This window comes from Thamnophis sirtalis, unplaced genomic scaffold (assembly GCF_051295495.1).
Source record: "Thamnophis sirtalis isolate CommonGarterSnake01/CBP01778 unplaced genomic scaffold, rThaSir2_p1.2 scaffold_7, whole genome shotgun sequence".
Classification (NCBI taxonomy): Eukaryota; Metazoa; Chordata; class Lepidosauria; order Squamata; family Natricidae; genus Thamnophis; species Thamnophis sirtalis.
The window spans coordinates 14,720,587-14,977,723 of NW_028261387.1; the positions used below are offsets into that span (position 1 = coordinate 14,720,587).

General features: G+C 37.7%; 2 protein-coding genes across 3 annotated transcripts; both read left to right on the forward strand.

Moving 5' to 3' along the window:
• The first annotated feature begins 36,242 nt into the window (after nucleotides 1–36,242).
• On the forward strand, nucleotides 36,243–191,935 carry COL24A1 (collagen type XXIV alpha 1 chain). Its single transcript, XM_087719353.1, has 60 exons — nucleotides 36,243–37,111; nucleotides 52,606–52,667; nucleotides 61,172–62,442; nucleotides 68,486–68,539; nucleotides 73,870–73,923; nucleotides 77,570–77,623; nucleotides 79,168–79,221; nucleotides 86,739–86,783; nucleotides 88,136–88,189; nucleotides 91,509–91,553; nucleotides 93,223–93,276; nucleotides 94,327–94,371; nucleotides 97,565–97,618; nucleotides 98,695–98,739; nucleotides 102,704–102,757; nucleotides 102,846–102,890; nucleotides 103,342–103,395; nucleotides 105,568–105,621; nucleotides 107,377–107,430; nucleotides 110,053–110,106; nucleotides 116,140–116,193; nucleotides 117,167–117,211; nucleotides 119,870–119,923; nucleotides 120,353–120,397; nucleotides 124,834–124,887; nucleotides 125,778–125,831; nucleotides 126,632–126,685; nucleotides 127,519–127,572; nucleotides 130,042–130,095; nucleotides 130,815–130,859; nucleotides 130,956–131,000; nucleotides 136,424–136,477; nucleotides 138,679–138,732; nucleotides 138,997–139,050; nucleotides 141,229–141,282; nucleotides 146,626–146,679; nucleotides 150,029–150,136; nucleotides 154,075–154,128; nucleotides 155,423–155,530; nucleotides 157,088–157,141; nucleotides 158,241–158,294; nucleotides 161,148–161,204; nucleotides 161,972–162,025; nucleotides 163,696–163,749; nucleotides 163,879–163,932; nucleotides 166,579–166,632; nucleotides 167,412–167,519; nucleotides 168,725–168,832; nucleotides 169,661–169,768; nucleotides 169,850–169,903; nucleotides 170,455–170,517; nucleotides 173,570–173,623; nucleotides 177,019–177,054; nucleotides 182,913–182,948; nucleotides 183,046–183,072; nucleotides 183,774–183,839; nucleotides 185,025–185,193; nucleotides 186,845–186,954; nucleotides 188,388–188,603; nucleotides 190,931–191,935. The coding sequence occupies exons 1-60, from the start codon at nucleotides 37,056–37,058 to the stop codon at nucleotides 191,075–191,077; spliced, it is 5,043 nt and encodes a 1,680-aa protein (XP_087575479.1). The 5' UTR covers nucleotides 36,243–37,055; the 3' UTR covers nucleotides 191,078–191,935.
• Nucleotides 191,936–194,042: 2,107 nt separating this feature from the next.
• On the forward strand, nucleotides 194,043–239,957 carry ZNHIT6 (zinc finger HIT-type containing 6). 2 transcript variants are annotated; one of them, XM_087719355.1, is made up of 10 exons: nucleotides 194,043–194,144; nucleotides 199,377–199,442; nucleotides 199,527–199,633; nucleotides 201,202–201,287; nucleotides 202,870–202,973; nucleotides 208,264–208,332; nucleotides 208,964–209,044; nucleotides 209,222–209,302; nucleotides 229,965–230,101; nucleotides 239,221–239,957. In XM_087719355.1, the coding sequence occupies exons 1-10, from the start codon at nucleotides 194,074–194,076 to the stop codon at nucleotides 239,295–239,297; spliced, it is 879 nt and encodes a 292-aa protein (XP_087575481.1). In that variant the 5' UTR covers nucleotides 194,043–194,073; the 3' UTR covers nucleotides 239,298–239,957. The 2 variants fall into 2 exon arrangements, with proteins under 2 accessions (XP_087575481.1, XP_087575482.1); XM_087719356.1 differs by lacking the exon at nucleotides 194,043–194,144 and adding an exon at nucleotides 194,169–194,289.
• The last annotated feature ends 17,180 nt before the right edge of the window (nucleotides 239,958–257,137 follow it).

Here is a 257,137-nt window from a genome sequence, read left to right on the forward strand (position 1 = left end):
AGGTTTAGGGTTAGGTTAAGGGTTAGGGTTAGGTTTAGGGTTAGGTTAAGGGTTAGATTTAGGGTTAGGTTAAGGGTTAGGTTTAGGGTTAGGTTTAGGATTAGGTTTAGGGGGGTTAGGTTTAGGTTTAGGGGTTAATTTTAGGTTTAGCGTTTACAGCGTGCTTCTGTCTCCGCGCTGTTGTCGCACGGTTGATGACGTCAGCTACGCGGTTTCGTCGAGCGCGGGTTAGTTGAACGCGGTTTTGTGATGGAACCGATGAAAATTAGGGCAGTAATAGTAGATCAGATTTAGTTAGAGAACATATGCTTACTTATTTTTATGCACTGGTCCCCCTATCCTTCCATTATTTCTGAATTCCCTCTCAAAATATCCATAATGCATAAGTAGGGTCTGTGTTATCTTGTACACCTGAGAGCCAGAGTAAATCAGATGGGAAATAGTTACATAAATATATAACTAGCAAATAGAAGAAAGAGGAAAGTACCAAAATAAATTTAGATCACACTCCTTTAGGTGATAGTAGTTTTATGAAATCCTGGATGAACAATTTCCATTCTAATTTACTGTTAAAGTCCAGATGCAAGTAAAGAAAAGGAACATATGTAAAATATTTTCACTTTAACTGAATGGAAGAAGTGCTTAATTCAATACTACAATCCCACAAGGGATTTATGCATGTACTCTCCATTTCAATCATAAATAGATTCAGTTCATTGAAAAGGCCATCAGACCTGGCCACTGGATATACTGGATCTGCAATAGACCAAGTCTGTCATATCCATTAAAGCATCATCTTTGGGGGATTTTGCTTAACTATTATTTATTCTTCAGCACTGACTGCAACCAGTGATTGCCTCGACTACTAAAAATGTTTCCTGCCTTTTTTTTTAGAGAATATGTCTCTATCAAAATAATGACGAACTGCTTGTAAATGAAGTCTTGAAATAATGACAGCTCTTCCTCATTTCACACCTTCCTAGCTGTTGATATCCAGCCAAATGTATTGCAGTGACAGTAAATAATTTGGAAGAATGGACAAAAGGAGTGGGAGGACGATTACAAAGCAGCTGTTGCCATTTTATTTACAATTGTTCCTAAGGATGGCAAAATTTTACTCTTGATTTTAAGAAAAAAATGCTGCTGATTAGGAAACAAAACCATTGAATGTATAGGCAGGAAAGGACTTCTTGAAAAAAACTAACCTTTCATCTTTTTGATTTTATCAAGAACAACTAAATTGTTTGCTAAACGGAGGAAACTCTTTTACTTCTGATTAGAAGATGACCTAACTTGGGTGTCACTCCTGGTTTGTGCAAACTGAGCGTGGCACGACATAACCGCAAAAGTCAAAAGCGCGCCGACAACACCGCGGCGCTAAAACCGCGATGTCAAAAGCGCGCGACAGCAGCGCGCCGACAACAGCGCGCCGACAGAAGCGTGATTTCACTTAAGGTAAGGTTTAGGGTTAGGTTTAGGGTTAGGTTTAGGGTTAGGTTTAGGGTTAGGTTTAGTTAGGTTTAGGGTTAGGTTTAGGGTTATTTTTAGGGTTATGTTACAGCGCGCTTCTGTCGGCGTGCTGTTGTCGGCGCGCTGTTGTCGCGCGGTTTTGATGGCGCGGTTTTGTCACCGCGCTTTAGTGACACGCGCTTTAGTCGACCGTGGTTTTGTGGTGGAACCCAAACTGAGTATCAAAAGGAGAGCATTGGCAATTACTTATAGAGTTTGGGAGTCAACTTCTATTTAGTTATTCTCTAGTACCTATGGATATAAAGAAGAGAGCCAAGTATATATTTGAGGATCATAGCTTGAGTTTTCAAAGTGGAAGCTCAAATTCTGTTAATAACTTCTTTTTTTCTGACTGGAAAAATTAATACGATTATACATTTAAAATCTCCCCACACACTGGCCCTGGCTATTCAACAATAGTTTCAAAGTATGTTCTCAGAAAGCCAGGGTTCCTTGAAACTATATCAAGTGTTTCTCAAAAGGAAACAAGCATAGTTGCCAAGTCTTCTTTAAGACCGTTTTTATTTTAACCAAGAAATGCTTTGATTCAGCAGCATCCAAAGGAACTCATCACTTTCACCAGATCCAATTTCATGAACCATCTGGGTAGGATTGAAGGCCTGGTTAGTAAAGAGTGGACTCCCTACTTCTTGGCCACACAACACCCCACCCCATATCTGGCTCAGTATTAGGTTTTAACAAATGGCTAACCCTGTTGGTCTAGCCATCTCTCAAAACTTGTCTCTTCCTAGGTCTACACAAAAAAGAAAGATTGGTGGATCCTCCCCCACTCCTGGTTTAATGTTTGCTGGAAGAAGAAAATAAGTCAGGATAGTCCATTAATTCTTTAATTTATCCTGTGTTAAAGCAATAAAGGGCCAGTCTCGTTCCTATGACAGAATAAAGGCTCAGTTCAAATTATGCCAGGATACTTTGGCTCGAAGTCCGGAAGACTGTACTTTAAGGTGGCCGGCCACCTGGCTGTGCCCTTTGTTTTCTGTGTGTTTTATTCTGGATGGTAATAAATGTTTTCCTCCAAGAGAGCTGGCTAGCAATTACTTTAAAAAAAAAAGAATGAAAGAAAATAGAAGCTTTCTTATTTCTTTTATTTCAGTGGATGAGCCACATAATTTTCCATTTCCCTTTAGAAGAAAAAGCTGGAACATAAATCAGAAAGATAAACCCATTCATTCTAACAGCAGAGCAATAAGATGGAAAACTAATTTTCTGAGCATACCAAAGCCATTGTGGGAAGTTATATTATTGAACATTCCAGTGGACAATTGTTTTGTATGTTTACTGAACTCACTGTTCAGTTTCAATTACACAATAGCAATTCCAACGTTGCTATAATTGAGCATGTTTTGTGTTGGAGCATCTGGCAAGAGCATGTTTTGGGTTGGAGCATCTGGCAATCCACTGTTACAAATATAGGAAGCCAGTTAGATCCATGTTCCAGGAATATATAAGAAACTTCCAGAATGAGAACATTAGAGTTTACTGGGAACCTGTTCACTGTCTCGGAACTAAGGTATTAGAAACAACTATTCAGTATGTAGATGAACAAAGTAGGATGGTTCCAGCAAAAGTCACCACATGATGAGATGGGTAGCAAACAAATCTAATAAAAATAAAAATAAAAATAAACAAACATTGTTCTCTTGGCTACCTTTCCCCAAGTGATATCTTTATAATGAAATTGAGGATAACCTTGGGGGACAAAAGGATGGGATACTGTACAGAAACAAGAGAGGAAGGAGATACAAATGGATTAACAGCCAGAGGAAGAAACCTAGGAACAACCCAACTTAATCAATCAGGTCAGTTAAAAGTAGCTGTGGGAAGTTTCTACCTTCAGACTTGAAAGATTTTGTTAATAAGCCTTAAATTAGTAGAATTAGCTCATCTAGTTGTGATTCCTCTCTGGTTCCTCTGGGAGGGCTGACAGTCATCCAGAATTCCCCACTAATCTTGCTAGTTTTGGAATCTGGGGGTTGTAACTATAACACACTTGGAAGGCAATACATGTTATTAATTCACCCCATCCTTTTCCAACCAATTTCATCTTCCCAGCTAACCGTATCCTGAGGGAGAAAAAAAGTCTGTAATGGAAAATGAATATCTTTTCTATGAGAATTGGTCGTGAAGATAAAATTTGTTTGTCAAATTCCAGTTAGAAGCTTTTCCCAATATTTTTAACATTACTGCTTCTTCTTCTTTGGATATTATCATAATTAAGACTAGTAAGAAAAAAGAATTTATTGGCACCAATGTCATGTCATAAAATAACTTATTTATTTCTGGCTATTACATATATAGCCTCTTCTGAACGTCCAGCAAATGCTGGAAATTGAAATTTACAAAACTTACAAATTCTTCAAATTTTGTCATAAAATATATATGTGGTTCCAATCAGTTTTTTTCTAAACCAAATATTGTGAAAAGAGATTATTCTATTTTTTCCAGCTGTTTTGACAATTCAATTGTTGCAGCTCCTAATTATTTCTTGAGAAGTTATAGGGAAACATTTGCCAGTTTATTTTATAATCTATGTATCTCATTAATTAAGCCCCAATATTTGCAAAATTTCCTGATTCTGATTGAGTTCTCACTTGATATTTCCGCACCTATTTTTTCAACTACTATAATGTTCTAGAAGTTGGTGCCTCTGAAATCCAAAATTACATAAAATAATTACATAGTCATTCTGGAAGCACTTTGTCAACATTATGATCATACCAATACTTTAGGGAATCAAACCCATTCTTTAAATTCCTATGTGCAATTTTTGCTACATAATCATATCTTGTTTTATAATCTGTCTGGGCAATTTTGCCGCATCTGCTTATTAGGTGATCAACAGTCTTTGTTTTTCTGTTTGCCTAATGTACATTTGCTGTTGTTTCCTGTTTCTTGAATTTTTGTTTTCATGGTATTTCTTGCTATAATTTGTTCTTGCTCTACAATTAGTAATCCTTCCATTTCCTTCTTGATGGTCCAGTCTGAAGCCATTGCCAAGATTTGTTATTGCAGAACACATCTTCTGTTTTTTTACGTATTGACAGTGCAGAGTTTATTTCTCCAATATGTGTGTGTGTGTCTGTGTGCCCTTGTGCTCGCTGTTCAGTTTTGTATGCTGCCTTTGATTCAAACTGTGTTCCTTGCAAACATTTCTAAGCCTCCCTCTGTTTGCTTCTTTGTATTAAGACCTCTATTTTCATCACTTTCTGGTATATTCCAGCAAACTACAACCATCGCATTTTCTTTGGCTGTTGCAAGCCTCATTGGGGGTGTGGTACATGATGTGTTGCAATATATTTGGGAGTTTTGAAACTCTAAAGCATATAGTTTAAATTGTGTCTAGCCAAAAATATCGGTTGTGTACAGTGTTCAAGGAGCCACCTATGCATTAATGGATTTAATTTTGTAAGTGTTATTCATACTAGATTTTAAAATATTTCTAAATTGCTTTACATATTTGGAGCGGGTTTTCTTTGTCAATTCAGCATGCAAAAGATTATTTACTCTGCTCTATAGTCAATGTTTTGATTTTAGCACCATTCCATAACTTGATTCACTTCCATCTGAATATAATTTTTGTCCTTTTTAATTTCAGTGCTGTATACATATCTAATCCAAATTCTATTTTGATTTCATTAAAATTTGAATTTTTTTAAAAAATGATTGTATTTCTCTTATGATTTTATACATAGTTTCAAATGGAGATGCGTTATATATTATTTCTGGGTCTACAATTTTTCCAAGATATGCATCTATATTTTTTCTTTTGTAGTTGTTTAAAAATGATCAACTGGCTCTGGGTTTTTTTGCACTTGTTTTTTTCAGTTTCTTCCCCTCTTGACTTTAAATGTATTTTTTGCACCATTTTCCTGTTAAATTTGAAAACCAGGCTACATAAATCCTGTACTACATAAAATATTTGGATGTTGGACGGGCAACTGAGTACATTATTTTTCTCCGGGTACAATAGATCCCCTATGGTGTTTTCAACATTTCAAGGTTGGCAATGTTGTTTAAACATCTGGGTCAGTTTTAAACTGTTCCATATGGTTTGTTGTTCCATGAAAACTGGTAAAATGAAAGTGTCCTTATTCTTAACTAAACAATCTGCTCATTCTGCCAAGTTAATGTAGTAAGTCTGAATTAATTTTGGTATGTTGTAGAGAATTATTTCTTGACCTTGGCAACTTTAAGATGTGCGAATCTCAATGCTGGCAGAAGAATTCTGGGAGTTGAAGTCCAGACATCTTAATGTTATTATTAAGTTGAGAAACTTAGAGTCCATCAATTACCCTCTGTTGTTATATAGTTCCCTTATATAATTATAGTGGCAGGTTTATAAATAAAAGATTGGTTATATTTAGAGGTCACTTTTGTTCTTCAAAATCTTTCCAGAAGTATCCATTCACAGAAGTTTTAAAAAAGGAATGACTCACTGCAGCCAAACATGGCCCTGATTTATGCTCCATTGGTCAATGCCAAATATTAACTCTGAAACCTACAGTATGTCAAGATTATGAACCTTAAAACAGGTAAAAAAAATGAGTGACTCGTTACACACAGACTGAATTTTTCTTACATCAAAATAAACGCAGACTGCCCAAAATAAACAGCATTTCTAAGTATTACATTTGGCCGACGACTCTAGTTTCAGCAGTGAGCTAATAATCTTTCAAAATGTACTTGGGCTAATAAAAAAAAAAAAAAGGTGCAAAGGATTTACAGTCTACTTCTTCTCTATTTAGACACTTTATTTGGACTTCGATGCATTTGACATTGGTGCTTTCCCTAGATTCCCCTAAACAGTTTTTTATGCAACAAACGTATTTTCATATCTAGAGATTGAGATTTGCCTTTATTAATTTTAGGAAGGAACACCTGGTGTTTCAGGAATAGTACAAGTTTACTAAGTTCTCTGTTTCAGGGCAATCCAAAGGATCTTCCCTTTTGTTTTCCAACCGATGTGCTAAAGAGAGAAATTGTGTGTAAAAGGCACAAAAATACTTTCGCCAGGCAGTCTAGGAAAGGGGTTTAGCCTGACTTGTAACAATCGATGATGAATCTTTGTATATCCTAAGGCAGGGGTCCCCAATCCCTGTCCCATGACCTGGTATCATGATGTGGTCCATTGGGAACCGGGCTGTGCAAGCGACGGGCGAGCATGTGAGAGTGCGAAGCTCCATTGTACAAGTAGTGTAGGGGTGGGTTCCGGCAGGTGCTACTTCGCTTGTGTGTGAGCTACACGTGCATGCGCAGTGCAATTAAAATTGTTCTGCATATGTACAGAACTGAAAAACAAGATGGGGGCACCTATGGTGCCACCCAGAGAACTGGTTCAGGGGCGTGACAGGCCTGGGTCACTGCTGGTTCCTGTGACCCAGGCCGCCAAATCATTACCGGTTTGGGCAAACTGATCCGAACTGGTAGGAACCCACCACTGAAGTAGCGGGTACACTGCATGTGCAAAACCATCACCTCTCTCCCCCGCTGCCACTACTGATCCATGGGGCTGGAAAGGTTGGGAGACTGCTGCCCTAAGGAACCCTTTTGAAAAAGGATCCTGCTAGGAAGTTCTCCTTTGGTTTATAAGAACAGTGCATTTCAACGTTTGCTGAAACTTTTGTTCCACACCTTCTTTCAATTTCCACATTCCAAATCTTTCAAGGAAAATGATACCTTGATGGTTTGATAACTATCACCACCATCCGCTCAACCCATACACACATTTTTTTTCAGTGGTAAAAAAGAAGATGGCCATGGATGATCTTCCATTTCTTTTAAGGCAAAACAAATCTTGGCAAAGATTTAAAGAGCTATTACATAGAAAGTCGTGACCTATTACTGGCTTTTGAATAATGGTTTTAAGTTACAGATTGTGATTGAATGCTAAGAGACGCTCCTAGGGGTAAGACAATGATCCTGTTGTTAAGGGTGATTGGGAACTTTCCTTTACTAAATGTGTTCAGGCCAGTGGTGGGTTTCAATTTTTTTTAGAACCTCTTCTGTAGGTGTGGCCGGCTTTGTGGGAGTGACTTGCTGGCCATGTGACCAGGTGAGAGTGGCTTGCCAGCCATGTGACAGGGTGGGCATGGCAAATTTGTAAAAAGGGTGAAACTCACTTAACAACACTCTTGCTTAGCAACCAAAATGTTGGCTCAGAAACTCTGGCATTTGAAGCACACAAGTCTTAAAGCTGTCAAGTTTCAAGACCCTTGCACGCCTAGCCCTTTAGGAAAAAAAAAACTCAGGGTGTTCAAACTTGACAGCTTTAAGACTTGTGAACTTCAACTCCCAGAATTCCTCCTCCACTCATGTTGGCTCAGGAACTCTGGCATTGAAGTGTGCAAGTCTTAAAGCTGTCAAGTTACAAGACCCTTGCACCCGTAACCCTTTAGAAAAAAAAACCAGGGTTGTTCAAACTTGACAGCTTTAAGACTTGTGGACTTCAACTCCCAGAATTCCTCCTCTCGCTCTTCATCTTGATGATGTGTGGACAGGTGGGGGGAGGAAGCTGGAATCTGTTCTAAACAGCAGTGTAGATTTGTGGAACCTCTTCTATAGAAGAGGTTAGAATAGGCAGGAACCGACCCCTGGTTCAGGCAGAAGTTAGACTCCCATCTATTATAAATGCTTTAATTTGGATTCCTACGATGAGCAAGGGATTAGATTAAATGGCCCTTTCCAACTTTAAAATTCTAAATATTCTATTTCCTTTTTTTAATGAACTCATAAAAATTTTAAAGTATCTTGCCCAAAGTTCCCTTCCCTAAATTCTGATGCCAGTATAGATTACATTGTCAATTGCTAAGAACTTTTGCATCAATTTAGGAAAGGAAGACAAGAGACACCTTATTTTCTCTTTTACAATTTATTTGAATAGCATGAATGATCATCCCTTGTAAAAAAAACAACACCTATTATCTTGAACTTGACTCAACCTTACATAGGTCAGTAGGGATGGATTCCAATACTTTCCATGCAGTGATTGGTTGCATGTGCCTCCTGCACATACGCCCAGCCTCAAAAACATGCCTAAATAGTATGGCATAAAGCTGGAGCGAGTGGGCAGGCGGGTGGGCCCATGCCCCCCCCCCGCAATTTCCGCTACCGGTTCGGATGAACTAGTCCAAACTGTCTAAATAACAGCTCTGATTCAAACCCCAATAAAACCCCATCCTTATATTTTTGTATATTATTAGCCTTACTTAATGGCATCATGCCTGATTTATCCCACTTTATGTAGAGGACCAAGACATTATTCCAAACTCAAGCAGTAATGAAATGAAATTAGAAATAAAGGCTTCTAATTATCTAGAAAACATGATATCGTTGACATAGCAGATTTTATGGTATCTTCTCCATCTCCTAATCGCATTAATGTTTCAAAACTTCTAATTATATATGTCCAAGTTACTAAAGCCAAATTATAAGGCGGAAAAGAGGAACTCCTTAGATTAGAATATACTCTGAGAGAAGTGTAACCAAGGAAAGGGTGTAACAATAATAAACAGCCATAACTTAAGTGGAATAAATCATACCAATCCAAAATATAAAATTAGGGGGAAACTTAAAGAAAGTCAAAATCCACTTCAAAACCTCCCAAGAAACTATATCAAAGGCTTTCTAAGCATCCAAAGAAATTATAGCTGCTGGGCATCATCTATTTTGAGTTAAAACAAGAACATCAATGAAAAATCTAATATTATCAAAAGCTTGATCATCAATCCAGCCTGAGTAGTTATACAATAGTTGAAAGAACACCCTGTAATCTATAAACAGAGTAAAAGCCTAACCTTCGCTTTTATCAAAGAAGTAGGTTTTGAATTAGAACATGTATACTTGCCTAGTTTAAGATTAACAGATGCACATTTAAAACTGAAAAAACAGGGATTTATTTTAAAAAAGCTTCACCATCACTTCCCCACCCACACACAAAAAATGAAATAATAATCCAATATATTTTATATATCAAAGCTATCAGGGCCAAGTTCATAGATTTAATTGTAGTGACATTTTTTGAAGCAAAAGAAGTAAACTAAATAACCTAATCCTATGATAAGTTTTAGTTAGTTACCAGTAGTTAGTTTACTTTATTGATTATATCAAAGTGAGGAGTTCCAAATATAAATTATTACTGAAATCTGATAAAAACAATTTAAAATTGAATTGGAATAAAATACAATTAAAATGAAATTGGAATAAAATACAATTTAAAATGAAATTGGAATAAAATACAATTTAAAATGAAATTGGAATATAATACAATAATTTAATATATGGTTAAATAAAAAATGATAAAATTATATTTCATTGTAACCGCTACAATCTACCCCAATCAGTCCCACATATGCCAATCTCAACCGAACCATTTTGCTCAAATTCTGTGCTGTATTAAATGTTGTTTTCAAATTCTGGCCACACATAAGGTTGTTCTCACAAGTGTGGCAAATTCACTTTTTAGAGGAGAGATGAAAAAATATCTGTCATCTTTAGTAGACTTTCTAAAGTTGTGATTAATTAATCCAGAATATGTTAACATTTTCCTATTGTAGTCTGAATAATTACTCAATATTAGATTGCTTAAGTTAAGTTTAGAAACCAATAACTTACCAGCCTTCTCCCGAAAGATTTGCATGTGGTATAAGCACTTGGGCACAACACAGAAAAATTTTCTGTTCAGTAAAAAAAATCATTAACTGTAATATACTATATGAAAATTACTAACTATAGCCAGTGGTAGGTTTCAAAAATTGTTCGAATCTACTCTGTGGGTGTGGCCTCCTTTGTGGGAGTGGCTTGCTGCCCATGTGACTGGATGGGAGTGGCTTGCCGCCCATGTGACTGGATATGAAGATGCTGATGACACTTATCAGAACCACCTTAAATTACCTCACACACAGCACTGGCATGCATAAGAATATGATGTAAACTTGTTTTTTTTAAAGGCATCTTTGGTTTGCGTTAAAACAACTTCAACACACGCAATGTTCTGATTGCACCACAAACGCAGTAGTCATCCTTACCTTTCACAGAGGCACTGAGTTTTATAAATATGAGCATGATAGTGTAGAATAATCATATCCAAGGACCAGTGGTGGGTTTCAAAAATTTTTGGAATCTCTTCTGTTGGTGTGGCCTGCTTTCCGGGTCCACTGGTGGAACCTCTTCTAACCGGTTCGGGAGATTTGACGAACCGGTTCTACCGAATAGGTGCGAACTGGTAGGAACCCACCTCTGACTATAGCTTTGGATCCATATTGGACATATATTTATTTCATGATGTTGGTTTTAACCTTATATTTCTAGGGTAACAAAAATATACTGTACATTAATTTATTCACTTTTCCCCTATCATCAGATTAGTTCATTTTACTAAAAATGAATGGCCCAGATGAAGGCAAACAACATGCTGATGTGGAAAATTACTAAATATATCTTTAAAAATCTAGTTTAAGTAATACTGCCTGCTTGTTTTTAATTGTTTTTGTGCATCAAAGCACAGGACAAGTTATTACAAGTGCAAATGCCTATAGGAAAATAAAGAGCTCATTTAAATCACTTATATTTAAGTTAAAAAAAGATGGAGAATGAAAGAGAGGGACAACGAATGCTAAAAACTATCACATAAAGTGGTATGATAAATGTGAAAATACATACAAAAAGGGAAAACAAACGCATCTGACTCCAAGAGAGGTAGAAAGAACTATGAGCAAAACAAATTAATAAATGTTACATGCTAACCTTTGAAAAAAAAATACAGGCAATCCTCAATTTACAACAGCTGTTGGACCAGAAAATTAATCATTAAGTGGTATGGTTGTTAAGTGAGACATTATGTGATCATGATTTGCAACTTCCCCTGCTGGCTTCCCCACTGACTGCTTGTCAGAAAAAAATAGATTCAGAAAAAAGCTGAAAAAGTAAGCAAAGTTTTAACCTGATTTGAGGATCCCACCATGCATATGCAATGCAAATTTAGTTACACCAAGTCCCCTGTTGCTGCTTTAAGACACTTCTGCAGTAAATCTCTAAGTAACATTGCAAATATAGAATGCTTTTCTTACTAGGATTGAAAAGAAGTGCAATTATGCATATCAATTCTGCAATAAAAATAAATGATTTAAAAAAAAAAAATTACAGTGTTTTTGCCATTTAGTCCTGAAATCCCACAAGATTTGGGGCATACCTTGTTCAGTTTTTTTTTAAAAAAAGATTTAATTTTTTAAATCTAGTTTTGAGAACTACTAATCACTTCCTAAAAGAGACATACATGCTTATTACTTAATTCTGGTTTCTATTAGAGTAGTTCTCAAAAGCTTGTAATCTAATGTGGTCTTTGCAAAGGAGAAATAGGGGGACTTAATCTACAACAGCTATGAGGTGAAACTTTCTATGGTATGTCAGCTGGGTCATTGGTTAAAGTCACAGGCGTTGGTAAAGTGACAACTCTGGAATTGTGAGATAATCTTAAAGGAAGGTTACTAATACATAGGGAATAGAATAAAAGCAGGAGACTGGCCTTTATACGACCAATGCTCCACTTAGCTATTAAAACATTCGGTAGCAATGTTTCTAATATGCTTCAAGAGCTGCTTGCTTACCGAGAACTTCCAGATGAGTTCATAAATAACACATACCACCCACAACATACAAATGGTTCATTGTTGCAGCTTGCTTTGAAATATCAGTCCAAGGACATCAGCATTCCTACAACTTGCTGTGTACAAATGAGCAAGACTAAAAACAAAGGATTTGGAGCCAAACAGGAACCCACTCAAATCAAGAGAGAAATAAAAACTGGGAGGCTTAACACTGATTCTGTGCTAGGCATACACCGTGGCACAAATAGAATGACCAGTTCTAATCTCAGCATGTCCATTTTGACAGAGGATCAAGAAGCTGCAGTCAGATTCATGGCTGTATCGGTTTAAGGAGTACTAACTTAAACTTGTGGTTCTCAAATATATTTATTTATTAAAATAATTTTAAACTCCATTTCAAAACAAAATTTCTCTAGGCAGTTAACAAAATTTCTCCGGGCATGGTGGCCTAGTGAAGAAGATGCTTGCCTCCCACTCAGAAGGTTGAGAGTTCAATCCTAGTAGCAGCAAACATTTCCCTCCAAGGGTACCAAGAAAAAATATCTGCTATGAACTCCACATTGCTGTCAGGAAGGGCATCCGGCCAGTAAATGCTCAGCTCGCCCCAACTCAACCCGAATAAAGACTACAGGGTTGTAAAAACAGAGATTTGGGGCATTTAACATGTGATTACCTTTGGTGGTCTTCTGAAAAGCAACGTCAATGGGGAAGTCAGATTCATTTAATAACCATACTATTAACTCAACAACTATCAAAAAAATCTGAGTCCTTTCATAACAGACTATTAAACTTTTTTTTTTCTAAGAAGAGTATCTGTTTGCAAGCAATTATTATACAGCATTTATCATTTTTGTTAAATTTTAAGACCTACCTAATAAGCCACTATATAAGCCACTATATTTCTATCCACTATGTGTGGAAACATCTTCTTTGTATATCCTATAAGCAGATGAAACGAGGCATTTCCAGTCAAGCCTTCTTAGATATTCAACTATATCTCATCTTTCAACCAGAAGTACTTTCAACCAGAATTCTGAGGCCATATTTAGCTTTTCTCATAAATGTACCATATGGAATCTATTTTAGCAATGGCTATATTCTGCTTGAATATATGCAACTTTTCCCCCCTTTCAATTATGGCATTTTCTTTGCATAGTAAATGTTGGGAGATGCAAAAGCTTTTCTATTTCTGGGTACTTCTTTGATAAGTCTTTCATCTTACACAGGGAGAGTGGTGAGCAGATGTAGCTATGAAAGACATGGTAACAGCCCAAGTCTATATGCATCTTTTCAAAAGTTAAGTTCTAACAGGTTTAATTGGCTTGATCCAGGTTAATTAAGCAGAGAAATCCTAGAACTAGGAATCAGTAGAAATTAACTTTGACAAGTACAAAGTCAGTGCATCAAGAAAAGGCAAAACTCCACATCACTTATAACCCTCATTTTTCAGCCACTCAGGACCACGTTTTGTCTATAGAGCAGACCCATGGGCCACATCTGGCCCACAGGGTGTTTAGATCTGGACCACTGAGCCCCCTGGAAACAGTGAAGGACCGGCCTGCGGCATCTCTGCCAGTGAAAACAGAGCTCGGGAGGGCCATGTGCTGTCTTCCCTAGCTCCGTTTTTGCTGGCAGACGATTGCAGGTGGCCTTCATAGCCAGAAATGGAGCTCAGAAGCCCATTTACACTGGTAGACCGCTCAAGCCACCACAGACATCCCCAACACAAGGGATGTCAAGCTGATCATGCCCACCCAGCCCCTGAGGTCAAACACAACCCCTGATGTGGCCCTCAGTGAAATCGAGTTTGACACACCTGTGTACTGCAATAAATTCAATCCCTTTTATTTCTTCAAAACATATCAGAGTTTATCATTTAGGGGAAGATTCCACAGGGATACATTTTATCAATTCAAATTTTTGAAGGGCTCTTTTTGGGAAACTGAGAAGGCAACCACTTATTTTTCTACTATCGTAGAAAACAGGACCACATAATATGTCTTTAAGGTATTGTATGCCAATTCACAGCCTGAATTTCAGGTGAAACGTCTTCACAATAAGATGAGGGTTAAGGATCCCTTATTGACCAATGTGACATCCAATGTGAGTTCTCTTTCTCAAGAGGTACAAACAATCTTCCTAGAACTCTTTTGCATGCTGTTGAATCTTCCTTTTCTTACACATCTTTAATAGCATTGAGAATGCATCCCATCTTTTAAGAGTTTGATTTCTTTTACTTTATGCAGGATTGCTTACTGATGGGCAAGATTTTTTCTAGCAGCTGTTCCAAGCTAAAGCACTCTAAATTCTGTATGTGACTTTTAGATTTTTCTTTCTTACCAGATACCAGTTTTAAATGATCATCCAGAAGAACTGTTAGAAATAATTTTGTAAGGAATACAGTGTCAAGGATCAGTTTCCTATGCAGCTGATTTGTTCAGTCTTGACATTTCTTAAAGCCTCAGTTCTTAAAGGCTGCTTTACTACTGGTAATGCAAATAATATTATTTTTGGGGTGCCTAGGAAATCCTAGTTTCAAGATAGGGTTAATAACATTTTTATGGCTCTGTCCTGTACCTTAGCATCTTCACATGTGCAAGTTAATTTGTTTTCATTCCATAATTATCCATGAACTTGAGATTTATCTTTTAATAGCATAACAATAGTTAATAAAACATCCAGGTTATATACAAGATTCCAAAATTCCTCTATTTTCAATATCAGTATGCTACAATGGAAAATGTAGCTATAGCTAGAGCAATGGGGTACCTCAACTGTGTTTTAAGTGGTGAATGCTAATAGCCCACATAATCATAGAACCAGTTCCACATAAAGCAGCTATAGATAGTGTGTTAGATAATTTAAAATTCTCAGAACTATATAGAGGAGGAAAGAAAGCAGTGAAAAGGATTTTTAGGCTGTGTTGCAAGTGTCCTCATTGTCATTCTTCTTCCAAAACTCTATTTTCCCTATGAGCAGATCCTACAAATTGTCTTTGTTTATCAACTGCCTTGTTCACAGTTATGACAGTGATGAAAAAGTCAGCTGTGACCAATCCTCTCATTTATGACTTTCACAGGTCTGTAAAGCAAAAGAAAGCTGAAGTAAGATCCTATGCACAGTCACGATTTCACTTAGCAACCACTTTGCTTAATAATCAAGTTGCTGTCTTATTTGTGTTAGCTAAATGAGGACCAGCTGAACTTCCTCTTTCTTAACAAGGGGAGGGCACAACATTTGATCTCTGTCTAAAGTCTTCCCCTGTTACAACTGTTTTTGCACCTGGAAAAAAGAAAGCCACAGATGAAAAAGTACTTCAATGCGCACTTTCAATAACTGAACAGGTCTAGAGAAATGCTAGTTAGATTCTAAGCCATTTTGAGTTTAGAAAGTAAAAAGAGAGAATCAAGAACCTTGGAAGTGGAGGAGGAAGTAATTCTCATCAATGATAACCATCTACTATGAAGCTTTGTACCCTTAACTGGACTGAAAGTTAATTTGCTGAGCTCTGATATTGTAGAGACACTTGCTGGCCCATAACCAACTTGGTAAAATATGGAAAACTCATTAAGTGTTTCAAAATGTGGACAGCATTTCCTCTATTGTGAGGTCAATGAATGGTCAAACACGCATTTATGATTCTCTGAAATGCATAATACAGCAATTTGCTTTCAGGATTTATTCTTCTTGCCTTACAAACAAATGGATGTTTCTTAGAACATTTAAGTCATTTTAAAATGATGCATACAGGCAGCCCTGAAATCTGTTTGTGCTTTTGAAGCAACTGATTTTTATATTGCTAGGCTTAGAAATGTAATCATAGAAAATACATTAACAGGTTCAAAATGTCACTTTCCTAAGATGTTCCAATATTAAGTGTAAATTGGTTGGCTTCTGAAAATACCTTTTCTTTGTCACGTTGTTTAGCAAGAGGAGAAATCCAGCAAACTAGCTACAGTAGTTTTTATTTCAACTGCAAGTCTCTCCAGATGTGTTGGACTATAACTTCCATCATCCCAGACCCTCCAGTGTGGTACCTCCTTGGGGAAGGCTGACACCTAATAACTATTATATAACCTGATCAAGAATTATATTAAGGTCATAATTCCCTGTCCAGCAAATGAAAACAACAAACTAATTTCATATAGTTGCAAGCCCCATATATTGCAATAATTTCACTACTCTATAGGTTTGGGGTTTTTTGTTTATTATAATTTATTCCCAGTCATTGTTCGCTTGTACATATGCTTTTTGTTTTCTCCCTCTTATTGTAAATTTCTCAGAAAAGGAATCTGCCATTTAGCTTGTTTTGCTCTGTCAAGAGTAATGTAGAGTAATATAAATAAAGCAAAAATGGCCATGACAATTATATTGCCACTTAAATTGGTACAAGATTCCTTCGCCCAGTGAGGCTATCCATGCGTACAGTGTGAAGATAAGATATTTTATCCATTCTTCTCTTGCAACAGCTAACTGTATTGCCTCCTTACAGTTTGGCAAAGCCATCCAAATCTCTTGTTTAGGGGCTTGAGGAATGGAAAGAGGATTGTTTGTTCAGTTCTCAATTCCCCCTCAGTTGGATCAAAGAATCTTCTCTCAGTGGAGGGAAGCTGTTGGATAGAAGCCATTGAAATAGAGCTGGGCATTTGTTCTTTGGAATCTGGATAGAGTTTATGTCTTGTCCTTCCATACAGATGTGGAGAAGGATGCCAGCGCAAACAGATAATGAAAACCAATTGTAGGTAGCAGGAAATTCAAACCAGGCACCTCCTCACTCCAGATATTTTGGCTATATTGTCCATTATTCTCCAGATAGCATGGTGTACACACTACACAATGGTTCATGTACTGCATAAAGTTATATACACTATATTGCCAAAAGTATTCACTCATCCATCCAAATAATCAGAATCAGGTGTTCCAATCACTTCCATGGCCACAGGTGTATAAAATCAAGTTACCTAGGCATGCAGACTGTTTTTACAAACATTTGTGAAAGAATGAGTCACTCTCAGGAGCTCAGTGAATTCCAGCATGGAACTGTGATAGGATGCCACCTGTGCAACAAATCCAGTTGTGAAATTTCCTCACTCCTAAATATTCCACATTCAACTGTCAGCTGTATTATAAGAATGTGGAAGTGTTTGGGAACGATAGCAACTCAGCCACGAAGTGGTAGGCCACGTAAACTCGTCCAACATCAGTGTGTAACCTCACAAATGCACTTCTGGAAGAATGGTCAAAAATCCTCATAAACACACTCCTGAACCTTTTGGACAGCCTTCCCAGAAGAGTTGAAGCTGTTATAGCTGCAAAGGGTGGACCAACATCATATTAAACCCTATGGATTAGGAATGGGATGTCACTTACAATAAGTTCATATCAGTGGTGGGGTTCAAAAAATTTTGGAACCTCTTCTGTAGGTGTGGCCTGCTTTCCGGGTCCACTGGTGGAACCTCTTCTAACTGATTTGACGAACCGGTTCTACCGAATAGGTGCGAACTGGTAGGAACCCACCTCTGGTTCATATGCGAGTAAAGGCAGGAGAGCAAATACTTTTGGCAATATAGTATAGCTTCGTGTAAATCCAGTGACTCAGGGGTGGGTTTCTCGCCCCGTTCCAACCGGTTCGGTTGGAACAGGGCCGGTGGCGTCCTCGTGCACACGCGCAGTGCACGCATACTAGCGCCTGTGCGATGCTCCAGCTGCTCCTGGAGGATCGCGCAGGCGCTGTATGCATTCTGCGCATGCGTGGAAGCGCAGAACTCGTCAAAACTGGGTAAGAAACGTGGGCGGGTGGGTGGATCCTTCGGCGTTCCCGGAAGTTACTTACTTCCGGGTTCGCCGACCAACCGGTTCGTGGGGATCGCCGCAAACCGCCTGAAACCCACCCCTGCAGTGACTGGAAGATGTTAATGAATTTTCATACGAATATGATGAACAATGCCTACTTAAAGCCAATTAAGTTGGTTGACTCCTACATTAGTTTATTTATTTATATGCCATCAGTTTTCAAATGGATCCAAGAAGTAGGTGGTTTGTAATTTGGCACGATGTGTGTGAACATAGCCATTGCAATGATATGAGATGCAAACCATAGCTTAGTGAAATATTTGAATTCAGCTAGTGCAAATAGTGGACGCCATATGCATTCTGATAAAAAGAAGAATTTCTTTTAAATCAGGTATGGTTTTCAACATTTATATCAAGCAATCATTTGGATATATGGACCATGCCCAAACTTCATACATTTTCCCATTGCTCAGATTTCCCAAGTGGATTCATTTGTATACACTGTCGGATATGACAAAATTTATTTGGCTTTGGTTTAGCATGTCATGTAAACCCCAATACTGGGGCTTATAAAACATATTTTATGGCTTACTATGTGTGCAAAAATAGCTAACTGGTTTATTCAACAAAACCTGATTTAAAAATAATACATTCTATTACCCACACTGTGATCGAGCATAATAAGAAGTACTGTAAACTGTAAGCACGGATAAAGCTAATTTTCGGGGGAATTCATTATTCCTGATCTCATTGAGCATCGTGAGGAGCTATCCCCAAACCTTAGGTTTCTGAAGAACACAGGTTTTGGACCACGTCAGCACTGTTTCCATCATTCTCTGTAAACAAAATGTTTCCTTTGAGCTGCTTAAAGAAAAAATGGGATATTCATTGCCTCAGTGAATTTTAATTTTTTTTAGACTTTTCCTGTTTGTTTACCTAGAAGCCTGATCAAGTTTTCTTTCTTCCCAACCCTTGTCTGTTGGATTTGAACTTAGTATAATGTGTTGCATTGAAAAGCGGCTCTCCTGTAATAATTAAATAAGTTTGGGGACATGTTTTACTGATTGCATAAGCCTTCATTCTTTCTCGACCAATACTTATCAGCTTGTCATCTAATTAATATCCTGTGATTGACTTTCCCTTCTTTTGCTTTGCAATTTGTAAAGCGTTCACCTAGTTGCTTAAAGATTTCTGCTAAAGTCCAGTGCTATCCATTAAGTAAAATCTGTTTCCTGTTTATGCATAAAATTCCTTTGTGGAATTTTGCATTAAGATAGATATGTCAAACATGGCCTGAAAACCTAGCAGCAGAAAATATAGAATACTTTATCTGCTGTCATCTAATTGCCCTTTGGATTTTGGTGAGCCAGTTTTGTAAACTTTCAATTAAACTTTCCCTAAGATTATCATGGAATTTTATAAATGTTCATTTCTAGTGTATTTTAAGAACAGCACATTATGTTAACATTGTGGTAAAGTGTAACACTTCCTTGTCACTCTGAGATGCTGAAACCTTGTGGTTAAAACTACCCAAAAAGCCTTTAATTCCATCTCACAGTTAACTTATCCATTTTGCCAATTCTTTCCAATTTATCTTCCTTCATTTTCTATAGTTGAAGTTTTCTGCCAGAACTTCAAAACTGCATAGTTATTTTGTGGCTTAGCCTTTTATTTTGCACGATATGCCTCTTCAATCTTCAATTACTGTACCTCTGTATTTGGGGTTTCAAGATGCTATCATGTCAAAAGTGGGAGGACCATATAAATCATCTGACAGCTGGCCGATAGACCACCATACCAGAGCTTAATAGGAACTGGGACTTTTTGTTTAATTGCATACACATAGGCACAAGTATTTAGCTGATCCTTAAATTGAAACCAAACCCTGCTTAACCCATAAATTTAATACAGACACACCCACCCACTAACTAGCTGATCTCTAAATAATAACCATACTCAAGCAAGGCTTGGGTGGTACTGCTGGTAAAGAGGAGAAAGATGCCATTATAGCCGTCAGTGTCAAGTAGTATAATAGAGTGAGACTGTTTCTGCTCTTTCATTGATTCTTAATGGAATCCTATATTTGTCTGGAGTAATTTTCCTTACCAGTTGTTTTCCAGAAGAATTGGGATTCCAAACAGTACTGGCTAAGGATTCTGGAAAGTTGTGATCCAAAAAACCACTTCAAATTGGAGCCAAATTCTGAGAAGTTACCTAAGAAAAATAAAGCTGTCACCCTCCCAACTTAACCAGACAGGAAACATAGCAGCATGAGCTAATTCTACTTTGGAATTAACAGACAACATTAACAGAATCTTGAAAGTCTGAAAGTATAAATCTCCTATCATCTCTTTTTACTGGTTGATTAGATGGGGTGTATTATTTCTAAGTGTCTTACTCTGAAGTTGTGGGCTCCTCTCCCTTTTATTGAACCATTCGCTCAGCATCATCTCTCCTTACACTTTCTCATTCTTCCAAGGTAGAGGTGGGATTCAAATTTTTTTTACTAGTGATTATGTGGATGTGGCTGGGTGAGCATGGCAGGGGAAGGATACTGTAAAATCTCCATTCCCTCCTGATCAGCTGGAACTCGGGAGGCAGAGAATAGATGAGGCGGGGCCAGTCAGAGGTGGTATTTACCAGTTCTCCGCACTACTCAAAATTTCCACTACTGATTCTCCAGAACTGGTCAGAACCTGTTGAATACCACCTCTGTTCCAAGGTCATTCTCACATTTCATTAGAAAAGCAAAGCTTGAATTATTTGCTTTACGGGTGAATGATACCAAACTGTTCTGACCCCCCTTCTTCGTCCAGGAACAAAAGCCGAAACAAACGTAAATGAGAATGTTTTTTAATCAGTCCAGACTCTCGTTGGCTGAAAGCCACACAAACAAAGAGATAAGCACTCTGGCAGCAAGTCCTACAAACCTTGGCAGCAATGCAATCAAACTCTGGCAGCAATCCAGCCTGCCAAGTTTGTTTCTCGTTAGTCCCTAACATTGACTTCTGCAGAAGGGCATGGAACAAGCAGTCTCTTTTATAATCAGGACCTTAATGAGCATCAGCTGAGTGTAATTACCTACTGTAATTACGTAGTTGTTCTTGACGCTGAGTAGCCCTTCGATGGTGTGCATCCCAGAACAACTCACAGGTGGTTTCTGGATCACTCACTCTTGTCTCCTCCCCACTGATCCAAGGGTAAGGTACTACCTGGTGGCCAACCACTCTCTCTGCGCCCTGCTCGGAGTCTGAACCCTGTCCAGGGTCCTCAACCTCCTCCAGGGCGGACTCATAAGACCCCTTGCTGTCAGAGTCTGGTGGCAGCTCCAACGGCTCCTGCCGGGCTACAACACCAAACCATCTGCAGTTTGCAAAAAAGGAAACTGATGGATCTGATGAAAACACCAATAGTGTACATACTGTATATCTTCCAGTGGAACATTTTAAAACAAGCCTTTGGGGTTTAAAAAGAATAGGAGTACAGCAATAGCAATAGCACTTAGACTAGGAAGAGCCGAGGTGGCACAGTGGTTAGGGTGCAGTACTGCAGGCCACTTCAGCTGACTGTGATCTGCAGTTCAGCGGTTCAAATCTCACCGGCTCAAGGTCAACTCAGCCTTCCATCCTTCCGAGGTGGGTGAAATGAGGACCCAGATTGTGGGGGCAATATGCTGACTCTGTAAACTGCTTAGAGAGGGCTGAAAGCCCTATGAAGCAGTATATAAGTCTAATTAATAATAATAAATAAGACTTACATACTGCAACATAGTGCTTTACAGCACTCTCTGGGCACTTTACAATAAAGGAATATTGCCCCTAAGAAGCTTGGTCCCTATTTTACTGACCTTGGAAGGATGAAAGGCCTTCATTTAGCAATTGTTTGAAGTTAGAATGGCGCTGAAAAAGTTACTGATATCCAGTCCTTACACTTATGACTGTTGCAGCATCCCCACAGTCATGTGATCAAAATTTGGGTGCTTGGTAACCAGCATGTAATTACAATGCTTGCAGTGTTTGTGTGATCACCATTTGCAACTTTCCCAACTGGCTTCCAAAAAGTCAATGGAGAAACTGGATTTAGCAATAGCAATAGCAATAACAATAGCAGTTAGACTTATATACCGCTTCATAGGACTTTCAGCCCTCTCTAAGCGGTTTACAGAGTCAGCATATTGCCCCCAACAATCTGGGTCCTCATTTTACCCACCTCAGAAGGATGGAAGGCTGAGTCAACCCTGAGCTGGTGAGATTTGAACAGCCGAACTGCAGAACTGCAGTCAGCTGAAGTAGCCTGCAGTGCTGCATTTAACCACTGTGCCACCTCGGCCTCAGATTTGCTTAACGATTGCATTGATTCATTTAACAACTATGGCAAAAAGGTCCTGACACTTGATACAATTCATTTAACAACCACTTTGCTTAGTAACAGCAATTCTGATCATACGTTGAGGACTACCTGCATGCTCACTGATATTTGCAACTTTCCATAACATATAAAAGCTTTGTTCATTATTAATTGTTTAAGAAATCCTTAGCAAAATTAGCAAATTTCCTAATCTTGTTCTTTGTTGCATTTATGCCATTAAATGGGATTTCAATTTTTGATGGGGGACTTTTAAGGAGCTGCTTTTGTCCATCTTGCTGAATTTTCCCAAATGAAGAAACATTTGGCTTAAAGACTTTTCTCTAGAGATTGTGCTGCTTTAGTTGCCCCAAAGGATAAAAAACAACAACCATTGGAAGGTATCCAAAGAAGCAGGGAAAGCTATTAATGGTTACATACAAATAATTCAGCTTCTTCTATTATGATAGGACAGCAACAGATGTTAGAGAATTCTATTCATTGTTGAAGTCTCTACTATTAAAGTTTGCTTTTGCAAATTTTGCAAAACCATCTCCACATATAATTGTGCCAGATTTTTTAAAATAGCCTATAGAGGGAATGAGAAATATTGAAATGAAATACTACTCAGCAAACAGACTGGAAATGTTGTGACTAGTCCCCAGCTAGCTAGCTAATTAGCTCTGCAGCATTTGGAGAGATGAGAGGTAAGAGAAAAGTCACAAAAACTTTCCAATGACATTTAAAATATTCCGTACCACAAATATATTCCAGATACTGCTGGCCTCTTAATTTAGCAATTCCTCATTCTATACAGTATTTCTAGCAGTTCTTTTAACTGATTGTACGATTGTAGTCCCAATTAGGTGCTGAGGAGTTTCTATGTTTCTACCTTTCTATGTTGATAGATTGGATTGGTCTAGAACCCTGTAACTAAATAAATACATTGCTAAAATGCAGATTCTCTCTTTCCAATAGATTTTTCTCATTCTTTATCTGTTGGAAGGTTTTTGAAGATTTTCTCAAATTAATATTATGGTATAATTACAGGGAGTCTTTGATTTACAATAACAGTTTGTTTAGTGACCATTTGAAATTATGAAAGGTGGCTTATAACCGTTTCTCACACTTACTACCATTGCAGTATCCTCATGGTATCAGGCCTGCAATTATATTCCTTTTAGAATTTTGGCCTGCCACACTTTCTTTTATTTCATTATGCTGTTTCAATAGTATAGTTGATGGGAAGGTGGAATAGACAGGAGTAGGTTTGTGGAATGTGTTGTTGTCATTCTTTTCTAGAAGACCAAGTTCATCTTTTGTCTCTGCACTTTTACACCTGACTGGAAGCAGCTGGGTGCAGATACCAGCGTGGAAGAAGACGATTGGACCATGTGATGGATTTGTGGGTGTGGGGACAAGATTATGAACTTTTAACTGGGTGGGATTCTGATGTCATTTCCAGAATTGGGATTACACAGATGTGCTAAGATGTCTGATTTATTAAATTGGAACTTTAAGGATCGTTTTGCCTTGGACTCTGATTTAATTCTACATGATACTTGGAACGCTGACACATGGTCAGTGGTGGGATTCAGCCAGTTCGCATCTATTCAGAAGAACCGGTGGTTAACTTTCTAAGCAGTTCGGAGAACTGGTTGTTAGAAGAAATCTCATTTTGTTTTTTTCCACTTTAAAAGGCTAATCCTGTAAGGAAGGCAGGAAGGAAACATTCTGGTGTTGTTTCTAGCCTAATCTTTATTGCCCTGCTTACAGAAACTGCCTCTCTGGTTAACCCTTATTACATTGTAATAGCTAAGGTGAAGTGCCCATCAATGTGAGTGATGTTGAGTTGGCCACGCCGACCCAGTCACATGACCACTGAGCCACGCCTACCCAGCTGGTCATTAGGGCAGAGAACCGATTGTTAAATTATTTGAATCCCACCACTGTCCATGATCATGTGATCAAAATTCAGACACTTGGCAACTGACTCATATTTGTGATGGTTGCAAGGTCCCAGAGTCATGTGATCACCTTCTGACAAGCAAACTCAATGAGGAAGCCAGAGTCACATAACAACCGTGTTACTAACTTAACAACTGCAGTAATTCACTTAACCACTGTGGGCAAGAAAGGTTGCAAAATGAGGCAAAACTCACTTTACAAGTATTTCACTTAGCAACATAAATTTTGGGCTGAATTGTGGTCATGTCAAGAACTACTTGTATTTGAATTTCTATATTTCAGGCTTACATTATGGATTCTATGTTGCAGCTGTAAATGTAGAAACATAGATTTCAAGGGTGTACATTATGAAGAGTTTTATTTTACTTCAGAACAAGAATCCCGTCTCTCTTGAGACACAAATGGGTCTGACTTCCTCCCTTAGCAGAACCCCAACACTTTAAAAAATTTAGTCCTGTTTTTAGTAACTTGTCATCTCATCTGAAAGAACCACTGGCACATGAAGCAGACTCATTTTAACTGTAATTAATATTAACCATTGTTTAAAGTTAATGCATAACACTAAACTGTGACTAATTAACATTGGAAGTGAAAACTTTTGAACTCTTTGCAGCTGCAGAATAATTGGAGAGGGAAGTACACAAACTGTTAGAGGAGTCAGGAGTCCATCATCCACGCAGGCCAAGGGAAGTCTCCAATGAGCCAATTAAAGTGTATTAATACAGCTGCCATGGCAATAATACAAGGTATGTTGTGATACTGATTACATGGAATGCTGGAGATAGAAGCTTTGGCCATGAAAGTGATATAACCCAAAAGAGCTTGGGAGATCCTTAGAGGTTTTTCACTGGCTGAAGGGAGAAGAATGAAGTAGAGGCTGGAGAATCTCCTATAATTTCCAATTGAAAGTTCACTGATGGATAGTTTTCTTTTGTACCGGTGGGGACTACTTAACCAAACCAGCCTTCACCTGCAGTTAAAGCTTTACAAAACCCTCCAAAGTTGTACCACAAAACTGGTCTGACTGTATATATCACTCCTCAACTACTTCAGTCCTCTTATTTCCATAAAGCAATAAGTTGATTTTGGGATCCCCCTCTAATTGTTGTCAGCTGCCAAAAAAGACATGGTGTAAATCTTTCCAATTCTTGGATTTCCTCAATCCATGTTAGATAGACCAGTAATATTTTCTTTAACCAGAGCAATTAAATGTAAAATTTGGCTGTCTTTTTAAGAACTTAAATAAACAATTCCATGCATTGCTTTCCAGAAACTGTAATACATGGCCTACCACTGTATTTTGTGTGGTACAGAGGAAATAAATTTTTGAAGTAGTTTCAGATTTTTCATGGAGTATCTGCCAAGCATGTGGACTCCAACACAAAACAACCCTTTCTATTTGTCTCTCTAAATGTCCAATTTTTAGGAAATGTCTTTTGAAATTATGAAGTATATCACTCCTCATCTTGTAGTGATAAAAAATTAAGACATTTTAATAGCATGTTTATGGTATATTCTGATTATAATTTCCTATTGGAGTTTCTTCTCCCAGTGAGAATATGTTGTATGAGCTGTCATTGCAAATAACTTGAGATAAATAATGAAGTTATATTCCATAAGGATAAAGATATATAGAGAAAATAATTTCATTACTTAGTCACCACAAAATCTAACTGTGAGAGGAAGCTAAGAAAGTGACAGACAGAACTGTGAAAGGTATTTGACTCTTATGTTATTGAGTTCTTAGAATGTTTTTCATGATTATGTGTATCATTATGTATTCAATTATTGTTTTTTGGCTTTACAATTGCTTCTTGTCCTTCCATTCCCCTCATTTGATACTCACAATTTTGGCATGACCCAATTTTGTTGATGTTTCTTTTATTCACATTCTAGATTTTTCTTTAAGTTCATGTTTCTGACCTGAATAGTTAAGACTTTCTATATGTGGAAAATTACTATATCTATCTATCTATCTATCTATCTATCTATCTATCTATCTATCTATCTATCTATCTATCTATCTATCATTTATCTATCTATCTATCTATCTATCTATCTATCAACTATCTATATCTATCTATCTATCTATCTATCTATCTATCTATCATTTATCTATCTATCTATCTATCAACTATCTATATCTATCTATCTATCTATCTATCTATCTATCTATCTATCTATCTATCTATCTATCTATCTATCTATCTATCATCTATCTATCTGTACGAGTTTAAAAGCCTGCAAGTCCAGAAGCCCATAAAGATGTTTCAATAACCTGTATGGAGGTTATTGAAAAATGCACCAAATAAGTGCTTTCTTTGGAGATAACAAGCTGAATATAGAAATAATTTAAGACACTTTCACACTAACACTGCTTTCACTCCAATCTCCAAAGCTGTTTGAAACTGTCCTGTGATTTTCTACATTGCAACCTGGTCTGAAATAATGGGAAACTGCAAATATTTTCAAAAGCCAACAATTAGAGAATGGAGGGGTGGGGAATGCAATTCCCTAGGTCCTGGATAAACCAAAATTCCCTTTCCCCCCACTTCAGAGAAGGATGGGAGAAAAGAATTTAATTGCTACTAATGCATCTGCCATGTGCTTTGATGGAAAGCAAGGCATGATGACCAATGGGGGTGGGGGAGGGAACAACGGAGCTGCCTTGCCATTGTCACATTATGTCAAAAAGGAACTGAAGATGAAGTATTGCCAGTGTTACATTCAAGTTTTTTAAACCATAAATAGACGCTGCTGTAGTGACTGGATTAGGAACAATAAATTCTAAGCAATAAAGGCAGGCTCCAGAAATCTACTTTAAAATGCAGGCAGGGCTGACATGAGTTGTTTGACACTTTGCAGATGATTGCAAGTCTTATTGGGCATGTTCCGTACTGGGCAAGTGTTTTATCCTTCTTTGGGCTGGTTCAAAGCATAATGCTCCTGTTTTAGTTCTTTTGAATGACTGTCTGGAAATAGGCATTTCCCAGGGAAGGTCTAAGAGGGAGGAGAGAGAGTAAATATTACCCTGAAGTCAAGAATCATAAGTCAAAAGTTTCTGCCCCTGGGGAACCGGGATGCCTACAATTGCTTACTATTCCAAAGTCAAGAACCAACTTTTCTGTGGTTTCAACTATGCTTTGGTGAGATGGACATGACTTATCACAGCTCTTGAACATGGGCAACATCATAGGAAAAGAAATGTACGGAGTTGGTTGTAAACTAGTACTTAATCCCAGAGGTGGCGCAGTGGTTAAATGCAGCACTGCAAGCTACTTCAGCTGACTGCAGTTCTGCAGTTCGGCTGTTCAAATCTCACCGGCTCAGGGTTGACTCAGCCTTCCATCCTTCCGAGGTGGGTAAAATGAGGACCCGGATTGTTGTTGGGGGCAATATGCTGACTCTGTAAACCGCTTAGAGAGGGCTGAAAGCCCTATGAAGCGGTATATAAGTCTAACTGCTATTGCTATTGCTTTCCCTGCCTATATGTGACCTTAAAAAACACTCAGTGCTCTTCTGCTGCTAACAATTAGTAGGCTTATACTGCAAAACACCTGACAGCCACATGTATTCTAACCCCAACAGAGAAAGATCTGATTGCCAATATAATAAATAATATTTGGGATATGCTTACCATGTGGATTTCCTTGATGTAATTAATACTCTCCCCAGTGATGATGAAAACTGGCATAAGTAAGGAAGCTCTTGAAGTTGAAGCAAATTCCAAGTGCCACATAGACTTTACAGTATATACATTATATATATACATTACATTAGATAGCCCTTATGTGAGAAATACTGATGGAGGGCCCTGGGCACATATAAGCTATGAATGAGTCTTGATCAGAGGTGGTTCTGACCAGTTCTGGAGAACCGATAGCGGAGATTTTGAGTAGTTTGGAGAACCAGTAAATACCACCTCTGACTGGCCCCATCCCCATCTATTCTCTGCCTCCCGAGTCCCAGCTGATTGGGAGGAAATGGGGATTTTGTAGTAACCTTCCCCTGGAGTGGGGTGGGAATGGAGATTTTACAGTATCCTTCCCCTGCCACGCCCACCAAGCCATGCCCACAGAACCAGTAGTAAAAAAATTTGAATCCCACCACTGGTGATATACTGTTCACCTTTAAAGTAGTCTAGAACAATAACAGTATTAATTTTAATAAGTCAAAATAGGTAATAATTAAACCTCATTTCTATGATCAGGCTACATTTCCTATTTTTTAAAAATAGATTTTTAAAGTAAACCAGTCATCTTAACTTCTAATAAGCCTATCTTTTAGCCTATCTATCTGTTATTGCATTCTTTTCTAGGTGAGGCTACTTAACATTCCCTTTGCGGTTAATTAACAATTTTACTATAATACTATTAAGTATTTATTTATTTAATTACATAATGTATTATTATAACATTACAGAATACATACTGAATTTGATTTTGGTATTCTCTATCCAGTTATGAACAGTTCTCTTTCTGTTTATTGAAAAGAGGTATTTGGTATAAACATTGCATTTTCTTGGCAGACTATTAGTCTGCTTTCTTCTTTGTTTCATTCATCAAGGCCAAATTTTTCCATTATTCCAAAAGCTATTTTTACCTCCAGCTTTTCTATTCCAGTCTACTATAATTAATAAAATATTTTCTTTGCTATTGTGTTGATATGCTGTTGAAGTTACTATAGAAGTTTTTAACTTCTGTTCCCTTTGCCTCTGTGGTTATATTCTAATATTGCGTCGTTGCAATGTTGTCTTACATTTAGTCTGAATAGAGATTATTCAATCATTTTGATTTGTATATGAGCACCAGTGTGGATACATTTCTATGTCTGACCAGTCCATTTCTTCTTTGATCTTCCTATCGGCAACAAAAGATCAGCAGCTTCTTTGAAGTGAACTACTGCAGTTTGTCTGAGTTTGCTGATTTTCAGATTATTCATATTAAGACTTGACATTTCTGATCTGACAAGATTGACTTTGTGATTCTAGGATGCTAATGGCATACATATCCTTACAGTATCAAATTGTAATTTCCCTCTGGCCACATCAGTAGCTAGATGTTCTTTCAGCTTTAATCCCACCACATCACAAGCACCAGTGCTGCTTGTACTTGCCTTCTGCTTTTCCCCAGTAGCTTTTTGGATCCTTTCCAACCTAAGAGCTCATCTTCCAGAATCATGCTGACATTGTCCTGGCTGTGTATGTCCATTTGGTTATGTTGGCCAGAATACAGGAATGGCTTGTCATTTCTTTTTCCAGTATTTAAATATGAACCTTCATTGCTGATCTGCCATTTTATGGCTGTTCACAGCTTATGTTCCTGATTTTTCTATTGCTGTTCTATCAAAACTTCAGTGAACTTCAATGAGTGAATTGGTGTTTTTAGTGATGGCTGCTAAGATGGATAACATGTTATAAACCTCTGAAGAAATCAAGTCTCTATTGTCTGTCTAATAATAATTAATCTTTAGATAGTCAGCAGGTTACTCCAAACTTAAAAATAAACTTCAAATCTCTCCTTCATTTCCCCACCTTTGCTAATTTGGTCAATTTTAAAATCTTTTTTTTTTGACAGTCAGAATCCCCTTTTCTTTCCAATACTTAGCAAATGCAATCCTCACAGGAGTCACCAAGCCATAATGTAAAGAAATAATGTCCCAAACTGTTTTTCAGTTGATTTGTCCATAACACCTAGAAGAAAAGCTTCAGGTTTCATTAATATTTGTATTTTAAATATTTTCTGCATTGTCAATATAATATAATATTTATCCAATACTCCCAAGACCATCACGTGTGATAGAATGTACCTGGATTTTGGTTGCATTTCCAGCACTTGTTAGAAATAACTTTATACATTTTCGCCAGTGTATCTGGAGTCAAATACAGTGGTACATAATCCTATAAACATTTTCTTTCAAACTGTAATTCAAAGTGAATTTAAACCATTGGTTCATACATTCTCCCATAGGATTATATTGTTACCAAAACTTTTTGCCCATTTCACCGTACAATCTTTAATAAATTCATCTTCCAGATTCATCTTATGTAACATTTTATAAATTTCAGCAATAAGGTAGTCACGTGAACATCAATTTATTCATTATTTATTCTATTTATATGGCTGCCATCTCGAACAAGTTACTCTTATGGCAAACAATCCAAAAATTATTTTAAAACCAACTACAATCACAATAAAAACAGAAAAATACGTATAACATCTGAAGATTATTGTAATGCAGCTTAACATAACCAGGTTAACAGGCCTCTTTCACATACTGTACTTAGCCCCTGAAGTCTGAGCATATAACCAGTACATATACCTTGCCTGTTACACTGCACATGGGCCCTGGCTTGTATGATTTAACATTTTCTTGTGCGTGTTTTAGGAGACAACTTGGGAGAAATCTCTGAGACAGACTTATAGTGTTTCATTCAGGACAAAAACATTGGAAAATCAGTTGAAAACAGCAAAAAGGAAGAACGGAATGAAGAGTATAGTATTTCTTTTGGCAAAAACTTGCTTCCAAATTACATCTGTTCTTCAAACATTTTCCAGAAGTACTATAGCTAGATTTTTACTTAATTGTATTCAGTATAAACCCCTCATTCCCTCATCTTTTAAACTATTACCTATATTTTAGTGCCAAGGCTTGGCTGCTGTTGTACCCACTAGGAATTTCAGTTGCTGTTGCCAATTATGTAGATTCATACTAAATAGAGAACCTATATTTCTAAGCCTTGTCTCTAAGAATAGTACTGCTGATCAGCTTAGATAGCTTATAAATAAGATCTACATTGATGGATTTGTGGTACTCTAAAAGCAATGTGGGGATAAATGTAACAATAAATCATAGATATACCATACAATCAGGATCACCTGCAAAAAGCAAGGAGGGGCAAGTGGCATGGTGCACATCATCTCACCACAAAAATGACACAAATTACAGGTTGTGCATCATCACATCATGACACAATTGACTTAATGTAACTTATATTTTATCTTTTGTGCAATGACGTTTGGATGCACGAGACATCACTGTGATTACTACAATCTGGCTGGGATTGCTGTGTGCAAGGAAGAGTAACCTTTAAAATGGCCTCAGTTGAAACTTGATTAGTCACTAAATTGGACAAGTTCTTGAGGGTACTTTGGCAAGGTACCCTAGATACACTCACAGGAGAGGGTTACTACGGTATCAACTGTTTGGTTCCCAAAATCCCATCATCACTAGAACATTTAAACCTGAATAAAAGCGTGACCCAACAAATGCGCGAAGGACAAAAGCGCGCCGACAAAACCGCGGCGCTAAAACCGTGATGTCAAAAGCACGCCGACAACAGCGCGTCGACAAAAGCGCGCCGACAGAAGCGCGATTTAAGTTAAGGTGAGGTTTAGGGTTAGGTTTAGGGTTAGGTTTAGGGTTAGGTTTAGGGTTAGGTTTAGGGTTAGGTTTAGGGTTAGGGTTACAGCGCGCTTCTGTCGGCGTGCTGTTGTTGGCGCGCTTCAGCGCTCATTCGTCGGCGCGGTTTTGTCACCGCGGTTTAGTCAGGCGCGCTTTTGTCCTTCGCGCATTTGTGGTGGAACCAAATAAAAGGTTTTAGAGAAATTGATAGAAACACATATTCTTATATTTATCTTAGATTTCAGTGGCTTGAGATCCTATTGATATTGATACTTTTCTGAATGCCTGGTGGACCACCAAGGCATTGCAATGGTTTTGATTCTCTTTCTTGGATCATGTCAAGAACTATACTATTCTAATTTTTCTTCTAATAAACATTTAAGAAAAGAAAGAGGGAAAAAAGAAAAAAGGAAGGAAACAAAAAAAGGGATATAAGAAAAGAAAGAGAGAAAGAAAACCAGAGAAAAATGACATTTGCAAGCATAATTGAATGATTAGTTTGTGTTTTAAAATTTGTTTTTATTATTTTCATAAATAACTCAAGTTCCTATGTTGATATACAAGTTTTCTTTAATATGTAGGGCATTTTGAGTATGTAGCATTTCAGTGGCATCACATACAACATTATGATCAAAACAAATCTCAGTGAAAACATTACTGAACAGATATGGAAAACAGGGATATGTTTGACAAAACAATATCTTATACTGATAACATAAGAGAACTTTAGTATTAGCCCCTCATTGTCAACTGATGTCAGAAGTTGCACTCTTAACACAACAGTAGAAACAGAATCTATTGGTAATGCATTTTTACATATTATTATCGTTGTAATGATGAGCATTTACATGGTCTAAGACAGGGGTGGGTTGCTAATCCCATTCCAACCAGTCCGGTTCGGTTGGAACGGGGCCGGCGGCGTCCTCGTGCATGCGCGCAGTTCACGCATGCGCCTTAGCGCCTGTGCGATGCTCCAGCTGCTCGCAGAGACTCGCGCAGGCGCTGTATGTGCCATCCAGCTGCTCGCGGAGAATCACGCAGGTGCTGTATGTGCCATGCAACTGCTCGCAGAGAATCGCGCAGGCGCTGTATGTGCCATGCAACTGCTCGCAGATACTCGTGCAGGCGCTGTATGTGCCATCCAGCTGCTCGCGGAGAATTGCGCAGGCGCTGTATGTGCCATGCAACTGCGTGGAAGCGCAAAAGCCTTCAAAGACCGGTAAGGAGCGTGGGCAGGCGGGTGGGCCCTTCGCCGTTCCTGGAAGTTACTTATTTCCGGGTTCGCCGACCAACCAGTTCGTGGGGACTGCCGTGAACCAGTTGAAATCCACCCCTGGTCTAAGAACAGACAAACACACTCATACATGCATATTGTCACATATAGCCTGTGTTAAAGTGTGAGGGGGAATTGAGTTTTTAAGGCCTGAGTTTCTCCCACCCTCCTTTTGGGACAGAATGCCTGCATCCCATTCTCAGTCTTGACCACCGGTAACACCTGCACTCTGTTTATGCAACCGTCTTTGTCCTTTCCCAGTCTTTTTGTTTCCTGCTGTGTCATCTCCTCAGACTGGTTTACTTAAGATGCCCACAAAAATAAATTGATACTAAAATAACATTTTATGTACTCAATTGAAATTCACTAATCTGATATAAGTGTTCTCTGGCACTTTAACAATAGCTCAGACTGTTGTGGCCCAGCAGGAGCCGTTGGAGCTGCCACCAGACTCCGACGGCGAGGGGCCCTATGAGTCGACTTTGGAGGATGTGGAGGACCCTGGACAGGGTTCTGACTCCGAGCAGGGTGCAGAGAGGCTGGTTGGCCACCAGGTGGCGCCTGAGCCTTGGACCAGTGGGGAGGAGACAAGGGAGTGTGATCCGGAGGTCAGCAGTTGGGAGGAGCCAAACGAGTTGTTCCTAGATGCCCGGCACCGGAGAGCTAATAGGCGTAAAGAACAGTTGCGCACTTACAGGAGGTAATTGCACTCAGCTGGTGGTAATTAGGCTCCTCTCCAGACTATAAAAGGAATGCTTGTGCACACACCCCTTTTGCAGAAGTCAATGCATTGACTAAAAGTTTGGAGAACTTTTGTGGCTAGCTTGGCAGGCTGGATTGCTTCCAAGGCTTATCTGTGCTGGTTTGCTGCCAAGGACCTGTCTGTATTTTAATAAATTCCTTAAAGTATCTTTGGCTTGGCATGCTTTGGTCTGGGACAAGGGGGGTCAGAACATCAGACTATGCCCACCCAGATTCTGCATTGCTAGCATTGGTCACAGTAAAAGGCAAACTCGTCTGTTTATTTATGATAGTTGAAGCAGATGGGAAGCTAGACTACTGGCTTTCATATCTTTACAATTTTGGGAGGAGCGAGGTTGGTATCGTTTTCTTGGAATATTCACTAATAATCAGAAAAACACTTTCAATAACTTTAAAATGAAGGCCACAACCCTGATTGGTTACAAGTACCACTGCCTACAACACTTGTGCCCAATATTATAGAAACTCACTTCAATAAGTTAAAATAGACTGTTTTGGAAGATTTTTAGGCCACAGAAGTTGGCATTAATATGGTCCTTTATTTCAACAAGGCCTACCTTTGGCACAATGAAATATTTTTGCTAAGCAGTTTTATGCTGTGTGACTTTTGTTAAAACTTCATAGCTATTGGTCCCAATAATTTTGTACTAAAGTTGACTAAAATACTTGTAGCTTGTAATGTGATGTGCCAACCAATAATGTGATATGCCAGTGGATTATGACAATTGCACCAGGTGGCAGGGAAGTATCAGGGGGCAGTCCTCCACAACAGTCCATTTCTCTGGGAAAATTGGTTGCCTAGCTGTGCAGATGTTCCTATGCACAATGTCAGCTCCTTGGTTGTGTTGTTCAGTCTATGCCACTGCTGCCCGGATCTTGCACCCTACCACTATGTATTGGGCTGCCTCTAAGGCCTCTCTGCATCATCTGCATCTTGGGTCCTGTCCAGTGTGGTAGATCCCTACTTCTATAGTTTTGGTATAGTACTTGTTCTTGTGCTATTATGATCAGTGCTTCAGTGCTGTCTCTTAGTCCAACCCTTTCCAGCCTCTGGTAGAATTTCCCAATGTCTGCCACCTGAGCTAACTGCTGATGGTTCATCCCATGCAGGGTCTTGTCTTGTCATGTCACTTCCTCTGCTTGATCTTCCTCCCATGTCTGCTCCTGCCTCCAGCATTGTCTCATCAACTCATCTTTGGGTGCCATCTTAGGGATGTACTACTAGATGCTCTAGATCAGTGTTTCTCAACCTTGGCAACTTGAAGATGTCCGGACTTCAACTCCCAGAATTCCCCAGCCAGCATTCGCCTGAGCATTCCCCAGCATTCGCTGGCTGGGGAATTCTGGGAGTTGAAGTCCGGACATCTTCAAGTTGCCAAGGTTGAGAAACACTGCTCTAGATTTGGGGCAGTGGCTATGACACTCATCAGATCCCACCCACCTTCTCTCTGGTTGATGTCTTTGGATGTTGGAGTCGAGTTGGAAACCTCCATACGCCATGAGGAGTTTCACCTATATTGATTTAGTTGAATGTCCTTTTCCATTGTTCCTTGAAAGAATCCCATCCAAGTCATCCCAACAGCAAAATTAAAATGAAAAATTAATCTGTTTTTATGTCTGTAAGCTATTTCTTAATTATTTAAATATGTTTTAAGATAATCAGATGGTCATTTAATAGCAATCAGCTACCTTTTCCTGGAACCCTGCCAGGCTTAGTTGGTGTTGATTTAAAAGATTAAGCAGAAGAATACTGATGAGTATTTTTGGATGGAAGACCATGACAAAATATCGTCTAAGACAGTGTTTCTCAACCTTGGCAACTTGAAGATGTCCGGACTTCAACTCCCAGAATTCCCCAGCCAGCATTCGCGAATGCTGGCTGGGGAATTCTGGGAGTTGAAGTCCGGACATCTTCAAGTTGCCAAGGTTGAGAAACACTGGTCTAAGAGCTATAGGCTCAATTGGGAAATAAAAACAATTTTTTTTTGAGAAAAAGAAAATGGCAAGCCACTTCTGTATTATTGCTAACACAGGAGACATTACTGTCCACCAAATTACCAGGAATCAAGTGTGATGTGAAGCAGATTTTATTAATTTATTTAAAATAATCCTGTCTGATGAACATTTTGGAAAAGGCTTGGGCATTAGCTCTGTTTAACCTTCAGAGTCTAATAACTTTAATAAACATTGTATGCGTTTTATTGGAACCACTTTGCTTTGGGGAAGTGGGGAAACCACAGTGGTAGCCAGGATTATTACACGACTTTTAAGAAATTTTTCAAATTGCGATTTTCAAAGGTTCTTAGCCACCCTGACCAAATGTTGTGACTTTTTAAAAAAAAAACAAGCAGCAGCGGCATTCATAATAATAGCGCCCATTTCGTGTTTTGTTTGGGGTTTTTTTAGGTAGAGAGAAGCACGGTCCAATGAGAGGGCCTCCAACGATTGCAATGGCGCTTTCCTCACGGCCACCGAACAGCGACCGGACTTCGCGCGGGACAAAACCGAACGCGGCGGCGGCGGCGGCGGCGGCGGCGGCCTCAACTTCCCCCCCCCCCCCTTAGCGGCCGCGGCGAGCGCGCCAAACCTCGGCCGGCCCCGCGCCACCCGCGTGCCTTCTCTCGCGCTTTGTCTTTTCCGCTCGGCGGCGGCGGCGGGGAAGAGAAGCGCGCGGGACTGGAGGCAGCGCGAGCTCCTTTCGAGATGGGTTTGATGATGTAATCGCAAGTCAGTGAGCGATGAAATTCAACACCCGAGCCGCGGTGGGGAGGATTTGCTTTGCTTTGGGGTTGGCTGCTCGCTCCGCTCCAAAGCCAGAAGCTCTCGCCTTTCAGCGCCGAATCCCTGCGCTTATTGCCACTCAGGACGCTGCAAAGAGCAATCTGAAATCTCCTCGCCGCACCGCCACCGCCACCGCCACCCTCCCCCGCCTCACCTCGCCCCCTTGCTAAGCCTTTAGTCTTCTGGAGGTGCTGCCTCTTCCCCAGTTCCGACGGCTCTTCCTTTGCTGCCTGCCTTCCATCGCCAAGGTCTCCTCGCTGACGGATCTCCCCAAGTCCAATTGCAAGCAAGTCGAGCGCAGCAACTTTTGTAAACGAATAAACAAACAAAGGCAATCTTCTCCAAACCACAAAGGCACACACAGACACACACACACAGGACGTTCTTTTCCGAGCCACGCGTGAACTTCCCTCTCCCGTGGAGTGTAAGCTATGTGGAAGAAACGCTAAAAGGGAAGCGGGCGCTGGGCAAAAGCCAAAAAGAAGCGACTCCCAGGTTCCGGAGGTCGTTTTCATGGACAGTACTTGAACCCTAAGAGGTCCGGGAGAGTTGGCTTCTGATTTCGGTTAGAACTTCGCTGCTCGGACAAATGCAGACAAATGCATTTAGGAGCTCAAAGGACAAGGAGTGGAAGCATCTCTCCCACGGCACAAACGTGAGTAGAAGAAAGGACGCCGGAGGGAGGGACGGGGTGGCGAGGGGGCCGAAGCAGTCGGCGAAGGGGGCGGCTTGCTGCCTGAAGACCCTGTGCTGCGCCCGTCTTGTCAGTGTCTGGAGTCTATGCGAGCCACTTGCCTATGGATGAGTCGCTTTGGGTTCAAAATCAAGGGGATTAATAAGACTATCACTATCCATGGGACATAGTTACCTGGGAATAAGGACCACTGTATTCACAGCAGGTTTTTTGGAGTCTAAAGGATGGCAGTAGAAATAATACCCCCCTCCACATCTGTGACTGTTTCATGATTATCATCATCATGATCATAATAATGATCATGATGATGATGATGATGATGAACATCATCATCATCTCTTTTGATATCTATTTTCTAATAAGCTGACCCAGCTTTTCCCAAGGCAGCGCCCTTTACATGTGCTGGATGGCTTACAGAGCTCATCATCTCCAGCGAGTGGAGCACATCTGGAGGGCATCTGGTTGGGGAAAGCTGGGCTATCCTGTTCGTTGATGTTTCAAACAATCATGTGGCGGAAAAGGAAGAGGGAAAAGTTGGCTGGCTGGCTTCCCAATCCTGCATAAGATGGAAAGAGTCCCAGGCTGTAAATGAGGAGGTGTGCTTATCTACAGAGATAGGATGAGGGAGAAGAGTTGGAGATTACTGGATTTGTTTAAGAAAATTAAAGTTTTTGCATTTCTTTTAATTTTTTTCCCAGTTTTGCTTTCCAATGTGAGATGTTGAAAAATGTTGCTTTGATCTGGATATTAACTATGGGATAGATTGATAATTCATTTTAATAAATTATAATCCAGACCCTAAAAAAGAACAGTATCTTAGATTACATACTATATCTGTAGTTTTCAAGAACCTTTGATGGTGGTTGTTGTTGTTATTATTACTATTACTATTGGTAGTATTAGTTGTTATTAGTATTAGTATTAGTATTAGTATTAGTATTAGTATTAGTATTAGTATTAGTATTAGTATTAGTATTAGTATTAGTATTAGTATTAGTATTAGTATTAGTAGTGTAGTAGTAGTAGTAGTAGTAGTAGTAGTAGTAGTAACAACAACTTTGGTGTTTTATTCAATGTTACTTAATATAACAAGTCATGATGGAAGTCCTTCACTGTCAGCACACTTATATGTTCATGCAATTGTTCTTACCAATTATTCAAGCTCAGTAAAATTTAACATTATTTTTGTGAGTTTTCTTACTTTTGAATTTCTAGTAGAAGAGTCTCCATTAAGACAAAAACTGTTTGGTTCTTGTATTGTCCTTCTAGTTAATAAAAGGTCTTCTGAGGTAAGGAGATGGGCTCTATCTTAGCTGCATCTCTTAAGCTGCAGATTCTTGGGGACACCCTTAAGATCTATTGAAAATACTAATTCTTTGTAAGGGTTTTTCCCTTCAACAGGAAGACTCTCTTTGTGCATGTTTTTAGAGAGACGAAACCTTTTGATTTTTAAGTAGATTTAACTGCATGCTAGGGAATGCTGCTTGCAAGACTTTGGTATGCACAAAATTTCCTTTCAGCTTGTCTAAAATAAACATTTTCATAGGTGATTTGTAAATATTAAATAGCCCCCAGGCATGAACATGGTATCATAGCATTTATTTTCCCAACTTTGCAGCCCTGTTTGTGTAAGAAAGAAAAAGTTTCCGAAGATTATTGTTTATAGATATGAAAGGCAAGAGGGAAATGAATTGGAACTTTTCTCTAAACTCACATTGTCCCTCCCATTTTGTAGGTAGATGCTGTTTTCAGTGGTGAGGTTGCCAAATTATAACTATAGTTTTTTTCCCTCTAGTTCTTCAGTCATTACCTTTTTCTTCCCTGAAGCCAACAGAAGCAAAGAAGCATTTATAATTACTTGCAGCGGGTTGATATGTTGGCGTGATTTCAAGCATAAAACTCCAGGTGATTTTTGGGGGGAAGCAGTTTGATTTATCCTAGGCTTTCCCTTTGTTTTTGTTTAGGAAATGAACTGTTTCTATTGGCTAGACAATTTTTTTTAATATAGTACAGCAGTCTTTTAGGCTTGCTCTCTATAAGTAAATATTTTAGCATGCTAGGTAATCTTTCCATGGATAAGCGAAACAGCAATGTGACTCTTCTGTCAAGAGCTGTAAGCTGTAAGGCTGATTTCTTTCCTTTGTACCTCTCTGGTTTGAATTAATCTGTATATGTCAGATGTGTGTCATATACAGATGTGCTTTTAAGTTCTAGTTTTTATTGAGGTACTAAACCTGTTTGTGCAGTGACATTTTAGTTGCAGGTGAGTATTCACACGGCTAACATTTTTTTGATCCAGGATAAAAGACACCCTGTGTATTAAAAAGCAGTAGGTCAGGGGAAAAAACAAAATTATCTCATTGGTACCTATTTTTTTATGTCCTAACCTTTCCAAGGTTGTTTTATTGAATGTCCATATCAGAATTTTTTTTTGGTTAAATTCAAGCATTTTGACATTTTGACATTATCAATATGGAAATGTCATCACATCCGTTTCAGATAGGGAAACAGATTCTCATTGGTCTCCATAGATGATAACTACATGACAATCACTGGTATCAATCATTGGTATAGTAGATATGGTCAGGTGAACCTCCTTATATTTAAAAATCACAAGAGAGGCAATTGTAGAACAAGTTAGCCAGAGAAGATGCATCTTCCAACTACGCATTTAGAAGTCCAGGAAAAGGAAGTTAGTCTGGGAAGTTAGTGGACTTGGTGTGTGTGGAGAACCTGTGCTAATCATGTGTGGGAAAATTACACAAACATGAAATACAAATATGTTGGGAAGGTTTTCATACTTATTCAATGTGTGGTTGCTGTTTCTGAACTTTCCTAACATGATAACTGTAAACCTTCATTTTCAGTACTGCTAACCTGCTTTGACACTATCTCCCATACCAGAACTAGCTCAAGGGTATGAAATAACTACTATTACGTGCATAGAGACTGTGGAGATTACAGAGGTGGGTTGTTCCCAGTTCGGCCCGGATTGGGCAAACTGGTAGTAGCAGTGGCAGGATGCTCTGCACACCCGCCTGGATGCTTCTGCGCATGCGCACGCGAACCGGTAGTGAAAAAAAATCGAAACCCACCGCTGGGAGACTAGCAATTAATTCATACAGGACATCTTATAACAGTGCAATATTCTTTATCATATGGTTGCCTGAGGGGCATATATTGTAAGTTATGACATACCCAGAGTTTTCTACCTTTCTAATATGTTCTGATGTCTATCACTTGAAGCAACAGCCTAATCGTAAGACTGTCCGTGTTCTAAATGTTGGTTTTTGTTCAGTGGAAGTAACGATAAATTTAATCAAAAGATACAGTAGGTCTATCACTGGTAAAATTAAACCAGGGATACTTTTTTCCCTTCTCAAAAAGATATGCATCTATGAGTTGGATATCACATAGAAAATGATACTTCAATTAGGCACCGGTGCAATTGCCTAAGTACCATATATTATATGAAAAATTAGGCATTACGGCTGAATGCATACACTCCTGAAAGTTAGTCTGGCTGACACTGCCTCTTTGATGAGAAAAATTGTATGATTCATTCATTTCAAAATCTATGCAAAACATATGCTAAAAGCGTGTAATACCCTTTTTATTCTGCTTTGGGAAAATATTCATATCATATTAGCCTTTAACCATTAAAAAACCAAGTCTGAAGATCAGAAAGTATTCCATTATTGACCGATAAGGGAATTGAAGGAAGTATAGTGCATATATAGCAATAGCAATAGCAGTTAGACTTATATACCGCTTCATAGGGCTTTCAGCCATCTCTAAGCGGTTTACAGAGTCAGCATATCGCCCCCACAGTCTGGGTCCTCATTTCACCCACCTCGGAAGGATGGAAGGCTGAGTCAACCTTGAGCTGGTGAGATTAGAACCGCCGAACTGCAGATAACAGTCAGCTGAAGTGGCCCGTAGTACTGCACCCTAACCACTGCGCCACCTCGGCTCTTGTATATAGTGCTAAGGTATTTGGGATCCTTTTTTGGGTATTGTATGTTTGTATGTATTTGAATGCTGATTCACCATCTTGCTTTCTGCCTTATCTATTTTATGTTGTATTTTTATTCTGTCTTATTTACACTGGGATCTGTCTGGGTTGACTGGTGCCTAAATAAATAAATAAAACTACTGGATATTTTGCTTATGGAAAATGATTTTCATTTGCTTAGCATCTATTTTCTCTGATTATAAATACTCTAATCATGCCTTCTCACAATGATGCAGAGGTGGGTTCCTACCAGTTCGCATCTATTCGGTAGAACCGGTTCGTCAAATCTACCGAACCGGTTAGAAGAGGTTCCACCAGTGGACCCGGAAAGCAGGCCACACCTACAGAAGAGGTTCCAAATTTTTTTGAAACCCACCACTGACACACACGCGCGCGCGCACACACACACACACACACACACACACACACACACACACACACACAGAGACAGACAGACAGACTGACAGAGAGAGAGAGAGAAAGAGAAAGTAAGGAAGAAATAAATAAATAAAAAAATAAAAACAAAAGAGTGAGAGATGAAAGAAAAAAAGAAAAAAGGGGCAGAGAGACAAAAGGAAGGAAAGAGAGAGAGAGAGAGAGAGAGAGAGAGAAAACACATGGCCGGCAAGCCACTCCCACCAGGTCACATGGCTGGCAAGCCACTCCCACAAAGGAGGCCACACCCACAGAGTAGGTTCCAAAAATTTTTGAAACCCACCACTGCTATGATGATACACTAATGTGTATCAGGCCCTGCACTTGCATATAAAATTGCTTACTTCCACTAATTTCAGTGGAACTAATATACTAATAAAAAGCACATGTGTAATGTGCTCCGTCTTAACCTCTTTTTCTATTAGTGAGTTAATGAAAGAAACACTTGGGGGCATTTTTATTTTTATTGTTACCCATAAAACAATGTAAACAGGATGAGCTCCCTTCCCCTCTAGACTTGTGTGACTGTTGGCTATTTTAAATGCTTGTCTTGTACTTTTGTGTTCCCTCTCCCCCTTTGGGTTGTTCGCCGCCCTGAGTCCCGCCGGGAATAGGGCGGCATATAAATAAAACAAATCTCAATCTCTATCTCACCTCACAATATATTTGCATCACAGCACTACCTCGTGATTGGTGTTGTAGGTCACTTAGATAATTTTTATCTTCTATACCCTATCTGTTCTAGCTCTTTTAAACTGTAATTCAGAAACTGGAATTTGGAAGGGATAACTATAAAGTTTTACATTATGTATTAGAGTGGGAGTGAAACAGTGTGTGAAAACAAATGCTAGCTTTTTTTCAGTTTCAAATAGGAATTCTTCCCAAGGTTTGTTCCAATTATTCTTTGAATATATTGCTACTCACTTGTCATGTGAGAGAGTATGTAAACATAGCCAACAGATGTTACAAGCATTAAGGTTGGAGAATTTACTTCAAACACTTGTCTACTCTTATCCCACAATCCTGGCAAAAAATGTTTACATAGTGTTTCCATGAATCCAGTGTAAAATGTAAGGCTAATTTTCTTCTGCAGAAAATCTCCCAGAGAGCTTCCAGCCATGTGAAGCATTTGGTTTTTTAAGAAATTCCCTGTCTACCTTTTCCTGCTATTATCTTGAGAAACTTAGGATTTTCATTTTTCTTTAAGACAAAACATATATCTCGCATAGCACTTGCAAGATGAAGCTTGTATATTTTGTACAATATACTATTATTTTAAAATGCAATTTTTGTGCTTGGAACTTAAGAGAACTATTCTAGAGTCAGTAGATATGACCATCTGCTTACTTATCAAGTAGCTGTGGGTGGATTTACTTATCATTTATCTTTTCACACTGTTTCCTCATTCTCTTGATAGTGTCTTTGATAGTTTCCTGGCTAGTTTGAGGACTTGTAAATTGAGTCCAGATGAAGGAAAATATTTTGAAATGGGTGTAAAAAAGAACGAGGGGAAAGAAGCCATAAGCATTTTTCAGAACCGCAAAATCAGTGCCAGAATGAAATGTAACTTTTAAGGTGTTGCTTTTTAGCTGCTGCAAACAGTGTACCGATTCCTAGCACACCTTTCCTTGCTGAAATACCTTGTAACTCCAAAGCGCTAGCCTGTGATAAACATTACATGTCTTGACATGGGGAGAAATATTGTCTGAAAACTCTTATGAAGATCTGCATTGGGAAGGGTACACTTACATTCCCATAAACATTTTGCTCCAGTGTTTGTTTCTTCCATTTGTCTTTTTCGGTTTTATATATACAAAGCGAAAAAGCCCACAAAATCCTACATCATTCGTATAATAAGCAATGTTAGACTTCTTTATTAATATCTTGTCATATGATTCAGTGCTGCACCTTGAGCATGCTTCTAATAATTGGCTGAACCTGTCGCTGTCTTTGCGAAAGAAAAGGGAAAGAGGAGATTGTGAGTTCTGATCATGAAAGTCAGCTGACTTTGAACCAGTCACTCTCTTTCAGCCCAATTCATCTCACAGAATAGTTGTTATCAGGCGTGGGTTTCAATTTTTTTTTACTACCGGTTCAGTGGGTGTGGCTAGATGGGGGCATGTGACTGAGTGGCCATGGCCAACTTGACATCACTCACGCACACTCAGTCACATGACCCCCTTACCAAGCCATGCCCACCAAAACAATGGCGAAAAGTCTTGATGGGGGGGGGGGCCTCCAGCCTCGCCGGAGCTAAGGGAGCGCCTACAAACTACCCAGTAAGGAAAATAAGTTTTCATCTTCCCCGGCCCCCAGGAACACTCTGCAGGCTTCAGCAGGGCTGGTAGAAGGCAAAAATACCCCAATTTTTGCAAAAATGGGGGCATTTTTCCCTTCCTCCAGCCCTGGTGAAGCCTGCCAAGTGCTTCTGGAGGCTGGGGGAAGGCAAGAACGCCTCAGTTTTTTGCCAAAAACTTCCCATGTCTGGGACCTCTCTGGGACTGGCATGCGCACACCATTAAAGAAGGGGGAAATTACATTTTTTTAAAATGAAGATTGTTCTGCACATGTGCAGAACAGCAAATAAAGATGATGGCGCCCGGATATAACTGGTACAGTCACGTGTCCGGCCGCGTTACCACCTATTCGGCCGAACCGGTCTGAACCGATAGGAACCCACCTCTGGTTGTTATGGGGGAAACAGGAGTATTAGATATGTTTGACACCCTGAATTATTTATAAAAATAATAAAGGAAGGATAAATAATCTAAAAAAAAAAGATATGCACATGTTTAGTAATCATGGAACAATGATAAGAGCCAAGGTGGCGCAGTGGTTAAATGCAGCACTGCAGGCTACTGCTAGATCAGCAGGTCAGCGGTTCAAATCTCACCGGCTCAGGGTTGACTCAGCCTTCCATCCTTCCGAGGTGGGTAAAATGAGGACCCAGATTGTTGGGGGCAATATGCTGACTCTCTGTAAACCGCTTAGAGAGGCCTGAAAGGCCTATGAAGCGGTATATAAGTCTACTGCTAAAAAAATGTCTTTGTTGAATTAATAGGTGGTTTACAACTTAGACATATGACATGTAGATGCCAAAATGATTTTCTGTTGACATTTATGTATTACTCCGATGTGTGTGCTCATGTGAAACAAACTCAAGCAAAAACTACATGGTTTCTCAGTTTACTTCTGGGATTATTGTGAATGACAGACCTCAGCCCCATTCACAACTGGCCAGACAGCAGCAGACACAGAGAAATGGAGGAATAAATAAAGAGAAATGTTTCTTCCTCACATAGATACCGAATGATACTGCAGCCTCTTTTGAGCTAGAGGGGTGGGGTGGAGTGAGGAAGAGCTATAGACACAGGCCAAGAAAAAGACCGAGATTTTTTTCAGTATTCGGAAGCCTCCAAATTAACTTGCTGGAATCCCCAGGAAGCAGGAAATTCAGGAATAATACAGACAATGGGAATAACTCAGGCAATAGTTATTTCTGAAAAGATAGGAATGTTGTATTAATGTTAATCTTCATCTTGCTATCCTGTATGAGTCTCTCCAGTTTGTGTGCTTTAGTGTTTATAAATAACAGATTAAATAAATAAATAAATAAATCAGATTAAATAATTTCTTGTTACGACTGTCCTGTGATGTGGAATATTTGTAGTCCAACTCTAGGCTCTTTACATTAAGTTGCTCTGTAGCCATCTTGTGGTTTGCTTGGAGCACTGCACTTTACATAAGATTTGTTTCTTTTTAATCCACTTAGAAGGTTCTGTTTTATTGAAGCAACTCTACATCTTTCTTCTTCCACAGGGCGGGGCTATGTTTGCATTATAATAATGTAGCAGCAGATTGAGGTTTTGTTTAGCAATCTACTTACGAAAGACCGGGACTCGAGACCACGAAGGTGCGAGAGAAACAGCTTTAATGATGCATCGAGTTCAGCGTGTTCACACACCAAACTCTGAACTGCCTGGGCTCTGCCCAGGATGCTACTTTTATGCCGTGTTCCACACTGTGCATTCTCAAGGTGTTTCCATACACGAGACAAACATGACATTTTGAAAAGGAGAAGTTCATTTTGGAATGTTACAAACAGAGAAGTACATAGGAAAAATACAAAAAGAGAAGTTCCTATAATGTCTTAAGCTATCGGCCGTTTCACCTCTGTTCTATCTTACACCCACGCCTGGCTTCCTGTGCCCCTCCTTTACTCCTCCGTAATATTTGTAAGACTTATGAGGAAGTTTTAGAAGTCAAGAAGTCAGAAAGTCAGAAGTTAAAAGTCAAGGCCAGAGCCCTAGAGTGAAATGTCAAGCTAATATAAATTTATAAAGTCCATTCTATTAAGACCACCTAACCTGGCCAATCACTGGTGGGTTTACCTGTGCACCCCCTCCTGCCTCAATAACAATTTATCTTTTATTTAAAAATGTATGATTTTTTAAATCTCTTCTGTAATTGATTTATCTTCCACGGAAGGGCTGAAACTTGTTTCGTCCTCAGCATTATAGGAAGTGCCCCTATAGAAATTACTTCTTTGAAGTTTCTACCTTTTAATCACCAAAAAGGCAGAATAGGAGGTGAGAGCCTTATTTCTCTAATATAACAAGGTTAGAGGAAGGATGCCGGCTGAGACACTCAGGGAAAATAGGAGATGGTAGGTGGAAAAACCAAATTGCTAAAGTGGGACACAGGGACAAGGGGTGAAAATCTATAAGTTTTCTTAGATAGGAGTTTTGAGATTTAACAGCCATCTAGCTTTTGGGATGTCAGTTTTCCTACAGAGCAACAACATGTATCCTAAAGGGGAGCCCGGAATTTTTTTCTCCTTTGAGAAAGGCATCTAATTTGGGACAGGTAAGTGGGCAATTCTCTCCCTCCCCCTTTTCTCCTTATCTTCTTTTTTTAAAACAGAGACTTCCATGCCCCCAAATTATATTCACTTCTTCAGTAGGACAGCTAGATTTATTTAAGGAGCACGGTTTTTCCTGTATTCTGTTGAAAAGCATGAAAACATGCTTTTTTGTCCAAACAGATGAAGGCATTTCATAGTGTCAGATTCTGAGAGTACAATATTGTATCTGAGACTGTGGAAGCTGGCACACAGTTTAATTATATTGGATTTAATATATTAAGAATCTAAGCCTAGATAGAATGAAAAACTGTAAGTAAACAAAGAAGAAGGGAAGAATGGCATCCTACTACCTTAAATGAATGTAACTGGAATTAAAGAGACCGAGGGAAGAAAGAAGGAACAGGCCTAACAATTAGAAAGAGGGAACTTAAAGAGTGGAAGGGCTTCACTTGCAACCAGTTCAACTATTTTTAGAAGTTCCTATGAAAAGATACACGTTTCCAAAGTACAAAGAGGACGACGTCCCACTTGTCCCTCTTCTTGAGTGGAAAGGCTTCACTTGCAACCAGTCCAAATATTTTTAGAAGTTCCTATGAAAATATACAAGTTTCCAAAGTACAAAGAGGCCGACAGTCCTTGTCCCACTTCTTGGATAACTTGAAAAACAATTAACATGGTTACACGATAGGGGAAGAACAGTATATGGCAGCAAAGAGAGCACACATAGTTCTTTTAGGGGCACGGAACAAAGGAATAAGATCTACACATCAATTCCAAGCAAATCCATGAGGTGGAAGGGCAGGTACCTTAAGAAGCAAAGGAAGAATCTATGCGCCTTTCATGTGGTCCTTTTACAATAGAACACCACAGAAATATATCCTCTGGGGAAAAGAGTTCTTGTAGGGGACAGTTGTCAGGAGCAAAACATAAGAGAGCAAGAGAAATAACTGCGCTTGTCCAGTATCTATAAAAAGATAGAAGGCAACTCATCCCCAGCAAGCTCAAAACTGATGTGTCATATATATTTATTTGCAAGCCTCATAGAAAACTAATTGTGCTCAGCAAGTTTCACCGATGCATCTTCAACTTGTCATATGACTCCCAAGTGGACACAAAAAGAGTAAGGCAACATTTTCTGGATTGGATGTGGCAGGAATATGAACAAATATATAAGTGGCACAGTGGTTAGAACACAGTACTGCAGGCTACTTCTGCTGACTGCTGGCTACTAGCAGTTTGGTAGTTCGAGTCTCACCATTTCAAAGTTGACTCAGCCTTCCATCCTTCCAAGGTTGGTAAAATGAAGACCCAGATTGCTGGGGGCAATATGCTGACTCTGTAAACCTCTTAGAGAGGGTTGTAAAATACTGTGAAGCGGTGTATAAGTCTAAGTGCTATTGCTGTTACTATCTTGTAATAATTGCCAGTGACTGGGGGACTACAAGGATAGATCCTTGGAATCTATCCTTGATAGATCATGGAAATCCCAATGCAGAGAATGGCAGTAGACATTCTGGGACATACTCAACTCAAGACAACTTGTGGTAAATAGTAGATGTTGATTCTTGTGTGATATGCCACTTGATGGCCTGATGCTCTAAGCTATATTGAAGCTAAAGGTATCTGTCAGGCTCTAATCAATCTTTTTCCTGGGCTTGGTTGGCCATGAAGGTCTTGATAGATGTAGCAACTGCTTTCTGGTAAGTCAGAAATTGTGAGCATCTTATTTTAGTCATCTGCTATCAGCAAGCTATTGATTTAGTGGACACCTTCCATAGAATTGTGTTATGATTAAAACATGTATATAAGAATACTCCAACAATTGCAACTTGGTATTATCATGTAGTTTGGGGTTTCCATCTTTTGAACTTTTGTGTATGGTAGAGATTCTGTTGCAAATTATCTGTTACCACTGGATGGGAGAACAAGGAACTAAACATCTTTGTAGGGCATCTACAGAACACCCTAAGAAAGAGTACTCAATACAATTAAGTACTTTCATTCTGAAAAGGAAGTCTGATATAATTTGCATGCCAGAGAATACACCTTTGAGCCAGGAGATCAAATATTCGTCCTCAGACTAGTGTCCATCAACAGCAGGAAGGGTCCTTATCTATTAAAGAAAATGTGGGGCAGTTGATCCATGACATGAAGTTTTCAAGAACAAGTCTGAAACCTAGATTATAGCATGTGAAAATATTCAGGCCTGTCACTCCAGGAAGTCAGTGTTGTTTAATGTCACCGTGGACAATAAGGGAATTCCCAATTATATCCATTTGGGAATTTGCCAGAGGAGAAAATCCTCCCTGATACTAAAACAAAAGGACAGTGCTTGGATGTTATGTCAGACCTATGCTGACCTCTTCGTAACATAGCCAGAGCATTTTAATCTGGCTTGAACCCCAAGATGGAGGGAAAAATATGCTTCTGTATGGATTATAGGAAACTAAATAAGAAAACAGTGATAAATTCAAACTTTGTATGGTATGCTGAAGTATAACCTAAGCAATCATTTTAAAGAAATGTGTAAAATGAATGTAGCCCTTTTAGCTCAGATTATATATAAACCTGGAAAAATTGGCTAATTAAATATTATGGGGTTTGTATTTTGTACTATGATAACTAAAGTGTTCGTTTTAAAATCCTTATCCAACTTGAGATATTATCTAAAATATTGTCTTTTGCCATCTCAGCCTGCCAGTCAACTGAGATTATCTGAGCTTCCATCCACATGATATTTTATTTAGTGGCTTCCAACTATCTTCCATTTCTCCATTTATGACGGTATTAAAAATATATATATATATTTTTTAAAAGTCATCAAATAATAATAATAATATATGATACCAGACAACAAGTGTTGCTTCTGTGAAGCTTAAGAAACAGTGAATCACCTGGATAGCTGCTGCAAGAAGTTTGCACAGACTGACTATAAACAATGGGATGATAAAGTAGCAACAATGGTGCATTGGAGGATCTGCAAGAAATATCATTTGTGTGCAAGGGAGAACTGGTGGGACGATAAAATAGAGACAATCATAGAGAATTAAAAAGTTAAATTTCTCTGGGACTTTAAAATTCAAACAGACAGGCATCTGTCACATAACACCCTGGACTTAACACTTGTGGACAAGGGGGACAAAGAAAGTGGCTAGTGAAAGAGGCAACCACTGGAGACAGCAGAATAGAAAAACTGGAAAAGATAGCAAAATACAAAGACCTGCAAATAGAAATAGAACAGCCATGGCAAAAGAAAGCAAAGGTTGTACCAATAGTAATAAGTGCCTTGAGTTCAATCCCAAACATCTGGAGCAATACTTGAACACCATCGGCATTGGCATACTATTCATCATCAGTCAATTGCAAAAGACAGCTTTATTTGGAACATATTGCCTTCTGCGACAATACCTCTAATACCATCAAAAATCCACATTTGCCTATCCCATGGAGGGAATCTGTTAGTGGATAAAATGCCAAATCCTGGCTGAACATCTGGCTGACTGTGGAACGAAAAATAATATATATTCTTGCTGGCATTTAAATACTCCCTTTCATTTTTTTCATATTCTCTAAAAATCCCCCTTGCTTAGACGAAAAATATGATTTTTACTTGTATTCTTTGAATTTTCCCCTCTTCTCTGATGTTAATATTAGTTGGATATGTTTACGTTTGTTTATATGTAGGCAGCATAAGATTTTCTTCTCAGTGCAAAAGATATAGGATATCTTTGTGTGCTTAACAATAAATCTACTCATGGTTTATTTGTGAAAGTGCCAGATGTTTACAAAAGCTTGTGGTCATTACCACAATACACAATGATAATATTTATATACCTACAGTATATGAACAGAAAACTAAGCAACCCTATTATCTTAGTGAGACACTACAAATGCCTGCTAAATCCACAATATGCCTATAGAAAATTGGCATTAAGGTTCACTATTCCTATGTTCTTGTTTGTGGCAAGCCTTCAGATGAAGCATTTGGACATGTGTTGGATTAGTTTAGGTTTAGTGTGGATATTTTCTGTCCTGTTGGATTCCTTTTAAAGGAAGGAAAAAAGATTATAATCTATGCATTTCTTGCTGATGCTCTTCGACTATTTGAGGCCAGCATCATTTTGATGTATTAACAAGTACACTCTAGATTTTCCTCTGCAATTTACATAGGATAGGTCTTTTTTGTTGTTGTAGTAGTTTTATTCCTGGATATGAAGAAATTAATAATATGATAGACTGCAAAAATGTCCATTGGCAGAAAAGGATTTATTTATTTTGAGTAAGCATGCAAAGGATTGTGTTCCTAATACCCATCCACTGATAAATGTAAAAACTACTACGCATTCCAGACTTACTTTAATCATAGATGAATATTATAGCTGCTCTAGCATGACAGTAGTTAATGCTAACCAGATTCATTTATAACCAATGTTTGCAAATCCGCTTCACATCTGCTTTCAAGCTATAGTGATGAGGTCAATTCTGAGATTAAGTATAGTCTACCATTATGTCTTGTTTAAACTTTTTTTCAAGTCGGAGTGCTTTGCTACCGTATCATTTGTTGTGGGAGATGTTCAGATAAACATGGAAATAAAAATTAAGTAGTTATAGGTATTTTGATAGTGAAGATATCAATGAAATGTAATTTCTTCAGTGGTACAAATTTACCCCCTAGCCATGAATTGTAACCATGCACCTTGCTTCTAGGCACATTTAACTGCAAAAAACTAGGATCTTAGAGCATTAGATTTTAAGGGATAAATGCATGGAAACATCTGGGAGATGTCAGTCTACTCATAAGAAGTACTCCGCTGTATTAGGCTGATGCCTTGTGTAGCAAGCATTCTTCCTAGAGGGGACAGCCACGTTCTGGAGGAAAAATGAAATTCATTGCGACAAAGAAAATATAAAATACCTTTGAACTGTTGCGGAAATCTGGACTATCACCCATCAAATGACAGATAAACATCTAATGAATCAAGAGGTTGACTATAATGTATAGTATCTAATAGATTCAAAGGGTTATCTGATGTGGTGACATATTTTAAACATGGCCATTCATCCTTAGCAATAAAATACAGCAGTGGTGTCAAACTCAATTTTATTGAGGGCCACATCAGGGTTGTGTTTGACCTTGGGGCTGGGGTGGGCGTGGCTAGAATGGGCATGGCCAGTTCAACATCACTCATGTTGGAGGCACCTGTGGTGAGACAAGCACTCTGCCAGCGAAAACAGAGCTTGAGAGGGCCAAACGCAGCCCTCCCGAGTTCCATTTTCACTGGCAGAGGCATTGTGGGCTGGTCCTTCGCTTTTCCAGGGCGGCCCAGTGGGCCAGATCTAAGCACCCTGTGGGCCAGATCTGCCCCCTGGTCCTTGAGTTTGATAGTCCTGCAATACAGTATTGTACTGTACTATATATTATATTCAATGCTATGCTGTGCTGTGCTATGTTATACTAATACTGTACTGTACTATACTGTACTATACTATACTATACTATACTATACTATACTATACTATACTATACTATACAAAAAATTTTTTACAGCCCTATAATCCCTTAATTCAGGGTAGAGTTGGGGGCCTTCTTGATTCCTACTTAGAATTTGTGCCCTGATAGAGCAACATCTACTGCTGCCTAGGATTGAACTCTCAAACTTCCAAGTGGGAGGCAACTCTCTTCATCACTAAGCCACCATGCCTATTGTCAGCCCTGGAACCATTTTCCCCCTTGGCACCTTAGGGGCTGCCGCAGTGAAGAAAGTCAAGCTGCGGGAACAGGAGGGAGGGACGAGATAGCTGGGGGATTGTATTCATAATAAAATTATTTATCCTGAGAACCAAGAGTTTTCCCACCAAAAGTGCAAAAAGATGGGGTCTAAGATTGAGTGACCCTTGGACTGTGACCTGATTGGACCATGTGATGGAGTGCATGAACAGGGGAGGGAAAACTCTATTATTAGTTAGGGGGAAACCCGAGGGGGGGTGAGAATCTGGTTTCCCCAGATGTGCCAATATGATACGTGCTTACCTTGGAGTTTTGATTCTGTTGAGCTTGTTATTTGGAATCATGACACATATTGCATTGCATTGTATTATATTGGGATGTGTAAAGTCTAATGAAATTTCTGTCTTTTATAGGAAGACCCTTATCCTTCTTACACTATGTATAGCTGTGGGTTGTGTGCAAAGACAGCAAGAAGGTAAGAAACATTTCTTGCAAAACATTTTGAATGATCTATTAAGAGAAGGGTATAGTTTTGATTTTGTTAGTATTACCTTGAAATGTTTTTGACTGACCATTTATCCAAATCAGACAGAGTTGAAATGGATGCAGAAGTTGAAAGAAACCAGTTTAGAAATGTTGACCTTTTTGAGATTATTCACAGTTGCTTCCCATGGAATTACATATTTGGGGAAAAACTGTAAAAAAAGAACTCCTGCATTACTTACTTCGATTTTCCAAATGTGAGTGTTTGGTGGAACATAGTAAAAATTGAAGCTGTACTTTTGGAGACTTTCCAAGATAACCTAGCATGCTTATTAAACACTTATTCAGAATTTTATTTTTAAGGCCCATCAAAAGCAGTTCTATTTTTAAATTTTACTTCCTTTTATTATGTTTTAATGTGCTGAAGACAGTTGAAAAACATGTTTATGTTACGTTACTGTTTGTATTTAGACTACTGAAAAATGGATAGATGCTTACTGTGGGAAGTTAAATTGGGAACGTAGCAATTATAGGCTCCATTATATCCATTTTATGACCTATGTGTCTGGACTCTTCCATTTCATTGCTCTCGCCAATGTTGGAAAATTTTCAAAATGGAATCTTTATTTATGTTATTAATTTAAATAATTTATATGATTGCCCTCCTCTTAACAGTGACTATGGGTAATATACAACAGTGACTTTTGGAGGAGACTTGGAGCTACAATGTCTGATTTTGTGAAGTTCATGATCTCAGCTTCCTCTTCATGAGGAACAAGATATGGTATCTTAATATATTTTCATCCCAGTTATAGATAGAAACATTTAGTTTAGGAGTTGAAAGGACTTTACTTTTCCAAGCCATTTCCTTCTTCTTCAGAACTTAAGAAACAGAACAAATACTTCTCAGAGTTAGCTATAGAAAATTTAAGATTTGAAAAGAAATTTATGACATTCTGAAACACTTTGGATGTCAATTTACTTATAAGTAGGAATTCTTTTTGCATCATTTTTTTACTATTATGCAGAAAATATTTTTTTGTTGTCATCAAATGTAAGTTTCATAGGTTTGTTATACTTATTTATTTAAAACATTTGTATATATCCATTCACATAATAAACTTTTATTAATCTTGCTCTTTCTCCAAGAAGCCCAAGGAAATGTTTACGTGGCATTTTCTTCTATCTTATTGTAGAAGAAGGAATGGCAACCCCTGGGGGTGGAGTTAAAGCAGGGATCAGCCTAGAACTGTGATGGCGAACCTATGGCATGTGTGCCACAGGTGGCATGCAGACCCCTCTCTGCGGGCACACCAAAGTCGCCCCAGCCCAGCTCCACCGCCCATGAGCATGTGCGTATATGTCTCCTGCCGGCCAGCTGGTCTTCGGTTCTCTGTCGCGCATGCACGAGAGCAGGGCACATGCAGAGGGTGTGCATGCACAAGGGGTGGAGCACATGCATGGGGGGGGCACTCGCATTGCATTTTGAGGGCTTGTGCAGTGCCCCAGTGCCCTGTTTTGGCTTCCAGGTTGGGGGAGGAGGTGTTCAAGGCCCAAAACGGGGCACATGGGAGGGTTCTTGTGCACATTGCATTATGGGTGTGGGCACATGCACGCTTTCAGCCCATGATGACAAAAAGGTTAGCCATCACTGGCCTAGAAATCTCTATATAGCCACAAGCAGACTAGGTCCAATCCCCCTTGAATTCCATGAACCCTTATACAACTCCAAGCAGGTGCTAATCACTAATTGAGAAAATTCCTGCCCCAGGCTGTTTAGCAATAAATGAGTTTAATTGGACCTTCATGTGTGGATTTGATCTTTTGTACCCTACACTTGCTTTCCAACAACCCTACAAAGTGAGTTAGCTTGAGAGATTAATGCATTCACATACTGCGCTAAAGTATCATGTATTTGGTTTTGGATGAGCATAATTTGAAAGGAGCAAAATGTACTCAATGACCTTCATTTTCAGGCCTATTGACTTTGGAGTTAACTGGATCCTCTTCTAAGGATTTTCTTCATAGTTGCAGATCATGAATACGTATACTCAGAAGATTTATCTGGTCCCCAAAGAGCTGTTTTTGGATTCGGGTATAAACAATAAATTTGTTTAGTTAAGAAAAAAAGTTGGAGCAGTGTTGCTTACTTTATGCTTGTAGTGGAACTCTTATTTAAGAAGTCTAAATGCAAAGCCCAAATATAGGTCTAGTTCAATAGTTTATTGGAGCCTTTCTGTTATATATTTACTTTTTGAGCATTAGATGTATATATGATAAATTCAAACAGTTATTGCTTACCCCAAGCATTGAGATGAGATAATCTAAATACTTGTGTTGTCTGACTTGTCTGTCAATATCAGCTTCTCTTCAGCTTCTTAGAACAGAAACTCACTTAAAATATAGACTAAATTGAAGACATGTGGTATCTACGGGGGGAAAAAGTTTGTTGGCTTTTCTAACTATGCTTCCTTGGCAATGATGTGTCAGAGGGATAAAACACAGCACAGTTACCCTTATCCCCCACACTGTAAGAAAATGATTAATGAAGTCTGAAAGCAAACAGGGAAGAAAGCATTAGTCTTCTGAAGTTGAAACAAGTCATTTTCAAGACGACAAACCATAAATATTTGTTGCAAATCTCCTTTAAGTTTTTTTTGGTTCTTTTTAATGTAAAGAGTAAATGAAGTCAGATGCCAACATCTGTGCAGAGAAAAGAAAAAGAATAGATCCTTAATGGATTATTTTTTTTAAAAAAAGTCAAAGCACCTGGACTGGATTATATGTTCTAAAAGCATCTATTTTTTTAAGCATCTTCTAAGAGAATTATTATAGAGAGCCGGTTTGATGTAGTGGTTTAGTCACCAGACTAGAAACTGGGATACGGTGAATTCTGGTCCTGCCTTAGGCATAAAGTGTTACCTTGGGCCAGTCACTTTCTCTCAGCCTTAGGAAGTGGGTGATAAATAAACCAGTTTTGAAATCTTGCCAATGAAACCACTGATACTTAGTCGAGGCAGTTGCCAGGAGTCAACATTGACTCAATGGCACAAAAAAAACAAAACAAAAACAGTGTTATATTTAGGGAGGAAATTTTGAGAAGGCATTAATGTGTGGTTATAACTTTCTAGCTGTAAATTTAGGTTGTGAAAGCTGGTTAAAAAGAAGTATACAATTGTTACGGTACCAAGCTTCTACAGAATTCTGATGTTACAGGTTAATTTATTTACTACTACCATACTAATCGTATAGTCAAGGCTATGGTTTTCCCAGTTGCAATGTATGGCTGTGAAAGTTGGACCATATGAAAGGCTGAGCGCCAAAGAATTGAGGCCTTTGAACTATGGTGCTGGAGAAGACTCCTGCAACTCCCTTGGACTGCAAGGCGATCAAACCAGTCAGTCCTAGAGGAAATCAACCCTGTCTGCTCATTAGAAGGGCTGATCCTGAAGATGAAACGCCAATACTTTGGCCACCTAATGAGAAGGAAGGACTCACTGGAGAAGAGCCTAATGCTGGGAAAGATTGAGGGCAAAAGAAGAAGGGAACGACAGAGAATGAGGTGGCTGGAAGGAGTCACCAAAGCAGTAGGCGTGAGCTTAAATGGACACTAGAGGATGGTAGAGGACAGGAAGACCTGGAGGAACGTTGTCCATGAGATTGTGATGGATCGTACATGACTTCACAACTAACCACCAATCATACTAATAAAAAACAACAACAAGATAACCTCCTTGTCTAACCCACATTCCATTTTTTTCACAGCACTGAGTAAAATAAAGTAAAAAAGTGCTTATTTTTCCACTCAGAAATTCCCTGTCTAGTGATTTTTCCTCAAAACTCTGAAAATCCTGTGAGAGATTCCTTTCTTTTTTGCATTCAGTCATGTCCAATTCCAAACATTGTCTGGACAAGTCCCTGCAATTTGGCAAGATTTTTCTGAAGCATTTTGCCGTTGTCTCCTTCCTAGGGCAAAGGGAAAATGACAACACAAGGTCATCCTAATGGGCTTTGTGCCTAAGACAGGGCTAGAATTTACAGTCTCCTGGCTCCTAATGGCTTAACATCAAATTGGCTTTCTATGAGAAATATAGGCCCCGCTGAAAAATATGAAGCTAAAACATTATTGTGTTTGTTAGATTCCAGACTTTATTTCTAATCTTTTTTTCCACGCCATAAGGGGAAAAATGACACTTTGAATTACAGCATGACCAGTTCTGTGCAATTTTCACAAATTAAGGCTTAAATAAATTTATTTTATGCCTAAATATCCCAAGGAATTGGAAAATATATAATGCGATGTCCCCATTCAAATGATACGTCTTCCGTTGCCTCTGAATACAGTAAGATGGCTCTTTGTCAATTGTGAAATACACCCCTAAGTATTATTTAACAGCCTCTTAATAGAAAAGCATGTAACTAATTTTCAGAAGAGGTAAGTACATCATTATAATTCCAAAAGTGTAAGGGATTTGTGTGAATATATATGAGTATGTCTGTTTATACGCACACTAGAAAAGGAGACAAAAATGTGTCAGTAGTACTCAGTACTTAACATTTGCTGGTAATATTTTTGGTAAACAGAAGGAAGTCAACTTCAGAAATTAGACTGAATTTTTTGGAAAAGTCTGTGGAAATCCTTCTGTTTATTCAGTTTTGGCTTTTGCTTCAACTTGTATTAATGCTGATGAATAATTGGTTTTTCATAATTTTAGTCTAATATGCTAAAATGCTATGTTCTGGGGTTCCTGGCCTGAGCCCAAGAAGTAATTTTGCAAATTATTTTTCAGGCTAAAATGTTGATTGATTCTATGAATTATTATTAAACTACCATAACTCATAGAATTGGATGCTAGGACTTAATGTGGTTTTAATAAGTAGCTTTGCATAATTTCTGGGACTTCTTCACAGCCTCCCTATCCTGTGTACATTTTAATGTATCTGAACAAACCAGGCAGTTCCATGTATGCCAATGAGACTTGGACTGTATACAGGAGGCACATTAGGCAATTGAACCACTTCCACATGACCTGCCTCCGTAGAATACTGAGGATCCAGTGGCAGGATAAGGTGCCAGACAAAGAAGTCTTCTCCAGAGCAGGCCTGCCATCAATTCACACCCTGCTGATGAAAGCCCAGACACACTGGGAAGGCCATGTTGCAAGGATGCCAGACCATGGCATCCCCAAACAGCTCCTCTATGGTAAGCTGTCTCAAGGAAAGTGATCACAAAGGAAGCGATACAAAGACATGTTGAAAGCCTCCTTCAAGTCCCTGGAAATTGACACCATCTCCTGGGAAACCCTGGCACAAGATCGTTCAACATGGCCCACGCTGATCCACCAAGGATGCCAGACATCTGAGGGCAGAGGAACAACCATAGAACAAGAGAAACGAGCACTCCGCAAAGCTAGAGCTGCAAATGTTGAAACAATTGTGCTCACACATTTCTGCCCGACATGTGGCAGAACATTTCATGCCCGTATACTATAGACCTTACCAGTTACCTGCGGAGACATCGTGGACAACCTACAACCTGTTAGATGTCAAGGTCCTCTTCAAACACGATGGATGAACAGCATCACCATAACTCATAGGATTGGATACTAGGTCTTAATGTGGTTTTAATAAGTAGCTTTACATAATTTCAGAGACTTCTTCACAGCCTCCTTATTCTTTATACGTTTTAATGCATCAGAACAAACCAGGCATGAAAATAGCATTTCCACTCACTGGGACTGAATAATCCAAAGTTTTTCAACCTTGGCAAGTTTAAACCTTGGCCGTCTTGGGACTCAGGAATTCTGGGAGTTGAAGTCCACCCATCTTAAACTTGCAAAGGTTGAGTAATTCAGTAATTATTCATTCCCTAAAGTTCAAATAATTATTCATTCCTTAAAAAGTTGTTTGGAGGATACTTTAAAGTTAAGAATGAGTTAGGCAAAAATGCAGGAGTTTGTACCGGTGGTTTTTCTTCTTCTTCCTGTTAAAAGTTCACTTTAAAGGTACTCTTTAAAGGGGCTCTGTGATTAGGGGAAAAAAATCTGTGCAGTGAAAAGACTCCTGAAGAAAAAAAGATGTGGTTGAGAAAGAGCTCTACTTCCTTTCCCTGCTCACCTTGTACTTTAAAAAATTGACTACTTCCTTTTAAGATTTAGATTTAGATTTATTTTATTTGTATGCCGCCCTTCTCCGGGAGGGACTCAGGGCGGCGAACAACTCAAAAGGGGAAAAGGGGAACATAAAACACAGTACAAGTAGTTAGAATAGCCAAGAATCACACAACCACACAGGTCGAGAGGGGAGGGGAACTCATCAACCCCAGGCCTGCCGGCACAGCCAGGTTTTAACGGCTTTTCGGAAGGCCTGGAGAGAGGTGAGGGTCCGAATCTCTGTGGGGAGTTCGTTCCAGAGGGCCAGAGCTGCCACAGAGAAGGCCCTCCCCCGGGTAGTAGCCAGGTGGCATTGGCTGGTAGACAGAACCCGGAGGAGGCCGACCCTGTGTGATCTAATGGGTCTTTGGGAGGTAATTGGCAGCAGGCGGTCTCTCAGGTACCCAGGTCCAATACCATGAAGGGCTTTATAAGTTACGACTAGCACTTTGAAGCGTATCCGGAGACTGATCGGTACCCAGTGCAGCTCACGGAGGATAGATGTAACGTGGGTGTACCGAGGTGCACCCACAATCGCTCGCGCGGCTGCGTTCTGGACGAGTTGAAGTTTCCGAATACTCTTCAAGGGCTGCCCCATGTAGATTGTATCCAGCTTCCGTTGTCATTCTATATGAAAGGAGGGAGACATCTGAGATTTTCGGTGATGGGCACTTTCCTATCACAGTATTTCTACTTCCTGATCTCTCTAAAACATTTTCAAGTCAAGCTGATGTCTGAACATAAGAATGGAAGGAGAAAAACACACACCTTGGAATGCAGGTTGTGATAAAGACTTCCTACCAATGAGGGACAGAAATGTGATGATCAGAGAACTACCAAGAAGCAGTCCATCTAGAAGCAGATCTGAGGCTTTTCAAGGGCAAAAATAAATAAATAAATAAAAATCATTACAATTATTTTGTATAGGGAGTGATTTTGAAGCTGGTATTAGATCTACTGTAACAATACCAGGACAGTTGATATCATGAAAACGGACATATTCAGAGCTAATTTTGATCTTCCACAAGATCTGCCTAAGTCCTGTAGTTTAGCAACATTCCTCTGCTATATGAAGCATGACAACATAACTTATTTTTCCTTAGAGTTAGGTGAGAGAGGAATCACAACCCCCTTTGTTTTTATAATATGCAATTCTTTTTGCTTTCCATTGCAGGCTCAGCATGTCTCACATACATTGAATCTTATATTTGCTTAGTCTAATTGCTTGGAGTAGAAGGAGTAAATACATTTTATTTTCATTTGATAAGTATAGAGTGTATTCAATCTTTGAAATTAAGTCACTTGTATTTAATTTTTTGACACATGTCTATTTAGAACTTGTGCCTGTTAAACTTTTTAGTTTTAAACATATATGCATCACAAAGGAAAAATACTTTGCTTGGCATTGGCTTTAATTAACATTTTAATAACTGAAAATAACGAAGTTTGAATTTTATTTAGTTTGCTTTGGAGAGATAGACAAATCTATTTTTCTGGAAACATCTTAAATTTGCTACTGGTATAAAGAAAGAGACATCAGTGTTTATTTTGTGAAGAATCCTTAAAACTTCAAAATGTAAAATATACATATTCATTTTTCACATAATCACACATTTTTCTAAGATGTATTGTTAGCAATGTTAAAAATATGTCAAAATTATTGTTGGTTACTATTTGTTCAAATTTAATCTTTTATTATCAATGTACTGCCTAAATTCCTATTTACCAAACATAGTTTTTATCAATAAGGAAGTTTGATAAAAGTATTGCTAGGAAGCTAGCAACTTTTACAAAATTTTTGGAAATGAATGGGCTAAGTTATCCCATTTGAAAAGTTAAAAATTAGAGGGGGAAAAATCAATGTAAATCTTGTTGGGAAGAAAATGGAATGGTTGATTGCTTCTGCTGAAATAAACTCTATAAAACCTTGTGGATTAATATTGATTCATCTTTAACACTCTTGTTTTTGCTGTAGCAGGCTTAACACAGTCTTCCTTCTGGCAGTCATTAGAGGAATTATTATCCTCATATAAAGGTCATAGTCATGGTCAGCCATCTGGAAATAACATTATAGTGGGATGCAAGCCCATGTAAGAACCTATTATCTCATTTTCTAAAGTTATGTCATACATAACTGATGAGTGTTTGTACTAGTATCTGCACAATTCTTATGTCCTATGTTGGTAGGAATCAGGCATGTTGTAGAACCACATGTGACTGATTTGCATTTTACCAAACGGTGCCATTGTGAAACTGGTGCAGCAGTTTGCAAGAATTGCTATAAACTACATGAGTGAATTTAATCAAGCACTGTTTTTCTTACCTCCTTTTCTTTCTTTTCTAGGCATAGATGTTCTCCATCGTTTAGGCCTAAGTGGGCAAGCTATGCATCATCCAACAACAGGGTCTACGATACACTTGTCACATGCTTCATCACCTCAAGGGATTCAACTAACTGCATTTGGAGTTCTTTTATCCACTCAGACGGCCATTGAAGTTCCCATCTCTCAAGTGGGAGCAGCAGCCTTCGGTTCCAATTTTGCCATACTAATTAGCTTACGCTCTTACAGCGTAAACAATGCCTTTCTTTTCAGTGTTAGGAATAAAAATAGACTCCAGTTTGGTATACAGCTGCTACCAAGGAAGATAATGGTGCACACTGGAGGGAAGCACTCTGTATACTTTGATTATCGGGTTCACGACGAGCAGTGGCACACATTTGCTATTGATGTTACAGAAAAATCGGTCTCCCTATTTACTCAATGTGGAAGGAAACACTTCAGCAAGGAGATTCTTTCCAAAGTACAGTTTGATTCACATAGCTTATTTACCTTAGGAAGAATGAACCCCCAGTCAGTCAACTTTGAAGGTGTGTTATGTCAGCTGGATATTATCCCCTCTGCACAAGCCTTGACAAACTATTGTAAATATGTGAAACTACAGTGTCGCCAAGCTGATACATACCGATCTCATACAATTTCTCCAAGCGTGGTAGACTCAAGCAAGCTGTTGGATGAAGTAGCTCAACCATTAAATAAAAGAAAAGGTACACTAAATCTTCCTATCAGTAAGTCAGCATCGGTCAAAGATCCTCAAGAATTGATGGAGACAACTTCTTCCTTGACTCCTCTTTCCTTAGGGAATATTGCTGCCTTGTCAGAACCAAATGACGAGCAAATTGTGAATGTCTCCAAAGAACATCAACATTATGTTAGCAAAAGGAAAGGGGATTCCTTGCCTCTAACAAAATTAACTTTAAATCATACAGACCCTGTGAAAGAAAATATAAAAAGAAAAGCGAATTCCAATTTGCTGTTTTCCATAAAGCAGCCTAAAGCCAAACATATGATGAAAAATACATCAAAGCCATATTTATATGAACGAATGGATACGCATCAGTTTTTAAATACAACATTGTATGAGGATTTTCATTCCGAACCTTTAATTAATCGGTTTAGCTCATGGGATGAGCATACAGTTCAGACTGATGAGATTTACAATGGAGAAGGCAACTATGAATTTGATGCAGTTTATTATGACTATGATTATGAAGAATGGGAGAGACTACTTGACATGGAAAATCTTAAGGGGTCTAAAGGAGATCCTGGACAGGTGGTAAGTGGCTTTCATTTATGGTATCTAATAAAATATAAGAATTCTACAGCCACATTACAGGGATTTACCAAGGTTATTATGATGCAGGAATTTCCTGTAATTTCAGTTTTCTATGCTAATAGTGGTAAGATGAGAAATAACCTGGGCTTTGGGTATTTTATACCAAGGAAAATTTTGTCGTAAATAGATTTCCTGGAAATTCTAGAGATATGTTTATAGAACAAAGAACCAGAAATAAGGAACTGCTGTCCCCCAAAAGTATTAGAGTTTGGAGATCACGAGGCTAAGTAAAACTGGACTACATTGTTTTCCCCATGAATTAAAAGCCATTATTCAAGTGATAAAAGTTCCTCAATCCATTCTACTTCTGATGCCTAATTCTTTTTGTGATGGTAAATGTATATTGTGAATATAGAATCGATTAGACCAGGGCAATATTCTTTACATGAAAGTTAGATAGGAATTTTTCACCTCGTCTCCATGAATTCCCACCCAATATGTTTATAGATTCATACCTCTGTAGTCTTTAAAACTTCCTGATATCTAGAATAACATTTTCTTTGGGGTAGGGCTCAAGACTGTTTCCTTATAAATGCACACACCTTCCTAGAAAACTGATACTTTAGAAAAAATCTGAAATGATCCAGCCTCACGTCTATGGAGATTCTTAGTCATCCAGGCAGTGGTGGGTTGCAGGAAGTACGCCCCAGTACAGGTGTACTGGAGCCTGCCTAGAGCCCTGGATACTGTTCCGTTCTGGTGCTCCGGAGGGCCCACCTGCCCGTCCGAGCTCCTTATCTGTCTTTTAAGGCTTCTGCACTTCCGCGCACAGCATCACAGCGCCTGCGTGATGCTCCGTGGAGCAGCTGGAGCATTGTGGAGGCTCACGGAGGCACTAAGATGCATGCATGCATGTGGACGCCGCCAGGCCCGTTTCAACCGTACCAGTTGGAACGGGATCTGGAACCCACCACTGCATCTAGGCCATGGTTGTCCCAAAGGTGCTTTTGCAAAAGGCAACTGGACTGTCTTTGGTTTTCTTTGAAGATACTTTGCTTCTCATCCAAAAGGCTGAAGAAATGAAACTCAAAAGCAAGCCAGAAGAATGTAGCCTACTTGTAAATGGTGCCAGAATTAAAAAAAACGAAATAGTTTCAGCCCAGATTTAGCGCACCTGATTATTGGGTACCTGGGGAACTAATGCTGACAAATTAATCTTCTGAAACCTTGTAGATCTGTTCTACAGAGGCTTCCGTGTAAATGCATCTATTCAAACTTACGACCCGTGGGCTGGATGCTTCATGCACTGGCCACGCCAACCCCCGTTTTAGTGAAGGAGAAAAAAGTCATGATATGTCACCTGATGACAACGTGATGACGCAAGTTTGACACCCCTGATCTATAGAGTTACTAGCATGCTCAGAAGCTAGCAATTTTCTTCTCAGTCATTAAAGAAGAAACTGACAAGAAAGGCCTAACTTTATTTTTGTAGCTAGAAGGCAGGGGAAAGACTTTTGTCATGCCTTGGAGGAATCCTCTTCCTTTAATATTGCCTTTTGAGGAGAAAGGAAGAGCAGGGATAATGTAGTAAAAAATGCACTATTACTGTAAAAGACGAAAGAAGAGAGAAACAAAAAACAAAAGGAAGAGGACAAAGGAATTAAGGAAGCTTCTAAGGCTGTGCACTTGGGAGGATGTCAGGAGATTGTAGAGAGTTTGATACCTCTGATAGCAAAAAAATGCATAATGGCCAATAGAAACAAGGGAGATCTGCACAGGTAGTGCAAAAAGATTTTCTGCTGAGGGACGGAAAGAAGGGTGGTTTGCAAACCATGGCTGTTGTGTGACCAAAACTAATTTTGATTTAGTCTATAAAACAAAGTTAAGCAGATTATGGGTTAGCTGCTGACCCATAATCTTAGAGAGAGAAAGAGAGAGACAGAAAGGGAGAGGCAGAGGGATGGACACACACACACATACACGCACACACCTATTTCCCACAGAAAAGAAAACACCGGGAGCCACAAAACCTGGGTAGGCGTGGCTGGGGGGTGTCATGTGACTGGGTGGGAGTGAGTGATGTCGAGTTGGCCATGCCCACCCAGTTTTTGTGGCTCCTGGTGTTTTCTGTGGAAAAAAGGTCCAAATGGCATTTTGCGTGTTTAAGGTTTTAGACCCCCTGGGTTAGCATATTATATGAACATATATAGCCATTGCTTGCTCTTCTAAATATATTTTTATTCCATGGACTACTGATATTACTGTAACTGATCTAGGCTGCTTTCAACTGTATTCTTTTCATGAGGTTTGCTATTTTATTGGCTTTTAAATCTGTCTATTGTTAAGTTGTCAGTCTCTGGTGCCATAAGATTCTGCGACTGGTTTTTCATAGAATGCCAAACTATGGTTTCTTTTAACCATATATCATTGAATAAACCACAGTAACTTAATTCATATGATATAGTAAGCTATACATTGTAGTTCAGAAACTACAATGGCTAATTCACCCAATCCAAAATCCAAATAATTTGATAAATGTCTTTTCAAACAATCCACATTATGTATCCATGTTATAGGGCGTGTCAATTTTTTCAGCTTTCAATTTACAAACATTGCGAGTGTTCAAAAGTTGTGACATGCCTTGGGGATTGTAAAGATATTTTGGTTACTTTAATATAATTTAGATGTTTTTAGTAAGTAACTACATAAATATAACTTTTTAACATTTTGTTTGTTTCATAATGACCTTTTACTATATATTCCTTTTCCATTCTGCACAAATGAAACTTTAGAATCTTTATCATAGTAGTCATGAGGGATGCTTCATGTATCTTTATATGTGTGCAACTATGAATGCACACACCTGAAGAACAATATGCAAATACAATATGCAAATACAACTAACTTATTTTACATAATGGAATTCCTATAGGGGTTTCTAGTATATTTATGGTTCAAATAAGTAACTGTCCAAAATTCTTTTTCAGCTTCATTTATCAGAAGTATCACATCATTGCTAACCATAAGGTGTTTTAAAGTAAAGTTGCTTCAGTATTGGACCAAAAAAACATGGTGGAATATTTAACATGTACATCAATAATTATGAATGTTAATAGTTCAGTGCAAAACTAGAAACTAAAAAAAATCTCTATATTAGTATCTTATATTCCCCAAAATTATTTTTTTGTCTCTGAAAAATATGAAAGGAACACAATCCTTACACTCCCATAACCAGTGTATACATTCCCATAACCAGGGAACACTGAAATATGTCTACTGGTTATGGGAATGTATGATGTTAGATGTTTAGGGGCAATAAATTTTAAACTTTTATAAAGCTCTTTTCATGGTATGTTTTGTAAAATATATATGCCAGGCACCCTGCGTGGTTTCCCTCCATGATTAGGTGCCAAAAAATTCCTTGCTTATTTGGTGTTATATCAACCACAAAATGAGTTTCAGTTGTTTATTTTAACTATTGCTGCTGCCAGAATTCTGGCTTAGCCTGGTATGTGAACATGGCTAATGCCTACTCTGCTTATTCTTAGAGTAAATAGACAAGAGTGGCAACTTTTACAGGCCTGCTCAGGTACTATGAACAGTTAGCATGCTCATTTGATGCTGCCTTTGCTTCTGTTCCATACATTCAAGTGATCCGGGGTTATTTTGTTTTCTAAGTCTAGAATGGCTGCTAATTTTAAAGTCCCTAAGGACAGAAGAGCTGGGAAGAATTTTTTCTATTTATATACATTTATGAAACTATCAGTTCTCTACCAAACGAACGTCATGCATTTAATTCATACTCTTTGTGTGTGTGTGTGTGTGTGTGTGTGTGTGTGTTTGGGTATAGAATTTTGTGTGATGCTTTATTGCTTACAATCAAGTAAAAAAAATTGCACTAGACTTAAAAAACCAACCAACCAAAAACAATCAAATAAATGGAGAAGCCAGAAATTTTCCTATGATTTGTAGAATCAGTTATAATAGTTCATGATTGCTAATTCCCCATCATCCTAAAAAAGAGTGGGGAGAACTGAAGGAAACAAGGACCACAGTTAATTTTGTTCATTTTCATTGTAATCTATTAAATTGCTTCCAAATATTTATGGACAACGCCATTTCAGAAAGAAGGATTGTTCAGTAGAGAAAGTGATTGCATTCCTGTATCTCTTATAGTAAGATTACAACCACTTATATTAATTTATCAGCTTGGTAATGACTGAAAAATGTCTGTATTAAGAAACTCAACATGACTATTTTCAAGGCAGATGCACCTCTGAATGTATCCCAACTTTCCCAATGAAGGCAGCATGTTAGAAATCCTGACATTGTTGAAAGTATTGAGGGATCTGGTAAGGAAATATCACTGAAACGATGATCCAGTGGGTCGTGCCTTATCTAGTATATTTTTTAAAATGTAGTTATTTTAGTTAGACTTCTGCAAGATTGAATCTGTGCAGCTTTAATATAATTTGGCAGCTAATTATACTTTTCATTCCTATCTGCTTTGCCTTTATTACATCAGACCACAATGAAAATGATTGTTGTATTACAATTCTAACTCCATCTCCAAATAAAAGACCGAATTTGGCACAAATTCAGGAATTGTGGTGATAGGCTTTAGGGATTTGGATTGGCCTTCAGTTCTAAAAAAATATTGAGCTCCATAAAGCAAATTAATTACTTTCTATCAACAAAATTGAAGGCGATGTTCCCAGATGTACCAAAAGAGTATTAAAATAACAACAACACTTCATTGGATATTCTTGACAGTATATTTTATAAGTATCTTTTCTAGAGATGCAGTTTGGTCAACCATCCCTAAATACTTTTAGAGCTTAGCTTGCTCATTTGGTGCCCTGCCTATTTGCCAACTGTTTCAGTGATCTTCTGGCTAAAACCTTACTTTTTGTTAATTTATGGCCGCCTTTACAATAGATCATGAGTGTTTGCAGACTTCTTGTTATTCCTGTAGATATTCTGGAAATGGTTAGACAGTTTGTACATTTGATCAACTCTATGTAGCTATAGGGATTTAAAGGCATTTCTAATTTTGTTGGTGTATTTTTCAATAAGGATATGTATAAAATTAAGAAGTGGTCCAAAGTTGGCCAACTCTATCTTAAAACTCGCATGTCTATCAAGTTATCTTGGCTTAACCAATCAAGCAGCCACAAATATAGGTGGCTGTCATAAAGGCTATTGGTTTGCAGTTTACATGATCTTCATCTTTTTATATTATTCCAATACAAATAAATAGATGCAAGGCTGATGGCCTATCAATTTATATATCTTTTCTTATTTTCAGTCCTTGATAACTTAATTACAATCTAAACCACGCTGTAGTGGTCATTAACTGAAGTTTCTTGCTTAAACTGCTATTGTATATTAATAAGTACTGTGTCTCAGTACTGTGTCTAGATAGTAACAAGAAGTTACTATCTGAGCCATCTAACCACGGTTGCTGTTCTTCTAAGGCACATGTTAGTCATTGTGGTATGTAATGTCATCTGGCTACTACCCGGGGGAGGGCCTTCTCTGTGGCGGCTCCGGCCCTTTGGAACGAACTCCCCGCAGAGATTCGGACCCTCACCTCTCTCCAGGCCTTCCGAAAAGCCGTTAAAACCTGGCTGTGTCGGCAGGCCTGGGGTCGATGAGTTCCCTTCCCCTCTCGAATCATGTGGCTTTTGGTTGTTTTTAAATACCATACTTTTGTAGTTTTTGTGTTTTTCCCTTCCCCTTCTTGGGTTTGTGCGCCGCCCTGAGTCCCGCCGGGAATAGGGCAGCATATAAATAAAATGAAACTCAAACTCAACTCAAACTAATGTAATTTATAATTTCAAAAATTCTATGCACTTATTGTAGGTAGGGAAACTATTGTAGGTAGGGAAACTAAACTAATCTATTGTAGGTAGGGCATCTATTGTAGGTAGAGAAAATAAACTAATGAATAATTTCAATTTCGGAAAGACAAATTTTAAGATAGTAATTCCTATGCTGGATTTTTGTGTTCATATTTTATTTTGTTTCATTTCCCCTTTAGGGACCCCCAGGTCTTCCAGGATTACCTGGCCCAGCAGGAAAGCGAGGCCCAAGAGTGAGTAAAAGATATCTGTTTCCAGAAATACACCTTTTCACAACCAAGTAGACCTCTTATTTCTGAGCTGTCTTAATACATTAAAAAAAAAATGTTTTTAATTGCTCTTCTCTAGGAAATTAGCGGTGCATTTTGTAAATTGAAACTGAATGTAAACTTTGAACGAATGTGATAACAAAAAATATATCAGGCTACATGTTACTCATCTTCATTTTTTTGTCATTCCTCTCATCAATATGTCTCTGAAGCCCAGTGTCCAATTTTATTTCCTTTTTGGAATGAGGTAAAATGGACTTCCTAGAATTTTACATTCTGAAGGTAGAAAGCAGAAAGCAGCAAAGAAACTGGTGTGAGTTTTCACTGCTGATATCTCTTCAGCAGGGGGTGGGTTTCAACCGGTTCGCGGCGGTCCCCGCGAACCGGTTGGTCGGCGAACCCGGACGTAAGTAACTTCCGGGAACGGTGAAGGGCCCACCTGCCCGCCCGCGCTCCTTACTGGTCTTTGAAGGCTTCTGTGCTTCCACGCAGGCGCATGGCACATACAGCGCCTGCGCGATTCTCCGTGAGCAGCTGGAGCATCGCGCAGATGCTAAGACGCATGTGTGAACTGCGCGCGTGCACGAGGACGCCGCCGCCCCCGTTCCAACCGAACCGGTTGGAATGGGATTAGCAACCCACCACTGCTCTTCAGCAATGTTGAGCTTCAGGTTTTAATAACTGTGATTTAAAGAATATATTTCCTTTAGTTGCTGGCAAAACATTAAGAAATATGCTCTCTAGGCCATAGTCCCTAAATCCTTAAGTGCAAGACTGAAACTGTTAAAGTTGCAATCATATAATGCCTCTTTACTCTTTTGGTGTAGTAACAATGTGATTGACTACAGGAAATTTCTCTCTCTTTTGGTAAAACAATGACTTGTGAGTGTAATAATGCACACATATATTTTTAAAAATTAACAAAATGTCTATAAGCAAAAATTCTGAAATCCAGAACTTTCCTGCTGGTTATTATACATTTTATTGTTATTTATTTATTTTTTGTCTGTGAGATATATGTTAACAATATTTACATAATAACATGCAAACAGATTTTAGCTTTTTTCTGTTAAACATTGGTTGAGGCATTAAGAAAGGAATTTCTGGCATGTTATGATGAACAAAAACTAACTCATCAAAAACATGTTAGCCTGGTTTATATTAAAGTTAACTGCACTGATGCAGATTCCATGTATGTTGGCAGGCAGCATAAAAAAATCTTCCCCGTCTGATGACTGAAAATTTGGCATGTCTTTTTACCAACTGGATAAAGAGAAATTTATAAAGTGTCCATTTATTATTTCCCACCCACTCTGTAAGACTAATTATCACTGGCTAAGTTGTCAAATGACAAACAGTTTAGTTAGAGAAGATGTTTGAACCCACCCATTATGGCTTCATATGATATGTCAGCAAGTCCATTAAGTCTCATTTGGCAATAATGACTTTATAATCCTTGTTTAATATTATATATGAATTGAAATGCTAATAGAAATGATGGGGCTATATTTGTTATTCAAAATCACAAAAAGAATGACATTTTTACCGAATTCCTTTGAATACAAAACTCAATCCTGATAAGTAACTTATGCATGAAACTTATTTTTGCAAATGAAGTGCTGCTGCGTTGGCTTCGGTTATCAAAAGCACATGGAATTGATATTGTAGTATTTTCATTAGTTAGCCATACAGAAAAGAATATAGGTAGTCTTCAAATCGTAACAGTTCATTTAGTGACTCTTTGAAGTTACAACGGCGCGGAAAAATGTGACTTACAACCATTTTTCACTCTTACGACGGTTGCAGCATCCCCATGATAAAAATTCAGATGCTTGGAACTGACTCATATTTATGACGCTTGCAGTGTCCTGGGACCATGTGATCATGTTTTGTGACCTTCTGACAAGCAAAATCAATAGGAAAGGCAGATTCATTTTACAACTGTGTAACTTAACAACTGCAGTGATTTACTTAACAACTGTGGCAAGAAAGGTCTTAAAATGGAGCAAAAGTTGTTACTAACTTAACAACTGCTTCACTTAACTGTTTCACTTAGCAACAGTAATTTTGGATTCAATTATTGTTGTAAGTCTAGGACTATATGTATGCCTTTAAATATTATCTGAATAAGTCTTTAATATTCTGAAAAATATGATACAGGCATTCCACCCCACCTCTTTTCATAAATAAATACGTGAGGACAAAAAGTGCACCATGGTATCTTTCTTTCTACTTCAACCATGAACCTCCATTCTAGTAGGAGCCATAATACTTGCCTCTTCCATGTTTTAGGGCTGTGATGGCGAACCTATGGCATGTGTGCCACAGGTGGCACACGGAGCCATATTTGCTGGCACGGCAGCCATCAGCTCTGGCGCGCATCTGTGCGCCGGCCAGCTAATTTTCAGCCTTCCGGGTGGTGGGGGAGGCCTTCGGGAGGCATGTGTAGGTGGGGTTGTGCATGCATGCGCAGGTGGGGTTGTGCATGCATGCGCAGGTGGGGTTGCATGCACGATAGCGCGCACATACACAATTTTGGCACACCTTTAGAAAAAGGTTAGCCATCACCGTTTTAGGGTCTGTCAGAATGGCATAACAATCCACATACTCTTGAGTTTTCATAGCAGAGAGACATACCTGTTACGTTATATCATGTCTCTGTGTATGAGGTTTTACATGGTTTGCACCCACTCCTCTGGAAAAGGAGGAAATCTCTATTTTTCCACAGTGTATATCCGATGTGGTCAATGTAACTAAAACCACCCATGTTTTAGCTGAGAAAAATATGCGATGAATATATTGTTTAGTCTCTTTGTCAAATGGCATCCTGTGACTCATTATGCCAACAGGATGCTTTTAAGATTCTCAACACAGAGGAGAGCAGTGTGTTCTCTTCCTGCTCTATTGCTGGCTATGATTCCAAATGTAGCCATGCAAACTAGTAGTCTTTGAGACCCTGAGAGACCCAGGGTAATTTTAATCTATTAAAATTGGTGGCTAACAAGAGATGTTGGTGAGGGAAGAAATATTCTACTTTAGGGCTGTAGATCTTCATCATTTAGTAGAAACACTGTGTATATATGTACATTTGAGATTATGCATTATTTTATATGCATGTATGAGTACTTTCTTCACTCAATTTTGTTTCATGATAATTTCTTCTCTGGGACCTAATTTAGCCCTATAATCACTTTGATTGCCTTACATGAGGTTTTCTACCTTGTGCAGGGGTGGGTTTCAAAAATTGCAACAACGGGTACACTGCCCCGTTGCTGGGTGGGTGTGGCCTAGTCAGCCTCCTGCACCACCTTCCCCAGGCTTTGGAGGTTTTCCTCAAACCTCCAGGAGGGTGAAAACTGTTTCCCTTGGGCTCCGGAGGCCCTCCAGGGGCTGGAAACAGGCCCGTTTCCGGACTTCTGGAACTTCCAGTTTTCGCCCTCCCCAGGCTCTGGAGACTTTCCTTGAGTATCCAGGAGGGTGAAAACTGCTTCCCTGGCCTCTGGAGGCCAGAAACAGGGCAGTTTCCGGACTTCCGTAATCTCCGGTAGGCCCATTCCCCCCCCCCCCCGAGTCTTTGCGCAGGCCCTGCACTTACCTGGCATGATGAACATGGGAGGGGTGGGAGGGGCATGGTGGGCATGGCTAGGGGTGGCATTTGGGGGTTCTTTGAATTCTGCAGAATCCTAGCCAAACCTGTGCAAACTCCCACCCCTGATCTTGTCAATATCCTTTCTGAGGTAGGATAATTAGAACTCTACACAGAATTCCAAGCGTACAGACACATAATAGTTTTGTATAAAAGTATTTCTATATTGGCTATTTTATTTTCAGTTTACTATCAAATGATTTCAAGTAGGAAGATTGCTTTTTATATTGGCTTCCTTTCGACCATAATTCCAGTCCTTCCTTAGCAGTTTCAGCTTAGCCCAAATCCCACTATCAAATTTCCTAAATGTTGATCTTCTCTAGTGCTCTCCAGATATTTTAGATTAGGACTCTGATGCTAGCAAGAATCACTGACTATTACAGAAATGATAATCCAACAATACATCATCAAAAAAGATCCTTGTTGGCAAAGCTGGAGTTGTCAGGTCATCTCCTACAGTACTGGACAAAATAAAAACTAGTTCTACAGCTCAATATTTGGAAAAGTTGAAGCACTTTATTTTAGGAAAAAGATTTATCATGTTAATTGATAGAATGGGATTTTACTGTTTGCTTTTTTGTAGCCTTGCTACTTGATTACTCATATGTTCCATTAATTGTGTTAATGAAGACATTATTTTCATTGAATTAAAGTTGTTTACTCGATTTTCTTTGTATTGTTTTTTTAATTTTTCCCCCAGATATGCTTTGTATGGATTTTTTCTATGTGTTACAAAGACACAATTTGATTGCCACAGCACAGAAATACCTTTAAATGAGTATTTAAAATGCTAAATGACTCTATATTGATTGGTACAGCCTGCAGTTTGTAGGGTGAAGAGAAGAAGATCCCATAGTTAGTGTGAAATTATCAGCCCTGAAAAGTTATCCAAATCAATAACAGACTCAAAACAGAAAAACTAGAACTACAGGTACTCTTCTGTTAATAACCATTCATTCAATTACCATTCAGAGTTACTGCAGCAATAAATAGATGGTAGCCATGCATGTGCCTCTGTCGAAATCGTACATGCCCTTGCTCAAATAATGTATGGCTTCCTTGCAAGACTATGAAGCCTTCCAAAGCTTTGTGAGAATGCTGCATCCTAATTTGGACAAGGCTGCACACAGCCTTGAAAAGAAGACGTGGAGTGACCAGAAGCTGCCTTGTAAGGGCCGAGGCAGGTGCACCTGGTCAGTACTAGGAAAGTGAAGATTATTTGAGCGGTGGCGGAGGGATTGAACCATAGAGTGGCCAAAAGGACAGTGATGGGGAGGAGATAGATGAGTAGGAGAGTTGAAGGGGAGGTAGTCCCTTATCTCACGGAGGTTTGGGGTTGGGAAGGACCAAGCTAGGAATAGCTTGGATTGGGGTCGATCCTTACCTAGCGACTTGGTGGGATTCAATTAATGACAGCAACTGAGACTGACAGGAAGAAGCCTCTCTGGAACCTGTTTCTAATACATACCCTATTTTGGGGGGGGGCTAAACCAGGTTTAGTTGTAATGATTTCTGAATAATTTATTTAGAGCAGCGTTCATGACACTCAACATAAATAGCTTAATAATCCCTAACAAATGTCCTTGCACAAATGAAGACCCATCCTTACTGTTCTTTGTAATTACTATGTATTTTATATTTTCCATAGGGTATTCCAGGCCCACACGGAAATCCTGGGCTGCCAGGTTTGCCTGGTCCAAAGGTATGCTACACATGAGTAATGTTGATGATTTTTTAGTTAATGACCTGTCTGTTTTTTTTAACAACCAAAGGGCAAGTATCGTGTTTCCCTGAAAATAAGATCTATCCAAAAAATAAGCCCTAGCATGTTTTCTGCATGCTAGGGCTATGTGCCCTAGCATGCTAGGGCTGCATGCTAGGGCTGTGTGCCAAATATAAGTTCTATCCCCCAAATAAGCCCTACCTGTGCAGCCGCCCATTCCATCTGGTTGCTCATGGTACCACCGATAAGAATAAGGCGAGGCGAGGGTGATGGAGCTATGCACACACTGGCTTACCATAGCGCTCCGGCATCCAGGCCATCCCCATCCCGACAATAGCCTTGTTCCAACAGCACTAGCAGCCATGTGCAAGAGAAACCCACGTGGCAGCTGGCTCACTTCTTCTGGCACTGGTGCTTCACTGTCGTAGGAGGCTGAGCAATGCACCATTTCTGTGGCCACAAGGTGAGGCAGGGCACTAGCCCAAATGCCCCGCACCAACTTACCTCAGAGTCCCCGCAACCAGGCCATCCACGCTCCGACAACTGCTTTGTCTCGCGGCCACTGCACCAAGATGTCACTCAGTGTCCTGCTCTGATGCCACACCGATGCCGGAAAAGTAGCCCATCACCATGAGGCAAGGCAGATGTCGAGGCTGCAGGGGCCCTGAAGTAAGCTAATGTGAGGTGGGAAGGGCAGCACCACCACCCCGACCTTATGGCCATGGCACTCAAAAGAAATAAGACATCCCCCCAAAATAAGTCCTAGTGCTTATTTCAGAGCCTAAAAGAAAATAAAAACAGGTCTTATTTTCAGGGAAACACGGTAATATAGAATGCCCATCATGACCGCATGATTTTCCGCTTATCAACCTCATTGCTTAGCAACCAAATTACTCATCCCAGTTGTGGTTCCTAAGAGAGGACTGTGAAGAGAGAATCTGTAAAAGCAAAACCATTATTTAAAAGGTGGTTTATGCTTTAAAAGGCAAGGGTTAACCAAGCAGCCATTTTTAATTTTATTTATGCATTATTTAAAGAAAATATTTGCATACTGAACTAAAGGTCTTGCCCAAGCATTCCTCTTTTATTTGTTTAGCAACTTTCTAAGCTAAAGGATATCTTGTTACCTGAAGGGTAAAATACTGTAATGCTTTGATAGAGTCAAATCTAGTAGGCAGGTTGAAAGGGAGCTTCCGTAGCAGAAACTATTTAGATAGCTCTAGACAGCTGTATGGAATTCTGGAAAGCCTTCAACTCAGATTTAGTTAGAGCTCCTTGATAAATGAGTTACAGGATAAAAACAACTATAGCTATTTGTTCTAATACAGTTCCTTAGAGCGGGAATCTGACCTGCAGTGACAGGTGTTAAAAACTGCTCCCAGCCATTAAAATATATTAGATAAGCTTTGCACAGGTTAATGTAAAACAAGTACCCTGTAATTTTTGAGTGAACTAAGTATCTAGCACAGCAAATGGAGAATATTTTGACATATGAATCTGGGTTAGTAATGTTTGGGTTAATTTGAAAATTTAGGTTTTTGGGGTTGAAAGTTGAAAAACATGATTGATTCAAGAAGGAGGAGAATACTGCAGCAACAAATTCAGGTGTAGTGAATAAAGTTTTGACAAGCAATGGTTCCTTGTACTTACCCTTGCAGCTTCCTAATTTTCTCCTGTTGAGTGTAAGGAAGTGAAAATATAATTATGATAGACAGTGAGGAATTAATAGGCTAGAGAAATGGCAATTCTTCAATTGGAGCCAGAGAAGAATTTAAGGGTCAGTAAAACTACCATTACTTTCAAGACAGATTTAATCCTTTCTAAATTAAGCTCAGTAGAACTTCATCAGCTTCTCTAATTAGCATGAACAGCTGTTTTTACCAAGATTATGTCAGCCTACATCATTACAATCACCAACAAGTTTGAGCAGGCAGCCAAAATAATTTTTTGGGGTTAATCCCAAGCTTTAATGTTCTGTGGGTTCTCAGAACACCTAACAGTTAATCTCTTGTTATTGATAGGATCCGCAGCCTGCTTGTAAAAAAGAAATAATAAAAATTTCACCTCTTCAAGTTTTAGAATAATTAGAAGAAACAGATAAGATTAAAAAAATGGGTTAATATTGATACATGGGTTAATATTGTATCATTTAAAAGTCATTAAGAAAAGGGAAATGAAGAAATGTCCCACACATTTTAGATACTGAACAAAGTTAGTGAGGTAAAATTTTGAAATAATTCAATAATTGATGGTATAAATATAATTACTTCATTGTGCCATGTATTTTTAAATGGTTTAAGTCGAGACAAAGATACTTTATTAATATAGCTAGATCCTTTTCCAGATTTTACAAACTGCCTCTTTGGGTTTAAATAATACATTTGTATGTAAGAATCCTGTAGAAGTTGACGTTGCAGGAAGCCATTATACAAATCATGTACTTGTTCCATTTTGCTACTCAAGATGACTCAAATACATAATTGCTATCATTTGTACAAAGTCATCATGATATAGTGTACATGATGCCTCTTAGACCCTCTGTACCCCTGGCCTTTGTTGGTATGCTTGCACACATAGAGTGACACTACTTGACCCAAAACTGATTCAGGTCCCTTGAGTGGATAGTCCCAAAATAGGAAAATCAGTTAACAACCCTAACAAATCAGGACAAGTATTTCAGAAAGAACATGGTTTCCAAACAGGCTTAAGACAGGAATCATACCCATACGTGCCAGAATTAATCAAACATATATACCATTTGCCTACCTCTCAAACTAAATAAAAATTATTTTAAAACAGTATGCTAACACCTATGAGAATTTAACATCTGTGAGATTTTGGGAAGCTCTCAAAAAAGAACCTTGAAGTCAAGTAAAATGTGGGGTTGTTCATTTTAAGCTTTCTCACCTGAGGTTGGGTGAGAAAATTTTGAAACTTTCCCATTTTACTTTGGGAGGCAGAATGGTAATTACTTTGCCGCCCGGAGTCCTCCGGGATTGGGCGGCCTATAAATTTAATAAATGAATGAAATGAATGAATGAATTACTTTGCCATTGCCACAGAGGTTTGCTAACTTGGCTTAAACTATGCTAAAGCTGAGTAAATGCAGAAAACAAAACTAGGAGAACATTTAAGGAAAAGAGGAGAAAACAGATATTAGAATAAGAGGAAGGTAAAGGAACATAAGAAAGGAAATTATTATGAATTATTGGGGATATTTTTAGATGCAGCTTTATGGTTTGAAGATTGAGGAGATTGAAGAATAGAATAGTCCTTTTATTGGAGTAAGATGGTGGTAATTTAATTTGTCCTTTTTGGATTATATACTTTAAACTACCAGAGAAGTATTAAATATTTCTAAAATATAGCTACAAGAATCCTGAAACTGTGTTTTTCTCTTTCTAGATCTAAGCCATCTATACAAACTCATAGAAGAACTAAAGTTGCAAATTGCATGTTAAAATAATACCTCCATTATATAATGGAAATTATTTGCTTGATTAAAGTGTTAATTTTTATTTTTCATTGAATCTATATAGTTTTCTCCTAAATAACATATTCTCTTCTAAGTGATTTTAGCAATAATACCAGTGTCTCATATATTAATTTAATTTTGTTATCCCAGGGTCCTAAAGGTGATCCAGGGTTTTCCCCAGGACGAGCAAAGCGTGGAGAAAAAGTAAATGATTTTATGATCTAGAACTATCTAATAGAAATATTGCCCATATTCTTATTTGTACTGCATGATTAATGTTTTTATGTCCAATTTAAAATTATAGGAGGATTATGTAGACAAATGAAATTGTGGTTTGCAGAGTTACAAACCTTTCCTTGTTAAAGCATGGGCATCAACAGAAATTCCCTGCTTTCGTCAAAATGATCAAAGCAGCGTCAATACTGCAAGCTTCATCTCTTTGGTGGGAGGGTGACTCACAATTCACAAACAAAAGGGGAAATAAAATGATGAGTTTGTGTAATTGGTGAAAATATGGATCTCAAAATGCTACATTGATCCTTATAATGTGCTCTTGTATTGTTGTTGACTTTCTTTTGGATATAATCTATTTCACCAATTAATTTTGCTTGGAAAGACTTCTTTGACACAGCTGCAGGTTCTCTTGATTTATATTACTAAGTTGAAAACTAATAGAAAGACTAATAGAAATGAATACTGCATGCTTTATATTTGGGGAAAAAAGGTTGAAACTATTGTATTAATAGCAGTTAGACTTATATACCACTTCATAGGGCTTTCATCCCTCTCTAAGTGGTTTACAGAGTCAGCATATTGCCCCCACAGTCTGGGTCCTCATTTCACCCACCTCGGAAGGATGGAAGGCTGAGTCAACCTTGAGCCGGCGAGATTAGAACCGCTGAACTGCAGATAACAGTCAGCTGAAGTGGCCTGCAGTACTGCACCCTAACCATTGCACCACCTCGGCTCTTAAGCAACGATCCTCTCTATTTATTGAAGATGGTGCTATTGATACACACCAGGGCAATCAAGCTGTAATCTAATGCGATCATCGAGCAATTTCATTGTTATTACAAGATGCACTATCCAGAGCTTGAGGCAAAAGGATAATATGTAAATAGTATCATCCCTTTGGAATTCAGATTAATTATTGATGATTTCATGGAGATATCTGTATAGCTTTCTTGTAAATAATATGGATTTCACATCATTTCCTTCAATGATTTTTTCAGTCTGCTGCCATTATATTTCCTGGTGGTTTACCATCAAAATCAAACATGATGCTATTTAATTTTTTTAATAATAATAATCTGTGTTAAATGTACATCCGAAAATCAGCAAGGATCACCTACCTACCGTATTTTGATTTAAATATTTCTGTTTCCTGGACTTCATTCTTAATACCAGCCTTAACAGAGTTTATAATTCTTCCACAAAAATTCACTCCGAGTTTTTCTTTGTTTCAGAAATATAATTTAAGAAGAGCAAGGAATTATAATGTTACTGTTGTACTACCAAAAATCAGGAATCTTTGCTAGTTCACTGCTGTTCACACACAGAAAGATCTGCAGGAGATTCTCTGAATCTTTGGCTTAAAGTCACTGAAATCTGCTGATGGTAGAAGACATGCCATGAAGATGGGTTATGTTGCAGTAGTTTGAGGGCTGTGGGGAACATAGTCTTTCTAGAATATATGGTTATTCTTTGATCTAGTATCATGCTACATTAACATTATATTAAATTTATAGGGTGATGCAGGACCAACAGGGCTACCTGGCATAGAGGGCCGCAAAGGTGAAAAGGTAAGATTCTTTTTTTTGTATGTGTGTTTGTAGGCCATTATTAAGGTTTATAATTACAAATAATGCTCATGTGTAAAAGGAATTTATTACAGATTTCAGAATGTGAGGTTGCAATTCATCATCCGAGCCACTCCTGATACTGAAAATGTAGGAAACAAAGTTTTCAATAACCAATAAGACTCCAATACTATAAAACATTGTTTAAATAAATCTCTTTTAAAAAAGAGTTTTCAAGAAAAGCCCTGTTATAAGAATATAAATTACTTGAATCATGGATGCCTTGGAAACTAAGAAAATTGACAAATTGTAATTTCGTGGCAATTGAGGTGCTCCTTTTTTGACTGGAATTCTGCTGTTTGGAGGAAATTGAGCATATTTTATATAAGAAATAAAAAGTATATATAGGTTGAGATTATACTGTGTTTCTTCTGAGTTATGATGAGCTTATGATTACTTATTTGGTGCAGAGTTCTTCACCAAATCTATTAAAGTGGTCAGAGTTGATTAGGCTAAGATCCATGGTAGTGGATCTGCGTACTTGGTACGCAGTGGATCTGGTAGTGGATCTGCGTACTTGAGAGACCGCCTCCTGCCAATTACCTCCTCTCGACCCATCAGATCTCACAGATTAGGCCTCCTCCGAGTGCCATCTGCCAGCCAGTGCCGGCTGGCAACTACGCGGAAGAGAGCCTTTTCAGTAGCAGCTCCGACCCTCTGGAACGATCTCCCCGTGGAGATTCGTACCCTCACCACCCTTCAGACCTTCCGCACAGCCCTCAAGATCTGGCTATCCCGTCAGGCCTGGGGGTAAAGAGTATAATCCGCCCCCACCCGAATGTTGAATGAATGTTGTTCGATTTTAATTATACATTGTGTTATATGTCATTGTATGTTCCCCCTCCCATATAAGTTGTTAGCCGCCCTGAGTCCCCTCAGGGAAAAGGGCGGCCTATAAATAAACTTATTCTAATTCTAATTCTAATTCTAATTCTAATTCAATATCTAATATTTATAAACTGTCAAGAGACTCTTCGGGAACCGGAAGAGCATTACAATATTCATATATAATTATTTAGCATTCCTATAATAAGCTATAAGACAGTAAAAAGAGTACTTTGGAGATTTGATTTCTTCTTTCATTTTAAAGATCATACATATTCATTTGCATAATGTCTCCCATGTTAACATTATGTAGCCAAATCTCTCTATGAATCCATTTGTGTGAAATATAGAGCTTTGCAGCATTATTTTTTGAATAATGCTTTGTATTTCTTAAGGATTCCACATCCTAGAAGAGGGACAGAAAAAGATTAATATTAAATTTGATTGTTCTCTATCTGGCTAGTCTGATAACTAATCAACTTAGCAGTCTTTATTGATTGTCAGATCTGCATGAAGGCCTTTCCTTCAAGGATATAGGGTTGAATTTTATATTCTTTAAAAGTACAATATAAATGTTTTACCACAACAAACCTTCATTTTAGAAAAAAAAATAGTAAATAGAAAACAGCCTTTGCAGTTGAGAAGGGAAGAAATGATTATATTTGGCCAGAAATTAAAGATTGCTTTATTTTAACGTTGATTAGTGGGACTTCATTTATCAATTAAAAAAACCCACACCAAATCTGGAATTAATGTGCCAATATTCCTTGAATGGTGCATTTACCCGGAACAGAAAATTGTATGCTTGCTTGTACTTTATTTTATTTTTTTAAGTCCATATATTAGTAGGTCCAACATTCTTAGTAAGTCTAATAAACTAATAGTTCAGGTTCCACCAAGATGAAATGGGCCTCAGTTTGAAAGCTTAGGTTGATCCCTTTTTAAAATGAATCCAGACTTTTGTGTTACATGTGCCTAAAATCCAATGAAGTTATCCAGATCCTTAAACAACGTTTAATATTTGTCAAGTAGAGATGGCAAAAAAACAGATCAATGTTAAATGCAGATTATTCTGGCAAATCAAATGGCACAATAAAAATCTTCTGCATGTGCAAAAGTGTCCGGGCGGGTGGGCGGAGCCTCCCTCCGCCGCTACTACTGTTTTGCCTGATCCGAGCTGAACCGGGAGCAACCGAACTCTGTTCATAACTGAGAACTATCTCTCCATATATTGAGGTCATCCAAACCTGCCTGCCTCTATCCCAACGGTGCTATTTCAAGAAGCAACTGGACTGTCTGTTTTTTTTTTTTTTTGAAGATGTTTCACTTCTCATCCAAGGAGCTGAAGAAGCTTCTTGGATGAGAAGCGAAACGTCTTCAAAGAAAATTCAAGTTGCCTCTTGAAAAAGCACCTTTGGGACAACCATGACCTGGATGAATCTCCACAGATTGCCTGCCTCTAATTCAGAACTAGCTACTTAAGCCTGACATTGTTATTTTGGACTGAGTCACAAATCTTTTCAAAATGTTTTTGTAAAATACTATAATAACAAAAAATTTAAAAATACAGTTTGCGGCTTCCCTGACATCAAAATTTATCTACCTGTGGTTAGGATGGGGTTGCACTGTTTCGTTGTTTGTTTGTTTATCAGATTTTATCACTGAATATGGTTTCAATTCATCCACTCAGTTCCGTCCTTCTGCAGTCAAATGAATTTGATACAGGCAGGCATTAAAGTTTACTGCATGACCAACATTTTGTGAAGCCATAATGTAATTAATTTGATTTTGGCTTTGCCTGCTTTAAAAACCCAGCTTTTTATAAAACAAGATTTCAATCTTTCTGATGCCACAACCCTCTAAACTATAAATGAATTGTTTGACAACAAAGCCACCTTCACGAATAATTAAAGTTGAGCAAGAAATAAATCATTACATTTTCATTTATATGCCAAATAAAACAAAAATAGAAATTTGCAGCTATATAAAGTTAACCTTTCACTGAAAAAAACCCCAATAAAGCAATCCAATCTAAAAAAACATATTTTAAATGAGAAGAATAAGCTTTTTTGTTTTGTTTTGTATCATTCCTACTTTATTTTTGAGGAAGATATTCCCATTTTTTTGTTCCACGTTTATTTTTCAGGGCTGCGTGCTTTTTATAGCAGCAACTAATCCTTATTTTGATGTCAGCTTGTCCATGCAGAGTAGAAACAAGTTCAGTCAGTTATCCAGCTTTGTGCACCAAAGGATTAGATATTGTTTGTGCTTTAAAAAAAAGAAAGATTGCTGTTAGAACTTGTTCCAGTCCTGTCTGAGCAATCTTGACAGCCATCTTGTCAAAGCAAAACCCATCAGGCTTCTGAACACTGAGCTGGAACCTTGTCAGAACGTGCTTTGGACTTGATTAGTGTAAAGCTGGCTGTCAGCTTATATCCAGGCAGAGTGGGAGTAATTTTTGGTAGTAAGCTTGTTTTCCACAAATAAGCCCCACAAAATCTGCAATTCTCATCAAATTTGTTATTTTACTTCCCTAGATGATCTAGTTTTTTCATAATGATCACTCCAACTTTGTATCTTCTGTATATGAGGATGCTCCAGTAAACAGTTATAGTATATATTTTCTGTTGCTTTCAAACAATATGTACAGTATGTAAAAAGAGAGACAGAAAAATGTATTACTTTAGTAAAGTGGATTTCCGAGATGTAAATTCAGTTCAAATTTTAATTGGGATTCAGACAGCTGTTGAGGTTTCTACATGTGTACAAGGAGCTTGTGATCCCATAGCAAGACACCCCCCCCATGTTATTCCCCAACTACTCACTCTGGAGAGTTGATCAAGAGAGAAATTGAATGTGACCTAACTACTACAAATATCTTGCAGGGAGGAAGGCATATGTATTTATATAATTGGAAATAACATTCAAATGATATTTTACTTATACAAAATGTAAAGCATGGTTTTTTTTTAAGGATAGCTAGTTAATTTGAAGAATTGCCAACCAAATTTCAAACAAAATATGTAGAGGCTGCTAATTATGACAATATATTACACAATGTAATATATTATTACATATATTATTACTATAATAATATATTATTATTATAGAGCCAAGGTGGCGCAGTGGTTAAATGCAGCACTGCAGGCTACTGCTAGATCAGCAGGTCAGCGGTTCAAATCTCACCGGCTCAGGGTTGACTCAGCCTTCCATCCTTCCGAGGTGGGTAAAATGAGGACCCAGATTGTTGGGGGCAATATGCTGACTCTCTGTAAACCGCTTAGAGAGGCCTGAAAGGCCTATGAAGTGGTATATGTCTACTGCTATTGCTATTGCTATTATTGTGTCTTCTAGAGTTTATTCTAAACAGAACAAGAATAATATATCAGAATGAATTAATGTTGGATTCACCAGTGCTATAAACAAGACATGACAAATCAGCATGCTTCATCTGAAAATTGTTACACATTGCAGGCAAATGTGAAATTGTATTTATTGTATTTATAGCCAATTTTTTTGTTCAGAAAAGAGTATACTAAAACTTTTAGATTCTAAAGTTTCTTTCGATCTGCAGAGTTAATACAAAGTGGTTTAAACAATAGCCAGAAAGCCTGCCTTATATTCGACTACTATTTAATTTATTCCAGGTGAGAATAAAAAAGCATTATCCCAAGGGTGCTTTTTTAGGAAGCAACTTGACTTTCCTTGTTTTTTCTTCAAGGATGTTTCACTTCCCTTCAAAGAAGTTTCGTCAGCTCTGACTGGATGATGGGGAATGGAAGGATTTATATGCCTTGCAGACAGCACAGTGCCACAACGACACCCCTAAAAGGTTGCAAATTACCAGCTGTCTGCAGGGAATATAAATATTTCCATTCCGCATCATCCAGTCAGAGCTGAAGAAGCTTCTTGGATGAGAAGCAAAACGTCTTCAAATTAAAACAAGAAAAGTCCAGTTGTCTCATAAAAAAACACTTTTGGTACAACTATGACCTGGATGACTGAGAATCTCCATAGACAAAAAAGCATCATAACTCCAAAATTAAAATCAGCCTAATACAGGTAGTCCTTGACTTAACAACTACAATTGAGAACAGAATTTCCATTGCTAATCAAGACGGTTGTTATGTCAGTTGTGTCAAACTTTATGACCTTTTTCGCCATGGTTGTTAAACAAATCACTGCAATTGTTAGATGAATTGCACAATCATTAAGGGAATCCAGCTTTCTCTATTGGCTTTGCTTGTCGGACGCCAGCTGGGAAAGTTACAAATGGCGAACACATGACTCCCTATACACCACAACCATTGTAAATGCATGCCAATTGCCAAGCAACCACATTTTGATCACATGATTTGACAAGGCTGCATGGTCGTAAATGTGAGACACAGTTGTTAAGTCACTTTTTAAAATGCCACTGTAACTCAGAACTAAATTTCCTGACGGTTAGAACAATTAATCAATGGAACAACCTGCCTCCAGAAGTTGTGAATGCCCCAACACTGGAAGTCTTTAAGAAGATGTTGGATAGCCATTTGTCTGAAATGGTATAGGATTTCCTGCCTAGGCAGAGGGTTGGACTAGAAGACCTCCAAGGTCCCTTCCAACTCTGCTATTGTATTGTATTGCATTGTATTGTATTGTATTGCATTGCATTGCATTGCATTGCATTGCATTGCATTGCATTGCATTGTTGTATTGTAAATGAATGTTTATAAGCCAAGGTCTTCCTGTAATTAAAAGAAATGATAAGCACATGTGTTTTTCAAAAAAGCAGTATGAAATTATAGTTATTCAAATTCACTGACTAGAATGAGTTCCATTCACTTTGTTAATTTTTTCCCCTCATTTGTATGCAAGTCTGAAATCATCAATTACTAGCTGTGGTCTACTGTCTGGATTCTCAGACTGAAGTTATTGCTGTAACCCAACATTTCTCTTAAAAGCTCAAGAAAATGGGGCAGGCAGCCACATAAAAGTACTGCAGCTTCCTGATAAGCAAGGATCTCTGTCAGCTGTAATGTCGCTTTACCTTTATAGACTAATTATCACTACCATGTATTTTCTTTGTTCGCTTTAAAACCCTTTAGAATAGCTACCACAAAAGGGAGTTAGATCTCCTTTATGTAGAAGAAGAGGAAGTGAAATGTGCTGATGGATGAATAGGGACAGTGGAAAAATATTAATTTAGGAACCGCAATAATGCATATTTATGTTCAGACCTACTTTTCATGTGAAGGATTTGCACCTGCTCTTCAAATAACCCCCTTGCTTTATTCCTCCCTTGTTTTATTGATACCAAATCTTAAGAAACAGGTAACTATTTACCTCTGTATTGTCAAGCTATTCATTCATTCATTTTGCCAAAAACATCCAAAAGGTGTTAATAGAATATTTTCAGATGCTTTCAAAATACTCTCCTCCACATCAAACTGTACACATCGATGATTTCATAATGGCCATGTGTGGGCCATGTATTAAACGTGTGTTGTGAACTTGTGGTGCCTATCCTTTTTATATTTCTGTTGCAATTACTCATATTGTGATGTTATGTTTCATAATTTTGATAAATTCTCAGCTTTCTTTATCTGTTCCTGGTCAATGCCTTTCTTAATTTAGACTTGAAAGCAATTTCTATATGTATGTTTGGGAGAATATGAATTCATATTATTATCAGCCCTGATCAATCTACTCCATTTTAAATACTTCATTTATCTATGTTCACACAATAGCAATAGCAGTTAGACTTATATATCACTTCATAGGGCTTTCAGCCCTCTCTAAGCGGTTTACAGAGTCAGCATATCGCCCCCACAGTCTGGGTCCTCATTTCACCCACCTCGGAAGGATGGAAGGCTGAGTCACCTTGAGCTGGTGAGATTTGAACTGCCGAACTGCAGATAGCAGTCAGCTGAAGTGGCCTGCAGTACTGCACTCTAACCACTGCGCCACCTCGGTTCTCTAGGTGGATTATAGATAATTGTTTCTTCCTTCCCATGCTAGAACTGAGCGGTCACCCACCTAGCTTCCATTCCTGAGTTAATTTGTATTTCCTCAGCCCTGGTCCAGCACCTTAAGCATTACACTGCACTAGCTCTCACCAGTTAATATAGGGTATATTATGTGATTTCCCCATAACAGTATATTGTATATTTTCTATAATATACAGCATGTTTCATCAGAAAGTTTCCAAAAACTTTCTGATCAAACAGGCAAAAATTTTTTATTGTGAATTATCCAACAAGTCCGCATCAGCTATCTTACTGAAATGCTTCTATTGTCATAAAAACAAAATATTTGGAATTGGAAAACTACATCTATATACAAATTTGAAATAAATATATAATTTATAGGTTACATAAAATAAATCTACATTTCATATCTGCCAGGTGACATACTAGAATTTTAGTAAGTAATTATAACGATATAAGTATTTCTCCCTCTCTATATCAGTATTATTTTCCGTTCGTACTTCATGTCCTGAAATTTTGCCAAGTCTAAAAACTAAACTTGGCAAAATTCTCTTGGGAGAGCTTAAAAAAAAAAGGATTGTGCTTGCTTCTGTTTATATGGAGACATATGGGAGTGTTTTAGACTTTAGTGCAACATTTGTTGTTGTTTTTTTATACCTACAGGGTTTAGTGGGCTATCCAGGACCAAGAGGGATACAAGGGGAACAAGTAAGTAAAACTATCATGATTTGATATGTCGTGTATTAATCCCAAATATTTAATAAGCTCCTCATGCTTGCTTGGCTGGTTGTCAGATGTCTTTTGTATGAATGTGAGCCAATGTTTAATCCTGCACACCACTTAAAATCTCACATATCAGACAACTATTGCTATTCAAAATAAAAAGCAGTGATGTTGTTGTTTTGAGCTCTGAGGTTGGCGATTTGGTTACAAACGTTTTGTCCCCATTCGAGGAGACATCTTCAATGCACTTTGGAGTGTGCTTGTCTGGGGGAGTACTGGAGTACTGGCCTTTAAATACCTTTCTGAGTCCTGGTCTGATTTCAGATTGTGTGATTGGCTGGCTGTAGTTGCTGAGTCATGTCCTTGGTTTTAAGTACTATCTATGTGTGTAAATTAGAGATGGTCAGCAACTTGGCAGGAAGCAACTTGGTTAATGCTGGTCAGTTTACCTTCTGAAAATACATTTGGACTCTTTGCTCCGTGTGGCCTTGCCAAGCTTATTGCCAGTTAAGTCTTTGGCAGCATTTTCAAAGAAGATAAAGGTGGGTGCTTATCAGTCCTATTCCGAAGGACTTTGGCAGCCTGCTGTAGAACTCTTTACTACTATTTGGAACTCATTACGGGCTGTGAATGAATATAATTCACACCCTTTGAAATAAAAAGAAGATTTTTGAACTTAATTGTATGTGTTTTACTGTATCAGGAAGTCTAGGTCATAACAACATCTCATTCTTTTATCTAAAGAAAATGTACAATTTCTTTTATTTTTTTCTATACTCTAAAAAAATCCTAAAAAGCCAGGTGGCACGTAGAGCCATTTGTTAGGGCATGTGAGGCATTGCGCGTTCTGGCCAGCTGACTTCAGCCTTCTTTTTTGGCCGTTTTTGGAGGGAGAGAAACAACCCAACGCACAAACCGGAAGTTCGTGAACAGACTCCTGAAGCTTCCAGGTCTTGGTGGGGCTGTTTTTGCCCTCCCAAGGCTCCTAGAAAGCCTCTGGAGCCTGGGCAGGGTGAAAAATGGCTCCATCACGTGCCAAAAGCAGAGGGAGGGGGGGTCGCACACATAGCATTATGGGTATGGGCACGCCCGCGCACAACCTCCCTGCACTCCCCTCGCTTTTGGCACGCGATGGGAAAAAGGTTAGCCATCACTGCCCTATCAAATGGCCATGCTCTTTACCGCACTACTTTTGAGTTACATTCTCCACTGCTTACTTGAGTTATGATGCTGCATGCAGAATATATTTTATGTAAGCTTAAATGAAGTGTGGACTTGTAATGAATATTTCATACTTACATAGATGATTAAAGTGTCTTTTTTTCTTCTCAATTTAGGGAATTCTAGGATTGACTGGCAACCCTGGGGCTCTTGGTTACCCTGGCAGGCAGGTGCAGTAACTATACTTCAAACCTCAATTACTAGAAATGATAATTTTTAAAAAATACATCAAGATATCCCTACCTAATTTAATTTGCTGTATGGTACTTAATGTGTATAGTTTGTTTCCAAAGTATACTTATTGCACATAGCAACAAGGGTGGGGGTATTCTAGAATTAATCCTATAATAGAAATAATTGGCATTATATCTAACGATGAAAGAAACAGGCTGAATTATTAGAAGAAACATAAGTTAGAATTCTAGAGTTCTTGTGCTGGGGCATCCATTGCTTCTAATGTGACTTGTTCCACCCACAATAAATGGTTTATACCATAGCAATAGCATTTAGGCTTATATAGTGCTTTAGAGCAGTCTTTCAATGGCTTACAACATAGAAGTATTAGTTGCATATTGTCCCCAATAATCTGGGTCTTCATTTTACTGACCTTGGAAGGATAGAAGGTTAAGTCAACCTTGAGCCCCATCAGTATCGAACTCCAGGCTGTGGGCAGAGTTTGCCTGCAATACTGCAGTTTAGCCACTGTGCCACCAGAGCTATTTATGTTATTTTTACTTACATTCCTAGTTATAGCTACCCCAAAATATCAGAATCATAAACGAGGTTGATTCTGCATGATCTAAAGCAAGAATTGGGTTAGGAGAAGCCAGGAATTTTTCCCCCCTTATTGGCAAATTCTTGGCTTGTTAGATACAGGCAAGTGGTATGTTGAAACTTATGAATGATTAATAAAGCCAGGATGTTCTAAAATTTTATCTAAACAGTATAGAAAAACATAATGGCAAAATATCATATTAGGGAAAGTTAACATATAAGTATTTAAATTCTTTCTGTTTTAAATCTATGTTAAATCTGCCTTTTGTTTAATTCTGCCCATACAATATCACTCTTAATAGATACCAAATTTCTCTGAAAATAAGACAATTCAGTGTCTTATTTTTTTTGACCCCCAAAATAAGCGGTTGGCCTTATTTTCGGGGAGGTTTTATTATTTTTGAGGTATAGGAGGCCCCTTAACTTTAGCCTGTGATCCACGGGTCAGCTGATCCAGAAAGGACTGGAAGTTCTGTCTCTGTTTCTGGCACATTCTTGCCCGCTCTAGCATCGCTGGCCCTGCTGCTCTTTTTCCGGTCAGCACTAAGAGAAGGGGCACGGTAGGCAGGGTTTGTGGGAGGGGCCTCTGTAGGGTTGTTCTGTGTTGATAGCAGGTGCGTGTGGGGCATGCCCCCCCTTTCCCCCAGGAAATGGAAGGGAGTGGCTGTGCATGTGTTTAAATATTTTAGGGCAGGGCTTATTTTCAGGCAAGGGCTTGTTTTAGCACATGCACTTAAAAGCCTGATTGGGTTTATTATTTGGGGAAGTCTTATTTTCAGGGAAACAGGTAGTGGTCAGTATTCTTTCATGGAAGCTGTGGCAATGCTAATATTTTGTACACTTATTTTTGGCTCGGTTCAAACTATATAAAAACTGCGTTAACTGTCCCCTTTTTTTTCTGTACAAGGCTTTCCCATCATTGGAGGTGCATCCTATTTTTTCAGCTTCAGATAATCATTCTGATTGGAGCAATTTTGTTATTGTAATAACATTTCTAGAAACTGAATGGAATATTAATTAACTTCAGGCATTTCTCTTAAGCAAAATGTTATTCAGAATGCTGGTCACTTAATTTAAAACATGACTGTTTCATGTAAGAATCTAGATCCTGAATCAACACTGTTTTTTAAAAAAATCTGTTCTGAAGTGCTGTAATTTTCACAAAACAATAAACATTCTCCCTAATAAACTATAGAAGTGTCATAAAACTTCCTTTTCATAAACAGAGATTTCAGGCTAGAATCTAAAAAAACTACGCAATAGGCATTTTTCCATTTACTAAGTTATCCAGAACAGTATAGGGAAACTTTGAAGGGAAACCTTGCTCTTCTTATCAAGATTTCATTCTAAAAAAAAAAAAAAAACACCTTCTAGTTTTAAGTGAAAACTCTCCAAATAGTATAACTGAAAAAAAATCATGTATATCATGAGAAGGTATATCAAAGTTGCGGTCTTCAACACATGTATATTAGAAATCAGTGCTGATTTGACACAGTTGTACAGTAGCAATTTAACAAAAATAATTTAAGAAATAAGAATTAGCACTGGAGTAGTTTTTGCTTTTTCAGTAATAACAGTGATGAACTAAAAAAAGTGCCGTGGACAGAAGATGAGAGAGAAAATACATATGAATTAACAGCTATGTATTTATGTTTTTATTATGGTTCTGCCAAACACAAACTTAAGCATACTTAGAGCCAAGGGGGGAATACCAGCAGGTTCTGACAGGTAGTGGAGAACCGATAGCAGAAATTGTAAGTAGTTTGGAGAACCAGCAAATACCACCTCTGACTGGCCCCAGAATGGGGTGGGAATGGAGATTTTGCAGTATCCTTCCCCTGGAATGGGGTGGGTATGGAGATTTTGCAGTATCCTTCCTCTGCCACTCACACCAAGCCACACCAGCCTCACCAAGCCATGGCCACAGAACCCGTAGTAAAAAATATATTATTTTTTTTGCAAACCCTGCTTAGAGTCCATCAGAGCTCTATCTTCGGGAAATTAGCTGCCAGCTGTATAAAAAAAAACATATGATACTTAAGGATGAACAGCTCCTTGTGTTGCATTAATCTCCTTACTGAGTTTTATAAAGAGAAAAAGGAATTTTTTATAAGTAAAATAGAAATATAATTGTCTAGATTCATTATAAAATGCAATGAATATGACTGGTGATGGCAAAAATAATTTCTCAGCTAGATACCCAGATTAGTTTCAACTTTGTTCTTTGGCTTCTGTAGTATTAGTTAAATAATAAACTATTATCATGGACATACAGAATTAAAAGTTTACAATACTGTTTCATAGTTGATTCCATAACTCGATAGCATTATGCTAACCATTCTTAAAGAAGAAAAAGATTTGGGATGAGCATATTGGTATTATATTAATTGGAAAATATGTGGAATCACATCCAAGTTTAAATTTATTAAAAATTCTTATAAAATCTTATGAAGCCAAATATTTTATTGAAGTAAGAGTGCAATTCTCATGAATATTTGACTATAGCAAAAAAGGAAATAGTACCCATACCAAAGGAATTATGTATTTTTTTACAAGCCCTCTGAGAACCATATTATATGTACTGAATGTTGACTTTCACAGACATGATTTCAAAAAGCATGTTACCAACGTTGCAAATTAATAACTTTAACACCTTCTAAATATATTGTTTTCTTGTTGGAAAAATTATGTAAAAGACATGTTTTCTTGTGCTAGGGTTTAGCAGGACCGGAAGGTAACCCAGGCCCTAAAGGCGTAAGAGTAAGTAAGCATTATATGCATGGCTTTGTTTGCTCAACCATAATTCAACGTAGGGATAGAGCTCCTTCATGCAGAGTTATTCTTTCATTACTCACTGATTGATTCTGATTCATCAAATGAGTTTCATTAACGTACGGCTTTTATTCTCATCCTCATCGTCTCCAATCTGTTCATGCCAATCCTACAATTTTAGGGTATGTGCATATGTGAATAGAAACCTTTTTTATGCCTGTGATATTGGTTTTATATTAAATCCTGATATAGCAGTTAGACTTATATACCGCTTCATAGGGCTTTCAGCCCTCTCTAAGCGGTTTACAGAGTCAGCATATTGCCCCCAACAACAATCCGGGTCCTCATTTTACCCACCTCGGAAGGATGGAAGGCTGAGTCAACCCTGAGCCGGTGAGATTTGAACAGCCGAACTGCAGAACTGCAGTCAGCTGAAGTAGCCTGCAGTGCTGCATTTAACCACTGCGCCACCTCGGCCTCTAAAATATACTAGTTTTATATCAGAAGACTACATAAATAAAGGTGTGCTTAGATGCTATTCAGGCTCTGCCTCTGAAGTCAAATAAAAGCAGAAGTACAGGTAATCCTGGACTTATAGATTACTTTTGACCCAATTCTGAAGTTATGACAACTCCCTGCCATAGTAACATGACTGCATTTTGTGTTCTCGGAAATCTGTCCATATTTACAGCTGTTTGAGCCAAGGTGGCGCAGTGGTTAAATGCAACACTGCAGGCTACTGCTAGATCAGCAGGTCAGCGGTTCAAATCTCACCGGCTCAGGGTTGACTCAGCCTTCCATCCTTCCAAGGTGGGTAAAATGAGGACCCAGATTGTTGGGGGCAATATGCTGATTCTCTGTAAACCGCTTAGAGAGGCCTGAAAGGCCTATGAAGCGGTATATAAGTCTACTGCTATTGCTGTTGCTATTTGCAGCATCCCACAATCACATCACCATGTTTTACAATGTTTTTGCCAAAATCTGACATTTACTTCCATTTCTTTTGACAAAAGAAGCCCAGTGTGAATAATTGGTTTACTGTGGTGCTTACTTAACAACTACTGCAAAAAGGTCATAAAATGGGTTTGATCATGTGGTAACCTCCTTTATGACCATCACACTATTGTGAGGGGCAAGCTCCACTGCGGTCATAAGTTGAGGACAGACTTCTTGGTTTCTGACATAAAGCCTGTTATCGCAGCTTTCCCCAATTTAAAATTTAAGCTACACGACAGGCACTTATTAGGGAAAATTTCTTTTTGCCCCTGTACATTTTCCTAAATGTAGAGTTAACTCTCACCGTGAATAGTGAATCTGCTAATCAAGAAAAAGGATCTTGGCCATTTATGTATTTATTTTACATGTCTGCCTATCTTGCAAGAGTGAATTTGAGCAATGTATAAACAACAGCTACAACAATAAACCATGATGCCCAGGATAAACAATGCATCTCAGTTTTTAAAAACTCATCCCAGCAGCACAGCTTGCCTGACATTCTGGACCACTTAAACCTTTTTCCAAACATTCTGGAAACAACTGGGACTGCAGAAGTCATAAAGTTTATGTTTTAGTTATGTTGGTAAGCTTAAAAGTTGTATATAACGTGCTAGGGAAGAAGTTTCTCATGTTCTTGTTTTTCTTATTTATAATTCCAAAGGGTTTCATTGGCTCTCCGGGAGTAGCTGGGAATCCTGGACCTGAGGGAGAAAGAGTAGGTTTTATAGAATATGGAATATATTTTTATTCATATTTTATGGAAATTTATGCTTCAACCCTGTTGAATGATTGCATTGTGCATGGAAGCAGTCTGAAAACCTGTCTAAAATGAGCAGCTAGATTATTATTTGAACTGGCTGTAATAGTTATACTAGAATGCCATTGCGTTGCCACCCACACTTCTGGTCTGTTTCCAGATCAATTCAGACTTCAATTCTTTTAAAGCTTTCAACAATTTAGGGCAGTGGTAGGTTCCTACTGGTTCGGACTGGTTAAGCCGAACGGATAGTGGTTTGGCAGCTTTGGTTGCTGGAACTGGCAGCGAGCCAGGCCTGCCACGCCCCTGAACTGGTTCTCTGGGTGGTGCCTATGGCATCTCCATCTTGTTTTTTTGCTTCTGCGCATGAGCAGAACAATTTTAATTGCACTGTTTATGTGCGTACTGCACGCATCAAACGTGCACGCATCAAGCACACATGCATCAAGCACATGCGCAGTGTGCAAACTAGCGAACCGACAGTAATGCCTGCCGGAACCCATCCCTGATTTAGGGCCAGCTTATACGAAGAACCTTCTCTTCCCTGGAAGACCTTTCTGTCATAATCCTTATTGAAGTCTAAATCTAATTAATCATGATCCATATAATTGTTTATTACAAATTGAATGCCTTGTGTTCTTATTTCTAAGGACATCTTTGGTGCCCTCAGTTACTTTGCACAGCATGACATAAACTATTGATTAAACAGCAGTGTCAGTAAATCATAAGAATTAAGAATGAGCTTCGAAATGCTACCTTGAATATCATTAACGGTCCAAAATGGACAAAATGAAAAAGTGATCAACACTTGTGAAAACAAATGTGAGCAAATTGAGTCATCTTTGCTCAACCAAAATTTATCTTGAAAGAAATTCAGTGAAACTCTAATTTGGTAATGGTAATAATGATGAATAAGCACAAACAATAATGAAAGAACAATGATAGCAAGCTATATCTAAGTAAACCTGTAACTTCTACTGAAAATTTACATTTCATTGTTTTTTTCAGGGTGTTCCAGGCTTACATGGGAAAAGAGGTATAAAGGGGAGAATAGTAAGTGGCAAACATTTATTTCATTGTATAATTGACAGCTCAGTTTATTCAGGCTAGACTTATTTCTAAATACAATGAACTTCAATAGTGCTTCCTTCAGATAAATAATTATAGAAGGTCCATTATTTCCAAAATTCTGGATGACGAGTAGATAGCAGCTAAGCAACACAGAACGCTGTAACTCTATGTTGCCAAATAATGAATTATTCAGATTTTTGCAGCCTGGATCTGGTCTCCCTATTGCAGCTTAAATGTTCTTTGGATGTTCTGCATTAAAGGGGTTAAATGCTATTTATTATTTTTATTTTTTTCCTTACATGAATCGTAAATCAATTTGTAAGAAAATAGAGCATAACTGGGGAAGATGGGCAGAAAGAAACTATCCATAGTGAATTCAGGAAATTCATTGTGCTAAAACTCAGTGCTTTTAAATTATAAAATCTTCTTCAGAAACAACATTGATCAATAGTATGTGTCTTTTTCTTTGGGAGACAATTTCAGAGAGACACTACTTAGTTCAAGAATTAGATACTGAATTAGTTCTTAGTTGAAGAATAGATGTTATTTAAAGAAGGTCCAAATTTCCTGGCAATTACAGAAAATTCCTGTCTGATTGTCCACATGCCCTGTCATCTTTCTTTAAAGATTTTCTTGTATTTGTACTGCTTACATTTTTGCAAGAGTTTCACAGGTATTAGTCTTAAAAATGTTTTTTTTTAAAAAAAGAGATAGCTTCTGGGAAGCAATTTGGAGTATTTGTTTTAATTATGCCAAAGAAGGGGGAGTAAACTTCAATAGATTTGTTTTATTAATAAGAAATTATAATCCGAATACCAAATTAATGTTTTGCTAAGATATTTTATTCTTCCAAACTTGCATTTTTCCATATTATGTACATTAAATCCCAATTGGCAAATTTTAGTATATGTTAAATTGATAACCACCTGGATTATATATGATAGACTTTGTAAACTTCATATTAGGCCAATGGGGTAACAGTTTTTTTATAACTAGAAATTAGTATGATAGAAAATGCTTACCTTTTGCTGTACAAAAACAATGTGTTGTTACTTCTAGTAAAATGTGAATAGGCTTCTTTCTTGGGCAGTAGCATTAAATGCTTTCTCAAATGCTTTGAGGAAGCATTTAACTTCCTCCAACAATTGCAAAATATGCTAATAGTAATTTATGTGAGAGTGTGTTATATATGTTTGTATGTGTGTGCTTGTGAAGTTACATAGTAAGCATTTGGACATGTGGAATTAATTATGGCTGTTTGTGGAACTGAACATTGTTTTCTTAGCCTTTTTAAATGAGTTAAATTTGATAATCAAAGTATTGCCTTGATATATTAGTGTCAGCCAGACAGGAGACCACTGACCTTGAAGTACAACTGGTCAGCATTACTTGGTATTTTGGGTACTATTTTAACCCTTGCTCCCGTAGACACGAACCTCCTACGCAGTGAATGCAAATTGGCGGTGCTTTCAAAATCAATCTTTTATTGCCATTATCTTCTTCTCAAAAGCTGCCCCTGTGTTTTCAGTGATTTAAACACTTAGATGAGTTATGCTTTTAGCTAAGTAGCAGATTCAAGGAAAGGATGCCCTTTTATCTCTTTCCTCTTTCCACAGTAAAAGTGTCAGCTTGTTAGATTAACAAAAACTTGTATATAAAAGCAGCTGCGATGGATTTCATGAGTGTGTAGTGTCTTTACGCTTGAAAGTTGCTCCTATTTTGTTATCTGTTGTAAACCTGTATTTTGGGTTTTCTGCTAGAATAAGCACATGCTTATATTGTACTTGATTAACATTCTATAGAAGACTTGAATAACCTTGAGATTCTTGCTCCTATTTTGTTTGAGCGGCAGGAGTCACTGTAACCTGCTAGCTTTAGAATTAAGTTGGATGGGTTCTCTTGGGTTTTCAATTTCTTTAGGTAGGCGAATTTTGGTGATCATGTGACCATGGGATGAGGCAATTGTCATAATTGTGAGCTGGTTGTCAAGCACCTGGATCACGATCACGTGACTGTGTAGGTGCTGGTCTATCCAGAATTTAGAGGACAAGTGGTTGTAGGTGCCACCTGTTCAGTACCATCACAACTTTGAGTGATGGCTAAATGAATGGATATTAACTAAGGACTACCTGTCTACATTACTTTGGAGATGGGGAATTGGCCTATCTTACATAATATTCATGCTTTTGAAAATGTGCTAAATAAAAGATAAAGCAACTTGAGACTACAGGGCCCCCTGCACTTCAACACTGCAACTAGTGTTGAAATAAAAAGCAGATGTCTCCCAGCAAATTCCAAATCCACCTATTTTGAATCATCATCATTCTCATGACCACCACAATGACCACAGCACTCATACTAGAAACACCTCTCAGCTACCAAAATGTAGTCTTGCCCAGCCTATATTATTTGATTAAAGGATAGATGTTGTCTGAATGCTCCATTAAGTTAAAGGTAAAGGTTTCCCCTGTCCAGTCTTGTCTGACTCTAAGGGATGGTGCTCATCTCAGTTTCTTAGCTGAGGGAGCCAGTGTTGTCCAAGACACTTCTCTAGTCATGTGGCCAGCATGGCTATTTGCCAAAGCGCACAAAACATTGTTACCCTCCCAACAAAGTGGTACCTATTTATCTACTCGGATCTGCATGCTTTGGAACTGCTGCTAAATGGGCAAGAACTGTGGCAAGGAAAGGAGCTCACACTGTTGCTCAGGTTTCGAACCTGGCTTGTCAGTTTTCCAGCTGTCAAGCTCAGCGTCTTTATTCACTGAGCCATTGCACCTCTTCGTCCATTAAGTTACTGTCATGAATCAAGCACATTAAAAGTTTCATCCTGAAGCACCTTTGAAATACATAAATGTATGGCTGATTATATAGATAACCCTAATGATGATGATGATGATGATTATTTTATGGTTTTAAAAAATATAACCAGCAGCTGAACTTCAAACCAGTGGCGGTAAAAAGCATTTTATGTTGAATGATACGAATGTCCTGTTAGTGAGTTGCAAGACCATTCACACATGTCAGATTTATGGGAAGCTGCTGGAAGAAAAACACCCAGTACATTCTCCTGAAAAAAATATTTGCATTTCCAAAGATACCCAGGGAATAAGAATATAATTATTACCAGATTATCTTGTATTAGTATTACAATATTCTTTTGCTGTTTAACCAGGGATTGCCAGGTGATTTTGGAAACAGAGGCCCTCCTGGTCCTGACGGAAGCCCTGTAAGTATGATTTCATTTATTTATTTATTAGATTTTTATCTGCCTTTATTACTTTAACTCAAGTGGCAGACTTAGTTAATACTCCTTCCTCTTTCATTTTCCCCACAATAATCCTATGATGTAGGTAGGTCTGATAGAGAGGGAGAAAGTGGGAGAAGGTGAGAGAGCGGCTGGTCCACAATCATTTAGCCAGTTTTTCAGGTTCTAGACCAGGATCTTAATCTGTACATCAAAACCTGTTGATATCACGTGCTTAATAAAAATAACTTTAGGGTACAAAATGTAACCCATTTTTGTGACCTTTTTCTACCTTCAGAATTTCACATGTTAATGGGGCCATAAATGTGGCTTTTTTCTGTTTGTTTGGTTTGCATTTTTTTAAATTGCCGAGGGCTTGCAGAGGTATGAGGCCCCCATTTCATTTCCTAAATCTAGTCCCTAGAGCAGTGATGGCAAACCTTTTAGACACTGAGTGTCGAAACTGCACGTGCATGCCGAAACTGAAAGGTGGCTGTGCACAGACATGCACAAGTGAACATGCACATGTGCAGACATGGGTGCATGCGCAGCAGAGACCCGAAGACCAGCTGTCTGGCGGGAGCTGGGGCATCCCAACATCAGCCGCACAGCAAGATGTAAGATCTTTTTCTTTCATGAGCTTCTGTTTCGTCGTTTGCAGGGAAACAGAAGCTCCCGAAAGAAATGGCACAGAAATTTGACCTGGGGCAATGGCGCACGTGCCAGCAGACAGGGCTTTGCGTGCCACCGCTGACATGCGTGGCATCGGTTTTGGCTAGACTGTGATCTGCCATGCAAAGCAGACATTCCCTTTGAACTTAAGGAAACTGTGCATTTATGAAAAGATACAATACAAAATGAAATAATGCATTCGTAGATAACAGGGTACAACTCTTTTGAAAATAAGATGCTGAATTGTCTTGGGTTTTTTAAATCTAGCATAGCTTCTATAATCTTCTTGTATAGATTAACAATGCAATGGATTGTTCCTATGTTTGTTTTAATCATATTTGAAGAAATGTGTTTATTTTCAATGGCATAATTTATTTTTTTCAAAGGGAAATGTTGGTGGTGTTGGTCCTCCTGGATTTCCTGGACTTAGAGTGAGTATAAATTGTTGAGGCAGCTCTTCCTAAGCTTAGGTTAAATATTTCTACTATTTGGTTGAGGTACATGTCATATTCAAACGATAGTTATTTACACAACTCTATAAAGATACTTTCTATAATTTCATGCAGTTGTTTGGCTATATAGACTTTGAATCCTTTTCCTTTGAATTCTGGTGCTATGCAGTGAATAAATGATCAATTTGAATCTTAGCCATTTTAGTTTACTATAATGCATATATACTATTTATGAAATAATAATAATAACAACAACTACTACTACTACTACTACAGACCAATAACATGCTTGCCAACAACCTTCAAATTATTCACAGGCATTATTGCAGATAACATGATGGATTATTTGGAAACAAACAACATCTTGCCAGTAGAGCAAAAAGGCAACAAAAGAAGGAGTAGGGGCACAAAAGATCAGCTCCTAATTGATAAAATGATATTAGAAAATTGTAGGAACAGAAAAACGAACTTGAATATGGTCTGGATTGATTACAAAAAGGCATTTGACTCACTGCCACATAGTTGGATCATAAAATGCTTAGAAACAACTGGCATTAGAAAAAATATTACATCCTTTACTGAAAAGGCGATGAAACAATGGAGAACTGAGTTGGCGGTAGGGAATGAGATCTACGGAATGGTTAATATCAAGCGAGGAATTTTCCAGGGTGATTCACTTTCACCTCTTCTCTTCATCATCGCAATGATCCCACTCTCAGTAATCTTTAAAAATATGAAATTAGGCTACCAAACAGCCAAAGAAGCTGAAAAAATTTCACATTTACTATATATGGATGATTTGAAACTCTATGGAAAGTCAGAAATAGAAATCCAATCATTGACAAATACAGTCCGAGTATTCAGCACTGATATTTCAATGCAGTTTGGCATGGAAAAATGTGCCACTGTATCCATAAAAAGAGGCAAAATCACTGCATGTGAGGGAATTGAAATGCCCAATGGCCAACTAATTAAATGCAATGAAAATGAAGCCTACAAATACTTAGGCATTTTGCAGTTGGGTAATATCAAGCATGGAGAAGTAAAAACTATTGTCAGGCGAGAGTACACCAACAGAGTTAGGAAAATTTTGAAATCTAAATTGAATGGTGGAAATACAATCAAGGCCATAAATATCTGGGCAATACCAGTTATAAGATACACAGCTGGTACAGTTAACTGGACACAAGCTGATTTAGACATTTTGGACTGAAAAATCAGGAAACTAATGACAATGCACTACAGTTTACATCGACGTGGTGATACTGATACTCTATACCTGCCCCGAAAATCAGGTGGCAGAGGATTATTACAAGTGAAGCAAACAGTTGAAAAAGAAAAACATGCACTGACTGATTATTTAAAAGTAAGTGAAGAAGATATATTAATTGAAGTAAAGAACAAAAAACTACTGAAGGCCCAACAGACAAAACAAGAATACAGAAAAGATGTGATAAAATCAAGAATGGAGAGTTGGCAGAACAAAGCACTGCATGGCCAATTTCTGGAAAAAATAAAAGATAAAGTGGACAGTGAACAAACTTGGTTATGGTTAACAACAGGTACATTAAAGAAAGAAACAGAGTCACTAATCCTGGCTGCGCAAGAACAAGCTATCCGCACAAATGCCATTAAGGCCAAAATCGAAAAATCCTCTGATGATGCCAAATGCAGACTTTGCAAAGAAGCTGATGAAACTGTTGATCACATACTCAGCTGCTGTAAAAAAAATCGCACAGACTGATTATAAATTACGACACAATTCAGTGGCACAAATGATCCATTGGAATTTGTGCAAAAATTATAATATTAAAACAGCAACAAACTGGTGGGAACATCAGCCTGAAAAAGTCACCGAAAATCAGATGGTCAAGCTCTTGTGGGATTTTCGCATAGAAACGGACAAAATACTGGCGCATAATACACCAGACATCACACTGGTTGAGAAAAATAAGGTTACAATCATAGACATCGCAATAGCAGGTGATAGAAGGGTCGGCAAGAAGGAATATGAAAAAATCATGAAATACCAGGACTTAAAAATCAAAATTCAATAATTATGGCACAAACCAGCAGTGGTAATTCCAGTGGTAATCGACACACTGGGTGCTATTCCAAAAGCACTGGAATTACATTTAAAACAGTTAAAAATTGACAAAATCACCATCAGTCAAATGCAAAAAGCCGCACTGCTTGGATCTGCACGCATATTATGAAAATACGTTACAATGTCCTAGGCCCCTGGGTGGGGTCCGACTAGTAATCAATGCCAAATCCGGCGAAACAACTGGCCGCTGTGATACAATTCTGTTGTTGCTAATAATAATAATAATAATGGAAAAAATAAAGCTAGGTTTCTGACCAGGTGTTCCACTGATAAAGGGCTTCTGTCTGATTACAATTTTATAATTTTCAGCAAGACCTATAAGTAAAAACCATATGTCGCGTGGCTATATGGACAAATTTGTCAAACAATTAAAAAAATTAATTATGTTCTGAGTATAAAAAATGACAAACATACTTGGCTTCCCATCAAGCTGGAAGAACTGTCAATTGTCATTCAACGTATCTATAAATTACTTGGATGAGGGTTAGAAAGTAAGGTTACTAAACTTTGGCACAAATATAAGGATGAGTATCCTAAAGGTGCTTTTTCAAAAGGCAACTGGACTTTTGAACTGGACAACGTTTTGCTTCTCATTCAAGGAGCTTCTTCAGCTCTGACTGGATTGTTGGGAATGGAAGGATTTATATTCCTTGCAGATAGATGGTCATTTGCATTTTTTTAGAGAGTCATTGAGGCCACTTGGAGATTGTCATTGGGAAGTTGAAGTTGTACTTTCTACAGAATGTTTTCTGCTCTGTGTCCCTTCACTGTTGAAGACAGGCACAGGCTGTTTGGGATGAGTCTATGTAGTTTGTGTCACGTTCTGAGCATGCGCTAAAATAAAGTTGTTTAAGCGGGAAGTACTCGACAGCCGATTGGCTAGTCGTTTGACAGCTCCAGTATAAAAAGGGAGCTGTCCAAACGAGCAGCGCGCGTTCCTGTCTGAAGCCGGTTCTGAATGTTAGCCTGTACTTGTTAGGGAATAAACTTGTTAGCCTTTATTCCCATCTCCGCCTCAGTTCTTCTGGCTACCCAAGGGTCCTGGTATACAATAGTTTGCATCTCAAACTGAAGCGCAGATGGTTCCCGTAATTTGCAATTTTTCTGGAAATCCGTTCATACTCCCACTCCATTCAAAGGTGTTCATCCCATAGTGCATAACTAAATGTCTATGGAGATCCTTAGTCATCCAGGTCAAAGTCCCAAAGGTACTTTTTCAAGAGGAAGTACTGATATTTCCTTGTCAAGTAATTAAATATATGCAGGCAAACAATCATGCTCAGAGACCACCAAGGACTCAACTCTGAACTACAGATATTCTCTTCTAAATTAACTTTAGGATAATTCAGAGAAAAAAGAAAAAGCAAACCTGTGAGGTATGAATAGAATAGAAATAGAAATAGAAATAGAATAGAATAGAATAGAATTCTTTATTGGCCAAGTGTGATTGGACACACAAGAAATTTGTCTTGGTGCATATGCTCTCAGTGTACATAAAAGAAAAGATACATTCGTCAAGAATCATAAGGTACAACTCTTAACAATAGTCATAGGGTACCAATAAGCAATCAAATTGTATTAGGAAACAATCAATATAAATCGTAAGGATATAGGCAACAAAGTTACAGTCATAGAGTCATAAGTGGGAGGAGATGGGTGATAGGAATGATGAAAAGATTAATAGTAATGCAGACTTACTGAATAGTTTGACAGTATTGAGGGAATTATTTGTTTAGCAGTATCCCCTCAAGTATTCCCCTCAAAATGCAAAGAAACATCAGTTTGTTCATTATATTTCTGGGTTTATTCATTTTATTTTTATTCATTATATTTTAGGGTATTGTGGGAAAAGCTGGACCATCTGGACTTCCTGGGATTCCTGGACCTCCGGTACAGTATTGTAGAGCTATTACGAAGCCAGGTTGCTACTGTAAACAGTGAAAGAGTCTTAAATGCTATTCTTCTTTGTTTTCCATAGGGTCTTCCAGGGAGTATGGGGCAACCTGGATTGAAAGGTGATAAGGTGATCTAAATAATTTCATTATAAAAAAAATTAAAACTGAATCTTATCTATAGGAACTTTTTCTGACTTTTTTTTCCAGTAAGGTCATCTGAATTTTATTTGCCAGAAGCTGCTCATGTGTGATTCCGACTGGCCACATCTAATTTTTTAGTGATTAAAATTATTTGTTTTATTAGCTGCTTTAACTATTAGAGACACTGAAGTTTTATATAGACACATAGACAGATACAGACATAAATGTAGGCAAAGAGAGAGAGAGGGAAATAGAGAGAGAGAGAGACCGCAAGAGAGAGAGCAGGACAATATATTAGTCTCTAAAATAATAGCAAGCATGTTATTTCTGTGTTCATTAAACATTATAAGATGTGTTATTTATAACTCTCTTATATTTTTGAATGTACTGTACTATAATAATACCTTGATAAAATTATATCATATAATGCCATTGTAGGGTGAACAAGGCATTACAGGAGAGCAAGGAGAGGTGGGGTATCCAGGAGACAAGGTAAATTCAAAAGAGCTTCATTTTATAAAATGTATATAAACTTCACAATATGTACTGCAATGCCCATTGTTTCAGTCTCATCAAGTTATTGATTCATGAGTGCTATCACAATCTATATTGTGTGTGTAACCTTCAATTGGGTGCAATTGGAAAGTATAGGGCAACAATTATTGAAACAAGGTCATATGGGCTAACTTACAGAATGCTGGGACCATGACCTATGACATTTATAGCAATATATAGCAGTAGACTTATATACCGCTTCATAGGGCTTTCAGCCCTCTCTAAGCGGTTTACAGAGAGTCAGCATATTGCCCCCAACAATCTGGGTCCTCATTTTACCCACCTCGGAAGGATGGAAGGCTGAGTCAACCCTGAGCCGGTGAGATTTGAACCGCTGAACCGCTGAACTGCTGATCTAGCAGTAGCCTGCAGTGCTGCATTTAACCACTGCGCCACCTTGGCTCTTTAGAAGCCAGAAAGGTTTTAGCCACTTGGGTGCCTCCAGTGTCTTCTAACTTTCTTTCACAGAAACCTGAAGATTGTATGGTGCAAGAGAAGAAAGGAGGGCCATAATTCTATTTGTGCTTTCCATTTCTCTCTGGCCCCAGCATCCAATCAACTTAGAACTGAGGAGAAATTTCCTGACAGTCAAAACAATTTATCGGTGGAACAACTTGCCTCCAGAAGTTGTGAATGCTGCAACACTGGACGTTTTTAAGAAGATGTTAGATAACCATTTGTCTGAAGTGGTGTAGGGTTTCCTGCCTAAGCAGGAAGTTGGACTAGAAGACCTTTAAGGTCCCTTCCAACTCTGTTATTCTATTCTATTCTCAGCTGGCGACAAGGGCTGAATAAGTGGCAATTGGCTGCTTTGGAACCAAGGCTGATATTGCCAATTGCTTAATGTCCGTGAGTAGCAAAGGAAAGACTAGAGAATTACTCAAATTCATGTTGAAGCATCTTGATACTTACAGGCAGCTTTCTGAAACAGATCATCCATATCAGTAAAATTCTTGACCCACAGAGGTTTTAAAGGTCATAAGCATCAAGAAGAAGAACATGAAATCTCTTGGATCTTCCACTTTTAACATTCTGATTACTGTTAAGTAATTAATTAATGATTACATCATCCAGGAATCTCAGTCTTTTTGGCCTTGTTGGCACATTTGGAATTTTTATTGGCATTCTTGCAAAAATGCTGCTGAATGAAGGAAATGCCCATCCGCAAGTAGCTGCTATAGGGACAGAGCCAGTTACAAATAGTACCAGTTTATTAGAAGTAAAACTCTCTTGCATAATACCTCCTGTCATATGCTTACCTTGTTCCTTTTCTGATAAAATGGGTATATTTAGAAACAGTACACTATGGCATAATCTAAAATCTCTACGTCCTGGGTTCTCCTGCAGGTTGACTGATAGGAAACAAATACATAATGAGGGAGAGAGAAATCATGCACCCCAATCCAGCTTATACTGCTATTTATTACTCTGACCAGTGGTGGGCTGCAGGCGGTATGCAGGCGTACCACAGCCTGTCCGGAACATCGAGTACTGTTCCGGTACGGTGCTCCAGAGGGCCCACCCACCCACCCGAGCTCCTTACCTGTTCTTTAAAGCCCTGTGCACTTCTGAGCAGGTTCTTGGCACGTACAGCATCTGCGCAATGCTCCGCTGAGCAGCTGGAGTGTTGTGGAGGCTTGCAGAAGTGTCGCTGGCAGCTATGATGCATGCGCGCTGCACGCGTCCATGTGGGCAACACCGGGCCCGGAACGGGATCGGGAACCCACCACTGACTCCGACCTACAGTATATATGTTCCTTTAGCAGAATAGAGTTAGGTAAGAGCAGAAGGAAAGCTAAAAGCATTTTTCTTTGCTTTAAAATGTTTGCATTAAAATAGCTTGGTCCTATCAAGGGATCTTTAAAAAAGGAAATACCAACATCTTATTTTATCTATATATTTCATAAAGATTTGTAACAGTAAGTATCTATGAAAAAACCAAAGCAATTGTTATATTTTCCTGTACTGTGATTTTCAAATGACAGGACAGAATAAAAATATTCTTTAGAAAGAATGATAGCATCACCTTCCTTCTGTTTTTAATGGCAGAGTGCAATTATTTATGTTATTTTAATTTTAGCAACTCCTGACTCTTTTCTTTTCTCAAAGGGTGCTGTTGGTTTGCCAGGGCTTCCAGGAAATCGAGGAAAACCAGGACCCTCGGTATGTGTTAATGCCTGCTTTGGATTTAAATATTTAGTTGGAATCACTTTATTGGCACATTGGTAATCAAGCATATATAAAATATTGCAAACTGAATCTTACCAGGCATATATTATAAAAGAAATGTAAACAACAACACACAGCATTAAAGTATGTAAGTTGTTGAACTGAATGTATTTAAAGCTTTTTAAATGTCTTTCTTAATCAGGACTTGTGAAATTCCAATAATATCTGTCATGTTGAATTACATTATATATGTATACATAACTATACACATCTCTTAGAAGGAATGTTGAAAATTTGAAAAACATTTAAATATCATTTATTCCAACCATAGCAATATAGAAAAGAAGTGGGGAAGAACTCTAGGAAATCATTTTAGTTTTGCAATGAAAACCTTTGTTCCATTTTATGCATTAATCAATTTTGTTACTGCATAAGGTTTCATAAATGGAAAATGATGACAAAACAGGTAGTCCTTAATTAGGATCAGAATTTTGGTCGCCGTCAGGCTTTAAACAAAAACCCAAGAAAGACATGCAGAGTTACTGCTAAGCAGTTTCCTTTATTATTCCTATAGACATAATCTTGCCAAATTAATAGCAAACTACTTGCATCGTCATATACTCTGAAAATGTCTAGGTAATAACTGATTTAACCCTCTTCTTCCCATCTAAATTATCGAAACTTCGCTGTCTGTTATTCCTCCCTCCCTCCTGGGAATCTGGACTACACTTCACCATAGCACTGACCAATGAGGTTGTTAAGCAAGTCATAATGACTGGACCTGATTTTATTGATCATTATTACCATGATCATTAAGCAAATTGCTTCAGTTGCTAAGCAAATCATTGCAGTCATCAAGTGAATCATGCATTTATGAAGCAAATCTGGCTCCCCCAATTGACTTTGCTTGTCAGAAGCCAGCTGGGAATATCATAAATCATGATCACATAACTGCAAGACGCTGCAATTGTTATAAATGGAAACCGGTTGCCAAGCTCTTGAATGGGGATCACAAGACTGCACGGGTTGCAGTAGCCATAGCTTTGAGGACAGATCATAAGATACTTTTTTCTGAGGCCGTCATAACTTTGAACCATCATTAAATGAACAGTTATAAGTCAATGTCTGTCTGTATTTTACTTCTGAACTAAACTGTTTATGTATTACTGGAATAAGATACGGTTCTCTTTTATAAGGGTAATCACATATTTAAACATAGATTAATATTTTTTCCATAGCAGAGCCATTTAACAAAATAGGCAACCTTAATATTTCATGATTTAGCTTTTGGTAATGGATTTTGAAAATGAATTTTTATAAATCAATTTTAATCAAATTGGTTGATCATGTGACTTCAGGCTGGTATCTGCTCTTATTGCCCACATAATCAGACCTTCTCTGGAGTGTTTTAGTCCAGCAATATGAACTAATTTATTGGTTTCAAATTCAGATTCTGTATATGTACAATCTTAAATTTAATCATGACATATGTGATAAAAGCAATGGCTTTTTATAATATAATATACTATAATATTATTATTTAAAAATGTATTATTGCCCATACTAATACTCTTTGTAATTTTTTTCTTACTAATCCAGCAGTAATTTCCAAAAGGCAAAGAATTTTCTTATTAAATTCAACAAGATTCAAATGCTGGACATAAAAAACGCACATTACTATAACATGCAATTTCATTTTCTGTATCTCTTAAGAAAATCTTGGATTCATCATACAGGTTCTAATTTTAGGGCAAAATGGGAGATCCAGGACCTCAGGGACCATCAGGCCCACCTGGACCAGAGGTAATTGACAAGCTAGAATCTTTCAAACTTCCACTCAGATAGTCCTTGTTCAGTGACCAAATTGGGAACCTCCAAGTCTTTTGCTAAGGGCTGCAGTCACTAAGCAAAACATCACATGACCTCAACGGGCATAACAATTTCACTTCCCTTTTGGTTAAGCGAGACACCGTGGTCATTACGTGAAACACCATTGATCATAACTTTACAATTTTACTTCTGCCTTTTCTATTAATTCTGCTTGTTGTAAGTGAAACACGCAAATCGTGGACATTTGTTTGCGAGACGCTGCAATGTTTTTAAACATGCCCCAGTTGCATGGGATACAAATGGTGATCATATGGTCATGTAACATTGTAACTGTGACGATTGGTCGCAAAGCTTTTTTTTAACCCTGTCGTAACTTTGAATGTTCATTAAATGAGACAATCAGTAAGTGAGGATTAATCTGTATTAATACCATTAATTGATTAATAAAACATCAATAATAAATAATAAACAAGTACTGTAAGTCTGTGTTGAAAATTTCTTGGGTACTTTGTTTTGAATTCCAGGATGGAATGCAATAATTTTAAATATAAGAAATCAATAGTTCTCATTGATTTCACTTTCTAAATAAATTATTGTTCATATTTATTGAAATTGTGCAAGGTTAATGCGGCTAATACAGTACAGTTTTATTGTTATAAAAGGTAAAGGTAGAATGCATCCAAAAATACACTTTTAAATATAAGATCTAGATTTATTTCATGAACAGTAAATAGAACTAAGTTGCTTATGTGTAGCAAAAAAAATATTATGGTTCAGAAAGACAAAACTGATTGAATGTGTCTGAATGGGTTTAGAGGGTTTATGTTTCTCAAAGAACAGGCTGATATGTAATGTTATGCATAAATTTTGGAAGTGTTTTTAAGATAATATTGATGGACTGCTGTTTGAAGGAAGAAAATGAAATTTCCCCAGTCTGTCTTAGAGTTTATTTAAAAATGCTTTTGAAGCTAAAAATATTTTTAAGCCATTGCATTATTTGTAATTCAGATTAGTTTTGTGAAACCAGCTCTATACTTCTATTATTAGAAATGTTCTGTCTTTAAACTCTCTGGTAATAGTAATTGAAACAAAAATGTTTGTGGGAACTACTCCCTTATCATATAGAAGACATTGTATCTTTAAGTCGTTTTTCTCTTTTAGCGTGGAGGCCGTTCTATTGCACTATACAAACTTCTTGTTTTTTGGGGAAGCTTTTCTCTCCAGAATGCTTTTGGAGTTTAAAAAAAAAACCCCAAACCATTAGTTATTATTTTAAACATGAACTTCATTTGATCTGTAAATCATTTTGATTTGTAATTGAGCACAGGATCCCCTCAGGACAATAAACCTTATGGAAGTCTTCTGCCATATGTTTTGCATACATAAAAACTCTAGAATTATGTAGGGAAGTGATGTTTGATATGAATAAAATAATGAAGTGCAGGTCTCAACATGAGTCATTAGCTAAGTTGTGTCATTTAGTTCCAAATGTGTTGTGTTTTATACTGACATATTTGGAAGTTCTGATGAAGTGTTGCAAGCTTTGTAATTATTGTGTTGCAATAATATGTGTTAGGTATTTTTTATATACCAAAAGCATAGCATCTATTATTAGGTTACAGATTGTAGGAACTATTCCATATATCAATATTTATAAAGGTGCTGTGATTTTCATATACTTATATCACATACATTTTAATTACTTGTTGTTTCCAAAGCAGGATTTGGAAACAACAATGGTTGCCAGACTGAAATTTTAGTAATCACAAATACCACGGGAATAATGGACTTTATGAAATAAGACATATTCCCTTAAAAAAGACACATCTGGTGATTGAAAATACCTATAGCCCAGTTGCCTCATTTTATAATTCTACTTTAGGATTTGGAAAATTTTAAACTTTTTATTTATGTACTAGTAGCAGCAAAATCTCTTGGGTAGAGTTTAATGTAATTAGGGGATGTGTTAATGCTAAAATGCTTTGTAAATCATAGAATGATGTCATAAGCAATAGCAATAGCAATAGCAATAGCAATAGCAGTTAGACTTATATACCGCTTCATAGGGCTTTCAGCCCTCTCTAAGCGGTTTACAGAGTCAGCATCTTGCCCCCAACAATCCGGGTCCTCATTTTACCCACCTCGGAAGGATGGAAGGCTGAGTCAACCTTGAGCCGGTGAGATTTGAACTGCCGAACTGCCGAACTAGCAGTCAGCTAAAGTAGCCTGCAGTACTGCACTCTAACCACTGCGCCACCTCGGCTCTAAATCAGGGATTTAAATGCAATATTTGATGTAGCCAGTTATCAGTTAGTGAGAAGTTACTAAAAATGGACCTTGGATGTACGATCCCAAGAAATCTGTAATCACAACGGCCCATGCAGTATTGTCACTCAGACAAGCATCAGGTCAGCATCTGGAGCATTTCAAGATTGATTGGATCCTTTTCTACAGTAAAACAGGTGGATTTTTTTTTTCACTATATACATTGCAGCTAAACAAAAGGGAAAGAATAGAAAACTAAGGTCTCCGTTTTCCCTTAAGTTTTTGAATAAAATGGTAATTTCATTTCTTTGTTTCTTTATTTGGTGCTAGGGTTTTCCAGGAGATATTGGTGTGCCAGGTCCAAATGGTCCAGAAGGCCCAAAGGTAAGAATATGTGAAACTTTTATAATTTCTTTGTAATTAAATGCAGCTAGTAAAATTGTAGGAGAAACCATGTTTTACTGATTTTGAAATCTTTTTGCCATTTGCTTCAAAAGAGTTGAGAAATCAACTTTAAAGAAGTTGCAAAATTGCTGACCTTTATGTAATATGGGAAAAGGCAGCAGATGGATATTGTTAGATCACTATTATCTAAGTCAATTACTTCCAAATGTGTAGGAGTACACAACTACCCATCAAGTTGCTATGCTACCCAGCTATGAAGCTATGATGTATGTTATATCCCAGCACACTTGAAGAGAGTGCTAAGTTTGAAAAGGCTGTATTAAAATATCGCTGGAAAGATGGCTTATAATGTTCAATAAAACCAGTTGCTAATATTTTTTTTGCTATTTTTCTACAAACCCACTGTACAGATACATGAGAATATATCTTATGAATTATAGACCCTTCAGTACTATTCCAGCTATACATTTAATAGACAATTTGCTATTGCCTCTGGATATGATGCAGATTTTTCCCAGCTAAATATTCAATATTAGGTTTAGGTTTTTAGGTTCATTAGATTTATATGCCGCCCTTCTCCCAAGGACTCAGGGCGGCGTACAACATTAAAAGAAACACATAATACAAAAGTTTAAAAAAAAATTAAATAGAATATCCCAAACCCAATTAAAATTGACAATGACATTTTTTTTAAAAAAATGATTTTAAAAAAATCAAATTAAAATTAACAGTGATCAATAATTTGTCTTGTTTTGTTCAGGCCAGGCTGGCTTGCTGGAAAAGCCAACTTTTTAGGGCGCGTCGGAAGGACCGGAGGTTGGGGATTATACGAAGCTCCGGGGGCAGCTCATTCCAGAGGGAAGGTGCTCCCACAGAGAACGCTCTCCCCCTGGGGGTCACTAGCCGACACTGTCTGGCCGACGGCACCCTGAGGAGGCCAACTCTGTGGGATCGCACTGGACGATGGGAGGCTACCGGTGGCAGTAGGTGGTCTCGCAGGTACCCTGGGCCTAAGCCATGGAGCGCTTTAAAGGTCATAATTAGTACCTTGAATCGCACCCGGAAGACAACCGGCAACCAGTGCAGGCCACCTAAAAGGGGTGTAACATGGGAGCACCTGGGTGCCCCCATGATAACCCGCGCAGCCGCATTCTGGACCAGTTGAAGCTTCCAGGTGCTCTTCAAGGGCAGCCCCATGTAGAGAGTGTTACAGTAGTCCAGGTGAGAAAGGACGAGGGCATGAGTGACTGTGCACAGAGCATCCCGATCAACGAAGGGGCGCAACTGACATACCAGGCAAACCTGGTAAAAGGCCCCCCTGGTCACGGCCGTCAGGTGTTCTTCTAAACTAAGCCGCGTATCCAGCAGGATGCCCAGATTGCGGGCCCTCTCTGAAGGGGCTAAAATTTCTCCTATCATCAAAGATGGAACAAGATGCACAAATCGGGATGACAGAAACCACAGCCACTCCGTCTTGGAGGGATTGAGCTTGAGCCTGTTCCTCCCCATCCAGATCCGCACAGCCTCCAGGCATCAGGACATCATGTTGAGGGCATCGTTTGGGTGGTTTGGAGTAGAGATGAAAAGTTGGGTATCATCAGCATATTGACGATACCGTACCCCAGAACCACAGATGATCTCACCCAGTGGTTTCATATATATGTTGAACAGGAGGGGTGAGAGAACCGACCCCTGGAGCACCCCACAAGTGACGTGCCTCGGGGTCGATCCCTGCCCTCCAGTCAACACAAACTGCGACCGATCCGACAGGTAGGAGGAGAACCACCATAAAACGGTGCCCCCCACTCCCAACCCCTCGAGTCGTCGCAGTAGGATACCATGGTTGATGATATCGAAAGTCGCTGAGAGTCTAATAGGACCAGGACAGAGGAGCAGCCCCTATCCCGGGCCCGCCAGAGATCATCGACCAACGCGACCAATGCCATCTCTGTGCTGTATCCGGGCCTGAAACCCGTCTGAAACGGATCCTGGTAGACAGCCTCATCCAGGGACTGGGGAAGCTGACGTGCTACCGCATTCTCAACAACCTTCGCTACAAAGCGAAGGTTGGAGACCGGACGATAGTTGGCTAAAGAAGCTGGGTCCAGCTTCTTCCCAAATCCTGCTATGCTGGTTGATTGTTAATCAAAGATCATAGTCAGAATGCTGATTATTTAGCTGGAAGCTGAACAATTTTTTTGATGCAAGGATGAGTCCTTTCCATGTAACATTTTGACTTGCATAAATGGAGGATATGTTCTTTAATTAGAGAAAATTGGTGGCTTACATTTGAGATGAACATTACCTAAATGGAAAGCTTTTACAGAGTCCATTATCAGATGATCCCAGGCCTATGTGAAACTGGAATTGTTCATCTTTAGTACTCCCAGATGTCACGTACTGACTGAGGTTTTGTGGAATTCTTTTTTCTTGGAAGACTGTCTTGCTAAACTCTTCTTTTCCTCATTCTTCTCCCTTGAAATTTATATATAAATATAGCTTCCAGGAAAGCATGACAAAGCCTTTTATATTAACACTAATGTAAAATGTTGGCTCTTGGCAATGAGACAATTTCATAATGACATTTTCTTTCCATCACTGTCTTCCCAATTCACCTTGTAAAGAACATGTGGGAAACTGTTTGGCTCTTTTTTTATCAATCCTCTAATGTACTATAATTTATTTAATTTTTAAAAGATTATTTGGGCTGTATTTGTTCCCTCCCCCCCCCCCCCCGGTTGTGCTTTTAGGTAATATCTCTTGATTTCTGCATCACAAGAACAACATCATAATGAAGCAGCTTACAGATTTTGTATCAAACATTGTGGCATTAAGGTTACATATCTTAACGGTTAGATTACTGTAATTCGTTTAAAGCATGTCATTAGCACCATTGTGTTTGGTAACTTTGTTGCAGATTGTTTCTACATAGGACAATGGTAGGTGGGTCCCACTCAAACTCTTTTCAGTGTTGGAGGTCTGGGAATCTGGGTACTCATAGATCTGCTATAGATTGGGATTAAGCATGTGAGTCCACAGATAGCTTTCTCTATTGGTTCTCTACATCAGGGGACCAGTTAGGTGCAGTGGTTAAAGGCATCATTTTAGAAACCAGGAAAATCTAGAACAGTGAAGAGGGGCTCTGGTCACTGTTACAGGTTTACACATCGTATCGGTGATCTGGGAAATTGCTACAAGATCTCCTCTCTCCTGTTTGTAGCAAAAATCGAGGGAGTGATCCATCTGCTGGGTGGGGCAGATGAAACAAAAAGGCTGTGCAAATAATTTAGTTGGTAGTCTATAGTCAAATCTATCGTGTATGCATTCTGAATTACTTGTTTATACTACATCTATCGAATTGATGGATATCTATTACCACCGTTTGATTCCTTCGACTGACTGAAGTGAAGGAATGGCATTAGCAATTAGATTTATATTCTGCTTCACAGTGTTTTACAGCCCTCTCTAAGTGGTTTACAGAGTCAGCCTATTGCCCCCAACAATCTGGATCCTCATTTTAGCAAGCTCAGAAGGAAGGAAGGCTGAATCAATCTTGAGCCTGGTGAGATTTGAATTGCCAAATTGGAGGCAGCCAGCAATCAGCAGAAGTAGCCTGCACGCTAACCACTGCATCACCGTGGCTTAGTGAAAGAAGGGAAAATGGGGGATAAACGAAAAGCAATGCTAGCAGTATCTAGCTCCATTTTGGCATAAAGGCAGCTGGATAACCTTGAGCCAGCTATTTTCTCTTATCCCAAGAAGTGTTTTTTTTTAAAGTCCAGTGTGATCTTTCCCAAGCAGGGCATTTCATTTTATTCCTATTTTTAAAATATCAGAAAAGAAGAAAAGCGACCTATGTAATGATTACAAAGCATTTGGAACTATCTCCCCGTGGAGATTCGTACCCTCACCACCGTCCAGACCTTCCGCACAGCCCTCAAGACCTGGCTATCCCATCACGCCTGGGGATAAGATCACAATCTGTCCCCACCCGAATGAAGAATGAATGTCGTGTACTATTTTACTCTTATGTATTGTTTTATGTTTATTGTTTATACCCCCCTCCCTATTTTATGTAAGTCGCCCTGAGTCCCCGCGGGGAAAAGGGCGGCCTATAAATATTAATAAAATATCTAAAAATATCTAAATTCTATAAATACTGTAACTGTTGTTTTTTGTGACCTATGCTAATACCTTTCGTTTCTTTTAAAATGTATTTATGAATTGAGACTGACAGAAGAGTGCTAGAAATAAAATATGTTTGATCTAAAATCTTGTTAAATAATCTTCACTGACATATAGAGCTAGCGACTGAATGGGTACCGGTCAAGAACAGAAGGATGCTTCTAGCTTTGAAATTCTGTTAAATGACTGTTGGTTTCCTTTCCAAATTACTTCTTTCTACAAATGACACATACAGTATATGCACCACAATGTTACGTAAATTCCCCATTAACTTGGTAATAGAACCAATAAAGTTTCTAATGTAAATGGACAGAAGAAGTGATTTGATTTTTCCATTTTATAATATCCAAACATTGAGTCAATGCACTCTGGGTTGTATAAAAACTATTTAAATCTCTGCTCGAGCCAAAAGACCCATCCACAGATGAGATGCTATCTGCATTGCTTGGATTATGTTGTAATCTGAGTTTCCTACTCTCTTTCACCTCTGCTATGTGGTGAACATTTAATTTAATGTAATTCAGTTCATACCACTACTGTCACAGAGATATACTTCCATTCGGGGAAGGCTAGATCTTATGAGAAAATACGAACTATTGAATATCATGGTGTTTTACTTTTGAGTCAACATCAGATATGGTATTCTACCAGTTCGGATCAGTTTGCCTGAACCGGTAGCGGAAATCACGGGCAGCCTCGCCCACCTGCCCTGGCTCTACGGCATCCCATTTAGGCCCTTTTTTTGCCAAAAGTGCGCGGAAGGCTGAGTGCATGTGTGGTGGTGGCATGTGCTCACATTTGCGAACCGGTAGGGAAGTAAGTGGATATCACCCCTGGTCAACATGTGAGTGTAGAAAATTTCACAGAGGTACCAGCTAAGTTATTCAGACATTTATTAAAATAAGCCTTATAAAGTAGAAAGAATAAAGATAACTCCTTGATTAAGTGAAAAAAACAATACATTTCATCTGATTAATGCAGAAATATTTTTCATCAGCTTCAGTGATTATAAAAACAATTGTAAATTAGGTTAAGCTGTAAAAACTACTCAGGAAAATGGGGACCCCAGAATATTTTATGGCCCTCTTGACAAAGTTTGATACAGGTCAGGACACAATATGGACAGAACATAGTGAAATGCTGGTTCCAGGTTGGTGAAGAAGTGGGACAAGGTTGCATACCTTCCTCTTTTTTAGGCTATATCCATCCATCCATCCATTTATAATTCTTCTTAATGTTTTTTCCATAGAGTAAAAACAATGCAAATTTTAAGATAAGGAAAATAGAAAACAGTCATAGAAAAGTGAAAATGAAATAACCCTAACTTTTATATGATGCTAAAACATCTGTGATTGCTGAGCTCACTTATTTATGATATACACTCTTGACTTCAAATGTTATTGCTGAAGTGCTGCTAGTGGGAGATGATGATAAATCCTTTATCTGTTGCTGTTTTTATGATCAGAATCCGCCCTTTGCAGCTGCTTTCCCACCTGCAGTACGAAAAATAAAAATTAATGCATATGTCTAATCCAGGATTAATGGTTTAAGCAGGAAATGATTACAATTTAATCTCCATTTAAGTAAAAGCTTTTAAGCTTTTAACACATAATTGGCATGCATGTGTACATAATTATATGCATATTGTACTTTTACAGAGACGCTCAAGTGAGCCTTAATTGCCTTAATAGTTGAGGCTTCCTAAGAGAAACAATTACAACATTAAGAGGGGAAATATCAATTAAAGTTAACATTTCTTAACTTTAATCCTCTATGCTTTTCGTCATATTATGCCTGTCCATTAATCTTACGATTTATGTTATTTAGGGCTTTCTAGGTGACAGAGGTCCTCTCGGTCCACCTGGTCCCAAAGGAGTTGAGGTAAGGTGATTTTTCTCTCAACAGCCCACTTTTGTTTTTGGAACTGGGATCCAATCCTGTGTGATTGATCTTACTTTTAACTTGGAAAGTTACTACATTTTTCTCTGGCAAACTGTGGCCCATCAATAACATACTTGTTTTGGTGGCACCTGTCTGAACTAAATCTGATATCTTACACACACTAGGAAGGACTATGTTTTGCATTCTGTAGAATAAATATATTAATGTATAAATTAAATAAAAGCTATGTGTATTTTAATGCCCATCTCTTAAGAGAAAAGAGACATCTTTTCTTTTAAAACTGAACCCATAGAAGTCTACCTAAAGCATCCTAAAAAAAACACAATTTACAATTAATTAATATTCAATTAAGCAGAGTTAGACATGTAGTATTATGTACCTGAATTTGCAACTATCAATGCACAAAGAAATATTACATGTTTCTACCCAGAAATAAGTCCTACTGAATCCAGTGAGATTTACTCCTATATAAATATATGCTTATGACTTAATCGTTATTCTGTAATCTCTTAAATTTAAGTATATAAGGTAAAGGTTACCATTCGCACATGTGTGCTAGTCATTTCCGAATCTAGGGGACTCTCTGTTTCAAAGCTGAAGAGCCAGCGCTGTCCGAAGACATCTCCGTGGTCATGTGGCCGGCATGACTAAATGAGAAGTGTCACGGAAAGCTGTTAACTTCCCACCAAAAGTGGTTCCTATTTTTCTACTTGCATTTTTACATGCTTTCGAACTGCTAGGTTGGCAGAAGCTGGGACGAGTAATGGGAGCTCACTCTGTTACGCGACGCTAGGGATTTGAACTGCTGACTTTTCTGATCAACATGCTCAGTGTCTTAGCCACTGAGCCACCGTGTCCCTTTAAGTATATACATAGCCTCATTAAGATGTTCAGGGTTACATTACAAAGATTTGTACAGTAAATGCAAATGATTGCCCTTCTTTTGCTTTAGGGAGAAGAAGGACCTATTGGGCCAGTTGGAGTAACTGGACCAAGGGTAAGTAGTGAAAAGGATGGAAGGCTGAGTCAACCCTGGCAGTGAGCAGGAGTGATCTAATCACTGTGCCACCATGGCTCTATTTTATTGTAAAATTACATTAACAAAATCTTTTCAAGTCTGAAATGTCATTTCCTCCCATCATCTTTAGAGCCCAATAAATTAGGGAGGGTTCCTTCTGAGACATTTGCCACATCTACAGTCCTGCAGCAGGCTAAGATGTCCCTTATCCAACCACTTCCCTAGTCTCTCACTCAACATATCATTACAGTACCTTTCTCTCACATTATAGATGGCATGGAATTTTTTTTGTTGCAAAAATGTTTTCTGCAGGCAGTATACAAATTACTGCAGAAAATTTCATCTTCATTGTATATGAAATTCTTTTAAACATTAAATACAAGATCAATGCATTTCGGATCTTGTTACTGTTGTAAAGTTAATGTCTGAGTTTTTTGTAAAGTACTTTTTGAAGTCCATCCTTCAACTGATATCAAATCAATTTTTTCTGGTTTTTCATTAAAAAAATATCAGGTGTTTTTGCAGGACTTGATGTTACGCTTAACTTCTATAATTTCTCACTTCTTAATCTTAGAAATTGGGATTCCTGATATTTGTAATCTAAATTATTCACAGGAAATTGCCTTACCTAGTCCATTATAGAATAGAATATGACTATATGTTTCACTGATTTTACTTTTATTTACTTTACTAAATATATTCAGTCCAGTTTTCCTCTTAGGATTTCCTACCTTTCTATGTACATTTCGTAAAAATATTACTGGTATACATTCTTGGAAACCCACTATCTACTATTTTCACATTGATTAATGTTTCAAAAAGCATATCATTTTATAGATAACTACCCCAATTGAATTAATTATCAATATTCTTCTCAAGTTCTCTTCCCTTCTTCTTACCCATGACTGAAATGCTCTCAGCTGGAATTCAGATTCTTTCTCAAAGAAAGTTGTGCGGTTTAATATATTAATAAAGTATATAAATTATTTGTACTGTAGAATTTAGCAGTCCCTGGCATAGAATTACTTATTTTCTTATTTTATAAAACTAAATAATAAATGTTTTACTTATTTGAAGTTACCTTTCTCCGCTCATTTATATTATTATATCTTAAGTGACCCTAAATACTTAGAGGTATTAAAAGAAAAATAGATAATTCATCACAGAGGGATATTCTCAAGGACACAAAATTAATTTCAGTCCAGGTTTAAAATATTCACATTTTAATGTTTCTCATTTGGGGCTTCTGTCAGGTTAAAAAAATGGATTATAGTTAATCTGTATTCTTGGCATCCCCAAATCTAACTAAGAAGGATTGCCTATTAAAATGTTTCATTTTTTACAGTTAATGTAAAACAATTTGTATTTTTGAAAAATGAATGAATTTGAGACATGCAAAGCAGTAGCTGAAGCAAGATTTGATTTATCGTTATGAATTTCTGTTCTGAAGTTGGAAAGAAGTTTGATCCTTCACTGCTTTGGCGTTCAACTCTATTTTCAGATTAATAGTAGTTTTATTTCTAGAAATTCTTAGTCCATGTATGTGCATCTGTTCCCATTGTCAGTTAAATGAACAGAACTTTTTATAATTAGAAATGTAAAACAAAAAAGTTAAATGTTTTATAATAAATTCCACCCACTTACCTTTGAAAGGCTAACAAATAGCCCTTGAGTGAATTTTTTATATTTTCCTTTAATTTCTGATACACTAAAAAAGACCACTACTTTCAATTTTAAAAAAATAATGTAGTTTTGAAATCATTATCTATTTTTTAATTAAAGCTAATAAAGTGCAAGATTTAAAATGCCGAGAAAGAGAAATAGACAAAACAAGAATGAATTGAAAGGTAGTTGTAGAAACTCTTGGGATTTTCAACGTCTAAAAGCATATTATTCAATGCCTTAATTTTGTATTGTCAGAAATGTCCTTTGATTGGTCCATATACTTCTTCAGCCTTATCCAAAACACATTTTGAAATCTTACATTGGTGCAGATTTAGTCCAAACTTTAACGCTTAGAGCAATTGTTTAAAAAAAGATTATTTAAAAAATGTTCATGAGTAACTATTATAGGGTTATTGCTAGACAGTGTCTTTTGGGTAGCATCAAGAGGATAAAGCAGTCACAATATAGTGAACATTATAAAACACAAAAAAAGTATTGTTCACAATAGATTATCTATCAGAACAATATTTTATAAACCAGATTGTACATGAAGTGTAGCTGCAATTATGGTATTTCTATTAAGATAGGGCAAGATAGGTAGAATAGACTCTTGAGTAACAATTTTTTTACAGAGAACCATTTACGGTAGGTCTTTTTCTGAGAACTGATATTTTTTTTAAATTTCTGCCCCATCACACACAAATGCATATTCAGTGCTTCAGCAGTTAAAAAGGTACATCATTTGTGAAGAATGAACAGGTTTTCCACTTACAATACATAACTGCAATTTTTCTCTAGATATTTTTGTTGAAAGAAAAAGCAAAGTGACTTTATATATACAGATGGCATATATTTTGTCCCACAGTCACTCCAACGGGTTGTATCAAGCACAATGCAACTCTAATTATCAGTAATTTAATGAAATCTTTATTTAAAAGCTTTTAAAAACTAGACTTCTTTGTTTTAATATAGGGGAAACCTGGAAGGAAAGGTTTTGCAGGTGAACCAGGACTAGAAGGCCTGAAGGTAGGACTTAAAATTATTCCTGATATTTGCTCTTGTTAAATTAAAAAGAGTCAGAATTTGAATTTTATCAAATATTTATCAAATTTAGACATCATCCATCTCCCTCACAGAGAGACTCTGAGTGATGTAAGAGTAAATGGTTTATTTGTGCATAGTTGTAGAGGAAAGCAGAGATAATGCTGGTGAAGGAATGCAAGAATTGTTAACAGATAAAAGACAATATATGAGATTTCAGCCCTTCAGGGAAAGGTGAGACTGTGAAAAAGATTTGAGTTAATTTGTTATGTGGAAATATTTTAGAGAAGCAAACAATCGTTTTCTAATGGTTGGTAAAGGTTCTGGAATACAGAAAACAGTGTAATCTATACATAGTAGGAAATATTTAAATTTCTGTATTGAAAATAAAATCTTACATTTTTAAAACAATAGGGAGAAACAGGAGACCAAGGAGGTCTTGGGAAAACCGGTGAAACAGTAAGAATACACTATTTTCCATTTCTAAATGGATGCATTTTCATTCTTCTATAATTGCTTAGTTATGATTGCTATGAATTTAATTGAAGCTTGATATTCTTGTCAAAATTCAGCTGTAACTGATAAAATGAATCTTTGTAGAATACCACACCCTTCCCAGTAATATTCAGACTGTTTAATTTTCACATGTAAGAAATTAGAGTTCATATAATTTGCACTACTGGTGAAAGAAAGAAATGCATGTTTGTGAGCTCAGTGGAAATTCTATGTTGTGGATGGAATACTCTTTATATTGGTTTTAGTTTCGTTCATTATATCACCGTATACATTTTTGTCATAAAAATTATAATACAATTCATATATCTTATTCAATGAATATATATTTCCGTTATTAAAGTCCTATAATATTCTTTTCTTTCATTTTGTCTTGAAAAAAAAAGGGGGGGCATATAATGTAAGGTTACAGAAAAACTGATTTGGAAACTGACATTGAAATCATACATATTAACTCTGTTTTCATTTATTATAAACCTTTAGGCATTGCCTATGATTAGTCTCAGGTTTCAGAATTTAAATTATCTTATTGGAATGCTCATTTTTATTTGAACGAACATGGGGTTTCTTTTCCCCCCTCTTTGCGTCATTATTTCTTACATTTATGACTTATTTAAAATTTATGCATTTCTTAACAATTCCTCTGTGCTGTATATCCACATATTAGTGAGGCATGGAAGATCTTAGGTATGAATGCCTCACTACATTCATTCAGAAGATGGATTAGTAATGTACCCAAAGGGAATGCATCCCACTTATATTGTTAGTCCTTTTTTTCATAGAGAGGGAAAAGAACCTTTTTCCTGAAAAGTTAATATTGCAAATGGCTTTTGAATAGAGAGAACAATTCTGTAGGATTCTGAGGGTACCAAAACTAGAAATATTGCTAGTGATATTAAACTAACAGTAGTCTATGTTATTGAATGTAATACAGTTTTATTATGGAGTTGAATGACCTGGTTCATACCACATGTTAATCCAGCCAAGATTAAGTTAAAGGAATGCCTGGGCTGTCACCTTTATTCCAATCAGCCCTCATGACTTTTTACTTTCCTGTTGCTAAGGGTGGATTCCAAATTTGGTTTGCCTCGTTTCTGATCTTAATAAACTGGAATTTGATGTTTACAGGTTTTGTATTTTGCTAATCGGAAATGGCAGTCCCTTTGGATTTGAATAGGACATTTAATCATATTAAATCCATGGTACTATGCAGAAGCAGAATAGGTTGGCAGCACACAAATGCTGGCTAACCAGTTTTGGTTGCCTTGGTATATTGTTCATAAGCTCTCAATAAGTTGATAAATTATTCTAAGGGTACACCGTAAGTAATTTTTGCAGTTAAAGAAGATCTTAAATGATGTCATCATCATTACTGTTGGACTTCAAGTAGCTTCTATATTTTTTTTAATATGTTTGCTAGATGTAATAAGGCCTGAGATAAAATTAATAACAAGGCGGTGCCGTCATATGGATTCACGCTCTACATATCTTTAAACCAAACATCAGAGGTAGATTGTTGCTGGTTCCGGTAGTAGCGGTGGCAGGAGGCTCTGCCCACCTGCTCGGACGCTTCTTCGCATGAGCAGAAGCATCCCGCTTGCGCAGGGGAGCACACCTGAACCGGTAGTAGAAAAATTAGTAACTCACCGCTGCTAAACATGTCTTTTTATTGGAGGTTTTTTGAAGGATTCCATAGTTGTTACGGGAATACCCTCATCTTCTGAAGAACTGAATCAACTTTTCCATTTTGAAACCAGATTGCTACTTAGACCTAATTAATATAATAATCATCATCATCACTCCAGAATGATGCTCTTTTTAGTCTAGAGAAATTTACAGTATTTATCTAATATTTATTTAATATTTAATAATTTATTATTAGGGACATGATGGCTTAGTGGATAAGATGTTGAGCTCAATCAGAAAAGTCAGCAGTTCAGTGGTTCGAATCCCTAGCACCGTGTAACACAGTGGGCTCCCATTACTTGTCCCAGCTTCTGCCAACCTAGCAGTTCAAAAGCATGTAAAAATGCAAGTAGAAAAATAGAAACCACCTTTGGTGGGAAGGTAACAGCGTTCTGTGTGCCTTCAGCATTTAGCCATGCCAGCCACATGACCACGGAGAAATCTTTGTACAGCACTGGCTCTTCGGCTTTGAAACCGAAATGAGCACCGCCGCCTAGAGTCAAGCACATATGTGCGAGGGGAACCTTTACTTTTTACCTAATTTGCATAATATTTTCTCTAATAATTAGTTTGATTAAATCTAGTACATAATCAAGTAATCAATTTACTTGTTTAAAAAAAAACTGAGCAAGAGCAGAATTAAATTAGCAGGCATGATCCAGAATAAGAACTCCATAGAGAAGTGTTTAAGGCAATACAGTATTGATGACTCAGGTGGGAAAACAACTAATCCATTTTTTGTTCAGCAAAGAATCCGTACTAGGTAGGGGTGAAATGCTACCAGTTCTCACCGGTTCGCTAGAACTGGAAGCAAAAAATGCTAAGGTTTGCCCGTGACACTCAGCTGTGCCGAGCGATTGTCGGAACTTTCTCCCCCACTTTTTAAAGCATTTTTTCCTGCTCATTTGAGCGAATTGATAGGAAAAAATGCTTTAAAAAGTTTTTTAAAATTGGCCATGCCCACCCAGTCACATGACACCCCCACCAAGCCACGCCTACAGAACCGGTGGCAAAAAAATAGATTTCACCGATACTAGATACTGATTTATTTCACTGATGGAAGAAAGCTTTATTGTTAAATACTTGCAGGCTCAGAGCACCTTACAATAATATAATTGTTTTAAGGTTTTGACTTCACCATATTCCTTCCATTTAGTAATATCAGATTCACATGTGTGATTTTATTCTGGGTGATTCCAAATGAAAAGCTGATTCTGGGTGAAAGGGTTACAAAATACTTTGTCCGTCATTCCATTCTCTTTTTGTGAAATGTATTCAAGGTCAGTAATATTGCCAGTAGGGTACCTTTACAGTTAGATTATTTAATTTATGAAAAATCTCAATCGTTTTGGTGGAAGATTCCATAGAAATTATGCATTTGACTATAATTCCTTCTTGTGTGAAACCTGTTCATAAGGTAATTATTCCTCATAACTGTTCTTGGTATTCAAGATCCTTCTAAACAAATTGTTTTTTTGTTGTTGTTGTTGTTGTTGACATGAAACTCAGTCAAGGAGTTTTCTCAACAGGAAAAACTATTTTGATTTAACATATTGGTAATGCATTACTTTGGCTAAGTATAACATCTTACAATTGAAATGGGTTTTTTTCCTGGCTGGTACAATTAGGGGTTTCATACAGAATCAGGAGATCTACTTATACAATAGTTAGTTAATTTAATAAGAATGAAAAAAGTTCCATTGAGCAAATTTGTAGAACAAATTAGAGAAAGTGTTTTTGTGCCAAGAAAAACAGTGATTTAAAGAACTAGAAAAAATGCTTCAGTCTGAGCTACTGTAGTACTGTATACTGGCATGTACAGCTAAGTTTCAGATTTTAAATTATTAACTGGTAGAACATATTATATTATAAGCAAGACTTTTCTATCGCTGAATATAATTCAAAGCAAAAATGTTTTTAAATATTAAAAAATAAGATCGGAATATTGTATTTTTTCACCCCTAAAAATAATATGGTTGATAAAAGGACTGTTATTATATTTGGAAGCATTAGAACTCATTGCCAAAATGGCAAACATTTCCCAGGTAACTGATTTCATAAATTTCACTTCACCTTATACAACTTGTGGATAATAGCTTAAATATTACAATATTCTGACTTATAGCATCATATCACATTAAAGGACCATAAATAAACCTGTCAGCACCATGATGTTGACTATTGTTAGAAAGACAAATATCTGAAATTGTCCATGCTGGCTTAGAAATTTTAAAAGTTGAACACCTGCTATACAGGATCCTGGATCCTGACTATGGCATGGGAACAAATATGATTGTGAAGTAACAACAATCAAGTTTCCTCCTCCTCCTCCTCCTCCTCCTCCTCCTCCTCCCCCTCCTCCCCCTCCTCATATAAATAAATATAAGCTGCTGAGATTCATCATAAGATCTCTGGTGGCATAATAGTTAAAAGTGCAATATTGCAGACAAACGTGCCCACATCCTGGAGTTTGATCCTGACAGGACTCAAGGTTGACTCAGTCTTCCATTTTTCCAGGTTTGTAAAATGAGGACCCAGATTGTTGGTATATGAAATAATGCTTACATTATAAATTGCCCAGAGAGTGCTATAAAGCACTATATGTGGTATATAAGTCTGAATGCTATTTCTATAAACATTGACTATAAATGATAGGCTACTGGATTATATGCTTTTCCATTTCTACTGCTCTTTAGGGACCTATTGGCTCACCTGGAGAAATTGGACTATCTGGGGGACCTGGTGAGAAGGTATACTATAAGAAGCTAGCTGATAATTAATGTAACAAGAGTAGCACAAGTAATATGTACTGTACTGTGCATTACAACTGGTGTTCTAAATTTTGTTCAATATGAGAAAAGGTTATTTGTCATGATAGAATCCTGTGATTAGATTCTGTAGTTTTTTACATTATTGTACAAGTAACAGATGGGTTCTGTAACTAGAAAACGTACTCATTTTCTAGTTGGGAGAGTTTGCACTACTTGAAATTTTATTTCATGTGTAAACATAACAGCATGCGTATTCTCTAAATCTGTGTTGGAATTTAATTGTGCAAAAGAGTAAAAGTTACTCCATGTTGCTTGCAAAAATGTTACTTAAAAATAAAACTACAGCAGATTTTTAAAAAATGGAATGAATATGTTCCAAGCAGACGATTGATAGAATCTGTCAACAAATAATACAGTTGGGTTGAAAGTCACTCAGTCCGTTAGGATCCACATTTTTAATGACAAACAATGGTATGGTTTTCATGGGGAAGAGAGCATCCATCTTGTCCTTCCTGGGTTAGTTAAAACCTGTTTTGAATCACACACATTCATCCCAAAATGGGGGGGAAAACTCTAGCGATAAATCCATTAATGGAGACAGGAAAAAGGTTCACATGTAGGCACAAAAGTAGTTACTTAGCTGCTACTGGTTTTGTTTTCCATTCCTGCAGAAGCTTAGAAATGAGCTTAGAACCAGGTGTTACCATTCACACCACCGTACTGAATATTTATTTAGGTATAGAAGTTGTATTTTCATTATTACAAATATTTCAAAACTGGATATGCAATTCTAATGTCAAAAATCAAATAAACTACTATATGTAGGAACTGTATGTATGTATGTATGTATTTGTTTATTTACTTTTAAGGGAGACAGAGGTAATCCAGGCCCAGTGGGCCCTCCTGGAGAAAAAGGTGTCATGGTAAGCAAATCCAGGGTTAACTAAGAAACTATTGGCTAATGTTATTTATTTATCTTACATTAACAAAGCTTAAATAGAAAGTACATACTTAAATAGTTACTGGAAAATTCCTGTCTTTACTAAGTATTTAAGGTAATCCTGTTTACATGTAGAGGCATTTGTATGAAACAGTCGGCAAGAAAAATGAGTAGCTATTACATCAGTAATTGTAGGTCTTAATATTATTCATCTTTCTTAAAATATATTGAAACACTGCATTATTTTTCAATGGTAGGTTTTTGTTTATGTTAACTCTGCATTGACTATTTTTTTAAAATACTATCAGCAAAAAATATAGCTTAGGTTAGTCATAAATCACTGAAAATCAAGCAAAAATCTCTATTTTAAAGTTAGGACTTTCTGTTTGAGAAGGAAAGTATCTGAAAAAGACAGCTTGAAATAGTGAAGGGGAATATTATAAAATTCCCTGAAACGTAATTTGGAAGTTAGATCAAAGGCATGTTGTTTGACTTCACAGATATATTTCTGTAGAACTAGTATTGGTCCTATTGAATTGAGAGAGAGAAATCATTATTTTCCATCAAAATCAAATATATATGCAAATGCAAATACATATAAGCCTCTAAGAGGCTTGTTAGCATCCCAGTAAAAGTTTTCTTCACTAATAAAGAACATAAGAATTCTGAACACAGCTCTGAAATTGTAAATAAGAAGAATGCTTTTGAGGGCATGTATACAAGCTGAAACAAATGTAACTATATATCCATGTATCAGCCATATTATATTTATTTCTATTTCAGGGATACCCAGGTCCACCAGGTGGCCCTGGTGATGTAGGGCCACAGGGACTACCTGTAAGTATAAAATATTATATTTTTGTACATCTCCACATGAGTCACATCTCCATTAACCTTTACGTTTAAGTCTTTTCATAAGCAGTATAACTTTAGAGAACAATTATTCAGCCAAAAGTAGGGAATATTAAAGGCATGAGTCCAACCTTAAAAAGCTTTTATATCCCAGTGAGTTCAAAATAAGATATTTAAACCAGGCTTAATTTCTCAGTGTAATGGGAAATTGAGAAATTGATTTGCAGTCTTTCCCTATAAAACTATTACGGGGGGAAATGAAACTTTTTGGGACATTGTATAGCAGTAAGAAAGAAAGAAGGATCAGGAATTACTTCTCCTGCCAAAGTGAAATCTCCACGTAATTCCTAGTGGATCTAGTCCAGTGATTTTTGTTTTTTGACACAGAGGTCAGATATTATAACAAATAAGACATGTATCTATGTGAGCATATGTGTCTGTTAATTTATCATTTAAGGCCTATCTGTTAGAAAGTAATGCCATGGCTGATATGTTATCTCGTTCAAGTTGCTGATATAATAAATTGCCTCTCATACAACTTTACTCTTCCATATCTGCAATTATGATGCAATTGATAAAGTATTGGACTGGGACTAGGGGAGATTAAGTCTTTTAAAACCGCTGAATGGCTAAAGGGAAATTTTAGCCTACTTTAGAGAAAGCTTCAAAAAAGGGCAATGAGAAAAATGGGTGACCGTTTTCTGGTCTGGCCTTTGAGGTTTTTCCTTTTGGGAGGAAAGTTGGTAACAAAATATGATACATAAAAATAGAAGTTTGCTCTATGATAAATATGTGTGTCATTTTTATTTATTATTTAGGGACCTCAAGGAGCACGAGGACCTCCTGGATCACAGGGTTCTAAAGGTCGAAGAGTAAGTAGTATGTTTATGACCACTAAAGTATGCTGTGTCTTTGTGTGTGTGTGTGTTTGTGTGTGTGTGTGTAGATAGATAGATAGATGATAGATAGATGATAGATAGATAGATAGATAGATAGATAGATAGATAGATAGATAGATAGACAAAGAAAAGAAAGGGAAAAAAGAAAAAAAGGGGAGAAAAACAATGTTTAAATAAGAGACTTCTGATCTTAATTGTAACAAGTATAAACAAACTTACCATTTTTCCACTCCTTAAACAATTCATACACATCTTTCCATAATCTTTCTCTTATCCATTCACAAATCCATGAATAATTAACCTTCCTATCCAGATGTCAGCAAAAAGACCATAAGGAGGGGGTCATAGAATGTTATAAATATATGTCTTATTTTAATCCTGATCAAATCAATCAACTTTGTATTCCTTTTTTTAATACTTTTAATAATCGTAGTCCTTAATTCATTGAGATGCTCTCATAGAATTTGATTTCCCTTCAATTTTTCTTTCTCCCATCAGGTTTTTTTCACGTTTTTAACAACTGTCATTTTTAAACCTAGCAAAATTATCCAGATATCTTGGCTTATTATTTGTATTTCCATTTTGATCGCCAAGGTGGCGCAGTGGTTAAATGCAGCACTGCAGGCTACTGCTAGATCAGCAGGTCAGCGGTTCAAATCTCACTGGCTCAGGGTTGACTCAGCCTTCCATCCTTCCGAGGTGGGTAAAATGAGGACCCAGATTGTTGGGGGCAATATGCTGACTCTCTGTAAACCGCTTAGAGAGGCCTGAAAGGCCTATGAAGCGGTATATAAGTCTACTGCTATTGCTATTGCCATATATGTCTTACAATCCAGAATTTCTTTATTTTCTATATTTCTGCATCAGGCAATTGTCATTTATCCCATTAATCCTTTCACATCTTTCATTTCTTTTTAAAAATCTTTTGTAAATGATCCATCCATATCAGCAAGCATTGTTACTAACATTGTAGCTATTAGTTTCTGACCCCATTCTTCAAAAATCTCCTGAAATGTCTAAATGTTATAGCATTTTCTGTCATTTTATAGGAGCCATAAAAATGGCTTGTCTCTTTCCCCCTTCCTTCTTTCTCATGCTTTTAATTGTTATTCTCCTGTAATACTTTATTTCTAAAATTGCAAAAACTCCAGGTTTTAAAATGAATTTTCCAATAGACTAAGCAATTTATATTCCCATAAAAATACTGTTTATTATTTCCCAAACTTTAGCAAAGTCCTAATATTCCAAAATTGTCTGGTCCCTGAATTCATTTGCAACTTTCTTAAATTAAGACCTCCTTATATTTTTTGCCATTTATTTCAATTTCTTTACATTCTTTAAGCTATTAGTTTGTCCTTTGTATTGGAAAAAAGATTAACTCACAAGATGTTTTTTTCATACTTGCTGCTTTGAATTTCTCTTTCAACTTTAAATACATTTCAACATTTTTTGAAATGTATTAGGATTAATGAATCTAGTTTTCTTAAAAGTGTGGTTGAGAGCTTAATGACTTCCTTCATCTTTTGGCACTGAAATCCACGGGAAACTACTGTGTTATGATATCCTTGCAAGGAGTTGCTGTCCTGAGCACAATCCCTCATTCTCTCCTCTATCTGGAGAAGTTCTGTTAGACTGGGCTTGTCATTCAGTCTGTCAATCCTTGCCACATTACATTTCCAATCCTGTGGAGACATCTAGTTTCCTCACCCAGAAGTAAGAATAATTTCACTTCCAAATTGATCATTTATGTATGACACATTCCTATTCCCTTACAGTCAGGACCCCTTTGGGGGTCGAACGACCCTTTCACAGGGGTCGCCTAAGACCATCGGAAAACACATATTTTTGAAAAAATACAGAAAACATAAAATAATTCTATGGTTGGGGGTCACCACAACATGAGGAACTGTATTAAAGGGCCGCGGCATTAGGAAGGTTGAGACCCACTACCTTACAGAGATAAGGTAGCTAAGGCTGTGGAAAATAAATTTCATTGGAGTTTACTTACTGGAAAAACAAAAGATCTTGAGAACTTCAAGAAGGGAATTGCACTCTAGCAATTTCTATCTTGAAAGGCACATCTTAAGGTGATCATGGCTGTGGGTCAAATAGAAAAGTAATGGACAAGAAAAAGAGAGAGTAATGGGATTGGCAAAAATTGCAGAGACTGATTTCTCATGTTTTTATTCAAAGGTGGTGTTTATTATCTCTTACAATTTTTTTTTAAAACTCCCAATGGATTCTATATGCATGTATGGGAAAAATGTAGTAAGTGATAGGAAAAAAATTACAAAATGTCCTCATTTGGATCCAATTAAATTCTGTGACTTACCATGGAAGCAGTTGCAGATTTTGTGCTTAAATTTTATCTTATGAATCCTTAGATGCATATATGTGAACCGTTGCATCATTCCTGACTGTTTTTTGTTTTTAATTCGTCAGGGACCACGAGGCCAAGATGGTCCTCTGGGAGAACAAGGGACAGAAGGTATTAAGGTAAACTTAAATTTCTTACCTTTGCCCATGGGTGAAATGTAGCAGGTTCTGACAGATTCTACAGAACCAGTAGTTGAAATTTTGAGTAATTCGGAGAACCGGGAAATACCACCTCTGGCTGGCCCCGTCCCCATCTATTCTTTGCCTCCTGACTCCCACCTAATCAGGAGAGAATGGGGATTTTGCAGTAATCTTCCCCTGGAATGGGGTGGGAATGGAGATTTTGCAGTATCTTTCCCCTACCACACCCACCAAGCCACGCCCACAGAACCGGTAGTAAAAAAAAAATCAGCGCTGCTTTTGCCCCAGAAAATGACACATGATGCTGTTAGATGCATGTAGTACAGTACCATATAATCTTTCTGTTATTGGGAACTTGACTTTTTGTCTCTGTTATGTTATGCTATGTTATGCCATTTCCTTCTTGGTATCTTATGGTGTCTTCATTGCATCATCCAGACTAAAATAAAGGCTGACCTCACTGTAATTTTGACCAAGTAATAGTTTATTTTTAGTGAGTTGCTTTGATATTTTTTTCTAGAAAGTGGTATAAAAAGGAGTAAAGAAATAAATAGTACCTGCAATTGTTTCTGTGGTTGATGACCAATTTTCCAATAATTCACGATGAAAAGAATGTCAATAATTTGAAATTTAGATGAAAAATTGTCATTTTTGAATACAGTGTACATTAAAATAGCCCTATTCCTTCTTTTTCCTAGGGAGAAGTTGGTGACCCTGGGAAAAAAGGCATTCCTGGTCTCATTGTACGTTGCATTTTTTTAGCATTCAAATTTAAGGCATCAATTCTGACAATATTTTTGAAATAGAATTGACACATTACCTCCTTTGTCTTTACACAGGGAAAAGCTGGAATCCCTGGAGAAAGAGGCAATCCAGGAGCACCAGTAAGTTCCTCATGCTTCGGTGAAAGATTTATTTTTTTATAATTCCATTCTGCTTCTCACATAATACATTGAGTTAGATAGTAGTTGAGATCACCTAACATGAGCTGGATTTAAATTACTCTGATACAAGTAACTATTGTTTAATGACTGCCTTTAGAAGTATTTGCAGTTGTGATGGTGATGAAAAAGTAACTTTGCAACCAACCCTCACATTTGCAACTTTTGCAAGTCTATAAAACAAATGAAAGCTGAAGTAAGATCATGGGCACAGTCACAGTTTCATTTCAAAGTAACTACTTTGTTTAATGATCAAGTTGCTAGTCCTAATTGTGGTTACTAAATGAAGAGGCCCTTTATTAGAAACTAGTCTAGTTTTCATTCAAATAACCATAAGGGTTCTTTGGGGCTAAAACTAACTTCCCTGGCCAGGTGGATCATATGAACATTATGTTACACTTTTATATTGCTAATGTAAGTAAATTGAACATTTGATATTTCTAATAAAATTCAAAGGAATTCCTGCAAATGTGTACGAATTCTGTCCTGTCAAGTATTACAGATTTTTTTTTCTGCAGCAATTCATATTTCTCTTTTAATTTAAAATGAATGGAAAACAGGAGAAGAATCATAACACTTGTTCCTAGAGCCGAGGTGGCGCAGTGGTTAAATACAGCACTGCAGGCTACTTCAGCTGACTGCAGTTCTGCAGTTCGGCTGTTCAAATCTCACCGGCTCAGGGTTGACTCAGCCTTCCATCCTTCCGAGGTGGGTGAAATGAGGACCCGGATTGTTGTTGGGGGCAATATGCTGACTCTGTAAACCGCTTAGAGAGGGCTGAAAGCCCTATGAAGCGGTAAATAAGTCTAACTGCTATAACTGCTATTCCTTCCCCATAGCCCAAGTCCAATCAGAATTACTTTCCTGATCTTTGAAAATAACAGCTTTAAGGTATTACAGGGGAGGTGTTTAAAGTATCTACATATAGCACCCAGAGCAGAATTTAGTTTTGATATAATAATTGCAGTGTCTTTTCTCCCATTGATGGCTGGTTAGTTAAGCTTTGGCAAAGACTGGAAAACAGTGCAGCCCAAAGTCACATTTCCTATCTAAGTTTTAAAATGTATAATTAAAGACATAGGTAATGATGGCAGCTATTACTGTTATCAATAATATATGAAGGCATTTATGTAATATAATTTATCAGATCTATGTAGCTCCTGTACATAGAGGGTAAGTACAATAATGCCACTGGCTCAGGTGACATTAATAGTAGCATTAGATAACAGAGAGCATGTTGAAGAGATGATAAATTCCCTGTAGTTTCTTTGATTGAAGAGATGATAAATTTCCTGTAGTGCAACAACTTTTTATTTTGTATTCTTTCATTTGTAGGAAATAAAACATAAAGACAAATCAGTCAATAACACTGTAGATTAAATGATTAAACTAAATTTCTCAGTGTTATATACAACAACAATACTTTCATATTGTTGTATACAACAATACTTTCATAAGCAAGCCAAGTTATACTTAATTTTTAAAAGTAAAAAGAAATATACAATATCTCTAAATAATACTAAAGTAAACATTAAATACACTTCAATATTTGATACACAGCCTGAACATACATCTGAAACTGATCTGTGCTGCCCTGTTATTTGTACAGCAACTGGAAAAGACCAAATATATATTTTTCCTTTACCAAAGAAAAAATAGCATACTTTTTGAAATATGGCCTTAAGAACATATACTAAGGTGTAAGAGCACGTGGGAGCAGATAGAATCAGGGCTCTGAAGCAGCGACAAGAACTTGGAAAAAGGTGGGACAGGAGCTAACGTCACAACGGTACAACGTGCGATCTCGGAGCTCCGAGATCACAGTTGATACTTTTGCCGCTGGACGGTCCTTTTGGACCTAAACCGTCCCAAAGAGACAGTGACAGGGAAGACATCTTGCTGATCTCAGGGACATTGCAAAGTCCCTGATTGATCCAAGAGAATCTCTTTTTGCCTGCCACAGAAGGGCAGCCAAAAGCTGCTGAAGTTGAGACAGCTCCTCAAAGGGAGGAAAGCGGAAAGAGAAAGCGTGTCCATCTGGTGAGGAAATTTTATTGTTATAAAAGAGACTGCCCCCCCAAAAAACAAAGCTAAATTAAACTTGCAAAGAAAAGAAAATAAGCAGCGAAATTAAGCTATATTGGACAGTGTGTTATTCTTTTTTTTTTTTTATGGATGGAAGTTTTGCAAATATTTCCTACTTTTAAAGTGAAAGTATTGGTTTTTCATCTTCTATTTCTTTTTTTACCTATGGATTAAATATTTTTCTTTATTTTTATAATATTGGTTTGGATGGGGTTTTTTCTCTTTATTTTTATCCATTTAAGAATTTTGTTTCTTTTAAGCCTGGAATATAAAGCAGATATAAAAGGAATATAAAGAGGGTAGCAACATCAGAGGGAAAAGAAATTACACTGCCACTTGGAGGGTGGAGCTTGAATCCTGGAAATATTGCTTTCTCTTTTTTATCTTTGATCATTTTGACTTTACACTTCAAAGGCTTCAGCTTGTTTACAGAAGAGATAAGGAGAAGAGCATGGGTTGTTTATACAGGTGCTCTTTAAAGGCATCTGGAGAGAAGTGAAAACAAAATCTTGTTTTGAAACTAGAGTGGCAGTGTTCACTAGTTGGAAGTATGGCACAACACCAAAAAGAAACCATAACATTACAACATATTATGTTTGAAATTCAAAATTATTAGAAACAACAGAGAGAATTGAGAAGAGATTGGAAAATATAGATTGTAATGCAGTAAAATTCGATGGAAAAATTGAAGATATCCAGCAAATGGAAAAAGTGGAGGTTAGTCTAAAAACCCAAGGGAAAAATGAACAAAGAAGCAAGGTAATTGTGGATACTGACAGTGAACTGAATGTGGTTGGAGATGGAAAGAGTGGAACATGGAAAGAGAAGATAGATGGAAAGGAGCTCTACACCAGATTTCAAGGTATAGAAGAAGAAAAAAGAGAAGAATTGATGGATTCAAGGAGAGAAACTTTGACAAAAGCACTACTGATAACCAAAGATAAGCTGATTAAAGAAGCTGATGGAGGGTCTCGAGATTTTACAAGATATGTAAAAAGTAACAAGTTGCGAAGAGAAGTCCACACAAATTTGATTAAGGAAATAACCAGAAGACTAATTCTACAAATGGCAAAAGACATAAGACTGCACTATTACTGGAAAGACACAGGTCGAGACATGAAAACTAATAAAATACTAGTCAAATTTAGTTAAAATTAGAGCATTATGTTAAAAATGAAGTGATAATGGATATAGTTAGATAAATAATTGATAATGATAACAATGTACACATATGTATTGGATTGATAAGAGGAAATTTGGTATAAATTCTAATTGGTGATCATGAAAGGAAGTTTAGAAACTCTGTTATGTATAAAAGCTTATAATATTAAAAAAGAGTAAGTCAAATTTAATTAAATGAAGAACAAAAAAATAAATAAAATGAAATGATGATGGATATTGTTAAATAAATGATTGATAATGATAATAGTGTAATATTTGTATTGACATGATAAAAGGGAAATTGGATATAAATTGTAAACAGTGATTAAGAAAGGAGGTCTAGAAACTTTGTTATTAAACATAATTAATTTTTATTTAGAAAGTGTTATAAAGATGCAATGTTGCTTGATGATATTGAAAATAGATAACGGAATGCCATCATGTGGTTTTGCTTTACATTTTGGAATATTTTATAAAAGGGACGTAAAAACAATCATAGTCATATGAAGATTGAGGTATGGTGATAGTAATATATATAAATATATTTGATATAAAATATATAACTTGATATGAATTGTAGGTGATGACTATTGAAGGGTTGCACGAAAGCTTTTTGTAACCAATTGACACACTTTTTACAATTTGTAATGGAAAATATTTTTGTGATGTTTGTTGTGTTTTGTATGTTTGTGTTTATTCAAAAATAAAAAATTATTTAAAAAAAGAACTTGGGAAAAGATATAGCTTTGTTAACTATTCTTTTGTACAGACATATGCATAATCTAGAGGAACTCTTGAAAGTTTTAGTGAATTGCAGATAACACAACCATCCTACAATCCAAACTATGGCAGTAGGGGGGGATATTTTTAGTTCTAGAATTTTGTGCAAAATTTATTTCATTCTATACTACAAATAAGGCAGCATTTGTAAGCCAAGAACAAAGTATTGTATATATTCCAAAGCAAATCTCTCCTTATACTCCAATTTAAAATGCAGCTTATATAGGGGTCAATTTGACGTAGTAGTTAAGACATCAGGCTAGAAACCAAGTGACCATGAGTTCTAGTCCTGCCTTAGATAGGAAACTGGCTCGGTGAACTTGAACCAATCTTTTCTCTCACCCTTAGGAAGAAAGCAATGGCAAATGAGTTCTGAAAACCTTGCCAAGAAAACCTAAATTTTCCAAAATTAGACAAAAATGTTAAAAGCATGCTGAAGTAAATCAGAAAAATTGAGTCTGTCATAAAAATATGAAGTGCCCGAATAAATTTACAGCATTGAAAAGATAAACGTGTTCTGATTTATTTGAAATACCTGTATGAATGAAAATATCTTTGTCTAGTGTCGAAATGGCATTAATCAGATGTCAGCAAATCTCCCTGGGTAAAGCATTGCAGAGTTAGAACTGCTACTGGGAATGCTTCATATGTAATTAGATAGTTTCCTACCATAATGAAAAACACACGCATTTCCTCTACAATGTAGCTAGCCATGCTTCTGGAGGATAGTATCGTACTTCTTAAACAATATGACATTTTACATGAATCAGTTTTGAATGACACGGAAATAGTACTTTGGATCTCTGCCATATACAAGAAATGAGATATATGGAATATTTTTTTCAAAGCATATCTTAATGTTGCTAAGCTTTAAAATTAAGTTCCTTTTTTGTTTTCAGTGGTATATTTTCTAATTTGTTACATGAAAAGGCAGCGTCAAAAAGATTGGCCATTCTTTCGTTTCCGTCCCTAAATGATCCTACAAGAAGGCCATCCAGACTGTAGCAGTTATTTGTCATTTTTCATATATATTTATAGTATGCCTTCATATAACTACAACAAAGTAAATGTCATTGAATTCACTGTAGTTTATTTCACAGATAAAGAAGATTTTATCTTTAGTTTGTATATCTTAACTTTTCAAAGATGATTTAGGATACCGCTCACCAAAACAAATTATTTACTAATTCATAAATCACAAGTCCTTAAATGGTAGAAACAAAATTATTGGACTAAAAAAAACCTTAAGTGTCATTGAAGATGTTTTATGAATTGCATTTTGGTCAATTTATGAAGTTTTGACATAAAATTTAAGTAGCGTTTTGGTTTTGTGTTTTCAGGGTTTGCCTGGCCTTCCTGGAAGTATAGGAGATACAGGTCCTTCGGGTGAACCAGTAAGTTGATTTCCTTTCCTTTCATTTGAAATGTGAAATATAATTTCTTGGAAAACATGTGTCTTGTTGTACTGTAATTAAAGATATATTAAAGAAGCACCTTTGTATTTAGGTTGAAACTGTGTGGCTCTTAGTAAGTCTCTCTGTTCTACAGAATAAAGTAATTTCTTTATTTTTTTAAGATGGAAGATTGTCCTCTTAAACATGTCTGTGAAAGTCTGAAAATCATGAAAGTGGTTGAGAGAGGAAGACTTGCATTCATTTATTTTTTTAAAAATCCCTTTTCTAGCCTTTTCTGTTCAGCTTTTACTTCATCATTCAGATATTGCTTATAGAGAACCCATATGAGACCTTCTTTTATTCCCAAAAGATTACCCAACTGTAGTACATTTATATCAAGTATAAATAATATAACACATACCTTCTGTGCTGCAATTTTACCAGTTCACAAATATACACCCTCCAAGATCAGGATTTAATCTAGAGTGTCTCAGGTTTCTATAGTTAGCTGGTGTGATTGTATAATTAATTTGGTCTCAGATATTTTGTCTTTATGACAAGCAGTTGTTGAAGCATCTAAATTTCCTAGCCTAGACAAAAAGGCTATATACATTGTTGGTGATAGGTGGCAAGTATTGTCTGCTAATTGTTCAAACCAATCTAAGAGAAATTAGGATACCAGCAGAAAGGTGCAGTTTGTCTCCACTGACCTTTAATTTCAAAAATCTGGTGTATTATTTATTTGTGCCATTGGGAATAGTAAAGGATTGGTCTTTGGCTCATTGCCTCGCAAGAATGCCTGTTGGCAATTATTACACATGGGGTTTATTTTTTTGGCTGATAATATGAAAAAAAATTACTGAAACAGTTTCAGTTTCAGAAAAATCTTATTGTTAAGATTTACAGATATAAACCATTGCCTAGATTCAGAATTCTGTGCCACATTTATTTGTCCTACTATGCATGTTTTTCTTTTCTCCATTCAAAATCAGAGAATCTGCTGTCAGAATTTAATTAATCCATTAAAACAAAATCAAGATCCGGCCTCTTTCATATGTATTTAACAAAAACTGGTTGAAATTACATAGCATAAAGCAAAAAGAATATGAAATTTGAAATAAAATCGATATATTAAACTAAAGATAGTTCCCTTTAAATCAAGGTCAGTTCCTGGTGATTACAGAGATATGTCCATGCCTGCAGTCACCAATTTTTGAGATACTATGGTATGCTTTTGCTAACTTTGGGATTTTTTAACAATCCAGGCTAGTAAACCCATATAGCCCCCAATGTAAGAACAAGCCAAGCCTGATCTGCCTTAGCACTTGATCCTAGGGAAAGTTACATAGATATTGCCATAGCTATCTAGCAGAGTTCCTGGTTTTGCTGATACAAGTGGTATCAGGAACAGTGTTGTGGACTCCAAAGCTGGAAATTTCAAGGCACTGCCGGAAACTCCAAGTTTAGTAGACATCAACTTTCATGCTGAGGCTACTGTATCAAATATAACTGAGATTTCTTTTACAACCTCTACTCCTTCCATGGGCTTCTGAAAACTTATTTCAGAGCCTTACCATGAGGCAGTTCTTATCCTTATTTCTTGTACTGTAGTCCAAAAGTACATAAATCCTCAAAGTTATATCCTTTCCATGAATGGTGTAAAGAATGAAGGAAGTTGGCAGGACAATTTGCAGATGGATACCACCCATTCTCTGCAGAGAATGTCAAGTTTGTCTTTAAAAGACAGGAGGAAAGCCTCGAAGTTAAACCCCAGATCACAGAGATATACAGACAGATTGAGTTATGTGAGAGTAGCGTTTCTACATGTATACAACTACATTCTTCTCTGTAATACAGCTATGTCATGTCTCTAAACTTGTGCTGTGAGCATGTTACTGAATATGGAGCTACGTGTTTGGACGGTTCAAATGTAATGTTACTCCTAGTAAGAAGCCTTGTTGATAAATATTCCATTGCCTGATGATGATTGCACTGTTGCAACAAATCCAACATTTAAGGATGGGGACCATATTAAATTATTCTACTCTCAGAAGCTAATGGAACCTGGAAAAAGGAAATATCCAGCTGTGAGTAAAAACGTCTTCAAAAACTGCCCAGCTGATGTTACAGGTATTGGTATAAAAGTAGTTTTTTTTCATAATAAGAATGTAATGCTCACATACATTTTTGTTTGATACAAGGGACCGAGGGGAGAACAAGGTGATGCTGGCCCTGTAGGTGAAGCTGGCTTTGAGGTGAGTCCTTTACATCACCAAATGATGTAGACAAGCAAAACTGAAGATCCTGCTGCATCAAAGTAAAAAGTATAGAGGAATTTAAAAATTGGATATTGCACCATAGTAGAATAAGATACTATACAACAAGTATCTCATTCATCACCCCAATAAGTCCTCCTTAAAAAAAAAAAAAGTCCTGTGAACCTCCTAGTGAGTTTCATCATATTGGAAAGCATTTAGTGCTGGACAATGGATAATTTCATTTATATGTTTTCAATGCAGGGACCACCTGGCCCAGAGGGAGAGCCAGGGCCACAAGGAGAACCAGGCACAAAGGTGATTGTTGGAATAATTTTGTTGGGGTGCAGTTTGAATGATGAGGAATAACAGGCAGTTATTTCTGTACACATATATTCGAGATATTTCATGGTGATACTTTTCATTTCATTATACATGAACTATTTATTATTTCCACGAGAAGCATTCTGTCTGAAAATAGCTATGATGTTTCAGTTAAATGGGTCCAGGTTGATGATGGTGTCATTTCTGCACCGTTCATGTATAAATCATGAGTAATTTTATAAATTAGGTGAGGATATGTATTAGCAATAGCCCTTAGACTTATACACCACTTTACAGTGCTTTACAGCCCCCTCCAAGTGGTTTTACAGAGTCAGCATATTGCTTCCAACAATTTGGATCCTCATTTTACCCACCTCAGAAGGATGGAAGGCTGAGTCAATCTTGAGCCTGGTGAGATTTGAACTGTCAGATTGCAGGCAGCCGGCAGGCAGCAGTAGCCGCCTGCAATACTGCACTCTTAACCAATGCGCCACCACAGTTCATTAGTTAGATGTTTGTACTTAGAGAAAACAAAAAAGGCTAATATCCTGTATTAATAGAATTGATATTGTCAGGTGCAAGCAATCAGAGCCACTTTTGAATAACTGTAGTCAGTAATTTTATTATATACCACTTCTGTTACAAGAATCTCATAGATTTTGTCTTCCCTGGAAACAACCAGATAAAGCTTCGTGTAGCTTGGGGATGGCTGGTGGTTCAAGTTTATGCATCTTGCAGCTGTGCAATGACTCCAAGCTAGACCCCCACTTAATCCCCCTTCCAGTTTAGCTTGCGGTTTCCCAACAAAGAGAGAAGTAGACATGAGATAGGGAGATGGAATGTGTATGTATAATACTTCTACGAAACATAATTGCCAGCATCACAATATACTTTGAATTGAATTAAATGTTAATTATAATGAAACATGCATTAAGAAACAATCGTAATTTCAGTAAAAGGTTTTATAAACCTCAAACAAGATTTTATCTACAGTATATGCATATAGGAGATCTATCCTAAAAGTGAACTGTTGCTCATATAAAACAGAGAAAATAATTCAGGAGAAGTTAAGCCTTTAAGGAAATTATTCCATGGTTAAATTTAGCTGTTTTTAATGCAGGCCATGACACATTGAAGCAAGTTACAACAATTTCCTATCCATAGAATGAATAACTCAAAAACGTTTATAACAGGGATGGGAAAATGGGATCTGGTTGGTTTATGGTTTTCCCTGAAGGGACTCAGGGCGGCTCACAACTCAAAAGGGAGGGGAAAATACAAACAAAGTAACAGAAACACAAAAACCATACATAGTTAAAAACACAACAATCGTACCATTCGGAATGGGGCAGCGAGTCTTTAGCCCCAGGCCTGTCGGAACAGCCAGGATCTAAAATAAGGTAGTAATCATTGGTGCATTGATGATGTTATATATAATGAAACGCTTGCAAGAAAACAACCAAACTCAGAGGGCACCAAAGACCCATGATAGGAGTCACACTTAGATACAGATGTACAGGAAAACTCCAAGTCTTTTCTAAATCATAGTCATAGCTGCCTACTACTCAATTCCTCCCAGCTTCTCTTTCCAGTTAAGGAATGGAACATGACTAGAGTCAGACTTTCTGGAATTAGGATAGGCACCCCAAGCTTCACAAAAATGAATGGAAGGAAGGAAGGAAGGAAGGAAGGAAAGAAAGAAAGAAAGAAAGAAGAAAGAAAGAAAGAAAGAAAGAAAGAAAGAAAGAAAGAAAGAAAGAAAGAAAGAAAGAAAGAAAGAAAGATCCAAGTGTTGGTCTTCAGGAACTAGCAAATGTTCTTGTTCCTCTCATTGCTTCATCTTTGTAAACATAGAGTTCAGTCATCAAGGAAGGCCACTATATAAGCATTCATTTCAATTCTGCTATGTTAATTATCCCATGTCTGGCTTAGTTAAGAATGAGATGTTTTTATCTTTCCACTATACTTGGCATTTGTGTTTGCAGAAAAACTGCCTTTCTATTTGCACTTTATTTGTGGTGAAAAACAATATAAAGACTAATACATGCTTAAGAAATGAGTTTGTTTTATAAAGAGCAAACTTTAGATCTCTATTGTAGCAAACTTAGTGTTTTGCTCACTTGATCAGAATAAGATTTGCTCGATGTGATATATTTCTGTTGCATGTAACAGGGAGATTCTGGACCAGTTGGCAATATTGGAGCACCAGGTGAACAAGGTGTAAGAGTAAGTACTGAATATTGTAGCATATTTTGCTGCTAGGGGCAGAATTATATTGGAAATGCAAAAGGGCTATGTAAATTAGGAAAGCAGATGAGAGATGAAAAGGCCTCTGCTATATCTGGAAAACTATCAGCATCATGTTTGATTAAAGAAAAATTTAAAGATAGAGAAAGGAAGAATGACAGAATTGGAAGAGACCTTGGAGTCTTCTAAGCCAACCCCTTCTTCAGTCTGGAGACCCTATACCATTTCAGACAAATGGCTTTTCAATCTTTTCTTTAAAATCCCCAGTGATGGAGCATCCACAATTTCCGGAGTCAAGCCATTCCACTGGCTGATTGTTCTCAGCCAGTGGAATTTATCTTAGTTCTTTCTAGGTTGGCTTTCTCCTTGATTAGTTTCCCATTGCAAGAACCCATTGCTTCTTGTTTTGTCTTCAGGTGCTTTATGGCAGCCCCTTAAATATTAGAACACTGCTACCATGTCACCCCTACCCCTTCTTTTCATAAGACACAATATGTTTTTAATTATGTAACTCAAAGGTTTGTAAACTTCTATTAATATAGAATCAAACAGTTGTACTATATTCTTTAACTTAGTGTTCAGGCTAAGTAAAAGTACTCCAGACTTATGGCTAACTACCCTTTTTTAAACTCATCCAGTGAAAGGGAAATGATCACTTCTCTGGTTAATTGGTTCCACTATTGAAGTGCTATTGCTGCAAGAAAGGATTTGTTGTTCTCATAACAATCAAAATCTTCTATCTTGTAACTATTATTTTGTGTCTTTCACTCTGAAACAATAGCAAATAGGTCTATGATAGATACAAAGTGAGAATAGATCAAGATAATCTGAATTATAAGAGCTGCATCATATGTTTTTCTGAAATAAATTTTTCATGTTGAACCTGACAGTCAGCCTCCTCTAATAGCCTCAACTTTGTTCTGCATATACATTTGCAGTTACTGAGTAAATCAATAGTACTCAAAGAATAGATAACAGCTCGAATTCAGAACATTAGTTCAAGCAATAACCCAACTTGGGGTTGACAGCTATCTTTTTTATATTTTTGTAATAGTTTTTTTTCATAGCATGCTTATGTATTCTTATATAAAGTCAATCACAGTTTTCAATTGTGAAATTGTGCTTGTTCATTGGATGTAATATTATAAAGAATATTTTGTTTTGAAATGTGCTACCAGAAAATTGGAAAGATAAGCAAGAGTGGATGTTTGTTTGTTTAGATGTTTAGATGTTTATTAACATTTGTAGGCCGCCCTTTTCCCTGAGGGGACTCAGGGCGGCTCACATAAAATCAGGGAGGGGGAATACAAACAATGACGTAGACACATATAATAAAAGTAATAAGCAACATACATTCATCATTCGGGAGGGGCGGCTATCCTTGTCCCCAGGCCTGACGGGCTAGCCAGTTCTTAAGGGCTGTGCGGAAGGCCTGGACGGTGGAGAGGGTACGAATCTCCACGGGGAGCTCGTTCCAAAGGGTCGGGGCTACTACTGAGAAGGCCCTCCTCCTTGTAGTTGCCAGCCGGCACTGGCTGGCCGATGGAATACGGAGGAGGCCCAATCTATGAGATCTAATTGGTCGCAGGGAGGTAATTGGCAGAAGGCGGTCTCTCAAGTATCCAGATCCACTACCATGCAGGGCTTTATGGGTGACTAATAGCACCTTGAAGCGCATCCGGAGATCGACAGGTAGCCAGCGTAGCTCGCGGAGGATAGGTGTTATGTGGGTGAACCGAGGTGCACCCACTATCGCTCGCGCGGCCGCGTTCTGCACTAGCTGAAGTCGCCGGATGCTCTTCAAGGGCAGCCCCATGTAGAGCACATTGCAGTATTCCAGCCTAGAGGTCACAAGGGCCCGAGTGACTGTTGTGAGAGCCTCCCGATTCAGGTAGGGTCGCAACTGGCGCACCAGGCGAACCTGGGCGAATGCCCCCCTGGTCACAGCCGTCAGGTGGTGGTCAAACGATAGCTAGTGGAATTGATCATTCTCCAAGGGGAAGGTCTACAGAACACAACAGATGACAGTCTGATAAATTGGTGGCTTGTAAATGATTACTTAAATATGACAGTGATTTTGTGAATAGGTAAGCCTTCAGTTCCACAGCCATTTCAAAGTTTATTAGAACATCTCACAACTTCAGAGTGTTCATGAATTCCAAGGGGTTGCAAGCTCCTGATTCTTTATATTAAAATGTTTAGTGTATTAATGTTATCTTTTTCAGAATGACACAGCAATTACATTTTAGTGAGGACAATAATATGATATTCTAATGTGAACCGAGTTTTTAGATAACATATATAGTAATAACTATCCATATCCAAGATATAATAGAAGCCAATTAAGAGATATTTGACTATATCGTTATATGAATATATGATAGATAGATAGATAGATAGATGGATGGATGGATGGATGGATGGATGGATGGATGATAGATAGATAGATAGATAGATAGATAGATAGATAGATATTCATATTTGTAGTCTTAGTTTCCATAAAATAATGTATGTTTCTTCTAAAAGTATAAAATATAAAAGGCTTTGGTTTATTGTCATGAAAACTACTCCAGAATGCTAAACTCTTTTAGAAAGGTGAAAGGAATATTCTACTTGTTAGTGAAGATACTGTCAAATGCATTTAAAAGTATGAAGTAGTGCTACAAAAATGTACCATTTATTTAGTGTCTGTTAAGCCTTTATTTTAAAAGTTGATCTTCCAGTTTATCTTCCTGTACCTCCCTGTACACACATTTTCCTGTACACTGCTTGGAGAGTCCGATCATGGGTTAAATTCTGTCTGACTGCCCTAGACTGAATTGAAATATCTTTAGCCACGCCTCCTCTTCCGGCACCTCAGATTTTTAAATTCAGTCGAAGCCCAATGGACATGTTTCCAGTGGTTCCAACTATTAATGGAAAAATTTGCTCTTAACTTGGACTCTCCAACCTTTGACTTTATTTCTGCTCGGAACAGGTCTGTTTAAATTTCCCCCTAAACTTCTAGGAGCAGCTGAGCCTTGCCGGTGTGTCCTGGGCTACTCCGGGTGTGCGCGCAGTTCCTTTAAGCTGCTGGGTGTTGCGAGCTGGCTTCAAAGCTGACGCGATTACAATCCGACTTCAGCGCATTGGCCAGCAGTGAGAGGACCCAACTGATTGTGCTTTAATTTGGCTTGGCGCGATGGTCAGTAGTGTAAGGACCCAGCCATTCACGCCATCGCCTTTAGGTTTAAATTTTGGTGTCGTTTTTATTGCTGCTAGTTATTGCAGTGGCCATTTTAAGTGAGAAAAAACTTCCGGTGGCCATTTTGAAAGCTAGAATTGCCGCGTTTTTCTCTTCGGTGGTTGGAACGGTGTTGGAGGCTTTGCTCTGCAGCTTGACTGTTTCTGCCTGCACTCCCGGCGGTCAGTCATTCTCTAGGTCACTAAGTGAGACCTGGTCAGTGACAGCAAGGTTTGGTCCTTAATTTAGGCCACCCTCAGCCAATTATCTGCAGGCACAGGGAGATCTCTCGCGCCAGGGTCATTCGATTGCCAGCGCGGTCTGGAACTCTTCTGAATAGCGCCCAGTGAGTCTATTCATCAACAGCCTGCTCCAGGTTCCAGTTTTCGGCAACTGCAAGTTCACTCGCTTCCTTAACTGTCTCCAGGTTGTGAGTGGGGCCCAGACTGTCTCTGTTAGTTCCTCATGGCAGACAGGTCAGCTCAGGAACCTTCATCCAGCAGAAGCCTCATCAGACATGCCAGTAAGGCGGCCTCCGAGGCCCTCAGCAGGCATCCCAGGCGGCGGGAAGGAAAGGGGCCAAGTCCCAAGACAAAGCTGTGCCCAAGGGGCGCAGGAAGAACACCCTGAGAAGACCCTACAGCAGCCAGGGACTAGTTCTCCAGTCCAGGCAGAGGGATCACCTGCAGCCCAACCCCCGTCATTCAAGAACATCCTCAGTTGGAGATTGAGGACGAGGGCCAGGAATTTTCTTCGGATGCCTCTTCTGTTTCAGTTGGCTCCTCCAGGCCATCCATGGGGGATAATGCAGATTTTTTCCAATGCTCCTTGGAGGCAGAAGATTCCCCTCCAACCTTGTCATTGGCTTCACAGCATCCCCTTACTTGGCGAGCTGCCAAGCGCTCTTGGCCTGCAGAAGATCGTGGGTCAGGCCTCTCCCCTGAAATGCAGGAGGTCATAACCAAGGCCAAATGCATTTTGGGTATGTCCCATGCTTGGACTCTCCAAGCAGCATACATGAAAACGACCATTGGATTATCTGAAGGGTCCTTTTCTGTACGTTGCAAGGAGAGTCCAACACCCCCCCCCCCAGGGTCTCTCTCACAGCTTCCATTCTAATTTGATCTAGACTACTTGACTTGGTTTGTGACTTCTTTACTGAATTTGACTTATGCAATCTAACCTGACTTGAACTAATAACTATCTCATTGGAACCACTTATGAACAGAGTTACAGGTCCACATCTTCAACAAAAAAAATCTGAGGTGCCGGAAGAGGAGGCGTGGCTAAAGATCTTTCAATTCAGTTCAGGGCAGTCAGACAAAATTTAACCCATGCTTGGACTCTCCTTGCAGGGTACAGAAAAGGACCCTTCAGGTAAGCCAATGGCTGTTCACTCCAAATTCAGGAAGTTTAAATCTACATCTCCCTGTCATGCAGTGTTCATTCTGGTTGTTTGTTCAGCACAGCTTGTTTTATAACACGTTCAGACAACTTCTTGTTTGTGACAGTTGCTGTATCCTTCAGTATTAAAACAAAACCATATTTAGATTAAGAATAAAGTTAATCATGAATCATTGCAAATGCATGGATTTCAGCATCCAGTATATTTGGAAGAGCCAGAGGGACAAAAATTAAAGAAAAAGACAAATCTGTGACAATAACAATATCTAGTCCTATTCAGCAAATCCTTGTGTACTGGTCCTATATATGTTTCAAGTACCACTTAATAAAACTGCTGTATCCTTGACTCTTTTAGTCTGATCTATTTGCTGTTTTGCTGAGATAGCAATAGCAGTAGACTTATATACCGCTTCATAGGGCTTTCAGCCCTCTCTAAGCAGTTTACAGAGAGTCAGCATATTGCCCCCAACAATTTGGGTCCTCATTTTACCCACCTCGGAAGGATGGAAGGCTGAGTCAACCCTGAGCCGGTGAGATTTGAACCGCTGAACTGCTGATCTAGCAGTAGCCTGCAGTGCTGCATTTAACCACTGCGCCACCTTGGCTCTTAATATAATGTATTCTTGCTTGAATTTTGAACACAGAAGATTTTTTTTCTAGTAATAGCATTTTGATATATTTCTTCTGAAACCTAGGGTATTCGAGGACCACCAGGAGAAGATGGTGTTCAAGGAAAAGATGGATTAAAGGTACTTTTTAAAATCAGAATTTGAACTTACATGAGAAAAAAAATAAAGCATTTTATTCTGTGATTCCTAAATTTAAATTATCTTTTAAAGTCAGTGCATAACATTTCTGCTGCATTGGCATTGCATGTTCTCAAGTTGGATGATTGCATATGAGAAGTTGCATTTGCTAGAAGAAAACAGAGAAGCAAAAGACACTCAATTGATCTCTTAGTAATAATTTTGCTAAGAATCTTCATGCTATTCTCCTTCGTATTATGGAATATATTTCAAATAGCCTGTGGATTTATTGATAGTATAGTTCTCGTAGAAAGACTCTCAAATTGAACTCAGCTCCTGGTTGGACAAAACTAAACTTCCTATTCAGCCATAGAGAAGTGATTTGTCACTATGTTCCTCCAAGATATTTTTGAACTTCCTTCCATCTATCTTATGGCCCTGATATCTCCTAGTGATTTCCTCTTCAGTCAATAACTAGACCAAACCCTATTCAGTTTCTGAGCCCAAACTAGTGCTGGATCTTTTTCATACAGTATACCTGGAAGCAAATTAAAGTAAGTTTAGGAAAAACTTACATAAAGTAAATTCTACCTCACTTGGAAGCATGGGAAAATACTGTCTACAAATCATTGCTTCAGTGTTGCTAACAAGTAATATCATCTCAGGCTATTTTTCAAACTCCAAGTAACTAAAGGTTCAAGGTTCATTTCATTTATATGCCGCCCTATTCCCGGCGGGACTCAGGGCAGCGCACAAACCCAAGGTGGGGAAGGGAAACACAAAAACTACAACAAAAAATACAGGGCATTTAAAACAACCAACAGCCACACGATTCGAGAGGGGAAGGGAACTCATCGACCCCAGGCCTGCCGACACAGCCAGGTTTTAACGGCTTTTCGGAAGGCCTGGAGAGAGGTGAGGGTCCGAATCTCTGCGGGGAGCTTGTTCCAAAGGGCCGGAGCCGCCACAGAGAAGGCCCTCCCCCGGGTAGTGGCCAGATGACATTGGCTAGTAGACGGAACCCGGAGGAGGCCTAATCTGTGTGATCTAATGGGTCTTTGGGAGGTAAAAAGAATCATATTTCTTCTAAAGGCAATATAGCAATAGCAATAGCAATAGCAGTAGACTTATATACCGCTTCATAGGCCTTTCAGGCCTCTCTAAGCGGTTTACAGAGAGTCAGCATATTGCCCCCAACAATCTGGGTCCTCATTTTACCCACCTCGGAAGGATGGAAGGCTGAGTCAACCCTGAGCCGGTGAGATTTGAACCGCTGACCTGCTGATCTAGCAGTAGCCTGCAGTGCTGCTTTTAACCACTGCGCCACCTTGGCTCTTATCTGGGTTCTATCATGAGGAAGAGTGAATGTCCAATCATTTCCACTGATAATATTTCTAATTGCTCAAAGATTATTCCAAGGACTATTCCACTTTGATTTAATTGCAAGACAACTGTCAATTCAGGCTTTTATTCCTTCAGTCTAAACTTTATATTCATAAACAATATGAATCTACGACTTGTGGTTAATAAACCAGAATAGAAACAATTTGTGTGCTGGTACACAGCATCATTATCCTCCTTGGTTTCCTATCTCACAATATTGAAACAATAATTTGATTTGTGGACAGTATCATCCTATGTTTCCAAGTGAAGCAAAATATACTTTATGTAAATTTTTCATAAGCTTACTTTTATGTGGTTTCCTTTCTCACATGAGTAGGTAAAAAACTCCACGATAGTAAAACTTTGCAAGTTGCTCATACACTACGTAGGTAGAAGTATAGGGTTTTGGTTTTTTTTTACTACGGCAAGCTTAAATAATGAACCCAGCTTTAAGCTGAACTTTTTTGTTTAGGAACAGTGAACTATAATTCTTGATGCCTTATGAAACTCAGCCATCCTAATTTTTAGCAGTTTTTGTGAAGTGTGAATGAGCAGGTTTTATGCATGAATGGGCTGTTCGCGTTCTCCTAAATCTTCTTGTCTTAATTCAAGATGACACCTCTGCCCTGGAGTTTGTAGGCAGGGTTCAGGGTTAAAAGACCTCACTATAGGTGGGAGAAATCATGCATGTGAATATACAGACAACTGTTCAATACACTATTTAACAGATAAATGGAAATAAACTTAAGGCAGGCTTGTTTTGAGTTTATTTCCAGCCAGCATTGCTGGCTGCGGAATTCTGAGAGATGAAAGCCAAACATCTTCAAGTGGCTGAAGTTGAGAAACACTGGGTTAAAGGGTAATGTTTTCACCCAAATATTTTCCACATTCCACAGTAGTGCCCTGTCTTCATTTTGACAGCTAATAGACTTCCAGCACCTCTTTTCAAACCCAGACTACATGGTATTTCCAGAATTTAAGATACTTATTTGTTTCCAACAACTTGCCAGATCTCAAAAAGTGTAAATAGTCCCTGAAACTCACCTGTTGTAATAAGTTTTTTTTCTTTGCTCCACCTATACCACTTTGTTGTTTGAATGTACACTGAGAGCTTATAAACTGGAGACAAATTCCTTGTAGGTTCAATCACAGTTGGCCAATAAAGAATTAGCTGTCCTGTCCTATCCTATCCTATCCTATCCTATCCTATCCTATCCTATCCTATCCTATCCTATCCTATCCTATTATTTTAGATTGTATTTGAGTCTAAAAGCTGCCTTTTCTCTCTCTCTTATTTTATTTAGATGGAAGTGATTTTGCTATTACCAAAACCCCACAGAATAATATTTTAAAAAATCATGGCCTTATAAATAAATTAAACATTAAATTAAAAGCTGTTTAAAGTGACCCTCAGCAGAACTTGCAAGGCCCAATGTGCTACTCTAGCCAGCATAAGTTGTGTACTCTTCTTCTATATTGTTTTTGAAAGGAAAGGAAAGGCAGAAGAAGCATGCCTCTTTCACTTGTACATTCTTTTCCTCTTTTATTTTAAGTTATCCTCTAGTTGCCTGCAAATTCCATTACTTGCTTGTATTGCATTTCCTTCCCCAACATTATTAAATATCTACTACATAAGACATCCCTGAGGAACTTCAACTATTTCTTCAATAGCATTTTAAGTTACCTGAGCTGTTTATGTGCAGATGAGCTATTTATTTAAAGTTTTGAAGCATGTGAGGAAAAAAGGCTTTTATAATCAAGGGTACAGCAAAACTGAAGTACATTTTGCAGATATTTTACATGGAAATGATATTCTTGATGTTATACTGATTACACATATCGTGTTAGCCCTTATCCCTATTCTAGACCTACCTGAAGAAAACATTTTACCAAGCTTTTGTTGCTTAATTGTAATGTTCAATAATTTAATGCCATCCTACTTGATGCTTTTTATTTATATCTGCTTTAGGGCAGTTTAGGAGACCCTGGCCTTCCTGGAGAAAATGGTGAAAAAGGAAAAATTGGAATTCCAGGTCTTACTGGCCCTCCGGGTGAACCTGGAATCAGAGGCATTCCAGTAAGTAAACTCAGATTTTTTTGTAGATTTAACAATATATATATATATACCCAATTGTTCTAAAGAATCTTAGCCTTAATATTTTTCCTAACCGTGTCCCAAAGGTTCATAAAATAAAATTACACTGTTCATAAATCCGTGGTAAGACAATTTTCCTACTAAATTAATGCCACAATACTTATAGGAATATATCACACAATACAGTCACTGCCAAAGTTGTAGCATTACCTGGAAGAATGAAATTGAAGAAATAAATGGCATGATCTGAATAATAGAAACTTATTACATTTAAGTAAAGGCCACCCTTACCCAGAGAAAATTGTCCTTAAAAAGTTTGAAAGGCATGGCTTCTATTATGAAACAAATTTACTGATTCCAGTTGAACTCTGCCTTTGGATGGGGTTTTCTCTTCAAACAGCAATAATTAATCTTATTTTCTGGCATAGTAATAAGAACATGGAATGGATTATTTTTGACACTTATATAGGTCATATAATGATTTGAGATATAAAACAGGAGCATTCATTTTGTTGTTCCAGTTTTCTTGGTTTTGCATTTCTGATTAAGATTCTGTGAATCTATCACACTCTGCATATGCATGGAATGTGATGTAGGCAGACATATAAAGTGTTAGGCTTCAAAACCTAAACAGGACTTTAAACAGTATTTTTTAAAAAAATCTTGAAATGATTGTTTTATCACATCCCTTCCAGACAATATTTGGCCTTCATAATAAGGATTTTTCTTTATGTAAGAAACATTAATGCTTATTTCATCATCATAATATGTTAGGTAACATGAGGCATAAATACACCTTATGTTTTCTATTATAAAGAAAAAGTCAGAGTGATTACAAATAATGATCTACAAATTGTATCAATTATTGTCCATTTCTAATTTTTGTGAACTATTATTGATTGATGTGTTGGTTTATAACATTTATATCTCACCCTTATTCTTGGGGAATAGTAAAAAAAACCAGACTCGGGATGTGTGGAAAGTGGAAAACATAGTAAGAGATATGACATTTTTTTTTTAAAAAATGCTTCTTTTAAAATTAAATGTGAACAGGAATGATATTAGAAAAGATATATGCACAAATGCACATATTATAATGGATCAGTTCTTGCAATTACGTGCAAGACGCCCCCCTCCCCCAAAAGTATCTAAGATAGTATTCAAAATAAAATCTTCCATAATAAAGAATGTGATTGGTTTAAGGACTTTTTTTTTATCCACAAAAATTGTCTCCTTGATTTGTTTTTTTGGTGTTATTTTTTCCCAAAGCTGGTCCATACTGTTCCATTATTTCCCAAATAAAGACCTGTTATAAAAATAATGTTTTATAAAAAGTATACCTTGGAAACAGGTTTTAAGTCCATTCTTAACCATGGAAGTCATTAGTTTTCTTTGGGCCAGTTGCCTTTTTCTTTCTAATCTGGAGAAAAAGCAGGGTATAATAAATAAATAGATTTAGGGTCAAATTTAATGAAACACTAGTTAAACAATTAGAAATTGTATGAGTGGCTTAAAAAAATGTTGGCGTTGTTGGGTGAGGAAACCATCTGGATGAAGATTTACATAGTGGGTAACCTATGCTGGAGTTTTCAGTACAAACAGTCCTCAATTTATGACCAGGTTAGCAAAAGTTGTGATGGACACCCAATAATAGCATTTGCAACTAGGATTTGAAGTTCTGAGGTTTTTTACCAGCATTTACTTCTGGTTTCCAATAAAAGCTATCCGTTGCAGACAATGCAACATTCACATAATGACCACCATATTCATTTAATGACTGCTGCAAAAAGTGTTGTAAAATCGGGTCGGTCACATGGGTGTCTTGATTTACGATCATCATGACATACAAAAGAAAGTCCAGGTTCTATTAGGGTCATAAGTCAAGGACTAGCTATAGATTACTTATGCCCACTGTTTGTATTTAGAGACAAAGCAATTGAATGGAGCAGTTGTAGGGCCCAAAAGTTTGCCCCCTCCTACATACTTAACAAGACAAAAGTTCTGATTCAGGAAACAATCCTGCATTTTCCTTTTTTTTTTTAACAACCATCCATCTGATTTGTAGCTGTTGAAGTGGTACCTCATCTAATTTGTCAGTAAGCTTGGCTGATATCTCAGGACATGACACAGTTTAATAAAAACCAGAAACCTTTTGCTGTGCTTGTTTTGAATAAACTATTGCAGAGAAAAACTTTAAAAAAAACTTATCTAGCTGCATATTTTGTTTGTTTGTTTGTTTATTGTAATAAGGAAACGTAATAGAGTTTTCCTATGAAAAAGCTATCAACTCTAATCCAATCATTGTTTAGAAAAACATTTTTATTATTATTATTTTCTGCAGTATTTGTTTTTTCTAACATGACAGTCATCAGCTCCTGTCTGATGCAAAATGATGTATAGCTATGAAAATCTGGTAGTATAGGTGAGAAATGGAATACAGTTCGAATTGCAAGTGATCGAAAAATTATCAACATAGCTTTAAAAAACCCAAAAATGAAATATGAGATTTTCAGTGGGTTTTTTTACTGTGTGGATCCTGCCATATGGTTGGGAAGAGCAGACAGTTATGAGTATATTTATCCAAGAAGTATGGATCCAGTTTTAGGCAGTAACTGTTTGGCATTGAGGAGGATCAATTTTATTGGATTCTTGGAAAAGCAGAAAGACAATAGCCATCTGCTGCTTCAAAGACTATTTTGTATTGTTTCAGTCAGAAAGATAAGTAGATCAATCTGGGATCTATGTACATATGTGTGAATGTATTTAAAAATGTTCATCCTAATTTTGGCTCTACCTAAATGCAAATAACCAGTCAGAATAAAAATAACTAAAACTCCATCTTTAAAAAAGGCATCTAAAAAGTCTGGTATAAAAAGAAATGTTTCTATACCGTTCCAACATGGCTTCAGCACTTGATAGTTCCGTAGACTAGATCACGGGTGTCAAACTCAATCGCATCACTGGCCGGATTGTGACATATCGAGATGTTTTTTTGCCTTTGCGGAGCCGGAAGGTGTGGCCTGCGCATGATGTATCTGGCCCACAGGCAGATTGACAGACCTGGATTAGATCTTACCACATAAAAGGTGGGAAAAAGATGGACTGAGTGGAATTAGTGCTACTGCAAATAATTTGGACAGAGTTGCATAGGACTTTATAAGCCACAGTAAGTAGCTTGGAGTAAGCTTAGAATAGCTACTTCAGTATAGAGATGATGCTATCCTTTCTGAAGTACCACTTCAGAATCACAATTGATTCCACTTTCCAAACTATCTTCAAGGGCACTCCATCAAAAGGACCTCAGTCACCAACATCAGGTCTCTTTGTTCAGCAATGAACACATTTAGTTTAGCAGTAAAAGATAAGCTTCTCTCACACCAGTGCCTGGGAGACCTCCCAAGGTATGACCTGATCTACTACAAGAGTTATTCGTTCAGATAAGTTATATCTTCTAAATCCTTCAAGCCACTCACCTGAATAAGTAATAACTCCATGTTTTCAGATTCGTATTTTCTTTCACTTAAGTCCTTTACATCCCAGGGACCTGAAGAATTCACTTCTGTCTTTCTAAGATCTCTCAGTAGGTTTTGATACTATTGACCATGATAATCTTCTGGACTGGCTTTGGGGGCTTGGAATGGACATCACTATTCTGCAGTGGTTGTTGTCTTTTTTTCTGAGACTATTTCCAGTTTGTGTGGGTGGGGGAAAGAGGCCTCTCTTATTGGCGGGGGGGGGGGGGATTTCAAGGCTCAATTCTCTCTCCACTCCTAATTAATATCTTCACAAAAATGCTGGATAAAGTTATTCATGGAAGACCAAGTGACTGGATTTGATAACTCTTCAACTTTTTAACTCTTGAGAGAGTAAATCTACAAATGTGGCCTCAAATTTATCTTCCTTTATGTTAATTACTGTAGGGTCCTGAGGGAACACAAGGAAGTCCAGGTCAAAGGGGTCGTCCAGGAAAGAAGGTAAGCGGTCTTCCTCTTTTATCTTGAATTGGACAGAAAACTAATTATTCATTCATTAATCATTCGATATTAATAAATATTGTTCATCTTAAGAATAGAGTGGCGTGGCGACCTAATAAAGGTTGAGAATTCAATCTTAGGTAGTAGCAGATGGTTCTCTCTCAGGGCGCAAAGAGAAAATATCTGCTATGAATTCCACATAGGCATTAGGAAGGGCATCCAACCAGTAAATATTCAGCTCCATTCTGTCGCCCCGATTCTACCCCGAATTAAGAGATTACAGGATCGTAAAAAGAAAGAGGTGCTAGTTTTAAGAATAGATTTTTTTTTCTTTTTACCACCCTGTAATACTTTAATTTGGGGAAGAGTTGGGGCAACTGAGCATTTACTGTCCATTTACTGATGCCTACATGGAGCTCACAGCAGATACTTCCTCTTTGCGCCCTGAAAGAAAAATACCTGCTGCTACCTAGCTTTGAACTCTCAACCTTCTGAGCGTCTTCACTACTAGGCCACCACGCCACTCAGTTTTAAGAATAGAATAACAAATAATCTTTCTTATTACAGATTGACTTACATTGTTCCCTTAACAACAGCTCAAATTAACAATGGCCTCAGAAAGAGTGCTTTGTGACCTGCAAAGCGCCTCTCACCATTGGAAAACATTGCATCAATCCTCCCAACCCTCATGATCAAGTAATTGTGATCTGGATACTTGGAAAGCTGTTCTCATTTATGACTAGTCTGCAATCACGGGTTCACTGTTTGTAGTCTTCTTTGCCAGATTCTATAGAAAGTCAATGGGGAAGTTGATAGGGAAGATTGCAAGCTCTGTTGCTGCTGCCAAGAACACTCCCTCTTGTCTCTGGGAACTGGAGGAAAGAATTGCCTGCTGAAGGTGTTCAGTTCCTTGCCTGCTTGTGTGGAGCTGAAATCTTCCTGCCTGCTTGTATAGAGCTGAAGTCTTGCCTGCCTGATTGCACATGAAGAATTTTCAGTTTCTGAGTGGAAACACTCGTGCACAGCTTGTATCAGGCCTCCCAGGGCCTACCCCATCCCCGTAAGACACCCAACGCTCTTTACTTGGTTCTCTGTCTACTTAATAATCCACACGATTACCTACAACCTTAAGTACCAAGATTGCGTTTATTGAGCAAACCAGTCATGTAATGCCCCAATTGCTGGATTCTGATCCCTGTTGTGATCGTAGTAACTACCAATACCCATATCGGGTTTCCACTATGATTTGTAATTGGCGTAATGTTTTTCTCCATTTTATTCTTCTCCCAAATAGGGTGAAAAGGGTCATCATGGTTTCCCAGGAGAAATCGGAGCTACGGGTGAACCTGGCAAGACTGGGGAAATTGGTCCAAAGGGTTCAAGAGGAACTAGAGGACCAGTGGTTGGTATAGTATTAATTTAAGCTTTACAACCCTCTGTAGTTTTATATGAATTTTGATGCAAGTGAAGAGCCTGTTTAAAGCTGACTGGTTTGTCTGGATTTGTGAATTGTCTAAAATTTATAGCATCCCTAATAAATCATCATACAGAGTTTAACGGGCTAATCTTGTCAATCGCCTTTGTTGATATGTAGACAAAATGGGTGAGAATGCTCAGTAACCTATTTGTAAGTAACAGTTTTTATATTATTTTCTAGAAGCCACTTTCATAATCTGTACTGCTCACTTGCTATATAGTCATAATCGTGCCTCTTCTCTTAAAAAAGCAAGAACAGGGCGGCATTACTTATTTCCTATGCAAATAAGCTCAATTCACTAAATTTGTTCAGTTATTTATTTTTTATTAACCTAAATAGAAAATATATATCGCTATATGACAGGTTCATTCATCTATTTTATATAACTATATATTATAGTTATATGCCACCAATCTCACTATCCAAAGTGACCCTGAGTATCTTATTTATGTCTGTTTGCAGTGTCCTGCAGTCACATGGACATGATTTACAATATTTTTGCCAAGAACCAGCATTTACTTCCAGTTTTCAGAAAAAAACACTGCATAGAAAACATGGGTTCCCTTAATAGCCACAGTGTGCAATTAGCAACTGTAGATTTAATGATCATGGTGATTCGCTTAATGCCTTCTATAAAGAAAAAGATCATAAAATCAGGTTGGTCATGTGTTGACCTGCTTTATGACAGTCATGATCATAATGGGCAGGTTGCATTATGGTCATATCAAGTGCTACATATTTCTTTTCTTTCTATTAACAGCTACTCAAAGAGGTGATGCTGAGACAGAAAATGGCGGGTTCTGAGTAGACAGTAGAACTTCCTCTCTTGGGTTCACTAACTTGTATTTGCTCACTGTGTCCTCTTTTCCTATCACATGATTGACATGTTACAGGTCTTCACTGTTCTGTTTTTTTAAGTCCATGTGGCTCATTTTTGGAAGAAAAAATATCTGAATTGTTTTTCACAGATTCGCTGTGAAATGACATATTTAAAGGCAGATAAATATTTTACTGGGCAAATTTATTATATGTGCTTCACTTACTGTATGCTTATTTATATCTGAAATATTGTATCCTGAAATTGAATGCTTGTGTTCTATAGCACATTTTTTAAATTGATTTTTAAACTGATCATGGATATCTACAAGTCTGCGTTATTTTAAGTATTTTTTAAGAGACAAAACCATCAGATTTCCCTCTTGTATTATAATCTGATTCAGTTATATTTATTTAATATATCACAAATTTGTTTAGCATTAGTTTTTAAAAAGAATTCTTATGGTTTTAACCAGGATTAAATTTATTTCAACTGTACTGTACTTCCATTGGTAATGTGCTTAACTCTCTATTTCCATGCTTTGTGAATGTTTCCAAATAGAAATACTATGTGAATTGATAGCTTGGCTAATTATTATTACATTTACATTACATTTAAATTATTAAAGTATTAAAATGTGTTTATTGCTACTTTTCCTTGTACAGGGACATTTAGGAGCAATGGGATCAGCAGGAAAACCAGGAATTCCAGGTTATGGGGTATGATACATTTCTGAAATGTGTTCATCGGACTATCCAACTAGTCCATTAATTTTATGATAATTGTTATCTAATGAATGAAAGCAAATATGTACATGTCCCAGGATAATGTTGCAAGATCCAATCTGGGTCGGTCACCAGGACTAGAGGTTTACTTTTCCAAACTTTCGGACATGTGCTGGAGCCCATCTTCAGGGAACTTTTTTCTATTGCACAATGCACATTGGGTTATTCTATGAGTCGTATTTATGTGGCGCCTTCCTATTGTTTGATTGATGTATTTATGGCCGGCGATTGGCTATTGTTTATTGATTCCATATTTCTTAAACTTCTTGAGATTGCTAGTTTTGGCTTTCAACAATTATAAGTGTATCCATTTGAAAACAGCTATGGAAATCATGGATCATATAATTTTTCAGAATATTTCTCAGAAGTGTTTAGATTTTTTTAAAACCCTCATCAGCATTGGCAAGGGAACTAGATTTGGCAGGGCCTAGATGGTGGAACTTTTCTGCTATGGCATATGTGCTGTGGAATTTCTCTCTACTGAAGTGAGGGTTGGCCTCATCTCTTCCAAGTTCCAAAAATCCCTTAAGTCGTGGTTAGGCCAGTAGGCCTAGGGCCTCCAAGGAATGGATGAACTAGTTAGGTGGCTCCATAATCATTAACATCCGTTTTTCTGATATTTCTTCTTGCTTGGTTTTTTAAATACTTTTTATGGTTTTTAATGTTTTAATAATGATGACACTTTTAAGTATTTATTGACTATTTAGTTTTGTTGTGCACCCCAAAGTGGCTTTCTTGGAGAGATAGTTGGCTATATAAATTGGATAAGTAAATAGATAAATATAACTATGAAATATCAATAATTGTATGCTTAATTTCCATCAGCCTTGAAAAAATATGTCTGGGTAGATTAATTTTATTAATTAATTAAATGTATTTGTGTCTCGTCTCACCACAAAGCAACTCTGATTATACAAATCATGATTTTTTTAAAAAAATCCACTCTGTGCAGAAAAGTATTTTGTTACTTTTCTTTTGTTACTTGTGTTTTTGTTTTTAACTGCAGATATTGCATGACACATATTTTTCTTAGGGTCACCAAGGTCCACCAGGAGCACTTGGCCCTCCCGGACCCAAAGGAGAGAAAGTAAGGAGAGGATGAAACTGTTGCATTTACTGACAAATTTCTTTTGGCTAGAAACCATAGAGAGTCACAGATTTTGTCAGCATTGTTGCATGAGCCTTAATTTTTTTTCATTTCATTAAAAATATAACCTGAAGAATTTGATAAATCTAATCATTTAATCATTCACTGCAGCAGATATCATAGCACTGGAAGTCTAAAGCTGTCGACTTTATCTGGCTCTGCAGCTTCTGCCCATGAAAAGTTAATGGAGTCTTAGGAAGGTGTCCAACGGCAGGGTGAATAAATTGTTGCTTTTATTTGTCTTGCAAAGTAATAAATAGGCTTGGTCACCACTATTCAATTTCTCATGAATCCCTTGTTATTCGATGCTGTATTAGTAGAAACCTTTACCATCTTTCTCCCCATTCAATCATGTCATATTCTCAGAGACTGCTTGGACAAGTCCCTCAGTTTTCGTGGCAAGATTTTTCAGGAGTTATTTGCCATTGACTCCTTCCTAGGGCTGAGAGAAAGTGACTGGCACAAGGTCACTCATCTAGCTTCATGCCCAAGGCAAGACTAGACCTCCAGATTTCTAGCCTAATGCTTTAGCCACATCAGACTGGCTCTATAAATCAGAAACGGTGTTTTATAACAGTTTTTAAGGGATTTTTCAATGTTTTTAGTCCAGTGGTTCTCAACCTGTGTTCCACAGAGCCTGGGGGCCATGATGTTAGAGGGGGTCTATGAAGGCTTGAAGAAATATTAAATCTTGAGTAAAGTTTTGGAAGGGGGTATCCGTGGCCATGGTCCATGGCCACAAAAGGTATTTAAAGCAGGTCATGTTCAAGAAAAGGTTGAGAACCACTGTTTTAGATTATATTGCATTCAAAATGCAATATATGTAGTTCTAAATGTAGTATTTAGAAAATTCCATTAAATACATGACATAAAAACATCACACAATTGCCATTCCTTCCTCCTGAAATGAAGAACTGCTATGAGTGAAGAACAATAGCATATAAATAAAAATAAAAATTGTCTTAATAATTCTCTGAAAGGCAGAGAATTTTGTATTTTCTAGAGTAAGAATTTGTGAGCAATTTTGTAATATCTATCACCCTGATATCAACTTGAAATGAAGCAGTTCATATGGTTTCTAAATTTGATTACTGAGAACTATCTTTCGTTTAGTTCCCAGTAAGCTTCAGATACTCTAGTCTGAATCATTTAGAGTTTTAAAGCCACAAATCTTTTAAAATTGATCCCGGTGTTTCCATTCCTGATCGTTTGTCTTCTGCAAACTTCAATCACCTTGCTTGCTGGCATGACATTTCAAAGTTGCATATGGAATTCCTACCTTTTTAAAAGCTTCATAAATTTCTGTGGATCTTTGATAAAATTCCCACATTAAAAGAGAACGTGTAGCTTTAAAGAGTTTTTTGAAGGGATGTGCATATAAATTTACCTTTACATGTTGACATTAATGATAAAGCAGTTTTACTTGGAAAGCATATGAACTCTGAATAAAAAAACTGGTTTACAAAGATTTAGCATTGGAGACTCAAAACTAGCATTTAGCTAACTGTTCTGAACCCCTCCTCCGTCCAGTAACGAATGCCAAGACAAGCTTAACTGGAATGTACTTTAATTAGCAAAACACCAAAACCTCGGTGGCTGAAAGCCAAGCAAACAAACAGATAAGGACCTTGGCAGCAACTCAGACAAACTCAGGCAGCAATAAACACAGATAAGGCTTGGCAGCAATCCAGCCTGCCAAGCTCACAGAACTGTCCTCCGACATTCAATCCTGTGTTGACTTCTACAAAGACGGCCATGTGCACAAGTAGCTTTTATAGTCTGGAGAGGAGCCTAATGACCACCAGCTGAGTACAATCACCTCCTGTAATTGCAAAATTGTTCCTGACGCCTAGTAGCTTTTCGATGGCATGCGTCCAGAATCACTGGCTTCTGGATCACTCTCCCTTGCCTCCACCCCATGACCTGGTGGCCAACCAGTCTCTCTGCGCCCTGCTCGGAGTCGGAAGCCTGTCCAGGGTCCTCCACATCCTCCAGAGCCGACTCATAGGGCCCCTCGCTGTCGGAGTCTGGTGGCAGCTCCAACGGCTCCTGCTGGGCCACAACAGCTAACTAAAGCAACTGTTGCTGAAAATATTTTTATCTATTGTATAAGTCAATTATGACTTTACAAAATACATTTAATCAGTGTTTTAAAAACTCAGCTATAACTTTTTTATTAATAGTGTAAATAGGTTTTAACAATCTATATCAAAGAATTTTAAAAATTAGAAAATGTATATTTTTCTATGCTACTGAGAGTAAGTTTCATCAATCTTAATGGGATTTACTTTCAAATAGACATACATATAATTCAGTGGTGGGTTACGACTGGTACAGGGCTCCAGAGGGCCCACCCTCCTGCCTGAGCTCCTTACCGGTATTTGAGCTCTTCAGCCCTTCTGCACATGAAGCGTACGGCACCTGCGCGACGCTCCGCTGAGCAGCTGGAGCGTCGCGGAGCATTGCAGGAGGTAAGGATGCATGCGCGTGCTGCACGTTTTCATGTGATGGACACCGGGCCCCGTTGCACCGTACTGGTTGCAACGGGATCCGGAACCCACCACTGATATAATTATATTGTAGGTAACTGTATGTAATAACTTCATAGTTCTTTTTTTTAAAAAAAGTTATGAAATCATTATTTTGCAGATTGCTATCACTCAATCCGATATATAAATTGAACATAGTTTATGACACATATACTAAAAAAAGAAAGTATACGTAATTTATGTATTTTACAAAAAAAAATTAGACTTCATGACCAATAAACAATTGATTTTATTTTTCTTATAGGGTTACCCTGGGGAAGACAGCTCAATGCTAGGACCACCTGGGCCCCTAGGTGAACCAGTAGGTCTTTCTTTAGCCAGAAAATTACAGTCAACTTTGAATAAACAGATTCAATTTTGTTCTAAAATATGCATGTATATGCTTGCACTACACACTCTATTGATGCAACCCCTGGTTCTTAGACTATGGTTTAGAGGTTAGTAGTAATATTAGTTATACACTGTGTTGATTTTCAGTCTGGACTGAAAGTAATAAAGGAAAACACTGAAGAGATAGGAGCTATCTCACTGATGTAGGAACTAGTAAACGCATTGATGGATTTAACTAATCCATTATAGGTTTTGATTATCCATTTGTATGCAGACAATATTACTCTGTATATAAAGATGTTAGACAGCAGAAATATATTGTATGAGATAATGTGAATCACTTAGTTGCTTTAACGTTCTATGTAAATTCAAATTATTATTATGAGGAGTCATTTCCTTGAACTTTCTAGCAACCACTGTAAAAACCCTAACCAGTTCTACTTTTCAGTTTGAAATGTTTAGGTTTGAGCATGAATGATTCAAAACCTAAGTCTTTTTAGACAGCACTTTAAATCGTGTGGTTATATATTCTTTCAGCTCTGTAGAACTAATAACAAATTAAATTTCAGTGATGCTTTGCAGTGTTTTGGAATTTGCTAACATCTTGTTTTTCCTTCCTTCCTCCCTCCCCACCCCCCCGAGATATGCTATTTTGTAAATAAAAAATAAAAAATATGCGCTAACTGTATTTCAAATGAAATTTTAAACAGTCTGGATTCTTTATGGTTATTTCTCTAGGGTCCTACTGGTGAACGGGGAGAGAGAGGAGAACCTGGTGACATAGGTTACATGGTAAAACTTATTTTGGTGTTTATGTACATGTTACTTGCAGTGAACATACAGCAACATGACTCTCTTGTACATGTATCTGAATATCTCTTGAAAATAAATTCAGATCAAAAATTTATTATTGGAAAAAATATTGGAAAGCATAGCAACTAATTGTGCTTAAAACTAAACCCTACAGAGAATTCAGGATCAATTTATCAGAATGTATGCTTAGAAACCGAACTTGAGAGACCGCCTCCTGCCAATTACCTCCTTGCGACCAATTAGATTGCATAGATTAGGCCTCCTCCGAGTTCCATCTGCCAGTCAGTGTCGACTGGCAACCACACGGAGGAGAGCCTTTTCAGTAGTAGCTCCGACCCTTTGGAACGATCTCCCCGTGGAGATTCGTACCCTCACCACCGTCCAGACCTTCCGTACAGCCCTCAAGACCTGGCTATCCCGTCAGGCCTGGGGATAAAGATAATCTGTCCCCACCCGAATGATGAATGAATGTTGTTTACTATTTTACTTTTATGTATTGTTTTGCGTTTATTGTCTTGTACCCTCCCTTCCTTATTTTATGTAAGCTGCCCTGAGTCCCCTCAGGGAAAAGGGCGGCCTATAAATGCTAATAAAATCAAATCAAAATCAAATCAATAACAAGATTTGGGAACTGGGAAAGAAATAAGGTTAAAACGTCTTTGTTTTTCTTTTGATAACCAATATCATATTCATGTCAGCATCATACAGAACCTGGACTAGAAAGGCTTGGATTTCACATTACCCTCACAGCAAAAGAGGGCAGAGCATATGCTGCAAAAGTTGGTTCCATCCATTTAATAAAAGCAGAAAGATCTTGTAGATACCACAAGGGATCTAGCAGAATAGATTTTAGACTTATCAACAAGCAAAAATGGCAAGATTTTAAAGAATACACTGGAATAAGAGACACAAATGTTTTGTGTGGTAAAGTGTAAAGAAATGTGTGTGTGTGTGTGTGTGTGTGTGTGTGTGTGTGTGTGTGTGTAAATAGATCTTAACATACTATGTCAAAGTTTTGTGTGTGTGTGTGTGTGTATTTGTAATACCCCCTTTGAATGGTATTGTTTGCCTTTTGATTTGTACTGCCACTATTCTCTATATCTACGTTAGTAGATATATTTGAAAGTTATTTCAGTGAGGTGCTGCGCCAAGGTGGCGCAGTGGTTAAATGCAGCACTGCAGGCTACTGCTAGATCAGCAGGTCAGCGGTTCAAATCTCACCGGCTCAGGGTTGACTCAGCCTTCCATCCTTCCGAGGTGGGTAAAATGAGGACCCGGATTGTTGGGGGCAATATGCTGACTCTCTGTAAACCGCTTAGAGAGGCCTGAAAGGCCTATGAAGCGGTATATAAGTCTACTGCTAGATCAGCAGGTCAGCGGTTCAAATCTCACCGGTTCAGGGTTGACTCAACCTTCCATCCTTCCGAGGTGGGTAAAATGAGGACCCGGATTGTTGGGGGCAATATGCTGACTCTCTGTAAACCGCTTAGAGAGGCCTGAAAGGCCTATGAAGCGGTATATAAGTCTACTGCTATTGCTATTCTTGTGCCATCAGTTAAAGCAAGCTAATTAAAGCTTTTTAGAATTTACACTCTTGAAAGAAAAAAAAGGAAATTTCTTTAATCAAGAATGGGTTCTCTTATCTCTAGGGTCACCCAGGATTCCCAGGACTTAGAGGTGCTATTGGACAACAAGGGCCACCAGTAAGTCTTTAATAAAGTACCTTGTAATTCTGCATATATTTTTTTCAAAGTGAGTGAGAAAATCTCCATTTACCCTCAGGTTTGATATGACACAAACATGATCTATATTACCGTTTTCTTTTCCCAAAGGGTGAGCCGGGTGAACAGGGTGAGCAAGGACCAAAAGGAGAAAGAGGATCTCGAGTAAGTAGGAAGTGGAAAATTTTTAGTGAAAAAAACTCAAAATTAAAGTTATTCAGTGATTTAAAGCAGCAGTCCACAATCTTTTTGGCTCTGCAGACTGGAGGTGGGAGTAAGAGCCGGGGAAGGGGAAGGGCAGGGGATGGTTTTCCGTGGGTAACATAATCCTGCACTTGTGCAAATAAAGCTTTGCACAATTGCCCTGCTGCTTGTGTAGCCCAGTTCCCTATGGGCCACGGACCAATACCGGTCCCCAGCCCAGGGGTTGGGGACCCCTGCTTTAAAGTCTATAAATACTTTGTTATCTTAGTTGCTATATTGTAAGTCTATTCTCATCCCTAGAACTTAGGGTGATATAAACTGTATTGATGAAGCTACTGAGTGCAACTACATCCAGAATAAGCCATGATGATGTCAAAATGAGAAGAATGAGTTATGGCATCATTTGCATAATGACTCCCGCATATTCATTTTCCCCATGTATCCAACTTACCTCCATGAATCCCTCTGACCGGATAAATAGAGGACATACTCCTTGCCTAAGTATCTGCCACCACCTCTGTTTTTAAACTGCCCCAGCCTGAATGTGAATACCATCATCAGTGATACCCTACTTAAAGCCAGGAAAAAGGGATCTAGGAAAGAAGGGCCTAGGACAGGATATGGAAGGGGATTCAACCAACAAAGACCAAACCGGTGGTAATACAGATCAGCAATATTCTAGTGTAACTAAATCAAAAAGAAAAGTGAAAAGGTTTGACAATGGAAAAATAGATAAAAGGAGGAAGAAATTTAACTTAGATATAAAAGTTACGGCGGGGCAAAGCAAGTAAAACAGAATGCAAAAATAACATAGAAGATTATGCAAATAAAATAAGTATAAATAATAAACACATCACTTTAGTAGTATAACAAAGAGATTTATTGTTGAGACTGCCTCTTTTGTAATAAAACCAAAAATATTCCAAATAGGAATTGGACGGTAGGTTGGGTATGATCCATAGCTAAACCTCGCTCCAATAGAGGCAATTCAAAACTTAATGACACCATGGAATTTCCTATTTGTTGCCTAAGGATAAGCCTGCTCATTTGTAAGATTGGGAGTGGGTGAAGGTACCAATTTCCTTGTTTTCCTGGCTATTTTGTGCTTTTAAAAGGAAGGAAATCTACTCCAGAAGCCAGATCTCAAATCCAGGTTTATAGTGGCCAAAGAACTACACAACAAAACTCTGATTCCTAAGCAGATCTTTTAATTTGCTTTTGTTTACAATAACATGTCTCTGCTCTAACCCTTAGAAGGATTTTAAAACTTTGGTACATATGAAAAAAAGTCATGTTTCATTTTAGGGAATATTATTTGAAAAATGAGGAGCCAAAGTAATTTGTAGAGGGCTGTAAAGTACTGTAAAGTGGTATATAAGTCTATCTGTAAACTTACAAGGCTCTGGCATTCTCTGAATTATGACTACAGTAAAAATCCACTTGAATCTGTTTGGAGAGAAAATACAGATTTTACCATAAATGATCTCTGCTTGATGTATTGGGCAAATTCCAAAGAAACAAATATAAGCAGTTCATTTCTAAATAATAGTTCAATTGATTTTTAAATAATTATAGCAAGCTTGCTCTTATAATGACAGTTGTATTCCCAAACTCCCACTTTAAACTGACTTTTGCTTCAGTAGAATTGTTTTCTGAAGATATATCACAATTAGACTGAAAGCAAAACACATTTTATTAAGTTGCATGTCTCAATAGCATGCCTCTCAATAGAAAAAGTGTTTTGTGGTAAATGGATAAACGTCTTAAAGAATATATAGTCAGCTCATAATCTCTAAGTAGTGCTAAGAATGTACTCAGTCATTCAGCCCTTATTCATCTCATGGATGGACTAGTGAAAGTAGCGCTCTACATGGGGCTACCCATGGATAGCATTCGGAAGCTACAGATGGCACGGAATGCGGTGACCCAGGTAGTTCTTGGGTCCCCAAGAATGGCCCATGGAATACCACTGGTCTTCAAGCTGCATCGATTGCCAGTCTGCTTCCAAGTGCAATTCAAGTGTTGGTAATCATCTTTGAAGTCCTTCATGGTATGGGTCCAGGCTACTTGAGAGACCATCTCATCCCACTGGGATTGGCCGTCTCTTCCTGTGCTGGCAAAAAAGGCAGGCTGTGGACCCCAGTAGCCTAGTTAGTCTGTCTGGCAGGATCCAGGAAAAGGGCCTTCTTTGACGTTGTACCTGCCCTGTGGAATATCTTGTCCCTGATGTGAGGTTGGTCCTGACCTTCCTGAATTTCTGGAGCAGTCTAAAGATCTGGCTCTGCTAGTTTTGGGCCCCAATGGGAGAGTTTCACAGTGGAGGTGGTTGATTGATTAACAATGGATCCCACTTCCCCCGCCCACCCCCATCCTGCTCCCGTCCTGCCATCTTTTAATTGGTGTTCTATATTTAAATTACTTCTGTTTTAGTTGATATAGTTTTATTTTTAATGACTGTAAGCCGCCCAGAATTAACTTGAGGTGATGGATGGCCTATAAATTTTATAAACAAATAATAAAAAATATGATGGGAAAATTCAGAATCCTAACTGATTGTTAGCTTATATAGTTTATGACCTAATAAATATTTTAATAATACATTTATAGGGTCCTAATGGGAAAAAAGGATCAAGTGGTCAGCCTGGGAAACCTGGAATGCCTGTGAGTAAATTGATCGATCAAGTGATTCTATTTTAAGTTATGACTAATACAGATATAGATACATTTAGGTTATTTTATGCAGACAGACAGATTATCAGTGAAAGATAAATAGCAAATCAAATAGAATGTCCTTAATCTATGGAAATGTACAATGAAATATTTTTATATCGCAATCTTGAAATATTAATATAAAAGTAAGCTCCATAAAATGTAGCTTATCCTTGAAATGTATTTTTGGAATTGCAGCCTGACTTTATTAAGAGTACGTACCAGGGGTGGGTTTCTCGCCCCGTTCCAACCGGTTCGGTTGGAACGGGGCCGGCGGCGTCCTTGCGCAGGTATGTGGTGCATGCGTGCACATGCATGCACGCGCGCAGCGCACACATGCGTACTAGCGTCTGTGCGATGCTCCAGCTGCTCCTGGAGGATCGCGCAGGCGCTGTATGCGTCCTGCGCTTGCGTGGAAGCGCAGAACTCGTCAAAACCGGGTATGGAGCGCGGGCGCGCGGGTGGGCCCTTCGCCGTTCCCAGAAGTTACTTACTTCCGGGTTCGCCGACCAACCGGTTCGCAGGGACCACCGCGAACCGGTTGAAACCCACCCCTGGTACGTACATTCAGAGAGGAAATTTAGCTGAAATGAAGTAAGCAAATCTAAACCCAATCCCATATTATCAACCTGAGCTACTATAACATTGGTTATTGACTATGCCAGATTGTCAGTGGCATTACTTAGATCTAGATGGTGTAAACCTTTCAAACAGAATCACATTTATTTCAGGGTGAACCTGGCCCTGTTGGTCAGAAAGGTGTAACTGGCAACCCTGGACCAGAAGGTGTACCTGGAAATCCTGGAAAACCAGGCTTACCTGGACAGCATGGCCTTCCTGTGAGTAACAGTTGAACTAGTTTTATTCCAATGTTGATGTTGGAGGTCTTTAAAAAATTGCATCATCAGTGGGGTCTGATGAGGTGGGGTCTTAGGGGGGAGGGGGGATATATAGCATGTGTTAAATTTCAAAGTAACGCGATTGCACTTGTATACTGTTGCTCTTTAATTCCAGTGTAAAAATAGGTCAAGCTGAATATATTGATAGTAAAAATACACCGAAAGGAGGAGTAGAGGGATAGAAGAAAGAGGGGTAGAGAGGGTGGGAGAGAGGATTGGAGGGAGGGTGAGAAGGAAGGGAGGGAGTGTATCGGGAGAGAGGAGTGGTAGAGGGGGAGGGGAAGTAGGGTAGAGGGGAATGATGGAGGGAAGATGGAAAGTTGGAGGGGGGCGAAAGAAAGGGTGTATGGAGGGTCGAAGAGGTACATTGGGTTTCTATTTTGGGGGGTATTATTGACAAGAGGAATGGCTGTGATTATTGTTTAATGTCATATGGCCCCGGTTCTGCACAGTATATATGTGACTGTACGAAAATGGAAATGGAAAATAAAAACACATTTACAAGTAAAAAATTGCATCATCAGTAATGTGCAGTAGCAAACTTTAGACAAGAATAGAATGTCAGTATTTCCCTACAGATGTCACTTCCCACTCAAATAATGCCAGCCATTTTCCTCTGGGAAACAACTGTGTCAAAAATTCATTAATGCATAAAAACAGAACGTGCTACAATGGGAACACAAGCAATGCCTTTCATGTTTTCACCTTAACATTTTACAATAAGGTCAGCTTCAAGAACTCCTTTTTTGTCTTAATTGGAGCCATCTTTATCTTGTTATGTTGGTGGAATTTCTGACCAGTGTAAGTACGGCAGTTAGTTTGATATTGACGTTTGCAGCTTTGTGAAATGTGTGAATGAATTTCTGAATTAGAAACTAGTTTACAGAGTTAGTATTCATTTATGCTGCTTTCTTTCTGCTGTACTGATATTTTAGGTAACATCATCATTGCACATGGTGCTTATTGTAATGGCATTATTATTTCAGGGGGGTAGCATCACAGTATGTGAATATGGCTAGTCAAATTTATATATGAAATAATAGTGGCTATTCTGAATATATTAAAGCTTGTATGTGTCCTCTGCTAAAAAATAAATGGGATGGCTGACTTAAGGGACTCTGTTTAACTGGATTTTGTTTGTCAAGGGTACTAGAGGAAGCCCAGGAATAGCTGGACTAGCAGGATATCCTGGGAGTCATGGACCAAAAGGTTCACCAGGTTTGTCAGGAAGCCCTGGCCTTCCGGGACTAAAGGTACTTTGGGGTTTTTGATGTTTTTAGGTTGTTATGGAGTTTGCAACTGTTGTTGTGTTGTGCGCCACCCAGAGTAATGTGTTTGTAAGAGGGCAGCTATATAAATATACAAAGTAAAAATAAATAAGTTTATAAGACACTCCAACATGCCCTGGGGTGGCTTATGAAATAATACAGTAAAAGCCAAGTTGTGCATAAACTTTTTAAAAATTATTTTAATTGCTTTTATTAATAACAAAAAGATTCTTTGCTAATGTAATGGTATGCGAGAAAGACACTGGGAAGTTGGGCAAAGCAATGATTCTTAAGGAACAGTGATCCGAGCCGAGAGCCGAGGTGGCGCAGTGGTTAAATGCAGCACTGCAGGCTACTTCAGCTGACTGCAGTTCAGCAGTTCGGCTGTTCAAATCTCACCGGCTCAGGGTTGACTCAGCATTCCATCCTTCCGAGGTGGGTAAAATGAGGACCCGGATTGTTGTTGGGGGCAATATGCTGACTCTGTAAACCGCTTAGAGAGGGCTGAAAGCCCTATGAAGCGGTATATAAGTCTAACTATTGCTATTGCTATCAGATAAGAGACTAAACACCCCACACCTGCATAATGAGTGGGAAAAGAACCTCAAAATGGGACCCTCCCCAACTGCTCAGGTTGTAAAGGAAATGGTGGGAGATTTGTACTTTCAGTCTTGCAAGATTCTGTTAATGTAGTTTACAGCAGAGTAGAAGTAGGTCATCTGGTCTGTTTCCTATCTAGTATAACTGGGAAGACTGATGGCATTCTTTCTCTCTCTGAGAAGACGTATTCATTCTCGTTCTGGCTTGCTGCAGGGTGAACAAGGGCTTCGGGGACATCCAGGAAAGCAAGGTAGAAGAGGACGTCCAGGGACACAAGGTGATCAAGGCCCACTAGGACTTCCTGGCCAGAAAGGACTCGCCGTATGTATCTGCTGTGGCATGTAAAGTATCTATTAAGATGTCGTTCCAAAATATTAATCCTTTTGTCTGCAAATATTACAGGGAGAATTTGGAGATCAAGGTATGATGGGATTTCAAGGATTTCCAGGTCCCAAGGTATGTGGTTTCTTTGCGACCAGTTTAAATAAATATTAAGCATCTTTAAGACGAATGGAATTAAATGGAAGATTCCAGTCAAAGATGATATGGAATGAGAAGCCCAACACTTGGGCCTGTGTGAGGGCTCAGGTGTCTTTTGTCTCTCTTTTTAACAAGAGCCGAGGTGGCGCAGTGGTTAGGGTGCAGTACTGCAGGCCACTTCAGCTGACTGTTATCTGCAGTTCAGCGGTTCTAATCTCACCGGCTCAAGGTTGACTCAGCCTTCCATCCTTCCGAGGTGGGTGAAATGAGGACCCAGACTGTGGGGGGCGATATGCTGACTCTGTAAACCACTTAGAGAGGGCTGAAAGCCCTATGAAGCGTATATAAGTCTAACTGCTATTGCTATTGCTATGTACATGAGGCCACTGAATAATACTCTTTATTTCTTAATGTATATATTTATATATACTGTATATTATATTTGGTTTTTTTAGTATCTGTGATTTTTATCCAATTGTTGTACATTTGGACAAAAAATAAATAAATAGTGTTGCATTATATTTTAGGGCCCTGAAGGTGATCATGGTTTAATTGGAATTTTGGGACCAAAAGGCCCAATAGGTGAAATAGTAAGTAGTTCCTTCCTATTTATATGAATATCAAGACTTATTTGTTTGTTTACAGCTATTCACATCAGACCAGTCAATTGTAAGCAAGCTACGGTCATAATCAATATGTGTCTAAAATCAACATAAACAACTTAATTGAGCCAAGGTGGCGCAGTGGTTAAATGCAGCACTGCAGGCTACTGCTAGATCAGCAGGTCAGCGGTTCAAATCTCACCGGCTCAGGGTTGACTCAGCCTTCCATCCTTCCGAGGTGGGTAAAATGAGGACCCAGATTGTTGGGGGCAATATGCTGACTCTCTGTAAACCGCTTAGAGAGGCCTGAAAGGCCTATGAAGCGGTATATAAGTCTACTGCTATTGCTATCTACTGCTAATTAGAAGCAGTGACACAAATCAAACACTAAAGCTGTTGTCTATCTTATTGCAGCTCTGATGTACCAAAGCCTTGCATGAGCCCAAGCATTCTTAATGCCAAAAGTACAAGATGGACCTATGGTGTTGCTCTTGCTGTGGTTGAGTAACATATCTTAGTAGAGCCTTGGTGCTCTGTGAGCTTGGTTGTTTTCTTGAAGATGTTGCATTACTCAACTAGAAAATATCTTCAGTGCTAGAAGGGAGTGGGGTTTGCTCTCTCTATATAGTGACTTGCCCAGTTAGCATTAGTGAAAGTGTTTTCTTCTTAGTAGTTCCTTGATTAAGCTGTTGTTTACTGTTTGATTGCTTATCTGAGTTGGTAGATTCTTGATGGGTTATTATTTACTGCTTGATTGTTGGTCTGGTATTAATCATGGTGTTAATCCTTGTTTATATGGGTATTGATTGCTGGCAAGGTATTTTGGTCTTTTTGTTTCCTTTTTAATTTTTTGTTTTCTCTTATGAATGATATGTAAATGTTGCTTATGCGCTTATTGATGGCTGATTGGTCAGAGATCCAGGCTTCCAGGAATTCTTTACCAGTTTCTGGATTTAGTCAAGCTCAGAGAGCACTGAGGACTCCACGAGCTACAAATATTCTCTTCTTCTCGAACCAAAATAGCTGACCAAATTTTATATTTGGGAAAAAAAAAACATTAGTTCTGGCCACCAGATGGCAATGTCTACTAGAACTTTTTAAAAACAGCTGATGAAGGCGGTTAAATGGGCAATATCTGCTGATCAGAGTTGAGACTCTCCAAAGAAAAGTGAGAAAACATTCAGATAAAGCTCTGTAAAAATCAGTCTTCTCAGTAGGTTTAAAACCAAAATAAACAATCACGGTCATTTTAAAATTATGGGTACCTGAACCACATTCCCCCTATTTCAAGATAAATTGCTAAAGATGCTGTCTTAGATATGGGTAAGATATAGGTATACAAGTTTTTAATCTATCTTTTGAATCTGATTGTATTTTTTTCTAAATAGTTTAGCATGACCAAAATTTTATGTTTGCCTTTTTACAGTTGTTCTTTCTCTACCATCAGAGTTTAATTCTTGCAGATACCACATGGGAGTGTTCTTAACAAGTCAAACTTTAGCTGTCACAGGCATAGGTCTTGTAGGACTGTGAAGAAGCAGGAGGTTGATTGGCATTCGAGAGTTAGGACACTCCTGAATCAGTTGGTGTAAACGTAAAGCCGTCCATCTGTCCTGAGAAGCTTCTCCTTTCTGCTATTGAACTCAGACATAATTAAGACAACATCTTAGTAAATCTATACCTGAAGTAGGTCCCAAATCTAATTCCATTTATCAGGAAACAATTACAGAAGTGACATATATGAAGCAAGTTACATTGCACAAAATAAAGTAATCCTGAATATCCTAATTAGTCTCAGAATTACACATCTTACAATCACTACATTCCTTATCTTAAGCTGTTAGGAAAATCTGATTGGAGTGAGCAGATGGCCTTCTACTGGCTCCTTCTTGCCTCTTTAATCATGGTTTCCCAAAATACTTCACTTGGAAATAAATCTTTCAATGTTTCTCCCAGATCGTTCAGACCTTCTCAGTTAAGGTCCAACCACCATTAGTTCAGATCCATCAAAGTTCTTCTACCTCATTCATATGTACACAAATTACCATGCTTAGCAGATAAGATCCCTGGTGATACAGTGGTTAGAATGCAGCATTGCAGGCTAATTCAGCCCGCAGCCGAGAGGTCAATCCTGACTAAGGTTGACTCAGCTTTCAAGATCGCTACAATGAGGACCCAAATGGTTGAGGCAATATGCTGAAGTTGTAAACTGCTCAGAGAGTTCTGTAAAGCACTATATAGCAGTATATAAGTCTAAGCGCTATTGCTATATAACTTTGAGCTTTTCCCAAACAATTATTAGTAATGAATTTATCATTAAGGAAAAAAAAGTTTTTTGTTACATAGACCAAGTCTTTTCCTGCTGCACAAAATATACTTGGCCTCCTCCTTGAATATTTTACATAGTCTTTAAAACTTTATTAGGACTAATCTTAGTTTTTAGTATTGGTTTTATACATTTACTTCTGATTGTTTTACTGATTTTTTTAAATTCTTTTTTTTTTAATTTTAGGGAGAACTGGACTGTAGAATTAGACAGCAATATCCTAATAAAGTAGTACATATCTTTATCTTTGCATACAAGGAAAAATATTTGAGTAAAAGAAATAATCAAAATAACTTTATAAAATTGTATTATTTTTGTTTTGTAAAGCAATATATCTTCGTTAGAAAAAATGAGTGGTGACCTTGCTTGTTTACTTAAATTACAGCTTGCAGCATACTATATATGAGATTTCTGTTAATCTAAACACAAAATGTATACATGAAATGTAATGCTTGCTGTTTTAAATAAACAGAAGTCAAATTCCTTTACCTTTAATACATTATTCAAAATTTCATAAATGCCCCCCTGAAATGCAAAGCAGAATATGAAAATAAAAATGAGTTAAACTAAATTTGCATTGTACATTTATTTTGTACCCAGAATATATTTGTTTGGTAATGGAATGTAAATAAAAGTATGACATAACATGAAGTTTACATAAGGACATTTGCATTCAGTTATTGCTCTACAAATTATTTACCTTTTGGTTTTTAGGGAAACACAGGCCCTGTAGGTTATGAAGGTATTGTTGGTCCAGCTGGCAAAACTGTAAGTGTACCTCATCACGATTTTAAATCTCCCTTTGTTTTTTATTCCTACACGTAATGCTTTCTCTATGTTTTCTAAGATATGTTGTCCTTAGTTCATAAACATTTTTGATGCCAAGGAATATTTATTTAAAAAGTTGAAATATATGGAAATTTTATTAACTGTTCTAAAAATCAGATAAGTGTTTATTTTTAGCAGGAAAAAATACACATGTATAAATCAGTTCTATAGGAGAGTCCTAATTATGTTTTATGCTTTGGATAGTACTGAACCATTCAGATATATCCTTAATAAACTGAAAATTATTTGTGTAATTTATATACGTAACATTTTAATTAACCTTATATTCAATGTAACAAAACGTAACAAGACAATGTTAAAATAATACTGGAATATGAATCCCCAAATCAGAAGCTACTGGGAAAAGCCAGTTTGGTGTAGGGGTTAAGGCATTGGACTAGAAATCAGGAGACTATGAGTTCTAGTCCTGCTTTCGACATGAAAGCCTGCTGGCTGACTTTGAACTAGTTATTCTTTTTCAGATCAATCTACCTCACAGGGTTGTTGTGGAAAAATTAGGAAGAAAGAGAAAATAGCTATGTTCACCACCTTAAGTTATTTATAAAAATAATAAAAACAGGAAATGAATAAACAAACAAACAAACCAATAGCAGAAAGCAAGTATGATTAATACTGGATGCAGCTGTTGATATGTCCAGAAGCTAAATAAACGTTTTCTAAAGGTTTTATACAATTGATAAATAGAATGACAGAACCATGAATCAAGGCAAATTTATGTTTTCAGAGGACAGATGTTAAGATCAAACTTTGGTATTCTGGAAATCAGTCTGCAAAAGGTTAGAAGGAATGAGACCTACTTCATACATTACTGGCTTACCTGTTAACAAAAAGGAATCAAAATCAAATCAAATCAAAATGCTTGCAGACAATTTATAAATAATTTCAGTTTAGTTTCAGAACAAATCAATCCAATTACTATTATAGTGATCAAATCTATGCTATAACCATAGAGGCAGAGGCAACAGAAGCCAACAGTTTTAGGGTATCTTAAAACACTGTGTTGACATAATATCAGAAGAAAGCATAATACAGTAGTTATAGTAAATTAGAATTCTAGGTTAGAAGTGAAATATACTTGGAACAATGGGAAAAATTACCTTGATTTACAGACGTATAAAGAATATGCCAAGAAAAGTCAACATTTCTAGCAAATACCTTCCAATAAATTAAAAAAAACCTCAATACATTAGCTGAGAAGAAGCACCAAAATCAAACTCAGTAGGTAAACAGCAGTCAAATCTGGAAAAGCTCCATTCTGTGTGCAAAAACAAGATGTGGTTCTGACTGCAGCTCAGATCACAAATTTCTTGTAAAATTACAATTTAAACTAAAGAAAGCAAATTCATCAGACCAACAAATGGTACACTGCGATATTCCATAATATGGGCATAAGGTAAGGAATAGATCAGGGGTGGGTTTCTCGCCCCGTTCCAACCGGTTCGGTTGGAACGGGGCCGGCGGCATCCTCGTGCACGCGCGCGGTGCACGCATGCGTACTAGCATCTGCGCGACGCTCCAGCTGCTCCTGGACAATCGCACAGGCGCTGTATGCATCCTGCGCATGCGTGGAAGCGCAAAACTCGTCAAAACCGGGTAAGGACCGCGGGCGGGCGGGCACGCCCTTCGCCATTCCCGGAAGTTACTTACTTCTGGGTTCGGCGACCAACCGGTTCGCAGGGACCGCTGCGAACCGGTTGAAACCCACCCCTGGAATAAATCTAATAGAGTAGATGGACTTGAAGCATTCTATACTGAAATTTGTAATGTTAAGGATTGCATAATGAAAAATATCTTGAAATACACCCCCCCCCCAAAAAAACCCCAAAGATGTTGAAATGAGTGTCTATGAACTATAGAAAATATCACTAACAAAAATGTTGAAGAAAAACCAGTTGATTTCAAGAGTAATGGCTAACCTAATAGCACATAATCATAATGGAAGACATGGTAGAGCCTAACCGACTGGAAAAATATCCATTTATATCCCAATATCCTTGCCACCTAAAAAGCCCTTTGAGGAGGCTAGTAACATTCTCAAATTATTAAAACGTTTTGTTTATCACACAGACTGTTAAATAATGTAATTATTATTAAATAATTCTCTGGAATTTGTAATGCAGACATGAAACAAGAATTGTGAAATGTACAAAGTCGATTCAAAAGGCAGGAATACTTGTGAATATTCAGTGGATAGTTTTAGAATGACTTCTGATTTGTTTTATTGATTAGACTACAATTATGTAGACTACAACAAGTCATATATATTCCTTAAAAACATGAGCATATCATTCAGGCCACCTCATCAGTTTATTTAAAAATTTGTATGATGACCAGACAGCAGCACTTAGATCAGAATATGGAGCATCTAAATGCTTCAGCATTGAAACTGGAATTCACCAAGGCTGTATATTTTCCCCATATTTATTTAGCTTATCTAGTATTTCAGAGATCTAGCTGTATTTTAAAACTGGCAATTTTGTATTGTCAAAACATGGTTTTCCCAAGTGTAATATATAGCTGTAAAAGTATTAGAAACTGAACAAAGAATAACGGATGCCTTTGAATGTATTAATGTTATTCAACTGATGCCCTTCTCACATTAATGACTCTAAGCACTAAACATAGGTAAAAAAAGCAATATAATAATTCCAAATAAAAAAACACAAAAAAAGAATTGTAGTGTTAGAGAAAATTGTTGACAATTCAGTCACAAAAGAACTCAATACAAACTCTAGAGTCCTCACTGCAAGCATTAGTAATGACGTTCAAGCTTAAATACATTGGACATAGAATGTGAAGTCAAGGATTGTTGAAAAAGACTGATACTTAGAAAAACAAAAGACAATCACCAAAATAGCCAACAGAAGCAATTATTGGCAGCTGAAGCCTGATAGTATGATGGGTCCCAAGAGTTGGAAGTGCCTCAATGACTGAACAATTTTTTTATCTTTCTTTGTAATTATTATGATTTGCCATAGATTTATACTAAACATACAGTAGGTGAAATACGGCAAACAGAATTATACTGACCTATAAACTGAATTAAGACACATTTTAAAAACAGAAAGGTTTATGTAAAGAAAACATGCTATGTAAAATTCCTTGGAAGCTTTTATTCGTTGAGCTATAGTATAATACTCTTAACTGTTTACAAAGTTATTAATTTTCATCCAGTAGAAAAGTAAATGTACATACAGCTGAATTAATGTTGATGCATTTTTTCATGTAAGTGCTTAGAAATGTGTACATCTCAGTGTGATTGAAAGCAAATGATGGAGGATACAAAAGATTAATGTAATTACATTTTTTCCCAGGGACAAAGAGGAGAAAAGGGATCCAGAGGTGAAATTGTAAGTGAAACCAGTATTCATTCTTTGTGGAGAGGATTATGGATATATGTAGGGGTGTTGAGCAAAGCACTGAAATATGTTTTCAGGTTATATATCATACTGCAGTGGTTCTAAATTGTCTCTTGGCTGGCTGATATTTTGTACGAGTACATGGCCTCCTGTCTAGTAGTGTTGGCTCACCAAAGCAAAGTGGATACACAACAGGTGGTATGCATGTTATTAGTATAGTAGCATGAAAGTTTTGTTTTTATTTAGTGTAAGCAAACTTTTAAACAAAAAGATTGGACTGATTTATTTGCCGCTGCATGGCTGACTGGTTGGCTGGCTTTGTATATCACTGTAGTCATTATCAACTCTGAGTGGTATATGGTACATCTGCCAGCCAATGTCGGCTGGCGACTCCCCGGGGGAGGGCCTTCTCTGTTGCAGCTCCGGCCCTCTGGAACCTGCTCCCTGTTGAGATCCGGACCCTTACTACCCTCCCGGCCTTCTGCAAAGCCACCAAGTCCTGGCTGTTCCAGCAGGCTGGGGGGAGCTGAGAAGCATCTACCTCCACGGAAATTGTGAATGTTGGTTTTGTTTTTAATATGTTGTCTTTGTCTTGTTCCCCTCCTTTCCCTTGTCTTTTGTGAGCCGCCCGGAGTCCTCCGGGAGTGGGCGGCATACAAGACAAATAATAAATAAATAAATAAATAAATAAATAAATAAATAAATAAATAAATAAATAAATAAATAAATAAATAAATAAATAATAAATGTACCCAGTATCCAGGTATCATAGTTGAATAGTTAAAATGTTTTCCCTATACTTCCTGGTGATGGTGTGTCCTGTGCAAAAGAATACAGAACAAGCCCATTTCTATCAGAGCACATCAGACGGGTCAATAAAATTCACTTACTCTTGTTTAGAAAAATCAGAGAGATGGAGCAGAGATTTTTTTTTAACATTTTTGCGTTACATTTTTATATTGCAACTCATGAAAAGAAAGAAACCTAGGAAATGTATAATATCTTGTACAAAGTCAGACTATTGGTTCTTAAGTGAGTATATTAGTACCAGCTATACATTTTTGGATTCCTGGAACTGACAGACTGTAGGACCTTTTGAGATTAAAGCATGTATCTCCCACGATAATATTGCAGGATCCAATCTGGGTCGATCACCAGGACCAGAGGTTTTGTCTTCTAAGCTTTCGGACTCATGCAGGAGCCCTTCTTCATCCAAACATCTAAAAAGCCACTTACAACAGGCATTGCAAATGCACACAGGCACACAGAATAGCACACACTCTGCTAGAGAGAAGTTCCCTGAAGGTGGGCTCTAGTATGAGTCCGAAAGCTCAGAAGACAAATCCTCTCGTCCCGGTTACTGAGCCAGATTGGGTCCTGTATAAAGCATATACTCTATGACTTGTAGGCCTTCCTGCTAATAACTCCACTAGCTTTGGGAAAGAGAAACGTCTTTTTATTTATGCAGGAATAGTCTAAAATGCTACATTCTGCCCAATTCCTGTGAATATGTAAGTGTTCCTACTTTGTCCAGAAAACCTTAGAAATGTCTAAAGAGATTAAATATCTCTAACGTAAACATTAAACTTCCAATTTCCAGGTTTCTTAACTGAAGCCATAAAAAAGTAAAAGTAAAAAATCTGCCTTTAATTCCAATGTCTACTCTGACCCTTACTGCAATCATTTTATTAGACAAATGGTTGGTTGACTTTCTGATTGCAGTACTATTAAATCACTCAATCCAAAGATTAAGTCCAACAGTACACAACATGTAAGCCATTTACTGGGGTACAATGCAATTCTCATAGTAATCAAAATGTCTTCAGTGTGCTGCAAGCCAATATAAAACAGCAGAGAAGGTATCGGGACTATGCAACTAATTGGGTAAGTTGTGACCATTTATTCACTCTCACGCCAAGCTAGCTCAAAATTATGGGGATAAATGAGGCAAGATCCCTACATGATCTCTTAGAAGAAAGGGTGAGCTATCATTGGAATATACGCACAAATAAATTACAAAGAATTTTTGAATGCCTAAGTATGAAATCAGCATATGCTTGGTGCTGATCCCAACGTTTTAGGCCAACCCTGATGAAGTAACTTTATTGATATCTGTTTATTATTATATCTTTTATGGACAAATAATGCTTTTTTTTCATATGTCACATCTGTCACCTTCAATTCTAAATGTTGGAAGTTGATAATTAGTTGGCAACAAAGCAAACTTTACATGCTTTTAATATGTTAATGTTTAATATAATTTTACTGAAGAAATTTTGACAAGAAAAAAGCAATACAAATATTAAAAAGAAACAAAAACATAAGGACTAATACAAATAAGGAAAAAAACCAAAAAAGAAAGTTTCAAAAAGATAAAAGCAGGTTCCAATCTTTTTTATAATGATCATAAATACATTTGTATTTTAACCTGTCTTTTAAAGTTACATCATAATTTCCTTCTTTACATATACTATCCTTTCTGATTTTTAAACCCATAAATCGCAAGCTCATTTTTCACTTTTTCCATAAGGGATTTCCTATCAGATATTAGATATTATCAATAATGTTTTTCCCATGCAAGAGAAAACTAGAAATATTAATCATGTTCAGACTCATGGCAACTTTCAAAACAAGCACTGGTCCTGTAAATACTATTTTCTAGTCCTGATGAGAACAGACAGTTCTATGGCTTAAGCCCATTATTGTCAGTTGTATTTCTTTCTACTACACACATATAAGACTGGAGCTTTAGGCATTTCATTGTATTGTACTTGTTCAGTGTCTAAAGATACTTTTGTTGTTTATCTGCTGAACTACATTAAATTACTCTGACATAAACTCCTAACCTCGCTAATGGTATTTCCAGTGAGCTGCAGGGGAAAATCCGCATCAGTATGATTTAATCTTCTGGTCATGGCAATTAGACTCTTTCTTCCATCTTGACATTCTTTGCATGAGATTTGTCAGAGAAGAATTACACATAAATTCTTGGCAGCACAAAGCAATTTGTGTAGCCTTCACAAGAGCAGATTTTTTTTATTTCCAATTATGTTGAAAACCATTAAGAGAATTTCATTCAGTTCTGCACTACATCTGATTGTATTATTTTGAGGATGGGGGAAAAGATTTCCTAGCTCCTGTTGTTATTTACTTTTGAACAAGTTTTTTTTTTCTTAAAGTGGTGTAGAAAAGTATTTGTTAAACAGCTTCCATTTCTTTCTATGAATTGATAAGCAATCAAAGAACATTTATTATGTAGGGTGAGAACAAAAGCAATTTGGAACTTGTGTTCCTATTCAGCCATCTCGAGGAACTGAGAATATTTAGTTTAGGCTCAGCTGTGATAAATTTAGGATTCCCCAATCCAGAATAAAAATAATGTAACATAATTAAACTAAAACATATTTGCTGCCTGTAGAAGCATATGAAAAAATTGTAGGCCTTTGTGCTAACAATCAAATGAGCTGTGTATAGAAATTCTTAGTCATCCAGGTCATGATTGTCCGAAAGATGCTTTCTCAGCACTTTTTTCTTATCCAAGGAGCTTCTTCAGTTCTCAGTTCAGTTCTTCAGAACTGAAGAAGCTTCTTGGATTAAAAGAGAAATGTCTTCAAGGAAAAACAAAGAAAATCCAGTTAGCTTTTGAAAAAGCATCTTCGGGACAATTAAATGAATTATTGAAGCATTATTATCTTCATAACTATGTTGTTAAAAGAAATTCATATTTTAATTCTTTCACCAACAATTTTTATTTTGGTCCTTGCGGAATTTAAGCAGATTTATAAGAGCAATCCTACACGTAGCAGGGAAATATTGTAAACTTAGGTTAATACATGCAGTAGTCTGACGTTGGAATTTGAAAAGTGAGAACATTTATCAGTGGAGTCTCTGAATTCCTGCATGTCCTACATTTTATATTATTAAGTATACTATGCCTTTTATGGCTCTGCTAAGCTAATAAAATGCAACATTGAAAGAAGCCTGCTATTACTTCTTTGCAAACATATTTTTTACCTCAAGATCGCTGGAATTTTTCTTTCACCCCACATTTTAAGAGGGAAATTGTCATCTTTCTACCCTGTCATCAGAGCTTCACTAAAAGCAATAGTTGGCATAAGGGCTGATTTCAGAGAAGGTAGTTGCTCTGAAATTTGTTTATTTCCATTATCATCCTTACAGTACAACATTCCCCTATACCTTCCAACAATGAGTATACCATTGAGAGAACTGAAGGACCACATTGGGGACACATTGTCATAAGAAAAATCTATGTGGTCATGAGTTATGAATTCACACTGACTTAATGGCACACCATCAATCATGTCTTCCAGAGCTATTTTTTCTTAAATTTTAGAGATGGGTAAAAATGTGGATTAAATGCAAAATTAATGCAACCAAAGAAAAAAACCAAAGTTCCCCCTCTGACTCCAGAGCTCAGCTTTTGAAAAAGATCCCTTGTTCTTTCTCATCCTGACTACTCAATTGCTCTTCTGAGGAAGATATTACAATGTCAGCTACATTCAGCTCTTGAAGAAAGAGCTGGCTTTAAAAGGAAAGACTCATCATTTAAAGGCATCCTGTTTTGACATAGACATGACATACTAGTGGTTTCAAAAGTGCTTTTTCAAAAGGCAACTGGACTTATATATTTTTTTTCTTGAGGAAGAAGACATTTTGCTTCTAATGCAAGAATCTTCATACGTTCTGCCTGGATGGTTGGGTGCGGTGGTGGAAGGATTCGTTCTATGAGTGGATTTATTTATTACAACCCAGTACATATTTTATCTAACGACTTGTGCAACATTTTTAGGCTTTTTAATATAAGTCTTTAAGTACCTGTTTATGTACTATATAAGAGGCAGTTTGGTATAGTGGTTTAAGGCAGTGGTCTCCAACCTTGGCAACTTTAAGACCTGTGGACTTCAACTCCCAGAGTTCCTCAAAGCTGGCTGAGGAACTCTGGGAGTTGAAGTCCACAAGTCTTAAAAGTTGCCAAGGTTGGAGACCACTGGTTTAAGGCACCAGGCTAGAAACTGGGAAACTCTGAGTTCTAGTCCCACCTTGGCCATAAAGCCAGTTAGGGTGACCTTGGTATAGGCACTTTCTTTCAGCCCTAGAAAATAATCAATGACAAACCACTTCTTGAAAAACTTAAGAAAAGTGCGGGGATTTCTCCAGGTGGTCTCCAAGAATTGGATACAATTTAATGGAAGAAAAAAAAGTACTATGGCACAGTATGAGTACAGCACAATTACTCAAGTCTGACATTATTTCAACAGCAATGCAAATTCATTTGTTTAGGAAGCTTGCATATTTGGGAAGTATTTGTCCTTCTGTAGGCAATACATGTTATCTACTGTAAAATAGATTTGCAGACTGTTGCATCTGACAGCTGCATTAGTTATGCACTGATAATAAATTAAGGATGTAGGGCATGGAATTGTTTTAGAGTAACATTTTAACTGACTGGGGATTATGCAAAATGCTTGCTGCCCGTGTCTCTGATATAATTTAATTAATCAATTGTAAATGACCTCCAAATATATACAAGGAAAGAAAAATAAAATAAAATTGCTTATCCAGTCTTATTGGGTTGCCCTCTTTTAGAAGGTATTGTAGATTTAAAAACAACAACACGGAATAGCTTTATAAATACACATTTATAAATACAAATACATTTATCAGGAGATAAATGGCCTACAGTGTACTGAGAAATAGCTCCTATTTAATTCGGCCCATTTACATTTACTTTAATATTTGAATCGAGTTACATTTCATTGCAAAGTAATACATGAAGATTTAAAGTAATCTTACTGAGACATTTTTATTATCTCTTTTTTTTCATTCAGGGCCCTCAAGGACCCCGCGGTCGTCCAGGTCCGCCTGTAAGGAATCAAAATACTATCAAAAGACATGATTGTATATCGCCCAATTTATATAACATACAATCTTGTAAACTCCCTTTTTCCCTTTTATTTCTAGGGTCCACCAGGAGCACCTGGACCAAGAGTAAGATCCATTTATTTATTAGAATAACTTTATCACTGGGTAATAAAGCGGAAGGATACAAACCTAACCTTCAAAGCTTTTTTCTATAGTTACCATTTAAATGGAAATGATTTAATCCTGCTATAGTTCTGCTTCCATTTTCATTATCTTAAAAGCCACCCAGAGTCCTTTTGATATGATATGGCTGACAAATACATTTAAATAAATAAATATGGTCATTGTACAGATAACATGTAGAACAACATCTTTGCAAATCCTCTTGAAAATATGACTGATTTAATTCAAGGAAATGTACAGTCACTACACAAATTGCCAGTTCAAAATATATCCATGATTAGTGATACCATTTCTTGTTTTTCATATTTCTTGTTACTTTTATAAAATGGCTACTTTTATGTGCATTTATATCACAAATATAAATTTCTTCTGCTTATCCTGTATTTGAAATACCCATTTTTATAGTTTCCCATCATCACTTCAATATCTCAAACACTTTCCTGTAGCCTTTGCAATTCAGCACTGCCAATTTTCTTGAGTGCCCTGGAGCTTAGTGAAAGCATCAAATGTAAATAATACAATGAGAATTTGATGTTCTTGCATACCTAATAACTGTTCTTAATTATGCAGAAAGCTATGTGATTGATTTTTGAATTTTTTTTGCCAATGATATTACTAATAAGAAACATTTTGATTTTATGCAGAAACAAATAGACATGAGTGCCACTATTCAAGCCTTGCTTGAATCAAATGCTGCCTTAGAAATGGAGGTAACAATATTTGCATATTGAAACTGATAAATTATACACATGGGAATAACATTTCAAGAATAAGATATGCATAATTTTAAAGGCTTTATTTTATTACAGATTTTCAAATATATTAATTTGTGGTGAAAAGCATTGAATGGCAAACTAAAAAAAGATATACGAGCCTTTTAGTCTAAATGCTTAAGACATCATGCAACTGTTTTAACACCAAAGTATATAGGTTGGTGTAAACAAAAAAAAAAGAGAGATGACATGACCTCATCTCATAAGGAAATGTTACATCATTGGGACTTTAATATAGAAAAGAATTAAACAGGGATTGGAACCAACATGATATAGCAAAAATCATAGAATTATAAAAATGTCAATCCACATGCTTCTTCCGTGAAGGGAGCCAAATTAAATCAACTTTGACATATAGTTACCCAGTTCTGCTTGAACATATCTAACAAGTGTAAACTTATCACTAGTCTGAATAATTTCCACTGTCAAATTGTTCTTTGACAAATTTAGAAGATTTTTCTAACATTCAATCAGAATTTGTTTTCTGTCACTTCATGTCCATTATTCTGTAGATTGCACATCAGGGTAATAGAAAACAGATACTAATCTTACTAAGAGATGTCCACTATGTAATTAAAGAATGTTAACTTTTCCAGTTCTTTTCCTCTCATAAAACTTAATTTTTAATCCCTTGATCATCGATGTTACTCTTCTTTAACTCTGTTCCAGTTTGTCTGATGCCTTCAGGCATGGTGCCCAAAACTAGTGACAATATTTGGGCAACAGGGGTGGGGGAAGAGGGGTTATCATCCAGCCAATACAAAGTTAAAATATTACCATATTTCTGGTAATCTGGGAAATGATAGTTATATTGAGTTAAAATTATATTTGTCTTTTTTCAGCCATAGCGTATGCTGGCAAATATTCAGCAAATAATCAATTGCTATAGCAAAAAAATTTAAAAAACATATTATTACCAAGTCAGATCCAATTATGACAAATATTCAAAACCTTTTACATGAGGCATATCATTTCCCACCATTTAGCTTATTTTTCTGCAGTATTTGTCATAAATCAGAAACTCCAGATTTATAATTATAGGTAGAATTTAGATTGGTAATTGACTATGTCCCAATACATTGACATTTCTTTGCAATAATATTTTTTTTTTTACTTTGGCAGAATTATCAGAACACTGAAGTGACTTTCCTAGACCATAGTGCCAAAATATTCAAAACACTACATTATCTGAGCAATTTACTCCATAGCATCAAAAACCCATTGGGAACCCGAGATAATCCAGCACGAATCTGCAGAGATTTGCTCAACTGCGAACGTAAAGTGTCTAATGGTAGGTTTCCAATGACATTAAAAATCAAATAAGTCTTAAACTTTATACAGCATTTGCTTTGATTAGAATTCAGAGATCCACAGCAACTGAACTCTTGGTTTTGTATTATAGAATTGTTTATTTTGCATTAGATTCATATATTGTTTTATTTCAGATGCTATGGCCAAAATTGCCTAGCTTGTACATGCAAAATTTAATCTGTAAAAGATTAAATTATATACCTCCTTTATAATCTAGCTGCTTTGAATTTGCTGGCCTAAAATACTGCTTGTAAATCCAAAGGACTTTGCTGTTCTCAAAGTTTCCAATTCTATAATTGTATGAATTCTTCTGCCAGTGTAGTGAAATCTGGAAACATATACACAAATAAAGAATATTCTCATTATTAACACAAGATATTTGTAGTTTCTTTGACTATAGTTACATAAATAATAATTGCAAAGAAAAATGAATAGTATGAAGAGTCCTTACATCTTTTTCTCACAACTCAATTACAGCTAGTTGAGCCACAGTACAATTTTAGGTAATCCTCAGGTTACAGCAGCAAATTGGGCCAAGGCCTGCTGTTACTAAGCACTATGGTCGTAAAGCACTATGTCACATGATCACATTGCTTGGTGACCACAGTCCAGGGAGTCCCAGTTGCCTTTGAAGCATCAAGAGCCATGGATAGGTCATTAAGGAGCAGCAAGAAACCCACAGGTGTGTGCAAACACCGGAAGGTCAAGGGAAGGAGGGTGAGAGTGCACGTGCAGGATAGGACGATGTGGGTGTAAATTCAGCAATGTTCAGGGGAGGAGAATGTGGGTGTGTCCAAGAGCAGAGATCAAGAAGAGGAGGATGTGGTATGCAGGTAGGTGACTTATCAAAACGAGTTGTGAAATTCACTGCTGGCTTCCACATTTACTTTGGTTGTGGGAAGCTGATAGGGAAGGTAGCAAATGGTTATCACATGACCACAGGACACTGCAACTATTTTAGTGAGAGTGGTTGCCAAGCACCCAAATCACAAACAGGTAACTGTGGGAATATTGTGATAGCTGGAATTTTGAAAAACAGTTTTAAGTACCCTTTGTTCAGTGCAGTGCCATTGCAACTTTGGTCACTGAGTGAGTGGTCAGTAATCAAAGACTGACTGTGTATCTAACTCTTCTTTCTCCCCTATTTTTGGAACCTGAAAACATATAAGGCAGTGATGGCTAACCTTTTTGTTGTTGCGTGTCCAAAGCGTGTGTGTGCACCCATAATGCAATGCATGCTCAACACCTCCCCGTGCTCTCCCCACATACACACGACCCCATGCTTCCCTGCACATGGGAGCCCCCCTTGCTCACCTGTACATGCATGCACAACCCCCACATGTGCGTGTGATCCCCACACATGTGTGTGCATCTTGCGTGCACCCTGCGCATGCACAGCAGAGACTAAAAAAACAGCTGGCCAGCAGGAGGCTCAAGCTGAGCTGGAGGGCTCTGCCCGCAGAGAGGGCTCTGCATGCCACCTGTGACATATGTGGCATAGGTTCACTATCACTGATATAAGGGCAGAAGAAAACTTAAGACTGAAGATTTTTCTGTTTAAGAAACTCGAGTTTTCACAGGTGAAAAACATATTTCAGAATTTGTCTGCCTTTTATTTTCTCAACTGACAGGAAAATATTGGATTGATCCAAATATTGGGTGCCCTTCAGATGCTATTGAGGTTTTTTGCAACTTCACTGCTGGTGGCCAGACATGTTTATCTCCTGTATCAGTCACAAAGGTAGATCATTTCTGCAACAACCATACATTTGTCTTCTTTCTGCAGTTTTATTTATTTATAAAAGTTGGAATTTTTCTGTGGAATTTGGCTGGCCAATCATTAAAAATACCTTCCCTTTTGTATATTTTGCAATATCCCTGCATATTTACAAAACACAAATGAACCTATTTCTCATAGGTAGAGGCAGTTAACACATAGGAAACTATGTAATAAGGGCCTCTTGCAATGGAACATTTGATCATGAATTAAATACATGTTCTTAGCTAAATGTTGAAAGAAAGAAAGAAAAAGAAAGAAAAAGAAAGAAAGAAAGAAAGAAAGAAAGAAAGAAAGAAAGAAAGAAAGAAAGAAAGAAAGAAAGAAAGAAGCAAGCTATGATTTATAGCAGTGATGGCAAACCTTTTCGGCACCAGGGGCTAAAAAGGGAGTGTGTGTGCCAATGCGTTCGGTGCGCGCGAGGTGCTCGTCTGGACCACCACACAGAGAGGAGCTGCCCAGGGGGTATGCACACACTGGAAAATGATCTTCTGATTTCTGGTGCACATACGTGTCAGCCAGCAAATCTTCCAATTATTGGCACACATGCGTGCACATGCTGGAAAATGGAAGACCAGCTCTTCTAGTTTCCGGCACTGCCACACGCACAAAGGCCAGCTGATCATTGCATGTGCATGTACCAGAAAAGGAACGTGCGATGCCGTGCGTTCCAGGCAGCATGGCCCCACGTGCCACTTTGGTCATGCGTGCCATAGGTTTGCCATCACAGATTTATAGTATAGTAATAAATTAAGCCAATGTATAACTTATCAGTCCTATGCATTCTTACTCAGAAATAATATGCAGAGAATTGTTAAAAATTGGCAAGGTTAGATAAGGGCCTTGTCATGCTTTAAAGTTACACGGAGAACAAAACCTTATTTATTACTAGCATAGTGGTACTATTATTTAATAATTTTTGTTTCCTGTGTCTATCACATTTCCTAAAACATTTAGTGAACTTAGTGGAAACAAAGAGGAAAAACAAGATAAAAATGGCCTTTAAAAAAATTCTCAGTATTGTTCTAGCCCTGAAATTGATGGCTTTGTAGTCGAAGAACCATTAGAAATTCAAGCCAAATGTCAAAGTAAGGGCCTAAACAAGGTCCATATGGAAACAACAACTTGAAAAGCAAAGTATGCAGTGTTGTTTTTTCCATCCCCATTATGTAATCTTCCTCCTCATATTTATATTGTGTAAATCCGTTTTTGTAAGAAAAGGAAGGAATATGCTTATGGTGCCTGAACGATTTAACAGATTAAATACCAATAGCTTGTTACTGCAATGGAATTTTTAATGAATAATAATATATTAAATATATCTAAACTGTCAGTATGATTTGTGGTTATGAACTGCCACCATATTTTCTATAATAATGTTTATTTTTGTTAAATAGTTGGAGTTTAACATTGGAAAAGTACAGATGAACTTCCTTCATTTACTTAGTTCAGAAGCAACCCACACTATTACAGTTCATTGCCTAAATACCCCAGTGTGGAAAACTAATGAACTACATGATCAGAAACCTTCCCTGATTTTCAAAGGATGGAATGGTGATATTTTTGAAGCAAACACGCTGCTTGAACCAAAAGTTCTTATGGATGAATGCATGGTAAGCCATATGTACGGTAGTCATTACTGAAAACGTTAATACAAACAATACTTTCTAATTTTCTCATATATGCATTTTGGCCACAAACGATATGGGTTTCATTTCTTAAACATCCAACTAAAAATGTTAAATGTCTATATTATAAATTATAGTGAATTTAGAAAATCATAAAAACTGAGATTAACACTAAAGATTAGATATGATTTAAAATCTGGATATTCTTAAACAGAAGCCTAACATGATGTATCCATAGGCTGCTTAACTTTTGCAGCCTATGTTTGACAGATTGATTCCAATGGGCTAGATATATTAGGACTCCATTTTCTGTTATACATTCAAAAAATTTGTAGACATTTGTTACTTTCTAATTCTACAAGGGAACAAGAGATGAGCAAGAATGCAGATCTGATTCTTTTACGCCAGCTCATAATTTTTTCGGCCCAAATTCATAATCGCCATGAACTCCTAAGCTATTATGTATATACCCAAGTTGAAGATAATCATAAAATAATGTTTTAAAAATAAAAGTTATTTTGTTTTAAATTAAAATGCTCATGGCTAGTCATGGAAACTTGGAAGAGCTCATTTTTTCCAATGAGTATTGAATCACCTCTGGTTTATGAACAAAATGTACTCCAAATGCTTCTTCTTTTTTTTTGGTAATTCTTACGAATCTCAGTTTGCAAATAGATGGCAGGATGACAAGCCGAAAAAGAACAGAAAGCTATGCAGTGGAAGTGGGAGTAAATGAAGTAGATATAAATATTTTTCTTCCAGTACTTAAGTTTTCCAATAGCAATTGCATTTATTTATTTATTACATTTATAGTCCAATGTTCTCCCAAATAGCTTAGAATGCTGTTTATAAAGAGCATGATTTGACTGTCATTTATAAAACTTGGGAGATTACAGAAAACAACTGAAAAGGGGAGTGTATAAAAAGGGGCTTTTTTATTGGAGAGTGGTGATGCCTGCAAATCAGTTTTGCTTCCTGGCAAACACCTGAACCACCAGGGCATGCAGTTTTCAAAAGTGGTCTGCCATAACCTTCTTCCTAGAGCTGAAAATGATTGACCCAAACTCACCCAGGTAGGACTAACATTCATGGTTGCCCAATATATAGGCTGGTTCTTTAAACATTACACTGAACTGCTAAATGTTATTTTAAATAGTAAAAGAAATCTCAGTTCCCCTTTTAAAACTTAGCAACAACTCCTTCTCCACATATTTTTTTATTCCCTCCATATACAAGTGGTCCTCAACTTACAATAGTGCATTTAGTGACCGTTCAAAGTTACAACGGCAATGAAAAAAGTGACTGATTACTGTTTTTCATCAATCTGCAGCATTCCCATGACCATATGATCTAAATTCAGACACTCATATTTATGATGGTTGCAGTGTCCCGAGGTCACGTGATCCCCTTTTGTGACCTTCTGTCAAGCAAAGGAAAAGGGGAAACCAGAGTCATTTAACAAACATGTTACCAACTTAATACCTGCAGTGATTCACTTATGGCAAGAAAAGTCGCAAAATGGGGCAAAACTCAATTAACAAAATGTCTCATTTAGAAACATAAATTTTGGGTTCAATTGTGGTTGTAGGTCAAGCACTACCTGTAGTGTGACCTCATTCTCATTGTATCACTATGCTATGGCCTTTATCTTCCCCCTCAAATTTTAAGCGGCGACTCCAACCATCAAAACGTTCTCCCAATATATCATATTTTTTTAAAAATTCACATTTCTTGTAGTTTCCCCACATTTTCCACAACAGTGGAAAAAGTATAATGAGCCATTTCAGGTCAGCAGAATCAAAATCCAGAAGATTTTGGTTGTGTTACTTTTAACATGAAACAATATTCCAAGCAATTCCTGTGTGGTGAATCAGGAAAGGCAAGGATGTCATTCTCTCCCTTCAGGGTCTCCATATCCCTCCAGTCCTATTTTGCCTGCTGCCTTCACTTCCCTCTTTTCTTTCAGCTATGATTGCTGCTGATGTCCTTAAGCTGAGTATTCTAGCTTTCCCATAACCATGCACTTCCCTGCCTCCCCTCGGCCTCTGCTTATGCCATTGGCTTTATCCAATTCTTTCCCCCCATCAATTTCTGCCTGGAACAATAACATTTTAGTTTGTAACTAAATGAAAAAATATTTTCAGATCAGATCAAAACATCTAAAACAGTATTTTGTTAAAACACTTTCCAAAATAGTTGTTTATACACATAAGTATGCACATCTTCATATCTTTGGTGATAACTATTGCTTCTTTCTTGATTTTCCCTGTAAATTAAAATCTTGTATGATTTTAACTTTTCTTTTATTGCAGATTCAAGACGGCAACTGGCACAAAACCCAGTTTTTTTTCCACACTCAAGACACAAATCAACTACCAGTTGTTCAGGTTCATCCATTTTCTCATCTCAATCAGGGACAACAGCGATACATAGAAAGTGGCTTGGTGTGCTTTCTCTAGGATTTTGACTAAACCTCTTCATATCGCCATATACAGAACACAAGAAATAATTACAAAACTGTGGAACAATTTGTACAGCAACATGCTGGTGAATTCTTTAAAGAATCTCAGGAAGAAAAAGACTTCCTCCTATGAAGGAGAAATGGCTTTAAAAAAAACTTTTGACAACATTAATAAAATATTTAATTTTTGGTTGGTGCTTTTTATGATATTCTCTGAACCAAAGAATATGCATATATGGAAATTCTTCTTGATTTTATTATTCAGCACTGTCCACCTTAAAGAAAGATGGAAGAATGCAGTAAAATGGAGCAGTATGGTTTATGCTCCCAAATGTGCAATAGCTTATGTTATACTGACAATGAGTTACGCCGCCATAAAATCCCTTAAAACACTTTAGTTGAATGATGGTCCTTTTCGGACACAAACATCTTCACAGATGATCCACTACCTCTTTCGTGTTTCCTGTTTGTGTGGCCTGGCGCTCCATATATAACATAAAGTGTTATTTTTTCTTTACTTTTTTTTTTTTAGGCTGTATGTGCTGGTTACATCAAAGAAACTCTTCATTGTAAAATTGTGTCTTAAAAATATTTGGTCACATAGTTCATGATAACTGAAAACATTAATTTATGTGAAAATCTTGTTTTGAAAATATTTCTGTCTGTAACATGAAATGAATGGGACAGACATATCTGGTGCTTATAAAAAGAACAGAATTTTGTACTTGTAGAAGGACTACGTACAATGATTTTTAAAGATGTTAACTTTCCAGGTAATCTATAATTATAGCTTGTGTAAATATTTTGTAACTGTTGAAAATCTTAATACAGCATATATTTAAATGGCTATTAAATTATACTCTTAAATAAGTCATTCTGGAAATGTTGTGCTTTTGTGCCAAAATAGTTTGTTTTTAGGACTGTAACCTCTTATAAATACTTTTTTTTAACAAAGTTTAAATAAATATCAAGATAGTTTAATATTCTCCTTCAAAGAAAACATGCAATTTTGCTTCCCTTTAGATGGGATGGGGTGTGATAGATTTATTATCCATTTAAATAAACTTATTGCAGCATGAATCTGAAACATTTTACTAAATAGTAATGACCAGCAGAATAAATTCTAGAATGTATAACTTCAAGCAATGGGAAAGATTAAAGGTTTAAAGCATCTTTTTGACCATAGAAAGGAAACACATCTTTACACCAGTTTTCTCTAATTTTCTACTTTTTCAGACATTGTTTTTACCCATGAATTCATAGATGCACTTCTACTACATGCATCCTGACCACTTGCAAATCTAGAGCAACTGCTTTATCCTTATTGGATCCACGGGGACTAGTTAGAGGGGAAAAGCACAAGTTGATTAGTCTTGCTATATATGGATTGGATTGGATTTAGATTGGATTGGATTTATTACATTTATATGCCGCCCTTTTCCCCGAAGGGGACTCAGGGCGGCTCACAATTCAGTCAGGGAAGGGGGTACAGACAGGGGATAAAAAGACGAACATAACAATACACAATTTAAAACACACAACAACCATACCATTCGAAGAGGGGGGGCAAAAGCTCTTTAGCCCCAGGCCTGTCGGAACAGCCAGGTTTTAAGGGCTTTGTGGAAGGCCTGGAGGGTGGTGAGGGTTCGAATCTCCACGGGGAGCTCGTTCCAGAGGGTCGGAGCAGCCACAGAGAAGGCTCTCCTCCAGGTAGTCACCAGTCGGCATTGGTCGGCGGATGGAATTCGGAGGAGGCCTAATTTGTGGGATCTGATCGGTCTATTGGAGGTAATTGGCAGCAGGCGGTCTCTCAAGTACCCAGGTCCAATACCATGAAGGGCTTTATAAGTGACGACTAGCGCCTTGAAGCGTATCCGAAGACCAATAGGCAGCCAGTGCAGCTCGCGGAGGATAGGTGTTACGTGGGTGAACCGAGGTGCACCCACGATCGCTCGCGCGGCTGCATTCTGGACAAGCTGAAGTCTCCGAATGCTCTTCAAGGGCTGCCCCATGTAGAGCACGTTGCAGTAGATGATACAGAATCAAATATGGATGATACAGATATGGATGATACAGAATCAAAAATTTGTTGTTCAACATTCATTATCATTTTAAATATTAAACTTTTGTAGAGTAACCCTTTTTTACCTTTTACTAGCCAAGTATGTTCTTATTTAGTTTTCATTTATCACAAGAGTTAGTTGATTTATAAAATATAAGAAATTACTTTCTTGTTCTAGAAAAAAATCTTGTCCTCTAAATACTCAGAAATCTTTGTTTTGTTATTACTATGTTTATTTAAAATTAAGAGACAAGATGGAACCAAGTTTTATTACTTTATAGGTACCAGAATCTGGAAATACTCATTCTGCAATTATACAAAGAATTTTACATCCTTGGATATAATGGTTCATCAGTTGATGAATTATATTATTTTACATGTTGCTCCATTTCTGGTATTAGACCATTCTGAAACATTAATGATGATAGTGGTAATGGTGGTGGTGTGATCTCTTGTTTGAGCAGTGGGTTGGACTAGAAGACCTCCAAGGTCCCTTCCAACTCTTATTCTTCCTGTTGAGCTTGATTACTGACTTCATGGATATAGACATACTGTTTTTCTGGCAACAATATACACCATACCCATCAATACTGGCAGGGCAAACTACTGTATAGAAACAGGGAGCAATATACCATTACTACTCATTGCAGTCTTCTCTGCCTACGGCCAAAAGCACCACTTTTGCATGATTCCTCAACAAGGAAAGAGGAATTCCTCCATCATTTTCCCTACCCGGGTCTGCCAGGAGCGATTCCTCATCCGTTCCCACTTCCAAACACTTGAGCCCGGGTCAAGCAACCCTAAAAGTCGCGCGGCGCCTTCCAGGGGCGGGGCTTCTTTCCGGAGCTTCTTTTCTGCGCGGTCGCTAGGGGGCGGTGACTCGAGCCGCGTCGCGCCGGTCTAGGCTGCAAGCGATCGCGGCGGCCCCAAGCATGGCGAGCGTGATGGGAGCCGTTCCGAGCGGGGCGGACGAAAGCCTTCAGCGGAAGATGTCGCTGCGGAGGTAGGCCCTTTCTTCCGACCTCTTCCTTCGCCACAGGCGGCGGGGCCCCGAGTTTTCCAGGCGGAAACTCGGGGATGATCCAGATGGGAGGGTGGAGAATCAAACCTCGTGATTCTTAAGCTTCCTCGCGTGGGACCGTTCAATGGTAGCCTCGCTTTATTTGCCCTGCTGCTATTATAAGCCAGTTGCGCCTTGCCTTGAATGCGTCCCTGGAAGAGTACAATAATGCAGCTTTAGCGGAGGGGGAGGAAGTAGATCTCGTTTATTTCAAGAAATCAGCTTTTTTAAAAAGAATTCGGGCTGTACAGATGTCAGGGCAACAAAATGATTCCTCCCTACCCCAGACTTAATGGATAGAGAGACTGTATTTGGATCACACGGACCATGGAGATGCTGTAATGGCCTTTAAGTGTGAAAAACAGTCATAAGTTAAAATAAAACTCAAACTCAAACAAGTGACTTATGACTGTTTTTCACACTTAAAGGCCATTACAGCATCTCCATGGTCCGTGTGATCCAAATACAGTCTCTCTATCCATTAAGTCTGGGGTAGGGAGGAATCATTTTGTTGCCCTGACATCTGTACAGCCCGAATCCTTTTCCCTAAGAGGACTCAGGGCGGCTCACAACTCAAAGAAGGGAAAGGGGGATACAGACAGTTTTAACAACAACACAAAACAATACATAGTTAAAAAGCGCAACAATCATACCATTCGAGATAGGGGCAGTGCAATTTTGAACAGTCATTAAACGAACTGTTCTAAGTCTAGGACTACCTCTCTATTTCATACTGAGGTAGTCCTGGACTTAGAACAGCACATTCTAGTGACCGGTTGAAGTTAGACTGAAAAAAGTTGACTTATGACCGTTTTTCACCCTTAACGGCCATTACAGCATCCCCATGGTCCATGTGATCAAAATTTAGCTGCTTGGCAACTGGTTCCTTTTTCTGACTGTTGCAGTGATCACCTTTTTTGAGACTTTCTGACAAGCAAGGTCAGTGGGATAGCCAGATTCATTTTACAACCACGTTGCTAACTTAACAAACCACAGTGATTCACTTAACAACTATGGCAAGGGAGGCCATAAAATGGGAGAACGTTCACTTAACAAATACAGAAATGTTTGAGCACAATTGAACATTATGCAGTGAAAGAATTTTTGCTGTCCATATTAAGTGTAGAATTCCTCAAGAGACATTATTATTGGAGCCAAATAATTGTGCTAGTTGGATTAAACCCTTAGGTTATTCACTTAGAATATTCAAATATAATAACCCTATTGGTTTTTCACAAAGCTTTAAAAACTTGGCTATGTAAGGTAGTCATCAACTTACAACAATTTGACCATTCAAAGTTACTACAGTGCTGAAAAAAATGATTACGAAATGATTACGAAAAAATGATTATTTACTCTTTTGATCTTTGCAGCATCCCTATGGTCAATGCTTAAAATTCAGATGCTTGGCAAGTGCTTCATATCTATGATGGTTGCAGTGTCCTGGGGTCATGTGATCACCTTTTATGACCTGACAAGCAAAGTCAATGTGAAAGCCAGATTCAGTTAACGACCATGTCATTAACTTTAACAACTGCAGTGTTTTGCTCAACAGCTATGGCAAGAAAACTCATAAAATGGGGCAAAACTCACTTAACAAATGTCTCACTTAGCAACAGAAATTTTGGGCTCAATTGTGGTCGTAAGACTAGGACTACCTGTACTTGGCTTTATTACTAATTGATTAATCATCACAGCTGCTGTTTGCACTTATTTATTTTATGGGTGTTTTTAGGGTTTTAAATGTTTGTTTGTTTGTTTGTTTATTTATTTATTTATTTTAGAATTGTAAGCAGCCCTGAGTCATTTGCTGTTAAGGGCTATGGAAAAAGAATACATAAACAAATAGATAAATGTATAAAATTTAAGATAGCAATAGGAATAGCAGTTAGACTTATATACCGCTTCATAGGGCTTTCAATCCTCTCTAAGCGGTTTACAGAGTCAGCATATCGCCCCCACAATCTGGGTCCTCATTTTACCCACCTCGGAAGGATGGAAGGCTGAGTCAACCTTGAGCCGGTGAGATTTGAACAGCCAAACTGCAGAACTGCAGTCAGCTGAAGTAGCCTGCAGTGCTGCATTTAACCACTGCGCCACCTCGAGATTTTTTTGAAATAAAACATTTCCCAATATTCAAATTTGGTATACAAAGATTTAGGTGACTATAGCTGTCTGACAACCCTGTGGACTATGTTGATCAGGAAGGATGCTTGACACTGAAGCATGGCACAATTTCACATTATTTGTGTATTTATTTGGACTATTGTACTTTGGAGCTATACTTTTATATCTAACATGGACTTGAACTTTTGCATATCCCATATGATATGATGAACAAACACACATATTCTGTGTGCTCAGTTCAAAGAGTTGTTGTTGGCTGCTTTGTGCATTACAGGCAAACATCGTTTCTTTATCATATTCATTTTGGAGTATACTGTACATACATGGTTTTTTAATTAAATATGTTCATCTAAGCATCATCACAGTTGTCAGAGCCAAGGTGGCGCAGTGGTTAAAAGCAGCACTGCAGGCTACTGCTAGATCAGCAGGTCAGCGGTTCAAATCTCACCGGCTCAGGGTTGACTCAGCCTTCCATCCTTCCGAGGTGGGTAAAATGAGGACCCAGATTGTTGGGGGCAATATGCTGACTCTCTGTAAACCGCTTAGAGAGGCCTGAAAGGCCTATGAAGCGGTATATAAGTCTACTGCTATTGCTATTGCTATTGTCATGTCTACAGTATAAATTTTAGAAATGCGGTTCTGGGAAAAAATATCAGCCAATCCATTTTGGAAACCATTGAACAAATTGAAATTACATTTCACTTTGTAGCTCAGAGCTTTGCAGTCTACGATCTTTGAACCCAGTTCATGTAAGATCTTGAGCTCCCTCTGACCAGAGTACATTTACTCATGGTGAAAATACCAATGCAATTACACTCCATAAGTATAGTTATGTAAATAAAATAAATATTAGATGTAACACGTTTAAAAAGCAAAACCATGAATCATACTGTTTTTACAAAATTCTGCTTACTTTGCATTATTTCCCATCAAGGCATCTTTGCTCTATTAAAGCCCTTATGCTTTTCACAAATTTGATTTTTGATTTTTGATTTTATTAATATTTGTAGGCCGCCCTTTTCCCTGAGGAGACTCAGGGCGGCTCACATAAAATCGGGGAGGGGGAATACAAACATTAAGATAAGACATATAATAAAATAGTAAACAACATACATTCATCATTCGGGAGGGGAACTATCCTTGTCCCCAGGCCTGACGGGCGAGCCAGTTCTTAAGGGCTGTGCGGAAGGCCTGGACGGTGGAGAGGGTGCGAATCTCTACGGGGAGCTCGTTCCAAAGGGTCGGGGCTACTACTGAGAAGGCCCTCCTCCTTGTAGTTGCCAGCCGGCACTGGCTGGCCGATGGAATACGGAGGAGGCCTAATCTATGTGATCTTATTGGTCGCAGGGATGTAATTGGCAGAAGGCGGTCTCTCAAGTATCCAGATCCACTGCCATGTAGGGCTTTATGGGTGACTAATAGCACCTTGAAGCGCATCCGGAGATCGACAGGTAGCCAGCGCAGCTCGCGGAGGATAGGTGTTATGCGGGTGAACCGAGGTGCACCCACAATCACTCGCGCGGCCGCATTCTGTACTAGCTGAAGTCGCCGGATGCTCTTCAAGGGCAGCCCCATGTAGAGCACATTGCAGTATTCCAGCCTAGAGGTCACAAGGTCACAAATATTTGTCATCGTTATTTTAGGCGTTTATCTTACCATACAAGTGAGAAAGTACAACTAGTAATCCATATGAAGAAGAACAGGACTTCTTTAGGACTGTCACTACTACTATAGTGACAATCCTGAAGATGTCCTGCTCTCCCTGTACCTAAAAATGGTTTCTCAGAATTTACTGTCTTTATGTTTGGGTCAATTTGATCTAGGTCCACAGCACAATTCAGAAAATGCCAAGTCAGCAACCTGACACTTGGCCTTTCTGAAAGGAAAAACTTCACAGCAATTAAAATTAAAAATTGAGTTAGTTCCATGTAAAAAAAGAGCATCATGCTCTGATTTTATACATAAAGCAATGTATAGAAGAAAGAGTATGGCTTGTGATCAGACTTATTTTGCTCCAAAAGATTTCTTTGGCCGCTTATACATTTAGACTTTCAAAAAGCATGTTTAATTGAATTGGAACTCTTGTGAAATTACTTGGTAAGCAAAAAAATTAGCCATCATCTGTCAGAGAGCTGGAATATATATACCTAACAAGGAGGGGAAAGGCTACTTTATCTGAGCTGCAAAAACTGGAAAACTTAGATGGGCCCAAGAAAATAAGAGTTTTCTGTACCTCTCTGTAGCCATCTAGAATTTGTCATATTTTTTAAGTAATCAGATACTGTGTAAAACAGGAAGACACAAAATCACTTTGGTGAATTTGGTGTTTTTAAAAAGATACAGATTTTTAGAATAGTGGCATCTCAATGCCTAGGCTCACTTACTGTGACTATTTGATTTCATGTGGTGCAGAAACCCTCTATTTGGATTTGATTTTTAAAAAAATTAATATAAGTATGCCATCAATTACAAGACCTAGCCAGGGGTCTTGACAGTAGAGCAGATCACAAAGTGCTGATTATTTCTGATTTAGTGTGATGTGCCAATTGGGGCTCTGATGCATCATCTCTAGCTGATGGGGCACCAATCCAAGTTACTCATGCTAAACAAACCATGGGAAAGAATTTCTATTGTTTAGTTGCTTCTACTGGCAAGAAACGACAAAGCAACATTTACCAGGATGCTGCTGACAAACGATAAGACAGAATTCTGAGAGCGGCCATTAACAGGATGTGGATCCCTGTTGTGCTGATTCTCATTGGAAGCTTGAAGGGGCTCAGATTATCAGTAACAGTATTTTAACACCTTTTGCAGGAAATGCAGTGGACTGCTGTTATAGCAAAGACATCCTGAGACGGTTTATTAATTTGCAATAAATCAGTTTTGAGGAGAGAGCCAAGGCTGTTAATGGGAATTTGCACTTAAACGGAAGTGAAAAGTTCTGATAATGTTTCTTAACTAGTTTGTCTTTTCCAATATTCCCCTGTGTAAAGACTTTTCTCTGTGCTGTTCACTCTAAGTGTACCATCTCAATTTTCATTTTTTTAGATGTGAACTCTGTAATACGGAAATAGCAAAATACAGATGCCCTCGATGTATGAAATATTCATGCAGGTAGGTGTAAACCAAACACTTTTTAAAAACATCTTAGGTGGCTGAAAATAAAATAACAGTGTTCCTTTGCTTTTGTGCTTTCAGTTTGGCTTGTGTAAAAAAACATAAAGCTTTATACAGCTGTAATGGAATCAGAGAAAAGGCGGCCTTTGTTTCAGTGAATGACTTCAGCAACTTAACTCTTCTAAGTGGTAAGAATCCAGTAAACTACCTAAGGACTTGACTTGACTTGACTTGACGCCTCTTCACCCATCGTGGGTATAGGCGACTTCCATGGAAATTTGACGCCACTGTGATACGGCGACCCATGGAAGCTGTTTCGGCTGGATATACTAGTGTAGTGCTATGTAGAGTTTTTTTTTAAGTATAAGAATTATTTTTAAAAAATTAATAAATTCTTGCTACTGTGCCAATACTAAGCTCCTTTCTACCGTACTAACAGTGTAGTTTGTCCTAGTATCCTAAAACAAACACAATAGAGAATGTTGGATAGAATACAAAGATAGGTTGAGAACATTTTAGACTGAGAATGAGGCAATGTAAGTATATTTCTTCACTGAAAAAGAATCCTAGCTCGTATAGAGATACTTAAATTTCAAATGCATAGCATATTTCAATCACAGTTGAAAATAGGGGATGAAATGTGTTTGAATATTAGTAGCTCGGGTTGTTAGGCTGTTGGTTTGAGCTCCGACTTTGGCAATTTGGTGGAAATGTTTCACCACCATTTGAGGAGACATTGTCAGTGCGTTTGGAATTGCTGCTCCAGATGCTATTTCTCATAACCCTAAAAGCAACGATTTGTAAGTTTTCAGCAAAATCTTTGTAAAATGCTGGACACTGAAAACAACCATAATGCAGCTATATTGCCAACTTAAACTCAAAATGCACTGACAATGTCTCCTTGAATGGTGACAAAATGTTTGCAACCCGTGACCCGACAAAACCGCGCTCGACTAAATCGCGCCCGATTAAACCGTGTTGCTGACGTCATCAACAGGGCGACAATAGCCAGCGCGGAGAAAGAAGGGCGCTTTAAATAGCGCTTTGAAAGCAAGCCGATTCAACTTAAGGTAAGGGTTAGGTTTAGGGTTAGGTTAGGGTTAGGTTTAGGGTTAGGTTTAGGGTTAGGTTAAGGGTTAGGTTTAGGATTAGGTTTAGGATTAGGTTTAGGGGGGTTAAGTTTAGGTTTAGAGGTTAATTTTAGGTTTAGGGTTTACAGCGTGTTTCTGTCTCTGCGCTGTTGTCGCCCTGTTGATGACGTCAGCAACGCGGTTTAGTCGGGCGCGGTTTAGTCGAGCGCGGTTTTGTCGGTGAACCGTTTGCAACCAAATTACCAAACACGGAGCGCAAGGGATGCTCATACTCCAAAACTTGAAAAAATACTTGAAAACAGGTATGGAATATGTACACTATACTTCTCAGCAATAATAATAATAAAATTTATTTACAGTCAATGACTACTCAGATCTAGCATATACTAATGATACCAAATCAGCCTATAGAATTTAAAAAATCAGAATAAAACACGATAGCTCAGCTTCTCCTTAAAGAAATTTGTCTTTTCCTGGGGTCATATAGGTTTGTGTTTGACTTTGAAAATAATAATAGCTGTATTTAAATGTTATTGCAAAATCTTAACCTACATACGTTGAACATTTTAATGCTGAATACACTGTTTATATGTATTTTTACATATCAACATCACTTATATTTCAGTAAAATGACTCCTTGCCTTTTCCTTGATTTTCTTCTTCAGACTATCGGTTTCTAGAAGATGGGGGAAGAATGACTGACCGGGCTGCTCGAGATGCTATTTCTCATAAACCCAAAAGTAATCGATTTGTAAGTTTTCAGCAAAACCTTTGTAAAGCACAGTCACATGACTGCGTGACATTGCAAACAATCATAATGCAGCTGTATTGCCAAGAACCCAAAGATTGGGCACATGACTATGAAGAAAGTCTGACCATTGGAACTTCAAACCCAGGCCATAAGTCCTAATTCCCCTCATTCAGGTTGATTGTAACGTTGAACAGTTGCTAAATGGCCAGTCATAAGTGAAGGACTTCATATATCCCTACATGGAAGCCCCTGCTCTTATCTTTGTTAAGTTTGAAGCAAATAGAAAGGAAAGAACAAAGAGAAATCACAGAAATTACTAGAATATCCTTGGAGGAGCTAATGTACTGAAGACACTTCAAAATGGAGAGCATTTCTTCATGTTAAAGTGCAGAGGGGTTGCTGCCAGCATTACAAACTTTTTTGCACGTGTGCTCTGCGCATGTGTGCATTTGCACCTAAAAAGGTCTGCGCATACGCAAGTTAAAAAAGAGGGAAAAAATACATTTTTGCAAAGAAGATTGTTTTGCACATGTGCAGAAACAAAAATCAAGATGGCGCTGCCAATAATCAAACCAGTTTGGCGGCGTGGCAAGCCGAGTTACTATCTACTCAGCGAAACCAGTAGGAACCCACTTCTGTTACAATGGTAAAAATTTTAGAACTATAAATAAACCCATATTCTGCATAAAACAATTATACAAGAATTTTGCAGGAAGAACCTATTTTATTGCTTGAAAGATGTGTTTTTCTACCTTTTTTTTTCCTCTTTGATAATTGCTGCTGGGAGAAGCAGGAAGTGTATCTGCAGAATGATTAGGTTGAATGACTGTAAAAAGGAAAATAGTTAAGATGTTTGATTTTACTTGGAAGCATCTATTTGGGAGCAGTGCCTGATACTTTGAAGGCACAAGTAAAAACTCAATGTAGTTCTGCTGAATAAAGACAGTTTAAGGGAATGATGGCTCGCAAAGTGGAAGTTTCTCATTTAGAAATGCAAGAAACAACTGCACTTTACAGCAAAATAGCAATAGGTTTTCAAGGGTTTGTTTTTGATTTGTATAGGAGATTTGCTATGCTTTGCCTTATACACCCAGAAAGGCAATACATATCCTGGATATGTTTCCAATCTTGTTAGCTTTTAGTGATTAAGGCCCACATATTCTTGAATGCAAAGATCCTCACATAGAAATGATTTGAGTGTCTTATCTATTCTGTAAAACATAATACATCTGCTTTCAACATAACATTCAATTATAGTTTACTGTTAAAAAAAAATAAGGACAAATATGGCACTCCTATGTTTTATAGTTGGCCAGTGTGGAGATTGGAATATTTTTTTTCTGGTTTAGTGACTAAAATTTAAGCTTAATCTTCACCATGGTTGAAACAAGATTTAGACATGATGACGAACTAAATGAATGCAAAAGATTCCACGATTCTCAAACAAAACAAAACAAAAATGGGTCTTGAGCGTGAAGCCTAGTGGTGCTAAACTACAGTTTCTCAAAATAATTCTTTAAAGTAGTTCATATTTGAAAGTAATTCTTATGCTTGTCGTTTGAAAACTTGCATCTTTCATCAGGTAAACTTTCTGAGAAACCGAGCTCGGAGGTGCAAGATCTGCTTACAAACTCTACCAATCGGCTTCACAAAAAGACGAGAGAATTCTACATTCTACAGCAATAAGTAAGTTTTTAGCTGTTATTAGCTTGGATGTTAACTTAGCAAAACTCTTGATTCTCCTGTGTGCTGCTTGGAGACTCTATACATGGGTTATAAAGATGGCTTTTATATGTAAGTGTCTTAAGGCGAGGAAGCGATGAAATTCACTGCAATGTCCGATATATTCTGCTACTTACCTATTTGGTGTACAGCATCACCACACAAGTCTGAAAGGGTTTCTTGATTCATCCTAATAAGACATTATCCGGCTATAACATCTGAATTATTTTCCTCATTGACCCACAGGGGTTCCGATTGCTTTTCATCATTCTGAATACAGTTGCCCTTCGACTAGTTTATGTTTTCTCGGTGTATACTGTCTATGTATGCATTTAATCTTGTAATCATTATATAGAGATATTAACAGTAGAATGAAACAAACTTTCTAGCTTTATTACAGAGAATGATAGAAAAGAAAGATGATTTTTCAGCCAACAAGATGCTAATACGTTTCATTGTTTTCAAGGAGTATAATTGTGAATTAGACAGGAGGGGGAGCTTTTGTGTAACAACAGAGACATGTATTTGTTTATCTATAAATCATGTCTTCATATTATACAAATGTTATAATCGGTCACTATAGCACAGTCTGTTCTAATAATAACTATTCTTTCAATGAATGAAATAGATGTTGATCCACCTATGCATCTATACACAAGACTCTTTGTTTCTTGCAGAGGCTAAACTGGCTATAATTCTGGAAACCAACAGATGGCTCTCTTGCAAATATTTCATGTTACTGTAAGGCATTTGTAACAAGAAATGAATATACTGGACAATATACTTCTATGTTCTAAGTAGAAATCTAAGTAGGAATATCACAAAACTTGCAAAAATCCCAATTTTAGTAATCAAGACAGTGTTAGATTAAATGTAATCTGTACAAAACGTAGATTTTGTAATAGAAATGTGCTGATCTTGCTCCTGTTTTCAGCAACATAGCTCGAATACCTTTCAGTTCTGATCCAATTCAGTGAGTTAATACAGATCATTGTAGCAATGAGGTAATCACTTATAAAAAGTTTTGCTTACACAATGATCTGTACACTTTTAAATATTTATTTCAGATGCTGCCTTAGGAGAAAAAAATGTTGATCAACTCCTAAAATAGTAGCGTTGGTTGCTAAAAAAAATCATGACATGTTTAATTATATCACAACGTTATGTAGTCTTACTAGATCAAATCGGGCATCATAACTGTTTTGATATACAATTTGAGCCATTGTTCCCATTGCCTCATTCCCCCCAAACAGGTTGAAAGAATAATCTAGTATTCTTCATGTTACAATCTAAGAGAACTTGGCAAATTCAGTATCCTGGTAGCAACATGGCAGCTAGGGGACAAGTTGTGCTGAAGAGAGATTTGTCTGTCTTTATGAACATTTTTTAATACTACATTTTCCCTGTTCACAGTGGTAGGAATGTGCACCTAGAAAAGCGACAGGAAACAATTTTGGCAAACTAGATCTTTGCCAGAGAGAGGTCCAGATTAAGAGATTGAACATTTCTGAAATGAGAGGAGGAAGAGATTCAGGGTAGCCATTCCTTAAAACCTTTCAAGATGTATCTAATAGGTTAGAAAGTTATGCTATGAGTTTGGCAAGCTTGATGTCAGGCCTAAGCGCAGAGATGACACAGTTGGGTTCAATCCTTTTTTGCTTATGCCTAATGAATAGAACCATGCTCAACTAAAACTATAACCTTCTAATCTACTAGATATATCCCAAGAAGTTCTAGGATGTGGCTATCCTGAATCTCTTTCCGGCTTCTCCCATCCAGCTATGGACTGTGCAGACTCTTAATCCAGCCCTCTCTATGGCCAAAAGCACACACCACACAGTCACATACAAGACTGATATTGGGCCCCTCTAATAATGATTATGGTCTTGGAATTTCACCTATCATATTTGTACTCCAGGAATTGTAGTGTCGTTAAAAAAATTAAAAAGTTTTTGACAGTTTGTCATGCCCCATAATCACTTAATGAGGCTGAATCAGTGTTACTGACGCTTAGAAGATCATAAAAGATAATATTTTTTGTAAAATGAGGTAATTATGGCTTTTTACTGCTGCACGCTGTATCATCGTTCCAAGTAATGAACACCGGGAAGTCAGGACGCTGACACTTTGTTCAGATTCAAGAAACTCTTTATTGAGTACATGAAAGCCCTATGAAGCGGTATATAAGTCTAACTGCTATTGCTATTGCTATCATCTCGGCACTTAGAAAAGTGAAGCTAGCTTGAAATAGTTCCCACACTTAGGGATAGTTAAAAGACTAGGATTTCCCCACCCCCCTGTGTCTTTTAGGTCATATTGGCTAATCAATTCTGCCACAGTTTCCGTTCAGCTCCGACAGGTGTCCGTTGACATGGCCTTGGTTCACACACCGGCTTTTAGATGTTTTGACTAGCAGCTGTGGCACCACATTCCTAAGTTCCCCCATCCCTCCCCTCCCCCCCCCCATAAATGGCAACCAAGAAGCAAAGCAGGACTAAACATGAGAAGAAGAATGCTCATTGCTTATTTCTCCCTGAGCTGCTACTTCCCATTAGTTTCCATTGGCAGAGTCCACAGACTTCTGTGGAATACTTTTTAAATACACAGCAACAAGTTTCTGAACCCTCAATTATGTCACTCGAAAACGTTGCCATTCTTTTTTATGGTACTTTTCTGAATAGAATTAAGAGTTGAGTTTACGTTTCAGTATTATTATGGCTCCCCATTCCTTTGGTTTCATTGTTGTCTTAGTGAACCACAATAGTACTTTTTGCAACATCATAGACTTCCTAAAAACACATAATCGAATTGGCTCAAAGAGATGCTTGGCATGTAAACGGCTTATGTCCAGTGAACTTATGATTCATGCTTATATCAACCGATCAGTAGTTAAAAAGAATAACCCCATTCACGATTACTTTGACTCAACTCTTTCTTAAGCTGCTGTCTATGTAAATACAAAAATTGGCATAGATAATTTCTGGTTTAAGTTTCCACATCTTTTCATCTCCTTTTCTTTTGCCTAAAGAATCTTGTAATTGTTCTTACTTTAAAAACTGCTAAATTTGTTCCATAATCTTGTGAATTGTAATGGCCTAATTAAATTTCCTGGGTAAAGAAATACTCATTTAGTTCTCTTTTTCATCATGCCGAATTTCTTCTAAGAAAAAGGGAGACTGTGGCACCGGGCTACAAAACAAACCGGGTGAGACACACGTTTCAAAGGAAACTTCATAAATGGTAACGCCCAAGCAAAACTTCTCTCCTCCCAGTATTAGTCACTGCATCCTCTGGAAGGCTTGGTGCAGTTTTCTGAATGTTTCCTCTCTCCCCTTGTCTTTCTGTGTGTTGATTCACACATGCTTCACTAATGCCCACACAGCCCTAGGAAGAAAGAGCTCCAGGATATCAACATTCACTTTTGAAAAATTATACAGCTTAAGCTGGAATTTATATTATCAGATGTAGGCTGTTTAAAGCCTTTCACACATTATTAGTCCCCGACTCATGAATGGAGACAATAAACATCTGCAGAGCTGCAACCCTCTCATCCTTGATTTAATGCCTAGTTTATAAATCTCTTGAAAGTGAAAAATATGTTTCTATAAAATATGGGTTTTTTTTTTCTATGTTGTCTTTATATTTGGAGAAAGGCTTTAATGCTTTTATTCCCATTTTCAGTTATTGTGGCTCTAATATTGCTGGCAAAATTGCATAATGCTAAGAATTTCTGGAGACAGTTTTCCTATGCGTTAATAGAATGAAAGCATTCAAGTGAAAACATCTAACTGTAAGAAGCAACCAACAAAGAAAAATTGTAGAATGATGTGTTTGCAAATGAACACAACAGAGAAATGATAAAATCCCATAAAACACTGGTCCCGGCACAAATTTTGTTTCCCTTAATACCAACAGAGGTGGATTATTAATTGTGCCTTTTTGGAGTAAGGAGAAATAGCGCTGCAATGATAGATTAAGATTTGCAAAATGCTTCTACATTTTGTCAGTGGAACAGAAATTGAAAAGATAATTTCATAATCCTATGTTACTGCTAAGTAATACAATAGAAAGAGATTAGGTAGAGCAAAATTTCCTGAAACAGTTAAGGGGCAAATAGGCAATCCTGAAGGTACTTCAGGGTATCATAGAGTCAGGTGTTTTTAAATTTATGTAAATAAATACATAATCCAACTCTTTACTGCTGTTTTAAAGAACAATGGGCCAGACCAACCAACATCCGGTGGTATTATACATTCTGCCTAGAGTGATGAGATAATGTCAGTAAGCATAATTGATCATTTGCATAAATTAGCTCACAGAAACTTAACTCTGGAAAAGCACCTTGTTATTCTCCTACATGACCTAGATATCATAATTCCAGCATTTAGTTGCACATTGTTAGACCTATATTAACAAAGAGACTTCACACTTTTTGAGAACAATTTCAGCATGCATACAACCTGTCATCTCCAAGTCCCATTACTTCTTCGACATGATATTTGTAGAGAAGAAACAGAGTCTTCAGAATCCTTTGCAGTGCTTTCTTCCCTTTGTTCCCCTTCTATTGATATGTGCCAACTTCTTATAGTCATGAGTCAATTTCCCTCCTTTCTAAAAATGCTAGTTGCTTTCTTCCAAAATCATTCTTTTTCAGATTATTCCCAGCCTGCTTGGCTAATTTATAAAGTAAAATTGTTTTCTTTCATCCTTACAGAACCTGCATCTTTATTTCTAAGTAAAGATTGCAAAATCTGTGAATATCTCCATGCTGATACATCCAACAAATTGGATGTAATATTTTATCGTACATGGGAACAGACTGATCTACACTGCTTCTGTTTGTGATCTGTTGATAGATTGTTATTTTATTAATTAGATATCAAAATAATTGTATACCTATGGCATTGTATTGTTTTTATTTATGTATACATACACGTGGAATAGGAATAGAAACATCAATTCTTAAATACAATGAAAGCAGCAGTTAGGTTTAAGCCATACTAAGATGTAGAAGTAACTTTGACCTTAGAGCCATGGGGTAGTACTTGATTTTCTTGCCTGTTGGGTTAGATTTTGGTTATGTAAATACAATCTGAAGTGGGAGCAATTTAAGACTTTCGATACCTCCCCAAGTGAACAAGCTCTGAATAGGTTTCTTCTTCTTCTTACTTGTTTTGAATTTTCTCTATACAGAGCAGTACCCATTGCGTTTGTAATAAAAAGAATTTTAAGAATCTGTTTTCTTTTTTTTCAGGGAACAAAAGTTCTATTGGCACTTGAAGCTCATATTTCCTCAAAGTCATGCTAAATTCACAGAACAAAGGTATTCATACACACTTGCTAGCAAACTTACTTTCACATGAAGTTTAAATAATTATGTAATTAAACCATTTAATTTAAATAATTGCTGGATTATATTTTACAATTACATTTGGGTTTTGCTTGGAAAGGGTGCACAAGTTTCTGAATAAACAAACTATTGGGATATTTCCTTTGAGCTGCTTTAAAATTATATATCATCTTACCTATTTCTAGCTTTATCTGTGTAATTTAGGAAGCTTTAAATTGAGAAAGGATGGCTTATTGTACATATTTCTTGGCTGTAGCCTGTATTACAATTTTTGTATGTAACCTAGTAAATATCCCTCAAGCATTTACTTCGGTTTCCTATCTAGAATAGAATATACAACAGGAAGATGGATCTTCCATTAAAACCTATTTAAATATATGAAAGAATTATTTCAGTTTGGAATAAATAATTGGAACAGAAAAAACTTAGCAGACAATATTTTTGGTGTCTTGAATATGAATTCCTAAATGTTTTGTATATATCCCTGAATGAACCTTATGTAGCTGGAAAAGAATAATAAAACTACATACAGTACATATTAATGCTAACTGGTTTGTGTATTCCTATGAATATCTTCACTGATAATTTGTATTTCTGGACAAAGGGTACCAGATGATAAACCATTGTGTGATATTTTGAAGACATATATTGATCCTCAAGAATCTGATCCTGTCAAGCGGCAAAGGTACTTTCTTTTACAAAACAGTTGTATGTTCTATTATTTGTATTATTTCAGTACATTAGTACAATATATTAATATTTTTCAGTTGGATTCTCTTGCTGAATCAACATATTTTTAAAAAAAGTTTCTGTATTTTTCATTATATGATAAGATTTCTTAAATGTTACCTTTTTATTGCAGATTAAAAATCTACACAATATCTCCCCAGTCAGACATACAAATTTTGATGAAAGTAGAAAATAGGCCACATAATTCTATCAGGTAAGAATGTTACTCTTATTGTTTATTAAAGGAAACTGTATATATACTGAGCTTGCAGATAATCAGTTGGTTAACTATGAGCTGATTAGAAATTGGATTTTGTAGAAAGAGAGATTCAACACAGGGAGCCGAGGTGGCGCAGTGGTTAGAGTGCAGTACTGCAGCCACTTCAGCTGACTGCTAGTTGCAGTTCGGCGGTTCAAATCTCACCGGCTCAGGGTTGACTCAGCCTGCCATCCTTCCGAGGTGGGTAAAATGAGGACCCAGACTGTGGGGGCGATATGCTGACTCTGTAAACCGCTTAAAGAGGGCTGAAAGCCCTATGAAGCGGTATATAAGTAACTGCTATTGCTATTGCTAACTAAAAATAAAAATGTATACATTAAAATTTTTCTTTCTTCAAAATTGTAACATTTCAAAGAAGGCCTACAGCTTATGCAGAATACATCATTTACATAAACCACCTGAGGTTCTGGGTTGGGTTTGAAAAAGCACTTGTATGAAACTATTTTTTAAAAATGAAGATGACCGCGAGTCTTTAAGCTATATACACAAATGGTCTTAATCAGTGTAAGGCAGTGTTTCTCAACCTTGGCAACTTGAAGATGTCCGGACTTCAACTCCCAGAATTCCCCAGCCAGCAAATGCTGGCTGGGGAATTCTGGGAGTTGAAGTCCGGACATCTTCAAGTTGCCAAGGTTGAGAAACACTGGTGTAAGGCAACTCCATGTACCCAGAAAATGTATTTCTAGTTATTGTGGATGGTGAAAGGAGTTTATTTTTTCTTCACCTTGGTCTATTATGGAATATTATAAGTTGTTCCCTTCTTCCATGCATAACTTTGGCAGTTCCTTTTGGTCAACTATAATATTTTCTTTTTTATGCAAAATTGATGATGGTGGTGGTGAAGATATTGAACATATTGGGTCATCTCAGAAATTGTTTACTCAATGTAGTAATGTGTTTAATAGTCCTCTCTCTGGTAAAAACAATAGTGTTTGCAGCTTCTCTGGTTCTTTTTTTGAAACTGTGTGACTGATGGTTAAGAACACAGAACACATTAAAACAGTGGTCCCCAACTGTTCCAGCTTGGCGGGTTGGTGGAGGTGGAGAGGGATTGGTTCCATGCAAGGAGCACGGGAATTGGGCACCTCTGCATTTAAAACACAATCGACAGTGTAGAAGCAAATTTGCTTGGCAGATGACAAATCCATTCCACCTATAGAAGTGCCATCTATTCATAAAGCGTTTTCTCTTTTTATCTTCCTTCCCCTTTTTCTTTCTCTGAGACAGAGGGCAAAACACATAAATGATTCCAGAGATTAGGAGAATCCACAAATGATTAATCTTACTCATGCTCACAAGCAAAATATGCAGCATTAAAAAAAAAAGCTAATTCACTGTTAGGCAAAAGGAAAAGACCAGGGAGATTTGAAAGAAAACAGGTAGATTTTAGAGGAAATGGTGAAGTTGCTATATTATTCCTAACTGGTGGCAGAGAAATCAGAAGCAATTTGGCAGCACCTTTCCAACTACAGTTAACACATTTTATTAAATGTGTTTATTAAAATGTTTTCATGAACTGCACCTTCCTTCATTAGACGCCTAAATTGGCTAGACTGATGTTTCATAAGGATATGGTCAAAGGGAAGGAAAGACAGTTGGTTATGCAGATGAAGGTTACATGAGAGTTACAAGTACCTTATTAATTAACAGTTCAGAGCAGGAAGAATACACTATTGTTCCTTGGTTATGTTTGCAGTTTCTTAAATTCCTGTTAAATTTGTTCTCTTCAGAATTAATCCTTTTGTCCAACACCGTATGCTTGGAATATCTTAGTAATGATTTCATACGGTAGGATTATTGCTTTTTCCAGTAAGGGAAGGAAAGAACCAGTTGCCAAATAATACCGTCTGGTTGAACAACTACCGTACATTTTCTTATTTTCTCAAATGACTTTCCAGAAAAGGTTTTGTAAGTAAAAGAAATCCTCATAATGAATAAAAGATGTGTTTGGGATAATATATGTATGTATGCATGTATGTATGTATGTATGTATGTATGTATTGTATGTATATATGTGTGTGTATGTATGTATATATATGTATGTATATACAGGGCGGGGCATAACCTTTTCCTAGGGGGTCACAGCAACACTTGTAATAACAACACAAATAATTCATACACCATTCGAAAGCCCATCAAAAACTGAGTTTATTGACACGATTTAATAGTCAGTATGACCACCATTAGCCCTTCGAACAGCATTCAAACGAGGTGGATAAGAACACAACAAATCTTCAAACAGTTCCGTTCGATTTTCAAGATTTTTCAACACAGTTTCCAAATTCATTCTCAAAGTTTCAACCGAAACAAATTTAACATTTAATAGCTCATTCAATTCAGTTTTTTATGGGCTTTAAAATGAGGTGTCGCGGAAGTTGTAAACTGCTGTCGATCTTGCTGTGACCCCCTAGGAAAAGGTTATGCCCCGCCCTCTGGAAAATCTGGAAAATCGAACGGAACTGTTTGAAGATTTGTTGTGTTCTTATCCACCTCGTTTGAATGCTGTTCGAAGGGCTAATGGTGGTCATACTGACTATTAAATCGTGTCAATAAACTCAGTTTTTGATGGGCTTTCGAATGGTGTATGAATTATTTGTGTTGTTATTACAAGTGTTGCTGTGACCCCCTAGGAAAAGGTTATGCCCCGCCCTGTATGTATGTGTGTGTGTGTATATATCATCATGAATCACAAGTAATTAATAATTAATTGATACCTGAATAAACTTTTCTGTGCACTACTACTTATATGTGTATGGTTTCAAATATTCCTTCAGAAGTGTTATAGGATCACTTATACTATGATGTCAGTGAAGGAATAATATTGAACTTTAGGTGCACACATATTTGTTGTGAAGAATATCTCATTTTGTGTTTTGAAGACCTAGATATGATTATTAATTCTAAATATTGAGCTAGTCCTTAGCTAACTGCTAATTTAATTTTCTTTTGGATAGCTGAACCATAGTACTAGAGGTTTTTTTTTTCCATTGCCAAATCTGTCTTGAGGATTTCCAGTCATTATATGCCAGTGTGAACTGCAGTGGGGCAAAAAAGTATTTAGTCAGCCACCAATTGTGCAGGTTCTCCCACTTAAAAAGATGAGAGAGGCCTGTAATTGACATCATAGGTAGACCTCAACTATGAGAGACAAAAAGAGAAAACAAATCCAGACAATCACATTGTCTGATTTGGAAAGAATTTTTTTGCAAATTATGGTGGAAAATAAGTATTTGGTCAATATCAAAAGTTCATCTCAATACTTTGTTATATATCCTTTGTTGGCAAGGACAGAGGTCAAACGTTGTCTGTAAGTCTTCACAAGGTTGGCACACACTGTTGCTGGTATGTTGGCCCATTCCTCCATGCAGATCTCCTCTAGAGCAGTTATGTTTTGGGGCTGTCGCTGGGCAACATGGACTTTCAACTCCCTCCAAAGGTTTTCTATGGGGTTGAGATCTGGAGACTGGCTAGGCCACTCCAGGACCTTGAAATGCTTCTTACGAAGCCACTCCTTCCTTACCTGGGCGGTGTGTTGGGGATCATTGTCATGCTGAAAGACCCAGCCAAGTTTCATCTTCAATGCCCTTGCTGATGGAAGGAGGTTTGCACTCAAAATCTCGCGATACATGGCCCCATTCATTCTTTCCTGTACACGGATCAGTCGTTCTGGTCCCTTTGCAGAGAAACAGCCCCAAAGCATGATATTGCCACCCCCATTCTTCACAGTAGGTATGGTGTTCTTTGAATGCAACTCAGCATTCTCTGTCCTCCAAACACAACGAGTTGTGTTTCTACCAACAGTTCTACTTTGGTTTCATCTGACCATAGGACATTCTCCCAGTCCTCTTCTGGATCATCCAAATGCTCTCTAACAAACTTCAGACAGGCCCAGACATGTACTGGCTTAAGCAGGGGGACACGTCTGGCACTGCAGGATCTGAGTCCCTGGCGGTGTAGTGTATTACTCATGGTAGCCTTTGTTACGTTGGTCCCAGTTCTCTGCAGGTCATTCACTAGGTCCCCCGTGTGGTTCTGGGATTTTTGCTCACCGTTCTTGTGATCATTTTGACCCCACGGGTGAGATCTTGCATGGAGCCCCAGATCGAGGGAGATTATCAGTGGTCTTGTACGTCTTCCATTTTCTAATTATTGCTCCCACAGTTGATTCTTCACACTAAGCTGCTTGTCTATGCAGATTCAGTCTTCCCAGCCTGGTGCACGTCTACAATTTTGTTTCTGGTGTCCTTCAACAGCTCTTTGGTCTTCATCATAGTGGAGTTTGGAGTGTGACTGTTTGAGGTTGTGGACAGGTATCTTTTATACTGCTAACAAGTTCAAACATGTGCCATTAATACAGGTAATGAGTGGAGGACAGAGGAGCCTCTTAAAGAAGAAGTTACAGGTCTGTGAGAGCCAGAAATCTTGCTTGTTTGTAGGTGACCAAATACTTATTTTCCACCATAATTTGCAAAAAAATTCTTTCCAAATCAGACAATGTGATTGTCTGGATTTGTTTTCTCATTTTGTCTCTCATAGTTGAGGTCTACCTATGATGTCAATTACAGGCCTCTCTCATCTTTTTAAGTGGGAGAAATACTTTTTTGCCGCACTGTATTACCAGTATTACAGCAATCTTTCTTTTACACTGGTGATAGTTTTCATCAGTCTTTTACAATCTTCAAATTTCTACTCCTAATATTCCATCTCACTATAATCTTTTCCATGATGTTTGTCTGGTGAGAAAGTGCAACGTAAACATGGTTTCTTAGTTCTTTTAGAACTAACATGTCATGCCCTTTTTATTTCCAAAGGCATTTATTTAAATTTGCTATAACTTAGTTTGATTTCAGTTCTGTCAATGCTATTGGCTTTGTCCACCTTTAGTGGACACCTTTTTTAAAATTGTTTTGCGAGTATTGAATTTAATGAACCTTATCCTCACAGAATGCTGTAAATGTTTAGTAACAGTTCAGCCACCTGCAATTTTCTAAAGTAATCTATTGAGGAAACATTTTTAAAAACTACATTTTTATTTATATTTTTTAAAGAATTACAAAGGTTTCTTTATTACTACAAAGCTATGAATATCTAAAAGGGAACCTTGTTCATGTTTCTCATTTTTTTACAGGATTTTATCAGTATTTCCATTTTATGCTGAAAGCCTGTTTTGCCTCATTTGCTCAGTGATATACTTCCTTATGTATTTCAATATATTTTAATGTGCTAAGTTAGCAAGAATCCATTACATTCTTGAGTGAAAAACAGCCACCTAAATTTATTCAACAAACATTACTCACTCTTCTCCATTTGCAATTGTACTATAAATAGATACCTTATGTTTCCTTAGATTGCACAAGATTGTAGATTGGCATCTTAAATATCAAAAGTGGAATGCTAGCAGTAGGTACCGTAGTATTTACATTCAGATATAGATCTTGTTTTCTGCCCCTAAACAAGGAAATTACTAAAAACTACAAAATGAGTTCTGTACCTGAATATCCTGAATTTTAACCTGTGTTTTGTTTCTCTTGTCAGTACTTCTACTGGATATTTAAGGCATGCAAAATGTTCTAACATGGAATATTCTAATCCTGAAATAGGACATCCTGTATTGTAATAGCCCACTTTGGAAGCTGAATTGCTTTCCAGAACATTTGGAAAGGTGGGGAGTGAATGATTTGCATACCCATACTGGATAGGGCTTAGCATTTTCTATATCCATGCAATCCAACTGTGCTAATCACCATATCTACAAACCTGTGTGGATATGGCCTACTAATTTTTGAAGGATAAGACACCAACAATACATATCTAAATACCAACAGAGAAAAAAGTTTGCTAGATAACCTAGAAATCAAGGCTGTTCTTTGCTGATAAATTCAGGAAAAATTCCTCTCCCCCCCCCCCAAAAAAAAGAGAAAAGAAGGATTTTTAGAAATGAAATTTTCTAGCTTCACATTTTCTCCCCAGTTACTTGATAACACCTTATTCCATCATGTATAACCTTTTATAATTTCCTAATATTGGCCAGTCATTTATTCATATACTCTAGTCCAGGGGGGTCAAACTCAAGACCTGGGGGCCGGATCTGTCCTGGGGGATGCTTAGATCTGGCCTAAAGAGAGTCCCTGGAAACAGTGAAGGACTGGCCCACGGTATCTCTGCCAGCAAAAATGGAGCTTGGGAGGCCTGCGTGCGGCCCTCCAGAGCTCTGTTTTCTCTGGCAGAAGGTTGCAGGAGGCTGTTGAAGCTGAAAATGGAGCCCGGGAACCCATTTTCTCTAGCAGAGCGCTCGGGTGCCCCATGCCCCCCCCCCTGACATGAGTGATGGTGAGCTGGCCACACCCATCCTGGCCATGCCCACTCCAGCCCCCCCCCCCCCGAGATCAAACAACCCTGATGAGGCCCTCAATGAAATTGAGTTTGACACCCCTGCTCTAAGTCAGTATATGCCAGTAATTTTTTTCCAAACCTGATAGTTCCCAGCACTACTTCAAAAGCCCTCATATTATTTAAAGGAAAATTTAAACGGCAAATGGTTGACAGAACAGCTAAAAAATAATAGTCTTTTTTTTTTTACAAGCAATTACTTGTTAGCATATAAAAATGAAAAGTTTCAAGAATTGTTTTGTACCGAGCTAATTCTACCATGCCTCTGTGACAGATTTTTAAAAAGTTCATATGAGCCCCAAATCTTTTAAGCTATCTTCAGTGTATAGCTGTAAGAAGATAAATGTTACAAAGTATGTAGATATTCTAGCATTTGAACTGGTAAAATTGGAAGAATAATTGGGACTAGCAGTAATAATTTGAATGGTTTCTTTCTCCTTTTTGAGGTAGGAATGTTGTGTGCTGCTATCCAAGAGAACCTGCAAAAAGTATTTCCACTTCTCTTTGCCAAAAGGGAATCCCCCTGTTTTTCTTTTACTGAAAGAAATGAACTAGAATTGTTCTCCTGACCTTGTCATGAGAAATTTGACCTTCTTTCATTGGCAGAGCCACTGGAATATGTTTGTTTTCAAAAGTGAGTGGCTTTTTGGCAGGCAATCAGCAAATAAAAACTTTATAAGAATGTGAAGACCTTATGGGAATGTGGAACTTAATTTTTTTTAAAAATGTAACCTATTGTATATTAATTGACTTTTATTCATGAAGGACATTTGCCAGGAAAGATGAATACATGGTCTAACAGCACTTTCAGTAAAGAGACTTGATTCTTTTAAAGGCCTCAAAGAACTAAAATGTATGCAATACTTAATATCTGATTTATTTTCTCACCCTGTTTCATCATAAAAGTTACACAATTTCTAATGCATTGGTTTTATATTCTCATCATAATTCATCATAAGTATAATTTGACAAAGATATCAGACCATTTCTATATCTGTCTTATCTAAATTAAAATCCATCTACTAGACTTTATGTGTGAAAAGGGCACTTTGGTAGGTAGAGTGAAACTTATGTATCACTTGCAGGTTTGGCGTTCGTGATATAGATCCAAGCTCGTTTGCTAACTAAGATATGTAGGAAGCACACCACAATAGTAATGGGGGATTTTAACTACCCCAACATCAACTGGGAAACAAACTCTGCACCAAGTGAAAGATCCAACAGGTTCCTAACGAACCTAGCAGACAACTTTGTTTCCCAAAAAGTACAGAAGGGATCAAGGGATTAGCCATATTAGACTTAATTCTCACTAACAGAGAGGAAATGATAGAAGGTGTTGAAGCCACAGGAACCCCGGGGGCAAGTGCCCATGCAATATTGGAATTCAACATTATGCAAAAACAAGTAGTAGAACAAAGTCAAACTAGAGTCTTGGATTTTAAGAGAGCTAAACTTAGAGCTTGGGAAGAATTCCATGGATGAGAATCCTCAAAGAGAAAACAACTCAAGAAGCTTGGGAAATTTTAAAAAATGAGATTACAAAAGCTCAGTCTAGCACAGTGATGGGGAACCTATGACACGCGTGTCAGTGCTGACACGCGTAGCCATTTGGGGTGACACGCACAGGATTTCATGCGATTCATCCTCGGCTCCTGCACGGCCACCGAGGATGAAAGAATCTGTGCTGGAGGAATGGGGGGGCGGGACGTGTGATCTCCCCCGCCCACACTCACTTACTGTATCGCTGCCGCCCCTTTCTGAGCGCAGGGGCTGCTGGTAAGGCGTGTGTGCCGTGCGCACACACGTCATCAGCGCGGCGAGGGAGGACCCGCAGGAGAGGAGCGCGGGAACAGTGCGTGCCTCTCTCCAGTCAGGCCAGCACAGAGAGTCTACTCCTGGGACTGTCGGTTACGACCGCACCACAGCAGGGAACAGCGGAGTGCCAACGGGAACTGTGAGCGCCATTAGCAGCAACTATAAATTGCGCAAAATTATGTTTTTGTCGAAGTGACACACAACGTGAGTTATGCTCGATTTTTTGCCGATTTTTGACACACCACGCCAAAAAGGTTGCCCATCACTGGTCTAGCACAATACCAATGAAGAAGAAAAATAACAGCTCCCAAAAGAAACCAGCGTGGCTGCATAAAGAACTTTCTGACAAATTGAAAGACAAAAAAGTTAAGTATAAAAAGTGCAAAGAGGGGGACATAACTAAGGCAGAATATCAGCAAATAGCCCGAGCCTGTAAAGATGAAGTAAGGAAAGCTAAGGCTCACAATGAAGAAAGGCTTGCCACAAAAGAAAAAAGAAAAAAAAGTTTCTTAAAACATGTTAAAAACAAGAAAAGGATAAAGGAAACAATTGGTCCATTGCTGGGAAGAAGTGGCAAGAAGGTGACAAGCAACAGGGAGAAAGCAGAACTATTTAACTCATTTTTTGCATCTGTCTTTTCACAAAGGGATAAAACAGTCCAACCTATCAAAAAGAGCACCACAAAAATCAGATTAGGAACACAAATTGAAACAGGGAAGAAAATGGTAAGTGAGCACCTGTCTACCCTAGACATGTTCAAATCACCAGGACCGGACGGATTACACCCCAGGGTTCTGAAGGAACTGGCAGATGCGATCTCAGAACCACTGAACTATATATTTCAGAGATCCTGGAGCACCGGGGAATTGCCAGAGAATTGGAAAAGAGCTGATGTGGTTCCCATCTTCAAAAAAAAGGGGGGGGGAGAATAGATCCAAGAAACTATAGACCTATCAGCCTGACCTCAATACCAGGAAAGATTCTGGAAAAGATAATCAAGCAACGAATTAGCAAACACCTAGAAGTAAACAAAGTAATAGTCAAAAGCGAACTTGGGTTTGTCAAAAACAGATCATGCCAAGAACAGAGCTGACGTTGCAACAGCACGATGTGCGATCATGGTGCTCCGAGATCGCAGTCGAATTTCTGCCGTTGGATGGTCCACTTGTGCCTAAACCATCCGGCAGAGACGGTGATTGAGAGGGGCACCTCCTGCTGATCTCAGAGACACGGCAAAGTCCCTGAAAGATCCAGGAATAGCCTTTTTTTTCCAGCGACAGAAAATCAGCTAATGAAGCTGCTGAAGTTGGGACAGTTCCGGAACGGGAAGAAAGTGGAAAGAGAAAGTGTGTCGAATTGGTGAGGAAATTTTATCATTAGAGGAATAGACTACCCAATTTAAGTTACGTTAAGATTGAAGACAAGACTGTAGGCAGCGAGATTGATCTGCATTGAATTTAGTGTGTTGTCCAGTTTCTAAAAAAAATTTCACGGATGGAACTTTTGCAGGGGCTCCCTATTTTTTAAACTGGATGGATTAATTCTTCTTTTTTCACTTTTGCTTATACCTATGGATTAAAATTCTCCTTTTTTATAATGCTTGATTTGATTGATTGCATTGTTTTTGATCTCCATTTAAGGTTTTTTTTTCTTTCTTAAGCTTGGTATATAAAGAAGATAATAAGAAGGATTATAAAGAGGGTTGTAACAACAGGAGGAAAAGCAGTTACACTGCCACTTAGAGGCTGGAGGCTGGATACATTGTTTTTTCTTCTTTCTCTTTGATCACTTGAGATTCAAGACTCTTTCAGTTTGTTTACTGACAGTGATAGTAGGAAGAGCACAAGTTGTTTATACAGGTGCCTTTTGGAAGTTCTATCACTAGCTATTGGAGGGAAGACAACATTTTGACTTGAAAGATAATAAATGAACCTGTTTGAAGTTTATTAAAATAGCCTTGAACCCTATAGTGGTAGTGTCTGCAAAATTGAAAGAATGGCTCAGCAGGAAAAAGAAACTGTAACATTGCAATTGATTATGTTTGAAATTCAAAATCTATTAGTTGTGACAGAGAGAATTGAAAAGAGATTGGAGAATATGGAATACAAAACAGAAAAATCTGATGGAGAAACTGAGGATGTTTACCAAATGAAGAAAGTGGAGGACAGAGTTCAAAAGATGGAAGAAAAAAATGAGCAAAGAGATAAGAAAACTGTGGATATTGACAACAAAGTGAGTGTGGTTGGTAATGGCAAGAGCAGAATATGGAAAGGGGAGATAGATGGATTGGAACTCTATCCCAGACTTCAAAGCACAATAGTAGTAACAGAGGGATCTTGGAGTCCTAGTGGAAAACCATTTACATATGAGCAGGCAGTGTGCAGCAGCTGCCAAAAAAGCCAACACAGTTCTAGGCTACATAAACAGAGGGATAGAATCAAGATCACGTGAAGTGTTAATACCACTTTATAAAGCCTTGGTAAGGCCACACTTGGAATACTACATTCAATTTTGGTCGCCACAATGTAGAAAAGATGTGGAGACTCTAGAAAGAGTGCAGAGAAAAGCAACAAAGATGATTAGGGTATTGGAGACTAAAACATATGAAGAACGGTTGCAGGAACTGGGTATGTCCGGTTTAATGAAAAGAAGGACTAGGGGAGACATGAGAGCAGTGTTCCAATATCTCAGGGGTTGCCACAAAGAGGGCACCTGAGGGTAGAACAAGAAGCATTGGGTGGAAACTAATCAAGGAGAGAAGCTACTTAGAACTGAGGAGAAATTTCCTGACAGTTAGAACAATTAATCAGTGGAACAGCTTGCCTGCAGAAGTTGTGAATGCCCCAACATGGAAGTCTTTGAGAAGATGTTGGATAGCCATTTGTCTGGAACGGTATAGGGTTTTCTGCCTAGGCAGGGGGTTGGACTAGAAGACCTTCAAGGTCCCTTCCAACTCTGCTATTGTATTGTATTGCATTGCATTGCATTGCATTAATTTCCAAGCTGCAGAAGCCATTGTATCAGATACTTTTCTGCTAAAGTTCTATGTAGCTATATAACTCTTAAAAATTACTCAGTAAGGCATAACTATCCCTAAAAAGAAAATGTGTAGTTCTACAGACTCTTGCTATAATGAATTATTGAATCTTCCACAATAATTGATTAATCGGTATGTTTATAGTCTGCCCCTTCAGTGCTGTCTTTGATACCATTTCCACCCTGTTTTAAATTACAAAACTATAACTGAAGAGTGTTAAAACTATAATTTGAAAGACATCTGTGTGGAAGCAAATTGAGAATTAATTTATCTTGCCCTGCTTCTGTATAAGATCTGAATTTACTCCTTAGCAAACATCAGTAGAACTTTTGAATAAAACTTAAAGCTGTAAGGAATTGTTGAAGCATTGAAACAAAACAATTTTCTTCAGTATGTATATATGTTGGGAATAGCGATAGCCAGCTGCACAAATTAAAAATTGTGGACTTCTAACTAAAGGGGTGTTTCCAAGAAGTTTATGTGTGTTAGCGGTGACACCATACCTCAAATTTACTTCAGAGCAGTTTTTGATTATGTGACCACATATGCAAGAGTTTTGTACCATTGATTATTCAGAACATATAGCAGTAATAAACATTGGAATATTCAAAACTATACTGTATGTAGTGCCTTTCCTAACTTAGTTTCTTCCTTTCTTAGTCTAGTATTGTAACTACAGCCTCCAGAGGTTTCAACCATCTTGGATGGAAATGCTGGTTATTGTCAAACCAGAATTTATGGAGAGTGCCAGGTTGGAAAATGCTTTTGTGCTAAAAAAAATTCTGGCCTTAGTGTAATACCATACTTGGTTTTAGTAAATGCAAAACAAAATTGAACATACCCAACTGAAAACAAGTTGTTAGCATGGAATGTATTTATCCTTTCTCTAGCAATGTTATTTCCTTTTAGAATATTTAATTCTAGTCTATCCACTCAATTATTTTTAACTTTTCCTAAGAAGATGTAAACTTTCTCTATTCCTTTCAGTTTCATATTAATTTTTAAAATTCTTTATGGTATCTGCAAATCCTGTCATGTATTATTTCCTTTGAAAAGGGAGATGTATGAATAATTGACAGTTGTTTTCTGGGACTTCCCAACTTGCTGCATTTCCTCCTATTGTGTCTCAGTTTTGCATATTTTCCTACTGTACCCATTCCTGAGTTTCAATCCCATTGCACTGTTGCATTCATTAAAACAACCTTTAATGAGTGAAATGGTATTCTTGGTACTGTTCTTTATTTTATTATCTCATTGGTGATTGCTTCTGAATGAGCTTGTTCATGGACTTTGGTTTTAATCTCTAAAATACATATATTGGATGCTGTACTATTATCTTTCCTTACTCAAACTTTTGTTCCTAGCCTTGCTGCCTTATCTGTCCATGGTCTGTGACTTTTAAACTTTGTTGGAGTCTTTATAGATCTGGTTTTTACATCAAGGTAGCAGAAGGCCTGAGTTTTTTTTCATCCTTTTCAGGTTTCTCAATAGTAGCCAGAATTGCTACTATAGATGATAGATGGATGGATGGATGGATGGATGGATGGATGGATGGATGGATGGATGGATGGATGGATGGATGGATGGATAGATGATAGATAGATAGATAGATAGATAGATAGATAGATAGATAGATAGATAGATAGATGATGTATGTATGACTTGCAGTGTAAATCCAATCACATTCTGTACTTTGCACCTTGCATCTTTTCCCCCCCCCTCTGTGCTTCAAGAAGAGTGGAAAACAATACTACTTGGAAAGGAAGTTGCTCACTTGCTGGTCAAGAACTATAAAGTGAGGGGCAAGGAATCAGCTGAAATGTGGGAAGTTTGGGGGAGAAGTAGCAATGAGTTTAAAATCTTTGTGTAAAAAAAGGGCAATCAGCAGTTTGGTATTGCTTCATTCTGGTTTGCAGTAACTTGTCTAGCTGCACTGTGTTGTACGCAGGAAAGGCTTATGTCATGTCCAACCCTAGGAGCCATGTTAAGGCATATGATAAGCAGTTCTTGAGTCAATAACCAACAAATATATGATTAGCAACCTGACTAGTAATAGAATTGGCAGTTAATTTTCAGATGTTTCATGGCATTCTATTCCATGTTAAGACTAGGTTTGTGTGTCCTGTTAAGGCATATGATAAGCAGTTCCTGAGTCAATAACCAAATATATGATTAACAACCTGACTAGTAATAGAATTGGCAGTTAATTTTCAGATATTTCATGGCATTTTACTCCATGTTAAGACTAGGTTTGTGTGTCCTTACATTCAGTGTTGCATATTAATTGCATATTAATCTTGAATATTAAGGTCCTTTGTGGTAGCCATTCACCGGGGAAGAATGTTTCCCCCCCCCCAAATTTTCTGAACAAGAATGACCCACTTATAAAAAGATATGGTTCACTGATATCCAGATTGATTATTAATCCCTTTGGACCTAATTCTGAATATTGTCAGAAGTTGCAACTTAATTCAGAATACAGCTGTGATATGTTGCTTACCATAGGTACCATAGTAATTTCAGAAGAGGGTCATTGGTTTACCTGGCAAGTGGAAAGTGAAGAATGTAAGTCAATCTTAATAGGTCTGTCTCTCTCCCTTATGTATTATATAATCTTTGAAAAGTTGTCTTTATTCCATTGGCATTTAAAGCTGGCAAATCAAAACATGGCTGCCTTGGTGTATGCACCAAAATTGAGCAACTTCTTCCCAGGAGGATCTGTTCCAGAGGTGGTATTCAGCAGGTTCTGACCAGTTCTGGAGAACCGATAGCGGGAATTTTGAGAACTTTGGAAAAATGATAAATACCACCTCTGACTGGCCCCGCCCCCATCTATTTTCTGCCTCCTGAGTCCCAGCACATCAGGAAGGAATGGGGATTTTGCAGTATCCTTCCCCTGCCACCAAGCCATGCCCACAGAACCGTAGTAAAAAAAATTGAATCCTACCACTGATCTGTTCCCTCTTTTTTATTATTTTTCCTTCTAAAATCTGTTGTCCTTATAATTGTTAAAGGAACATATTTGGGGTGTCAATTAATTTTAATTGTCTTAAGCAATTTTAAATATGGAATTACTGCATAAATGAATGTTTTAGGAGGGTTTTCTGTAACTGAATTTTCAAGCTACTGTGGTTATGATAGTCAAAGCCAAGTCTCAACATTTTCCTTCTCTGGGTCACATTTTTGAAATGTTCAAAGTGTATTTGTGTGTCTGAAATTGGGTTAAACAGTCACTGAAGTGCATAGACCAATTACTTTCATGTTTTAAGAATACATTCATGTCATGTTTTGCAACACACATCTGTTCTACAAATGTCTACATATCTAGATACATTGTATAGGAACCTTTTTCTTCAGCAATGTTGCCATTTACCTAAGTAAAATATGAATTTCAGAGTTCCCTCATTATAAACATATGCACGATTCTTTATAAAAGAGAGTTTAAAAGTATCATTCTTCAGATTATGGTAATATACGCTATATGAGGGAAATGAATTGTTTAACAGTGAAGATAACTCTTACATGATCCATTTTTTTGAAAAATTGCATCCAAAACTGTGTTGATTTACAACTTCCGTTGAGAAGTATGGAAGTGGTTAAAGAGATTAGCTGAGGGGAAACAGTTGGTAATTCAGTTGACAAAGTTTCTGTGTTTTCAGGAAATTGCAATTTATTTAGTGCTTGAATCTTTTTTATGGGAATTACAGCCAAAGAATCATTCAGGTGCCAGTGTTCTTTACAAATCATCTTGAAAAGGATTGACAATTTTAAATCTTCCTCTCTGGATTATTAAATTAGTATTGAGACAAACATATACACAAAATTTCAAATAAGTTGTATAAACTAACTTTACAATCCAGTGTGTAGATTTTTCCCTTGCCAAACAACCGAGGAGTAAATCTTGATGTATTCTACTTCAGAAATCATAACCACAAGGAAGGCTTAATCACCACTTAGGAATGAATGTCCATCTGTTAGCTATTATCTTTGCTGTAATGCAGCTCCTTTGAATTAATACATGACAGGAATTGTAAGATACATACATATCTTCTTTGTTCCTTCTACCCTCCTACTTCATGAAATGAAGTCAGATATTATTATAATAACATTATAGTAACATATTATAGTAACATTGTTACTATAACCTATTCTATTAGCAGTGCACTATTTTTGACAGCCAGTGTAATACAATTACAATGCTTGCACTAGAGAGGCCCAAGTTCATTCATTTTCTTCAGATTCAGCTATGGAAGATCCTTGGGTAGCTTTGAGCTATAATTTTCTCTCACACTGACTTACTCAAAGGGCTGTTGTGGATGGAAGAATTGGAAGAATTTTGTATGCCGCCTTGAATTCCTAAGGGAAAGATGTCTTTTTTTCTTGAATCTTATGAAATGTTATACACGTGGTTCCCAAATTCATTTCTCTGAGGACTGCTCTGTAAAATATAATGGTGATCGATTGGCTGCTTTCTGGAAGCATCTTTGTCCGTATATGCTGATATCAGAATATTTTTACAAATTCTTACTCAAGAATTATTTTCCCAAGAGCAGCATTCATCTGAATACTCTACAAGATGAAGAGCAACTCCCTAACATTTTTATCTTTATCGTCAATTACAGACTACAAAATTTCCATTATTAAAACTATTGAATGCCAAAGATTGATGAAAGATTAAATCCTCCAATGCCATTGGAATGACTTAAAGGACAAAGATTGTGAGAAGCGAAAGGAATTTAAAGTTGTAATATTTGATCAGAGATAAACAATTTGAACAATATTTCTGGTAACTTCTATTGGACCTTTTATTGAAGCAGCATTGAAAAGATGACAATTTATGGTGGCTAAGACACTGAGCTTGTCGATCAGAAAGATCAGCAGTTCAGACACTGAGCTTGTCGATCAGAAAGATCAGCAGTTCATCAGTTCGAATCCCTAGTGCCACGTAACAGAGTGAGCGCCCATTACTTGTCCCAGCTTCTGCCAACCTAGCAGTTCAAAAGCATGTAAAAATGCAAGTAGAAAAATAGGGACCACTTTGCTGGGAAGGCAACAGCGCTCCATGCACCTTCAGCGTTTAGTCATTCTTTTTCCTTGTAACTTATTTTGGATTTGTTTTTACTGTGGTTACTAAAAACTTTATTAAAACTATTTAAAAATAATTACCTATTTATCCTCATTATGACAGAGAGGCTGGGTATGTATTTTTAAAATTTACTGGGAATAGCATCATCTATAAAGTTATTTTACTTTGTTAGAAATTAACAAAGACCCTTTTCTATAAGGAGACAGACAAAAAATGCACCTTTGTTACCATGGGTACTGTGAAAACTAAACAACACCTTTGCATCTTTCATTTATCTCAGAAAATTGTCTGTCAAATTGGGAGAAGATTAAGAAGCTTAAAAAGCCCAGGTTGAAAGAGACAGAGCAGATGGTAACCAACTTTATTTAGTGGGGAAAGTGAGAGAGAGAAGGAAGTAAAAGCTTTAAAAGAGGACAAAACTGTGAGTCAAATGGACTAGCACAGCACTAAAGAGTACAAATTATGATCCAGCAGTAAATACTTGTTGTATCCTATCTTTTGAGTCATTATCATGTTTAGCCAAACATGATTAGCTAAAGATTAATATATAACCTTCTGGTCTCTTCTTAGCTTCCTTTCATTCCTTCCTTCCTTCCCACTGATCATGGAAATTAGATGTCAACAAGAATGTAAGAGATAACGCTTTGTTATAAAAGCTGTGGGAGCTGGTTTTTTCTAATATGAAAAATAGTCAAATCTGACATTCTCATCCCTATAGTTTACTTTGAAACATCTAACCTAGGCTGCGTGTTGTTTTAGCAGTGTTGAAAGTCTGAGGTAGAATTGATGATAAATTGAATAAACAAGGTATTTCAAGGCTTGTTTAAGTACTGAATAATTTATGTTGCAGGGAAACAGAACTATATTTTTAATGGAAAGAGGGATAACCAAGGAATTAAAAATAAAACAGGGCAATAAGTTTAGTTAGTGACATTACTGTTAAGAAAAACTCTTCTCCTCTCTTATAATTCTTTAGCTCTTCACACTCTTCCAAAGGTTTGGGTATTAGCCAGAAGTTGTCCCTGTCTGTCAACCAATGAAGTTTACTTAAAACTAGGCCTTGGTGATCTAACACTTGAATAATTTACTATCATAAAATAGTTTAAAGTACAAATGTTTTATGCTCTGCCAAGCTGGATGCTAAGGATGTTTTGTCTAAAACATGAGATAATGGAAAGTGTATTGTGGCATGTGAATGACTTTAGCCTTTTGGTGGTAAATGTTTGCTTAACCAGAAAAGAATGTATGGAGATTCTTGCCAGTGGAAAGGTACCGCTGTTCTTTGTATTAAAGTACTGTAAATAAATCAGTAAATATGTTTCTCCTCATATGCTGTTCCAAATGTTATGAAAGCGTTCTTTGAATTTAAAATTCAAAGCTCTTATCCTTTTAAAAAAAAAAAATGGGTTTAGGAAGAACTGGTCATAATTACTTGAGGTAAAAAAAATATAAAACAAATTATTTTCATGATGATTGAAGTTGGAGTGAAAGGAAGTAACTCTTGCATAAAGTTCTTTCTTTCCAAACCAGGAAATGCAAGTTGCATTACTGTATTTTAATTGAATTTGGACCATTAAAGTCTAACTCTAAGAACTTTATCAAAAATACTAACCTGTGCCCTGTTGTTACTGTTAAGGAATTCTATAGCAGAAACAGTCCATACAAATCCAGATTAGGATAATTGTATATTTGATATTGGACCTGGTGCCTTCTGGATCCCTCAGACTGCCACAATGGTTTTAAGAACAAGATAGTCATTTAATAATTATAATTTCACTTAGGCATGTATGTCTGTTCATTTGGGGCTTGGGGCATTAGCTTTCTCATTATTTTCCTATGAAAAGTTTATTCTATAAACTTTACACATTGGTAATTGTAAAAAAAGTAGCTAAATACAAATTATTAGAGTTATTTAGAAATACTCTATTGTTTACTTATTTCTGTAAATGCATCATCCCGGGGAACGAGGGAGGACCTGGTATATGGAATTGGTGCTAGATCCAAGTCATTTGGATAATTCTAAAAACACGAAAAAATGGAATTTTACTTTCAGGAATTCAGTTTGCAGTTGTTGATATGAGAAGTTCCAATGAGATTAAACTAAATTACAGTATTGCAATTTGAATTCTGCTTCCACAAACAACCATTAATTCTTCCCAGCAGTATCATTTTGCTATGTAACAGTGTTCTATGAACTTTATTGTATATTAATTAAACTTTCAAAATTTGGTGCATAGAGTGCTTTGCTGAATATTGCTAGATCATTATTGGGAAATTGAAAGAGCAATTTATTACTGAGATAATTTTCTAATCTTCTTTCTGCTTCTCTAATGGTATATAACTTATGGGCCCATCTCTCTCTAGAAAATCCAGTGAAATAAAGGGATAATAACACCTTTTAAAAAGATGCTTTCAGCTATATGGCCACCATGCAACTTTTTTAAGGCAGTAACATTGATTTTGCTTCGATACTCAAGGGATTAGATCAGTGGTGGGTTTCAATTTATTTTACTATTGGTTTGCTTGTGCATATGCAGAAGTGTCCGGGCAGGTGGGTGGAGCCTCCCGCCACCGCCACTACCAATTTGCCCAATCCGGGGCAAACTGGCAGAAATCCACCTCTGGATTAGATGTAACAAAATCAAAGTCATTAGTCATTTTTCTTAGTTGGTGGACTGTTAGATTCAATAAGCTGCCAATAATGGTGAGCTATTAGATTCAATAAACTCTAGAAATTGAATGAAATTACATGAATGGAGTGTCTTTCAGTTGCAAGTGTTGGATTAAAAGCTCTTGTGATACAACTTTCTGCACATCAAAAGTGTAAGGTAAAACTACTGTGTCATTTTTGCAGAGAATTGTAGAAGGGGGCGCTTGTAATCCTACCTTGCATCATCCATAGAGAGAAATGTATCAATTTTATTTGTGTTCTACCTGTGTGTGTTCAGTTCATACTACATGTCTTATCTTTGTTTATCATTACAATTCACATTACATTAACAACAAAAAGGCACTTCAGTGTATCTGTTTGGTGCATTCTAGCACAAACAGATCCCGCATCAAATTATAGTGGAAGACTTTAATTTATGTTCCATGTGTAGGAGGAAAAATCCCAAGCATTTTACATATTTCTCCCTTACAACATTACTGTTATTTTTATCATTTTGATTTCTACTACTGCTTATAATTTTAGCATGTTGTAACTTACCCAGCGTCTTCTGAGATAGGCAGCCTATAAAATCTGTAAAACAAAATGAATAAATAAATGTTCTGTATTTTAAAATAGCTAAATTATTTGTTATATTATCTATATAATCGTTTAATGTGGGTGTATGCTGTTCTATTCAGACAGATTGGTTTTATTCCTGCATTGAGCAGTGGGATTGGACTTGATCACCTAAACTACTTTCCATTTTTTTGTTTCAAACAAAAACTAAATGTGGAACATATTTAGTCAGAAAGTCATGGCCTACTGTTAAAAGATATTTTCATCTAAGTGAATTGAACTTTGGCAAGAGTTATAATAAAAATGCTAAAAGTATTCTTGCTATTTGAAAAATCCTAACACACACACACACACACACACACACACATATATATATATATATATAGAGAGAGAGAGAGAGAGAGAGAGAGAGAGAGAGATGTTTCAAAATTTAAATCCATTGATTAAGACTTCATGGCCTGAAAATCTGAAATGTGATACATATTTACTCAAAGGCATTCTCTTTTCTAAAGAAATGTTAAGTAAAATAGTTGTAACTCTCCCTCCCCCTTTCTTTCAGACAATGCTACATAGCTAAGTTATTTCAACATCATAAGCAAAGCCCAAATTTGGTATTCCTGTAGCTGGAAAAGAAAAAAAAACTTATGTTGGAACATCCTAAAAATGGACTGTTTATAAAGGCCAACAATATGGAATTGCACATTGCAACAGAATGCTGGGTTGTAAGAGATTTATTATTACCTCATATTTGAATAAATTTTAGGGAATTTCCATTGATAGCCTGAAATACACGTCTCTCTCTATGGAATATAAGGTGAATTAGCACTGCATTAAAATATGTCTTGGAAAGGGACTCACCAAAGTACTAAACATATTTTCACATCTCCTAGAAAGCTGGAGTTTGATCAGCAAACCTGTTTTTAGGCTGACATCTGATGAGAGCAAGTGAAGATTTGTTCCTGAAAAAAAGTCATATTGTTTTTATGTTGGAAAAATCAAATCTCTGTATAATACTTACAATGCTTATTATCCTTTTCAAAAGGTATCAAGAATTGGATGCCAATAAAAGCCTTCTAGACAATTTGAAAGGGAAAGTTATCATTGAATATCCAACTCTGCATGTGGTATTGCGGAAACTCACAGCAGATATGGTGATTCTTGGCCAGAATGTAAACAAAGGTATTTGTTGTATATTCTAAATAATATCTGATGCAGTGAATAAACATGTACTTAGGTAGTGGTCTATGAATATCATCACCATCATATACAGCAAATACATGATTGGCATACAGTAGAACCTCTGGTCACGACCATAATTCGTGCCATAATTTTGGTCGCAGCCCGATTTAGTCATGACCTGAACCTAATTTTGGAAATTTGGTGCTCACAAAAAAAGATGGTGCAGAAGGAAAAATCGGCGGGGGAGCGGGGATGTGAATTTTTTGGTCGGAACCTGATTTGGTCGTGGTCCAAAGCGTTCATGACCAGAGGTTCTACTATATATGTTTATTCTTTCTGTTTAAATTTCATGTAACTTAATTGTTGTAATAACTCACTAGAACATTTTTCCCTTATTTGCTTATTTATTTTGTGGGACAAGACGTTACAGTTCTGATTTCTAAGTAATTGAATTTTATAGGATAAATGCTTTACAAATATTCTTCCAGATAATTCTCTAGTATAGCATGTGTTTCAATATGTGCAGTTTTCCAGAACAGATGACCCTTCTTAATTGGAAGTCTATGTATTCCACAGAGCATCAAATGTTCAAAGTATTTCTGGCTATAAATTCTGCTTTGTGTAGGATGTAGCCATTAAAATCCAGTTGAGAACCTGGTGTCTTCAGGGGCTATTAAACTTTAATTCCCAGGCATGCTCATAACAATTCAGCAATTACTAAAAGGCCTTGCCCATTAATTTTTTAAATAAAAGTTGAAAACTATTGGTATAAGATTAGTGTGATGGAATGAATAAAGTATATACACTCTGACATCCTGTCACATGATCTCTCAGTCATAGACTGCATTAGTCCTATAATCTGAGGCTGAGAAAGAGCTGGGGGATTAAAAATATTTTTTTTTGTACACGGGAAGGAAAGTTGACATGAGCAAGTAGGGGGCAGGAAGTCACTAGCGTTGGAATTGGACTTGGTGGGAGAAAACAAAAATGGGTAACCCAAAAGGTACTCAATTCAATTGGGACTCAAACTTCGTTGGTTCCCAGCATCCCTAGTAGTTTTCAAACTGCATGCCATGTCATTCCATCGTGCCACGTTCCATGGTACCAGAACAAACTCACCGTCACTGTCCCATGCAATAGCATAGCAATAATATCTTAGGCTTATACACCACCACATAGTGCTTTATAGCACTCTCTGGGCAGTTTACAATGTAAAAACATTATTTGTATATTGTAAATAATTTATTAAGTTGTAAAATATCCTGTGGCACCCCTGTAAATTTTCTTCAGTGCTCCAAGTCACCATACAGCACAGTTTTGGAATCATATGGCTAGGACACAAAGAAATAGGCAGTCTTGAGCTGCTGAAGAGTTACCATATTTTTCAGTTTATACGGTGCACTCCCTCCCCCAAAGTGGATGGAACTGTCTGTGTGTCTTATACAGCGAATGTTGCCGAAGCCCCGTCCACCCGCCGGCCCCCACCATTTAGCCTCTGCTTCCCAGCAATTTGCCTCCTTGCAGCAAACAGCCTGGTCAGCTTCAGCATAGCCTGATTTAGCACGAGCAGATGATTGGTGGTTGGATCTGCCTCCCGGAATACCGCTTATCACAGTGATGGCCAACCTTTTCCAAACTGAGTGCCCAAAGCGTACATGTGTGCATGTGTGTCCGAACCCCCAAAATACAATGCATGTGCGGTCCTGCACATGTGTCCCACCCACATCACATAAGGCCCCAGCATTTATTCCATCTCCCTGTGCGTGCATGCATGCCCCCTGCACATGCACGGCAGAGACCCAACAACCAGCTGTCCAGTGGGAGGTGTGCGCGCATGCATGGTGGAGCTGAACTAGGGCGATGGCTCGCGTGCCCACAGAGAGGGTGCTCCATACCACCTGTTGCACAAATGCCATAGGTTCGCCACTACAGGCCTATGAGCTGTTCCAGGCTGTGGGAATCGCCACTGCCACCTATTGCTGCCTCTGCATGCACCATTTTTGACCTCCGCGTGTCTCATTTTCGGCCATTCCAGGCAGTGCTACTGCCTATCCCCACCACCTGGAAAAGGCCGAAAATGGGGCGTTCAGAGGCCAAAAATGGGGCATACGGAGGCAGTAATAAGTGGCAGCAGTGACGGGCTGCAATGGTGGCGATGGGTAGTGGCAATCCCACAGCCTGAAACAGCTGTTTACTGCAAGGAAACAAATTGCTGGGAAGCAAAAAAAAATTTTTGTTTTTCTCCCCAAAAGCTAGGTGCATCTTATAGTCTGAAAAATACGGTATATGTTCCAAGGTGACTGAAGAGCACCAAAAATATCAGCAAATTATATCTGAATTTGATAGGATTGAGTAAATGTTATGGATTTTCCATTGGTTTTCTGAAATTCACTTCTTTCTTTATGGAATAAGGGTGAATTAGCATTATGCAAAGGAAGAAAATGGTACAGCATAGGATCTATCTAACCAACACAGATATCCAGAGAGAGAGGAAGATGCATGTACTAAAAAGATAAAAGTTATACTGGAAAGAGATTTCCAGTAAGCTTGATTAACTGTAAAAAAATTAGCAGCAAACATATTTTAGGGGAACCTCACTCATTTCAACAGTAATGGTACTGTTGCCAGCATATGGTGAATCTCTAAATCATCATAAATTATTTGACATCAGAAGCCAGAAGGTAAAGGAGAGTTAAATTTTGTTTGGATGCTGAACCCCACTTGTATTTCTGTCCAGCTGAAAAAATAAATTTTACATAAAAACAAATCTTTCTTTTCTTGATACACCATACATTTAAAAACAAACTGACTCAATTCAGGAAAAAAAGCCCTTGTATGCTTTTCTTTTTCTGATCAATCCAATACATTTCTGGTGGTATAGTTATTAAGATGTTTCTTGGTAGAATTATACAGATGTTGGTGACATTCTAGTTTTTATTCTGTTTCTCAGTGCTCATTATTGGCTGTAGTTTTTCCATTAGTTCTATTTCAGTAAAATAAGTGGTCCTTACTAGGGGGTGTGGATTCCTTTCTGTATGTAAAATTACTTGATCTCATTTGAGCAAGAGTTAATAAGGCTATGAAAGGAGAATTGGGGTAAGCTGGAAGGCACAAGGAGTCGGATGATGAGCACATCAGGAAATGAGTGATCACACACTATGACATCAACAGCCAGGCATTTAGGCAGTCCCGATTACAATATCTTTGGCTCCAATTCCACAGCATTATGTTGAAATACTGAAATGTGCAGAGATATCAGGACTTAACAGTTTTCTGCATGAATTAGAAATCTAAGAAAATCCTTAATGCAATACCACCTGACAAAATTATTTTATTAGCTGTTATTAAAATTGCATATGTTGCTTTCTTAATACGTGCAATGAAATACAGTCATGTCATAATTTATGATTTCCGTCACTTTTTGCCACAAAGATATTGCCCTGAAAGGAAGGCAATTTTAGATGACCTCTTAAGGAAAAATAACAAAGGAAAGTAATTCTGTGCAAAGTCCCAACTTGGCAGGCCAAACATTTTTATTTCAGCTGAAACCTCAACTCTCAGTCATAGACCTGTGGAAGTGATTCTCTCCGTGGCACAACAAAACCGCGGTCCACTAAAGCGCGCCCGATTAAAGCGCGTCGCTGACGTCATCAGCAGTGCGACAACAACGACCGCGGGGAAAAAAGGGTGCTTTAAAAAGCGTTTTTAAAGCAAGCCGATTCACGTAAAGGTAAGGGTTAGGGTTAGGTTAAGGGTTAGGGTTAGGTTTAGGGTTACGTTAAGCGTTAGGGTTAGGTTAAGGGTTAGCGTTAGGTTTAGCGTTAGGTTAAGGGTTAGGTTTAGGGTTAGGTTAAGGGTTAGGTTTAGGGTTAGGTTTGGGGGGGTTAGGTTTAGGTTTACGCATTAATTTTAGCTTTACCGCTCACAGCGTGCTTTTTTCGTCGCACTGTGATGACATCAGGTAGGTGGTTTCGTCGAGCGCGCTTTAGTCGACCGCGGTTTTGTGGTGGAACCATTCTCTCAGTATATGTTTGCGTATATTTTTTATGTACGTCCCTCTATCAGAAATGAGGGAAACCCTTTTGTGTTGAGCAACACAAGATAAAGACAATTGCAAATCTAGCAATCACATCCACGGTTATTGCCAGTGGTGTGTTTTTCTGAAATATGGAGATGCATCATAGCACATAACCATATCTCATTGGACCTGTTGAAACGGAGATATTATTTTTCTCTTACTGACTTCTCATCTGAGGAAACCAGAGTTCCTATGTCACACGTTAATAGTTTCTTTAGGATAAGCTTAAAGGGCATTTGTTCCATTTTCATCTTTCTTTACTTTGATTATAGAAATAGTTTTACCAGCAAAATAAAAAGGGATGAAATAGGATTCTAAGAATGAGGGGGAGAGCTCTTTTTCCATGCCCCAAAGATATTCTTTAGATCAGTGTTTCTCAACCTTGGCAACTTGAAGATGTCTGGACTTCAACTCCCAGAATTCCCCAGCCAGCAAATGCTGGCTGGGGAATTCTGGGAGTTGAAGTCCAGACATCTTCAAGTTGCCAAGGTTGAGAAACACTGCTTTAGATCTTCCATTTAGACGATGAGGATGAGTCCTCAGTTCTCATTTGACTTCAAGACAAGTTGTCATAGTGATGCTGGGATGAGGATGCCACCAAAACATGTTGGAGAAGGCAGGAATTTTTTCCCTGTGCAAGAAACAGAAAAAAAATATATGAATCTGTTTATTGCTGAAAAGCTTTTCTCAAGATTTTTGGTTTGAAAATCTTTACCTGCAGTTCTACTGAAGTTTTCTTTAAGCAAAGAAACAGAGAAAGCACTGCTGGGTTTGACTTCTAGATTTTTTTTAAACTTCTGTATAATAGCTCTCCTTTGAGTGACATGACTATGGGTGGGGAAGGAGGGGAGGCTTAGAATGAAGGAACTGGCAACATTCCAAGATGCTGGGCCACTTTTTTTCTCCCATAGAAAGATTAGGAGATTGTTTTGATTTTTTTTCTTCTTCTCCTCAGCCCTTGGACAGACCTGGCCCATTTTCAATTCAGTCTTTCTCTTGGAGAATTCTGCCCCCAGACCAAGTTTCTGTTCAGTTTTCAAAAGACTTTCCTGCTGAGCCCCTTTACATAATTGCTCTCCATCACTCCTTGAGTTAGAAAAATAAAATTAAAAGGAAAGACATGCTCAGAAAGTTTCTACTCCGCAACTGTCCTGGCCAATTTTTTTTTTCCACAGTAGACATCCTTCCTCTTGAAGGAGATAAGCGGCCTCTGTAGTGGCTGAAAGGAAAAGAGTATCTGATTATGTGGAGAAGTACATAATTTAAGCTAATTCTTTTGAAATGCTCCATTTTCTCTAAACACCTCAAGAAAGCCGCCTTGATGGAAACGAAAAATGAGGAAATTACCTGCAGACTTTCTTAGAAAAAGAAACAACTCTTTTCTTTTTCTTTTCTTTCTCCAAGCTTTATTTAAGATTAGCATAGAAGCTGATGCTCGCATTAGATTTTGGAAGCAATTATTCAGCTGTTCCATAAATTGGTTCCCATTTTAGAAAAAGAAAGGGGAAGGTTTTTATTTTTACAGTATCCGTCAATAATGTGTCGTTCTGATAATGGGCATTTTTTATGCCTTGATTGTTGAAAGCTCAGAATGAAAAAAAAACGTTCTGCTGCAAATAATTGAAACAGTATCATAAAGGCTTACTTTCATATTCACATCAAATTTATTTAGGTCTTTTTTCAGGTCCTCTGTTTTAATTACTTTTAATTACGAATTAATTCCTTGTATTACAACCATTCATTTACTCACAATTCGAATTTGCAACAGCACTGAAAAAAGTAACATGACTTTTCCACACTTACCAATTGTTGCAGCATCCCCATGATCACATGATCAAATTTCAGATGCTTGGCAACTGGCATGTATTTATGATGGTTGAGAGCCGAGGTGGCGCAGTGGGTAGAGTGCAGTACTGCAGGCCACTTCAGCTGACTGCTGACTGCAGTTCGGCGGTTCAAATCTCACCGGCTCAAGGTTGACTCAGCCTTCCATCCTTCCGAGGTGGCTGAAATGAGGACCCAGACTGTGGGGGCGATATGCTGACTCTGTAAACCGCTTAGAGAGGGCTGAAAGCCCTATGAAGCGGTATATAAGTCTAACTGCTATTGCTATGGTTACATTGTCCCAGGGTCATGTGATCACCTTTTGAGACCTTCTGCAAGCAAAGTCAATTGGGAAGCCAGATTCTCTTTAACAAATGCAGTGATTCACTTAACAGTTAGGGCAAGAAAAGTTGTAAAATGGGACAAAACTCACTTAACCATTGTCTTGATTAGCATGCATTTTGGGTTCAGAGCCAAGGTGGCGCAGTGGTTAAATGCAGCACTGCAGGCTACTGCTAGATCAGCAGTTCAGCGGTTCAAATCTCACCGGCTCAGGGTTGACTCAGCCTTCCATCCTTCCGAGGTGGGTAAAATGAGGACCCAGATGGTTGGGGGCAATATGCTGACTCTCTGTAAACCGCTTAGAGAGGGCTGAAAGCCCTATGAAGCGGTATATAAGTCCACTGCTATTGCTATTGCTATTGCTAATTGTGGTCAAAAGTCAAGGACTACCCCTATACAACTATACCCTAGGTCCTTTGATTTTATGGTGCAAAGATTCTCCTTCTACCTCAATAAAACAATACAGTGACAGGATTCACTACTGTGTTGAGAGAAGGGAAATCAGAACTTCTGAATCTCTTGAAACAGAAGTGTGTAATTTATACATGCCTCACTACAAGAAGAATCAGGAAATAATGTAAACAGAGGACAGAATTGATTCCGATTGAGCCATGAAAGCCAAAATGCTTATCTTTCTTGAACTAGATAAAATTTTAAAGCCACTTAGATCAAGTCTTCTCCATTAAGATTTTTTCCTTTTCCAAGGTTTCAAGGCTTCTGTAGCTAAACCACTTTGAAATTAGTCAAAATAGTTTATAAAATCACTGCCAGAAGTGATATCATATTCTTTATTTCCAGACATTTTTCTGCCAGTAGAATATATAGTAAGAAAAGAAAAGTGCGCCTGAGGTAATATCAGATCAACATATAATCTCTTTCAGCAAGCTTTAAAATCTTCCATTTCTTTGAGCAGACATAATTCTAGGAAACCAAATAGACAAGTATCAATCTCAAATGAATGAAAGGTCATTTTCTGAATAATGATCCAAATCACCCTTCCATCTGGGGCTAATGTTGAAATTCAATGTGATTCTGAAATTCCAGTCATTAGGATTCATATCGCAGACGTTTTTGACATTAAAGCCTGAGTTCAGACACCAAATATCAGACTATCAGAATAAATTGCAGAAAAAGGAAATAACAGGTTTTCTTTGGCATGGTAATTGTATTTAGTTTTTGTCCTAAATGTCATAACTATATCTCAGAGAACTTCTTCCCATACTTTTCCAGCATACATATAGGGGCATATATGAGAGGGGAGGAATCATCTTGGATGAAACAATAATTACAATATTCTTTTAGAACCTAAAACAAATAGTAAAAGGAATGCTGAACTTTATCAAAAATAGCTATCCTTTTCATGAAGCCTGACCAAGCCCACAGAATATCTACCACTACTTTGGTAGTATTACTTTCTGGCAATTCCATTGCCAGAAGCATTCTGATCCATTGAGTAGCAGATGAGTGGGTCCCTAGAAATCGGCTCTTAAGGAACTGCTGTCAATAATTAGGGGCATTTGATTATTGGTGCAGATTTAATTTTTGGGGTTGACATATAGTATCTATATACTGCTAAAACTCTTGTGTTTCTAATTTTCAATTGAGCAAAACAGTGCATCATAGAGCAATAATTTTTGGACCAAGCTACTTTAAGTGGCTACCTTTTAGAATGTGTCTAAAAACTGGGACTCTGTACTCTCCTGGGATTGAAATTTTTAAAAGTTGTGGTGGTCCCACAAGCCAGAGCAGGAAATGTGATTGTCATTTCCAAATTACCTGACAGTATTCCACAATTCATTGGGGAAGCCAGCAGCCTAAACTCAGTTGTGATCGCTGATATTTCTGCAAGCTTTCAGAAGCCTGAAAAGTGTAGCGAGGGTACAGCATAGGTTGGAGAAGTGCGCGGGGATATCCTGTGGGTCAGGACAGTGCAGGAAAGTGTGAGTAGCCAGCATGAAAGTAGGGGGACTAAAGAATGGTGTACAGGTGGGGGAGACTTACTCAAGCAACTTGTAATGTTCCCTGTAGTTTCCTCATTGACTTCCTCCCTGCAAGCTTTCCATAAGCAAAATCAGTGGGGAAGACGGCAGGAAATTGCAAGTCTAAAGCCAGTAGGCAAGTAAGTGGCTGCTGCCACGAAGTGGAAGTTACAAGGGATTGCACAAGAAGTGTGACAAGGATTGGGGAGGGTGTGCAATGGGTAAAGTCAGTGAGGGTACCTGAGAAGTGTGGCAAGGGTGCAGCATAGATTAAGGGGGGATAGGGCAGGGAGGGGACACAAGGATGTTGCATGGGTTTGTGTGACTGAGTATAAGGGCTAGTGCACAATTATTAGTTAATTGAAACAATGACCCAAATGGGTCCGTATAGATCATTCTGTTTTTCCTCTGTTCCCCACTTTGTTAGTTTTAAGACATTAGCATGTTCCCCTAGATTAAAGATTTGAAACTATCTTAATTGATCAGAGGTTAACAGAACTTTTTTTTTCGCTGTTAGCAATGTGGTCCTTATTTAGCAAACACAATTTGCAACAAGGAATTCAGTTGTTAAGTGAAGTGGTTGCTAAGTGAAACAACGACTGTGCTTATGATCTTACTTCAGCTTTCCTTTGTTTTACAGATTTAGGAAGGGCTTATATGCAAGGGTGAGTTCCAAAGTTACTTTTTCATCACCATTGTAACTTTGAAGAGTTGTTGTACAAGGAATTTGCTAAATGAGAACTACCTGTATTATTTTGAGAACTACAATTTTATAGCCAATCCAGAAATTCTGCATTCTATAATGGTGTGATTATAGATAGGCACATTAGTGGCAGATGCAACTAGATTGAGTAAATAACAAATACTGTATAAATATATTTCTTTTTCCCCTTTAGAAATCAATATATCTAACGAAGACATGATTAAAGAAAATTCTTCTGAGGAAGAAGGGGAAATCCATGATAGCTCCTGAAGATATCAGTGGAATGCAGATTGGAGTATTATATTACATGTATCATTATGAGGAGATATTCAGCAAATATATTTGTTTTGAATGTTATTTTTTTGTTTTAAAAAAAAATCAAAATCTATAATCACTGAAAAACTATACAGATTGAACAAATAAATTCAATAAAGATTAAAGGATCAACTGCACAATAGAATTTTATAGAATTTGCAAGCTTGCTTTATTTATTTTTTATTTTCACTTCTTGATCTCAGTTAGTGTAAATATTTGTTGTATGTTCATGTCCCTAACCAACCTAGCTTCAAGATCTTATAGATATATCATAAATACGTTAAAGAATCAGGTAGCCAAAACATCTCTTTATGCCACTCCTTGCTTTTATTTTAAATACAGTTTTATCATTTATGGTTTTCATCATATTCAAATATTCAGTCAGCTTTTAGATTTATTGTGTGTTTACTCCTTTTCTTTATGTTAAAACCATGTATTCAAAGAAAACCTATTTTTAAAGTAGATATTCATCAAGATATTTGTAAATGGCTCAATCACTTCTCTACTTTCATTTTTCATCCATCCATTCACATCACCTAGTAGAATATTTTTCCACTTGATTGCCTTAACTCAATATTGCACAATTTTTTTCACAAATATTTCCATTAATAAAGCCATTCCTGAGAGCAAAACATGTGTCAACCCACAATCATCCCATTGATACTCTGTGACATATATTTTAATTCATAATTCTTCTTACATTTCTACTTTCCTGTCTGATTCAGCTTAATCTTAATTCCGATCTATTATATCCTTCCCCTTTCTTCTTGTTTCACGTGCTCACAATGTATCAATTTTTAATTTTTATTTCATGAATTAACTCATGCTTCTCCTGTATAGCAAGTTGCAATCTTCCACATGCCTTAAGGAGTTAAAAATATTAACTTTTCCTATCCGTCATAATTTGATCCACTGAAGCTTTCACATAATGCTTTTTAATAAGATAAAGAAGACAGAGGGTTCCACATGCAGCATTCCTTACTGTAAAGATGGTACTAGTGAGCTTTAACATATTTTAGTTAGTAAATCACAAGCACATCCAGTTTTACTCCAAGAAAGTTCTAGCTATTTTAAAGAAGATATAGGATAACCATATTGGCAGAGTCAACAAAATGAAGAAATGTGACGCTTCATTTTTTCAAGGTCAAGTTGTTGCCATTTGTTGTGGTAAATATGTTTTGCCACAACAAACGGCAACAACCTGACCTTCAAAAAGGTCAATTTGGGAGTGGGGGAAAGTTATTGAGGATCATGAGTCAGAATGTAGTTAATCCATTTGTTGCCTTTGTTGTTCTCGGGTCATTTGTTGTTGATTAACAGTTTTGGAATGTAGGGAAGGAACCTAGAATAGCTGGAAAAATCTAAACAGCTCTAATTATTTGCAAAGGTATGATATTGAAATACTAAACTGGCTCAATCATTCAGCTCAACACTGGCATGCCTCTCAGGTAATGACTTATAGCTCCAATACTTAAATGTTACTAATTTTTTTAGTCACCGTCTATCACATAATTCATGGAGTTATAGGATATCTTAATAATATGGTCATTAGGAATAACTAAAAAAAGATGTTGAGATTCTAGAAAGAGTGCAGAGAAGAGCAACAAAGATTGTAAGGGATCTGGAGGCTAAACCATATGATGAACGATTGATGGAACTTGGTATATGTAATGAAAAGAAGGATTGGGGCAGTGGTGCATTCCAGATCCCGTTGCAACTGGTATGGTTGCAACAGGGCCTGGCGTCCACTACATGAACACGTGTAGCGCCTCCTTGATGCTCCAGCTGCTCGGTGGAGTGTCACGCAGGCGCCGTGCGCTCCGTGTACGTGCACGGAAGCACCAAAGAGCTCAAATACAGGTGAGCTCAGGTGGGTCAGTGGACCCTCTGGAGCACCATTGCTCTGGGCAGGCACCAGTACGCCTGTACCAGGGCGTACCGCCTCCAACCCACTACTGGATTGGGGTGATATGATAAGTTCCAATATTTGAGGGGCTGTCACAGAGGAAAGGATGTCAACCTATTTGGAGAATAGGTCTTGTCCTGAGCTCATGACAAGTTGTACAAGCAGTCCTTGACTTGCAACCACAATTGAGTCCAAAATTTATTCTGTTAAGTGAGTTTTGCCCCATTTTGTGACAATTCTTGCCACCATTATTAAAGGAATAACTGCAGTTGATAAGTTAGTAATCTGGTTGTTAAGTGAATCTGGCTTCCCCATTGACTTTTGTTGGCAGAAATTCACAAAAGGTGATCACATGACCCCAGGATGCTTCAATGGTCATATATGTACCAGTTGCCAAGCACATGAATTTTGATCAGATGAGCATGCGGACGCTGCAAATGTTGCCACTGTGAAAAGCGGTCATAAGTCACTTTTTTCAGTGCTGTTGTAACTTTGAACGGTCACTAAATGAACCGTTATAAGTCAAGGACTACCTGTAATGAGTGGAAGATAATTAAAGAGAGAGCCAATCTAGAAGTAAGGATAAATTTTCTAACAGTGAGAACAATTGGAAGGGCTTGTCTCTAAAAGTTGTAGATGTTGTAAATCATTGGTGGTTTTCAAGAAGAGACTAAGTACCAGAATGGCATTTGGTCCCCAGCTTGGAACGGGGTTTGACTAGAAGTTCTCCAACCTTCTTATTCTGTGTTCTAGTCATGACCTATTCCATGCAAGTTCCTCCAGAGCATGTCTGATAGCATGCTCAACCTCTTTGATGACCTCCATGGAAGGAGAACTCGCCACTGAATCTATTTCTTTGTAGTTATAGTTTTGGTCTTGCACTCGGGAATAGAACAAGTCCACTTCCTCTGCAATATGCTAAGATATTTTAAGACTGCTATCGTTTCTTCTTTAATCCACCTCTAGGTAAAAGGTAAAGATTCCCCTCGCACATATGTGCTAGTTGTTTCCAACTCTAGGAGGGGGCAGTGTTCATCTCCGTTTCAAAGCCGAAGAGCCAGCACTTTCTGAAGATGTCTCTGTGATCATGTGGACACCGAAGGCGCATGGAATGCTGTTACCTTCCCACCAAAGATGGTCCCTATTTTTCTACTTGCGTTTTTACATGCTTTCAAACTGTTAGGTTGGCAGAAACTGGGACAAGTAACGGGAGCTCACTCTTATGTGGCGCTAGGGATTCGAACTGCCAAACTGCCAACCTTTGATCGACAAGCTCAGCATCTTAGCCACTGAGCCACCGCATCACTATAGAATAAAGATGCCCAGATCTTTTAACATCCTCACAGGGCTTGATTTACATCTTAGTTGTTTTTTTTTTTAAACTCGCTCTAGTTTCTCACAGACTTTTTAAAACAAAGGTGTGCAGAACTGGTGCACTCAAATCAGGGCAGAATAGAGTAGAACAATTTCTTCCTGTGATTTAGGGTCTCAGGATATTGTTAGCCCTTTCAGCATCTGCATCCCTCTGCTAGCTCATCTATTGCTTGTGGTTAACAATACCCAGATTCTTTTTTATTAAACAAATATCAAACCAAGTCTTGCTGATCTTACACTTGTGCCTTATATTTTTCCTGTCTACATGCTGTTAAATTCCATTCTGTTCATTTCATCCCATAGCTCAAGTCAGTCTGGAACGCTTTACAACTTCTCATGTACTTAGCCAGACTTCCCAGCTTAGTGTCAATTGCAGACTTGCTACGCATCCATCAACCCTGCCATTCAAATCATTGATAAAGATGACAAATAGCACAGGATCCACAACTTGGAGTCCCGAGGACCTTATTCAGTGCTTCAAGCCAAGCCAAAAAGGGAGCTAATAAGGAGCACTTTGGATGTCTCCTTCAGCAGATTGTGAATCAATCTATCATAATACTCATTATAATTAAGGAGAATATTATGAAAATCCTTTATAGTAAGCAAAAGATTCCTACATGCCCGACTGCATTTGCCAAATGGACGGGCTAGTTCAGGATGGACTTCAAATAAATAATTAAAAAGCAACTGACAAGAGTTTTGATGAATAACCTAAAATCTCAATAACTCACTTAACTGCTCTATGCAGTAGCCTCTCCGGGGAAATGATGAGTATCTCATTAACTGAGTCATTTAAAGCTAGATTGGACAACGCACTGGAAAAACCGCTGCGCTAATAGCAACTTTAGCTCATGGGTTGGTACATTTGTAGCTTCAAGATACTAAATAAACATTAGCTCATTGTCCTTGCCTGAAAGGGTGAGTAAATATTATTTATTAGGATAACTTTATTGTCATGTTTTTTTACAAAAAGGGGGAGAATGGGTTATGTAGCTTAGCCCTTCATTGTTCCAGGGCGAAAAGAAATACCAAAGCAGCGGCCAAGCTTTTTAATGGCTTTCCAGCCTGTTTATTAGATTAACTGCCTGTTCAGCGGATCCCAAGGAATAAGAATGTGAAGATCATTTATATCTTTGGGCCCGTGATCTGTTTAACAAAGTATTATCAGCACTCGCTCTAGGTGATTTTCCCACTATCTTATTTGGAGGCTTTCATGGAGATCCCTGGGTTAGTTTAACGATAAGTTTAATTAGTAGAAGGGTTCCATTAAGGCGGGAGGAAAGGAGGGTCAGGTCTTGCTTCTGACTCATCAGAAGTATTCTGGACCATCTCCTGGAACTGTGGTGCTTTGCAGAGGGAGAGACTGAATGAGTTGGTCCTCCTTTTGATGAAGTCACTTTTGAACTCACTTGAAAGAAGCAGCATTTGAAATGAACTGAAAAGATAATTACACGATTACATAACTGAAAGAAAGTGGAATATCATCTACTGTAACATTTGCTGAACCCACCCAGATGTAGACCACATGAGGACCTTCCTGGTTGTTCCTTTTGGGTTTACCCAGTATGGGAAAAGTCAAAATGTTACGGACATAGAAGAGAGATTAAATAGCAGCACTGCTATTCACCCCTTGTAACATTTCAATAGTGTTACTATTATTGATAGTAATATTTTTGCAGTAGGCTATTAACTGAACTCACTATGCTGCAAGAATTCCCTTATGCTACCAAAACAGTAGACAAATACAACCCACTCATATTTCAAAATATGTGCTTTAAAATAAATTTATTTTTAAATAAGGTCAGGAACTTGTTTAAAAAGCTACCGAAATGCTTATTTAATTTTATTTAATTTTCAAATTACTTTTTGGGCTAACTCTTCAAATTTTGATATCTAATTCTGCCTATGATAGTTTTTACCTTCATCTTTTTTTTTGTTTCTTTCAAACATACTGTATGTACAAATAATATATCTCACTAGTTTTGGTAGGACACAAAATTGGTGGTTTAAGCATAACCATTTTCTTAGACCAAACACATAGCTTTTCTCTTTAAAGATGCTATTTGTAATTTTTATTTTGGAACAATACCCACGTAATAGATGCACGGTGATGATAATTTGTGTCATTCTAATTAATGCAAATTAAGGCCGCATAACAGTATTTTATAGCAGAAAGTTGCAAAGAATCCTTTTATAACCAGTGATGCTACTCAGTTCAAGCTGTTTTTGCTTACAAACACTGCATTCTTCCTTTTATGTTCCAAGCTATTTACTGGAAAACATTTTTAAATAAGAAAATTAAAAAACCACTCATTTTTATTTATATGGTTGCTATGGAATTTCATTGAACTGCATGCAGATGCAGATTGCGTTAATAAGAGGGAGGGGGGACTGTATTCCAGCGAACAAAGATTAGTCTGTGTTTGTATTAGAATGTTGCTATGGAAGAGCATATGGTTTTATTTCATGAAATTTGCAATGAAGTGGAAGAAAATCAGCATACAAGAGAAACAGATAAGAAATGACAATAAATGCCACAGTATGTCAATGTACAAATTGATTGCTTGGTCACAGATGATAAAGTAAAAAAAATTATCATTTGGATTAGGTAGGCTGTTTTTCTGCTGAATTGTACGATTGAGTAACCAGCCTTTTAATTCTGCCTTGCCCCATTACCTTAGAAATTGCTTCTCCTTTTGTAATACTTTGGTTACTGAAGTCAACAGTTCCCATATTAACCATTTGAGCTGAAGATCCTGGTTGTTTTGGATCCAACATGCTTTTTCTTGCCATTTCAATGAAAAGTGAACATAATCCTCATTACCCTAAAATTATTCCTCCCCTCCCAACACAATGCTTTCCTTCGGTAAAATCCCACAAGAATGCAGATACTCCTGCCTAATGGTTAATACTATAGCAGGCCATTGAAGTTGCCACTTTCTATTAATAGACAAAGAAAGAGTGTACTATTGTCTATATAATGCTAAGTCAGATGTTTGTGTTGAACTATGAGACACTGGCATCCTTCCAAGTCTGCTTTCTTCTGAATGGCAATTGAAACACAGACATTTCCATTCTCCAAGTTATCTTTATAGCAGGCCCTATTGAGAAACACACACACAGAGACACACACTTGCTTAATGTACTTTCTGATTAAAACAACATAAGCTAATTTATGGATGTTTATAGTAATTTATGAACGCTTAGACTAAGATGCAGATCATTTCTATTAATTCCTCATTATAACCATTAACAGCAGATTTCTGGGAATTATCAGAATTCCCTTCATACTTTACTCTTTCTATGATAAGATTCAGTATATTTCTTAGTTAATAAGCATATTCACCAAGTGATGCTGGAAGAATACAGTCCCATGACCTTTCACACACTGTTCAGGCAATATGTATTGTTTTAGGAAAAAGGAAAATGTTGTCTCAGTATAGAAAAAGCACTGTTTGCATTAATAGTCTGTGCATAATCCTCTAACTTAAATGGAGGCTATATATACCTCTACATACATATATCTTCTATATTCTTTAATGTTCATTTGAGCACATTTATCCCAATGTCATATAAAGATATAAAATTAACTATGCGTAGTTTGTTTCCATAAGCTCTGGAGGATCATAGAGCTATTCAGACAGTTTATTATGCAAGTGATATAAAATTATTACTAGAATACTTAATTAAACTGTAGCAGCTCTAAGGGCTAATAGAAAAATCAGGAGACACTTACAGAGAGATGATGCTCTTTGGTCCTAGCACATACACATATGTAGAATTTGGGAAGCTATAGAAAGCAGGATAGGGCAGAATATGACTGTCCTAACCAGAAGATAAGTAATGTGGCTCAGAGCCATTTCTTCTACCTTTCAATTTGCCCTCTGATACCTTATCTTTGTATATGATGGTAGCCATATTTCTATAGTATTCAACTGTACCTGCCATTTTTATTCTTCCTAATCCACCGAGATGTTAGGAAAAAATTATGTGGATAGGTTCGGGATTTTTTCTATCCGTCAGCAGAATAAGTCTCCAAAAACCTAACAGAACGTTACCAGTTTGATATGGGAAAAGGTGATCTTCACCCCCAACACCAAAATAACCTTAAGGCAGTTAAAAAAAACTCTGGAAAAGCCCTTCATCCCTATAACATATGGAGTGGAATATTCCTGACCTGACTTGACCTGAATGCTGTAAGCTAAGCTATCCCACATCCTACATTTCTGCTCCAATAAACCAGACCTGTATATGAACAATCCTATGCTTTCCAGTGTATAAATAACAGACAAAAACACATGGATACAACATGAGGAGAGAACACACACAGACACGTACCTGTGTGTGTGTGTGTGTGTGTGTGTGTGCGCACGTGCAATAGTGTATTCTTGCGTGTATATTCTTATTCTGCTCAAACTCTCACCTAAATTGCTGAATTTAGCCACTTGGCTAGAGTTCTATCATTCTAGAATGCTAGGCAGAACCTTCTGTTTCTTCCAAAATGCAAGGAGATGCAAAACCTTGCTTCAACAATTTGTTAAGTTTCCAAGCACTGACTAGTCTCCAGTTCTCTTCTATCCTGCTGAACAGCTTCCGAAGAACAAGTGCATGCAGTTCCATTATAGGCATGATTACCTATAACTCAGGGGGTGGGTTCCTGCCAGTTCTAACCTCTTCTATAGAAGAGGTTCCAGTATTCTACAGTGCTGTTTAGAACCGGTTCAAGCTCCCTCCCCCCGCCCGTCCACACATCTTCAAGATGAAGAGTGAGAGGAAGAATTCTGGGAGTTGAAGTCCACAAGTCTTAAAGCTTTCAAGTTTGAACACCCCTGGTTTTTTTTTCTAAAGTGTTAGGGGTGCAAGGGTCTTGTAACTTGACAGCTTTAAGACTTGCATGCTTCGATGCCAGAGTTCCTGAGCCAACATTTTGGTTGTTAAGCAAGAGCATTGTTAAGTGAGTTTCACCACATTTTACAAGTTGGCCACGCCCACCCAGTCACATGACTGCCAAGCCATTCCCACTTGGTCACATGGTTGGCAAGCCACTCCCACCCAGTCACATGGCTGGCAAGCCACTCCCACAAAGCAGGCCACACCTACAGAAGAGGTTCTTTAAAAATTTGAAACCCACCACTGCTATAACGTCACACTTCTACAAGAATAAGACTGACTTCTTTGAAAGCTTCAGCACAAATATGACCAATTCAGATATTTCTTTTGTTTCATCCTTCTTTCCCTCCATGATTGGCTTATTTCAATAGACAGTGTACACTTCAATCTGTAATTTCTACAATGCATATCAGAAGAACTCACTAACAGCTCTGATTATGTTTTTGTAAGCCCAACCACTTTATCAGTAGCTGAGAGTCAGGATACTAGGTTTCAACAAACGCATTCCCTTTCCAAAACAATTGTCGCTCCCTATATGCGCATAAAACAACCATGTAGCTTCACGCTATGTGCTGGAAAGCATCAGCATCTTTGTTAGAATAATTTGGAAGCGCAACAGTTATTCTCCTCATTATCATCTAATTGGTAATTCATTCTTAATTTGGTTTAAACTACAATGATTGATTTGTACGATCTTCATTTTCAGCAAAGGCTGAGCCCTGTTCCAAGAGTTAACTGGGTCAGTGGGCGGTGGAGGTGAGGATGTGTTGTGGAAACATCAACGGAGTAGGGAAAGGATGCAGAATATGGCTTCTGGAATTCTTTCCAATCCCTTTTCCAGCAGTGACCAAAATAGAAGTCTGTATTTTCTTCTCTGCTGACAAGCAGGGAGTATGCTTAGAAAGAAGCAGTTAGAAGCATTTCAAGGGATGCTCATTTAGAATAGTTTTTCTTCTGGAGTTCCTGGACAGATCTGACTCATTGTCAAATTCAAATGTTCTTTTGCTGATTTCTCCTGCCATGCCACATTTGGTCCTTTTCTGTTCAATTTTTGGACACAATCAGAAAAACAGGGTCCATTTCCATAATTCTTTCCCAAATTTTTGTTGGGTTGGAAAGAATAAAAAGGGGTCAATTGGTCCACCAGACTAATTGATCTTTTACGGATATTATTGCCAAAGTATAAACACACCTTGACTCTAAAAAGTAATCCTGCCGTGCCTGTTAATTACTTGCTTAGCCAATCAGAAAAGAGGTACATATTGATATAATGAAAGCTGGCCCGTATTCTCTTGGCACAAAGGCTCATGGGATACTGCCTCTTCTTGAAGAAAGTAATTTGATATCCTGTTCCCAAAATGAACCCAGTCAGGGCAATTCTGTGATGCCAGAACTACCAATTAGGAATTTAACTGATGAATAAGTAAATTGTGACAATGGGACTAATATAAAACACAACACATACGGAGTGTGGAGGCTTGGTATTGAAATACAAATGATACTTCAAAACCTGTTTTATACTTTATTATTAAATAAGGTAAAGGTTCCCCTTGCAGATATGTGTAGTCATTCCCGACTCTAGAGGGCGGTGCTCATCTCCGTTTCAAAGTCGAAGAGCCAGTGCTATCCAAAGACATCTCTGTGGTCATGTGGCTGGCATGACTCAATGCCAAGGGCGCATGAAACGCTGTTACCTTCCCACCAAAGGTGGTCCCTATTTTTCTACTTGCATGTTTACATGCTTTTGAACTCCTAGGTTGGCAGAAGCTGGGACAAGTAACGGGAGCTCACTCCATTACGCAGCGCTAGGGATTCAAACTGCTGACCTTTCTGATCAACAAGCTTAGCATCTTAGCCACTGAGCCACCGCTGCAGCCCTTATTATTGAATAGATGCGTATAATTTTAAATACTTTTAAACAACAACAGCACAGCAGCACTTTAATTGGCTGCAGTAATTGGTATATAGTTACTTCTATATTGCAAATGAAATAAATCTGTCTTCCTGCAGTCATCTGACAGATTGTGTAGATTGCCTCTGGTTTCAGTTCCATTGTTTGTGCTTATCCAAAAAAAAATTTGATTAAATATCATTGCTTTTTCATTTTCATTCATTTTGAAGCTGCTTCTCTACCAGATTCTAGGAGATTTGTTCCTTTAGTGAGACTTTGCTAACTGTTCAATCTGGACACTTAGTTAAGTGGAATGCAGAGTGGCTTCTGTCATTGCTATGATTAGATTAACATCAATATTTGTTGTAAAAATTATCATATAGAGATTTTTATGTAGTATTAATTTCTGGATTTTATTTTCTGAAATGCCCCAAACATAGAACAAAAAGAGAGGATTAAATAAAGTAACCTGACATCATGACTATTATGATTCAGACATCATGATTCATCAGGATTATAGTATGTAATTGGGAGATAATTCAGAGCCAATTTCATCCAATTTACAAATCAAGCTGACAGCAAATTGGAAGATGAAATAATCAGATTGGATGCATTTTCATTTTATCAAACTAGCTACATTTTCCAAAATAATTTGGGTCAGGTCAAATGAACACTGTTAAGCAACAATTTCAATCATATCAGATCTACATGTATTTGCTATTTATTAACTTTTTCATTGCCAACAACCAATTTTACATCATTTACAATACAAACATATCAAAATTAAGACCAACTGTAATAAAATCAACAATTAAAAACATATTGTATATGTATTTTATGCCCATAAACATAACTTCACTTTGAGAGATTAGCTCAAAGTTACACAATAAACCCTTAATGAAGAGCAGACTTGACTAGGTCTCCTCATGTATAATCTAAAACCTTAACTATGGTACCACTGAGTTTGAATCATGGCCATGTAGTTACTTTTGTTGCTTTTGCCTCAACTTCAAGGCAAAGATTCTGGAGATGAACTTGGCCTTCACAGAACCTCAACTATCTCTTGCAACTAGATCATTTTAGCTTTAGTTGTTCAAGGCAGGGAGAGAGATATTGAATCGCCAAAACTTGTTCCTTACCAGCTTCTCTCCCCTCTGATACAATTTTACACAAATCAGTACACTTGTTAATCAGTCTGAACAATTCAACACTATCTTATGTTGTTTCCTTGCAAGCTTGTCCAAAGATGTAGTGTATTGCAGAGGTCTAATAAGGTTTTAAATAAATTAAGAGATTTACTCTGCTGTGGCCCAAATGTTGGAGACAGCAAGTGACGTTTATGGATAGGATTGTGGATAAAACAAGTGAGCAAGTGAAGGCTTGGGTGTTCTGGTATTGTATGTTTTTTCCTGTTTAGCATCTACAATGACAACATAAAATTCTTCATGCAATTTGTAATGTTGGGAGGAAAGAGCGGAGGGAGGAGGGAAGTCCTTGCTATTCAGTGATATTACATAAACACTCAGTAGTAAATCACTGTGTTGCTTCAACTGACATGATTTAGCACATTGCCTTAATCAGAAGACTTCTCTACTCTCTTACTCTGTTGCAGAACAAGGGTGGCCCCTTGTGGCTTCCAGCCAATTCAATATTGAATAGAAGCCCACAAGGAAACTCTTCTTTCTCATTTATCCTTAGAGCTGACATCCAAACCCACTCTTACTCCCAGGATTTCCCTTCAATCAGCCCCACATACAGGAACTAAATAGTGTTACATACAGGAACTAAATCCAGTGTTAAAAGTTTACCTCAAAGATCTCATAGTTGAAATTGCTTTCCTTCCAAATACTCTTGGGAATTGCAGCTGGGTGATTATAGCAATCATTTTATTACATTCATCCCTCACAGAACTACAATTCCCAGTTATGAAGTAATTATTAAAACATTTCCAAAATAAATATGGGTCTAGAGCAGTGGGGAAAGAATTGGAAGCCAAGGTGATCAGAAGTGAGAGAATTGTAAGGCGATAATGTATTTGAGTGTTGAAACAAGAAGAATGGCACATGAAACTACATACTTCCCAGGAATGTTGGTTGCCAGTCTAACCTCAGTGGTTTTTTCCCTTTTAGGTCCATAACATTGAAAAAATGTTGTCTGTGAATCTGCTTTTGATTTTAGGATGGAAAAAGCCAACTATGCTTGCTAAAATTCCAAGAGAGGTTGAACTATATGGGGTCTTGCATAGAAACAGAACACCTAACGTAAAAATAATTATTTCCAAGCTAAAGCTAGCATGCTAGATGACCTGGCACAATCCAGTTGGACAATAAAGATACTCTTTGGTGCACCACAGTTGAAGAGGTACTGGGTTATTTCTGAAAACTCTAAACCAGAGGTGGGGAACGATGGGCTCTTTATGACCTGTGGACTTCAACTCTCATAATTCCTGAGCCACCATAGCTGGCTCAGGAATTATGGGAGTTGAAGTCCACAAGTCATAAAAGAACCATCGTTCCCCACCTCTGCTCTAAACGATGACCTCTGCCCTTATCCCGTGGAATTGGGATAGCATATGCTTTGTGACTTTCTGGGCTGGATCTTCTACCTCTTACACTCACTTTAGTGTAGACAAAAGCTCTTTGACCCCTTTGGCCTAAGCATTGCATGATAGTTGAGCATACAGTAGATCTACATAGCTAAGAGTAGGAAGGAAAGTTAAAGCTCCTTTCCTCCATTTCCACCACTGATTTGTCAATGTTAGAATTGTTTGATTTTTCTGCAGGCCCTTGTTCCCTGAAGGGCCAGTAGCCATAGCATCAATGAAGAGGCAAGAGGACTTAATGGTTATTAGCCTTTCAGGTACAGCAGTTTCATGAAAGGTCACACTTATTGCAATATTTTCCCAGTAATATTTTCTCTCAGTAGAAGCCAAAATGTTGGGTCTTTGAATTCTGCACGAATACAATTGCTTGGCATTGTATCAATGATGCTTTTCAAGAAATTGTTCTGACCCAGGCTTCCAAAACAATGAAGCAGACTCCTTGTCTCTTTTTATTAATTTACTGTGAATTGTACTCATTCACATCCAGCAAAGTCTTTCATGGGAAGCTGTACAGCCACAGACCTTATCTGGCTTGAAGAGCTGACAGGCCAATATCTGCAAATATCTTGGCAAGGAGTCTTGGAGAGTCATGAACCAATTAAGCGAACTAATTGTCTCCTGCAATCTCCACTCCCTTTCACTCCTCTTTTATTTCCTCTGAGAATGGCCATTCATCGTCCACCTGTGGCCTTACTCCCAAGTCAACCCCTGTTCTTTAACTATTCCCTTTGTCTGCGCATGCACATACTGGGAACAGGCTCCAGCTGTTCGTCTGCCTCACTGATGTCTGATTCTGAATGCAGCTGATAACTGGCATATAGCTCCGACTCCCTCTTTGACACAGAACCCTCATCAGAGGCTTCCCCAGACTCCAGGACTGGCCCATGTTCAGTGGTGGGTTTCAAAAATTGTTGGAACCTACTCTGTGGGTGTGGCCTCCTTTGTGGGAGTGGCTTGCCGCCCATGTGACCGGATATGAAATTATGAATTAGTACTTAGGTCGGTCCAAGTAGCTATTCAGAAACTCTGGCATTGAAGCATGCAAGCTTAAAGTTACAAGATCCTTGCCAGTGGTGAGTTTCAAAAATTTTTGGAACCTCTTCTGTAGGTGTGGCCTGCTTTCCAGGTCCACTGGTGGAACCTCTTCTAACTGGTTCGGTAGATTTGACGAACCGGTTCTACCAAATAGGTGCAAACTGGTAGGAACCCACCTCTGCCCATGTTCCTCCCCCACCTCCTCACTGTCTGAATCTGCTCCCAGCTGCACTGGTGGGCCACAACAGAAATAAGAAATGGCTGAAACGTCAAAGGGTCAGTTAAGTGTGGAAATAATTGTAGATACACATGAGAGGCTTCATCAAATGTCATGTGACTTCATGTTACTCCAATATAGCTAAACATTTTCAAGTGTAAACATTTTCATCATAGAGTTGCTAATAAAACGATGAACAAAAGTGTCAGCAAAATAATTTGTTGACTAGGCCAGCAAGAAAGCCTTTTAATCTTTACAATCTTGTAAAATCTGGCTGCAATGTTAAACATTCAAGAAAAGGATAATGTTTTTTTTTAATGTTCATATTTCTATCTTGTTCCTTTGCCCTGCTTCATAGTGTGGCATTATATTGTCAGAATTCTGGTGTAAAGTAGATTGAGCTGATAATATGTGGGAGTTTCAGACATTAGGGTGGGTTTGGGATTTCTGTACTAATCTCTACATTATGCTAGATCTTTGGTAAACTGGTTTTTGGTATTTTGGGCATTTGTGTATTTTATTCATCATAGGTACAATCATTTATTTAGGAAATGTTCAAAGTTATAACGACTGGGGGGAAAAAGACATATCACTGTTTACTGTTGTATGCCAGATCAATTAGAAATATCAGAACAGGACTCTGCCAGTACTTAAGATGAAATTCTGTGATCTTGGATAGATCATTATTTTGGTAAAATTAATGTTGTTGAATGTCGTTCGTTTTTAAAGATGCTCTTACAACCAAGCCTATATTTTATTGTTATATTCTTTACAGGCTTATTTTGAAAAACAGGGTTTTACTATTGGTTGTTCCTGCTAGAATGAAAACTGGGAAAATGCAGAATGAAAACTGGGAAAAAGGAGAGGAGGGTGGAATGGAGAAAAAGAGAAGGAGAGATAGTAGGAAAGGAAGAGTGGAGGAGAGGTAAGGGAAGAAGAAAGAGGTAAGGAGAGGTGAGTGGAAGGAAGAGAAAGAGAAGGAGAGGAGGGTGGAAGGGAGAGAAAGAGAAGGAGAGAGGGCAGGAAGGGGAAGAGAGAGGGTAGGAGTAGGGGAGAGGTAAGGGAAGAAAGAAGGGGAAGGAGAGGAGGGTGGAAGGGAGAGAAAGAGAAGGAGAGAGGGCAGGAAGGGGAAGAGAGGGTAGGAGTAGGGGAGAGGTAAGGGAAGAAAGAAGGGGAAGGAGAGGAGGAAGGAAGGAAGTTGAGAAGGAAGGGAGGGAGAAAAGAAAGGGAAAATAAGGTGGTGTTACAACAGGCGCTAGGGATGGTAAACAAAGCAACTCAAACTGTACCTTATAACCTTTTAAATGGAATAACAAAAGTATAAGAATGGCAAAGAAAAAGAATAACTATGTGAATGTATACCTATAATTGTATGTAAGAGAATAAATGACAGTAAGAATATAAAGCACAATATAGGTAAATAATATTTGGTCATAAGTAGCTAAGTATAAATAAATAAAGAATTGTACATAAAAATGGATAACGAATAAGGAGATTATGAACGCAAGATAGAAATGTAAAGAAGGGAAAACACTAACTGCAAAGAAACCGATACGGAACTGCTGTATGATATATGATGGAACTTCTTGTTCCTATGTTGTTTTAAGTCACGTGTTTGTTTTTGTTGATGTGTTTATGTGTTTAAAATTTAAAAAAAAATTAAAAAGAAAAAAAAAGAAAACTGGGAAAATGCATATTTTAACTGTATTGAGATTTGCAACCTACTTTTTTGCCTGTGGGAGGCACTGAGAGCACTGAAATTACTGGGACTTCGGCTTTGTCTAAAAAGGATTTCAAGAGCAGCATAATAATTTTTCTGACAGAGTGGTTACAAAAGCCCAAGAAGGTTAAACAATCACATTCCAACAGACTGAATCTCTGTGTTGAAAAAATCCCGGCTTATCTATAAGCATGCTGCCTTTTTTAATATATTGCTTTTAGAACAATCCCTGTAGTGAAATATGAAAATCACCCGTACATATTTTTCAAAAGACAATCTCATAAAACGGGGAATCCATAGTCCAGCAGAGGATCAGTGAACACTGTAGGTTTATCCTCTTGCACTTCGGGTTTTAACGCCATTGCAGATAGCTAATCTAGGAAACGCCTCTGCTGAAATCCTTTGGGAGCCATTTGCAGTCTAAATATTGGACCGTAGACCAACGGCTGATCTGGATAAGCAGAAGATTATTATAGCCCTTAAAGTCTGCAGGACTCCAAATCCAGTTCCTCTGCATGATAATTTATTCTTGGTTACTGATACATTGACTCTTAGTAACATTCTGCTATAGAACATGAAGGCAAAGTTCATTGTTGCCAGGTATGGCTGAAAGAGAAGTGTTTTAATGTAATCTGAAATATGAATTATATTAAGTGAGGAATTAGAAATTCACAGTTACATGCTGTGAATTAACAAACTGCAAAAACTGAGCCAACAAATGTATCCACGTTGTCCTAAGAAACTAATTCACAAATAGATCAACATGCAGAGTATGTGTTTTCATTCTCTGGATTAAATAGAAACTCAGCATGATAAGATCCAGTGAATTTCATACTTTATTAACAAAATGTTGCATAGAGAGTTTGAGATGCAATTAAAACTCAGGGCCAGATTACTTTGATCACTGAATTAAATGTTATTGGAAGTGAGATAAAACAGTTGAATTTATGGGTTGGTTAGTTGGCTGGCTGGCTTATATTTCATATTTATGAACCATCTATCTCCCTCAAAGAATTTGTAGTTTGATTATAATATATATATATATATATATATATATATATATATATATATATATATATATATATATATATATATATATATATATATATATATATAGAGAGAGAGAGAGAGAGAGAGAGAGAGAGAGAGAGGGAGAGAGGGAGAGAGGGAGAGAGGGAGAGAGGGAGAGAGGGAGAGAGGGAGAGAGGGAGAGAGGGAGAGAGGGAGAGAGGGAGAGAGGGAGAGAGGGAGAGAGGGAGAGAGAGAGGTTAACATATACCAGGAATGCATATTTCTAAAAAGAAAATAAGTGTAAATATTGTATGCAGTATTATAAAGGTTCACTTGATATCTTATGACAACATTCTGAAATAGTAGCAACACATCATGTCCCTATATAGTATATACTATATACTATATAGTATGATGTATAGCATAATATGATGCTATGCAGAAAGTTACCATAGGTTGTATAGCTTTAAATAGTTATTGAACGTAGCAGAGCATGAAGAAAGAGGGCTTAAACAATGGACATTGTTATTTAGTCCAAGTTTTTTTTTATCACACTGGAATAATTTTTTTAAAAAAGTGTATGCTGCACAATTTGATGGAAATGTGTTGTATTTTTTTACGGTTGGAAGGAATTACTTGCTTTCCAGTATTTTTAAAAGAGGCATACTCCTCTCAGTGATTGTTTTCGATTTGTGGGATCCTTAGATGTTGTCAGTGAACCCTCTCCCAGAATGTAAATACATTCTCCCAATTCCTGCTATTTCTCCTTTCATATTTTGTATCCTTGCCTAGAATGAGTAATCTGCTGGCCTGGAGAAAGGACAAGGCAAGCAATTATTATATTTGCTCCTATTTGTTCTTCTTGAGAGGAGGCAGTGAACAGGCAGCATCAACATGAAATTAGAAGTTAGAAAAGGCTGAGCAAGAGATCTATACATTCAAATGCCCAATGAAGCCTCCTGCAACTCTTCAAATGTATGTATTTTGTTGTTTTTTGACTTAGTGCTATGGCTAGCCTGTCATTTAGTAAACCAAGTTTAGCATAATTGTTCACTCTGTTTATACTCTGACTACCAACAGAGGCCAGTCAAACACCTCAAAAGGCCATAAAGTAGAAGTCAAGCAATTTTCTTCTTGATTACCTTAACA

Coding starts and splice junctions, on each gene's coding strand:
- ZNHIT6 (XM_087719355.1), top strand. CDS start 194,074: ATGGCGAGCGTGATGGGAGCCGTTCCGAGCGGGGCGGACGAAAGCCTT. Junction 199,443..199,526: donor TGTATGAAATATTCATGCAG/GTAGGTGTAAAC, acceptor TTGTGCTTTCAG/TTTGGCTTGTGTAAAAAAAC. Junction 209,303..229,964: donor AGGCCACATAATTCTATCAG/GTAAGAATGTTA, acceptor CCTTTTCAAAAG/GTATCAAGAATTGGATGCCA.
- COL24A1 (XM_087719353.1), top strand. CDS start 37,056: ATGCATTTAGGAGCTCAAAGGACAAGGAGTGGAAGCATCTCTCCCACG. Junction 73,924..77,569: donor CAGGTTTGCCTGGTCCAAAG/GTATGCTACACA, acceptor TTGTTATCCCAG/GGTCCTAAAGGTGATCCAGG. Junction 173,624..177,018: donor TTGGTCCAGCTGGCAAAACT/GTAAGTGTACCT, acceptor ATTTTTTCCCAG/GGACAAAGAGGAGAAAAGGG.